This window comes from Vicugna pacos, chromosome 4, assembly GCF_048564905.1.
Source record: "Vicugna pacos chromosome 4, VicPac4, whole genome shotgun sequence".
NCBI classification, from domain to species: Eukaryota; Metazoa; Chordata; class Mammalia; order Artiodactyla; family Camelidae; genus Vicugna; species Vicugna pacos.
The window spans coordinates 49,332,637-49,561,916 of record NC_132990.1 but is presented as its reverse complement, the minus strand read 5'-3'; the positions used below and the strand labels follow the sequence as shown (position 1 = coordinate 49,561,916).

Genomic DNA, 229,280 nt, shown 5'->3' with positions numbered 1-229,280 from the left:
CAGCTAGGATGAGAACAAGGCAAGTTTTCATAGGAAACACAGGGGCCAGTACAACCACAGACTTTGAGAGGAAAAAGGGTATGGCATTCCTGGAAGGCTTCCTGTAGGAGGTGAAAGTGGCACCCACTTTACAAATTAAAAATGCCCCAGTCCTACGGAACATACAACAGGGATCAGCGCTCAAGATCCTGTTCCTCTTGGGACTGAAGTCCAGAGCGGTTTTCTCCATCCTTTACCTCCGCATCTTCTGACACCTCATCTTTATTTATTTAAGTTAGTTATCATACTCTATTATTTAAATAATAAGCAGCTGTTTTGTTTACTATTTAGATAATTACATTTGTTTATTTCAATATTAAACCTATTATTATCTTTATTGTTTAAACATCAAATCTATGCAGTGTCTTTACTGTTTAAATATTAAACATGTATCGTGTCCACTGTCTCCACCCACTAGAATGTGGCCTCCACACAAGCAGGGATCTAGGCAAGCGACTTGCACATAGCAGGTGCTCAATAAGTATTTGTTAAGTGATGTAACAACGATACAAGTCTCCAAATACAAGGGACTTATGTGTGTGCCCTACACATTGTGCATGCACCAGTCTCCCACCAAGAGAGTCCCACTGTGCAGATGAGAAACCGAGGCTTAGAAGGTGCAGCAGCACCAGGAAAAGCAGAAGTTAGATTTAGTGGTGGGGTCCCTGCACTCCCCCTCTCTGCCTCATGCCCCAGAGGGGAGCCACCGCCCAGAGGTTAGCAGGATCTAAGGGAACTATAGAGTCCCTTCACCCCAGGAGCAAGAGAGAAGGGTGACTTGTTCCCTGAGCTCTGCTGCCTTCTCCACATCCACCATGTGAATGAGAATCAGTCTCCATCGCACCAGAGCTGCATCCTGGGGAGCGTCCCTCAGGGACTCAGAAGGTGGGCTCAGGAAGGCCTCTCATCCTGAGGCGGGGATATTGAGGCTCTGAGAGGGGGAGGGTTTTGCCCCCAAGGTACACAACTGGGAAGCGGCAGGTCTAGGACTCAAACCCAGGTCTGCTGACCTTGCAACGTGCCGCACCTAGTTCAGTGCTTCCCATCTTTGCCTCATCATGTGATTCACACGTGACTCAAATTCCGAAGGCCTTCTGTTACCGAACAAAAGTTTGTGTTCCCAACACATAGTGAGGCCAAACAAACCGAAACATCGGAGTTTGAAGCAGAGAAAGGTTTATTGCAGGGCCAAGCAAGGAGAATGGGTGGCTCATGCTCAAAAGACCTGAACTTCCCGATGGTTTTCACAGAAAAGGTTTTACAGAAAAAATTTAGCGTGAGGTTACAGGGCAATGCTCCAGGAATCTTGTGCTCTGTCTGAAGCTGCCGTCCTCCACCTAGGTGGGGGCCCTAGTTCCTGCAAAAGAACTCAAAGATAAAGTTATGTATATTCCTTGAGGAGGAGCCAGGACCCTGCCCCGAGTCTGCACTACTGTTTCTTGACTGTTCCTTGTTTCTGCATTCACTCCCTTCCCTGATTAGTAACTGTTTGAACCTGTCCTTTGGAGCGCAGGGAAGGTCAAGGAGGCTGAATGAATAAGAAATGGAGGACAAAGAAAGGATTTGTACCAGGGAGGACCCCATAGGGTCCTGCTTCACTTCACTTCCTCTGGTCTTGGTTGACACCAGGAACCTATATTTGTGACAAGCTCGTTGAGTGTCTTATGATCAGAGAGTCTTAGGTAAAGGGCCAGTCTCCCCTCTGCCCTGCAGCTCACCATCCACAGATCCTTTCCCAAGTGGCAGGCACCAACTCCTCAACTGACCTCTGAGTGGGATTATTAGATTGCGCTTCTGTTCTCAGAAATGGTGGAGGTGGTGCCATCCCAGCCTTATCTCACTAGGAAACAGGTCACAGGACTTCCCTGAGCACACAAAATCAGAGGGAATAACTATCCTGTAACTACTTGGAAAACCCAAAGACTATTGTGCAAATGTTTGATGTTTTATTGACTCAGTCCTTGCTAGGTAAAACTTCATTTGTATTTCAAAAGTGTGTGTGTCACTTAGATACCAAGTAAAGTGTCTCATGATCCCTCTCAGAGGTCAGCAAATATTCTGAGTACCTGAGAGTTACCTTTCTGGGGGTATGCTTGGAACAAAGGCAAAGTTGGGGGACAGGAACCGAGGTCAGGGAGAATGAGAAGTCTGGGACTCCTTCCCATCCCACACTTTTTCAGGAGCCCAACTAGTTTAAACCTTAGTTATGCTTTGTGGGTCACCTCTTCCAGGTAGCCTTCCCTGATTGAAGCTAGTGCATTTTTGTTCTCTTATGGACACTCACAGCACATGGTACGTCCCTGTCTCAAGCCCTGATCATTTCTCCTTAGGATTGGACTCCAGTTTCCTCTCTGGGCTGCAGGTTCATTCACTCACACATTCCTGAGCCCTGCAGGAATTCAAACTTTCAAAGTTTAGGTTACTATTATGAGTCAAGATATCAGTTTAGAGCTGTTGTTTTCCAAAATTGTCTGAGAAGAATCACTTGGGACTTGTGTTAGACAGAGAGAGGCCACTGCCCAACCCCACCCCCACCCCTCTGGAAATTTTGTAGTAGGTCTGACTTGGGGCTGGGGATCTATTTTTTAACCAATCTTCCAGGACCCAGAATCTAGCTTTCCAATCTGTAAAGTGCATACAAGGCACAAAAAGCAGCACTGTGGGGGAGCTCTGCAGCATCAGGTAGTGAGGTCACGGTCAGGGAGAGCAGCAAACATCCTCTCTGTGAGCTGAGCAATGAAGGGTGAACAGGACTTTGTCAGGAAGAAGGCAGGGCCCTTGAGGCTCAAAGGACAAAGTGTTCACAGTCTGGGGACTTGTACAAGAACACAGGCAAGTGAAAGTTCTGGGAAGAGAACCAGCAGCGGCTGGCCTGTGGCTGCGGCCTGGGGGTGTGAAGGGGAGTGGCAGAGACAGGCACAAAGGACTGCAGGGGCCTGAGAGTTGTGAGCTGAACAGAAAGGAAGGTCACTGACCCCTTGCTCGGGAAGGACCGCAGGTGACCTTATCTGGACGGAGCTGCTCACAGTAGCCTGGACTCCACTGACGACAGCCTGCGTAAAGCTGTTTTTGTGGACATAAGGGCCCATGGAGCCTGAGGGCACTAGACAAGTTTCTAGAAAGCATTTTGGCAGGAGAGGGAGGGAGGTAGGGGGTAGAGGGTGCTTAAGCAAAGCTCCATTGGCAGCATTCCTTCCCATCGCCCCTTCCCCAAGAACCCAGATCCTCTCCACCAGCATTGTATTTGGGCACTCTTTTTGCCAAGCCCTGAGCTGGAGGGCCAGAAGCAAGTCAGACAGCTCTGTCCTAGTGAGCGGGCAGGGGGAAAGAGAGACACCTTCATGAATGGTTGTAACATAAGGCAGATGTTAGAACTGCCCCAAACTTTGTGCTAGGGGAAGTTAAGGGCAAGAGCAACCAATATTGCCCAAGTTGATCAGAGAGTGCTATTCGGGGGAAAAGGCAAGTGGCCTTGAAGGGTTAATATGTTTGATTGCCAAGAGTTGATGAAAGGGGAAAAAGGGTTTAAGGAACACAAGAATTTGCAAAACGTTGAGAGGCTGCACATGGCTGAAGCCCAGAATGTAGCTGGGGATGAGGCGGACAGACTGGTAGAGGGGCCAGGACACAGAGAGCCTGCGAGTCAAGTTAAGGAGCTTGGATTTGGGTGGAGGGGGCAACAGGGACCCATTGGAAGTTTTGAAGATGAGGAGTGAGGTGATCACAGCTGGGTTAGAGGATGCTATCTGACATCTGAGATGGAGGTTGGAGGTATGGAGAGACTGAGGAACGAAATAAAAGAACGGGTGGATGAGGACAGAGAAACGAAAGACTAACTTTAGGATCAATCCTGAATCAGAAAATAGAGGGTTTTGACTTCCAACATTCATATGCCCAAGAAGAGCCAATTAAGGATCTGGGAGGGTTCTGACCAGGAACTAAGAGCTGGAAGGGCAGAGGCCTACACGGTGACCTGTCGCACAAAGAAATGGACTGGCTCAGCTCCAGACAGGAGTGTTCCTGTCGGCCTGGGATTTCCCCATTCTGTTAAGTCTGTTGTGTGTTTAATTTCAATCTTTACCTCCTCTTTAGGTTGTACCACAGGAGACTAACTGCTGCGTTCTAATCTGAAATGAATTATTTATACTTATGATCACGCTGGATGCCTACCTCGTTTATTTATTTTTCGAATAATACATCTGAATAGGAACTCACACAAGACAGGGCAAACATAATTCTGACGGAAATGTCCTTCCCCGACTGCTGCCTGATTAATCATTCTGAGCTACTGTGTGGTCTTGTCATTATCCTGCGGAGCCTAAAATCTATCCCTGCATGCTATTTAGATGCCAGGTGCCTGCAACTGACAGTCAAGATTTGCTCTATCAAACCCCACCACCTGACCTTTACAATCTTATCTTCTGCTGCTATGACTTTCTCCATTAGTCCAGATTCCACTCGTTCATCCTCCAAAGCCCAATTCAAACACCTCCTACCCTATGAAGCCATTCCTGGTTCTCTCTTAAGTGGAAAGGCCCCTCATACTTCTGAATTTCCAGAGTCTTTTATATCCTTCATTGGATTCTAAGGTCCCCCAAGAGAGCTCAGGCAAGGACAATGGCACACAGTAGGTACCTCAGCAGAGCATTTGCCGAAATTAGGTAGCATGGTCTCCCACATCCCAAGAAGCAATTAATCAGGCCAGCTCAAGCAGACCACACAAAATTTTGGAATCACCATCTACAAAGTGCTCTTAGGGAGAGCCACTCACCTACAGCCATACCCTGACCAATGTTTTACTCCAGTGGACTTGCCTACTGGACTGAGCCCAAGTGAAATGCATTAACTCCACTTAGTTGACGAGCCTCGTGAAGATTGTCGCTCTCCAGGATGACCTATCGGTTTGCTTCAACCCCTCACATCTGTGTGCCTTTCACTTTACAAGTTAGAGGCAGTCAGACAATTATTCCCAGTGATTCTTACAAGGGCCAAAGAATGCATGCAAGGCAGGCGTTACTTTTCAGACATCTGGGGCTCAGGGGCCAGAGACTTGTCCAAGGTCACTCCCAGGATGGGTCAGGGCTATGACTTGATCTAGGCCTCCTAACTCCCGGTGCAGTGAAATCCAAGTCCTGTAAGTTGTTTGAGGTTGAAGGGAAACAGGGTTTAAAAGTGATTTGTACAGTCCAAAGCATACAGGTGTTCTGTGAACTGCAGTGTCAGTAGCTGACAAAATGCGACTCCGAAGGTTTGACAAAACCTAACCAAGGTTACAAAGGGGCGCTAGGCGGCGCCTTCTCAAGTCTTCTGCGCACGCGCTTGCCACCCACACCTGCCAATTCCCAAAGGTCCGCCCGCAGACAGCACTAGAGAACGCGTTGGCTGTTTGCGGCAAGGCCGGGCCACCGTACGGCACCAAGGATACGGTATTCCGGATAGTGGAGCCCCATGGCGTTAAGACAGGTGTAATGAGTGACCCTACACCTGCCCTGCCGCGGCGAACCGCTGCCAGGAGTTGGTAGGCGTCTCCTGCTGCGGGTTTAGGGCGAGGCGGCGCGGCGGCGTCTGCCTCACGTGATCGGTCTCGGCGGCGTCGAGTGCGTCACACTCCGCCTCGCGCTTTGGGGGTCGGTCAAGGTCTGCGCCTGCGCTGGCGCCGGCTCGCGGGCTCGCGGGCTCGCGAACCTGCGGGCGGCTACCGGGCGTGGAGCCGGGCGCCCGCGGCGATGGGGTGAGTGCGGGAGGCGGGCGAGAGGGAAGCACGGGGCTCCCCTAGCCTCTGCGTGGAGATAGTGGAAGCACGAAGGAGGGTCTGAGGAGGCCGCCTGTCCGGCCCTCCGGCGCGGCCGCTGGGGGCACATCCCTCTCCGCGCGCGCGCGCGCGCACTGCGACCCCTCTGCGCTCCTCGTCGCTCCCGCGCGCGTTGTCCCGGGTGGGGCTCGCCTCCTCCGCCTCCTCCGCCGCAGGGGCTGGCGCTCAGCTCCCGGCTCTGCTGCCTGCCGCCGGGCTTTACTGGGCTGGGGTTGCCGTCCGGCTCCTGGAGCGAGCCTTTCCGGCTGAGGAGGCAGTGCGTTAATTTGGGCGCGCCCCAGGCGGGGAGGTGCCTCCTGGCGTTCACCAAGAACGGGGCGGGAGGGGCCGGGCTTTTCCTGCGCCCGGGGACCGTGGCGCTGGGACGGCGGAAGCCGCTGCCCGCTAGGGGTCTGGAATTTCGGGACCCTTGACTGGGTCGAATGTCAGAGACGGAAGGGGCCTTGGTGATCCCGTTCACCACCCTCCCCTCCCCCTTACCACTGGTCGGGGAAATGGATGCCTGGAGAGCGGTAAGTTCAGCCACCTAGCCAGACAATGCTTTTTCTGCGACACCATGTTGCATCGCGTTGTAGGAAACTCGGTTGTTCAAGGCTTTGAGGGGGGTGGGGGGGCAGGGGGTGTAATTGTAAATCTCTGTACCAGTTATGTTGTATTAGGCTTATCTAGGTGGAACGTGTCGATGCCTCAGCTATATTTACTCCTTTACCCCCTCCCCCTTTTTGCCCCTTAACAGCTGGTCTTAATTCCCACTTTCTGTTTCTCTGCCTATAAGCTGTGAAGCAGAAGTAGCTGTGCAGTAACCTTGCCAGTCTGAGCGTCCTCTGCCCTTGTTTTGAAAGGATTCCATAAAATCAGAAGATGTTAGGACTGGTCGAGTTCGCTAGTGGTTCTAGAGCAAAGGTTAGGTGCTTTGGATTTGGAGTCATCTTTAGTGCATCTTGTGGAAAGATCACAAGCTGTTACCTTTAAGAGGAATGGACTTACTCTGTCTCTCCTTTGGTAGATGAGGCCCAGAAAAGCAGATTTTTAAATTAAAGACATTGCTTTGTATTTATAGTAGCGAGATAGTGTCCTTGCTAGGACTAGAACTCAGATTAATCTTGTTTTGAATGCTGGCTCAGACCTGCTGACTTGTGGGAGTTAATATCCTTTGAGAGTTACCCAAGCCTTCTTCCCAGTTTTTGCACAAGACCTTTGTGCCGGGATCACATGTGTGTATTATCCATGTGGGATATAAATTGCAGTGGTAAGTATTTAGATTTTACACTGTTTTCTTAGGCTACAAAAGCTTGACTCTTGCGGTTGCTTGAAAGTCAGCTTCATTAATTTTGCTTCCTAGTGTTGACATACGTTGGGTGTTTTGGTGGCAAACAAAGTAAAATTATGGTAAGTAAATTTTGCAATAAATTACAAAGAATTACTATCCATGTTAAAGAGGTTAAATATAGAGATTTGTTTAGCAAAGAAATTTAGCCATGTTCATCATGTAGCTAAACATGCAGAATTTTAAATTCCATTGCCACAGAAAACTGCACACTATCCTTCCTGCTATTGCTAAATTAAGAACCTATTCACACAATTCTGGTGTGTAGGATGAGATGAAGGGGAAAGCTTTAAATTTTGTGAAGTCTGTGAGGGATTCATTACATTCCTTTTTTCTGTGTCCAGGCCTATTTTTAAAAATGTGCAACTCTAAATGTACAGTAATGTTCTTAAAATTTCTTAAAGTAGTTCAGTAAGTGACTGGCTGACTTCTGCTAGCCACAGTTTTCCATTTGTCTAATAACAGTCCCTGTTATTACAGACTTATGACAAAACTAGATGAAGTAACTTTAATTTGCAAAATTTTGGAAAGTAGTGCAAATACCATTTTAGTATAAATTAAAGGTGAACGTGGACAAAATTTTGTTGTTCAAGCCTGCAAATGACTTGGTTTGTGTTATCAAGGAACATATATTGTTAAAGAGCTTGTAGAGCTTTGGAATTTAAAATATTGGTATGTGTTCAGTATGTAAAAATGAAATTATTTTACATTAATAAATTGTCACAGTGTGTTGTACAATCACATACATAAATCAGTATTTTTATTGATCTCAACATTGTTTAGTTCTAAAACTCTGAAGAAGAGCAAAGCATTAGATAGATACAAAGCATTTCTATGCTAACTTGTTTTTAAATGTTGATTAATCATAGATTGGCAAGTATGGTCCTAGTAAGAGTTTTTAAGCTCATGTCTGGCAGCTGAAACAATATGAAGTGAGGATGTGGAAGACTAAATGATTAATAATCATCTAACTCTATACCCTGCCAAACTTCTCAAGCATCAGTAGAACAGTTTTTTTTTTTTAAGCTAGAGATGCCATTGGCTCCCTTAATTGGTTAAGAGCACAGAAGGTAACAGGCTGAAGGTCTGCTTTAAACAAATTAAAAGGCTGTTTTTTTCCCCCAATTCTCCCTGAGTCAGATTATGCACACCTACAAAGTGGTGTGTAAAGGACAGCTGTTGTGCACAAGGAGTTGTATCCTGAATTAAGGGAAACAGCTATTGAAACAAGAATTAGCACAATTAGCAACAGGTTATCAAGTTTAAAAATTGAGTCTTCAAATGCTCCATGGCAGAATGTACTATATAAAGTACTTCGAGTATGAAGGAGGAAATCTGTACAGCTTTTAACAAAAATGCTTTTCCAGAAAATCAAAACAACGCAGTCAGGGTCAAGGAGGCTATAATAGCTAGGTATCAGAGCTACAGCTTCTTATATCTGTGCTGGAAAATCCTATTTATCATGAATGGATTAAAAGTTCAGAACAAAAAGAACATTTTAAACATTTCTCTCTTTATTCATTTTAAGATCTCAGTTTCTTTCCTCCTCACCCTGTATTTCAGCATGATCCAGCAGAAAGATGGCTACTTTTAGAAGTGGCTATTCTATTTTTCTTCCTGTGGTGAGACTGTTGTGGGGCATGGATTCTTCAGGCTCCTATGTATCCATGACCAGCCTCCCACTGTGGTCAAAAAACTTAGCAGTGGACTTTGTGCACCCAGCTGTCTGCTGCTGCTTTGTCCTCCTACCAACAATGGTCAGCTTCAGGGTGTATTTATCATGGAACCTTTTGAGGCTAGAGGATAGTTGTCGAATATCAGAATCCATCCCTGTAGGATCTTTCCTCTGGGACACGAGAAAGGTGCTCTGCTCCTAAGCATTCATTAAAGAAATGTTGTGATGTGTGAAGCCCAAACAGGCCTGGACTCTGGAAGGGGTACAGGTCATCCCAAATCAGAGCCACTGTGGCAAGGACACAGGAGATGGTACAGATAGTGAGTGACCACCAGTTAGACCAAAATTCTCTGTAGAATTTCTTAAAAGGTAATAGTGAAAGTTTTGCGTAAAGGAAAATACATAGACTTAAACACTCAAATTATGAAACAAAGAATAAATAAGAATTTTCTCTTCAAGAAATTGAAAGAAATGCAACCGAGACAAAGCAGGAGAAATGAGATAATAAAGAGGAAAAACAAATTTAAAAACTAAAAAATAGTAAAATTGGTAAATTCAAGAGCTGATTCTTTGCTGGGTTGGGAGGAATGTCAATTAGGTAAACTGGTGACCCTGCTCAAGAAAAGAGAATATAAACACACAAAATTAGAAGTGTATTTTAAGCAGCAAGTGCTTTATAAGACTTTTTTTTTTTTTAAAGGAAATCCGGTTGTCAAAATTGACTCCAGAAGAGAACCTAACAGACAAGTGAAAATGGAAGAAATTGAGAAAGTTATCAAAAAGCTGCCATCCTCCAGAATACCAGGTCTACATGGTGTTTCAGGTGAATTCTTTTAACTTTCAAGAAAAAGATAATTTTGGTAAGATTTAAATTGTTCACCAGCATAAAGAAGGAAAAATGAGAGATTCCTTGTACAAAGCCAGTGGAACACTGACACCTGAAAGTGATGTAAAGATAGTGCTGAAATTGAAAACTTGGTGTGTTATGAGGAGTGATGTGAAATTAAAGAATAAAATATTAGCAAACCGTATTCAGTGATACATTAAAGGGGTATTTCACTGTGGCCAAGTAGGATTCATCCCTGTATTGCAAGGGTGAGTAGGTACCAAGAAATTTGCAAATGTATATGTGAAATAAATACATCCAAAAAGAACAGTAGTAATAGTTCATCCTTGCTGAGCCACCGACTGCTCTAGACTGCTCTCCTGGGTGCTTTACACGTATGAGGCTGGTGTATGAGGTAGGTAACATCCTTATTTTAAAAAAAAGTTTTTTTTTTGCAAGGGGTAGGTAATTGGGTTTATTTATTTATTTTAGTATTTTCAGTGTAAGTACCTGGGTATTGAACCCAGGACCTCATGCATGCTAAGCATGTGCTCTGCCACTTGAGCTATACCCTCCCCCCCACAACATCCTTATTTTATAAATGAGGAAACTAAGCCATTGAGTAACTTGCTGAAGGTCACACCATAACTATGTGGGGGAGCCAGAAGTTGAACCCAGTCAATTAGCTGTGTCTGTCAAATGTTACTCTGGCTCTATCTCTAGTATCCATACAGTCTTCTCAGTAGCTTTCTAAAAGCATCTGACCAAGGTTCATGATAGATTCCTGATTTAGTGGTAGTGGGAAGGGGTGGAGGTGGTAGTAAAACAGGAATAAATATATAGTCCCTTCCCATGTTTGAAAACTGTAATAAAAGGCCCTTATTATCAGTTGATCATTAGTCCCAGGAAAATGAAATCCATTTCTAATGGGAAACTATTTCCTAGTAAATAAGCAGAGGGTAGGGGCCTAACTTATAACTGCAGATATTCTAATTCTTAGGATGAATGCGCAATGAAATTTTGGAGATTATAGTGTAATTCGTCAGATGAGATTATATGCCAGCACAGGGGAGGCACGCTTCACTTCATGTTTGCAGCACAGTCCTAAGATGGGCAGGGATCGATGTCAACAGGGAACGTTACTTGAGTGGGAACAAACTTTATATGGGCCATTTGATCAGTGAGTATTTTGGTGTCATGATGGTTTGTCTCCTGGTGTGAACTTGAAACTGCTAGGACTTGGATTATGAGCACTCACATGACAGAAACTTCCTGTTTCTCAAACCAAAAGCCAATGTCATGCTTGACAGTTAATCCCTAGCAGAGTTTTCACAAATGTCAAGAACAATATAAGAATGTTCACTATTACCATAATTTAACTTTGTTCAGGAAGAATTTCTTAATCCAATAAGATAGAAGAAAGAAAGATACATACTATAAAGAAGGCAAAATTATTTGTGATACTTTATATAGCAGAAACAAACAAGTCCACCAAAGATCTGAGAAATAGAGGGGTTTGTAAGTTGGCTGTTTCTAACTTTAATGCATAGGAATTGGTAGCTTTTTCATACGCAGACAGAAAGCAGTTAGAAAATTAATTGGAGGGAGACAACCTACTCATAATAAGGACTGGAAAGGTAAAATATCTAGACATAAGAAATATTCAAGGTCTGTATGAAAGAAATTTTAAATGTTACCAAGGTCTAAAAACAAACAAGTAAATAGGAAGATACCACGTCCTTGTATAGTAAGATTCAGTTTTGAAAAAGTGACATTTCCTTAAATTTGTCTATAAAGTCATTTCTGCTATAAAATACCAAAAAGATTTTTGGGAAGAATATGACAAAAATATACTAAAGTTTGCCTAGAAAAATGAGAGCCAGGAAAACTGGTACTTCTGATAAGAGTAAAAAGGAAAGTCCTACTAGATAATGAAATCTTTTCTGATGCTACAGTAAATTAAAACCGATTGGTACTAGAGAAGAAATCCTAGGCCACTGCAGAATGGAATGGAGTGCAGAAATCAACGTACTTGCCTGTGAGTATTTAGATTATGCTAACTCGTGATGAAAAGAAAACTCAGCAGTCAGTTTCTAGGCAAGCTCTTAACTTTGGTTCATTCCTTATAGTGAAACTCCAGAGAAATTACAATACAGACAGTAAATAAAATTGTAGAAGTTGTAGAAGGAAGCATGGATTACTTGTTTATAATTTTAGAACAGTGAAGGCCTTCTAAGGAGGACAGAAAACCTAGAAGCCAAGATCGATAGATTTAATATCCATGTTAAGAACCTTCAGGATCACAAAAAATGATGCAAACAAAGTGGGGAAAGTATTTGCCATAATTGGATTAATACAATTAGGATTGGTGTTCTTCATATATAATGACATTGTACAAATCAAGAAAAAAATGAAGTGCCTGTAGAAAAATGGGTAACCTGAAAATTTACAGTAAAAGAAATGCAGATGGTCAATAAAATTTTTTAAATGCTGAATTTGATTTAAAAAATATTAAATGACAAAACAAGATTCTTTTTTCTTCACCCATCAGATTGGTGGAAATTACAGTTTAATACCTGATGCTGGAAATGGTAGGGAAACACTGGTAAATTGTAGTCAGTTTTCTGGGGGCAATGTGGAGTAACTATTGAATTAAGTGTATTGCTGTTTGAGCCAGCAGTCCATTCTAAAGATTTACCCTACAGATAAACTTGTGAGAGTTCACCAGGTGTAGGTGCAAAGTTGCCCATTGCAATATTGTTTAAAAGAGAAAAAAGAAAAAAAAAAACCAAAATAAAAAACAGCAACCATAATTAGGAGATAGAATAAATTACATACAGTACATGCATTTGATAGACTACTATGTAACCATTCAAAACATTGGGGTATCTGCACTGTTGTACACCTTGTTTTTTTACTAAATAGTGTGTTCTTTTTATGTTTTTTTTCTTGAGGTATTGTCAGTTCACAGTGTTGTGTCAATTTCTTTTTGTGTATTTTTTAAATGGTGGATAGGTTGGTGAGGATGGAGTGGAGTGTGACTTGAGTCAGGCTGACTAGTAAAGAGGCTTTGGCACTGGTCAGACAGGAGATGAAGAGGACCCGGGCTGGGGTGGCAAGCCTAGAGGAGAGGATGTGTGTATATTTAATTGGTTTAATTGTATTTTTCTTTAAAAAAATGCATATCTTTTTTAAAAATGTGTATTTTAATATGTAATTTTCTTTTCTGAACAGAGTAATACCCATTTCTTTTGTGAATTTTTGTTTAAGTGAGTCATTTGTTGTTTTTTTGGATCTGCAAGCAGTCCAACTCCGAGGAATCTGGCCTCTTGGTCAAGCACACCAGTGACTTCCTAATCTAACTGCTTTAGTCCCTGACAAAATTAGGAATAATTCCTCTCTGTGAACCAGGCCTTTCCTTTGGTTATTTAAATTGCAGTGGAGCAAATTTTCAGAATGGCAGGGGACACTTTTTACTGGCCCTTTATTCCCCGTCATGGTAGTGCTAAGCAGCATTCAGATGTAAGTCCTGCTCCTCCAGCCTCTGCCAAAGGTGAGGTCTCTTCAAGTGAACGAAGCATTATGGCGCCCGGGGTGGCGTGGCTACCCTGGTCATAGGGGTGGGCAATGAATGATTGGAGCCTCGGTATCGTCTAGCTCTATAGGTGTGATCAGGTGGCAGCGAGGAGAAGAGGTTCCTGACCCCTTTTATTACCTTCTGGAGGGCAGGCTTTGGTCCTGCAGTGATTTCCAGTCATAATTCTTCTCAACTGAGGATACATTTATCTTTTCTAATAGAAATGTGGTAGCAAGTCCGCTCCAGCTGCAGACAGAGAGGCTTTGGGCCAAAGTATGTAGATGTTATATTTTCTTAATATAGTCTGTCTTCTGGGAAAAGGGCATACAGGGACCTTGGTGTAACATGCTTAAGTTGAAAATAGTTTGTTTCCAATTGTACACGTGAAAAAGGGAAAAAATAGTATATAGTAGCTTCAGAGGGTCTTGGGATCATCCTGAGGGTCTCAGAGTGCCAGTCCTAGCCTGCTTCTCCATCCTTGTCTCCCACCCATCTGTCTCCCATTAAGCTCCAGCAGGACACACTCCTCATGAGTGTGATGCTGCTGCTGCATTGACACAGGACCAGCACCTTAGCCTGTGCTGCCTTTGGCTAAAATGTGCCTCACCTTTAGGTACATCTGAGTCCTACTCGGCTTTCAGAGCCCTGCCCGTAGCCTGCCCTGTCATTCCCTCCAGACAGCTAGTTAATGACCCCTACCTCTGTGGGGCCTCCTACCCATTTCTGTGGCTGCATTTATCACTCTCTAGTCTAATGATTTGCTTGTCTTATCTCCACTGAGGCGAGGGTCCTTATTTATCTCTACTCTCTGACACCTAGGGGAGTGCCCGAAACTCTAGAGGAGCTGAGTAAGTTGGTAGAATTAAAATCTCTTAGTATACTGAGGGGCCAGTGTAAGAGCAGGCAAAGAAGAAGAAATCCCCAACAAAAGTAAATGAAAGTCTTCTTGACAGTGCCATCCTGTGAGTCTCAACGAAGCAAATACAAAAACATTTTTATTTAAAAGAAATCAGGGAGGAAGGAAACAGCTGCGTAGGCTAACACATGTTGAGTGGACTCTGCAGTGCTCACCGTGTCCCCATCGCGGTGCTGGGGCCTGATGCACCATACTCTTCAGTTGACTTCCACTCCGGCCTGCAGGGTGGGTGGCATTGGCCGGTTGTGAGTGTGGAAACAGCCTCAGGGAGGTATAGCAATTTGCCTTCAGTCCCTTAGGAACTTGGTCTCACCCTGTCACTGTTGACCTTTTGTTGTCCGGGTGAGACCTTCATTATTGTGACTGTCTCCAACTTCTGAATGCAGAGTTCAGTAGATTGAGAAAATTCAAGTTGAAAAATGTAGAAAAGAAAATAATGGCATTATTATAAAATTAGAAAATATAAACTGCTCACTTTGGCTTTTTGTATGTATATTGATAGAAACAGGATTGTGCCATGTCAATAAAAGTATTCTTTATTTTTTTTTCTGTAACACTTTATTGATCAAAAAAAAAGGACTCACTGCTATCTAAAACTTCATTAACACCATTAAAAATTCAAAATTGTATCTATTCTGAACCTTAAATACTCTTATTTTTAATACCCATATGATATCCCATCAGGTGAATACATCTCTATTTAGGCAGCAGGTCCTTTACTGTTAAGCATTTAATTTTCACTCAGTATTTCTGTTAAGAGCATTATTGTAGTTGTCCTGTAGTTGAGTTTTTGTGTAGTCTTTTGTTAATTATTTCCCTTGACTGTATTTCTAGAAGGAAAGTTATGGTCATGTATGTACATGTTCCATATTTTATGTTACAGACCTGTGGCTCCTGCACATACGAGCTCCACAAGGACCGATGCTTTCTGACTCTTTCCTGTGCTTCACTCTGCTTCACCTTCACAGTGATGACATTTCTCCTTCACGTATTTTGTCCTGAGTGCTTAGCGGTTCACAGCAGCATGTGTTTGGTATGGGGAGGGAAGAAACAGAAGGAACTTGGTTTGTTTACCTTTTGTCTTAGGTCAAAGACCTAGATGGTTTATCTGACTTTTTTTTTTTTTTTAATAATTGAAACCCTTACATATAGTCTTTTTGTGTGTATGTGTGTGTGTTTTTAAAAAGATCTTAAGATTTATCATCTTAACCAATTTTAAGTATATAGTTCAATAAAGTTTAAATGTATTTAGATTGGTATAAAACAGATCTCCAGAAATTTTTCATCTGGCAGGATTGAAACTATACCCATTAAACAGTAAGTCTGTTTCCACCTCCCCTAGCCCTTGGTAACCATCATTCTACTTTCTGTGTCTGTGAATTTGACTGCTTTAAGTACCTCATATAAGTGGAATTGCACAGTATCTGTCCTGCTGTGACTTGCTTATTTCACTTGTCCTCAAGGTTCATCCATGTTGTAGCATGTGATAAGATTTCCTTCCTTTTTAAGGTCACATAATATTCCATTGTATGTATATACTCTGTTTTGTTTATCTATTCATTCATTAGCGGACACTTGGGTTGCTTCCACCTTTTGGCTATTTGTGAATAGTTCTGCTGTGAACATGGATGTGCAGGTATCTCTGGGGATCCTGCATTCAGTTCTTTTGGTTATATACCTAGAAATGGGATTGATGGATCATATGGTAGTTCTATTTTTCATTTTTGAAGAATCGCCATACTGTTATCCATAATGGTTGCACTGTTTAGCATCCCTACCAACACTTGTTATTTTCTGGGCTTTTTAAATGGTAGCTGTCCCAGTGGGTATGAGGTGATACCTCATTGTGGCTTTGATTTGCATTTCTGTGATAATAAGTGATGTTGACCATCTTTTTACATGCCTGTTGGCATTTTGTATATCTGCTTTGGATAAATGTCTGAGGCCTTTACTCATTTTTAAATCAAGTTACTTAATGTTTTTGTTGTTGTACTTAAATGTAGTTTCTTACTGTTGAGGAATAAGATCAATTTAAAAATATTTAGCCTGATATGTCTAAAATATAATAAAAAAATTACCATGTATTCCCCAAATAAAGGTACTTTCTTGGCCTATTTCTAGGATGTGGGAATTGTTCTGGATGATCTGACTAGATCCTTTTGGGGAAAGTCATACTTAGATGACTGGCAGTTTAGAAAGCAGATGTAGTCTAGGGGTAGGACATTGCTCTCGTTCCACTCAGTGGGCTAAGCTTATGTATTTAGGCTCAAATCTTTTTCAGCATGGTCTGGTACAGCCACCCTTTGTCTCAGGGCAGCCTCCCAAAGTCATTGCCATCTGTAGTGTGACAGCAAGAGCATGAACTCTGAAATCAGACTTCATTTCAAGATGCCAGCCCCACCAGTTACTAACTGTACCCTGGGCAAAGGAGAGTATGGGTTTTTTTCATTTGTAAAACTGGGAAAATAATGTTTATGTTATGGAGTTGTTTTGAGAATGAAGTATGTGAAAATATAATGTGTAGTACATACCTGCAGGCCTTCCTCGACCCTGTCCTCCCAGCCTCCACCTGCCAGAGTGCAGGCTCAGTGTCCCTTCCTATGTGCCCACAGTGCGTATTTATCACAGATGGTATTACACTGTGAGGTGATTGTTTGCCTTGGCAGCGTCTTCTGTTAGATTGCAGTTCCTCATTTTTGACTCTCTAGCACTTAGCAGAGGGCCTAGTTCAGAGGAGACACTAAGAGTTAGTGAACAGAATGATGGAATGCATGTCTTGCTATTTTATTTCTCGTGGAAGGACTTTGAATCTGTTTCAGAAGGATAATAGCATATACCATTATGTAATTGTAGGCATTACGTATGAACTAGTGCAGTGGTTCTCAAATTGTTTGGTTTCAGGACTGCTTCCTTTACACTTAAAGTTTTTTGTGGGCCCCAAGAGCCTTTATTTGTATGGATTAATATGCATGGTCTTAGAAATTAAAATAAGAGTTTTAAATATTTATTAATTTACTTTAAAATAACAATGATAAACCCATTACATGTTAACATAACAATTTCATGCAAAGTATTTTCCAAAAAAAAATTAATGAGAAGTGTGTTTTACATTTTTGTAAGTCTCTTTAATGTCTAGCTTAAAAGATAAGTGAAGTCTCATATGTGCTTCTGCACTTGGTCTGTTGTGATAAATTGTTTTGGTTGAAGTATATGCAGAAAATCCAGCCTCACATAGGTATGTAGCTGGAGAAGAGGGGACCTCCTAGATCCCTGAAAGGGCCTCAGGGACCTTAAAAATACTTTTAAGAACTATTGCTCTAACCTAAAAGGGAAAATGCAGTAAAGTCCAGAAATTGGAGAAAGGATTAGGAGGAAGTTTCATGTGTTTAGTACAGTATATAGAGGTTTACTTATTGTCATTTTATCATTTGTAGGTTAAAAAAACATCCTTCATGAAGAAGAAAGATCTTAAGCAACATGATGGATTCAGAAGCTCATGAAAAGAGGCCGCCCATCCTAGCATCTTCAAAACAAGATATATCACCTCATATTGCCAATGTTAGTGAAGTGAAGCATTACTTGTGTGGCTGCTGTGCAGCTTTCAACAATGTAGCCATCACGTTTCCCATTCAGAAGGTCCTCTTTAGGCAACAGCTGTATGGCATCAAAACCCGGGATGCCGTACTTCAGTTGAGGAGAGATGGATTTCGAAACTTGTATCGCGGAATCCTTCCCCCATTAATGCAGAAGACAACCACACTGGCACTTATGTTTGGTCTTTATGAGGACTTATCTTGCCTTCTCCGTAAGCATGTCAGTACCCCAGAGTTTGCAACCCGTAGCATGGCAGCAGCACTCGCAGGGACAACAGAAGCGATCTTCACTCCATTGGAAAGAGTTCAGACATTGCTTCAAGACCACAAGCATCATGACAAATTTACAAACACTTACCAGGCTTTCAAGGCACTGAAATGCCATGGAATTAGAGAGTATTATCGAGGCTTGGTGCCCATTCTTTTCCGTAACGGATTCAGCAATGTCCTTTTTTTTGGCCTTCGAGGTCCCATCAAGGAGCACCTGCCCACGGCGACGACTCACAGTGCTCATTTGGTCAATGATTTTATCTGCGGAGGCCTTTTGGGTGCCATGTTGGGAATCTTGTTTTTTCCAGTTAATGTTGTAAAAACTCGCATGCAGTCTCAGATTGGTGGGGAATTTCAGTCTTTCCCCAAGGTTTTCCAAAAAATCTGGCTCGAAAGGGACAGGAAATTGACAAATCTTTTCAGAGGTGCCCATCTGAATTACCATCGGTCCCTCATCTCTTGGGGCATAATTAATGCGACTTATGAATTCCTGTTAAAGATTATATGAAAGAAATTAGTTGAGTGCCATTTATCAACTGAATAGACCTAAAAAGAATGCAGTTTGGCATCGTTCCTAATTGGCCAAGTACAAGTTGGTGTCATAAGTTTAGGGCACAATGAATTATGGGCAAAGCTGTTTTCCTTAAGCACCAACAAATGCAGAATAAAAGATTTCAGTAGGAAATTCTAAGGGTTTTTTTGGGTTTGTTTGTATTTTTAAAAAATCATTATCTGAGAACTTTAGGCTAATTGCCAGGTTAATAGCTGTCTAGTTGATGGCTTTTGACAAGGAAACTAACAGACAAGATATGATTCTTTTTTCCAAAAGTCTTCTGTGTCTAAACATAAGTGGCCATGACCAGCCAGAGAAAAGACTCTTAAGAGTCCCATGAATTCTCAGGCTTACTTCTATTACTCCATTTCTTGCTTCTCTGCTCTTAGGAGGAGTTGCAAAGGCAGTTTTTGTTAACTTAAGCATATCCGTGGTAGGACAGAGGGGCAGAAGAGAGATGAAAAACAGATGATTATTTGTAGGCTTTTCATGATAAGTTGTGTTTGTTTTGAAACTAAGCACCTGTTGGGATGGTCATTATCCAAGCAACTAATGAAATCTCCCAAATGGAGAGGTTTTGCTTTCTAGGGTTGAAAGTTTTTCTCTGTAGTTCTAAATGTGACCATGAACCTTTCGAAAATATTTTTATGTTAATTTCTCTCATTGCATTGCCAAAAGATGACGGGACTTAAATTTTGTTAATGGTGTTTCATCCCACTAGGAAGTTTCGTGTTACAGGTATCTCCCACTTTTCCAGTTTCCTTTATGCCACTTCACTTTTACAAAAGACCTATATCAGTACCTGTCTTCACTAACTGAAAGAAATCCAAACAGGATTTTTGCTTTTACGAAAAAAGGTAATTGCTTCTCACTCTACCCCATTTCGGCTTATGAAAGGTTCCACAGGAATATGTGGGAAACCTGTAATTGCATACAGGTCCAACTCTGTTTAGCTCTGTGTCTTTGAATTATTGTTGCCAACTTAGTTAAGAGCTTTGGAGTTGGGGTTTTTTTTTTTTTCCTTTGAGTAATAGTTTGTCCTATTCAAATGTCCTGTTTGCGTGAAATTCCCTTGAGAAAAAAACAACAAAAATGCTGCTATAAAGTTTTATTTTGGAAGTCTCTTAATAGGATCTCAGTTTTTTTGGTTTCTAAATGTTACTTGGAAGGGAAAAAAGATCTCAGGATAGCTTTCACCCCACAGTGTTAGCTTTTTTAATGAATTTTATTCATGGGAATAGAGACTTCTATTAGGATTTTTACATTTTGGAAACCCAGTTTTAACCATTTCATCATTTAAACAATAAAACAGTTTGGGGGGATAAGACCTAAATAAAAATAATCGGAAGGGTTAGCTTGAAATTCTGGAAATTGGTAATAATTGGGTAGCATACCTGTCCCTCACCTAACAGACAAGAACTTACTTGTCAAAGGAATCAGATTTTAAAATAATTTTTTCCAGATAAGTAAGGCAGAATGACTCCTACACCAATTGAATAACTAATATATGACATCCTAGAAAAGTGGTTTATCAATCTTTAAGTAATCCACATCTGTATATACTATGTAGTTAAACTTGTGTCCCAGCATCTGACACGGCAGAGCACGTAGGTTTCTTAATACCAGTCTTTCAGCGTTCTGGGTAATTGCATGTGAATACGTGCACATGCTGACCAAAACAAAACCAGGGTCTCAATTGGTGGTTTACTCAGTTTCTGGACAGACAGTCCAAAAAAATGTTTACCTCTCAATGCAGGGTGGCTGGTCGGATGGCACGAGTGTCCTTCCAGCTGCAGAGGATTCGGAGGCGCGGACGAGCGTTTGCCAGGCGGTAATGAGGCGCAGTAGCTTTACAGCGGTTCTCTTTGACAGCGTTGTGCTGGGAATGGCAGTTTGTTCTGGAAACCAAGGTGCAGATGTCAGGATTTGAGAAAACAATTTGACACCAAATAACTGTGAGTAGCATCCTTTGGCCTATTGAATAGAGTCAGAACTTGAAGCGGTTTGAGTTTCAGAAATGAGTGGCAAAGGCCCTGCGCTGCCTGACCCCTTGTTGCCGTGTATGTCCCCGAGCACCTTAGCCTGGGGTCGTGCCTGGCCCTGGGAGTGGACTCTGCGGGCCTTCAGATCCACGGGGCTTCCTTTTGTCTGTACACTCCATGTAGGTGTTAGAAATCTTAAGTTCTAAAGCACTTTTGTGAAATACAAGTGAAGTGAGAATTCGAAGGAGGGTGCTTTGCTTTCTGCTGTCTCAAACATGTGGCATTTAAAAACAATAAATATTTTTAATGATTTTAACTCATAATATTTTGGGATTTTTTTTTTGTCACTTTTTATAGCTTTTGAAGACCAAACTGCAAATGCATTACCAGGGATGGTTTTGTGTTGTCCTGTGGATTTCTTAGTTTGACAGAAAACTCAGCAGAACTTACAGTAGCCAACAGCTTTGTCTGAACTCTGAAATAAGTAAAAATGTGTTATTAGTAAGAGATTCTAACTATTGCTTTTACCTTCAGTGTGAACTAGTGTGGTAGTAATTTTGAAAAGACAAACATTATTGAATAACTTTATCTGGAAAGCTTTAAAAGTGGCCTTTCTGTTACATACGTGGTACTGACGGCTCATGAGTGCAGAGCACTTCTTTCTGGTCTTGCCTCCACTACTTCAGGTCTGATGCCACCAGAAATCTGTTATGGATTCTACATTTAACATACTTAGAGTGGTACAAACCCCCAGGACTGCACCACAGAGTAAACACAACCTCCATATGGTGGCAAATGTGTGTGTCTTTGTTTCGTTTGTGGTTGAAGACAAAGGTGATGTTTTTATCTCAATAGTTGATATTCATCTTACTTTATGGTTCTTTATATAATCACCTGCTGTATATTGTGAACTGTGCAATAAGTCAGAATTGTATATGTAATCATCTTTGGAGACCTGAAATCCCCTGCTTGAGTACAGTGGTAATACTCAGTTATAAGGCTGCAAACGTGTAAGGGAGTGATAACGGGTGGTGCTAGTGGGCCTCATGGTGGGCCGGTCTTGTTGACCAGCACTGGGTCATTGTGGGTGAAGTACTGCTGTCAAAGAGGGTGCAGTCAGGATGGAGCTGAGATGGGAGATCACATTTAAAGAAAGTGTAAGCACTCAGACTTGATCTCTCTTAAAATATCTTTGTTTTCTCACATGTTTATAAATACATATCAAAGACTTGAACAGGCGTTCTAAAATTTGAGGATTTTTAGTTTTTAATGCTGTCTTTTTGCCTGATACTGAATATTTGCTTGCCTGAATGGCTCCCAAATTGTGGGGAGTCTCTACATGTTTCCTTTTTTAAAGTTTCATTATTAGAAGTGGTTAAGCACACAAAGCTGTTTTTGTTTGATATTTTGAGTTTATTGTGACTGTATGAGTTTAAATGCCATCTGTTAAATGTTTTAGAATTAACATGCTTTTGGTAATTCTGTTTGGAATAAAGTTTTTTGTTTGTTTTTTTTTTTAAGTGCATTCATGTTGGTCTTCTCTTGCCATTGGGTTAGGGTTACCAGCGCTTCCCTTTTTGTGGTAGATTAGTCTGTTAGTCTTTTTGTTGATGGAACATTTAGCACACAACTTTGACTCTTAGTAACTTCACCTGATAAGTTTGTAGGCTGGAAAATTCTTCATTTATCCATCTTGTTTGCTCAAGAGAAGTTCCAGATAAGTTAATTTTCTAGATAGCTGAACTGCAAAGCATTTTGTTTTGTTTTGTTTTTAAAGGTTTTGCTTAAATGTAATAATCTTCTCCCCACTGGGTGTAAACGGTCTTGGTAAATTCAGCTTTATCAGTACTTGCTGTTGTAACAGTGTGCCTTCAGCTCATGCCTTCCCCCAAGCTAAATGGTCTGGATGTTTGTGCTTTCTGAGTTTTTTTATATCTGTTTTTGACTTCATAGCTGTTCATTTCTGTTGGGAGACTGTGAAATCATATTAGGAAACTGTTGGTTTACACATTAAATTGTAAGGTGCCCCTGACCTGGGATTGTTGAGGTTGCCTAATGAGGACCACCAGGTAAGGGAGCAGTTAACCATACAATGCTTCTAAAGCACTCTAGTTTTAGAAGTATTTTAGAAATTCATTATAAAAGTGAGTATCCTGAACTCCAGAATTGATAAAAGGGGCATTTTACATATCATGTAATGAAATGTTGCTGTCTCCTTCCGTAGCAGTCTGTTCTCCTGGGAGTGAGGGGGCCATTGATGGGTAATTGACCGGGGTGGGGGAGCTGTACTCAAGTCTCCAGACGCTGGTCCCAACTCAGTTGTGTCAGCATCTCGTTTCCAGAAGTGAGCTTTCTCTCCAGATAAGCATATCTGATTTTGAAGTAAAATTGAGGCTAAAATAGAACTTATCCAAATTCTCATCTGCCTTCAATCCATTCTTCATGTTCCTGTGAGTAATTTTTTTGGGTTTTCAGATCGGCCCTGTCCCCCTTACTGTCATGTCCAGCTAGACCGCCCTGCCCAGCCACTGCTGCCAGGACTCGAGTCCTCTAACCTCCCGCCTCACCCCTGCCAGGTCCCGCCACTGAACAGCGCCTTCTCCCTGGCTCACTCGGTAACTCCTCCTGAGGCCTTCAGATCTCAGCTCAAATGTCACTTCCTCGGGGAAGCAGGCTCCACTTTCCAGGCCAAGTCAGGTTCCCCTCTTAGATACTCCTGTGCTGTTTTCACAGCACTTGCCTATCTTAATTATAGGTAATCATAAGTATTTGATGCCTTTTGCCCTTTCAAATGTTAGCTCCATAAAATGGGACTCTGCTCTCCTTTTCACAGTTTCAGGTGCCTGGCACAGTGCCTGACACCTGTAGATGTCTGATAAATGTCTTTAAGAATCAAGAGTAAAGGGACACGTGGAAACTCAGGATCACAGCATTCTGGAGTCCCCTGTCTGACTCATCCCTGATGGGTGGGTCATGGAGGTTGTTTCAGAAAAAAATTTTAACACTGCTCAGGCCACCATAGATTAAATGTCTTGAACAACAGACATTTCTCACAGTTGCAGACACCAGGAAGTCCAAGATCCAGGTGCTGGCAGATCTGGGTCCTGGTGAGAGGCCTCTTGGCGTGCAGACTCCTCACTGTGTGTTCACGTGGCCAAGAGACAACCTCCTGAGCTCATCTAAACCTGATCACACAAACACTGAGCCCCTAACATATATGAGCCAGAAGGTGCAACTGTTCTTTCCTCTCCTCCTTTACTCAGAAATACCCGGCCGACTTGATACAGAAAGTCTCTACGTGAGTCAGGATTCGAATGTGTACAGGCACTCTATTTTTCTTACTCTTCCTCGCACTGTTTGTGAAATTGTGGAACTCAGCCAAAGAGCTGACTGAGAAGGGCAAGGAGAAAGTGTTCCTTAAAATAAACAGTGTGTCGTTGACGGCTGCCTTGGTCCTGTTGTGCCACGAAGGCGGTGACTTGCTTTGTTTAGAGCAGACTGCCTCCGTAGTTGCTCTGCCTTTCACATCAGCATTTAGTCAGGTTCTCCGGTCAGTCAGCAGTTACTTGCTCCTGACAGAGAGCACAGCAGAGAGGGGAGTGCATGCAGTTCCACCGAGATGCTCTATGCCTTTTTGTTTCAGATGATAATAGGAAAGAGAAACTAATTTCTTTCAAGGGTCATCACATCTCTAGTAATAGGTGGCTCCTGGTGTATAGATTTCTCCTTTCCTTTTGGCAAAATGAAGCTTCAAAAAGCTTCCTTACCCCTCTTATACTTTGCTAGGCAAAGAGTGATTAAACAAATTTGGGAGTTTTCTTGAGTGTTGCACACCTCACTCCCCACTGAAAAAAACAGCCATAGAGTTTTGAAGACAGTAGGGAAAAGTGGGTATGTATGGGAACCAGTACTTTTCATTTATAATTTGTGTGTAAAATATGAAGATAACGAGTGAAGAAGTTAGGGGGTGAGGGCCTGAACTGGGAGATGTAGTTGGTGTGATAAGCCCTGAGAAAGCTCAGGTGAAGTCCGACAACGTTGAAAGCTTTGCTGTTGCAGTTTGACACCCTTCAAGGCTTCTGTCACTTGTGGTCCAGGAACAAAAAAGCATGTTGTTTTTATGTTTGGGAGCAATACTAAATATACCTAAGGTGATACCAACTCAAACTAGAGAAAAACAGGATCCCTTATTTCTACTTGTGCCTTTTATAGTTTCTTCTTTATGCTGTTCAGCAGATTTACCTTACATCTGCTCAGTACTGTAAAACTGCCCTTTTAAGGGCAAATCATTTTGAGTTAGAAGACTCTAGACTTGTGGATAATATAGAGCATCGGCTGCCCGAGACAAGTTCCAAAGTAGAACTTTAAATTTCCCTTGATTCCTGCTGGCTCTCAGGCTGGATTACGTCTCCAGTTGCATGGGATCACCGCCTCGGCCCCAGCTCTCTGGCCACAATGTGCTGTATGTGTGAACACCTTGAGGACAGGGACTGTCTTTCTGAGCTCTGTATCCACAGACTAGAGGTTCTCATAGTAAATATCTATTTAGTGAATGAATCATAGTCTGATCCCAGATGTCTTTACCACTGTTACTCTCCCTGTTTCAGAGACACTTTGAATTTCTTAGGAATTTATCTTTTAAAAATTATCATGGGGAACACATAATGTGTGATTCCACTTATATGAAGTTCTAGAAGTGGCAAATCTACGGTGGAAAAAGAAAACAGTGGTTGCCTCTGGGAAGGAGCATGAAGGAACTTTCTGGGGTGATGGTAGTAATCTGTATCTTGTTCGGCATCTGGGTTACGTTTGCCTAACAGCAAACGTGCCATTAATATTTGTGCACTTTATTATATGGGACTTTTACAACAAAAGAGAAAATACTGAATGAACTTCAGTTAGTTAATGGTATGTATTGTTGAGGATTTTTAGAAGGATGGGTACAGATACCTGCAATTTATTCATCAAAATACATTGAAAATTAAGATGGATTGATGGATAGAGTATTAGATAATGGATAAAACAAGCTTAGTAAAATGTTAATGGTAGAATCTTGGTAAATGGATGTTCCCTGTAAAATTCTTTCAACTTTGCTGTGTCTTTGAACATTTCATAATAAAATGTTAAGAAAAATCATTAGGGTGTTTATCACAATATTTGGTGTCAGCAGTATTTGACTCAGTTTAGTTCTTTTAGTGTGCTCGTTCTCAGAATGCCATTGAGCCTTAGGACGCTGCAGAAATGCCTGCCGCAGGGGGGGAGGACAAGCCTAGGCATGTTATTCGCTTATCCTCCCCACTAGCCCTGATGGCCCAGTGATGTGGCAGCCACCTCCCTCTCCTTAAGCCCAGAATACCCCCCAGATTGTGACAGGGCTGGTGGGTAAAACAGAGGCTAATCAACTGAAGGGTTTTGTTTTTTGAGACTGCCTCAAAAGTGAGTGGTCTTCTCACCCCCTGAAGGGACCATGATTTTCCTGCCAGGACTCTGCAACTTTCATTAAAGGCCAGGAAATCCTTATTCATACATTTATTAAGTACACACACAAAAACCTCTTCAGGTAATAACTGCTTAAGAATAAATACAGTGTATTCAGAACAGATTCTATATTCTGTATTTAACTTTTACAAAGTAATACTTTCACAATGAAATTTGGATCCTTCATTTTATCCAGACAAAAATTAATCTTTTATAGTGATGGGCTTTTGCAAGTTAATGTAAACACTGTGGTCTCATATACCCATAATTTAAATGGCTTTCAACGGAGAGAGCTATTTCCCACCCCAAAAGGGATTAAAAGCTGTTCTGAGTGGCCTGTGCCCTGGTTGGCGCTTCTGTTCCCATTCTGGATTTGTCCACGAGTTGCAGGCTGTTTGGCGCTCACACCAGTGTTTCTGTAGCAGCTCCCCTTGTAGAGTTAGAAGATAAGCCACACAGCACCCGGTCTGTTCCTGAGAAGATAAGATGATCTTAGTGTAATTTACTGCTCAGTAACTTAAATGCCATGTTAAAACGGGAGCCTCGGCTCTGGCTAAAGAAGGATGGCGCAGCTGGTGGGATGCATGGTGGTTCACCTGTCAACCTCCAAGGTTAAGATGTTCTCTGAACTGGCTTCTTTGATCTACGCAGAGATCCGTGGAGCTGTCATCCATGAAAAATCTAACCCCTCATTACATTTTTCTATATCCCTAGTTCTCAAACTGTGGTCCCCAGACCTGCAGCATCAACTAAAAACTGGTTAGAAATGCAAAATGGGGGCTCCCACCCTAGACCTGTGAAATCAGCTCCGGATGTTAACCCAGCAGTCTCTGTTTTAACAAGCCCTCTGGGTGATTCTAGTGCCTGCTAGATCTTGCGCACCACTTTTCATGTCTTCTGCTAGAGAGAAGGGCCTGGGAGGAAAACTCATTGGACACAAATTTGTGTTGTTTTAACAATTAAGATAGGTAATTTGTTACATTAGTAATAGGAAACTAATATAAGTCATTAATTAATCAGTATTAATGCATGGCAAATCATTTCCTTTTAAATAAAAAAAAATTTTTTTAATAGCCCAAAATATGTCAGTTATATTTCAGGAATAACTGAAATAGTGATAATTAGTGCTATGGTTTGTTAAATTAGTTTATCTATATGATTAATTTCACAAAATAATCTGAATTGAAAGGAATTCACCCTATTTTCCACTTCGATGTCTCACCAAAAAAATTAGCATTCCAAGTATCATAGTCATTTTTCTAGTAAATTTAAAATAGTATGGCAAAATGAACCCTTAATCACACTGTTAAATAATACAAGAAAATGTCATTCTAGGGAACAATGTGAAAAATAGCATGTTCTAAATTTATCTAATGAGAACCAATCCCAGTGTACAGCTTGACAAACAAAAATTTATCAACTTTTCTTCCTATTGGTATGAATAATTTTCACTCAATAAATAATTTATAAAACTCTACACACATAATTCATATTGAATAAACTTGCAAATGGCTAGAACATTAGTCAACAGATGTGAATGCTTCATATCTTAATAAATGTGTTTTCAGTGTAGAGGGGGAGAGTACAGCTCAGTGGTGGAGTGCGTGCTTAGCATGCATGAGGTCCTGGGTTCAATCCCCAGTACCTCCATTAAGAAAAGAAAAAAAAAAGTGTTTTCAGTGAAAAATACCGATTCTGTGTTTTCGAACAGCAGCCTCCACAAAATGAAGTGTACATGTACCAGTGGAAGGACACAGTGATCCCTCAAAGTACAGGAGGTAATGTAGAAGTTTGATTTTTTAAAAATCTTATCCTTTAAATTTTCCTTCTTTCTATGTTTTATAATGTACACGATAGATCAGTATGATAATATGTATGTAATTTATAAATAATCAAAACTTGGAATGTATTCTCTAATTTTTTCTGATAAGAGTTACGTGATCGAAAAAGTTTAGAGTATCACTAACAAGAATCACCAGGCCACTGCCTCTGTCACAGCGTTATGCTTTATTCTGGTCTAAAAATGAACACCAAGATGATTTAAACAAAAATTTTCAAACTACTACTAAATGCAAGTTTGCCATCAACCTTTTAAATAGGTTAACCACACTCAGAGTGTGTCAGATGTTTCAAAGTAGCATTTATTTTTTTAAAAGCACATTATGAGGTAAACTTATACCAAAATACTCAGTGCATGTATTAATAAAAGGTTTATTAAAATCTTAAAGTTGTATGTAGGTGTATATGTAGATAAAATAAATTCACCTACAATTCTGTCATCCATTTGAAAATCAAAACAACTCAGTTGAAAAAGTGAAGTCAATCACATGTTTAGAAAGCTTTTCTAATTCTGAAATGAGTAACATTTGATCTATTAAAAAATTTGCGGGAGGGAAGTAGTTTTATTTTAGATTTTAGGAGTTATTTTACTAAATCATTCACTTTATGGCTAGTTTTCAGTGGATGTGAATATCTTTGCTAGGAAGTAGGTAAAAGATGACTATAATGCTTATTATTGTTTCCACCATGTCAAAATGATAATATCCAAGCCGGATCAGCTACATCATTTGTGAGCCGAGTGCAGAATAAAAATGCGGGCCCCTTGTTCAGAAAATTAAGAATTTTAAGATGGCTTCAGCAAAGCATTAAACCAAGCACAGGACTTTTCTCAGAGCAAGGCCCTTATATGACTACATAGGTCACACACCCATGAAGCCAGCCCTGCATCTAAATGTATCTCAACTGCAGCTGTAGAAATACCAAACCTTATTTATCTTTGTCCCTTGAGCTCTAGTACTGGACTAGGCATTTATAATAGGGATTCAAATGTTTGTTTCTTGCAGTTTCCCAAATCAGTGAGAAATGCTTTCTGACCTATGGTCAGAAAAAAAAATCTTATCCTGATGAATATAGTCAGTTCATTATAATAAATGATGGATTCCTCTAGTAGTGAATAATTTGCACATCACATGGGATGCTTCATGGGAACTCAGGGCCACATATCATGAAGATTTATTTGATTAATTCAATAAAAATTTATTGATCCTGCTGGGCCCTGGAAATACAAGAATAAATAAGACACTCCCTGCCCTCAAGGAGCTTACAGTCTAGCATAAGAATTTACAGCACCTCAGAATCTAATGAGAAAACGTTTTGGTGTCTAGTATGTGGAACACTCCAGATTTCCTGAAAAGGAGAATCTAAAATTTATCAGAAAGCACAGTTTAGAAATAAAGATGCAGTGAAATTTTGAAGAAAATTCAAATATTCAACCTTTAATGTAAAAACCATGAAATCTAAATGAGGAAGAAACAGAAAAGCTGAAAATTGTATCTATTTTAAATACTTGGGACCAGATCTAAATTTTAAAAATTATTTTATTATCTTTGGGTGACATTTTCACTTATAGTGACATTATATACACATACCTACAGGAGGTGTGTGCATGTGAGATGTATTCCCTGGAGCTTTTGATAAAAACCCATTTTTCTATCACTAATTCATTTACAACTAAAGAAAGCAGCATACATGCAAATTTGAGACTCTTTTTGATAATCATTTCCATTTGAATGGGAGAAATTCTTCAGAATTGTTTTTAGGGTATAAATTTCAGTACAGTCTTATTGTGCGCTGAGACTGAACTATGTCTTTGTACAATATGTGATAATTTAAGCATATATTTTAATAGTTATTGACAAAATTTAATGGCATCAAAAATACTCAAGTCTGTCTGGAATTTATTTTCATTGTTTTTTCCCCCACACTCTTCTTTTTTTCTTAAAACCATGAAAGACCCCTGTGCGAACACAGAGCCTTTGTTGTTGCTTCCGTGTCCTTTGGTGCATTGCTGTTCCTTAGTCTAGCAGCATCCTTAGTTTGTAGTATTTTACTTAGTGGCAACTGAAAAAATCACTAGTCTGGGCTTTAACTGGGAAGTTCTGTTATCCTGACGGTTATTGTGAACCTGTCAGGAAGGTGGTAAGCAACCAAAACATCTGTCTCACAGACGGTGCACACAGAGCTCTTCAGACACTAAGCAGGCTTGGTTTTCTCATGTCCCAGATGGTGCACACAGAGCTCTTCAGACACTAAGCAGGCTTGGTTTTCTCATGTCCCAGCTCATAACAGATGAATCAGCACATTAGAAGGAAGTGGGGAGCCTGTTAGAGGCAGGCATATTGATAGTGTGGTAGGGAGACCACCCTGTAAGCAAAACAGATTGCTTAGCAGACACACACACACACACCAGGATTCTGAGGCCAATGATTATATATACCTCAGGGCTGAGGGAATCACTTTATAATAATTGATATTATCTATATGTTATGTAGCCCTTAAAATTTTATGAAGTATTTTACATACATCAGAGCTCATTGGATATTTGTAATAACACATGACTATAACGTTTTCTTTTCATCATGGAAAAATGAATTGTACTGAACATGCTGTTTAAGAAGGCAGGTAGGTATACTAACATATCTGAAAGACTTGCATCAAAAATAATTATGAGTTTAAATTTTTGGCACTTCAGATATATGCATTAATTATCTGAAAATTAATATATATGCTTTCCTTCATGACCAACACAAGGTGTTACTGAATTTTCACAGCTTTCAGTGACTGCTGGTCATTAAATGGGGATGATTGTCATCAGTAAGTTATCAGAATATTTCTCCTGTTAAATACAAGCTTAACAGATATTTATGGATGCCAATATCATATATTCTAATATGGGAAACACTAGGCTTCTAATAGATTCTTAAGAGTGTTTTTCCTATATTGCACTTTTTAGAAAACAAAGCTTTAACAATGATATAATGTGATCTTGGCTCAAGACATAGGAGCATAGGAGCAGGGAACATGTGATTTAGTTTTTCCTTGCTTGTTTTCCTAAAATTTGGTATAACCTCTTCTTGGGGGTGTTAACACGGAGAAATAAAATATACACGTTCTTTGGGCTTCTGAGGAAAAAGACCACACACATTTTCAAAAGATTAAAATAGAAGCCTCTTCTGCATTAGCTACTTCATTTTCACAACTAAAAATAAGGAACTACTGTGTATTTGATGTTCCTAAACTCAATTAACATAGCTTTGCCATAAATATACCGTTCCGTCAAAAGCTCTTTAAAATAGAAGTACAATTTATACTATACTTACCAACAGTTATACTGTATTATCGGTTATACATTTACCAATTATCATGAATAAAAATGACTAAATAAAAGAGCTAAAAGCACAAGATTAGATTTTATACTCAAAGTGAAATGGGACGGTAAAATTTTAACTGTAATTTCCTCCAGTAGTATAGAATTCCTCATGCCCTTTAATTCCTTTATCCCCAGTATTGAGCAGATGACTTTTTAATTATGAGCATACCTCACAGAGGACAAAGATTTTGTTGAATTTACTGGTGGTTAATTTTTAATTCTAATCTATGTGGCTCTGTTTTTATACAAGGCTATTTATCCTCCATTTTTCTTTGTCTTAGAGCTGCTTATCCTGCTGGAGGTTTTTTTAGTTAGGAAGGGACTGTATATATGCCCTGCAATTTATGGTATCCTAATGGAAATTGTCAATCTTGTAATTGTTCTTTTACGTGGTACAGAAGATAAGCCAGCTCGAACTTGCAGAGGATGCTAAACAAGTAAATTAACAGGTTAGTTCACTACCCTTTACAAAATGGTAGAGTAGTAAGCACAGGCTTGGGACTAAACAGACCTGGGTTTGAATCCTAGTGCTGCTAAGCAATGCCAGCTCTGCGATTTAAGACAAATCACTTAAATCTTCCGACCCTCCATCTCTTCAAAAGTCAATTGATGCTCATGCCACCTATCTTACAGTTTTTGTGAGGGTTAGTAGTAAAGTATGTACATTATTTGACACGTGATAGGTATTCTACAGTGGTTAAAGAATCGTGGACTGAAATTTAGAGTCGGGCAACATTTGGGCCCAGCATCTGACACGGAGCTCTCTCCAAAAGAGAGGCAGTATATGGAACCTTCTTTTGATTATCAATACAATCATTGTACTTAGTAGCTTATTTTGAATGTCAACATTAGGTGTTTTTGTCTCTAAAACTTTATTTTCTTTTAAATATGTATTTTTAAAAGTTTATGGCAAACTTGTGTTTTCACCGTGGTAATTTTTTTTTTGATGACTAAAAAACTTTGAATTTTTTAAAATATCCATGATAAAATGATCTAAGTTTTAAAAAAACCTGTCCTAGAGATAACATTGTTCCAAGTGAGATGTAACCTCTAGACACATGTGTGAATGGCTGTCTGATAGGTCCTACAAAGAAATGTCATTTTTATTCATGTATTTGGGTGTTCTAAATGTTTCTATAAGATTTCACTTTCCTTCTTATGGCATCTTGATACTCCCACACTTTCCTTTTCAGTCTACTGGCCAGTTTAAGGGTATTCACAATAATACAACTTAAAGACAGAATAAAAGTGTTCATAAGTCATTGTTTTAACAGCCAGCATAATACAGTAGAAATTGCCCTGAGCAAGGAATTAAGAGACTTGAATTCAAGTCCTGGCTCTGCCACTAATTTTGCAGGATGACTTTAGGCAAGTCACTTAACTTCTCTTATTCATCAAATAATGAGATTGAGTCCATTTTGTTACTTTCTACTGGTAAAATTACTTTCATTTACTTATTTTTTTTTAAATAATCAAAACATCTTCTGGGATTGGGTTAAGCACCTGATGGGTACAGAAGTATTTACTGATGTTTAAGGTAGTATGTTCCAAGCTGTGATCCAGGGACCACCTGAGTAAAGATTACTTGGGGTTCTTGTTAAAAATACAGGAACCTGTCCTCTCCCTGGCTGAATCAGAATCTCCTAAGGTGAGGGCCAAGTTTCTGTATTTTTCACAAGCTCTTCAATAGTTATAATGCACCCTAATGTTTGAGAACCACTGGCCGAAGAGAATGTGATCTAAGAGGGAAAGAGCTAGCCTGTGGCTCGAATTACTTCAGCTTCTGGCAAATCCCTTCTAAAGGACTCTACCATTCAAAGTAAGAAAGCTGCTGACTTCAGAGCAGTCAGCCTTGTGCTTGGCCCCTGCATAAGGCTTTTTACATGCTGTGTTCCATAACAAAACACAACAGAAGGGCTTAGTCTTGACATCCAAGTCACTGACCACCACAGTTATGACAGCAGCCTGAAGACAGCTGCAGTTCTCCTGTCATTAATGGTATGAGAGTTGAGCTGAAGGAAGAAAGATGAGAAAAACACAGCCTCTTTACTCTTGATTCTCCCTCCACCCATCATCCTGTGTGCTTCAAATAATCTGGCAGAGAAAACAGAAAATGTAAGCCATACTGCTCTCATCACTCTGTGGCCAGAGAGTGTACTAATCTAATAAATAAATCCTCTTCCATACAATAGAAATGACCAAAGCCCATTCCGTCTCCTCTTTTCCTTTCTAATGCTGTTGACAGGAACAAAATATCAAGTAAGGACACATGCTAGGAATTTTTAAATTCATACAAGTAAATTACAAAGAGAGGAGGTAATATTTTTTCTAGAATTTCACAACAAAATCCCTCTCACAGTGAAAAAATATGTATAATTTTAACAGGAAACTTAAAAGACATTTTGTTGCAAGACTATAACAGTTATAAGAATAATGCCAGTATCTGTGCTCATTGTAGAGGAACATAACAGCAACTTTACAAAACCAAGTATACTGATACGTGAAGATGAAATTTCTTTTCAGCAACCAGTATGCCAACATCAAACTGCTGGATTTTATTCAACACTAGCGTTACGAGTTTCTCCTAACCCAACCAAAACTCCTGCCAAATGTCCACAAAACTCACACCAAAATCAAAAAACAGAAAAGAGAATTAAAAGAAAGAAACTTGACAAGAGCTACCATGCAAAAAACCAGCAGAACTGGAGTTCAGTGGCACAGATCAGCAGGAGCAGAGAGGAATGCTGCAAAAGATGATGCCGCCTGGAGTCTAACTTGGCGATGCCCCTGTGATGCTGGACGATAAAGTACACAGGTCACAGGTGGTGTTCGTGGACCCATAAGAACCAGGATCTTGACCCAAACGTTTAAGATCTTCTAAAAAGAAAATACTTCACCTAAATTGAAGTAATATGTAAGTCAAACACCAGAAGAGTTCCTTATTTGATGTAAGTTGTGCCTAAAACTTTGGCTGATACAAAGAAACCCGTCCACTAAGGCACCCAGAGGCGATCTGACAATGTGTTGGAGAGAATTTTGTTGTCAGTACCACATCATTATGAGAGTACAGAGAACGGATCACCCGCAGGGGACTGGCTTCTTTGGGCAAACAGTCAATAAGTTCACTGCACTGTTTGTCAAATCCCAACAAGCGAATCCCATAGCCATGTGGGGAAGAAATCATTCGCCCATCAGGACTGAAGCAAAGTTCTTTGATATAACCTCTGCCTACATTGGCTTCTTCAATGTAATGAGTCAGTCGTAGAGAACAGCGAGGTGAGACAGGCCGCACAGGAGCTCCTTCTTGGAATTCATACACACAAGTCCACTAGGGGAGAGGGGAGAGACAAAGTTATAGAGCACTGTAAATGAAAGTACAACCTTTAAAAATTATGAATAACTCTATTGTACACCTGTAACATAATACTATTGTACAGCAACTATACTTAAATTTTTAAAAATTAAAAACCCTATTATAGAGCTCCAAACAGTGCTATAGATAATCCTTAAAAAAAAAAAAAAAGCTCAACAGAATGCCAAAGGTGCAGAATTGTTACAAGAAATCATTCAGATGAATGCTACTCCTCTTCCAGCTAACAAAACTTGTAGGCCCCATACCATCTTATCTTCATTCATATCAAGGTTATTCTGTACTATGACGCTTTAAAGCCTTTTATTCCTTGAGGCCACTGTGACTTTTGTAGTAATAATTCCCTTTTCCGAGAGTAACAACAATCTTGATATCTGCAAAATTCTAGGGTTAAGACATCCACTAGAATATCTCTCCTACACACTTCAAAGGCTCTTCTGTCCTATTCGTTGTGGCTTCTAGAGCTAGTGAGATCCTTGGAAGACTCCTGCTTTCCAGAGTAATGAGAATTATAAGGTCCTATAAGACCTTTTCCCCTCATCACTTCGGTCCCTGCCTTTCCCAAAGCTTTCCCTGGTTTTTAACAAGATAAAATCATAATAAGTTGGCTAAGCAAAACCTCCCAGTTAGCCAACTTAGCTGAAACATCTCAGTCCTATCTTTTCTATATAAGGGATTTTTTACTATGAGATAAAGGAGGCAAGAATTAAAAAGCTGTGCACAGTGTGAACTGATGACTGCTTTAAGGTAATTCCCTGCTTGCCACACCCAGGGCAGAGAGGAGGAAGAACGGCTTTCAAAGGAAGAAGACACCATGAGCGCACATGGCAATGGGAATCTGTTCAGTCAGCCCTGGTGAGGGTGCTGCCCGTACCTCCTGATCATCAGTGTTGCTTGAGCACCGAAGAAGAGTGGCCCAGCCTTTTGGGTGCAGCTGTAAGGATGTGATGCAGTTTCCACGGTCTCTCTCACCAGGAACTTCAGGGGTTAAGACTTCAAGACTATTTCGTGGTGAAACTCCTGACAGACAAGAAAATTAGGATGTAGAATCTGTATTATCAAAGGTCTAAGGCAGCTCATCAAAGCTTTGATTTCTGGCAGCCACCCTCATGTCTTCCTCCATCTGTCCTTTATGCTACCACATAAAATCATGGTGCCCCTCAATGTATGGGGTGTGAGTGTGTCTGTGGGGTTGGGGTAGGGGGAAAAGGTATGAATAGAACTAAATAATCCAAGTTCCTGCAGCAGGAATCACCAATGACCCTTTAAGGCAAAGGCATTAAAGCTAATGAGGACTCCTTTCAATTTGGACCTAACATCTCAGAAAGCTCTTTATTTAAGTAACAAAGTTAGGTGACATGAAAAGAATCTGGAAAAATAAAAGATAACAATTCTCATCTCAGAGGACCTGGCGCTCTCTAGTCCAGAAAAGGAAATACTTGGAAGCCATGAGGATTGCTATTTTGTGTGCAAGGAGCAGGACTTATGACCCCTAAGGACAATACTATCAATAAGTCAACCTATAATTTTGGAGGCTAAGAGAGCACAACTCACACAGAGACATGTGAACACAAGTGGTGGGAGACACTGCCAATGGTAAATATTCCTGGTACTCTGCTGTAGTCAGTCATTTCTTTCTACCTCGCCCCAGTGAAAGTGACTGCCACCATGAACCATTGTTACTAATGGGAGTGTGTCATATCCCTCAAGTATGTGGCGAACCACTTTCATAGACATTGTGAGGAAGCAGCTTAGACATTTACTATCCAGAGAAATATTTTGACACTTCTCTGCCTGTGGAAGTAGTTGCTTTCAAGATAATAAGCTCCCTCTGTCAGACCATTTGTGAATTACTTCTTGCTTAGATGTATCTTCTTTTAAAAGATTCCCTTTAGATTAGTACAGCATTAACAGAAACCAGTGAAGTTATAAGTTACACTGTTACAACCAAATTATACCCAAATAACTATTTCACATATGATTGAACTTTAATAACAATTTTAGGGGAAAAAACCCTATTTTAAGAATTAATTTTGAAAATCTATAAACAAAAGCAGAAAGGAAACTCATTCTGAATAAGTAAGTAGTGGTTTTTGAGCTGTGCTCCTTGGCGGTTCCTCAAAAGCTGAGAAAGGGGAGGAAGCATATGGGGCCAGGGTGGAAATGGGGTGGGGAAGACTGGAGGGTCAAGGGCCTCCCTAACTTCACTTGAACAGTTACTCCACTTTTACTTATGCTACATCCCTAAGAATCCACAGCAGATTTCATGTCAAAAATAGAGTTTGAATCCTGAAATGAATTTGAAAGCCTCTGTTCTATACAGCTATTATATCTGCAAAGTAGGGTGCTAACATAATCTGACACCTGAAGACCCAGGATTTCCAACATTCAGTGCAGCTTTACTTATAAGCGCCACCTTCTCTTTCCAAGCCCCAATTTGCTTCCTCTCTCTGCCTAAGCTACCCATACATCATCTTTTCTCCCATTCTCAACTCTCTACAGCATGAAACTGCTGTATAGTTTTGGTTTGGGGTTTACCACTGCAACAAGTAAGCATGTTAACTATTCTTAAATTAAGTTTCTTTTTCTCATGGGTGGTTTAATTAACTGATGAAGATTTTTCTCAGTGATTATTAAGACCCTTGGCTTGTTTCCTATAGTCAACGTAGGAGGAGGAGAACAGGTAAATCTGCAGGAAGTGTCTGCTACACATCAAGGGAGAAATGTTACACATTCAGGCAAAAATCTCCAAAAGGAGGAAATTTAACCTTAAGGTGAGACATCACAGTCTTCAACATCCAGAGGACAGGATGGGGGATAGGCTATAGGTTAGGTTAGGAAGGGCTCTCAAACGATTCTACTAACCCAAGTAGTCATGCAGAATAATCAAATATGCATTTATTGAGCATTTACCAGGTGAGGCCACTCAGGGAAAACATTAATTAAAAGTGTAACGTATAGTCCTCGCTTTAAATATCTGGGTAGGAGATGTGTTTATTTCCAGTAGGTGACACAAAATTATAAAAAAAAACAAAACAACTATTTGGCCATCAGTCCACAAAGAGTAGAACAAACAAGAAGTGCTGTAAGAGCTTAGATGTGGATTAGTAATGAGAGGGATGGTGGGTGAAATTTGCATAGGTGGAAAGCATTTCAATTAGTGGGTAGAAGGAATAGTTTAAGCAACTAGTTCTACCACAGTGGCTGGGGGAAAACTGGCAAAATGTCCAGGTTGTAGTGTACTTTATCCCACAACCCCTCTGAGGCTGCCAGGCATTGCTGAGATAAGGAAGTTCAGAGCAAAAAGCCTTCTGGGCTGGAACCAGGAGACTTTCACAAGCACCTGATAAACTCATCCCCGTATATTTACATAGCAGTCACATGCATAATCTCATTTAATTTTCATAATAACCTTGATTGGAGTCTGCATTTCCCAACTATTCCCTCTCAGACTAAACCAAACTAAATCTAGGAAATAAAGCCAAAATTAAAATTCCAACAAAGATTTAAGCCCAAGATATTCAGCCCCAGAGACTCTGATTAGCTTTTTGAAAATGATGACTGAGGGGCAAGGAATAGCCTCATCTCTTTATTTTTATGGATTAAAACCAAACCAAAGAAAGCTATTTGGTAGAATTTTTTGTTGCAAGATTATAAAATCTAACTTTCAACCTACCTTCTCTTTGAGAGGCCCGTGACATATGTTTCTCAGAAGATGAATTAGAATCACTGTGATGACAAGGTGAATTAGAAACTCTAGGACCAGATGAACTCGACGAAGTGGTAAGATCTTGAAAATACAAAACATTCCAACAGTAAACTCTGGGACTGCCCCATAACATCTATTTGAACCATACTGTTAAAATCCATCTGAAACATGGCAAGTACATATCCACTTAAAGCTGGCCTATAACTAAGACTGAGGTGGGCAGGATAGCTCTTTGGAGTGTTCTAAGGCCTAGCCCCTTTCTAAAACCTTTTAGACCAATGACTTCCTTAAGTGAAATAAAAATGAAAAACTGAATAAACATAGGAACATCTCTGGTTTCCCATCATTTCTGTAGTGAAATGGAACAGGAAAATTCAGCAATGAAAACTGGGCTGTTCGGCTGTTGTTTAATGTTAGAATAGCATCTAAACAACAGGCCCATTATTGAGAACACAAACAGATCCTTCTTAAAGCATACCAACAACTTTTATCATTCCTACTGAAATTATGTGACTACTATCTCTGAAATGCAATACAAGCTTAACATTGAAATCTGTGGGAAAGTAAAATGAATATGAGATAGTCGAGTCTGATGTATTACTCCAAATAGCAGTCTCTATTTCACACTCTTCTGTGGGCCCACACTTCTATGGGGACTTCTTATTAACCTAATTCCCTTTGATGGTATTAAGTATCAGACCACCCTTAGAAGACAGAAAACCTTGGTTTTTAAGCAAAGCATGACTACTAGACCTTCTAAATCACTACTTCTCACTGGGCTAAGGTTCATTATTAATGTTCAATTTTTTTAAATTCTGAAATTAAAAGGACTATACTTGGATATTTATGAAATCCCTTTCTTGCAAATAACTTGGTAAAACTTAAATTTCTACTTTCAGTGGTGAAGTTGGGCAACCACAGTACAATGAGGCCTGCAGACTCCCAAAGAGGTCTTCAGAAGTGGCCCTGTGTATAAAGGAGAAAGATTCCAACCATTTGAAGCTGATTTTTAATACCAATTTATGAACATTAGGTGTTCCAAATACCTAAGTCTTTTTTATTGGGATCTTGTTCATAAACACAGTATTATAAACAATGGATATGTTTCTGTATCAGCTCTTTTTCCTAAAGGTAGATGAAATAAAGTATCACATAATGTAGTGCATAATTTCTCCTGAGCCACAATTTCACTTAAGTCTAATGGAACTGGCAACAGGAAAAGGAACAGGGCTTTAGCAAGAGGATGTTTAAGGGTCATGAGATAAGATGGCACCAGCCACCTGTGTCTGAACATCTGAAAGTCTAGGATGCAGTATAGACTTAAAGCTAAAGTTCTATAGTGACTATAACTCAAAAGCTCTGCTGGGTTCCAGAAGGAATTAAAAAGACTGACACTACCTTGGCCCTTCACTAATTTTTGAGATAATGACAATTTACAAATACTGATGAAAGATCTTCTGGCTGGCGAAGAGCTGAAAAAAAGTATTTTTAGAGTTAGCAGTTACTCTTAGTAGATCATTTGTGATACAGAGGCACATGCTATGTAAGAGATACACACAGATCATTATACTTCCTTAGGATAAAACTCTCACTAAGCTTTCTAAAGAATGCCTTTTAATTTTCTTTCCTTCTTGCTGTCATTCTTAGATAGAAACGTACCATCCCTATATCAGATTCTTTGGAAAACTTTCTTTAATCAAAAAAGGAAAGCTTACCTGAACTTGATGTAGTTCTTCTTGCTCTCAAAATGGGATAGCTGCCTACTTCTAAAGACTTGGTTAAGTCAAGATCATGCAAAATCAAAAGATATCCAGAGGACGTTGAGATCAACATTTTGGAACAATCTGGTGTTAATCTCATTCGCATGAGAAAACGTGTGTGAAAGAATTTCTTATGCGGACACCCATCTTCTGTACACCTACCGAAGAAATCAACAAAACCTAGTTATCATAAATAAAAGTATTTGATGATAGTCATATTTTTGCCCTTCAAACTAGAATTGATACTCAAGGTGTACTCAAAGACAAGAAATTATTTTGCTTACCATTCCTTCTTTCATCTTAAACTTTTTTTTTAGATTATTCTTTCTGAAGTATATTAAGTAAGACTTTGTTGAGGTAAACTCTCATTTTTTTTATTCCAAAAATCTTTCACTCTTTTTGATTAAAGGCTTAACTGAGCCTATAACTTTAGATTTCTTTCTGAATGTTGAGAATAGTGTTCCAGAGCTCTGGCTTCCATTGTTGCTATTTTTACGTCTAATTGTTACTTTGAATAATTTTTTTCCCTTGGCTGATCTTTGTCTTTGGAGTATTGCAGTTTCAGTCTGAAATGTGTAAACTTGGATTTGTCTACACTGGGATTCATTTGACTTTCTAAATCCTAAGATTCATATCATTCATATATTCTGGAAAATTCTCCATCATTATTCCAGTATTGCCTCTTGCCTATTTTCTCTATTCTTTTGGAGCTCCAGAAAGATGTCTGAAACATTCCCATTTGACTCTCTTTGTCTTATAACTGCCCTTTGATGTTTTCTATTCCTCATTTCTTTATGTTTCATTCTGGGTAATTTTTCAATATCTATCTTAATCTATTTTTTTAAGCTGTGTCTAATCTGCTACTTGACCAGTCCTATGTTTTTATAAATTTCCATAGTTGTATTTTTTCACTTCGCTAAGTTCTGTCTGGCTTTTTCAAATATGTCTAGATTTTTATTCCTTGCCTATGTTTTTTATTCCTCATTTTATTTCCTTTTTTGTAATTATTTTTTAAATAGTGAAACATCATACCTACAGAAAAGTACATAAATAAGACATATGTATAGTTTAAAGAAAAATGAACACCTGTGGTGTATCATCCATGTTAAGAAGTAGAACAGTAGCAGTACTTTAATAAAAGTGCCTTGCTTCTCTCTCCTGTTGCATCCTTCCGTCAGCATGCAGTGCTTCAAGTATTTGACAATGTCTTTTTTTTTAATCTCTCTGAGGCTATTGATAGGTTTTTTTAAATTTCAAGTTTTCCTCTCCCTATGTAGTCTCTACTTTTTCCAAAATATCCCCCCATTTTTGTACGTCTTTATATTAGAAGCTTTTATCAACTGTTTGATTACCTTTGGCTGTCTGCTCATAATTAAGAGTGGAGAACTAAAAGCTGACCAGGAAGGGTGAGTGTAAGGGTAGGGCTTGAGCTTCACTAAAGAGAATGAAGCTATTTTTTGAGGAACTCCTAATGTCAGTATCTTTTGTTCTTTAACCAGAAGGCTAAAGATCTCTGAATTCAGTATTCAGTATGCTATGGTCACTCAAATTCCCTGATTTTGGTAAGGTACCCAAGCCTTCAACTGTGTCTGGCATCCTTTTATACAGAGATTTTCTGTTTTACTCTTTAGAGAATAATATTCAAATCTTGATATATTACAATCCTTAGTTATTTTGCTGTACCAGCTTGGACCCTGCCTCCCTCCACCCCAAAACAATAGTGAACAGCAATAGTGATAGTGTATGTTCTCCTCCCTCATTTTATAGAGAAAACTTCTAAAGTTTCACCATTTAAAAATGTGCTATCGGTTTTAGTGCAAGTTTTTGATGAGTTTCCTTCTATCTAGTTAATTAATAGTTTGGTTTTTCTAAAACAGTTTTATTGAGGTATAATTTACATAAAATAAATTCACTAATTTTAAGTGTACAGTTAAATGATTTTTAGTAAATTTACAAAGTTGTACAGTCATCAACACAATCCAATTTTAGAACATTTTTGTCACTCTAAAAAAATCCCTCCTGCCCATTAGCAGTCACTCCCCTTCTTACTCCCAGCCACAGGCAACCACTACTTTCTGTCTCTATAGATCTGCCTATTGTTGACATTTCATATAAACAGAATCATATAAGAAGTTGTCTGTTGGTTTGGCTTTTTCACTTAGCTTAATTTTCTTTGAGTTTCATCCATGTTGTAGCACATAAATAGTACTTTGTTCTTTTTCACTACCACATAGTATTCTCTTGGATAGGTATACCACAGTTTGTTTATTCGTTTACCAGTTAATAAATATCTGGATTGGTTCTATTTTTTGCTATTATGAATACTACTCCTATAAGCATTCTTTGTGTGGACTTGTATGTTCATTTCTCTTGGGTAGATATCTAGAAGTAGAATTGCTGGGACATATGGCAATTCTATGTTTAACATTTTAAGAAGCTGCCAAACTATTTTCTAAAGTGGCTGTACCATTTTACATTCCTACCAGCAATATATGAGGTTCCAGTTTCTCCATACTCTTGCCAATATTTGTTGCTGTCTTAGTAGGTGTCAAGTGGTGTCTTATTTGGGTTTTCATTTGCATTTCTGTTAAGACTAATGATGTCAAACATTTTCTTATGTGCTTATTAATCATTTGTATATCTCCCTCCAGGAAATGTCTATGTAAATTTTGGTCATTTTAAAATTGGGTTTTTGTGTTATGTGTAAGTGTGATTTTTATATATTAATTTTGTATCTCTTATAACCTTGATGAACTTATTAGTTCTAGTAGTTTTGTGAATTCAAGATTTTTTCTATATAAGGTCATATCTTCTACATAAGAAAATAGTTTTACTTCTTTCTTTCCAATCTGTTATTTTTCTTGACGGATTGTACTTCCAGTGCAATTGCCCCTCCATCCAGTACAATGTTAAATAAAAGTGGTGAGAGCAGACATCCTTGCCTTGTTCCCAATCTTAGGGGGAAGGTATTTAGTCTTTCAACATTAAGTATGATTTTAACTGTAGGTTTTTCATAGATGTCCTTTATCAGGTTGAGGAAGTTTCCTATTATTCCTAGTTTTATTTCAAATGGGTATTGGATTTTGTCAAGTGCTTTTCCTGCCTTTATTGAGATGATATATTTATAGACTTTATCAATGTGATATATTAATTGATTTTTAGATGTTAAACCAACCTTGCCTGTATTCCTGGGATAAATTCGACTTAGTTGTGACATATAATCCTTTCTATATGTTGCTAGGTTTGATTTGCTAGTATTTTGTTGAGGAATATTATCAATTTTTTTTGAGGGATATTGGGCTGTAGTTTCCTTTTATTATGTTTGTCTGGTTTGGTATCATAGTAATTACTAGCCGCAAAAAAATGATTTGGGAATTGTTCTCCCCTCTCTTTTCTGTAAGAGTTTGTGAAGGACTGATATTATTTATTCTGTAAATGGTAAAATTCACCAGTGGAGCCTTTTGGGCCTGGGTTTTTTATTGTGGGAAGATTTTTAAATTACCAGTTCAGTTTCTTTATTTGCTATAGATCTGTAGGTCTACAGATTTTATATTTGCTGTTGAGTCAGTTTAAGTAATTTGTATTTGTTTATCTAAGTTGTCTAATTTGTTGCCATAAAGTTGTTCATTATATTCCTTTGTAATCCTTTTAATTTCTATAAGGTGATATTGTCTCCTCAAAACCACTTTTTGATGGGGAAAGTAATTAGATTGATCTATTTACTTTTAGAGGTGGTACTGGGGATTGAACCCAGGACCTTGTGCACAAGACCTTGTGCATGCTAAGCTTGCACTCTACCGCTTGAGCTATACCCTCCCCCTCCCTTTTTTTGTTTTTAATTATGACTGAATGTTGAATTTTATTCTTCAGTTGAGATGTCATATGGATTTATCTATTTTAAGCTGCTAATGTGATAAATTAATAGAATTTCTATTAATAAATATTTTCATTCCTAGAATAAACCCAACTTGGTCATGACCTTTTGATTAATATCTTACAGGATCCAATTGCCCTTTTTCAGACTATTCACATCTCCATTCATATTACACAGATTGACCTTTCAAATTTAGGCATCAAGCTTCATATCTGAGGTAATGAGAATTCCGTTTTTCTGGAATCTAAACAATTTAATAAAATTGTAATGTTCTTTTTCTTGTAATATTTGGTAGAAGTCACCTGTAAAACTGATAGCTGCTATTTTATTAATAGATAGGTTTTAATTGGTATTTTTCATTTCTCTAATGGCTAAGGCAGAGGTGATATTCAGAATATTTAAATAACCAGCACTGCATGAAAACTAGTCAGTCAGAGTTGATGCAGGTGGCAGTGCTGGAACTGGGTTCTGGAATTACTATGTAAGGGGGACTGTAGCTACTAGATCATAGGGACATCTTGAGAGAGGTATCTCTAGCAGAGGGGCCTGGGTAGCTAGAAGGTGTCATGATATGACACCTGCGGGTGATTCAGGATAGTGACTATTCATCAGTTAGTATGGAAGAAGTTCAATCTTAACAACTGTTTCAGCTGAACCAGTGCATAATGGTTAAATATCAGTCCTGGTAACAGGTCTACTTCAGGTTTTTTATTTCTTCCTTGATCAGTTTTGCAAAGGTGTATTTTTTTGAGTAAATATCCATTTCATCCAAGTTTTCAAGTATTTTGACATAAAGCTGATCTTGTTATCTTTCTCTATATTTTTTGTCTCCTTTCTCATTGCTAAGATTATTTATTTGCATCCTCTTTTTTTTCTCTTGATGTCTCTTACCAGAGAATTGCATATTCAATTAGCTTTTCAAAGAACAGGCTTTAAAAAAATCTTTATTGTACTTTCATTTTCTATTTCATTAATTTCTGCTTTTATCATTTTCATACATTTACTTTCAATGGGTTTACCCTTCTTTATCTTTTTCCAATTTTTTAAGTAAGATGTTTAGTTCATTAATTTTCAGTTTATCACTATGATTTTTTTCTTAGAAGTCACCCAACATGGGAATTTTTATTTACCTGTGGTTAAATTGTACTAAAGTCAGGAAAAATGGTTTGTCTGATAATTCTTTGATATTGGTTGAGACTTACTTTGTAGTCCAATACATGCTCAATTTTTGTACATGTTCAAAGTTTGCTTCAGAGGATGTATTCACTATTTGGGAACAGAATTCTACATACGCTTACTAGATCAAGCTTATTAATAAAATTAAAATTTTCTATAGACTTACTAATTTTTAATCTCTTTTATCTATTAGTAAGTGAAACAATGGTGTTAATATTTTCAAGAGAGATAGAGATTTTTTTTCTTGTCCATTTGTGCTTTTTATGGTTTGAGGCTGTTATTAGATACATATAAGAAAAGAATTTTTATGTTCTAGTGAAATAAACCTTTTAATATAATAACTTTTTATCACTAATAATGCTTTATGCCTTAAACTCTATTTTATCTGCTATTAATGTAGATAAAACTTTTTCCTTGCTTGGATATGCTTCTTACAAAGAGCATATAGTCTGTTTTTGTTTTTCAGTCCAATCTAATATTATCTATTAACTAGGTACACTAATCTATATACACTTACTATAATAATTATTGATATTTGGATTATCTGCCTACTGTATTATTTTTGTGCTTCCTAATTTACCTTTTTGTTGTTGTTGGTGGTGAAGTATAGTTGATTTACAATGTTGTGTTTGTTAGTTTCAGGTGTACAGCAAAGTGACTCAATTATGTATAAAATTATTTTTCAGATTCTTTTCCATTATAGATTACATTATATATTACAAGGTCATATTGAGTATAGTTCCCTGTGCTATATAGTAGTTTCTTGTTGCTTGTTTTTTTTGTTATTGTTGTTTTTTTGCCAGCAGACATTATCTGTATTTTTGCTCTTCCCATTGTTCTTTCTTCCCTCTTAATGTTCCAAGAGTGCTGCTTTTATCATTTTTGTTTAGGAAACTTACTTCAGTCATTTTTAAAAAAGGCTAGCATCTAATTCTCTGAGTTGTCTTTCATCTGAAAATGACTTGATTCCCTTTCATTCCTGAAAGATGTTACCACAAGATATAGTATTCTGGGTCAATAGTTCTTTTCTCTCAATACTTGAAAAATGTGTGTCACTTCTTTCTGGCATCCATGGTTTCTGATGAGAGCTTTTTTTTTTTTAATTTAAAAAAAATTGAAGTATAGCTGATTTAGAGAACTTGTTTATTGATCTTTTTCTTTTTAGATTTTATCCTTCTACTAATTTGGAAGTTATCACTTGTAATCTTACTAAGTTTTATTTCTAAACTAAAAATAATTAGCTCTAAATTTGAACATGCTTGTCTTAGTTTAAAGATAATCAGTAGTTCTATGCTTTGCTCAAACAATATGATAGCTAGAAATCTTTAAGACTGTCCCCTCTGTTTTTACATATAAGCTCTAAAAAGAATATTTCAGAAATGATCTTGGTGTATTACTGTATCATCATTTCACCAAAGCTAGCAACAGGAATATTTCAATTATTTCTCAAACTTCAACTCTTTAGATTCTATATAAGGAGATATTCTGTTGATGTGTTTCACAACACAGGCATTACTGACATTTTCAATAGGATGACTAGTCAGTCCACTGGGCAAACTGCTCCATGCACTGCAGGATGTTTAGAAACTCTGGATCCCTGTTGACTAAGTACCAGCAGAAATCCTCTCTTCTCTTGTAGTGACAACTAAAACTGCACCAAACATTCCCCTAAGGATCAGTACCACTCCAACTGAGAAACTACTCTTTTAATGCATGAAAACAAAGTGCCAAAATTACAAAATAAACAGATTTAGAATTAAAGGGCCAAAGACTGCAAAACATTTCAGTTCCACAAAGGAAACAAAAATATTTTTCCTTAAATTCTTTAAATTCAGGAAACTCATAAACCAGTTTTCATCATTAATTATACTACTTGGTCCCCTTTCCACATAATTTTTTTCAAATATTTTAGTCACAATATATGACTAAGTGCAAGTAACAAGATGGAATCACTTCCTGATTGTTTTCCCAAAGCCAGTTTTTCTCCTAAAGAGATATGAGAGATAAGACAGAATGCTGAATTTGTTTACCATCTTAAAAAATTTTTTTGGTGTTCATAATCCAACATGGTTTCCTATTCACAAACCTGTTGGTGTCCCAAATAATGACATTTCCATCAAATCCTGACGTTACTAAGAGTCTTGTATTAGTATCATATTCGATGTTCTTCACCCAGCTAGTGTGACCATGTAAAGTGCATACTTTGGTGTTCAATTTTCTCAGATCCCATAGTGCTATTGTAGTGTCATCAGAGCAGGTAGCAAACAGCCGGTTATCAAGAAATCTACAAAGCAGAAAAGAAAAACTAGTTTATTTAATATCTAATTAAAGAAAACTTGAGAAACAGTCTCTGTATTACCTAATGAAGAAAACAAACCAAAAAAGGACTGTAAACTCACTGTATAAACCCAGCAATTCTGATATATAATAAATAGTAAGTATAATTCACATAATCACAGAAGATACTATGATTTAATGAGGGCCATGTTGCAGTTTTACCCATTTGCTTTACATTATTGATTTTTATTTGAAACTGGAGATAGGGGTGGGTGTTTGGAGAACAGTGCTAGAGAGAAGGAACTTTAGAATCTGTATAGGAAACAAATGATGAGAAACAATTTAATAGGAGACAAGAGATTTTGAAGACTTAATTGCCAAGGGAGACATGTTAAACATAAAGTTATGAGAAATATTTACTCTGCTACAAATAGCATCTCTTTCAATTTAGAGTACATTTCTATATAGAATACAATTATGTAGAAAACTTGCTATTAAAATGCCATAATTTTTAATCTATTAATTCAAAGGCATTCCCCAATCTCACTTCTAGGACAACCTAGAAGAAAGTGACAAATTCTTAGAAAGGTACAATCTCTCAAGACCGAACCAGGGAGAAATAGAAAATATAAACAGACCAATTACCAGTGATGAAAGTGAATCAGTAATTTTAAAACTCCCAACAAACAAAAGTCCAGGACCAGACGGCTTCACAGGTGAATTCTACTAAACATTTAGAGAAGAGTTGACACCTATCCTTTTTTAACTATTCCAAAATATTGGAGAGGGAGAAACACTTCCAAACTCATTCTATGAGGCCAGCAACACCCTAATATCAAAATCAGACAAAGCTATCACGACAAAGAAAAGTAAAGGCCAGTATCTCTGATGAACATAGATGCAAAAATCCAACAAGATATTAGCAAATTAAATCTAACTGTACATTAAAACAATCAAATATGATCAAGTGGGATTTATCCTAGGGGTGCAAGGGTTTTTCAGTATTCACAAATCAATCAACATTAATGCACCACATTAACAAACTGAAGACTAAAAACCATATGATCATCTCAATAGATGCAGAAAAAGCTTTTGATAAAGTTCAAATTCATTTATGATTAAACACTCTTCAGAAAGTGGGCACAGAGGGAACATACCTCAACATAATAAAGGCCACGTATGACAAAGCCACAACTAACATCAAACTTAATGGTGAAAAGCATTTCCTCTAAGAGCAAGAAGACAAGGATGCCCTCTCTTGCCACTTTTATTCAACATAGTATTGGAAGTCCTAGCCACAGCAATCAGAGAAGAAAAAGAAGTAAAAGGAAGTGAAACTGTCACTGTTTGCAGAGGATGTGATACTATACATAGAAAATCCTAGATACTACCAGAAGACCACTAGAGTTCATCAATGAACTCCATAAAATTGCAGGATACAAAATTAATATACATTGCTATACACTAACAAGGAACTATCAGAAATTAAGGGAACAGTTCCATTTGTCATCACATCAAAAAGAATAAAACACCTAGTAATATATCTGCCTAAGGAGGCAAAAGACCTGCACTCAGAAAACTATAAGACACCAATGAAAGAAATTAATGACACAAACAGATGGAAAGATATACCATATTCTCAGACTAGAATAATTAATACTGTTAAAGTGACCATACTACCTAATGCAATCTACAGATTCAATGCAATCTCTATCAAAATACCAATGGCATTTTTCATAGAACTAGAACAAATAATTTCAAAATTTGTATGGAAACACAAAAGACCCCAAACAGCCAAAACAATCTTGAGAAAAAAATAACAGAGTTGGAGGAATCACACTCTGACTTCACACTATACTACAAAGCTACAGAAAACTGGCACTCGTACTGGCACAAAAAACAGACATATAGATCAGTGGAACAGAATGGAGAGCCCAGAAATAAACCCACACACTTACTGTCAGTTAATCATGACAAAGGAGGCAAGAATATACAATGGAGAAAAGACAGTCTCTTCAATAAGTGGTGCTGGGAAAACTGGGCAGATACATGTAAAAGAATGAAGTTAGACCATTCTCTAACATCATATACAAAACTATATGCAAAATGGATTAAAGATCTAAATGTAAGACTGGATACTATAAAACTCCTAGAGGAAAACATAGGCAGAACACTCTTTGACAAAAATCGCAGCAGAACTTTTCTGGATGTTTCATAAATCAAGGGAAACAAAAGCAAAAGTAAACAAATGGGACCTAACTAAACTTAACAGCTTTTACACAGTAAAGGGAACCATTAATAAAATGAAAACACAACCTACTGAATAGAAGAAGATATTTGCAAATGGTATGACTGATAAGAGGTTAACATCCAACATATATAAACAGCTGATATAACTCAACATCAAAAAAGAAAAAAAAACACACATACACAACCCGATTAAAAAAATGGGCAGAACTGAATAGAAATTTTTCCAAAGAGGAAATGCAGATGGTCAACAGGTACATGAAAAGATGTTCAACACTGTTAATCATCAGGGAAATGTAAATCAAAACCACAGTGAGGTATCACTTCACACCAGTCAGAATGGCTATCATCAAAAAGAACACAACGATTGCTGGCAAGGATGTGAAGAAAAGGGAACCCTCATACACTGTTGGTAGGAATGTAAACTGGTGTAGCCACTATGGAAAACAGCATAGAGGTTTCTCAAAAAACTAAAAATAGAACTACCATATGACCCAGCAATTCCCCTCCTGGATATAAATCCAAGAAAACCAAAAACATTAATTTGAAAAGATATATGCACCCCAACGTTCATAGCAGCATTATTTACAATTGCCAAGATATGGAAGCAACCTAAGTGTCCATCAACAGATGAATGGATAAAGAAGATGTGACATATACATATACATATATATATATAAATACACACACACACACACACACAATGGAATACTACACAGCCGTAAAAAGAATGAAATTTTGCCATTTGCAGCAACATGGTTGGACTTAGCATTAAGCTAAGTGCAATAAGTCAGACACAGAAAGGCAAACAGTATATGATATCACTTATATATGGAATCTAAAAAATACAACAAACTAGTGAATGAAACAAAAAAGCAGACTCAGATATAGAAAACAAACTAGTGGTTATCAGTGGGGGAAGGGGAAGGGACAATACAGGAGGGAAAAATGGAGTTCTTATGAAATCATCTGTGTGGAGCTTTTGAAAGTTGTAAGGCACTACAGAATTTAAAGAACTTTTCATTCCATTTTTTAGAAAGGAAAAAAAGTCATCATTTCTAATCTACTAATTCAGAAGAGTTATTCCCCAAATAATCTCACTTAACGTTTTATTAGGACCACTCAAGATTACAAAATAGACACAATTAAAATACTCTATAGTTCAGATTTTTATTTTACACTAATTTCTCAATCCTAGTGAAAATATATTTTTATACAAATACTGAAAAAAAAATAACAACCTACCTATCACATTTTAATTTCTGCCTAAATCAACATTAGCATGCCTTCTCTAACATATGCTGTTATATATAACTTCCTAATCTCTTGCAGATTAAATGAATTCTGGAGCTTCTTCCAAGATAAAATTATATGTAGTTATTTTCTATCAGAAATCAGTCTCAATATGCACAAACACCAAACATCATGGCCTTCCTGAAACTTAACGTGATTTTAAAATTCCAGGCTTCTTGACCCGGATAACACTTCCTTTCTTTTTAATAGTGAGCTATTATCCACTCCAGGAAGCCGCCTCTCTCTGTCCAGCCTGGGCCAGATTTGCCAATTTTCTAATCTCCCAGAGCAGTCTACATTTCTATCGTAACACCTAATATTATAGTGTAAGGAATCACTTTACAAGGCTATAAACTCCTTGAAGGTAGGGGGAACCTATCTGCATAGTTCAGGATTAGATCTGCAGTACTCAATGCATGCACTGCCAATCACAAATATTTATTAAATTAATGAATGAGGTAGGAGTTCATTGACTAGTGGAGAAGACATTATAAATACAGCTAGACAAAATAAATGTGTGGAATAAAGAAAAGAGGATGATTAGGAAAGACTTCACGGTGTTGTCATTTGAACTGACTTTAAAAGATGAGCAAGAACTTCCTAAGTGGCCAAGGGGTAAGCAAAATTACAGAGATATGTATGGGGATGGTGCACTTTCAGAGTCAACAGTAGTCAGAAGTGCTGTGTGTGGAAAAGTAGAGATAAGCAGAGAAGATATCATGAAATTATTTTATAGTGATGCCCAATAACTACTTCTTAATTACAAATACATGCCCACTGAAAATATTTTTTAAAAGAAAAAAATCCACCACCAAAAACAACCATAGTTACTGATACTTAGCCTAATTCCTGTATTTCAAGCCTAAAATTATTTCATAAATATTTTGCCATGTCATTAAAGATTAACAAAATAATTCTTAAGGGCCAAATAGCATTCACTGTATGAATGAACCACAATCTTTTTTCTTTTTTAAACCAACATACAATTATTAGATGTTTAGATTGCTTCCAATTTATTACTATTAAAAAACACTATGATGAACATCCTAAAAGCCAAATATTAATCATATTCCTAGTTATTTTTCTAAGTACATTTCCAGAAAAATATATTGCTAAGTAAAAAGATTTTTTTAAATGTAAGGCTTTTGATACATATAGCCAAATTGTCCTCAAAAGAACATACCAATATCAAGTTCCACCAGCAGTTAGGAGAGTGTCTATTTCTCCAGACCCTTGCCACACAGGTATTTTTTTAATTCTGCTAAGTGCTAGGAAAAAAATACCATCTTGTGTTAGGTTGAAACTTCTGTTTTTAGTAAAGTTGCACTGTTTCATATGAATTGGAGTATTATATTTCTTTTGGGAATTGCTATTCATGTTCCTTGTTGATTTTCTTGCAGTATTATTTTTATTATTGAATTATAAAATCTTTTTATAGTGAGTATAATATACTTTAGTTTTTCAAACACAGTATTTTGAATATGTTTTCTATACATTTCTATCTTTCAATTTGGTTTATATATTTTCTTACCATACAAAAAAAATTTAATTATTATATTGTCACATCCATTTTTTTCCCTTACAGTTTTACGTTTACTGATGAGGCTTTTTAAAGTAAAAATATTTCAGTGACTTCCACATCTGACAGGAACTATACGATTGAAAAAAATACAAAATGACAAAAGGCTACTGGAAAGTCAGTCCAACTTTTAAAATAAATTGATCATCATAAGAACATCTTTATACATTGAGTAATTTAGGAAAAAATAACTAAGATATTTTATTTAGTATACAAAAATACTTAATGCACATATGGATTCAAAACCCCAATGGGATTACACTGCTGTAGGCCACAGTGGTTCACCCTGAAAAGTTTTAAGCAAGAGAGTGACATGATTGGTTAAGAATTTCAGAAGGCCCTCTGACCGGGGTTCCAAAACTCTCAGATTCTCATAAAAAATGAAGTGGAGGATCACTTAAAAATTATAAAAATTTCAAAAATTTTTGTCAATAAGGCCACTGAAAACAATTACCATTGTTGTATGAAAGGATATTTTAATACCAGTAATGTAGAAAATATAATGGAGCAAAAGCTAATAGTTTTGAATTGGATTAGTTTAATGAAAAATTCAATATTTTGACCTTAGTTTTCTCATTTGTGCCTTAAAGTATTACCTGTTAAAAATTTTGGTATTGGAGAATCACTGGTAAAAAGAGTAGAGTAGATAAATTATAGAAAATTAAGAATGTAGACTAGGAGACCAGTTAAAGCACCTACAACAATTCTTATCCCAAAGTAAGCAGACACTGAAAATGTAGTGTTAAGTCCTTAGAGATCTGGCCCAGTCCTCTCAAATTAAAATTTAGTCTAGCCTAATAATAATTATTAAGTATTTTTAACTCCATAGTCTCCAATAAGCAGGAGACTCTCCACACACTGATATCTACGAGTTTCTGAATTATAGGCCTTTTCCATATGTCGCCCATTAAACCCCAACATATGACTATAACAGCTCTGGATAAATTGACATCTGGATGAATTCAGGTCTTCATTATCAAAGGATGATTGGTAAAGGATAATAGCAATTGAAATTGAATTTTCTTAAAACAGGTACCAACATTTCATTGTACTAGGGAAAGAAAATGTTGAATCTTAAAAAATAAAACCTTAAAAATCATGAACATAAGCCTTTTCATATTTATTTAACTATATGCAAATCTCAGAATAAGAATAAATTAAGTGTGTGGGTTTTTTGCATAATCTTTCCAATGAAATTATGACAGCAGAATACATCCTTACTTCATATCTGAATTTTGTATTATAATAAAAAGGCCATTTCTGTATAATATTCAGGGTCTTTATCAATCTTCCCAAAGGCCTTTCCTTAGTCCTATAAGAAAACCATCTAATTCTTTGAAGTTTCTATCATGTCATCATTTCTGTCGTTTTCTTCTAATTGATAACTAGTCTAACTCTATCAGATCCTCATTTGCCAATGATTTTATATGTAATTGACCAGTTCTCTAACATCACTCTCAGGGCTTTACAAAATTTTACATCATTTGAAACATCAGAAATTTCATGTTCCCTGTGATAAGCACTGTACTTACGTTATATTGTTTGAAATATAACAATCAGGAAAAGACCAACAAAGACAGTGGGGGGAAGGCAGATCCTGGAATATTTAAATAGGCACTAATTTTTAAACTGCCATATCACTAAGAAAATATTCTTACGACAACAGCAGTTACCCCTGTAACCTCACAACCAGGGGACCTGGATTATTAAATGGACTCTTGAATCCTCATACAGAGTCCTTGTGAATGAGAAGTAAGCCTGTATAATGGGCTTGAGAATTTAAATTGTATATATCTTTCCTTTTATATGAAGCAACAGAAAACACTCTCCATAACTATCAAGAAAAGCAAACCTCAAAACTGAGAAATGAACCAGAAGACTTATACTAAGTATGTGCAAAATTACTATCTGGAACAAAACCAGGAAATGCATGCCCACATCTCTGAACAGTGAAGCAAGGTGGTCTAATGAAACTGAGTATGAATTCCAGTTCTACAACTTACTATATATAAGACCCTGAGCATATCTTTTTATCTGAGTTGCAGTTTCTTCATTCCTTATAATGGGTACAATACCTGTCTCATATCCGGATACTGTGAGGATTAAACAACATAATGTATTAAAAGTGCTTTGCAAAAGGTTTGACACGTGGTAGGCACTCAAAAAATGAAAGTTAGTATTATTAATAAGTAATGCACACTGAAGCTCATGCCGGAGGACCCTTGAGATCCTCACTCAAAACACTTAAGTGACATGTACTTTTAAATAGCTTCAAAATCTGTTTTTCTAACCAACAGATAAGCAAATTCAAATTTGTAGGTGTTGGGTAGTAGGGCAGGCACACTGATAGCAGCAAATGAGAGCTGATACTGATAAAGAACACAAATTCTAACAACAGATTAGTCAGAGATCATTTTGAGTAGGGGCAAACCTTTGACATGTCTTTTTAAGAAAGGAAAATTTTAGATTGTAAAATATTAGAAACATAAAGAAAATTATGAAGAATATAACAAACACCTGTGATACCCACCACCCAGCTTTATCAAATTTTAACATTTGGTTATCTTTCAGATTTTTTCTGAACATTACAGACATAATTGAAGTACCCTGTATATCCCTCCCCAATCCCATTCCCCTCCCTCCCTCCCTCTCCAGAGGGAACCACTATCCAATTGTTGTCACTCCCCTTGCAAGTTTTTAATACTATGAATTCATAAATATGTATCCATAAACAATTTATAGTTTTGTTTTGCATTCAATTTATTCTGTAAGTATTTAATAAGCACCCACTATGTGGCATAGTTCTAGGTGCTGGGGATAGAGCAGAGAACAAATACAGGCCCTCATCAAGTTTATGCTTATATATTTTAAAATTTTATATAAATGGTATCACACTGTACAGCTTATTCTGTAGTTTCCTTTTCTGGCTCGACCTTGAATTTCTGAGATGCATCTAATTCATTTATTTTAACTGATGTATAGTATTCCATTGTGTGAGTATATAATTTATCTTCCCCTTAATGGAGATTTGTTTCCAGCTTCTGTTACTAACAATGCTATAATGAACATTCTTTACACATCTCCTTGTTCACATGTGCTTTATTTCTTTTAAACAACGGATTTTCAGTTTTACCAGATATTGCTAAATAGCTCAAAATAATTTTACCAATTTATACCCCATAATAATGCCTAAGAGTTTCTATTTCTCAACATTTTCACCAATACTTTATATTTCTTGTTATTTTTATTTGCATTTCCATGATAACTAGTAAGCTTGAAAAATCTTTCCATATTTATTGCTCATTTTAGTTTCTCTTATGTAACTCTCTGCCTATTTTGCTCCAGGGTAATTGTTTTATATATTCTGGATACGAATTCTTTTTTTGGCTATGAGCATTGAAATGGTCTTCTCCCACCAGTCTATAGCTTATCTTCTCACACTGTTATGTCTATAGTTACAATGAAGTTTTAAATTTTAATGCCGTTGAACTTATCAACTCTTAATGGTTTATACTTTTCGCGTCTTAAAAAATCCTTTCTCATACTTAGAACATAAATATATTCTCTTTCTTCTAAAACTTTAAAGATTTGCTTTAATAATTAGGTCTTTAACTGGCAGTTATTTTTAGCTATGGTATGAGACAGAAATCTGATTTTCTTTTCTTTTTTCATATACATAGAACCAATTCTCTTTTCCATTTCTCTGCACTGGTTTGTAATGCCCTTGCTGTCATATAGCAAATTTTCATACATGCATGGATCTGTTTCTGGAAGCTCTATTCCATTCTATCAGTCACTTAATCTATCCCTGTCCTAAGACTATATTTGGTATCTGGATAAGTGAGTACTCCTATCTCCTTAGTCATCTTCAAAATTGTCTCAGATATTCTTGGCACTTTGCTGTTCTATATGAATTTTAAAATCAAGTTTTTAAAAAAACTGTTGGTATTCTGATAAAAACTACACTAAATTCATAGACTAATTTGGGAAGAACTGACTTCTTTATAATACTGAGGTTTCTCCTCTCAGGGAAGATTTGCATTTGTTTTTGCAGGTACCTGGCAGCACTACCAACCTGGATCTAACTTAAAATTGCTGGCTGGAGGGTTTTGGACCATATGGTAGTGTGAAGCTGCATGAAGGCTGGCTTGTGGTTGGTAATTCAGAGATTTTCTGACATCCCTCTATCCAATGCCAGTCTAGATGAACAAGGTAGTTTATTACTAGATCATCTTTATGCTGAAAGTACAGCCCTCTGGAGTCCTCAGCCTTATTCAGAGTTTTTACTAGACTTTTCCTCACTAGAATTAACTCTCCTGTTCTTTGTACTCCCTATACCTGTCAAAACAAACTCAAGAGTCACCAGCATTTGGCAGATGCCTCCAGGGTAAAGCCAGCTGAGTACATGTTTACTTCTTTGCATTCCTGCTTCCACTTCATTTTTGCCCCTAGGATTGATTCGTTTCTATCAGCTCAACTATAGATTAAAAAAACTTTTTAAAATTTATCCACCATTTCTATTTTTAGTAGAAAGGTTGTTCAAGATATTTTAATATCTTCTACAGCCTAATTTTTATCTGCTTGATTTACCAGTTTTGGACAGAAATGTATTAAAATCTCTTACTATGATTATAGACATGTAATTCCTTATTAGTCTCTTCTTGCTTTATATATTTCAAGTTGCATACAAGTTCAAGATTATATTTTCTTGGTGGGTTTTTCCTTTATTAATATGTACTATTGTACTTTATCCTTATTAAAGCCTTTGGTCTTCCATCTATCCAGTAATGATAATCTACATCAGTTTTCTTTTCCCATTTCTAGGTAGTTTTATTTTTGCTATACTCTATAAAGAGTATATAGGTGATTTTTGTTTTTTATTCAAATTGTCATCTCTGTGTCTTTTAATAAAGATCAATCCATTTATACTGTGAACTATTAATATATTTGGAACTATTTCTACTTCTTGTTTTCTGTTTATCATCCCTTTCTTTTGCTTTTTAAATTTTTTAAGCTTTCCCATTAATCAAGTTTTCAGTATTCTCTTATCACACACACCCGCCCCCTGCTTTGCTAATGTGGAAGCTATAAACTGTATTTTTATTATTTTATTTTAGTGAGAATTTTTTTGGGGGGGTAATTAGGTTAATTTTTTTTTAATGAAGGTATTGGAGATTGAATCCAGGACCTCATGCATGCTAAGAAGCACACAGTCTGCCACTGAGCTATACCCTCCCACCTATTTTACTTCAGTTTTTTTTCATCATATATATTTATTATACATTGTTCTGAAAGAGTCTGAAATTACTTAATATTTCTATTCTCTCCCTGAACATGATATGGACCTTAAATGTTACACCTTTTCATTGAACAAAACTCCCCCATAGGTACAACCTATTTGTTGTTACTATCCAGAGCTACACTGTGTAGTTTGGTAACCATTAGCCACATGTGGCTTTCAAATCCTTAATATTTGGCCAGTTTGCATAGAAATGTGCTCTAAGTGTAAAATACACACTGGATTTTGAAGATTTAGCGTGAAAAAAATGAAAGTAAAATATTTCAATATTTTTATATTCATTACATGTTGAAATGATAACATTTTAGACATACTGGAGTAAATAAAATATATTATTAAAAATTAATTTGATGTGTTTCTTTTTTTAATGTGACTACTAGCAAATTTAAAATTTTAAATCATAATTATATTGGATAGTGCTAGAGTTTTCATCTTAACTTTGTTTTAAATGCACCCTCCCCGCCAAAAATTCTAAATTATTATCTTTCTGCTATAACATTTACCATTTCACCTAATTAAAATTCTTTATTTTAGAATAACAATTTACCTGGATATGAAATGGTACTGAACATTACTTTACCTTAGTATTTAAGATATTACTCCATTTTCTCCTAACATCAACTGTTGTTGATAAGAAATCTGTTACTTTAATTATCATCCCTCTGTAAGTAATCTGGCTTCTAACTTTGGTAGCTTTTAAGATTTTCTCTTTATCTTTGATATTCTAGAGTTTCATCACAACCTGTCTAGATGTGGATTTATCTTTGTTTAACCCATAGGACATTCTAGAGTTTACTTTCGATTCAAAGATTCAGGTCCTTCTTCAATGCTAAAAATTCTCAAACTTTGTGTCTTTAAAATTTAGTTCTCCTCCAATCTCTGCACTTCTTTTTTCTGTATCTCAGTTAATCTCTGGGTAATTTTTTTAGTAATATTTTCCAACCCATTCTCTCATCAATGGTGTAATGAGTAATATTCATCCCATCTTAATTTTTTTTAATATACCAACTACATTTTTAATTTACAAGAGTTCTAGTTCTTTTCTACAATAACCTATTCTTGTTTCCATCTCTTTTGTTTCATAATTTTAAGCTCTCTATAAATGGAAAGTATCCCTTATTTCTTTGAGCAGCCTAAAAATGCTTTAAAGTTTCTTCCAATCAATGGAATACTATGCAGCCGTTAAAAAGAATAAAATTATCCCATGGGTATGAATATGGAACAATCTCTAAATATGTCATTAAGTGAAAAGGTCAAGGCATATGTGTAGAATGCTACCATTTATATAAAAGTGTATGTATATGTGTATATATGCTTGTACATGCATAAACTATCTCAGGATAGTAAGAAACTGGTAATAGTGGTTGCCTCTGGGGAGGGGAACTGGGTGGCTAGGGGACAGAGGTGGGAGATAGACTTACTTTTCACTGTTTACCCTTTTGTACCTTTGAATTTTGTACCACGTGCATGTATTACCTAGTCAAAAAAAATAAATAAAAGAATTCATTTTTAAAAATAAAGTCTTTGTTGGACTACTCCATAAAATTAATTTCATCCAGAGAAAATACCTATTCTAGTTACTGATTTTGTTATGATATTAATATCAGATGTCTTCATGAGTTTGGAAATTTTGGTTATAGGCTTACTTTGAGTAAGAAAGATTTTTAATTTCTCTTTCTCTTTTCCTATTTATGAGTTTATGGTTGCCCTCATTTTGATTTCTGGACCTCTAATCCACTACTAGATCTTTTAATGACATTAAGGCCTCCAGTTTCATGATGATATTGGAGCTATCACATACATACATTCAATCACTGACTCAGCAATGGCTTCATTCAATTCCTGGTCATGAGGCTGTGCATCAGCTAAAACCTATATCCCCAGGTAATTAATGGCTTTTTCCTTTTTTTAGCCTTTCACAAGTGAGACAGACATTCCAACCAAATCCCTGGCTTCATGTAGTAATTTGGGCTCTGGTTCCTGCCTCACATGAAACACTTAGCATTTTTGATTCCTGACAGAAGCTAAACTACCACATGGCAGTGCCAGACTGAAAACCTAGAGGGCTTGTGGTTTCAACACTAATAGCTTTGTGTCCGTGTTCTGGTCTGGCCCATAAAGATGTTTATGTTGTTTCAGAGCCTAGATATATTTTTTTGTGCTATTTAATCTATTGTTCTATATGTTTGGGGCATAGAGATTATATCAAAATTCAGTATGTCATCTTGACTAGAAGAAATTTCCTTATTTCTTTTTTTTGAACATTAAAAGTAATCACTATAAAATATAATCTCATTACATAAAATTTAGAAAATAGAAGATTACTAATAATCCATCCATTCTAACTTGTTCACTGTTAGCATTTTAAAATGTTTCCTTCTAAGCTTTTTCTTCTGCATCATATTTATACAATTTTTATCATGATTTTCACCTGTATTATCCCAAGCATTTGTTCATGTTGATATGTAGTCTCTGTGACCATCGTTTTAATGACTGCATATTAGTCCACCAAGCTGTTCAACTGTTACTTACTTCCCACATTATTGAGAACTTAAGGAGCTTCTAACAATGCTATAAAGAAGTTTTCTATGCATATGTGTTTTTTCCCCTCAATAGTTTGGATTTGAGGGCCAGTGGTGAAGGAGGCTAAGCAATGGGATGGCCATAATTCTATACAGATTATTAGCCCAAAGGTATTACAGGATTATCATGATACATGGCTGAGGTTCGTAATGATGACCCTAATACATGAAGAGAAAAGGTAAAATCATATGGAAGTGAAAATGCATTTCAGGAAGATTCCAATCCAAAATGGTTAACGGTAAGTTTTGTAATTAAAGGGATAACTTTCACAATTCAAAATGTATATCATCTAGCACTGCTGGACAAGGCATTATACATTTTCACTAACTTCCAAAACAGAGTATTTTGGGTCACACTAATCAAGTTCACTTTTTCACTATAATACTAACCTTATATTATTTACACAGTCTTCATGAGCTTCAGAAAGTGTTTTTATGTGCTTTGAAGATATAGGATCAAAAAGAAGAACTTCAGTCTGTTCACAAGCAACTGTCAGCACTGACCTGAAAGCAAATGACACATTTCTCTTATTTAGTTTTTGAGCATTCTCTGGTTATTGATATTTATCTATTTGTAATTACATAAGCTATAGATGAATAACCTCCTTTTGTCCATGTTAGTAACAAATATTTAAAAGTTCGACACTATTTGCTGTAGGAAGTAGTAGTAGGGAATGGTACTCTCATACATTATGGTGAAGGGTAAGCCAGTGTGGTTTGTTTGAAGAGTACCATTATCTATCAAAATTTAAACATGCCTATCTTTCAACTCAGCAATTTTTTTCTGGGAATTCAATCTAGAGAAATAATCATTTCTAAATACAAAGAAGCATATATAAAGAGATGCTTCATTTTAAGGAGAAACTAAAAGTAACCTAAATGTACATGAAAGAAGGAATGACATTATATAGTATATAATACATTGCAATATGGTACATTTAAAAAGAAAGGGATGTTATATGGATATGAAGAACTCTAAAACATATTTTTAAATGAGAAAAGCTGGTTGCAGAAAAACATGCATAGATGAGGCAACTTAGGAAAAAAATCATATGCAACAAAATTACGTATTTCTTCATCAGTATCTATTAAAATGCTTGGAAGAGGTCTAGAGTATATCCTACTAAATCGGCTATATATAGTCAAGCAATCTTTTCCTTTATGGATTTTTAGTTTTGTCTCTTGTTTCAGAACTTCCCTATTATGAAGTGTTTATATATATATTTAATGTGAACAAGTATCAAAACTTTTATTCAATTAAATTAAATGGTGAGGGAGCCAGTAAGATTTAATAACTGACTCCAAGGAGAATTCAAAGAACAGACACGTATACAGGCAATCAAGAATGTTGAAATGAATTTGCTGAAATCATGCAAAACTGGTCAATAGCCAGAGGCAATCACTGACAATCACTCATCCCCCGCGATGACCACAGACATTACTATCATTTTTCTACAACTTACAGAGTTGAAAATTAGTTCAAGAACAATTAATAAAAGAAAATTCCTGGGAGAGAGCACCAGTGAGAACACTCTGTGATTATATTTTTACCATTTCCAATGCCTCTCAATGCTCCCATTACAAAAGGCTGAGGAAATCTATTAAAAGGGGTCAATCACCAAAGGTAATGTTTGATAAATTGTTACAAAAAGGGGCTATATTTTTATAAACCTTTTACAAATTCAATTTTGATTTCTGAAAATCTGTTGTCTTTTATTTATTTTGTTAAGTGTTAGTTTTCTGTGGGCACTGATCTTTCAAATTCATATCTAGCAAATGAAATGCTGAGTCTTTAAAACTGTAGGTCTTCCCAATTTATAGGGATTTTTACACTTTAAGATGAAAGTGCATAAGATAGAATTTTAAATAGCCAAACTTTTCTATTCAGAACAAAGTTTTAAGATAAAGTGCGACAGGGAGCTATAGTCAATATCTTGTAATATTAATGAAAAAGAATATGAATACAAATATGTGTGTGTGTGTGTGTGTGTGTGTGTGTGTATATACACATTGTGCATTATGTACATTATGCTGTACACCAGAAATTGACACATTATAGCTGACTATACTCACTATACTTCGACTATACTTCAATTAAAAAAATAATAACGCAGGGAAGGAAAAAATCTAGTGAACTGAAATCCTTTCCATATTTAGTAATCATGAAATTATCCTTTAAAGGGTATCTGCATAAACACTTTTGTGAGATATCTGGACTTCAAAAATTTAATATCTGAAGGATTTTTGTGTTGACTATCGTGAGTGAAGATATTCAAATTAATATATGTAATTTTAGAAAATATATTTATTATTTCTGTCTCTCAGAAAAGTTATGAAATGAACTTTTCTCCTTTTTGTGCATAAAAGTAAATGAATCAGTGATTCTGGGAGACTCAATCTTAAACACTGTCAACAAGAGACCTATAAGACTGATAGGCTTTTTTAAAAATTTAATACAATTACAATCTATTTTTGTACATGGCATGATCTGTAACGTTTTAAAATGGCTATCATTTATGCCAGTATCAAAGACTACACTGTTCACGTTGGTTTGAAATGCCATCTTTATCATATATAAGTTTTTTGGGGGGACTCATATTTTTTTCTCTGTAATACAACTACACTATTTTAATTTCTAAAAGGTTTGACATGTGGCAAAGTGAGATCCCCTCACTCCTCTATAAACATTTTTTGGGGGTACTAATATCATACTTTCTCTTCCAAATGAATTTTAGATACAGCATTATCAGGTCCTATTAAAAATCTTGTTGGTATTTTTTATTGGGATGCAGTGACTTTGCAAATTAATTTGGTAGAATTTATATCATACAATATTGAATCATTCCAACAGTAATATGCATACTTTCCCACATATTCAAGATTTTCTTAGAGTATTGTAACAACCCTTGGACCTTTAAACATCCTTATACATTTATAATCAACTTAACAAGTTATGTATACACACACACACACACACATAGAGCCACCTGTGGATTTTGAGACTGTAATAGAGCTATAGAAAAGTTTGCATAGAATTGACATCTTTACAATATGGAGTCTTTCAATCCTTGAACATTACATATCTCCATTTACAATGGAGATTTTCTCCACATAGGTCATGCTTGTCTTTTGTTTGATTTATTCTTGGGTACTTGGGATTTTTTTTCATGCTTTTGTAAATGTTTTTAAAAAATTTATTTCATTTGTTGCTGGTGTACAGAAGGGCAACTGACTTTTTAAATATTTATCCATCAATCTTGCTATTTACTTTATCTGTAGGTTATTTTTGATTTTCTTTGTCGATAATGTTATCTACAAACAATTGCTTTGTTCTTTTTAAAAACTTTTTGTCCTCTGCTGCACCGGCTAGGACTTTCAGTACAACGCTGAATAGAAATGTTAATATAGCAGGCATTCTTATCTTGTTCCTGATCTTCAAGAATACATCTACCATTTCATTGTTAAGCACAATGTTTACTGTAGTTTTTTTGGTAGATTCCTACTATTGGATTAAGAAAGTTCTCTTCTACTTCAAACTTGCTAAGTTTTTTTTTCCATTAAAATAAAATATATAAAACATTTCCTAACATTTATTGAAATTATCCTGTATTTTTCATTCAATGTTAATGAAGTGATTTACATCCATTTATTTTCTAATCTCAAATCAACCTTTCATTTCTACCAGATTCCTAGATTCAGTTGGCTAAAATGAAAGGTTCATTATCTCTGGCCTCCCTCCTTCTGCAGATCTTAGCCCTGCAATTTCCTCATAGCCTCAATTATCCTATCCCTTCAAACAAATTTTTTTTTACATCTTACATTAGATATTTATATTTTCTCTAGCTTTTCTAATTACTTTCAGTTGGAGGGCTGGTCAAAATCACCTACTCCGCTACTTCTGGAGAGGTACAATCTTTACTTCTTGCATCTGAACTTATGTCCCCCTTTTATTTTGAATATTGTCTATTTGAGTATTCTCTTGATCAATCTAATGAATGTTTTTTATTTTTATCTTTTCAAAGATAAATCTGTTGAGTATTTTTACTGAAGTTTTAGAACTTCACTAATTTTACTCTTTAAGGCTGTATTTCCTTCCTTCTGCTTTCTTCAGATTTACTTTGTTGTAACTTCACTATTCTTTTACTCGTTCTTGAGATGGATACTTAGGTAATTAAGTTTGTCTTCCTTTCTGGTTTATTAAAAACTAGAATTTTTCTACTAAGTGCTGATTTACTTATATCACACAACTTTTGAGACATGTGGTACCTTCATTATATTTAGTTCTAAATATTTCTAATTTCCATTATCATTTCTCCTTTGGCCTATGAGTCATTTATAAATGTTTGTTAACTTGAAAATACATGAGGTTTTTCTAGTTATCTTTTTGTTATTAATTTCTAGCAATCACAGTGTACTGAGAAACTATTTGATAATCTTTTGAAATATATGGCCTGGTAAGACAAAAATTTTTAACTCTTCCTTGTGTGTTTGAAAAAAACAGGCATGAGGCAGCTGTTATATATAGTGAAGTGTGGTATTCAAAAATATTAAACATTTAATAGTAATATAAACTAACAAGAATAAAAATTTTAGAAAGCATTTTAAAAATAAAATAACCTATAGGTTATAAAAATGCTAGCCAAGTGGTATTAGTTCCAAATCAAATTGTTCATCAAATTATTCTGGTAATTTCCAATCATTTATTAAATGCTGGAAATAGTAGCCATAATCACTTTTTAACCTAGATGCTCTTATCTGAACCATGAACTACCATAGGAAACTGCATAAAGCCCCTCTAAGAATTTCCACATTAAATAGGGAGGCATTTATAAAAAACATATGGTTACCAAAGGGAGAAGGGAAGGAGGGAGGGATAAATTAAGAGTATGGGATTAACAGATACAAACTACTATATATAAAATAGATAAAATAAAGCAATAAGGATTTACTGTATAGCCCAAGGAATTATATTCAATATTTTGAATAACCTATGATGGAAATAATCTGAAAAAAATTATATATAACAATCACTTTGCTGTATACCTGAAACTAACACAATACTTAAATCAACTATACTTCAATTTTTAAAAATTCCTAATAGGTAGTCATTAAGTAACCTGTAATCTTGATAAGTAAAAAAATAACTCTTATCAGCAACAAAGTGGTTCATGGGACTGAACTGTCTTTTTAGCTTTTGCTGCAGTAAGTATATAAAAGTTTCTCTAGCCTTTATAATGCTTGCTGTTAATTTTTTATATTCAATTATATTAGTAAGTCACAAAATAATTTACTGATACATCATATTTAATGATATCAAACCTAACGGCTCAGCCCAGAATGTAATAAGCCAGGGTACAAATCCTTTGTGTTTAATGACCTTTCTGCTTTTCAGTTCCCTCAACTAAATATGCCTAGTATAGAGAAGACTATGTTGGCAGTCATTTTCATTAATAAAATTAGTGTTATTAATGCCCATGGTAGGCACGTCTTCAGTGGTTTTGGTAAACTTATCCCACTAAATAACGGTGAATTTCAACAAGAAAGATAAAATTAGGGCTCTGCATCCCACAAGTCATTCATCCATAAACCATCCCCATAGGCCTCATTCATCTGTCATGTATTCTATCCTGCCATGGGTGTGCACCCTTTGCCAAGAGAATTAGTGTTTGGATGGGTAGTGCCATTACTCTCATCTGATTGCCCTTTTCATCTCTCTGGACCTCCCTAGAGGCTGCTGAGAATGACTGGGAGACTGCCTGAGAAAGGCCAGCAGCCCCACACTACGGGGAACCAAATGGTCACTGGGCATTTGCCTATGGCTTTTGGAGGTGGGGAGGGTACCTAGCATAGGTGAGGGGAGATTAGAACAGACGCTAAAGCTATCTAGCGAGATTTTTGATGGCAGCTTGCTGGGCCAGTTCTTAATTCTTTAGTTGCTATATATTGGGTTACTCTGGGAGATCCCATGGGAGGTGCTGAAGCACTAGGAGGGCACTCAGTGGGCTTGGGGCAGTAACTACTCAACCACTATGGACATATATTATTTCAACAATTGGCATATTTGAATGAACGTGTATTAGCTGAATATGAGGCCTGAATGCAGTATTCTATATATGCCCTTTAAAGCAAGATTTTAAGTGGTGGTATTTCTATATTGTGTACCCTTCTTATGTTTGTATCTGCCTGATTAATTGAGGTATGCTATGATGTATATTAAAATCATCCCCTATGATAATAAAATTTTCTATTTTCTCCTCGAAGTTATCAATTTTTGATGTATATAAATTAAAAAACTCATTCAAGTTAGAACTGCGCTCTTATCATTATGAAGTGACTTTCTATCTCTAGTAATTTTTTTTTGCCTTAAAGCCTATTTTATATGATACTAATATAGCTCACCAGCTTTCCTTTGTTTAGAATTTTTTTGATATGTTTTCCTCTATCCTTTTAGAATGTGTTTGATATACCCTATCTTATGTACAAGAAGTATATTTAGTACTTTTATAATTAGTAATATTTGGATTTATTTTCAGCCATTCTTCATATTTTTTGTTAAAACTTTCTACTTTTCCCCCTTTCCTTTTCTTGTCTTCTAAAAATTTCTCATTCCAAATTTTTTTCCTCTACTAATCTGGAAATAATGTATTTACTTGTCTTCTGGTGGTGACCCTGCAAGTTTTAATATGCATATATTAAAGCCTAAAGTTAATATATCACAATTCTCCCTCAAAGAAAAAGGAATTTAAAGTAACCTTTCATAATTTATATGCTATTGTTGTCTATTTTAGCTCCATCTTTGCTAATCCCAAAAGACAAAATTAAATTTAGTTTTACATACAAATTTTCTTACTTCTTTGTTCTTTATTCCTTCTAGTATCACAGACCTTACAGTTAAAGACACTTTCTTCTCTCTGAACTTAGAGTTCCATTATGAACGGTCTGGTGGTAAACTCACTGAATTTTGATTGGGTGCATATGTATTTATTTCATCTTCGTTTTGATCAGAACAAAGAACCCATCTTGCTGGGTACAGACATTTAGATTGGCAGTTTTTTCCAGCATACTAAAAAATAATCACCACTGTCCTCTAATTTACACTATTATTGATGGCTAATTGGCTTTCACCCTCATAGTCACTTCTTTGAAGGTCTTTTTTCTCTAGCTTTTATATTTGTTGTCCTGTAATTTCACTATATGGCTAGGGAGAATTCCTGCTTGGGGTATGTTGGGTACCTTTCTTTAATTCTGGAAAGCTCTCAGCTAGTACTGCTTCAAATTTGTTTTACCCCATTATCTACCTCATTTTCTTCAGTAACTGACCAAATACATGGTATGCTCTATGCTCCATGTCACTAAACCTCTTTCATATTTTCAATCTCTCTGTCTCCCTTGTCTGTATTCTGACTTCTTCACTTCTATTTTCCAGTATACTAATTCTCCCTACAGCAGTGCCTAATGTGTTCTCATAGAGGATAGGTTAAGAAGGTCCCATATTATCTAGTCTATTAACATGATCAAATTTTCTTTTTCAAAAGGTCACTTTACGAGGTGATACACTTATTTTGACAAACTTGCTATTGCTTAAAACATTTTTGGAAGTTTTTAGAAATTATCTTCTAGTCCATGTATCCTTTTATCTCTTTTTTAGTGCCTAATTCTTTCTAGCCTGGTCTCTATCAAATTCATAATTTTAATTCTTACTTTCTGTATCACCTCTCCTTTCTGTACTGAGAAGTCCTTGTGACAGTGGTTACAGTATCCAATAAGCTGATTTAATGCATATGCAACTGAAGGATATGAGAAATTATCTCATTTAATACAGATATGTCATTTTATATACAACTATTTTAAGTCCTATAAAAATTGGGGGCATATTGGTAGATGTAGTAAGAAAAATAAAAAATTAAAACACAACTATTTTCACCTGTCACCTTGACATAAATGAAAAAAGAATGGCAATGTGCAATACTGGCAAGGGTATGGGAAGACAAGCACTTTCACAAGGAACTGATAGGAATGAGAACTGGTACAGCCTTCACAGAGGGCAATTTAATAATAAGTACCCAAAATCTTCATAATCTTTGACCCATTCTAGGGATTTACTATAAGGACTTAAACCTAAAATATTTGTTTAAAGAGGTTTTATTTAAACTAATGAAAGATTTTAAATAATGTTGCAGAAATATATTCATGAACCTAGATAATTCGCAATATATCGTATGACAAAAGGCAGGCTACAAAATAGTAGATTCCATCTTTATGTTAAAAGAAAAAGTTTCCTTATCCATTCAATCTCTGGGATCATAAGTGATGTTTAGCTTCTTTTAGTTCATTTATTGCCTAGGTTTTCTACGATAAGAATATATTAATTGCATAATTACATATTACTGAATTATTTTAAGTACTAGAGAACCTAACCACCTTTTACAAAAATGTTACTATGGGAAAATGTAGTCCTATCAGTGATATACTACTCACTTAATAGCACTGGCAATGAGAATTCCTTCTTTATAACTCATTCTATCCCTCTCACCCTCTACCTAAAATCTCACCTCCAGAGAGTAGAAACAGCTACTCTTGAAGGCCTGACAGAACAGATAGAAGTTTGGGAGGAGAGGAGCTGGGATATATTGAAGAAGGAACTGAAGGTTTATGAGGAACAGACTCCTGGTATTTTGGGAGAAGCTTTAGGAATAGGGCTTGGTTGGAGGAAGGAGTAGGGAGAAGAGATTCCATGGACAAACTTCTGCAAAAATAGTTTCTTCTCTCACCAGTTCTCCTTGTATTCAGGTGCACATTCACTGCTACAAGTTCCACCCAACTGCTATAGGGAGAAACTCCAGAGATCTCAGCACCGAGTCTGATTAGGAATAAACATCTGCAACAGTGAAATGGAATAAGGTGTACCTGCTCACAGTGATTCGAGATATTATGTCTTTCTTCAGTAATTTTTTTTCTTTGTTAACCTATCATTTTTCACCTTCTCTAACATCGCACGCTGCCCCTCCAACCTCTGACATATCAGTTCCTCTCTCTGAAATATTTCTATCCCCTTCCCAACCCTATCTTGACTAATTCATCTTCTAATCATTTTTCTATCTTGGTTAAGTGTCACTTTCTCAGGGAAACCTTGAACACCCTAGTCCACAACAGGTTCTTTCAAGCCTTTATCTCAATTTGAAAATATGCATTATGAAATTATTTAGAATGGTTATTAACATCTAGTTGTACCAACCGGCCCCAAAACCAATGAAAATGGTGCCATTAGCTATGGTGCACCCCACTGCCACCTCTGTATCTGGAACATAGCAGATGCTCAACAAATATCTGCTGAATGAGAGGATGAATGAATGAACAAGCAATGACTAGGAATCCAGAGACCTTGATCAGGGGAGTTGTATTATCTATATCCTCTCATGGTAGAACTGTATGTACATTTCTTCCTTTGTTGTTAAACTTGTTCGTGTACTCATAAAACAAAGTATATATATTATATACATATGTATATCTCACTCTGAAAAGGCTGGATAAATTTATCCAGCCTGGGACCTTCACAGATGCCCCACATCATAAGATGCCTCTCTGCAGCGTCTTACTGGACCAAAGGCAGAAAGGAACGCACACTTGCCCTTCAGGGCAAATGAGGCACAGGGCACAGGGAGTGTGCAAGCTCCCTACCCCTGACCAAGCTTAGGTGGGAAAAATACAAGCCTACGGTGACAGGGTATTTATTCAAAGTGTATTTATTGAGCATCTAAAGTGTACCAGAAAATTCTAGCTCTGGACTAGCTCTGACAGACCTGCCAGGGAGCTTCAAGCACAGAGCTCCGTGTCCTGAAGGTGAGCAAATGAGTCCCGGGCCCGCCAGCCTCCTAGGGCCGGGCGGGTCCTCCAACAGTGACAGAGCGCTTCACAAAAAGCCAGGGGCATGAAGGCCGGCCGCCCCAAACGGACTCGCAAACCCCGGTCCGGACCGAGCGAGCGGGCCCTGGGCAGCCGCGCCAGGCGGAGGCGGCTTCCCGCCCTCCGAGGGGCCGCGCTTACCCGTCGGGCGAGTACTCGAGGTTGAAGACGGCCCCGTGGGTGCGAGTGCTGAGGTACACCGAGTCCGCGGGATGGATGGAACCATAGAGGTTAGTCATGGTGCGGAAATTGTCCCGCGCCGGGTCCACGAACAGCCCGCGGCCCAAGCTGCGCTCTCTTAGCCACCCGAACAGCCCGGCGCCAGGGCCGCCCAGGCCGGCGCTGAGGCCGTGCCAGCCCCGGCTCCCGACCCGGCCGTCTGGCCCCTGTAGCCAGAGAGGCGGGGAGGGCGGTGGCGACTCTCCCTTGGGCGAAGCGATTGAGGATTCTAGAGCCCCGGGCGACCCGAGCGCCCCCGAGCGCCCGGCGGGGGGCAGCGATTGGGCGCGCGGGCGTCGAGGGTTCCGGCAGGGTGACGGGGGAGGGGCTGCGTCAGCCTCGGGCTGTGGCTGCGCCGGCGGGGAAGGGAGCGGCCCGGCGGCTGCCTCCTGCCCCTCGTGGAGTGCCGGCTCCTCAGCCCGGGCTCCGGCCGCCCCTTCCCCTCCGGGGCTACGGGGCCCGAAGGGAAACATGACCAACGCCCCCGCCCCCCGCTCCGGGCCGCTGCCCCGCCGGCCGACACCTCAGCGGTCCCGCTCCAGCCGCCACTTCCGGCGTGCGGCGGCCTAACCCTGCCGGCTGGGAAACCCGCGCCGCCCTTCGGCCGTCATCCGCCGGGGACCAAGAAAGTGGGGACACCGCCCGACTCGTGTGCAGCCGCAGCCTGGGGAGTTGGAGGTTGGGAGTTACTAAGATGTATTTGTGCCTAACTGAGGATGCTCACGGTCTGGGCTGCATAGGGTGGTGGTGGCATCTGGGCACCGCGTGCGACATTGTCAGTATGTGGTTGTCAGTGACCGGACTGTGTCCTTGGGGATGACAGGGCCTGACTAGTCAGTCTAAGAGGCTGGGTATGATTATGTGCTGTTCACATAATCATCCCTACTTTACACTGAGCTCAGAAAAAGGAGACATGACCATATTACGTGCTGCTCACACACAGTAAATTGCATGTTGTACTGCCTACTCGGCCTGGGAATCTAGGGACTCGTCAACTTCTGCGCTAAAAAGCCCTGGTTTGTACAGTTCCTGGAAAATTGGCCTACTGGTGCCTTGGATATCTGCCCAACTCCCTAACCTGACCTACTGGCCAAAGCCGTCCTCTATGCACGAAGGAGCATATATCCAGCCAGGAGTCACAGAAGGTAGCTGGAGATGTGAGTTAATCCAACCATACAAACAACAGAGTCGAGGGTCAATCCTGCTTATGTCTGCCAAGCAGGGTATGGAGAGCGTAACAGATGCAAGGCCCCCAAGGGCCTCAAAAGGTTAACTGGAACTGGGATGTTTCTTGACGAGGGAAGGAGAGTCTTCTGTGAAGGGAAGCTTGAGGTACAACAAGAGGCAGATATAAGAACTGACAACTCTTCTAGGCCTTGATCAAGAAATAAGTTGAAAAGCTCCCATCTGGTGACTGTCCAGGATAGATCTGAAGGATCTCTGGAGGAAAGGAATGGGATTCAGAGAGAGCTGAACTTTCAGCAGGTCCTCCCACCAGCAAAGTTATTAGTTATTCTGCTCTCTTGTCCACCAGCTGACTGAAAAAAGGGCAAGAAGCAAGCATCCTGTGTTCAGAGAACATCACGATAGCCATTCCTCTAGAGATATTCCCCATGTAAGAGGCAGAGGTTTGTTTTATGACCTTAGTGACCCACAACTTTTGACTGCAGCAAATGCTTAATAAATGCCCTCTGCTTGATTCCCAAGTTATGGTCAATGGCTAAAATTTTTTTGGTTTATAAAACCTTGACTGTGATAGTTTTACCAATGTTATTAACTTTCTCAATAAGTAAAATAAAACTCAGTTTTAAAAGGTTACATATTCCAAGGTATTTAAGATATGATTCCACAGAAAAACACAAACTCTGTAACAAGAGTTTGTGCTGTCTCAAGATAATCAGATTTCACCATTCAGGCAACTCAGAATTAACACACTAGAGCCCCCAAACTGATTAAGAACTGTTCACTGGCAATTTACAGAATCTAAAGAAGCTAAGTGGGAGCCAAAACATTTTGTAGGTTTGCAAGTACCTCTATCAGTTAGATAATGAAAATGATTCTTGAAAAGTTAAGATAGCCACAAACTTCAGGCAGTGGTGGTTGTCACATGCAGAACAAGTCATTTAGTAATGTCAGGTTTTTTTTTCTTATGCTTCTACTTAAAATGTGGGTGCTCTCTTGTTCCAAATATTTTTACTAAAACCTAAAATAAGAATAAACTACATAAGGACTAAGATTCTATTGAGATGACTATGATTTTATAACCCTTCAGTTAAAAAAAAATCACTGGAGGTTAATGAAAAAGGCATTAAAGACAGAACAATTTTGCACCTGCTTCTATTTACCCACTGCCTGTGAGAGCCTTTAAGTACAACCATGTTAACAAGGAATTGATTTCAAACCAGTCTATATAGACCAATATTTATTAAACACTATTTTTGAAAGCTAAAAAATTTTCAACCTCAGTTGCTGAAATTCACAGATATCAGTTCATCAGAAATGCCCAAAGCATTCTCTGAACTCCTTTGCCCCCTGATGCTCCTTCCAGATCACAGCAAGAGTGAAATATTGGCAAAGGTTTCCCCTAGGCCCAAGTATCACATGCATGTCCCTTAGGATCTATCTCATCAAGCAAGCAGGGAATAAATTTATTTACTTTCTTCCCTATTCATTGACTAAACATTTTTAAATTTAACTCCCAACTGATATCTTATAATGCAATGGTCCTGAATGTAAACACGGGCCTTTCTGTCCAGGCTTTTATACTTTGGGAGCAGCAGGTTCACTCCTTATGTCTCTGACGTTACTGGTTCTACCCATCAAATAGAATTCTTTTTGGGGGAACAAGATTGACAAAATGAGCAAGACAGTTTGACATGGCATAAAAAGCTGAAATTGCAGCTATATCCCAGGCATCTTCTGGTTGAAGCCATGCACCGCGAGCTTTTTGAAATGATCATCTGTTATTTCATCAGCTCAGGAAACAGCAAGTGCAAACTCCAGCATCGCCTTTTCCCGGGCAGGGAGGTCAGACTTTCTCCAGTTCACACAGACTTCCAAGAAAACACACAGTCAGAAGCAGAATCTCCGTTCATTACAATGCAGCCAATGAAACACAAGGCCTAACGAAATAGGCATTAATGAAAGAACCCAAGGTTAGAGTAAAGGGGCAAAGTCAAGCCAATATAAACTTTCTAGACAGATAAGTATCTTGGTCAAGTCCAGTGTAATACAAACCTGAATTCTAGCTCAGCACCACCTCTAACAGGAAATCTTTGCTCACTCAGACTACAAGCACTTCTCTCTCCTCCAAACACCTATGGCATCAAAATCCTCAGAACCAAGACTCAGAGACTCTTAATACTTAAGGACCCCAAATCCCAGCCTTTTCATATGAGAAAAGGGAAGTTCAGATAATTATCCCTTTGTCCTCACTTAATCCCAAATAAGACACAATATTTGCAAAATTAATAGCTGACACTTAAGCAATTACTATGTGCCAAGAATGTGTTCAGTGCTTCATATTCATTATCTTATGTAATTCTTGTAAAATCCTAGGAAGTAGTACTTTTATTATCACCCCCAGTTTTATTGGCAAAGAAACTGAAGCTCGGAGAGGTGAAATGACTTACCCAAGGTTACAAAGCTAGAGAGTGGCAGAGGTGGGATCTGAATCCAAGCGTACTGGATTCCATTACCCTTGCTGAAGCAAAATACTGGAAACCACTAACCACCTAAAAACAGGAAGAACAGTTCCAGCAAACCATGGTGTAACAGCACATCCGAAGGTCACAAGGGAGAGACTGATCCTGGGTGAGGCCTGGTGGCTAGGCAGGAGGCTCTCAGCAGGCCAAGGAGATGATGTACCTGTCTTGTTTTGCTTCAAGCTGGCAAAGGAAGCCCTCAGGAAATAATTTTCAAGGTCTCCATTCAGGTGGAGTCAGGAGGGAAGATGACCCTCCCTCAGGAATAAGTGCAGAGAACAGATGTTTCTGTTCTTTGGCCCAGAGGATCAGGAATTTCATAGTAGGGATCAGTAGGATTTTGTAAGCATGGTGACAAACCCATATTTGCTGCGTCTTTATCTTCAGTCCATTCTCTGGGAAGAATTAGCATGACCTCTGGCACCCAAAGAGCCTGACTTTGGATGAAACAAAGAGAGGGTAAGCTGTTGGCTTGGGGACTGAGACCCATTTCACTACCAGTCTTGTTGGGAAAGGGTTGGTAGAGGCGGCTCCAGAATGGGAGGCTGACTGGGCCAGGCTTGGGTAACCCAGCAGTAAGAAATAAAAGGAAGCCTAAGAAACTGGTTTGGGCCCATTAGGAATAAGTAGTGGGTAGACTATAAATTCACACTGGGAAGTGCAAACAGTATAATGTAGCAGAAAGAGTGCAAGCTTTGAAAGGGGACTCGGCCACATTCTAGTTGTATGCCCCACATTAAGCTCCAGCTCTGCACCTGCAAGGTAAAATGCTTGTAATAAGGCTCAACTTAGACGGGGAGTTGGGTGCATTCAAGAGAACGTCTGCCGAGTATCCAATACCAGGTCTGGCATGAAGCTTCAGCTTAGCTAACCACTGGTCCTAACTATCAGGTACACACAGAAGCAGGTGGGCACAGGGATGGGAAACTGGAAGAGGAGAGGTAGACACTCACCTGGTCAGAGAGCACTGGGTTCTTTAAGAAGACCCTGTACCAAGCACTGTGGACAGCCACGCTGTATGTATACCTATTGGCTAGGCTGGTCACCACAATGATGAGTTCTTTGTCAGCTCTGCTGAGCTGGCCTGGGAAGGGAGAGGAGAGGAGAGCTGCCATAAGCCCTGGACAGCAGCTCAGAAGAACCCAGACAGGCGCCACCATATTTTAGCAGGTTGCCCATCCACCTACGCACCCACCCATTCACTCATGCATTCATTCCCAGTCCCTTGCTCCTAGCTACCCTGTTTTACTTTCTTCGTGACACTTAACACTTTCTGAAGTCAACTTATCCTTTTATCTTATTTGGTTGTTCACTGTTTTCTTCTCTCTAGGATATGTTTGAAAGTCTAGGCGTTTTCTGACTTGTTCACCACTATCTCCCCAGAGGAATGCCTGACATATAGTGGTTGCTCAGAAAAATATGTGCTAAATGAATGACTAAATTCAAGAAATATTTTCTGAGGCCCATCAGGTACTGGACTAACACTTTTTTAAAAGGTCCTAACCTCAGGGGACCTGCTCCTTAGGGGTCAGCAGAGGCAGAGAAGGAGGGAATCCACGTTGGTACCTGGCACCATTCTGGGAACTTTACATAATCCTCACCCCAGCTCTGCAGAGTGAGTATTAATGCCACTTTACTAGTAAGAAAACCAAGGCTTTGGGACATTTACGTACTTTGCTGAAGTTCACGTGCAGATTTATGGCAGAATCAGATTTGAACACAGGACCTGTCTCTTCCCACTGAGATGGAGAAGCTGTGGCAGCTGTGGAAAGATAAAGCAGTAGGCACTCAGCATGCCACTGAAGAAGGACAGATGAAGGAGGCTGTGGAGTTCAGTGGAGGAAGAGGCCCTTGTAAGTGAAGGCAGATGAGATGGACTTCGGAGGAAAGTTCAGATTCACAAAGCGTGGACAGGATAAAAGGCATCCCAGGGGCACAGTGAAGTGTGAGCCAAGTTAAAGAGGGGCGATATCATGAGACCTGAGTGCTCTGAGGAGTAAAATGTAGCTCACCTTGACTGGTCAGAACATAAAGAGGGGCTGGAGGAAATGAGACCGGGAAGGCAAGCTGGTGTTAGGCCATGGAGAATCATTGTGACAGATATCTCCCAGTCCCTGCTTCTCCCTCTTCTTTTAATAATAGAATCCCTTAATTTTAGCTGGGCACGTGACCACACAGCTTCCCTGACAGCTAGATGTAATGAAGTTCTAGCTAATGGGATGTAAATGGAAGTGATGAGTGTGACCTCCATGTCATGACCTTAAAAGGAAGGAATGTGTGCCCACAAGTGTCCATCTGTCTCTTTCTGATGGTGGCAGTAGTGAGCCAGCATGAACATGTAACCAAGAGCAATCTCAGACAGCAAACAACACTGTGATGCCCCTCAACAGCTCACATGGGACTATAGGTGAGAGAGAGGAAAAAAACATCTTATTTAAACCAATGTGTCTTTGGATCTGGCTAACAGCAGCCTAACCTGAACCCTAAGTAAGAAATGCATTATTGCCAGTCTAAAATCCCTGAACTTTATTATCTAGGGGGGTGTAGGGAGCCAAAGGGATTTTTAGAACAAAATTAGAAAGATGAGCCAGAGTTATTACCAAACTTATTTCAGTTCCATACATATAACTGTAAAGTTGCATTCAGACCCCAGCCTCAGAATCTGGAGGCTGTCTCAGCCAACTACAGTCTTTCTGGGCTTCTTCCTAGCTCCAAAGTGATCTGGGACTATGTGGGAAGGACCTCTAGCAAGCAGGCCCCTGAATCTTATCCAAGAATGATTTAGCACTGTTTTTCCACTAACGTGTTTCCTTGTTGCAGATGGCATTGTAATAAGCAAAGAAGGCTCTGAATTCCAATGGCCAATAAGGCAACACTTTAAATATATTTGGTAAAAATCCTGTCTGCAGAGAAGAAAAAAACAAGGAAAGATAAAATGACAACTTAGAGCAGGATAGGCAAACAATAACTGGTAGTTCCCATACTGTCTGCTGAATGCCAGATGCAATCTTAGGAAGCCACAGCCTTGTGAAAAGCACAGTCCACACATACGTTCACCTTTTAGGGTATTTTAAGTGTTACTTCTAAAGGTGATTTCTTTTTGGTAAGTCATGTTATGAAACTTAGAGAGTGAATTTGTAAGTAAACCAAATGACGCTTCTTAGAATTTAGATTTTACTGATTTCCTCCCTTTTCACAGAGGGGTTGGTGGTGCTTGTTTATTTCTAAGAATTAAATCAGTAACAAGTCTTGATATTAGTAAAGTACTTTGTAAAGTTCTTTCATACATCCAATCTCATTCTTCCTTCTCCACAACTCTGTAAGGTAGTAAGGCAGGTATCATTATCCCCAGTTTACAGATAAGGAAACTGAGGCCTGGAGAGGTTCAGTGACTTGCCCTAGGCTATACCAAATGTAAGAGGCAGTCTTGGGAGTTTGACATTGGGTTTTCAGTATGTTTTCTAATGGGATGTTATGGCAGATGTTATGTTGGCTGCTACCCAGCAGCCATTTCTTCCCTTTTCCCTTGACAACTGAACCTGACTGTTGTTCAGATATCAGATTGCCATGGGCCCCAGGGATGGCCAAGCCCTTTCCCAACTCTAGTGGGTGAATCCTGATTGGTCTAAACCAACTATAGTGATTCTATTCTACTTGTCAGTGATTGGCCTAGGAATGGGCATGTGATACCATTGTGCCCAATAAGAAACAGGGAAATCAGCTAGGAGCCTTCTCTCTCCAAAAGGAATATGAGAAAAGGGTGTAGCCTCCATGCCCCTTCCATTACATCCAGGGGTTGTGCAGGGATGTAATGTTTGCTGCTGCTATAGCCATGGAGAGACCAGGAGGTCCCAAGTCTGAGCACAGAGTCATCACATTAAGGAAGACAGAGCCAAAAAATGCAAAGAACTTGATCTTTGACCTTATCACTGAGCCACTGGATTCACTCTGTGTCTGGACCTGCTGTTATGTGAGACTCTGAATTGTCCTTACTGTTATACCAACTGAATTGGATTTTCTCTTACTTGTAGCTGAAAGTGCCCTAATAATAGATGGTACAGGTTCATTACTGGTCTAGAACACATGGTAGAAAGAATCATTTATATCAGCCATAGCAGGGGCTGGGCAGGAGGTGAGGAAGTGAGGAGGTGTGGACAGGTACTGAGAAAGAGGCTGAGGGTTCCAAACCTTTCCCTTCAGACCATTTGGGTTTTTATCTTTTCCTCTTCATCTTCTTTTTTTCAAATGGAAGTACTGGGGATTGAACCCAGGACCTTGTGCATGCTAAGCAGGCACTCTACCACTGAGCTATATCCTCCCTTCTATCTTTTCTATATAATGGATTTCTACACAAGATTTTGTTTGGAAAAAATCCACAAAGTACCAGCACCAAGGTTGAAAAACAAAAGTTTAAAGCAAACATCTGTGTTCAAAGAAGAGTTTTATAATTTGGCAATATAAAACACCAGCTTTAAAAAGTACCCTCAAGAAATAATTCAGGGATGTTCAAAAAGATATATGCATAAACATCTGTTACAAGTCCTTAATGTACAAGATTGGGAGATTGCTGAAATAAATTAAAATATCTCTATTAGCAATGCTATATCATGCAGTCACTAAACATCACATTGACCTAGAAAAATCTTCATACCATGATCTCATTAAAAAAAAAGTTACATGTATATTTATACAAAGAAAATAGGGAAGAAAAATGCTAGCAGTGGCTGACTTTAGTGGAATGAGGTAATTTTTATTTTTTAATTTTCTGCTTATTTAATTTTTCTAATTTTTCAACATGTAATTGCAGGAAAGAGCAAGGTACCTCTCACACTTGTTGAAGCAGCTGGCACGTATCTCATGGGTCTATCTTCACACCATGCTATGGTGCCAGAGAGAACTACAGCACCCACCTCAGTGAGCAGAGGACTGAGTGACAAAGAGGAATCTCAGAACTTAAGAAGCTGTGCCTAAGAAAGAGGAAAAAAATGCACGTCATTCTGACTGGGATACAACTGGACCCCAAAGGAAGGGTTCATCCACAGGAGGAACTTGGGCAGACTGGGACAACCAGTTCCAGGGATTTATACTCTAGCAGACAAAGGTCTGCACTGGCTGTGACTCCCTGCATAAGGTGAGTGTCTCACCTTCTTTTCTATCTCCTCCATGAGCTCTACAATGTCAAAAGACAGGTCCTTTTTGTAGGGAGTAGGGTAATGGCTGATGGGTTTGGACTTCTCTTCCTGCTGAGTCTCATAAAGGTGCAAGTTCAGGGTCACCACAGGTAACTTTTTCCAAAATCTACTTGTCACAAGGTGGAGAAGACACTGAAAGGAAGCAAAGACAGGTTTGGATGGGCTACCAAAGGAATGGCCTGGATAGCTAGTTTGTATATCTGGGCTTAAATGAAAGATGGTACCTCCTGGTCCAACTCCCACTGATTACAAGTCCCCTTGAGCAATCAGGAAAAGGATTCTGGCTCAACAAGAAACAAAAAAAGTACTTAAAAATTATTTTTTAAAAACCTGTGGGACAAATACACACAAAAACGTCTACAAGCTGCATCTGCTAGCTTAAAAAGCCAGTTCATGAAACCATCTGAGGTATGTACCCAGGCACAGGGCTTGACATTAGGTGAGTGTATAAATAACAGTTACTATTGGCCAACTAGAGTTTAAAATTTTTTGTTTTGTTTTGTAGAAATACCAGACACTTCATGGTTTTGAAATACAGAGACTGGGTTCCACCACCAGTCTTCATACTACAGCACAATCCAAAAAAACTTTTTACACTGAACATCATCAAAATTAGAAACATGCTTCAAAAGATACCATTATGAAAATGGAAAGACAGTTCACAGACTCATAAAAAATATTTGCAAATTATATACCTCATAAAGAATTTATATCCAGAATACATTTTAAAACATTTTATAACTCAGTAAGAAGACAACATACTTTAAAAATGGGTAAAATATCTAAACAGACATTTCACCAAATTAGACATACAGATGGCCATTAAGGACATGCAAAGATGCTCAACATCACTCTTAGGGAAATTCAAATTAAAACCACAATGAGATAACACTTCACACTTGGTGTAATAAAAAAGACAATAACAAGTATTGGTGAGGATGTAGAGAAACTGGAACCTTTATGGTGGTGGAAATGTAAAGTGGTGCTGCAACTTTAGAAAAGTTTGGCAGTTTCTTGAAAAGTTAAATATAAATTTATCACAGAGCCCAGTAGTTCTTTCCCAGAGAAATGAACTCATACATCCACAAAAAGACTTGTATGCAATTGTTAATTGCATTATTCACAAGAGCCAAAAAGTGAAAACCTGAATGGATAAACAAAATGTAGTGTATCTATACAACAGAATACTACTCAGAAATAAAAAGTAATGAGCTACTAATGCATGCTACAAACATAGATGAATTTTAAAAACATCAAGGTAAGTGAAAGAAGCCAGAACAAAAACACTATAAGTTGTATGATTCCATCTGTATGAAATGTCCAGAAAAGGCTTATAGCCTATGAGACAGAAAGTAGATTAGTCATTATGTGGAGCTGGGGTGGGAACGGGAGTTGATTACAAATGCGCATGAGGGATATTTTTAGGGTCACTAAAGTGTTCTAAAACTGGATTTTGGTGACGGTTGCACAATTAATAAATTTACTAAAAATAACTATATTTAAAGTGTCTGAAATATATAGTGTGTAAAGCAGTTTTTAAAATGCTGCATGTATTGGGGGGTAAAGTATCATTTTTGGTTTTGGAGTGAGATTTGGGGTAGGTTTCGGAAGCTTGAAGAAGAGCTAACCTCTACCCTGTCACAGTTGTTTTAAGACTGACAACTAAGTGATGCCTAGAGCCTGACCCAGGTGTACGGAAGATACTGAGTTTTTTTTTTTTCCTATGATATCTTTGCTTTTGATATCAGGTTAATACTGGCCTCAAAGAATGAGTTGGGATATGCTCCCTCCTCTCCTATTTTTTAGGAAGAGTTTGTGAAGAAGAGGTATTAATTCTTTAAATATTTCGTGCAATTAGTCAGTGAAGACATCTGGGCCTGGGCAGACTCTACCCTACTGCTGTTACTGATGAATTTGTTGATCTTACAACCTCATACGACCTTGGGCCAGTTATCAGTGTACTGCCATTCAGCTCTAAACTCACCCTTCACTGCCTACTCTGAGAAAATAGATCTTGGCGTTAAAAATATTTTTCCTTTGTTATCTATCAGGAAGACAAGCTGTGTAGATAGAAAGCCCTGCAGAGGCACTGAAAGAGGAATGAGTTTTGCTTTGTGGTTCCAGTGCGCTATCTAGTATACTTCTGCAGCACCACACCTTCTCCAGCACCTGCTCCTGCTTTGTTTGGGGGCCAGAAGCACCCAGCAGCCAATAGTTTTCCCTAGCACCTACAGGGCTGTTTTGTAACAGAGGCTTCCAGGAGACATTTCCGCAGGAATAGCTTTCCCCAGCACCCTAGAAGTGCCAGCAGGTTCTGTAGGGTGGATTTCTAGCAAGTTCCACTACCACAGATTCCCACTGACTTCTTGCCATTTAATGAGCCATGACTGTGTCCTTCCCCTCTATCAAGGTCTCAATCAGTCCTGGACAGTGGAGAGAGGTTTTTCCTTGGGTGAGCTAAGCACTAGGGGTAATGGCTGTTCCTTATATCTGCTTTTCTTATACCCTTTAAAGTGCTCTAGTTCTTTCTAGCCATGATCATTTGTAATTAAAAACATCTGTACCAAGTGGACTCTCACTTGTGCAGTGATAATTGTGAGTATTTTCATTAAAGATATTAACACTTCCATGGATTCTTTTACTATTAATTTCTGTATATAAATCAGCATGCAGTTCATTTGTACTTTTTAGAAACCAGTGAACTAAGAAATTTTAAAGGTTCAGTCAAATACTACCTCTTTTGGGACACCTATCCTGACTCCTACCTTCCTCCCACATAGAAGTAACCATTTCATCCTTTGTACTCCCCGGGGCTGACATTCTAATCAGACAGGTTGTTACACACATGATAACATTTGGTATTTTCATATGGCAACAGTGAATTCCCCTAGGGCAGGGACCATGATTCAGCTAACTACCTGGCTCAATTACCCAGCTCAATTCCTGGCTCACAGCAAATGCTCAACTAGTTTCGTTAATTGAAAGCTACAAAAACGCCCAACTTCACCAGTCAACAAAGAAAAGCAACCCCGAGATGCCACTTTTCCAACTTCTCAAGTAGAAAAGATTTCGAAAGAGGAAGTTTGGGGAAACAGTCCAGAAGGCCGAGGTCTGGTCCAACCTTTCCGAAGGGCAATGTCATTTCCCCAGGGGAAATACTGAAGCATGAGGAGATGTATCCCAGAGGCAGTCGAGGGCAGCACCGCCCCTACTGCACTGGCTCTAGGCCGGCAAGACCCCTAAACAAGAAGAGGTCTAATCTACCCGGGCTGATCCCCCAGGATCCCCCACGCGCAGGCCGAAATCAAGGCATGTTCTCGACATAGGAAGGTGCGCCGCCGACTGCTCGCCCCGGCCTTCTCTGCAATCCCCAGTCGCCCTCGGCTACTTTCACACCCAGAAAAAGCTGCATGAGCCGTTCAGAAACGTGAATTTCGCAACCGCGACACAACCGGACTCCAACGCCGCCTTAGTCCAGGTCCGCGGCTCAGAGCCGGGCCCCGCACGCTCGCTTGCGGTCTTGGTTTCCCACCCACCCGCACGCGGCGGACCTCCGCGTCCCCTGGTCAGCCAGCCGCCCGACCCCGGCAGTATGTGCGCACTTACCAGCTGCCGCACGACGCCGAGCCCGCGAACCACATAAGTAGTGGCACGCGGTGCAGCAGCCAGGCAGCCTTCCCGCGCGCCGCGCCCTCTGGGCCCGCCCCTCGGGGCGTGCCGGGTAGGGCTCCGCCCGCGAGGTGCTTTCGACCCCGCCCCTGCCGGCCTGAGTTTCCGGTCTCAGGTGGCTGCTCTTCTCCAGGCGTCCGCCATAGTCTGTGAACTTGGGAATGAGCCAGACGGATGCCCATGTGTCGCCCCCACAGGGAAGTGTCCTTGATAGGCCTCCTCAGCCAGGTTTGGGCCGAGTTTCTGAGGAGACTCCTCTACCCACGTGGGGATAATACAGGAATCATTTCCCGACCTCTCACTCTGCCTGGCCGGGACCCTAGGTCATTGAGCACCATTCAGGCATGGCCTTGGGCCAGCCACGATCGAGGTAGTCTTGGTCATCGAATACCTACTGGTTCCAGGCCCTCTGGAACTGGGTTGGAGTGGGGAGGAGAGAAAAAGAATCTACACCATCTCTTCTGCAAAGATAACAGGCCAAGAACAGTTCTTAAAACAATCTGACTGCAAAACAACAAAACTTACATTTCAGTTGGCCTCTGTTATCTTACTCAGTTGGCTCACCAGCACTTGGCAAAATTTGAAGGGTATCTTAGAGCTAGTCTGTCTTAAACAGCCTAAAAATCTGAAAATTCAGGTTGGAAGTAAATGCCTTAAAGAAGTGGGCAGTAGAAATGGAGTACAGCTAAAAACCAAGCCTTCTCAGTACCCAGGAGCTTTGATTCCTACTGGCGCTAGCTGGATGTGCCAGTTGACAGAGGAAACTGATTTCAAGTGAGAGCCCAAAAACTCAGAAGAGCATACCTGGCATGATATTGATTTGGAATTCAGCTGCTTCTCACATGGGCAACTAAATGCTCCAGGGGAAGCAGTAGCAAGGATTTAACTGCAGTTACTGATTTTCCCGGGCCACGTAGTATCGATAGCTCAATTTTGTCGAGCTGTTCATGTGATGTGTATATATCTGCAGGGGGGAAAAAAGCCAGGGACACCTATGCACACCAAAATGTTAACATTCATTACCTATTTCGTGTCAGAACCTACACTACAAAGAATGAGAACTAGCTGACAGCCTAGCAAGTGAGACAACGGGGTAAGGGAGAAGACTAGTTAAGTTTTATTTTCTTTTAGTCTTCTCTGTTTTCCACTGTGTGGACAGACATCTTCTCTATCAACAACCAAAAAGGTTTCATATTGTAAAAGAAAATACTTTTTCTGGTAAAAGGTCAGCCGTCCTTTTGAGGGCGGAGTCAGAAGAGAGAGCCAACTCCTGAAGACCCTCTGCTTAGTTCTCAAGGTTCCCACGGAACGAAAAGTGGCGGCGTCACGTATCCCAGCGTGCGACCCGAGACACCGACAGTGGAAGCTCCGCGACTGACGGAAGCTGGGCGTTTCTCCTGCCGATGCGCGGACAGACTGCAGGGTAGAAGGCTGGCTAGAGACACAATCATAGCCACCCTCGGGGAACCCGCCTACCCACAGCTGTTAGGCTTCACAGGCGAGAGGTTCAAGTCCCACAGACCGGGGTTGCCGGAAACGGAAAGCCTTGAGCGAGCAGGCGATTGGACACAGACCGGAAGTCGGAAGCTGTGTGTGGCGGCGTCCGCGATGGCTGAGGCGGCGGGTGTCGCAGCGGAATTCTTTGCGGGCCACAGGGCCCGGGCGGCGCGCGCGGTTCTAGATCAGGTGGTGTTACCGGGTGAAGAGCTGCTGCTGCCGGAGCAGGAGGACGGAGAAGGCCCAGGGGGTGCAGGGGAGCGACCGCTGCGTCTGAACGCCGGGGCGCGCTCCCGTGTGCGCGTGGTTTGCGGCCCAGGCTTGCGGCGCTGTGGCGACCGGCTGCTGGTCACCAAGTGCGGCCGCCTCCGTCACAAAGAGCCCGGCGGCGGCGGCGGCGGTGGTGGCGTTTACTGGGTGGACTCGCAGCAGAAGCGGGTGAGCTGGAACTTCGGAGGGGTGGTACGGCCGGGAGAAGTCTGGGGAGATTCCTCGAAAGAAGCAGCGAAGGGGCCCAGGAGCCCTCCTTTCTTAAGGCTAGCCTAGAGCCCCCGCAGCCTTGAGCTTACCTCTGCATCTCCTTTAGAGGGACTGTGAACAACTGGAACGTGGCCCGAGATGGGCGATCAGGAGAGAAAGGAGCCCGGAAATCTTGGCATATAAGGAGATAAGGACTGTGAGACATGGCCAGTTTTCAAAACCCCAAAGGTCAGGGAGCAGCAGAGTTGTCTTTCAGGGTCTCAAAGAACTAGGCTTTATCAGTAGATGTCACAGGGAGTTAAATTTCTCTTAGAATAAATAAGAACTCATGTAGGAAAAGTTGCCCAACAATGGAATGGCCTTCCTTGGTTGTGAGGACCCCCTGTGCCACTGGACCCATGCAAACAGAAGTTAGGGAGTTCCTGATAAGGATACAGAAGAGGTATGGGATACTGACTTAAATGAACAGACTATTGGAAGCTGCAAATCTGAGTTTATCATGTGATTGTTTTTTCTTTTACTGAAAGTGGCGTATGACCAAGTTTGTTGTAAGATTTGTATTGATTTGGGGTAGAGTATAGCCCAAGTGGTAGAGCAACTGCTTAGCATGCACAAGGTCCTGGGTTTGATGCCTGGTACCTCCTCAAAAAATAAACAAAATAAATTGCCTCCCCTGGCAAAAAGGAAAAAAAAGTAAATAAGTAAAAATAAATTTAATTACATCCCCCCCCAATTTGTATTGATTTGTACACTTGGATTTCAAAATATTTTCTAAATATCTCTACTGACAAACATAATAAAGTAACCGCTAAGGGCTTGCTGAAGATGTCTTCAGAATGACTGTCATTTATGGTTGTTCTCTCATTCTGTTTTCTTTTGTAGTATGTCCCAGTGAAAGGAGACCATGTGATTGGCATAGTGACAGCTAAGTCGGGAGATATTTTCAAAGTTGATGTTGGAGGGAGTGAGCCAGCTTCTTTGTCTTACTTGGCATTTGAAGGTGCAACTAAAAGAAACAGACCAAATGTGCAGGTAATGACAGAACCTTTGGTTTCAAAAGTAAGAAAAATATCCATTCCCTAAATACTCAGATATCCAGAAGGCTACCTAAATTGTCCTATTTTCCCAGTTCTATAGGATGATCTTGGGGCATCTATGTAATCACTCCAGGCTTCAAGAGTTCCTTCCGCTGTTCCAGCTCTGGGACCAGAGTCTGTACTTATTTTACATTTGCTGTGCTGGGGGATGTTTTCATCTTTACTGAGTTGAAAGGTTATATCTGTTCTCTCCATTGTTATTTGTTATGCCTGTATACACTGGACAAGGAAGGAAGCCATAGGCTCAGGGAGGAAGGAGGGAAAAGCAGTGCAAATTGCTGTTTTATCAGCCATCCATCTACTCTGGATGTGGGTCCCAGGACTGGCATCTCACAGCTTCAGTCACATCACTGTTTGCCAACAATCCAGCTGACAGGAGCAGTCTTGTTACCCCAAGTTTTTAATTTGGACTTTTTAGGTAGCATGGCCACACTCTTCCTATCCATCCAAACCAGAAATTCGTTGGTTTCTTTGCCCTTTCTCACTCACCTTTCTTGTGTCTTTAGTTGCTTAATCTTATTAATCCTTTTTGAGTCTCTCTCTGATCTTCCACGTCCACCCTTTTATCTCCACTTTGCAAGTTCAGGCTTTAGCTATTTCTTGACTGGATTTAGTCAGTGACCTCCTTATTAACATCCTGCCTGTACACTTTTGCTCTTCATCCAGGCTTTTACGAGCTGACATCCTCACACTCTCCTTCCTCGAAAAAATTCCTTCAAAGCCTACGTATGTTCTTGGTATTTATACTCCAGAGGTTTTCCCTCATCCATAATTACAGCCTCCATATGGCCCTGCCTAAACCACACCAAACTATTTAACAGCACTACTGAATTCATAATTTCTTGCCCTTGTACCCTTGTTCCCTCTGTCTGGATTGCTCTATCCCCTTCTCAACCTATGGAACACATGGTCATCCTTTAAGACCCAGGCTGAACACCACCACTCTGTAAAAACATCCCTGATTTTCAGTCACTTTACATACTAGATTCAGCCTTGAATGAAGTTTGTTGTCTATATATATATCTCCATTGCCCTCCGAGACCAAATGCTTCTAAAAGGCAGGGAATGTTTTGTTCCTCTCTAGTTCCTATAGTCACCAACAAATAGGAGGTACTTAATGGAATAAGTTTACTCTCCATTTCCTTAGTTTCATCATTTTGAAGTTCAACTCTTTGAGGTTTTTAAGGTAAATCTTGCACGGAGAGGTGTCAACGAATTACCAGTATTCCATTTTGCTTTGTATAATTTGCACGTCAGGAGTTTCTGTAATTCCCTAGAGCAGTGCTGTCCAATAAGACTTTCTGTGGTGACGCTCATGTTTCATATATGCACTGACTAGTATGGTAGCCACTAGACACACGTGGCTGTTGAGCACTTGAAATTTGGATAGTGCAAATGAGAAACTGAATTTTACATATATAACTTTAATTAATTTAAATATAAGTTTAACTACATGTGGGTAGTGGCTACCATATTGGACAGTGCAATCCTAGAAGGTTTTCTCTGGCTTTGAGATGACTCCCAGTTTTAGGATTTTCTGGTGGGTGAAGGGTAAAAGTGTATGTACTAATTTTGCCATCTTTTAAGTTTCAGCTCCAGAGTGTGGGAATCCTGGAGTGTAGTCAGTCCTTGAGCCACAGAACTGTAGATGGCTGGAGAGAATCAGTAGCAGCACCTATAGCATGGTTTGCTGAGAGGAAATGACCTATCTTTCAATTATCATCGTAGGTTGGAGATCTCATCTATGGCCAATTTGTAGTTGCTAATAAAGATATGGAACCAGAGATGGTCTGTATTGACAGCTGTGGACGAGCCAACGGAATGGGTGTGATTGGACAGGATGGTCTGCTTTTTAAAGTGACTTTGGGCTTAATTAGAAAGTAAGTCCTGATGCCTTCTGGCTTGCCTGTCGTCTTTTATAGTATGCCTTCCTAGAAAGCTGACCAATCTTTGGGATTTGGATTCTTCACAACGTCTTTATCTCCTCAAAGTTAAAAATCAGTATCTCTTTAGCACACTTGTAAACTCACGCACTTAGCCCCTCCTCCCAGTGTGAATACATCAAGTTCAGATGTATTTGGCATTACAGTTTGTATTGATGTGGAGTCTGGCTTCTCTGCTGGAAGGCCTGCTGTTCCTTAGAGCTGATATATTCGGCCTAAATGTGAAAACTGGCCTTCCCCCTTTCTAAGTCACTTGAATACAAATGCAATTTACAATCGTACAAAATGACCAAATTTCTCTTATAATGGAAGTTAAATGTAATTAGGCTGATGTCATCCTTATGCAGACATTCACAGAAAGCTCCTGCTTTTCTTTCCTGGTAGATTTAAGTTCCCAGAGGCATATTCTTTCTCTGTTAGGTGTTTAGACCTTTACTTTCCCAAAGCTGTGCCCTATTAAAGTGCTTTACTCCCAGAGTCACTGAGGTTCAGAGCTATTTTGCATGTCTCTTTTTGCTACTTATTCTGCAGATTTGGAGAATTCAAGATGTTAAAGAAGCATGTTACTAACCAAGCAGCACACTCTTTGTGGTTTGACAGTCAATGCTCCTCTCCAAGTATTGAATTTAATACCAGGGAAAAACTTATGTGGTCAGGAAAATAAGTTTAAAGTGTTCTTTTAGCACCACAGATAATTAAAAAGCTACAGTTCTAAAGTCTAGAATTAAGGTGCTCTGATAATGTCAAGGAAGAACTTCATACATTTTTTGTAAAATTGACCCAAGGAGTTTGATTTCTTTGTAGAGGATAGCCCATTGTTGTTACTTCTGGTATATCTATTAGTGTAAAGCTTCTTGGAAGAAGCAGGCAGCAAATATTTTCATGTACTTTGTTCTTGGGATGATGTTGGCTGAGCTTTGAATAACTGTGGAGAACTGCCCAGAAAAGGAGTCTCCTAAAGGAAAGTCAGGTCACACCCTGCCACTTTAAGTTTTAATATTCTTTCTTCTTCCTTACCAGGCTGCTAGCTCCAGACTGTGAAATCCTACAAGAAGTGGGAAAACTCTACCCACTGGAGATAGTATTTGGAATGAATGGGAGAATATGGGTTAAGGCAAAAACCATTCAGCAGACTTTGATTTTGGCAAACATTTTAGAAGCTTGTGAACACATGACAGCAGATCAAAGAAAACAGATCTTCTCCAGATTGGCAGAAAGTTGATCTTTGTGGGCATTTTTATGTGTCAGTTGAGCCAAGAGACAATGGGTTTTCTAGGGGAAATGTTTCTCAGGTGAACCTCTCTCCATTAAATCTTCAGAAGACAAGATGTGAATGTACGTATTGTCTTATGAGAGTCCTAAATAAAATATTTTTATAAAAAAGTTACTGGTTGCCACCCATGTTCTTGTGAGTGGGAAAGTCATTATAAAATAATGATGTGGTTTTTTGTTTTTTACAGTGAAGTTTACAAAAAGTTACTATTTGATGTTAACTCCCTTAGTTATGCTAGAGTACAGCTTCTGTAATAAACTGGAGGTGACCATTAAAATAATTAATTTTCTGATGACAGTAAAACATGTTCACTAAAGAAAATGTAGAATACATAAAAAATAGCAAACACAAACCACCTGTAATCCCACTGTTTAGTGGGTGAGTATGTAATAGCCAACAATTACCGTGTGCATTTTGTTGTTCAATAAGTAACTATGATGAAGATCTCTGATTCCAAGTCCAACCAAATCTTACTTTGTTAGTATCATTTCCTAGAAGCCAAACAAAAGACTACCTGCCTAGGTTCTGAAAAATCAGCAGAGGTTTGTGATGGAATTTGAGAGGAAATTTGCATTTTTAAGCAAAGCCTTTAAAGGTGAAAATGGAGCCTGGCTGATGATCCAGGTCAGTGGTTCTGGGGTCAGAGACCTCCCTGAGAATGTAAGAAAGAGCTACAGACCCCTGAAGCCTATCCATAGGAGGCCCTTTGGGATGACAGATTATAGAACTCATTCAATATGTTGTTAAAGAACAAGGAGCATTTTGTATTCCTAAAGAGGTTTCCTGAAGACTGGGTCATTTTTAAGTAGTAAAAAGACACACATAACTTATCAAGCAATCATAGCTCTTGAGGGATTAAATTGTGAAGGAGAGTGGACAGAACACAGAAGTAAACTTTCGGTTCTTTTGAGATATAGGACACATTTTCTGAATTTGCTAGCAGCTTAGTTATCAAGTTTACTAACCCAAACTGGCCAGAGTAACTGAAGCAACTCCACCTGACTAGGACATGACAAAAGGGTCACAGATTTTAGGTTATAACATGCTCATGTCAGATGCAATGTATTTTCTGGATATTTTCAAGTTAGGCTTAATACTGTGTTTCTGCTTTTCAGTTTGATCTGTTAATTGCAAGTATATATGAAGACTAGTTTGCACAAGGCTCAGAAGGATATAGAGATACTCCCACAAATTGTTAGAAGGCTCCAGCTAGGAAGAGAGAAGCCCACCATGCCCATACTCAGAACAGGGGAGACAGAGTAGGAGTCACAGATGGGAACAAAGTGCTGCTGGGGCTTAAAGTAGGGCTAAGTTAGGACAGGCTGATCCTGCAAAGCATACATACAGCTTACTACTGAGTAGGGGAAAATCAGCATGATCGAAGTGGCTGGAGAAAGTCAACTTTATGATGCTGGTGTAGTGAAAATTAAACTCTTGATATAACGATAACTGAGTATTTAAGCTATCTCTATCATCTTCATAAGTAAGTGTACAAAACATGAATTAACACATCCAAAGTCATGTAGTTTTAGGGCTAATTCATTGTTATGTAAACTTTTTACTTAGCATATATCTGGGCACTTCCTGTGAGCCAGGCACTATGGGAGAAACAAAAGAGCACAAAATGTGGTTGGTCCCTGTTAGTAACTCCTATCCTAGTGAAGAGTCCAGATGTCAAGTAAAGGCAAATGAATGCCGCCAACATCCTCTGCTCTGCTCTTTGGTCAAGGCACCTGCAACAACTTCGCCTCCTGCAGCTGCAACCTTAGGCTGTCCATCATTCCACTGAGTTCTGAAGAACATAGCCTTTTCTGGAAGAAACTCCTTTCTTCAATGCTTCAGGCCAGTTTTGAGTATCAAAGTAAGTGGATAGGATATCAAATACTGTTAGAAAGGTAAACAAAACAGAGTTACCATAAACAAGAAAAAGAACTAGCAAATGAGGAAAAAGATGTTCTGGAATATTTCATTCAACAGATTTACTCTGTACCACACACGTTACTAGATCCCTGCTTGCCTACAAAGGACCTCAGCTTACACTGAGGGATACAGGCTTGTGAATGAACAGTGCTGCAACCGAAAGGAACACAGTACAATGGGAACACAACAGAGGGGCCCTGATGTGGCCTGGGATGGGGAAGGGAGCAGCCAAGATGCCTGGGAACTGAATCCCGAAGGACAAAGCCAGTGATGGGTTGAAGGCATGGCAGTTAGGACAAGGGAACAATTTCAATTATCTTTAACGTAATTGTGAACCAGGAAGAAAATGAAAAATGCCTGAGAGGAAGAAAATGAAAAATGCTTGAGAGGCCAGAATACATGCATACAGTAAAGTCCAAGCACATCAGTCACACGGGAGACTGCTTCAAGAGCCTTTTATACTTAAACACGATGCAAAGCAGCAGCACCAGAACTAACACATATTAAGTGTGGGCCGTGTGAGGAGTACCTTGATTGATGGCCAAGATCTCTGAATGATAGTTTTTCTCATTCTGGCGTCTGACCATGTATTCCTGGATTGGCAAGCGGGCGGTCTTGACTGAATGTTCTTGGGCCTTTTGAAATGTCACCTTCTGTAAATCACAGTTAAATATTATTCTTATAAAAATAATACACGAAGATATTCTCATTGTAATATGCAGAGTAAATTGTGAGAATCCTCATTTACTGCCTCAATTTCCATCTGTAATCATAATTAAATGATAAGTATATTAAAATTAAGTAGCCTATGGTAGAGTGGAAGAAAGTATAGATAATGAAGAGTATTTACTTGTGGCAAGTAAGAAATGGCTTGTGCAGCAACACCTCACTCATCTATCCACTAGCTTTCACTCACTACTACTTAACAGTCAAGAAGGAAATAAGTTAAAAGAAGCATATCTGCAGCCACAGTCTGCATCCAAAAATCCAAGTCTAATCAATCAGTGGAGAATACTCCTGGCCCTAACTCAGTAAGACCCAATTCTGGAGTTTTCAGTCACATTGAACTGGTAGCAGCAAATTAGAAATAAGGGAGACAGGATTCGAGTCAGGTACACCACCAGCAATAAGACAGCATTAATGTATGAGAGCATACAGCTCAAAGGAAGGGAAAGGCTCTGAAAACCACAAAAAGGAGACAGAACTCAAGAAGTCCAACAATCTGAGGCCATGTAGTGTCAGAGTACAGTAACTAACGTTCCTTTAAAGATACCCCTGAGTCATGGACTGATGTTTAAATTATGTTCACTACCTCATAAGAAGCTCTGGGAAGGTCAACTACCTGCTTCAAAAAAAAGGATGTCACTGTGCTGTGGGAGACGGCATTTGGCTCTTACGTCTTATTAATCTCTTTTAATCTAAAATAATCCCTGTGACTATTTCCGTTTTCATTACATTGACTTTTTTCAAAGTCTGGCCCAGTTGTCTTGCAGAATGTCCCATACGGATCTGTTTATGATTAAATTCAGTTTAAACATTTTCTAGCAAGAATACTTCACAGGTGAGAGTCCATCACATTGGGAGGCACACTGGTGATTCTAAGTTTGATCATTTGTCAAGATGCTGACCTCCAGATCATTTCATTGTAATGGTACATTTTTGCCTTTATAATCTGTGGGGTGGTACTTTAGGACCACATGAATAGTCAGTTCCGTCACAATCTTTCATTCAATTCCCTGAGTCAGTTATTACCCTGGGAGTGACAAAATGATGATTTTAAAATTCTATCATGCATTTCTTATTTATTAGCTGACATTCTTTAGAGCTCCCCATGCACCCCCTGCTAATGTTTTAGTTTACCACTAGGGAGTCATGGAACACTGACTTTTTTAGAATAAATGCAATTCAGTTAAGTATCACCTGTATTAAATATGTGTATATATCTCATATATATATATATGTATATATATATATATATATATGAAACAGATATACTCACATACATGAAAAAAAATATATAAAATATACCCCTAAACATATACTGTGTGATCACAGAATATATCAAGAAGGATACATAAGAAAATCATGGTTGCCATAGGCAGCAGACACTAGGAGACAAGGATGAGGGAAACTTACTTTTCACTGTACTCCTTTTTATACATTTTAACTATATGTGTGTGTGTGTGTGTATATAATTAATTGTCTATACAATGTTATTTAGTAAATATAAACAAGGTTATCTCAACTAATATTTATATAATAGAAACCTATTTCAAAACACCAATTTTTCCAATAAAATTCCAATTCAACAGAAGAAATCTGGACAGTCCTATTGAGGCTGAGATTATGGGGTAAGACGTCTGTTAACAGGGAAGATGACCTAAGAAGGAACAAACTACTCTTTCACAAAGAACAAATAGCTGGTAAGAATGTTGAGTCAAAGCTCCCTTGGTCAAAATCAGAGTTATTCCTGCAGACCTGAAGAGAATAGAGAAAAAAGGAAATCAATAATAGCTGTTTATATAATTACCAAATACTCCCCATTCCAGCTCCTGACTGGATTCCGTCAGGTCAGGGTTGCTGACACTGCTGAGGAGAGAGGGAACTCCGCCTGTGGGAGGGCCAACCTAGGCAGAAAAGGTTCCTTCTTCCTATTCCCTCCAAGTTTTTAGGCCTTTTGGGTAAGATTATGACAGGGCAAGTGCCTCTAAAAGTAAGCACCACTTTTCAAAATGCAGTTGTTGGACCTAAAATGTGCACTTACCTTCTGAACACTCTCATCCACAAGTCCACCAAGGATGTAAACTTTGTTTAGATCAACATCTTCAAGAGCTAATGAAAAAATGAAAGCCATTGAGATCAATCTGTTTTATCATTTCTAAATCCAAAGAATGTAAAAAGAAAGAATGATAGAAGTAGAAATTTAATGACATAGAAAACAAAAAAACAGTAGACTTGCTAACTCTGAAAAGACCAATTAAATAGATAACCTTTAGCATATCTCGTCATGAAAAAAAGGTAGCAGATTCAAATCATCATTAGAATTCAGAAAGGAGACAAAATCTGAGAGGAATGTAAAATAACTAGAAGAGCATACTGAGATCAACTTAATACAACAAAATTGAAAACTATGTGAAACAGATGATTTTCTGGGGAAAAAAATATATATATCTAACACTGATCCAAAAAGGGTCAACGTGGGGAGGTGACTAGGGAAACTGAGAAGGATTACCAAGTACCTCATAAGGTCCTTCTGAAGATGGGAGACTCTAAATCTGTGCAGCTGTGTGCACACAGTAGGACAAATACTAAGTATCCAGTGAGGTCTCTGTCCATAAGAGGTGTGCAATTAATGTCCATTCCTTTTTTTCTTGGATACACCTTGGGTGGCTTTAACAAATTCTGATACTGGGAATAATGAAATAAAGGGCTAGAAGCAATGTTCTACATGAATGCATGCAGTAAAGTACATACCATGTTCTGAGTCTGGAGTCAGGTACACAAGGGTTTCCAGAGGAAATAAGCTAAAGCAGTCGTCTTCTGTTATGTCTAGCTAAAAAATGTAAATAATCCAATGTAGCATGAACTAGGTTAAGACATAGCCCACACTGCAGCAACCAGTTACGGGGCACCTAGGTTCTATCAGGCATGGCTCCAGGTGCATCAAGGGGAAGTATGTCAGACAACCTGTTCTCAGAAAGTGCTGAGTTGGGGACGAGAAGCAGAAAGGTACAGACATTCAGCCTGACAAAATGAGACAGAAAGTGATATGAGGACCTAACAGATGTACAGGGATCATGCCCCACGACCATGGAGAGGGAATGACAACAGCAGGGACAACCTTCTAATGAAGGGAATGCTGGGACTTGGTTTCTGAAAAGAGGCGAGATAGACACGTACAAAAAGAAGTATTCAAAGTGGAGGGAATCACCTAAGAAAAGCATGAAGACAAGGGGACGGGACTATGTGGCCCTGAGAGTGGGTCTGTTTGGCTCACATATAGGAATCATAAAATGTGTACAGAACAGTAAAGCTAGAAATGGCTGCATTACAAGAGGGATTGTTCAGGTAGCAGCAAACATGACTAACTGTGTGGCACTGCACAGGGCACTTTTCACACTCCGTGTCAGCTACATAATGCAAACACACAAAGGTATTTTCAGCGGCATTTCTTAGGCAATGATCTGGATTCTTGCCTGTATATCAATCACTACATTTAAGAGATCCTAGGGAAAGTACTGAAAGTAACTTAGTACTCCCTAAAACTCATCTTATATCTGTATTACTCCCATAGGAATTCTCTCTTCCCCTCAAAACTCATGTTGCCTAACTCTGCACTACTAAAAACAAGAAAGGAGTCATACCATTTTCCTAAAACACTGCTAGAGCACACAGTCTAGCATACAATACACTGGATACAAAATACAGTCCTAGTTGCCGGTTTAATATTAGTTTGCCAGTGCAGTGGAAGGATGAAAATTAGAAAATATAAGAACTGATTGGGTTATAAATTCTTTAAGACTGTAATAGTGAAAACATATAATTTATATATAAATATATCTTTTTTACATCAAAATATGAAAAAGTTAAAAAAAAAACCTATTACCCACCCCAACCTACTTTTTAGATGGCAATTCAAATATATAAAATGAGGCTTACCAGATAACTAGAAAATCCATCATTCATCCTCAAACATTCTTCATACAGGGGACTGTCTGTGGTGAATCCAGTGAGGCAGATCCAAAACGGCCTGTCAGCTTTTTTATTTGAACCATACAACCTTCGGATCTGTCCAGCTAGTCTACTTAATTCCTTCAAAGAAGTAAGGACAACTTAGGGTGGAAACAGGCCCACTCTTTCTGGATGCATTATCAACAAATGGTTAGTCAGGAAGTTCACTGAATACTACTCTGGGAAATCTCATGAACTAGAATGGCCCCTTTTACTCCAGGAGTACATGCATGTATGTGTGTATGTTACACCCCATGGCATCATACCTTATAGATGAAAGTTAAGGTAATTACACTAATCCAGAATTAGCAAGTTAATGGAAAAATTGAGACCTCTTCCTTCCTCTGGATCTGCTATAATTTTTCTTCTAGCTTTCATTCTAAAATCTTACCATGTGATGTTTACTATTAAAAAGAGGTTAGATTACTGTAGAGACATTTTTATACTCCACCAGTTAAACTTGGCACCTTTTCCCTAACTCCAGATGTCATAGGCTTGGAAGTTTTAACTTTCCATCCTAATTCAGAGACATCATTCTTATAGAAAGGTAGTTTCACAATCTGCCCTGATTTGGTTCAGTACAGGAAAAAAAAAAAAAAAGCTTTGGGTTTGTTTGAATCTGACATCGCAATACAAAGAATAGAAAATTCTTGGTTGATCTTTTCAAAGGGCTATAGTAGGTTCCATGTAAGAACTCTAGGTCTTCAGTTTTCCTAATTTCTCTGAAAAAAAAAATACAAACACTAGCACATACAACAGGGATGTTGGAACATAAAGGTTTGTTTTGTGGTGTAAGGCTTAACACCAGGGACCAATACTGTGTGCTGCCTTGATATCTGGTGAAAACCAGGAAGGCCTTGAATGGCCTAACTGCAAGTTCCCCTCTCAATTCTGCTCCCACAGATAAGGTCCACTAGCTAAACAATCCTTTTAATCAAAGAGATTCCTTTGATAAAGCGTTCCTGCTTATCCCTAAATAGTAGGTTTCAATTCCCTGCCAGTCCACAGAAGTATTCCAAAAAACTAATCATGTCTCTTGCAGGAATTAGGAAGCACCCCACCTTGTTGTTATTACAAAGTCTGCTCCCCACAGCCCCTCCTTGTTCATTCTGTTCCCGACTGTAGCCCCATGTAGCCCTGCATAGCATGCAGTGTCATCCTCCCCTCGGCTGAGTACATGTGACTAATAAACTGCTATCAGTCTTAACTGCCCAGGGTTGAGTGCTGTGTGTTCAGTCATCGCCATATCTAGGGTGAAAAATCCCTCCTTCACTAATAGGGTCAGTGGGAGGCCTTTTAAAACACATTCTTTGCAGAAAGACCTCCCACCAGGTAATCTCCCCTCAGTATGCAACCAGGCAAATATTCCTTTCACCAGCAGAAGGCCAAAGATTTCATCTCTGGAGAATTAAATCCAAAAGGCTCCATCTAGACTGGGGACACCATGAACACAGAGGCAAAGAAAGGTATTGGGCTCAAAACAGAAGATAAGGTAAAAAATTTTAAACTAAACCATAGGATGTACGTCTATTCTCATCATGATTCCTTATAACAGTCATCTCAGAACTTACTAGCCACGTGTAGAAAACTAAATATATTTGCTGGTTTACAGGAGAATCACAGAAGCTGGAGCAGGTCATATTCTATGTGAAGCCACTCCCCCTGGAACTCCCTCATGTGAGCAGGAACTCAGAATTTAATGGATGTTCTACCTTCTTAGACATGTGATTGGTCATACTCAAATCAATACAGAGTCTTGGTCCCGAGTGTTTGGCTTCCAAAAGTCTTTCCTTGGTTAAGGATTTCAGAAAACGTTTGCTGTGCTGGGGGCAGATGCCTAGAGTAGAAATATCAGAAAGGAATAAGCGGGAAAACAGAATAATATTCAGTAAGAAACAAATCTCCCCAGCCAGGTGAGAACTTTTTGCATATGAAGAGAAACTTGAAGCTCATGCCAGGTGTTCATTCATTATGCAGTCTAGGTATAGCAGAATTGTAAGATGTGGGCTCTGGAGCACACTGCTGGGACTAAATCAGTTCAATTTGTTCATTTACTACCTATATGACCTTGGGAATGTTATTCAATTTCTTTGAGCCTCAATCTCTTCACCTACAAAATGGGGATATTACAAGTACCAACCCCTTACAGTATCCATGTAAAATTCTTAGCACTGAACCTAGCATGAAAGGTAGTCTTAAATTTGCTTTGACATTTTGATTCCCAATAAAATAGGACAATAGGTCCTACTTCCCAGATGTTTGTTTTTACTTAAGAACTATATTCCTATTCTCCTAGGAACATGCAGATACCAGTTTGCTAAGAAATAACTATAATTACACCAGCCATCTGATTTACTGTTACCTGAATTTTCTACACGATTAGCTTTTCTTCTTTCTTTTTCTTGTTTTCTTTTACTCTTCTTTGCTGCAACTGTCTTTTCCCAGCGTCTCTGTTTTCTTTGGACATTTTTCTTATGTTATCCAGAAAACAAAATTGTTTGAGAACTTCATAAGCACCAAAAAGGAAAATGAATATTAGAAATAGTTACTTAGTTATTTTTTAAATTTAAACATAAAGTTAGGAGACAAAAGGGAGATTAACCTTTAAAACAAAAATGGACTAGATTGTGTTTAGAGAAAGCAGAACCCCAGAAAACAAATGTGACATGCCCATGGTCATGGTAAATTTACTAGGGAGAGTTGAGATTTCCTGACCCTTCTGATTCCTCTTGAACTTCATTTACTTTTTTTATGACTCAAATGGAAATGAAACCTCAAACCAGTTAACAGGAAATTCATCCCTTGGAATACACCAAACTCATTCCCAGTCTTTTTGTCACCAGTATCTGTCCTTAGAAGAGGGGTCTCTGGGACATTCCATCATCTGAAAGCCCATGACCAGACAACTCACTACACTCACCGAGCACCACACTGCATTGCCTGTGGGCAGGGTCTCCCCCTCCTGATGCTCACATTCCACATCAATCTGTAGAAGCTGGAAGCTTTCAGAGATACCATCTTCGCCTGTGCCCTCTAGGGTGACTTCTTGCTCCTGCAGCACATGTGACTCTGTTTTCTGAGCACTCCGTTCCAATTTCCAGTCCATGTACATAGTCCTCTGCCCTTTTCAACCAGATTAGGAAAAGTCACAATTATGTGAGATGTTACATTATTTCACTTGCAGGGGCATTTCCCTATATCCAAATGACAAAATAGTGTTATTGTGTTACTGAAGAAGTAGAAGTGTGTAAAATACTAACATAGACTTACTGAATGGATAAGCATGTGTATCTTCCAGAAAAATGAGTCAACACAGAAACATTTCAGTAGTAAGGAAACCAACTCCACTTCTTAGAAGACAAGCACAACTCCTGACACCTCCAAGCAATCAGTGATTCTTCATTGCTCCAGTGACACAGATATGCTCACTTACTGTGTTCTGTGAAATATGACTTGAGAGTGAGATAGAGATGGCAAAATCCACCTATCTCGTTATGCTTCCGTTTATTTTCAAAATCATTCCTTTAGCAAATATTTACTAAGCATCTACTCTATGCAAAGTCCTATACTAGAAACATCCTGGGAGGGTTAGAGCTAGCCAAAAATTATGGTAAAGAGTGGCCCCAAACCAACCAAGAACTCTAAGTTGCTAGTGATATATCAGAATTCATTTTTCCAAACTACCTATTCCCTCCCCTAACTCAGTTAAATAGCACTGAAGCAGAAAGCCATAGTCACAGTGAAAACGTTTAATATTCATCAGAAGTGCTGAGGTAGAAGAATATGAAGAACCACTGTTACAGCACACTTGACAAATGTCATAATTTCAAAGTGGTGTTCAAAATCTCTGAGGGAGATATGAGTAAGAAGTGCTCTAGTCTACAGTTAAGTGTCACAGAGAATGGTATTACCATTGCTCACGGCTGCTCCTCTGAGTCCAATGTGCTACCAACATCTTAAGAGAAGTACATCTTTGAAAAAGTAAATCTACGTAATATGATCCTTGCATGTGGTAAAAAGACCTATTTATAATGAAAAGTAATGATCCTCCCTCCCTTTCACCTCTAGAGGGGCAACCCTTGTTAACCAGGTATTTTTAGTTCTGGTAATTAACTTCTTAACCTGAAATCATATGCTTACACCATTACTTCTTAATTTCAATTTATTTTGGGAGGGGGGAGGTAACTAGGCTTATTCATTCATTTATATTTGGAGGAGGTACTGGGGATTGAACCCAGCACCCCGTGCATGTTAAGCAAACACTCTACCACATGAGCTATACCCTCCCCTACACTATTACTTCTTGATTCATCAACTTTCCCTATGAAACAATAAAATTCAGATCAGTTAAGGTAACCCTCTTATTTTGAATTCTTCTGTTAATTACTTTGACTTTAATTATTTCTGTTAATTAAGTTCTTTTGAGCTATAATTTACATAAAGAAAATGCCAAGATTTTAAGGGTATAGCTCAGTGAGTTTGTGTGTGTGTGTGTGTGTGTGTGTGGCAGGTCAAGGGTAGGAATATATCAGCTCAATGAGTTTCTCACAAGCGCACAGTGTTACCCACACCTCTATCAAGATACAGAACATTTCCATCACTCCAGAAAGTTCCCTTTCTTCTGCACTCTCCAAGTCAATCTCCATCCCATTCCCACTGCCTTCCAAAAGAAATGTGTTCTTTTTCTATAACCATAGATTAGTTGTGCTTTATAAAATGTTATTTAAATGGATTCAGTGTGTACTCTTTGAAAGTGACATTTTGCCCCACATGTTTTTGAGATTCATACATAGTGCTTCATGTACCAGTCATTTGTTTCTTTTTATTGCTGAGTAGTATTCCATGCCTGAATATACCACTATTTTTTAAATTCCTCTGTTGACAGACATTTGAAATTTTTCCAGTTTGGGGCTATTAGGAATAAAGCTGCCAAGAAGAAGTGAAATTCTCATACAAGTGTTTTCGTGGACATATGCTTTAATATCTATTTGCCAAGTACTAACAGTAGAATCGTTGGGTCATAAGACGGATGCTATTTAACTCATAAGAAACCACCATCAGCTTCCCAGAGTAACTGTACCATTTTACACTGCTGTCAGCAGTGTTTAAGAGCTCTAGATGCTCTGCATCATCCCCAACATTTGCTGTTGTCAGGGTTCTTAATCTTAGCCATTTTTGTGTAGTGGAACCTCATTGGGTTTTAATTTGAATTTCTTTGATTACTAATGATATTCAGTTTTTTATGCAACTTACAGGTAATTCATAATATATCTGTGTGAGATATCTGCTTAAGTTGATGACAAATTGAAATTATAATGGAGTATTTAATGTTCAGGCATACAAAAATGGAGTTGGGCAGCCACTGAACATCTGGTCTCAAAAATGTCTCTGCACCACTGAGAACCTCAACTCTGAGCTGTACCAGACCCAAGGACACCATCAGCCATATTCAGAACACCTGCCAGATGCAACATTTCAGTCCCAAGGCCTCCCTATGTAACTATGCAGCCATTTCAGACACCAACCAATCCCTGTTTAACAAGCACCCTTACTTCTTGCCAGCTCCAATTATAATTCTTGATAAGTAACTCATGTAACTAACTATAACCTTGCAGTTTTTGCCTTTATAAGCCTCCCCTATTCTGCAGTCCAGTGGAATTCAAGTGCTTCTTGAATCTATGTCTCCCAGGCTATAATTCTCTGTTTGGCTCAGATAAAACCCCCTTCTATTTCTGTTATAGACTGTTTATTGATCCTTGTCTCAACACTTACAGTGGCCTATACTGATTATCCATCGTTCTCTATACTGTCTGGTCTGCCTGCTGTTGCTGGGGTTTTTTTTGTTTTTTGTTTTTAACATACCAAGGATATTCCTACCTTAGGACCTTTGCATTTGCTGTTCTCTTTACCGCCAACCTTCTCCCCCAGATAATTATGACTACCTTCATCACGTCATTCAGATTTTCACTATCCAACATGGCACACGTTTTACTCATTTTTTTGTCTTAACTTTCCCATTCCTGTAATGTAAGCAAGTGTTCTGTTTGCTTTGTTCACTATATCCTCTATGTCTAGGAATGGGCTTGGTACATAACACACGCTCAATAAAGACTTGCTGAATTAATAAAGCCTCCTCCACCCACCCTCCTCAGAATTTTTCTAAGCTAAGTGATGAACCAGACTGTTTGCAAGCTTCTCTCATCCCCTCATTCGAAGTTTTAGCCACAAGCTGGCTCCACTCCTCTGGGACCTTCAGCACTAGAACCCCCGACCCCTGGCTCGAGAGTTGCCCGCGAGTACGCGCCGTCTGGCCCACAGGCTGTGAGTGCGAGGGGAAGCAACAGTACTAAGAAGGTGGGGCACACGAGCCCATACGACTGCTGGGCAGGCGTCTGCTTCCCAGGCGTCTGTCCCGCCCGCGAACGAGGCGGCAGTCCCAGGGGTACCCCCCCCCAAGTCCCTCCCCACCTCGGCAACAAGCCCCGGCGTACCTGAAACCGTCCCCTCACGCAGCGGCGGCGGCGTCCGACAGGCCCCGCCTCCGACCTCACTTCCGGTTCCTGCCCCTCTCAGAAAGGCATTCTGGGAGTTGCCGTTTTCCGCCTGGCCCGTCTGTGTGCACCGCCCACGCGAGGCTTCGGCTTCGGCTCCCACGCTCCTCCGTGATACCAGGGAGCTGTGTCCCGCTGGAAGGTTGGCGCGCCTAGCTAAGCCTCCGTTTCCTCACATGTTAGCTGGGCATACAGTCTCAGCCGCGTGGCCACCGCAGAGGGCTGCTGCAGGTGACCAGGGGTCTTGATGGCTGTCAATGGCTAGAGACAGCGAAACTGGGCTGAAACTGGACTCAAACCGCCCCTCGTCTCTCATCCCGGGGGCTTTGCACTCCTCTGGGCTTCCCCACAACCAGCAGAGCCCACAAGCTGACACAGCACCCCTTACCACTACCTGGCCGTCCAGGATCATAACAGGTATCCCGGCTTGGACAGGTCACGAGTGAGTCTAGAGTCTGGCTACTCTCCCTCCTCCATCTCGCCTCACATATCCACAGGGAAACTGAGTCTCAGGGAGCTGAAGAGACTTGCCCAAGCCTTGGCCTGATTAAAAAAAAAAAAAAACCCACTATCAGCCACTTTCCCTTTTATTCCTGCAGACCTACGGGGTCACCCTTTCGAGAGACCCTACCAGTAATGAGGCTGAAATACCTCCTGCTTCAGAAACCACAGCCTTGTTGTATCAGTCTTTGGCCTCACAATTTTCCCCCTGGAGACTTTAATTTCCACAGCTTCTCCAGCACCTCCCACCTCGTCCCCAGTCCACGCTTAATCCATCCTTTACCTGCTACTGGAGCAGCTTGTAAAATACTAAAACTAAACATGCTTTCCTCCGCAGAAGGCTCAGAAGCTAGCCTCAGCTTCCCACTCAGTAGGACTTGCAAAGTGGCTCAGATGGTCTTCAGTGACTCCCACCACACCTAACCAGTCCCTGCACCTCGCACTCAGCTGTACCGAATACCTCTCCTCCCTCTCTGTCACTTTTCCTTTGAATGAGCTCATGACCACTTCTCCACAGAAAAGGCCACTCAGCTGGTTTCACTGCCCACCCTTTGCCAGACCCCATCCATTTACCAGATGGTTATGTGTCTCTGTTACTCCAACCTCTCAGTGGCTTCCCATTGCACTTGGATGTAAAATCTAACCTTCCCAAGGCCTTGTATGGGTGGTTCCTGGCTGCCCCTCTGACCTCATCTATCACTCTTCCTCCAGCTTGCTGTATTCCAGTCACATCCATCTTCTTGAAATGCTTTAAACACACCAAAAGCCTTTGCAGATACTGTTCCCTCTCCTCTCATTTTTACCCTGGGCTGTCTTCTTCTTAACCTGTAGGCTTCAGCTTAAACCTTCCCTCTTCAGAGCAGATTTTACTGACTACCTCAGGGAAGATTGGCTCATCCCAGTCCCATCCTGACACTGTTCATTTTCTTTATTTCACCTTCACCCATCAGTAATCTTTTTGTGTGTGTGTCTTTCCTACCAATTATAAGTTCCTAGAGGGAGACTATATCTATTACATTGATGATTGTATTCCCAGTGCCACCGCACAGTAAATATTTGTCAAAGAATAAGCAAACGTGATTTTTCTTCTTTTTTGAGAAACTTACTTTCCCATCTATCAAAGCCTGGCCTGACACCCAGTAGCTACTCAATAAATACTTCTTGACATACTAGTTCTAATTAATGCTATCTCCTACCTTCCTGCCTTCCCTAATCACCACTCTTCCCCCCTGCCCAACACCCCCAAATTACTTCTTTTTGAGCTCTCACAGCACCTTATCTGTTCTCTTTGGTGGCCATGAGCATACCATGCTTTATATTGTCTTTCTTCATCTCTGTTATCTTATCTCTTGTATCAGGAGCCCTTGAAGACAAGATTCTCACCCAATTAATTATATCCATAATCCTACCTCAGGTGCTCTGGCATGGGTGTACAATGAATGTTTGTTTAAAAAAATGAATCCACCAATGTGATAATGGGTGGGAAAGGAAGGAGTGTACATACATATCCAGTAGCTTCTCAGCCATTAAACAATTGATTCTTGGGGAGTAGGCAGTCTCATCCTGCCTGTCTCATATGGGGGGCTGTGTATCTCAGAGAAAGTGCCAAACATGGCAAACCCTCTGTACTCTAGCTTCTTAAAAAGCCATGAGGGGTTTCTCAGGACTTCCGTGAGTATTCATGTCTCACAATAATGCTGAATATATATTTTATAACAGTCTCTAGCTGGGGGGTTATTGTGTTGATAAGAAAATGTATGCAAGGTGTCTAAATAAGGCATCTGGCACACTGTAGGCCCTCTAAATGAGACTAGTGTTATTTCCTTTCATCATTTGAGGTCCAGAGATGTGCCTATAACAACACTGCCAGGATTCAAGCCCTGACTGGGTTGAAGTCCTGAGCTCCTTCCCTAACCTGGTGACCACACAGATTGTGTTCACATATGTAAGTTATGTAGCTCTTCATAGCTTTCTACTTGTAAAAGTATTCAAGTCCTGTGTAACATCCTATGATTTTTATTATTTCAGTGTCTTATTGTTCCTATTTTTCATTGCCATGAAATCACTTCAAATCTGTTTTCAAGAACCTTATTTCAATTTTATTCAAAATATTCTGTGAAAAGAAACAAGCCTCTAAGAAAATTAATCCCTCCCTGGCACAAGTAACTGGTAACAGGGGGTGGGAAGTTTCTCTTCTCTTCTCCAAGTATTGCTTTCCTTCTGATCAGCAAGAACTTGGGTATGTGGCTTAACACCCTCACCCTCAGCTCCTGCTTTTGCTAAGTGAAGGAGAGGAATTAGGGGTCTTGGAGGAGATGAATTGCAAACGAAGAACTAAGCCCACAACTTATCAGGAGCCCCAGAGGGAGAGAGGGACCCCTTGCATGAACTCTAATAGCCCAAAATGAGTGTCTAAGCCACCCTTGGCCTGGACAGAGAAGCCAGGGGGAAAAGGCATCCCAAGGATATCTTGAAATCAGTCTTCCTGGAGTCTGAAAACAAAATGCAAGGAAGGGTTTCAGACTAGGAGAGGTGTCCATAAAGTTTGAGGATTATTACTAACTTTTATTGAGTATTTACTAGATTTCTACCCTACAAAGCAGACACTATTAGTAACCTGAATATTCAGAAGAGAAGACCTAGGTCCTAAGAGGTTAAGTAGCTTGTCCAAGGTCCCACCAAGATCAATGGGGATTAACTGGCTCAAGTGGGATTAGTAAGAGAGGTACTGAATATATTTCTTTTGCTCTAATATTATTCTTAAAAAGGCAAATCTAGTCCAGGGCTTCAGTGTTTGCCTTTTTAGATAGGTAAAACGGATAGAAGGTGCAGGATTCAGGAAGTGCAGTCCATGTTAGAGAAAGCACAGAGCACACATAGGGGCAGGGGAGCAAGACATGCAACTAAGGAGCTTACTGCCACCTAGTGGCAACCTATGCTTGTCTCAGCGAGGTCGCCAAGAATACCAGACATCCAGGTGCAGGAGCTGCAAACCAAAACTTGTGAAGGGTAGAATCTATCAAATATCACATGTACTTACTCCTGTTTTCGAAGTTTATTTTCAAATCAGTGTGATATGAGAAGTCAAGACTGTTTTTCAGTGACCTCACCTTATCCCCTCATCCCTGCTTTTTTGGGACAGTTTGTGACTTCCTCTTGCTTCCACACGCTCAGGGTATGCTCCTCCTAGGGTACACACATTACTGATGGCAATCTGCATATCTGTACCCACCCACAGGGGTTGTGAACATCCTGACCGGGCGCAGGGACTTGTCTTACTCATCTTTATGAATAAACTCCTAGCACAGGGCCTGGCCCAGAGTAGGTATCCAGTGAATGTTTATTGAACAAATACGAGTGAATGCTTTTGACCCGAACTTATCATCACTGTGTGATTCAGGCAAAGATTAAGCAGCAGTTTATTTGAATGCTCTAAATAGTAAACATTTGAGAGGGGTGGGTGGAGGAATGGCAGGGGCTTCTCAGGGAAGTGTCCAGGGCAGGGCAGGGAGTCTGGGCAACTGGCCTGCTCACAAGGCAGTGGACGCCCGGAACTTCTGGGTCAAACAGAACACGGCGGCCGTAAGGGCCGTGCACTGACGGGCCAAGAGTTTCACACTCAGGTCGTGGTAGCCTCTCTCGCAGGTCAGCTTAGCGGCCTCCACAAACTGGTGATAGGTATACACCACATCCCTCAGGTTCCCCGCCGCTTCCCTGTGCCGGGTGGAGCAGCGACTGCAGTCTGTGAACTGGAAGCATAGGCCGGCCAGCTGAACCAAGTGCTGGAAGGTGTCGCGTATGGCATCCTGCATCTCGTCGGGGGACTGGTCCATCCTGATCACGTGCTGACAGCTCGACAGGAGCTTTTGGGAGCCCAAGCAGAGGCGGCTCCGGCTTTCAGAAAAGTGCCAGGTGCACTTCTCGGGGGGGTGTTTATTTCCATTTCCCCAGGAAGCTTCTAAGATGTCCTGTAATTCCAGCAAGCTCTCCATGAGTTGAATGAAGCCCTCAGGGTTGCTGGCAGGGGCAGCTTTCAGCTGTCTCAGAGCCCGGGAGCAGTACTCCGGCCAGATGTGGCTGTTCCTCAACAGGGGCTCTGTGCTGCAGCTGTGGGCCCGGGTGGGTCTCCGGGGCAGGGCCAGCCGGCTTCCGGGTGAGGGCGGTGAGGTGAGGGGGACTGTGGGGTACGCTTCCAAGTCCCTGTCTTCCTCCTCTGTCTCCGGCTGCAGGCCACGGAAGCACGTGGCATAGGAGAGCTGGCAGCTGCACTGCTCCATCCCAATCCTGGGGGCCACTGTCTCATTCACGCCTGCAAACCCCGAAGACGTGGCCAACCTGAGACTGGCAGAAACTTTAGGATGGCTTTCTGGGGCAAAGCACAGGAAAGACTTCTCAGCGGGAAGGCAGATGCTAGGGCTTTTGTCTTTGCTTTCTGGCAGCGAACAATGGCTTGAACCTTCTAAGTAGGGCTCCTCTTGGGGACACGGTAGTGGCTCTGGCAGACAAGGCCCTGGATTCAAACAGACCTGCTGGGGAGTGTCCTGAGGGTCAGTGTCTTTCCCTGTCACATGGTTAAGTGGCTCTGCCTTGACCTGCTCCAGAGGGAAGGCTGATGGAATGGTCTGGTCCCTAAGCAAGTAACCTGAGTTTAAATCCAGCTCTGCCGGTTTTTGTTCATGGGCCTGACGGGCTTGGCCTGGGGTTTCTCTGCTGTGTCCTTGGGGGTCTGTGGGGGAATGTGGTGGGGTCTGCTCAGTCCCTGTTACAGGAGTCTCCAAGGAGAGGGAGGCTATTTTTTCACCTGCTGGGGGACTGACACCAGTAGTCTGTAGAACAGCATTTGGCACGTCACCCTTGGGGTCACCCGAATCCTTCCCAGACTCATCATGAAATAAACTGGTGCCATTTTCGTCTGTAACTTCTCTATCATGTTCCAGAGAGAGCTGTCCTTGATGTTCGTCCTTTGTAGGGAAAGAAGCCATCTTCTCTTCTGAATTTATCCCACTTTCACCACTTCTAGGCCTGTCTCGAGGAGACAACAAAGGCTCTGTGTCCTGGGGGGCAGGTTCTTGCATATGATGTGTAAATGGGTATCCCCATCCTGTTTCCAGCTGGACTCCTCCCAGCTCTCGTGTGTCTCCCCGAGAGACATCATGTGGCCCTGGGCTGATGGTCAGGCAGACTCTGTCTGGGTTTGGGTCAGCATCGGAGAGGCAGGGGGTGCTGTTCCCAAGCTCCATGGCGAGTTCTCTGGGGGCACGGCCAACAGAGTTTTGAAATGTAGATAAGGTTTGGGAAGGCCCTTCCTGAGCAGTATCTGGACCAGATGATCCTGGGTTGTGACAGTGAGGGGTGTTTCCTGGGGAACTGGCAACTGTGGTGGTCAGAGGGGCAATCCCAGAATTCTCTTTGTGGTTGGGGTCAATCCGGAGGCGAATGGCAGAAATAGAAGACACTCGAGAGTCGATGACTGACTTGGTTTCCATGGTCTCAGGCTCCATCTCCATGGCCCGGGAGGCTGGGTTTTTGCTCTGAGTCTCCCTCAGGGGAGCCAGCAGTCCCAGGGCCTTGGTCTCCAGGAGTCCAGGCTCACCTTGCACATCCTGTAGAGAGGACACAGTTGGGGAGGGTGCACTGAGGGCCAGGTAGGGCTCTCGATTGTAGTAGCAAACGTCTTCCACACTCTTCAGGGAGGCTGATGGCACCAGGGGAAATGAAACCTGACAGGTGTAGTCAGTCTGTAGGAAAGACCTTCTTTTCCTCAGGGTCTTGGCATACTTCTTCACTCCCCCTCTTCTGCTTGGCTCTCTCCCATCTGGCCCAGGATTCAAGCTGCCCTCGGGGCTGCAAGTGTTGCCCTTATTCTGCAAGCTTGTGGCACTGGGTTCTGCAGCAGAAGCTGCTCCAGGTCCTGAGAATCAACAAAGGAAAAAGTACATGAAAAGCAGGAAAAAAGGAACTCAGAGATCTTGGGCTCAGGACTCAGGGTTGCCTGGGTTCAAATCCCGGCAGAGCTGCGTCACCTTGGGCATGTTAAATCTTGATCTCCTCAATCTGAAAGATGATGATGATCATTGTGGCAGACAAGTTTTTATTCTTGTTTGCCCAAGATCCATTGCCTTGTCTTTTGGTTACAGTACCCCAACTTCCTTTCAGGGAATGACATCTCCCCAGTGGTTACAGTCTGCTGGACTTATTAACGAAGAGATCCAATCCATGTCAGCCAAGTGGTCAGATTTATGACCTAGGAAGTCAATCACAACATTTCCTAGAATTTCAAACTCAAACATACTGATTAAAAAAAAAAGGAGAGCCCATTCTTTGCAGCCACAGTATCCTGACAGTACAAAGAGGAATCCTGCTACTTAGCCTCCTGGTCTGGTTGCTGCCTGTGTCTGAACCCGGTCTTCACCTCTGCTGGCAATTCTCTAAGCTATTTTATATCCTTCTGACACTTTCTCTTTGTGTGTATGTTAACCCTAGTTATTCAGTACCAGTGGTGCCAATCAGCACTGCTATGCTGGTTAGATGACTTAGTACATATCCAGTTCCTGGAACAAGGTCTGTGCCTAATGGGTGTTCACTAAAGGGAGCTGCCACAGCTGCTGGTATTATCATCACTATATGTGTGATGGTTCCAAAGGAGCTTTCATTTGATAAAAAAGTGGCTATGACTCTCAGTCACTGGTGTGAGGGGTCTGGTGCATAACAGGGCTGATCTTTCTGAGAGAAGAAACACTTTTGTGGTGCAGTCCCGGGAAGCAGCCAAAAGGAATTAGGATCATAGCCTAGCACTTGAGAATCAGAGGGCTCTTAGACTCAGATCAGTTTTTTTCCAACCTGGCTGTACCTTATTAAAAATCTGATCAAGTCCTAGGCTGCTCCTCACACCTCCTGAATCAGAATCTGTGAGCGTGCAATCAAGAAATTTATAGATTTAAGCCAGGTTACTTAGGTGATTCTGATGCCTCGCTAAATTTTGAAGCTGCTGTCCTAGGCCACCTTCAGCCACTGACCAAGGGTGTTTCTCAAGCCACAAACGGAGTGGCTCCCACAGTGAATCAGGGGCCAGGCTAGACCCCAGGCTCAAGAGTCCCAGGTCTGGGCTGTCTCCACAGCACCTCATTGGCTCGTTGCAAAAACAGGAGTGTCCAGTGTGGACCTTATATCCTTGACTGGACTATCATAAAGAAAGGCCTTGACTAATGATCAGCTGCACCCCCATTTTGCTCTCAGCACAAAGGCTGGCCCAGCAGGGCAAGACTGGTGGCATGGATTGCAGTTGGCTGGGTTCTCTGGGGAGCAGGGCACAATCTGGCCATGGGTTTCTACTTAGGGGCACAGTCAGTTAATGAATTCAGGGTAGATAGTGGAGAATTCATTCATTCATTTGGGAACAAATGCCAGGCACTCTGTGCCAGAACACAGAGATGAGTGTGAATGCACAGTTCCTGCACTCAAAGGAGTTTTCGGCTTAGTAAAGGAGAGAAACATCAACATAAAAGTTCCACAAATAAATATGCAATTACAGGCAGTGCTAAGTGCCAGGCAGGAAGCACTCACAGTGGTGCAAGGCATGTGACAGGAATGGGGACACCTGCCTTAGTCTTGGTGGTCTGTTTAATATTCCCAGAAGTGAGTTTCCCGGTGGGGCCAGATGGATGAATGGGCATCAGCAGCCAAAGATCAGGGTGAGGAATGTTTCAGGTGGAAAGAGCAGCATGTGCAAAGGCCAGAGGTAGGAAAGAGCTGGGCACAATTAAAGAATGGCAAGGAGGCCTGTGTGGCAGGAATGCAGGGAGAAGGCTCAGGGGAAGGACAGTGACAGGCAGAGGCCATGTCACAGAGGAATCTGGAAGAAATATGACCAATGGATCCCCTGCCCTCTTATGTCAGAGACCCTTAAGGGCCACCAACAGCCTGTCAGTTAGGTTCTCCTTGCTTCAAGGCCTCATTTAATGTAGCTTCAGGGTCAGTAATGACACGACCCCCTCCCTCTGCTGGGCACCCATTAAACCCTTTTCTTTCTGTGTAAATTTTGTCCATCTCACAAAGCCTGGCCCAGGTGCCACCTCTCCTGGGAAGCCTTCCCTGATTCCCACCGTTGAATTAATGCCTCTTTTTTCTGCTTGCCCACAGTTCTCTGAACCTCCTTTGTAGCCCTGACTTAAAGTCACGACGCGTGTAATTTGGTCCACTGAGCCCAGGCAGCCCTCCACAGGAGAGGACAAGGACCCTGCTTTACTCATGTGTCTTCCTTCAATCCTGGTTCTTGCTCCCGGTGGGCACCGGGAAGCTGCCCGCACAGTACACAGGCTCACCTGAGAGGGTGTCTGGGGGTGTGAGCTTGTCAGCTGCATCATAGTATTCCTCATCCGAACTGCCATCCTCCAAGGCCAGGGCTTCCAGAGTGGAGCTGGGCTGTGCCTCAGTCCCGCCCCGCTGGTCCCAGGATGCCACGCCCCCGCCCTGGCGGGAGGCTGCGCTGTCTGAGCTGTCAATCAGGCGGCTGGCCGGGGTGACACTGGAGCGCAGGCTATAGTAGTCAGTCCGGCTGTCCTCGTACAGCCTGGGGTCCAGCCTGACTGTGCTCAGTTCTGGTCCCCAGCTGAAGGTCTCAGGAGCGGGACTCTCAGAAAACTCTGCCTTCTGGCACTGAGGGTTGGCTTGCTGGGTCAGGTCCAGGAGACAGAGGAGGCCACTGGTTTCCATCCTGCTCCTGTCCTCTTGGCTGTCAGAATCAAGACTCTCTGGGAAGCCTGGTGAGCCCAGGTGGAAGAAGCCAGACCTGCCGGAGGAGCAGGCGTCCAGGTCGTCCTCTTCCAGGGCATCCATGGACTCGCTTGAGCCGCTGGTCCTGCAGCCTCGGCTCTCAGTGTTGGCCGAGTCAGACGCCTCGGACTCAGCACTGTCTGTCATGCTGTTGGTCCCACAAGTGCTAGGGCCTTTCCTGGCCACCTCTGGCGTGGTGCTGTCCTCAGGAGGCTGCTCCTCCTCTCCAAGTGTCCTGCAGGGGCCCAGCTTCAGCAGGCGTCTGTCAGAGAGAGGCTCCAGCACGCAGTCCACTTCAGAGGACTCCTCAGAGTCACTGCACGCCCTGGATTCGTAGCCTGCAACCCCGGAGACACCAAGAGTTACAAGACAGTATTCGGGGAATGTCAGATGCTTACGTGTCCTCTGGCTCCCACTCTGCCTGCTCTCCCAGCTTCCAGATAAGAGAACTGAGGTCCAAAAGGGTGACAGGCCCAGATCATGCTGCACTGACACAGGATCCAGATTCCATGTTCTCCACACAATATCAAGTCTCCTATCCCATGTCTATCTGAGCCACCTAAAGGAGACAGGGTTACATCCATCTCCAAGGAGAGCTATCTGTTCACGGAAATGTGTGGGTATTTAGTTGGATTTCACTTTGCTGTGGGCAGCATCACCCAGATTTGCTAAGCCCCTCCTAAAAAACTCAGCTCTGTCCTGACTGGGCATCAAAATCAGATAAGAGAATCATATTTTTTAAAAAATAAAACAGATCCTTGGATCTAGCCCTGATGTACTAAGTCTAATATTTAGGGAGTGGGGCCTGAGAATCTTTATTTTTAGTGACATTATGGGGGATTCTGGGGCTGCTAGGCTGGCATCATTCTGAAGCCTGGCCTAGGGACCTACTGGTGCTACAGAGCTTTTAGGAACATGAGAAGCCTCCACCAGTGGTACTCGAGAAGGATTCATGGCGAGAGGGTAGGGGGACAGGTCTCCAATCTCTCCTGCACCATTAGCCTGCAGGCATGATCTTCCTAAAAACTCTCTGATCACATCACAGAGATTAAACCCTTTGATGGTTTCTTTTGCCTACAGGGAAGAGCCTGAGCTCTCCTACTAAGGTTAGGACTTCTCCCAGGATGGCCCTGATCCCTCAGCAGCCTGGTCACCCTCCCCCAGGATGGCCTTGATCCCTCGGCAGCCTGGTCACCCCCTCCCCCAGGATGGCCCTGATCCCTCAGCAGCCTGGTCACCCTCCCCCAGGATGGCCCTGACCCCTCAGCAGCCTGGTCACCCTCCCCCAGGATGGCCCTGACCCCTCAGGAGCCTGGTCACCTGCTGCAGCCTTCCCGCGCTCCAGCCACTACAGAGAGCTTCTCACAGATCACGACCTTCCTTCCCTTTTGTGTCACGCCTCCACTGTGTCCCCTCTGCTTCAAATGATCTCTCCTCCCTTCCTTGCCTGGTTAACTCCAGCATGTTCTTCACTGCCCATCTCAAATACCTCCGCTCCGGAGGCCCCCTCTGACCACAGCCGCCTGCCCTGGCAGAGGCCGCGCCCCGCGCTAGGCCTCCACAGCAGCCCGCTCCCCTGGGCGCTGTCTCCCTGACCAGACTCCCGGGTATCAGCCCTTGTTCATAAATTGTGTTAAAGACAAAGGTAACAAATACATAAGACTCAACACTTCCAATTATTTCACTTTAGTTTACTGTCATCTACTCTCTTGAGGTTGCTTGCGCCTATGTTATCCATCTGGAGGAAACGCCCACATGGCGGAGTGCCGCTCCCCTCACCTCCACGTTCAGGGACAGCACGTCCGTAGCTTGAAGTTAGCCATGGTGGGAGTGTTTATACCATGGAAGTAGGCAACTGCTTTAAATTAGGGTTCTGGTTTGTTTTGCTTTTTCCCTGCAGAGACAGTTGTTAGATATTTTTCAGTAAACCATTGGGACAGCACTGCATCAGTAGTGCTGAAGCAAAAGCCTGGTAGAACTGGGGAGATGGCCTGGTAAAACATTCCCCTCATCCGGCCTCCTGCTTCATTCCTTACATCATATGATTCTGAGTCCCTTCTACCTCCATGTACCTCTTTCTTCTAAACATGTAAGGTTGACAAGTTTTATCATAATTCAAGAGAATGCAAAAGAGTACATAGGTATGGGATGAGAAGCTAGGTCATCTGGACTTTCTGAACAAATATGTGGCATCTCATTTTCCTGGCAAAGAAAGATAAAATACAGTGGATCTTAGAGATGATTTTAGGAAATACTACAGGGAATCAGAGATCTTGAATACATGCCTTTGCTTTAGGGGACTCTCAGGTACAAAGAAACTTATCTATTTAGGATTTTGGAAAGGTCAACTGTTTACCAGGAAATAGATGGAGAAAAGGCTCTCATCCACCTGAGTGGAAGCCTCAGCTCCACTCAATGCACCACGTCCTTTTGGACTGCCCCGACCTACAGGGCAGTGATGTGAGCCTGTCCCTACTGGGGCATGTCCCGGTGCCTCACCTTCTTCAGCAGATACCCGGTGCACCTGTTGTTTGTTTCCCGGCCAGAGGAAAATGGAGGTAACTGGGTCGACAAACAGCCTGTAGTACCCAGAAATCAGGCAGGCTAGGTCTTTTGCACTGTTGGATTCCAGCAGCAAAGTCAGAACCTTTGAAGATAAAGAGAGCTCTTATGATTATAAAGGGCTAAGAGATAGTCTGAAGACTGGCAGCAAGGCCATGTGAGGCCAATAAAAGTTTCCAGGAAAATCCAGTAATGGTCCACAGGCAAGCCCCCTGGTGTCTCATATTCTCACTTACAAGACTTGAAATGAGTGAGCACGTGTGGACACACACACAACTATACATGTATGCACACGTACTCACACATGCACGGTGGGTTCCTCCCGTCAAATCTCCACAGGGTCTTCTGACCCTCTTCCCTCAACCTCAGCCCCCTATCCCAACCACCCAACCCTGCTCATTCATACAACAGGGCCCCTCCAAGATCTGACCTAGAAGAGGGAAAGGAGCAGGAGTCAGTGGAGAAGGAGGGAGTCGGGGATAAGAAGAAGGAAGCACCATCCCTGAGCATGTTGGGATTAAATCGAAGAAAGCCAGGACAAATGGAGACATTCCAGAGAGGCTCAGTAAGTACCCTTCATCATTTACCCATTTTCATTGCTGCCACTCAAAATCTTGGGCAGCCAGTCTGGTCCCATGCATGTGACAAACCCTCTGGTGCTTTCATCTAAGCTTCTGAACCCATCAGGAAAGTACATAGCTCAGCTCACCTTTTCCTAGGACCTGCCTAGGAAAATGCATCCTGCTCATCATTTTCCCTTTGATGGGACAGGATGGATGATTCAGTCTCTTAAGCAATGTTGGCCTTGTTAATGTCTAAACTCATATAAACTACCCTAGAATAATTTAGCCCCAGATTCCAGAAGCTGGATTCAAAAATCTCTTCCCTGTGTGTTACCTTGATGTCCTGAAGATACACTTTGACCACGCTCACTTTCTCAGACTCTTCCATCAGTTCTATACGGCTGATGCTTGCAAACTCTGCCAACGTGGACATGATGTTGAGTTTGCTATTGATAATTTGGCTAATGCCATACTTGGCTCCAACCAGAAGGGCAATACAGGATTCTCTATCCTGTAACTGCAGAAGAGTGAATGGGGAGTTAGTTTCCATTCATGAGCTCATGAAAATACACTGCACATGTGATGTGATACTCTCTCTGCAAACTCCTTGATTCCTACTTCAGGTCCTCACCACCACTCCCCTAGACTATCAAGTTAGGCAACAACCTAAGCTGGGCCTCATCTACAGAGAAATTAAGTATAAATGTATCTCCCATAAGACCCTTCACAATAGAGAATCAACCCACAGGACTGTTAACCTATTCCGTAAACACAACCTGTACTTTCACAACTATGTGCCTGTGCTCATGCTATGCCCTCCTTTTGGAATCCCTTGCCTGCCAACATTACCTACTGAAACACCGAACCTTCTTTAAAAGCTTCCATCAAAACCTACTGCCTACAGAAAACATCTGCCTGATCTGTCTCCTCAAACCAGAAGAGTCCTTTTCCTCTGCGTTGTTCCCACACCACTTCGTCTGTACTTCTCTGATAGCACTGAACTAGGGCTTTTATCATTTGTATTCCAGTCTCATGTTCCACGTGAAGGTCCCTGACAACAGGGTCTGCATGTACCTACATGTGTAACCCCCAGTGCCCAGCAAGCACCCTGAGCCAGTTCACTGTGGCTGGTTTCTTCTTCCATTACCAGTTCTTTCCTTAGGGAGGAAAGGTAAAGAGGGACTGGGGGTGAGAACTAGACAGTTGGCAGAGGGCAGGTTTAACCCTTGAGAAAAGTGGGATGTTTTTCTTGTACCATCAAGTTTTCCTTTCCATGATCGAGTCTCTTTTTCACCCTTTAGTCATCTACTTGTACAAAGACTCAATGTATTTCTCCTTCCCCTAACTATGTGATGCTCTTCCTTTCTCTCGAAACATTGATTCTCTTTTTCCATGTACATTGGTAGGTTTGCAGTCTTATGAAATTGACCCACTGCTGTAAACGACTGAGCAGCACACCAAATCCACTGAAAGGAGCGTTGCTATTATTTTTTTTTAAAAAAAGTCTCTAACTGCTAAATTGTCTGGCTTTGTGCTGGAGAGCTCTGGGGCTGACTGAGGGGTCTGAGAGCTCCCTTAAGCCACACCCCCAATCACTGACTGCTGCAAAGCACAATGCTCTAGGCCCAGGCTCCAAAAAGCAAGCCAGAGGAGGAATGGGTAACAGAGCAGAGGGCTCTTTTTTTCTCTTTTCCCTTCTTAAGCCCACCCCTCACTTCCTCCTTTCTAAACAATCAGGGCCTGGCAGTTAGTCTAACATTCTTCTCTTTCCTTCATGATTTCCAGTTTCTCCTCTTCACCTTCATAACACCCAAAGCTCCAGGGTAAACTGCTTATGGTGTGCTGCCCTCAGAATGCCTTTCCTTTGGACTGAAATCTGGCCAAATTCAACCTTCTCACCTTTCCTTCATCCCTTCTCCTTCCACACTCAATCTGAAGCCAGCAGTGGTGGCCTTCAAACCCCCCAGCAATGGCCCTGTGCCTCTCGTGGCTTTGCTCTGTCTTGCTGGGTGCCCTGTTTCAGTATCTGAGGGTGGGAGTCATGTCTTATTCAGCTCTGCCTCCCCTAGTATCCGTTAGAGGGCTGGCACCAAGGAACAGCATGATGGACACTCCCCGATGGCATAATATTTATTTTCCCAAACAAGTTCTAGTACATGACAGAATCATCAGGGATTCTAGGCTAAACGATATACTGATCTTCAGAGGACCTCTAGCGTCCCTTATAAGAGCAGGACCCGATAGTTCTTTACTACATACCATTAAAGTAGCATTAAAGATTTTCCCACCATACGTCTTGAGTTCTCCAAGGATCTGTAGATAATTTAAACGTAGCTGGGCAGCAGAAATAAGTTGCTTAAATTAGGGAGAAAGAAAAAAAGAAAAAGACCGTTGAAGTCAGAGTTATTCATTTGCCTAAAATGCAGGCAGTGTTGAAAATTCTTTCCCTGAGGTTTTACAACAAACAGCTACGTGGTCAGCAGGGGCCATGGTTACATTACCTTCTGTCGGGGTTCCAGCAAATTCTGGTTCCTCTTCATGTGGAAGCTAATGGCTTTCTTGATGTCTTTTCCTTTCATGTTCCGTAGTAAAGTTGGAGATATAAAGTTCTCTATTCCCCAGTCCTTCCTGCCATGAGATATTGGAGACAAGGAGTCCCATTTTTACAGTGCACTTGACTCTAATGAAGGACATAATTACACTTGACTCAGTACTTAGTGTTCTGAGAATACTGCAATTATGACCCTCTTTCTCAACAGGAAAAAATACACACACAGCTGGTTTTGTGGAGCATGTGTAAATATATTTATGGTGTGCATTAGTATAAAATACAAACACACACACACACACACACACACACACACACACACTGTCTCTCTCCACAAAAACCAGCCATTCAGGAATTAAACCCCATGATCATTCTAGAAGCTCCCTATTCATCACACATGGACAGCCCACTCACATGGGGCAACGCACAGACAGCACCTGTCAGTTCCTGAGGCCATGCTTCAGGATGGTGCCAGCCTAACAGCCTCAAAGTCTCTCAACAAACTAGTTAAAAGCACAGAGTCTCAGATCCTACTCCCAAGAGATCTGACCCAGTATATCAGGGGTAAGGCCAAGGATTTTTTTATTTTTTAAAAATATAATTCCTCATCTGGTTTTGATGCCCAGGCAAAACAGAGCTGAGATTTGGTGAGCAGGTGAGCAAATCTGGATGATACTGCCCAGAGCAAAGTGAAATTTTAAGCTAAGAGTCAGGAGGTGTCTGAATCCCAGGACTTGAAACTACTCTAATAGGAATGTGATGCAGCACAATTTTGTTCACATCAAATTCATTTCTGAGGCATTCCCACCCTCAGAAGAGCTTTATGCTAAAGCTGTCGACTGATCTTCCGAGACATCCTCCCAGGAACTGGGAATTTACAAAGGGATCCGGTGTCATTCCATCTGGAATTGGCTTCTGCCCCAGAGGGCGCAGCTAGGTTCTGACATCTGGGGAAGCCAGGCTGGGACGGAGACGGTGGGGAGGGACGTGAAGGGAGAGACAAGGGACAGATGGGCAGGTAGGTGAATATCAGCTTTCTGTGGAATCTGGCCCTTCTGGCCCAGGGTCAGTCAAGTTATAAATGCGACGCAGCTGCTGCTGGTGGGACACAGACGTCCCCTGCCACTCACTCTATGTACTTCAGAGAGATCTTCTGCGGCTGGGCACATGCGTAGATCCGCTCCTGGATGTGCAGGGCTGCGAGCCGGAGCGCAGAGCTGCATTTCATTTCTACAGCAAAGCGCTCCTGGAGCACGTCGCTGCAGCTCTGAAAGAGATTGGATGAGAGGAACTGGGAAACAAGAACGGGTGGATTGTGTTCCTAGTTCTCTCAGGCAAAAGGCAGCAAGACCAGGAGCTCAGCTTTGAGACCTGGCTCTGCCACTTCTTGCTTGTGTGATTTTGGGTCCTTTTTACTAAGACTCTCTGAAAACTGGTACTTCCCCTCGCTAAATGAGGAAAGACAAGACTACCTGACGTGATTTCTGTGAGGTTTAAATGAGAGGATGCGTTTGAAAGCAGTACAGAGACACGCTGTTACACAAAAATAAACCACTGCTGCTGTTAGACTTGTTATTTGCTGCTACCATTTTTGTAAGACTTTGGGCTGGGCTAGTCAATATACCTAGTTGGAGTGATCTCATCTGTAAAATGGTGATGTCTCCCAAATGATTTTTTTATCAGAATAAAAATGACATAATAAGCCTCACCCAAGGAGGTAAAGTCACGGGAGCACCAGGCTAGGAGGTTAAGGAATCTATTTTTGGCTCCCCCACCAAAAGTGTGACCCAGGCAAATTATGTGACCTTTCCAAGACTCAGTATCATCATTTCTGAAACAAGGCTTTTAAGCACTAATGTCCTTTTTAGCAACAAACACTGTAACTCTAAAGATCCTAAATGGCATTAGAAAATGTATCACCTACATCGAGGACTAAGCCTAAATTTCATTACTACATTGCAAATCTCCTAACACAGCAACTCAGTGACATTAAAAGGAATAATCAGGCCCATTCTCCCTCAGATAAAGATAATCCCTACCAGGGAGTTGCTTAATTGCCTTGAGCTCATGTTCAAAATAGCCCAATGTGCCATCTTTGAGAACAATCACTGTTATTTTAGGAAGGGCAGACTGGGTCACCTGCAAATAGAGATATTCAAAGGCCACAGGGTCTTCTTTCAGGAGGTCCAGGGGGTCCTTGGGAACAAAACACACCCTGAAGAGGCAGCGGTAGTCATGTGACTCCTCCCTTTCTACCACCTGTGATGGGGAAGAGAGATACAATTCATCTTCTGCCTTTGTTCTCACAGTTATTCCACAAAACAACTTTAAAAAAAAAGACACTGATGTGGGGAGAAGCAAATGCAATTTATTGTAACATATTTAAAAAAGACAATGAAAGACAAGCCCCGGAGATTTCAGTTTTAGTGCTTCCCAAGACAGCACAGACCTTTGCCCCTAACTTGCCTTTCCCATGGGTATAAGATGTAAAATGCTCAAAAGAGCAACTTTCCCACTGATCCCATCAACCTGTTCCCCCTTCCAGAAGAAATCTCTGCATCTGGTTTCTCATTTGCCTTTCCAGAGACAGTCTATCTATATCCATCATCCTATAAATCTACATTCTTTTCTTTTCCACAAATAATAGTGTAGTATATATTATACATCTATATATATTCTGCACCTTACTTTTTCTTTTACTTCAACTATCTTAGCGATTTAATTTGATTTCTTTTTCCAATGCTAATAGAGTAGAAGTGATAAAAAAAAAAAAAAGTTTGCAAGCAGCAGTACTAGAAGGTGAGTGACCCGGGTAAGAATTCATCTGTAACGAGGAAGGCTGAGAGCAGCTTCCACAACCTCATGCGTTGCTCATGCTGTTCCTCTTAAAAGCCCCTTCTCCTTTTCCAGTTGTTGAAATCCTGCTCATCTTTGTAATAGTACACACTCATCAAGGATTTCTTGAACTGACCTGTGTTTGGCTTTAAAAAGCTGGTACAACAAATCACTGAATGGAGGGAAGATTGAGTGGTACAGACGGACTGACTGTTAGCCCTGTCCTGTTGCCAGGGACCAGATCGGGGCAAGTCTCACAAAAAGGCCTTAGGCGCAGCAACAGATGCTTTCCTGACATCTCAGAGGCAGCAGTTTCAGGGGAAGATCACCAGGGCTGGAAGCAAAAGTTGGGGTGCTATGGGCTGTGTTACCTTGAGGAAGCTCCTTACCCTCTAAGCCTCCGTCTCCTTGTCTGCAAAATGGGGGCCTGCCTACCTGCCTACCTCATACAAAAACCAGGCTGTGTGAGCTGTGCGCCTTCTGGCCATGAACAACTGCATCCAACCTGCAGATGCACCGAGCCCTACCCCCAAAAGTTCCAGCTGAGGTGTGCAGTCTGCCCAGCCCAGATCTCCTCACCAGGAGCAGAAGCAGGTGATACCTGCTGGATGAGTTCCTCCTCGTGCAGCAGGTGCAGCCGTGAGATGCTGTACTGCTCCTCCAGGACCAGTGCAAAGTACTCCATGCTTCGGATGGACAGCTTCTCCTTCACTGTGAGGATGATGTCCTGCGGCCACAGAGAGGTACAAGGGTCACCGAGGAGCAGGCCAGCCCTCACGTTCAGGCACAGAGCAGGGAGGACTTCCCTGACTTTCACTCTGTTCCTAAGTGCCGCCAGGGAGAGAAAGGCCTGTGCTGACTGGGTCAACTGCCAACTCAGGCAGCCGGATCTTGATGGGCCACGTGTGAGACTTCTCATCACCCCGCACGGCCCTACACCCACTGCTGCCCCCTCCTCAGGGTTCCAGCGCCATCCATACGGACACCCTCTCTTGCTTTACTTGGAAGGTGGAAGCCACCCCTTGGGGCCTAATGCCTCTCTTCAAGGTCTCCAGATTCATCCTTTCTTTGGAGTCTGCATCATCAACTGCTTACCAGACAGAATCCCGCCACCTACCCTCTATGCACCTGTGGGAAATCAACCTGACGTTTCTGAACCTCAGTTCCTCCCTGAAAAATGAGAGGATAATGATGCTTATTTAGAGGGGCTGATAGGATGAAATGACAATTAAAACTGTGCCATTGGAGTTGCCATGCCACATTCTTCTTATTCACTACAGTGGCCCTTTGTCATCACAAGGTCTCTGCTGCCTTGGTGCATTTGCACATGCTATCCCCTCTGCCTGGCACACTTTTCCCGTTCTCTTCAAAAGGCTGTTTCTTTCTCTTCAGAGAGGCCTTCTCTGGTCACTGAATCTACATGTGATTGCCCCTGTTATTCCCTCTCCCAGGGTCCTGCTGATTTCTTTCATCACTATTGGATATGATCTTCTTTCATGGCTGCTATGTCTGTTAGTAAGAGACAGTACAGTTAAGTTAAGTGAGGGGGTTCTAGACCCAAACTACTACTCATTAGCTGTGTGTCTCTGGGTAAATAAAGTGCTTACTCTCTCTGTGCCTCAGTATTTTCATCTGTAAAATGGTCATAATATCCACACCTCTCTCAAGGGTTGTTATGTGCATTAAATTAATTTCCCCATATACAGAATTTAGAATAGCATCTGGCAGGTGGCAAGTGTTCAATACATGCCAGCTGCTATCTGTTTTCTTGCTTATTGTCATCTATGCCACTAGATGCTAAACTCACCCAGAATGTGAACTTTGTTTGTCTTGTGTTCCATTATATCCCCAAAGCTTGGCACTCAGTGATGCTCAATAAATTTCACTCGATGAATAAATAACCATCATAGACTCATCATAGATGTCCTGCCAGAACCTCAGATTTAGTAAGTGCCAAACCATCAGGTGCTACCTGCTCCCCATGACTCCCAATTCTGAATCCTCTTTCCACTCGCTCCATCACCCTCCATAACTAACTACTAAGTCCCGAAAAGTCTATCTGCTTCTGTAACTCAGCAACATTAATGCAATGCCTACTGTGTGCTGGCCATGACAGAGAGCCCCTCTCCAGACTCTGTCCCCTCTCTCCATTTGGCCTGAGCTCAACATTTCTCCTGGCTTTGTTGAGTGGTGCCCTAAGGACCCCCCTGTGACCCAGCTGACCTCCACCTCATATCTAGAGCAGGGGCTGGCAAACCATAGCCTGTGGGCCAAATCTGGCCCACTGCTTGTTTTTGTAATTAAAGTTACATGGGAACATGGCTGCACCCATTCTCTACAGCAGCAGACTTGAGCATCCGGGACGGAAGCCCCATTGCATGAAAAAAAAACCCCTAAAATATTCACTATCTGGCTCTTTACAGAAAAAGTTCACTGAACCCTGATCTAGAGGAACTTGTCTAAGCCTTGTAGTGCTCATGCTCTCTCTTGTTCAAGAATATTCACTGACTCCCCAGAGCCTACTAGCCTAGGTCCAAATTCCTCAGCTTAACGTTCGAGGCTCTCAAGTATCAGGTGCCAACACATCTCTCCCACTTTACTGTCTGCTGCTTCTTCCAGTGCACCCTGCTCACAAGCCCCATACACTTGCCAAACTTTCCCATCACTGGTTCTTTGTTGATGTCATTCCCCAAGTCTGGGAAGCCATCTTCCCATATCACTCCTGGCCCATTCTTGTCAAAGGCCTGGCCATCTTTCCAAGTCAGCCATCTGGGGGCCTTTCCTTGCCACCCAGCTGGAAGCTCTCTCTCCCTGGAGCCCACACCACACCGTTTTCATGTCCTGCTTTCCTGGTTCTGAGCACACTGCACTGCCCATCGTTGCCTAGCGAGTTATCCCCAGGTCTCATCTCCTCACGCCAGTCCTGCCCCGAGACTCTGGGATCCCTAAGAGAGTGACCCTGGGTAATTTATTTCTGTATCACCAATAGCTTTGCTGGCATACAAAAAGTGCCACTAAATATTCACTGGATCAAATGAAATATTTTCCTTGATTTAGAGAAAGAGGGTTTTTTTTTAATGTAAGAACTTTGCTTCTCTTGGTGAGGGAGTAGGGATGAGAAGTCACTGATGAACTGACGGTTTTTCCCTTTTGTTCCATAGGATTTGTTCTTATCCCCATCTCTTTCTCTGTCATAAGGAGCTAAAAGATTTGTTTTAAAAAATTTGGCTACTACAGATAAGCAATATTAACCAGGATCATACCAGTGAAGTCCTTGCTCATTTCCCCAACTCCATCTGTCATTTTGGCTTTAATTCCCTTGCAGTGTGTGCTTTTATTACAAATCATCTCAAAGTTTCTTTAGCCACCAAAGGGGGACTCACTTTAATCAAATCATCCCTTCCATGGCAATGCACTTTGCTCAGATGACAGAAGTAGAAACTTTGTGTAATGCATTTGCAAAACTTCTATGCAGATGGCAGCCTGGCAAGTGCCAACGCAGGGTTCAGAAACAACAGACCAAGTTGGAAGCCAGTTATGAGCTAGCTGACCCAGACAAGTTTCGGATCTCTTAGGCCAGTGTTCTCATCTGAAAAGTGGGTTAACATTACTTCACAAGGTTACTGGGGAAATTAAATCAGATAGTAGGCAAGGAAGTGCCCAGGAGAGTGCCAGGCATGCACTGAACACTGAACAAATCTCTCCCTCCCCTTCCTCCTCTGGGCTTGGGCTTCCCAGGTTCGGAGAGACCTTCTCCAGCTTCTCAGTCATGCTGAGGTAAGAATGGGATAGGGAATTTGGGGCAGCCCTAGGAATTGCCAAAGGAAGGTGCCCGGGAACACTGGCCATTTGCACATGTGTGTGTGCATTGTGTGCATGTGTGCACGTGTGCGCACACGTGCATGTGCATATATGTGAATGAACGTGTGTGTGTCTTGGCTATTGTCAGTTACCTATGGCTGCACCTGCCTACCTGAACCTGCTCTTCCCCAGTGTCAGAAGAGCTGGGCTCAGTGTTGACTCTTACACAAAGTTTAATGTTTGAACAACTCCTGTGTTTGCTTCTTCCCTGAAGCCTCCCTCTAAGACTATTTGCTACCTTGTTCAGAAACTATAGTGCCATCCCTTATTGTCTATGGATAAAATCTGAACTCCCATTGCCTTTCCCCTTACTGGCTCTCTGCCTTAGTCCATGGGATTCTCTCAGACTGATGTGCACCCACCAACCCTCAACCGCCCTGTCCCCACCTGCCCTTGTTGAATTCTTAGTCACCCTCCAAAGCTCAGCTCAGGTCCCGCTTCTCCCAGAGCCTTCTCTTAGGTTCTGACAGGACGGAACAGATGGTGCTCTTTCCCTCGCATGCAAAGCACTTCCTTGTCCCTCTCTTTACAGCCCTTGCTTCATCCTGCCCTGGACTATTCGGAGCTCCTTGAATGTCCATCCTCCATCAACTAGACTGCAAACTCCTGGGAGACAGAGATCACTTTTTACCTCAGTCTGTACCACCTGTATCAGAGCATCTCCCAGGAGGAACTCGATAAATGTAAGATGAACTGACTTTAACCTAGAACAGAATATGCAGGGGCCTGGACCTGCCCTGACACCTTGCCTGGTATTTAGTGGCTCTAGTCTTTTGGGTAGCAGGTGAAGTCACATACCAGAGGCAGGGAAGTCCAGTGGTTAAGGGTGAGGCTTATGAGTTATATTATGACCTTGACTACTTCATCTCGCTGAGCCCTGACTTCCTCCCCTGCAAGATAATATTAAAAATACCATCTTGCTGTGTGTTGGTACTACTGAGGTAACAGAGTGATTGGCTTACTGCAGGTGCTTAGACCATGGTGTCTGTGAGACCACCAAGGCAGCTACAGGCAAGATGCCTAGGTATACTGGGAGCCAGCAAATTCTCTGGGAAGGAGATTCAGGTTTCCTCTGAATACCTTTACAGTTGTGTGCGCCTCAAACTTGAATGCTTTGGTCTGTCCATTCTCCAAGTACACCTTGAGCACGTTGGGCATACACAGCAGAGAATTACCCTGGAAAACACAAGAGTGGTGTTAAAACTGGCCATCTTGTCCCCAGGTATGACAGATCCACAGCTTCCCTGGCCCTTTCTGATGTGGAGAGCAGGATTCTCTCCAACATCCACATCAAGTCATAAGTTGCTTCTTGGGCAGATTTTTTTAAATGGAGGTACTTTGGATTGAATCCAGACCTTGTGCATGCTAAGCATGTGCTCTACCACTGAGCTATACCCTCCCCTAACTCTATGATTCTTGACATTCAGAGAGTTCAGTGGATGAGGTCTATGCCACACAGATACAGGTGTGCTTTGTTCCAGGGAACTGCTAGACAGGAGAGATGATGGTGAAGAATGAGCCCCGCCATGAGCACATCGAAAGCACTGCACAAGCCTGAACAATGTAACGCAGCTGTCAGCTGACACTTCACAGTTGGCTGCCCACCTTATGGTATGCAATCTGGCAAGTCAGATGACAAGCATGCCATTGTCCCAAATGAGCCTTTCTGAGATTCTTGCACTGTGCCTTGTGGGGTTGGGTGGAATGAGAGGTAGGATGCTCCTTCAACATTGTACTGCTGCATTCTCTGTAGTGAAGCATCACCAAAGGGCAGAGGGCTGCTCTCCACCTCCACTCATCCCAACCATCACCCTGGATTTGCGGGATGGCCTAAGGGACTCTGCTACTCTTGGAGGGCTTTTGGGGAAGGAGGCACAAGACTGGTCTGTGTTATGTGACGCACGGCCAGCCAGAATTTCATGGGGTGGAACAATTCCCTTTAGGTTTGGAGAATCCCCCCAAGGCCAGCTCTCATAAAAAGTGACCTCTGACTGTTTAGTTGCAGATAAAGAAGGCCCTTGGGGCTGGCATCCTCCAGAACCTGTGAGAGCGTCTAGAGTTCCCAGGATTTGAGCTAGAACCACGTCCAGCTCTAATCTTTGCAAAGAGTTTGGGTATGGAGCCCACCTGGGTTAGAAGCGTGCCATCTTTTTTCAAAAACCAGATAGCCTTTTCAAATGAGAATTCTGTGCAGTTGTATCTTTTAAGCAAGATGCACATTCATCACTCTCTATAACTTTTTTTTTTAAAGCTACAGTACTTTTACAAAAGAGAAAGGAGTATGTTCACATGCCAGTGCCACCTCACACTCAGTCAGGGAGGAGGGATTTCAAACTGCTCCTCTGCTGTCATCTCACTTCTCTGGTTTCAGGTATTTAGAAATCTTCATCTTTGGACTTCCCAAGTGCAAAATGTTTTCCTTGGGACTTTATTATTCATGATTTACAAAATAATACATCCCTAACAACATTATATAACTAATGCCATATACTCCCAATTTTTATTTCTACCTGGAAATAATTTTTAGAAAGTTGTTTTCATAAAACATGTACAATTCTATATGCATTTTTACTCAACACATAGACACTTCTTCATGTGGCTTTAACATTTATAATTTTAAGGGACTTATAAATATTGTATTGAGTTGAAATATTAGAATTTATTTAACCATTCCCCTGCGCTAGGTATTTAACATTTTTTCAAATTTTTTGCAATTTATATATTGGTATTAGAGATATCTTTAAACACACAGATTTTTGCATTGAAATTATTTTATAGGCTAAATTAGTAAGAATGTGATTCTTGGACACTTTTATGGCATTCATTAAGTTTTGTTTTTTTTCTACTCCCGAAGATTAAATCAACTGACAAAGCCACCAAGCCACCAAGCCACCAATTAGTACGAGTGTAGCTACTTTCTCAAATTCAGCGCTTACATTTTTCTTTATTTGTGCTCATTTACTAAGTATAAAGTAGCACTTCTTAATATTTTCCTTTGCATTTCTTTAATGGTTAACAAAGTTAAGCATGTTTCAATTGTTGGTTTCCTTAAGTTAGACAAAGACAAATACTGTATGATGTCACTTATAGATGAAATCTAAAAAAATGAGACAAACTTGTGAATATAATAAGATAGAAACAGACTCACAGTTACAGAGAATGGACTAGTGGTTACCAGTGGGTAAAGGGAGGAGGGGAGGAACAAAATTTGGGTAGAGGATTAGGAGGTACAAATTACGATGAATAAAATAGATAAGCTACAAGGATATATTGTACAGCACAGAGAATATAGCCAAAATTTTTAAATAACTATAAACGGAGTGCACAACTTTTAAAAATTGTGAATCACTATGTTGTACCCCTGAAACTTATGTAATATTATATATCAACTCTACCTCAGAAAAAAAATCCCCAAATGTTCATTTCCTGTTTCAGATCCTTCTAAGGTCTTAGTATGTTTCAAGGGAGAAAGCTTAGCAACTGACTTTATCATCTTTTAAACACTTGAGAGGCTGAAGAGCTCGGTCACAATGATTAGCTCTCATTGGCTCAGCTGTCTCTGCCTTATGCGGCTGATAGAGACGTGGTACCCTGACCTGCAAGTCTCCCCAGGGGATCTGGTCACATCTACAGAACCCTTATTCTCTACCAGGCCTGTTAGTTGGGTCTAGACCCTACTTCTCATTACTGTGCACTATCTTCAAAACACTCATTGAATAAAAATTTAACTTGCTAAAGAGATTTGATCTATTTTTACAAACATGAAAACACAGAGACTCAATACATTGCTGATCTTTTGTGATTAATGCACGATGCCTCCCACTAGCCCCTTCCTAAAACAAATTCACCTTTTACTCTCAAGTCTAACTGAAGGTGGGGTCTGTTAAGTAGCAGGACAAGAAGAAAATAAGGGCTCTCCAGATGTGAACCAGATCACCTGGATCCTGTGTTAAAATGGCCATGACTCCCCATTCGATGGGCCTCTACGGTGAGAAGACCAGATAAGGATAAGCTCTGATTTGGAAGTTTCAAAGTATAATATTGATCACTGAATTCAGAATGGCAATAGTTATAGACCATAAGGGGAAAAATATTTAAATAATGAATATGTAAGTCTTTTATCCAGCAGTCACATTAAAAACATCAAATTCTAGCTAACATTTTCCCTTTACAAATTTGTCTTCTGAAACCCCATATCAAACCATACCAACCCTGGGTATTTCCATACCAAAAAGGATACCACAGTAGAAAAGAGAAGAACTAAAGTCACATCTGTGCCCCTGTATTTTCTAGCTCTGTGATCTCAGAGGTTAAGTTAATTCTCTTAACCTCTCCAAGCCTCTGCCTCCTCTTTTGTTAAAATACCTCCCTTGTAGGGTATTGTGATGACTAAGTATTATGTACCCAACATGTTTAGGGTCACATAATAGAGGTTCAATAGCTAAGAGGCTCTTTTAAAAAGAAAGCAACCCCACCACCACTGCCATCACTACTATCAACACACCAACTTCAGAGGGAATACTAAATTTGAAGATTCTGAATGAGAAATGAATAATTGGAATCTGTGGAAATTTCAAGGGCAGGAAAATGGAGTCACAGGACGACAGAGAGCCAAAGCCAGTGTTTCTCTCCCCATCCATGGTTTACAGGTGCCTTACTAAGGGTGTGCAGAGCCTCCAGCAAGCCCACTGCACTCCCCCTGCGTCCTCTCTACGCTGCGGATTTCAGAGTCCCCGGGAGACAAGTGCAGGAGGCAGCTTGCCTGCTTCATGCAGTCATTTTAATCCCTTGACCAGGGACGCACCTGGCTGTGTCCGCTGACAAGCACTTCCTCCGCAAAGTGCACCTTCACGGGGTTGGTCTTCAGCCTCGCCCTCTTCTCCTCCGTCAGGAAGGAGGACTTGGGGACTCCCTGCAAAATATTAACAGGACACAATTTAGAACAGGACTTTCATACAAGCATCTTCTCATTTCTCAAAAAACAAAAGCAAAAACTCTGACAGCTGTTGAGAATTCAATTAAAACCCACAGAGAATGATGGCATCCTACTAAAGACCTCTTTTCATAAAATCCAGGGATCTCAACATAGACTTGTCTGAGAACAACTGAACATTCAATATGGTGGCCAAAGGCTGTGGTAAGAGGAAGACAAAGAAAACTGGCCTGTGAACAAACAGACCTGAATTCCAACACAAGTTCTGCTACTCAACAGTTGCGAGAACTACTTCAAATGCAAATTCTTATGGAAGTAAACCAATTGTGTGTGTGTGTGTGTGTGTACATTGCCTCTCTTTGGCTTTCAGTCTTCTCTTATGCACAATATGGGGGTTGGACCAGAACATCCCCAGGGCTCTCTGAAGCTCTGACTCCTCTGATTTATCCTTGGCCCTTCTTTGCTCTGCTCATCTTTTGGGTGGTGCCCTCTTTCTCCACAGGTAAAAAGAGTTATCATAGGTTGGTATGAGTCTGTGGTGAAGCCCTTGGCCTCGACCATATCAGGCTAAATTGTGACACTTAACGAATAGCAACTTGCATGATTTAGACCAACAGGATGTGATCTTCCTGGAAACCCTGATATGCTATTTCCAAGCCGGGCATCCTATGTTTCCTTGGTCTGGATAGTCCTTCAGGCCTGCCCCTAGAATGTTCACATGTATAACAGCCCCAAGATGGAGCTCTGAGCCACAATCTGTGTGGCTGAAGAAAGAGAAGCACAACAGAAGTCAAAGAAACTGCTGGAAACAATGCTCATAGACTCAGATATCACCAGGCCCCTGCCATGAAGTACATGAAGTAAACAAGTTACCTTGAGATTTTAACTCAAGAAGATAAATGTGATTTGTGGGTAACTGGAACCTTGGTGTGACAGAGATCATGACTATGATTTAGTATCTCAAATACATAGTTTGCTTTAAAAAATTTAGTAGAAGGAGAGGGGGAAATAGCAGAGTTCCCGGAGAAGTAACCTGTGCGGTAATCCCTCCACTGGAGAAATTACTTAACCTCAATTTGCTTTCTTTTTCAATCAATCAGAAGAGATTGATGGAATAAGGCAAAGAGAAAGTTACAACCTAAAATTAAGCAATGAGACTATCAGACTGCTTTGAATGAGTTCAAAACTCTTATACCTGTGAATCGAGGGGGCTGATGGACCTATTATATGAAACAGTTGGCATCATCCACAGAACAGAGAATGGAGGAAATACTAGGAGACTAAAGATGATTAAGTGTAAATTTCCCAGAAAATGAACATAGAAGAGTCAGGAAAACACATATTGGTATGTTTGTCTTTAATTCTTGGCAAAATCCAAGACAAGTTAGGGTCAGAAAGCTTTCAGACACTGATCACTAATAACCAACATAAAGGGAGGGTATAGCTCAGTGACAGAGCACATGCTTAGCGTGCATGAGGTCCCGGGTTCAATTCCCAGTACTTTAACTGAAAAAAATAAAAACACATTTAGAAATTAAAAAAACTAATATGGAATTACTAAGATTTTAGATTTTAAGTTTTATCATTTTCTTTATTCTGCTCTATGTTTGTGTTATTAGCCTTTCTTTCCTACTTCTTGCACTGACTGGACCTATTTCCTCATTAGATAATAAAATCACTTTTAAGGCTATGAATTTTACTCAGAGTATAGTTTCAACTGCATATAATAAGTTCTAAGAAGTAGAGTTCTAAATTTTAATTATTTTCTAACCAGTCTATTATAATATTTTTGCTTTTCTATTTGACTCCATCTTTAGTTAGCATTTTTATTCCAAATGGGTGGTTTTAATTACATTTTTGACAGTTATCAATTTGTATTTTATTATATTCTGGGAAAGGGAATTATAGAGTTGCTTATCTAGGGAATTTATTGAGTTTTTATTTTGGTAGCCGGGGATGCGGTCAATTAGATTAAACTGTTAAATGCATTATTAAAATTCTCCAAACCCCTACTTACTTTTTTTGTCTATTTGTGGCTAAGGCTAAGAGGTACGTACTAAAGTCTCTCAGAAAGAATTTTCTGTCAACTTTCCCTCTTTGTAGTCTTCTCTTACAGTTTGATTATGTATAGTTCTTTGTATCACATAGAAAGGACACCCAGGCCTGTGGTGGTTCAGGATGGCTGTGGCCTCCCTGTGCATCATCTTTGCCACACTTTGCCATGTGCTGAACCTCACAGCTGATCAGACACGTTCATGTCCAGCACCTTGCTCATAACAACCCATTAGATACACAAAGCAGTTATTGTTGCCATCCCTGTTTTACAGATGACTTCTCCACAGTGACACCACTCAGATCTGTCTTGAAACTCCTAGTTTGGTACCCTGGTCATCCCATTCTGCATAATCACGAGTCTATCTCCTTAGCTGGACCATGAGTTCTTGAAGCTTGGACCCACATCTGTTTCCTCTACAACACTGGCACAGAGGCGGTCCTCAGGCAACATCGACTGCCCCAGCAGCTGTCCCCTGTGCCCTCTGCCTTCCCCGTTTATTCTATGACAGATATTTCACTAAGGGTACAGAGTCTTGGGGCCAAGGAGGGTGAAACTAACACACAGGAAATAGAAAGAGATTTACCGACGTGCAGCGAACAACTGTGATTGAAAGAGAATCTTCAGCTTCCCTGAAAAAAAGGATAAAGACAAAAAAAGTCATTCTGGGTGATATGTCTCTGTGTGTGTGTGTGTGTGTGTGTTAGGGTCAAAAAGACTGGCAGAATTACAAAGCAGCGTCTCTTGCCTCAGCTTTTTTTGACTCAGCAAAATTGAGAAGGATGTTGAGAAAGAAGGACCTGATCTGTGAAGGAACGTGAGCTGTCCAGAGTGCCGCTTCTTCCTGGAGAAAATCTTCAGATACTTGCCTCTGTCATCTAGTCTATACCTACAGCCACTAAATTAAGTCACTTAGCCTTAATTTAGTCTATATGATGGAAAACTCATCCAGTTGCTATGACCCCGAGCTAGGTTTATGTCCAAAAAAAAATTTTTAAGAGAAAACATAGCAATAATACAGATCAGGGAAATATGCTATTTCAGAAAACAGACTAAACATTCACTAAATAGAATAAATGAAAGTGCATAACATTTATCAGAAAAAAGCCAGCCATTTTCTGGTGTTTGGGCACAAAGTCAGTGTCATGAGCCCAACCATGTAATCAAATATTAGACATTTTCATTTTCTTATCATCTCTTAGATTCCCAGAGTGATCAAATCAACCAGATAAGTGCCAAACTTCCACTTCGTATTAGAAGATAGAACTGAAATATTGATTTCTATACTCCTTTTTCTTTGCCACTGCTACACAGAGAAGCAGTGTGCAAAATAATTTCATTTGACTTCTCACAATATGAACATTTAGGCCAATTGCTGCCAGTGTGTTACTTCCTCAAACAGATAAACTCAACACAAGATTTCTAAGTGTCTGGGGATCGCCTCTTTTCCATTTTACAGAAGAACAGACCTTTTCCAAGAGAATTCACAACAAACCAATATCCAGGTGCTCTCAAATGGACAGCCTGGCCTCACAGAGAGTTGGAGGAATTAGAGACATTTTATTGTTTTTTTTTTTGTTTTGCTTGGTCTTAGAAGTGGCGATGACACTGGGAACTAAGCTAAAAAAATAAGCAGTCCCAGCATTTCCACACGCAGCTTATGGCAGAGAGCACAGGTTCAAGACTCAAACCGGCTAGCAAGTCTTTAATGGCTCACCCTTCCAGGAGGAGAATAACCCCTGAGCTTACCGTGTCAGCACCAAGACCCTCCACCATCTGGGCCTCACTTCCCATAGGCATTGATGCCTTAGACAAACTGAAGTGCTCAGCGCCCACTACTCCCCTCTCAGTCACTCTTATCACTTTGCCTGGACCACTCTCTATCTCCATCTTTGTGGGCCAAATTCTACTCAGCATTAAAGGGACATTTGAAATACTTCTGGACTCTTCTCTGGTTTTTTTGTTTGTTTGTTTTATGGGAGGGAGGTCATTAAGGTTTATTTACTTATTAATGGAGGTTCTGGGGATTGAACCCAGGACCTTATGCATGCTAGGCATGCGCTCTACTACTGAGCTATACCCTCCCCTCAGACTATTCTCTGTTTTGTCAAACCACAACTTCCTCACAAGTTGAGGAATCGCCAGTGTTTACAGCCCCTGTCCTCTGTTTCTCCTGATGCACTGTCTCCCCTCAGTCTCAGTGGGGTGTGCACCAGCTGTAGCTGCGCCTCTAGCCCGTACGAGTCCAGGAAGCGGAGTCCCTTGGCACCACAGGGTTCCTTGCCCAGAGAAGGTGCTTAATGAAGAGATCAGGGTTCACGTTCCCTAGACACCCCAATTCTGGTCTACTGCTTTTAATTGTAAAGACTTTTGCTCATTAGTCAGAGTTGGATCTAGCCTGGCAGAGATATTAGTAGCAGTGAAAATCTAAAATTCGTTTGCTGGAATTGATCATCTTTGAGAAAATCACCTAATAATTTGGACAGTAAACTGCATGATTTTCATAACCATATTTCATTTTTGTAAAATAAAATCACCACGTCCTTTCCTAGTTGCCCCACCCAACCACCCACCTTATTCTCTGGCAGTTCTGAAGTGAGATTAGGTGTGGTTGAGAGGATTCTATTTTCTACACTCTGATGGATTCTCTGCAATCTTGAGCTCTCTCTCTGTGTGTGTGTGTGTGTGTGTGTGTGTGTGTGTCACTGCAAGGGACTGATAAATATAGCACCTGTGCCTCCCAATCACGTCTGTAGGCAGGTGAGAGAGAGAAGATAGTAACCAAGATGGAATTCTAAAATGAGGCTGTTGCTGCTGCTTTAAAGGAGACTGGATCTTACTTAAATCACAGGGAGATCAGTTAAGGCATTTCTGTCACCCATCTTTGTTCTACAATAATCTGTGCAATTCTGTGGATGATGGAAGACAATTTAGTACCTCAGAATATCGACTGCTCGTTCACAGGAAAGGTCTTCGGCGGGCTCATCGTTCATTTGGAGGATCTGATCACCAGGGAAAAGCTTGCCGTGAGCGGAACCTCCTGTTGGACAGAAAAGAAGTCACTGGTGCTTGTGCCAGGGGGGCCCAGGCCCCACGTGTCACTGCAGCACACCTAAATTTAGGCAGCCTGATCCAGTCTCCAGGGCACCAGCTCGCCCTACCCCTAGTCAGGCTTGGTCTCACGGGGATCTCAGTTTTCCTGTTTACAAATCACGGATAATGTACTACCATCCATCACCTTCAAGGGATTGTTAGGAGACTGTCCGGGGAAAGAAGACTAGCAGAAACCCTCTAAATCAACAGAGCTGGCCAGCAAATCCACTACATTCATCTCTAAAGAACTCTGGGATGTGTGTGTGTGTGTGTGTGTGTGTGCACATTTAAATTAATAGATTTTTAACTAGTCCCAGATATAACATCAATACACAGCTGAAGTATGAAAACAAACACTAGACCCTTCCAGTCTGCTCCTCTTCACCCTGATGCAGCCTATATTTTAGAGACTCAAGTGAAAACAAATCAATAATTTCTATTACTGTCTGACCAGAAACTCTCCCCAGCTCAGAGCATGCAGGGTTCAGAGAGGAGAGCCTGATGATCCAAATACTGTCACCATCCCTGAGACTGGCTGGGGGCGGCGTGGGTGGGCAAAGCCCTGGCTAAAGCTGTGGAGCAGGGGTGCAAACAGCAAGTGGGCCCCTCCCTCCCAGCACCATAGGAAGGTGCAAAGTGCAAGACAGAATTAGGTCAAAATTTCTGCCATTTCTAATCTTTTAGGGTAGCATTTTCTGCATTATGTTAAAGCACAGAGAGATGGGAAGAGAACCGGGGCTATTTCCCCGCAAGAAGCCAAAATCCTTTCTTGTTTCCCAGGCAGCCCCTACCTGCTGTGACGGCCACCACTGTGAGGGGAAGGGTCTCAGAAATGTGAAATCCATAGTCTTGGAGGAGGGCATCTTTGTCTATTTTCACTGTGTGTTTGACAGGGATGAGGGTCTGGGTTGGGGTCCCAGGCGGCCCATCAGCTGCAGCAACTTTGTCCCTGGAAGAGAAGGAGAATGTAAAAAAAGGCAGGGAGAGGATTCTAGTTGGTGGCCACAAACTGGGTCAGCCCCTCCTCCTGGAGGAGGAAGATGCAGAGCTAGCTGAGTGGGCACCAACTCTTCTCTTGGGAGAGAGAAGACACAAACACCAGTAGATAAAATAGTAGGACATAGCACCATGCTCTAAATAAAAGAGAAGTCATGAAGTGCAGTGGGTACTCAGAGAAAGCAGAGAGCAGTTTTAACTTTGTTGAGGAGGGGAGAAGGAATCAGGGAAGCATTTGCTACCTGGAAGAGGTGGCAGCTGAGAGATGCTGAGGGTATACCTACATAGCCCAAATCCTGGCACACAGAAGATATTCAGTAATTGCTGATGAGTCAATGTATGCATAGATGCATAGATGGGTAGGTGGATGGATGCACACATGACAGATGGATGGATGCATGGATTCATAGATGGATAGATGCATGGATGGAGGCATGGATGTTTGCATAGATGGATAGATGCATGGATACATGGATGCATGGATGGCTGGATGGGTGGGTACATGGATGGCTAGATGGATGGATGAATGGATAGATGGACAGGCATTCCAGGCAGAAGGCACTGCTTCAGCAGAGGTATAGAAGAGGAAAAACATAGACTGTGAATGAAAACCAGGAGTTGCTCAGTTTGGATGTCTGATGATGATTAATTTTATAGGTAGATGATTTCTTTGGTGATTTTTTTCTGTTTTTCTTTATGATAAATGTTGCTTCCCCTTCAACTTTGTAACTGTGAGCATTCCAATATAAAATCCCAGATAGCAAGAACTTCCTCTGTATTAATTGTTAAAAACATGGATGTTCTCTCTTATATACAAGCAGGTAACTTGAAAGTTGTATTTTCTATCTCTCAACACCACATAGTGAATTTATGAGCTAGGTTTCATTTATGTAGCAAATGATTTTTACCCCCATAAGAGTCAGTGGTTCTTTCTAAGGAAGGTCAAATAGTGATGGGATAAGGTGTTTACTGTCCTTACAAACAACAGATGTGGAGGAGTAACAGCACCCTCCGCATTCTGCATTTAAGGTCTTTTATTCTCATCCATTTACCAAACACTGTCAGGAACTCTGCCTAATGCATTAGGACCCCACTTATCTGAAAATCACCTCTCTGTCATTTATAATAATCTCAAGTTTCAACAAGGACCAGGAAATATTTTTAAAAAACTGCTTCATGGAGCCAAAATGCATTGACAAGTCCAAGTACAAAGCCTCATGCATGTTATCCATCAAGGAGCTCCCTTAGGAGCAAGGACAGGATTTCTTCTAGGCAAGAACATGGGTAAAACTGAGAAGTGCTGGAAGACAGACCCGACAAGAGGGAAAAAGCAGAAAATTCTGAAAATTTATACTGAATAAAACCCATAGGTATTCCTGATTTAAAAAAAAACTACAAAGCTCTGAAAGGAACTTTCTAAATATAATAAATAATATATTACACTGAAGGGCAAAAATCAACATTTGCATTCTTTCATAAAAAGCAACAGAAAGGATACCCTAGACATTACTCCTATTTACTGTAGCAGGAAAAATGCCTAGAATAGTTACCAGAGAAGGAAAAATGATGAGGAATAATAAGCATAGGAAATGGAAAAGTACTACCTTTTATTTTCCAAACAGATGATGATCTACATCTAGAAAATGATCACAAAGAGAATTACTAGTGCTTAAAAAAATAAACTTAGTGGAGTTGCAGGATAAACACACAAAACATAGCCACAAAAAGCATCCAACAGTTCATTAAAAACAGAGTAGCTGAATGTGTATTAGGTGTTAGGCGCTCTTAATGAGCTGATGCAATAAAGGAAGACACACGTAAAACTGATGCTGGATTTTTGTTTGGGAAGATTACATGAAAAGAAGTCCTGAACAAAAATACAGATTTGATGGAAATCCAGATTAAAAAAACAAAAACAAAAACAAAAACTTGGTAATAGCAGCAGTAACAACAACAATAACCATTAATGGCATTTACTGAGCACTAACCATGTACCGGGGGGTGATCTCACTTACTTTCATAGCTCACTTGACCCTCATAACAAACCTGTGAGACAGGGGTGATTATTGCCCCTATTTTATAGATGAGGCTGAATCTTGCTTTGAGAGACTTTAACTTGCTTAAAGTCACATAGCTGGGGAGGGAGTTTCAAAGTGGGGAGATTTTCTTCGAAGGTAATGTAGCACCACTTCTGGAGCAGTGCTGATCAAATGAAGGATAATACAAGCCACATTTGTAAGCGTGTAAGTTTTCTAACAGCCACCTGAAAACTGGGGTGGAGGAGGGGGAAGCAAGTGATTTTTAATACATTTTTATTTAACCCAATGTATCCAAAATACTATCCTTTCAACATGTAATCAATAAAAATAAAAATCATTGATGAGATATTTTGCACCCTTTTTTTCATATTAAGTCTTCAAAATCCAGCGTGTATTTTATACTTTCAAAATGTATCAAGTGAATTAAGTCAGAGAAAGGCAAATACCACTTCTCCTTCCAGTGGGGAGGATATAGCTCAGTGGTAGAGTGCCTGCTTAGCATGCATGAGGTCCTGCGTTAAATCCCTAGTACCTCCAAAAATAACCAAAAAACAAAAAACAAAACAAAAAAACTCTTCCAGAGCATCTTCTAAACTGTGGTTCAAACTCCTTCCTAAGGAAGAATTCAGATTATTCTGCCCCAACAGCTCCCCATTACCCTCAGGATAAGAAGTTTAACTCCTCAACCTTATCCTCATGGCCCTATGTCTTTAGGTCTCAGGCCCTGGCCAACATTCTCCACCACTCCCCTTCCCAGGCCTTCACACCAGCCTAATGTTACCTGCTGCACCAGTTTTACATCTGGACCTCAGTTCATGCAGCTGCCTCACAGGAAAATATGAGGCCGATCAAAGCCTAGCTCAAGTGCCACCTCTTCCAAAAAGCCTTCTCTGATTTCCAAGCCAGATACAAGTTCTCTCATCTCTGAGCTCCGACTCTCTCTTATGGCTCAGAGCACCTCAGCCTTCAGTAATAGCTATCTGATTCCATGTACCACCGCCTCTAATAGACTGTAAATTCTTGGAATGCAGGACCCATTTTTATCCACCTTTGTATTTCTCAGAGTGCTGAGTGAAGCGCTTTGCCCACTGAAAGCATCTGTGCTTATTAGGTGAATACATGAGTAATATGCTGTATAAAGGGAGCATGATATAAATTAGCATCTCTAATATGATTAGCAAAGGTGGAGAATGTATATATAATCACTAATAAATAGCAGACGATTTGCATATTTGAATGTAAGTAAGAGTTCAATGTTTGCCATTTGTCAAGTTTGCTTAATTTGATATGCAGCTCAGCCTTATGACCATCATCCTAATCAGGACCATCTTCTCCATGTCCCAGAGCTCAGTAAATTGTATTGGAAGATAATGCTCAGTTTCTCAAGCCAGACTCCTGGGAGTCATCCTTGACTTTACCCTGCTCTCACCCCTAATATCCTATCAGTCACTACTCCAAAAGATCTCCAAAGATGTCCGTTTCTCTCTCTCTCCATGGCCACCATTCAATTTCAGGACCCCGCCTCCTGTCCTGAAGACAGATTTCTGCAACAGTCTCCTACCTGGTCTCCCCACTTTTCATTCTTATCTCACCTGAATGATTCTCCATCCAGCAGCCAGACTGATTTCATAAACACAACCCTGCTCACATGTCTGCCCTGACTGAATGACCTAATCCCAAATCCTTACCATGGCTTAATACACCCCTGCCCACTACTCTAGCCTCTACAACCAAGACATTCGTTCTCTCAGTATTTTTGTTCTAGCCAAACAAGTCTCCTTTGAGTGCTTCAAGTACACAAGCTCTTCCCTATGCTGGGAATATCCCCCAATCCCTGACATTCACACTCTCTAGAGATTTCCCAAAACACCCAACCATACGCTTTACCTGCCCAAGTCTACTCTATCTTCTGGTTTTGGCAGACATCTCTCTGTCTCTCTGATGAACACACCCACAAAACCTATGCATCCCTTTTTGAAATATACATCGTATTTGTAATGACCAGTGTGAAGTCTCTTACCCTCTCTAGACTAAAGCTCATATGGCAAAAAAACACGTCTTTCTTGCCCCGTGTGCTGAACTCAATGCTAGGCACAGAGTAAGGCTTCACAAGTGTTTGGAGAACAAAAGAGAAACACAAACCTTACCCATGGTTAAGACAGAGCCCACGTGGATGCTTTTCAAATGGGTAGGCTTCATTTGTCTGACTTGTCCATCTGGAAGGGTTTGTTCCTCAACAGTGGTAGACAAATGAGGCCCCACTGTGTTGACTAATCTCTGGACAGTGTCAGCAGCTTTGGCCCAAAGTCTGGATTTGACATTTTCCCCAAAGGCCACATTTCAGCTTTTGTTTGGAAAAGGATTGCTTAAGAACAGGAGGCCTCTCCTCACAAAGAATGTTCAATATTTGACAAGGAACTCAAGGGAATGATCTCTGTAGCAAAATTTCCTCCTCTGTAGAATCTTATAAATATCAAACTAAGCGCTGACAATCCAAAAACCTATGTCTGCTGCCTTTGTAATGGTTTCAAATCACAAATCTCAGGTCGTTCCTTTGACTTTACATTGGCTCAGTATAAGACCTGCGGCTACACTAATGGAATTTCTGTCAGATAACTGGATCAAGCCTAAGGTAGAACTAAGAAAAATGTTAAATTTATCATGAAAATAGCCTTGCATAGACTAATTCTATATTTTATGGGTCATAAGTTCATATTGAGATTAATAACGTTGAAAAAGAAAAATACCAGATGGAGATAGATTATGCTTCATTCTTTGGCTTTTTATCTGCTCTTTGATAGGCTGGAAAATATATTTTTGCTTCTATCTTGTAACAACAAAGAATTCACTTTTGCGTTCCAGCAGGATGTGGAGAAACTATTTTGAATTTATGTTTAAACACTGTATTATGTTTAGCTTGAGTGATTTTAAAAGCTAAAGTCTGATATAAACTGGATTTTTAATCTAAAGTTTATTCAATGAAAGAAGAAATAGAAGTGGCAGTCTGTACCAGAAAGAAATGTATCATGTAGTCATAATCACAGGACTACGGTCGTGGCTGTGACAGTCTCTAGGGGACCATTGAATGTGCATATTGTGAGCAGAGCACTATAGGGCGAAGGCCTACGGTTGAAAGGAGGAGAAATCATTCCATTATTACTTTAAAAAGGAGGTTTAGAAGACAATGGCAACTCTGCGGATGCAGTGAAGGAGGCTTCTAACCTGTTCTCCTCAAATCTTTCCACTTTTGCCCACCAGTTGAAAAGCAATAAAATAACTGGTACCAGAAATGGTCTTTTTAGATCATTAGGAGTATTAGAAAGATCAATATACCATTCCTATTAATTTTTTTTTACTTTTTAATCAAAGTATAGTCAGTTTACAATGTTGCGTCAATTTTTGATGTATGGCATAATCATTCCTATAATTAGTAAACAGAGTATTTATGGTTGAAATAAACAAGTCAATTTAGAAAGAGTGTAAAATCAATAGCGAGGGCTTCTGACACCGAGATGCCATGATGCATGTGTGTGGGCATGTGCACAGTGTGCATAGGTATGCCTATGAGTACATCTATGGGTGTGTGCACGTGTGTGCAGACATGTGCATGTGTGCTCATTAGTATTAAGAGTCAAGATAAATTGAAAGAAATCTTTCTAAGCCCTTTAAAACCAAGCACCAAGAAGAAGGCATCAAATTCATTAAGCTCTTTATGTTTCTTTAAATCTTGCTCTATAAAACCAACACTTCCAGATTAAGAATAAGAGAATTCAGTAAATCTTATGTAGAACTGTTTTAATAACACAATAAAATCATTATAAAGTTCAAATGGAAGAATAGGCAGGTAAGAGTGAAAAAATGGAAAATGAAGAGTAATAAAAGTCTAGTTTAATAGATAATAAATGTAGTTTTAATACAAATGTTTTAAAACAGGCAATTAGATCAATGGAATAAAATAGCTAGCCTAGGAAGAGATACAATTTCTCACTCACAGACATATGAATTTCATATACGATCAAAGAAGGGTTGTAAGTCAGTGAAGAAAGAGGAAAGCTCACAGTTAATGGTAATGCAAATAGTACTTATTATTTTGGAAAAAATCAAGTTAGAGTTATAGTATATTTATATTTATATTATATTGTATATAATATATTATCTATATAGTATATTGTCTATATAATATTATATTTAATTATATATTATACTTAATTATATATATCATATTGTATGTATTATATTATATTCACATATAACAAAATATTATAATATATTATAATGTATTTATATTAAATATTAAATATAAAATATCTTAAACTATCAAATTGAAAATTAATTAATTTAATTAATTACTAAGTGAGGATTTTCTAAGCTTAGAATCAATCAATCACCAAGAGAATAAAAATAGAAACTTGTAGGAGAGAAAAAAAGGTATAATTAAGTGAGAAAGTATTCTATAACGTGTCTTTGTCATTTTATCACCTCCCTAGTTATACAAAGCTGTTAAGAAGATGACAATTTAGCTCCAAGTTAAAATGGTTAAAAATTAGTTCATAACATAATGTCACTTTGTTGCAATTTTTATTAAGTAGTTTGCATTACATACTTTATACAGAAATTCAAAACATGTCACAGAGACCATTTGGGGAGTTAGCTATTTCTAAAAGAGCGCTGATATTGTAAATGTTATTTTTATACTGGAATGCAAAATTAAGTGGTGAGAGAGTAGTCATTTTAATAATCTGAGTAATGTTGCATTTCTATAATTAGAGGTTATCACTAGGCTTGTAACCTACCTAAGCGCACGCACACACACAAGCACATTCAAACTGAGAACCATTATCTGAATTTGGCTAGTGATTATAGCAATAACCACCCACTGAAAATTTATTTAAAATTCAAGAAATCAAAGCAACTTTGAAAGTTGACACTCCTCCCCAGAAAAACACCCATTTTAGATGCATTATAAAGCTCTAACATTACCCAGGTTCATAAAAGTTATCAATATGTTTAACAACGTTTGGAAATGAAAATCATCATTTTTGACTACTTGGCTCCTATACAATTCAATTCCTGTCACAGATAAAATTTAACTTTTATGTAAAAAATGACAATTACAAGTAAAGTAAGTATAGCTGGCTGAAGTGACTGGAAGCTCTTAACAGTCTAAAGAAACATAATAGGATTGCTAAAAGATGCATGTAAAATTCTATGACTGCAGATTAACTTCATGTTTCCTTTTTTCTGGACTATAGAAAAACATTTCAATGTACTTCTTTCATTTCTTGACCTGGCTATCAGGGAACTCAGAGACAATGCTGGTACTTAAATGCTAAATCCTACATCTAATTTTTGGCAACCTATTTACAGAATTTCAAGAGAGAAGCTAGATATTAGAGAGTTCTAAGGTCAAATGTTCAGGCAATGTCAAGTTAAAGTTACACGGATCTCTTTTCTGCAGGACTTCTCAGAGCCTTGAATGTGCTAAAGTGCACTGAGTCATCAAGAGTGGGTGGGTAGGAGTGGGACATCGGCTGCATCACTTCCTAAACTTATCTGGCCATGGAGCCTTTTTAGTAGAGCAGCATCACACAGGACTAGGTTTTACAGAACCCATTTTAGAAAACAATGTACCTAGAAGTTTTCCCATTCATTTCCCAAGAACTACCCAATCACTTGCAATCTCCTGGAACTCAATCACCTCTGGGCTATGAGATGAGGCCGATATCTGAGCTCATAGAGCCTGTGGTCTAGAAGAAAAAGGGATGTGCTGAAATGTAAGCGGAACACACCAAAAGAAGCACAGTGCCGATGTTACAAACCAAATACTATGGGATCTCTTGGGAGAGGTTAATTCTGACTGTGGGCTGAGGAACACTTCATAGATGATTGAGCGTTTCAGCCAGAATTTGAACCATGCGTGGGTTCTGGACACATGGAGATGGAAAGGAAGTGATCTGGCACAGGAACCCAGTCTAGGGGATGAGAGTGGAAGAGGGGTGCTTATAATAGCAGTGAGTAGGTCATTTTAGGGGGAGTCTGTTGTGAATGAGGCAAAACAGTAAGACAAATAGCTGTAAAGGATTGTGGGTCAATCATGGAAAGCCTTAAATGTCAAACAAAAATGTTTCAACTCATCCTATAAGAGAGGAGGACCCATCAAAGGTTTTGGAGCAGGGAGTGGGGATGGTCCTGAACAAGTCATTCTCGGAGCCTCGGGTTTTCAACTGTAAAATGGGGCTAATTCTCCCAGCCTTGTCTTATCGCAATATGTGAGGATCGGAGCACTTGTCTGCAGGGCAGTGCAACCCTGAGCAAGGTTTATTGCTCAGCAGTAGAACAGCTATTTCCAGTTCCTTCAGAAGAATGTGTGTCTCAGAAACACCTGACATGTGATATTTCATCTCTGCGTCAGGGCCAGACGGGAAATCTGAGATGGAAAATGAGTGCTTCACAACAAAACATAATTTAAGTTCTCTTGTAGCAGTCAAATCAGATCTGTATTTGATTTCATTTCATTTTGTTTAGAATGAAACAGGGACTGTAAGGAACAGCTGCTGGAAACAAAGACAGGGAAAGAGTATAAACAGCAGATTGCCTGACATCGAGTACTAAGACAAGGGGTTGTGTGAGACAGAGAGAGACTGAGAGAGAAAGCATATGTGAGGTGTGTTCAAAAGAGTATATGTGTGAGTGTGTGTTCCAGAGAGCGTACAAGCTCACGTGTGCAAGTATGTGGGTATGAGTTTGTGTGTATAAGTCTGTGTGTGAACGTGTGTATCTCTGTAAAGCATGTATGACTTTGGTGTGAGTGTGTCTGTGTGTCTGTGGGCGCCCACTGAAGGACGCAGAGGGAGGAACTGGAAGGGGACAGAGATAAAGGCACTCCAGCAAAACTGCTGACCCATTTACACTTTTCCCATCACAGGTTGTAAGAACAGTGATCCCCAGGCATTGCCAAGACTGCAAAATCTCCTCCCACGGGGACACTGAACCCTTGCAGCCAGAAATCCCTGCCAGCCCAGGAGCCTTACCGGGCCGAGCTGTCCCGGGAGCGCCGGAGCCATCTTGCCACCATTTGTTCTATTCTGTGTGCTTTCCGTGTCTGGAATAAACTGCTCTCCAGCTCTTCCATTTACCTAAAAGGAAGAAGAGTTCTTTTAAGAAGCTTACCAAAATATTTATTTGGAAGAGCATTTTGACAAATCACTATGATGCTGCCTGTATTTGCCAATTTTAGGATAAGCTGATCAAATAACTAGGTCTCTCTTTCTATCTGAAATTAACATAAACAGGTGCTCAGTGTCCATAGAGGGAACAACTATAGCAGCCTGCTGCCTGAAGGAGTCCACAGTCTTGTGGCAAAAAGACTGGCTTTATGCCTTAAATGGTTAAACATAGGATTAGGGAATGAAATAGATAAGGCTTCTCAAACTGTGACTGTGACCCACTGGCAGAGACACCCCTTGCTGCGTGATACTGCCCCCCCGCCCCACCCCCCGCAACTATGTGCACATCCCTGGATAGCAAAGCTCAGCTTTGCCTGCATCAGGAACCACATGGACATGGAAGCATTCTCATCACACTGTGCCTGTTCTTCTGAGTGCTGCTTCTCTTGTTCAATGTCTTATGTCTAATTTTTTGAATAGGTAATTCTAATTTTTGAATAGGTAATTTTGAATTTGTATAATCAAAACCCTAGACTGTAAAAAAAAAAAGAAAAAGGATATACAGTTACTGTATTGTGCACTTACAAATTGTTAAGAGGGAAGATCTCATGTTAAGTGTGTTCTTACCATAATTTAAAAAATGATATACAGTGAAAGGTCTTTCCTCTAAATTTACCTGTCCCTATCTACCTACTTCCCTCATGCATACAGAATCATCTCTCTCCTTCTTGAGATATTTGTCTTTCCAGAGTTTTTGTATGTCTACACAAACAAATGCAAATATTTTATATACCCTCTTCTTAATACAAAGGACAGCACATCATACACACTCTTCTGCACCAGGCTTTCTTCTCCCTAGAATATATACCCTTGATATCTTTCCACATAAATACATAGAATGCCTCTTTATTCTGTTTGACAACTACTGAGTATTACACTAAATGAATGTACTGTAATTTAAAAAATAGTCCTCCCTTGATTGACATTTGATAGCCAATCTTTTGCTATTACAAATAATACTGCAGTGAGTTATGCAGCACATGTATCAATTCTGCATATATGCAATTATATATTTGGATAAGCTTCCAGGCATTGAATCTCTAGGTCAGAACTTCAATGCATTTGTGCTTTGAAAGATATTATCAGGTTACCAAGAAAAACAGTATATGTGTTTGAGATTAAAATTTCATAAAATAATTTATATTTTTCTATTCTAGTCTATTTCACTTCTAAAAATACTGTTCTCAATTCACCAAATTAACTTCACAGCCTAAAAAATAATGACACAAAATAAGACATGACATTGGCAAATAACCATGGATACAGAGAAAATAAAAAAGAATTATAAGAGATTATGTTGTTTAACATTACACAAACACATTTGAAAACCTGAAGGATATGGATGGGTTTCAAGGAAAATATAAGTAAGATGACCCTAGAAGATGTAGAAAATCCAAAAAGACAATTACCATAGAAGAGAAAATTATTAAACAGCTACCCCCTGCCTCAAAAAATTCCAGGTACAGATAGGTTCAAAGATAAATTCTCACAAATTTATAAGATGTAGCCCACCCAGACAATTTTTGTTTTAAATATAAACTTTTAATTTTTGAATAATTTTAGGTGTATAAAAAGGTTATAAAGATAATACAGAGAGTTCCAGTATACCGTCCATCCAGCTTTCCTTGATAGCATGTTACAAAATCATTGTACCCTTGTCAAAACTAAGAAATTAACACTGGTACAGTCATACTAGCTAAACTGCAAATTTTATTCAGATTTCATCAGTTCTTCCACTAATGCTCTTTTCTGTTCCAGGATCCAATCCAGGATATCGTGTTGCTCTTAGCCAGCTTAGTTTATTTCCCCCCAATGCTATTTCAGCTGTTCTAGAGCATAAAGAAGGAAAGCTTCCAAATTCTTTTCAGCCAGTATAACACTGATACTGATTCTGGTAAAAATAATACAGTAAAGCAGAGATACAATCTCTCTTATGAATGTCAAAATAAATATCCCAAATAAAATATTAGCAAATAGAATCTATCAGTAATCAACAGAATAACAGGGAGATCTATACTACAGTGCGCTAACCATTTTCATACAAAAATGAAAGCTGGGCACCCAAACTCATCACTTTGGAAAACTAGAGACTTAAGTTTTTCATCAAATGGCAGCCACATACAAATTAATGGGTGTAAAACATAGGCTTCAACCAAAAATAAATTCTATTTAGATCAAGGGATGTGTCAGTCTAGCTTTTTTCTATCATGGGAACAGTAGGCCTGAACACTGTCTTCAGTTCTACATGGCTCACTTTTTAAAACTATAAAAATGAGGGAGAGTAGATTTCTGGTTAAACATAGTGAACGGAAATAATGTGAATCGAAATAATAATTGCCTCTCTTTCCTAAATAAACCTTATAAATTACAGTAAAGAAATAAAAAGGGGATAAACCCATTGCATAAAGAGAAGAGAGAAGACAGTGGATGAGATATGTTGACAGTGTTTGAAAGATACAAACTGTTTTGAGGAGAGAGAACTGAGCAGAGCAAAGGAAACAGAAACCTACGTGCTTGCAGAAGGAGACTCTGACAAAAATGAGCTGATGTGCCCTATGATGGCTCAGGAATTAGAGGCAGTTGGTTCAGGAGAAAGCAGGGATGAGGCATAGGGCTGAAAACATGGAAACAGGTCTCTATAAAGCAGCAATTATATTCACAGGCCCCATCCCACTACACCTGCCCACCTAGACAACCATCCCGTCCCCATTCTCCTGGAGACAAGAGGCTTATTCTCTACAGAATCAAACAAGAGAGGCTGGAGACTTAGGGAGACTGGGTACAAAAGGATATAGGAATGAAAACAGAAGGATTAAGAAAAACTCATTTTACTAAAGGTCAAGACCTCCTTTGCCCAGTTCCCGGAATACTGGCAGTTAGGAATTTATGTGCAAAGTAAGAGTCTAGAGAATCCTTTTCTGGGGATTTAAATAGCACCTGAGAAAAGACCTTCAGATATTGAAACTTCTGGCAACTTACTTCCAGGTTATCCTGCTCTGAAATCTACTAGTCAGTGAGCCCCATCCACTGTACAAAGCTTCCAGCCATTTGTTTTTAGTGCCTCACTCTTACACATGAATGGATATTTGAGGAAAACCTGTATTATGAGAAATAGGTTAAAACAAACAGAACTCAGAAGAAACAGAGACAATGCAGGAAACAGAAGAAAAAAGTGTTACTCTATAATTCAGATTCTCAAAAAGATAATACATCCATGAAACAAGAAAAGAATTTTCTTTGAAAAAGAACAGAGAATAAGAATGAACACTCGGAAATTAAAAATAAGATAACTGGAATAAAAATTCAATTAAAACGTTGAGAAATGTAGTCAATGAACTATTACAGAAAGAGTAACCAAAAGCCAAAGATAGGGATAACAGAAAAAAGTTAGAAATGTATAGTTATCAACTCAGGAGGTCCAATATTCATCCAGCATGAGGTCTATAAAGAGAGAGCAAAGGAAATGGAGGTAAGGAAATTGTTAAATAAGTCAATAAAGTTTCCCTGAAAAACCTAAGTTTCCAGATTAAGAACATCTGCTAATTATCCAGAATAATTAATGAAAGAAGACCCACACCAAGAAATAACATCTTAAAATTTCAGAAACTAGAAACAGAATATCTTCAAAGCTTTGAGAGAAAAAAAAAAACAGATCACACACAAATAATTGAGAATAAAAATGGCATTAGAAGTCTCAGTATCAACAATGGAAGCCTGAAGACATTGAAGCCATGCTTTCAAATTTCTGAAGAAAAATAATTTTCAATCTAGAATTGTATATCAACCTAAACTACCAATCAAATAGTAGACATTTTCAAATGTTTAGGTCTCAAAACATTTACCTGTCATATACCCTTTCTCAGAATGCTACTAGTGTATGTACCCCAGCAAAATAAGGAAGTAAATAAATAAAGATGAGATCTAGGAAATTGGGGACAAAATACAGACAAGAGACAAAGAGAACATCGAGGATGACCATGAAGGAGTATAATATGCTAATGCCCGTATATAAGAACTAGGGAACCTGTACAGACTGGTGCATGAAGACACAGATCTTAGGGGAAAAACAACAGTGGATAGATTTTCTAATGTGTTTGTGCAGAAAATTTCACTGAGAAGTTTGGAAAGTATTAGCAATAAGTACATGGAAAACTAAGCAAATCAAAAACAAGGAGAATGTTGTATAAGAAAGGAAGCAAAATTATAGTTCATTATTTGGCTCAACAATGAACAATATTTACATTGCAGTAATTGTAATGTAAACACTGAAAAATGATTTCTCAAAACAGTGATATAACAATGTCAGGAGAACATGGTGAAGGAAAACTAGTGTAGTGGTACAAGAGCTAAATCCTCACCTACCAAAATAATTTGATAATGTACAAAACTAATTAATAAGTTAAGAAACAGTAACTCAAGCATATTTCTCAGAAATATGGAAGAATAAAACAGAGGAAACAGCTAGAAGAATTGAAAGTTGCTTCTAAGATAAGAAATTAGAGGCTGAGAAGGAGTGGGGCCAGGACTGCTGATTCTATTATAAGCCCTTAGTACTATTTTTTAAAACTTTTTAACTACTTTCAATTATTTAATTTAAAGAATTGGATATATGCATATAGTAAAACACACAGAAAAATATATAAGTAAAATCACCTGTAATCCTACCTGTCAGAGTTATCAATTGTTAATTTTCATTCTTTTTCTATATTATGCTATATATTTTTATTAAAATGAGATATTATACATTTCCCACTTAATATTTCATGAACAATATTCCATATTAATATTTAAGCATTTATAGCATTTAAAATTGCTATGTAGTATCATTTTCTTTGGTCATATCATAATTTATTCAATAAATCTATCATTGGATATTTGTGCTGTTTCCAAGTTTTCACTATTATAAAAGCTTTACAATGAACATCCTTATTCATGGTATATGGCTACTTCCCAGGTATTTTCTTGGGATAAATTCCTAGAAATAAAATTACTGGATTTAAGCATATGTTCATTTTTAAGAATTTGGATATGTATGATCAAATTGCTTCCAAGGTACCAATTTGCACTCATGCCAGGACAGACCTTTGTAAATACTGAACATTATCACTTAAAAAATACTTGCTAACAGAATGGAAAATGGTGCCTAATTATGATTTAAATGTTTATATTTTGAAAAATACAGAAGACAAAAATAAGTAAAATGCACATTTGCATAAATACTGTATATTATTTAAAAATATTTGCTAATGGGATGGAAAGTAGCATTATGAGGTTAAAATACATTTTTTGAAAAATACAGGAAATTAAGTAAATGTCATATATAATTCCATCACATTACAATTATATAAATTGAATATCTTTCTTGAAACATCCATTCCAGTCCCTCAGAAGTTAACAATTTAATGGGTATTCACGCTAACTTTGCCCTAAATCTACAGAGACCTATATTATTTATATTAAAATATATAGGGCAAAAAAATAGGCTTATGCTATACTCAATGGTCCGCACCTTGTATTTTCAACTGGTGAATATACCCTGGACATCTTTACACATCAGAAATCATTACAGTTTTGATTTGAAGTTATTTGATTACTTGCACATCTGAATATTTTTCATGCACTATCGCCATTTATATTTCTTTTTTTGGTACTTTCCTATTTCTGTTTTTTCCTTATCTTTCCACTAGAATGTCTACCTTCTTGTTATTTTAAAAGCTTTTATAATAAGAATTATTTAATGTCCCCTTGCCAAGGACACAAAACCACATCATATTTCTGTGGGACTTACTATGGAGTGTTAAGAATGTGGGTTCTAGTGTCTTGACAACACAGAAACTAATCACAAGGACAGGAGAATAAACATCCAGCAAAGCCCACAGGATATAGTTTCCAAATATCAATTGCCTCAGTCAGGCCCTTAACAGGAGTGAGTAGTTGCCATTTCTAAGATATGGATATTAATTTGATTTGTCCTATGTCTGAGCATCACACTCTTAGCACCTTTCTATAGGGATCTAGGATGGTAAAGCGACTTAAAATCAGGCCATATGAAGAATCATTAAAAAATCAAAGCATGTTTATTCAACAAAGACTTGGATGTGGCGTATGTGATTATGGTTTACAAACGGTCAAAAGGCCACCAGGTACAAGAGACATATGCCACATGATTTTGGGGCACAGAGCCAAGATTAATGGGGGAATGCTACAGAGAGCGAGACACCAGCTCAGGCTAAAGCTAGGCCTCCCTAGTGGTTCCTAGGGATCCAAGGATGGAATGAATTTTCTCAAGAATTAGCAAGATCCTGGTCACTGAAGGCAGTCAAGCAGAGGCTGAATGAATAACTAACACTGCATGGACATGGAAGGGACATTACAATAGAACAGAGGGACTGGATGACTTCTGCAGTTCCTTCCTTCCATGCAACCTGAGGTCTCTACTAGATCTAAGAAGCAGGCAAGATGATATTTACTGTGCTCTGTCTCAAAATTCAAAGACCCACATCCCCTGGAATAGCTGGAAATCCTGAAGTCACCACAGGACTGGAAGATACAAAATCTCTGACCACTATGTTGTTTCAGTCTCCAAATGACTGCAGAGTTGTCAGGGATCTCAAGCTCATCCATGATGACATTCCATTTCTTTCAAAGGTCATCAAACTGCTGTGGTTACTTGCGGGGAACTGTTACAAAACCTCTGCCAAATACAATTTAGCTAATTGATTTATATAAATATATATGGCTCTAATTAAAAGAATTAACTTGCATTATATATCTGGACTGTCAGTAGGCACATGTCTTCAGCCAGGGATTCCCCAAAGACCAAATAAATGACATCAACCAAGCCACTGAACCAAGCCAAGCCCTGACTCAGCAAAGCCTGAGCAGGAAAGTTTAAAGTCAAGAAAATGACCTGCTAATGTTTTTAATATTAGCCTCTGGACTTCTGGGTCAATGGAAGAAAATAAGAGCCCAGGAAATTCCCAAACATTTGAATCTTCTCTACAGTCCCATTGCCAAGAAGTCATCTTGCCTCTAATTGTTCTGTCATTCACTGTTGGACCTATCTTATTGCTAGAAAATTTCTTTACATAAAGCTGAATTCTACCTCTCCAGAGCTTTGGTCCTCCACAGTAGTGCTGCCCTCAGAGCACCGTCCCCTGCCCCACACTATCACACCATTCAGAATAAATCAGCCCTCCTTCTATATATCAGCTTTTCTGGATCTGAATATAGCAATCTTACCTCCTCTGCCCCAGACCAAACATCCTCATTTCCTTCAACAGCTCTTCATATGACAAGTTCACTTTAGATCACCCTCCTATGGGCACACACCAATTTAGCAAAATCCCTTAAAGGGCATGAATCTCGAAACAACACATTTCTGGTTGTCTGGAACAAGGTACCATGAAAGGACAAATTCTCTCAAAATATTTTGCAAGTGGAAAAGAAGACCTAAATATATCAGGGTGATAACTATCTTACAAAGTAAATAGACAAGGATATAAACCCTTCAAAAGGAATACAAGAAGTGACAATAAATTTCAGGAAACTATTAACTGCTAATGAGAAATGAAAAATATAGAAGGAGGCAGCAATGGATAGAAGAGGAACTGAAGAGCTAAAAATCACTTATACTAAATTGAAATTTGAAAATAAAACTAGATAGAAATTCAAGTGAGACTGTCATACCAAGAATCAGATTGAGGAGATTCAACTTGCAGATAATAGGAGCTAGCGGAGAAAAGAGAAAAGGAGTGCACAAAATTGTAATCAAAGAAAGAGTTAATGGTACATTTCTTGAGCTGGAAAATATGTTTCAAATATATAGTGCACAAAAAGCAATTCTCAGATATATGCCTCAAGGAAGACTCCTTACACATCAGCTCAAGTTCTTAAATGTCAAATATTAAAAAATCATCCTTAAAATCTCTTTTAAAAGAGGAAAAGAATACGATCATTTGAAAAAGAAAAGATTAGGCTCATACGTTTTGTAGCATATTATTTAGGTATAGACATAGACTCAGTTCATTATTTCTCTCTCTGAGGAAGGTAAAAGCTTTACAAGTGAAATTTTTTGGGACTCTGTTCTTGAAAGATATCACTGGGAGTCATTCTGTGATTTTTTTAAAACCTGCTAGTGAAGGTCTTCTGTTAGGTTTTGTGGGGTTTTTTCTTTCACTATTTCTTTTCTTATTATACTGTCAGCAACTTGAGCATAGAGAACCAGTCTTATCCCTTTTTATTCTCTTTCAGGACCTGTCACATAGGCTCAATAAATGTTTGTTGAATGACTGGATGAACAAAATTAAAATAAAAGTAGGAATAACATGGAAAATCAGAATAACATTCCACTTAATAAAGACAGAGCTGGGAGGAGGGTATACCTCAATGGTAGAGTGCATGCCTACTCTGCATGATGTCCTGGGTTCAATCCCCAGTACCTCCAATAAGTAAGTAAGTAAATAAATAAATCTAATTACCTCCCCCACCAAAAAAAAAAAAAGGCAAAGATAATGTGGGTTCTTAAAGATTCACAAAACCAATAAACCACTGGTACAAGTTATTATTAACAAAATGAGAAATGAGTAAAGACAAACATTGGGAAAAAAACACTACAGAGTGCTATACATGTTATACACAAGCAATTTAGCTAAGCTAAGTAATACGGATGGATTTGGTGGATTTTGGAAGGTAAATTAGGGATATATCTTTCTAGAGTCTTCCTGATAAGTCCTTTAATTTTCCTGAGCGGGTAGACTCATCGGTAACAAGGTCAGCCTCACAGAATAGTGTCTCCCAAGATCTCCATATCAACCCTTTGGTATGTATGTACATTCTTACCTGTGAAGGGATTTCGTGGGCATAGTGGAAGAAATACTCTCCATGTAGGGTATTAAAAGGAGAAGACTCTAAGACCTATACTGGAGGATGAAAATAAGTTCTCACCAATAAAACACCCTGGTAGCCTCTGGGGACCCAAGATGTTGGTCTTTCCTGGATGTGCTGAAGATATCATTTATTTAAAAAGAAATCCAATTCACCAAACACACACTCACTGAAAAAACACTCAAGTAACTTGCAAGTAACCAAGAATGAGAGATGAGTAAGATGCAGGAAAGGGTCAGCCTTCTTTCTGTTCTCTATCTGGTGGTAAGAGATGCTTGGCAAGCTGGTTAGTGTATTTGGTTCATTTATCCTATGGTATCCATGAATTACTTTTCTCTTCAGCTACCCTAAGGCTGATCAACTTCATGAAACTTAAATACTTTAACACCTTTATCCCCCAAAGCAAAGAACCAGAACCAAATAAATAAATAAATAAAGTAAACCTCTACTTGCAGAAGAAATTTAGAAAGTGATTTTTTTAACAATGTGTTTTAAAAATGCACATAGAACTCGGTGTGTTATTGTGTTTATCAAAGAATTACTTCAAACACTCTCTCAAAAATTAATAGACAATATTCTTCAACAGAGAAAAATGATGAAAGGCTACCAAGTTCTTCTAATAATGCAAAGATAGCCCTGAATTTAAAATCTGCCCAAGCTTACACTAAAAAAGGACACAAACACCAATCTCACTCATGAAATACAAAATTTCTAAATAAAATCCTAGCCAGAAAATGTTAATAATTCTTGAAGCTAGGAGATGGGTATTTAAAGTTCATTTTACTATTCTCTATACTTTTGTATACATTTAAGATTCTTCTTAACAAATTTGTTTTTTAATTTAAAAAAAATTACCTCCAGCAAAATCCAGCAATAACATATTATAAGATAGCAGTACACTATAATCAAGTTGGATTTATCCTAAGAAAGAAAAGTTCAATTTAAGGAAAACTATTAATATATTTTAGCTCATAAATAGAAAAAAATAATAAAGTAGATGATCATAAGATGCTAGAAAATACTTTGTTCTATGTAATCTAATCTTCTTGTTTTGATTTTTTTAAAGCAGAAATACTAGGCAATTCAATATTATTTTAGAAAGAAAAATAAAAGCATTCCACTTAAAAAGAAGAAAATAAAATGACAATGTTCATTACATTAGAGTCATTGGCTAGTGTGATACAACATGAAAGAGAAATGAGAAATAAATACAGCAAAGGAACTTAAACCACCAGGTCCTACAGGTGGCATGACTGCATATGGGCCTCAATTTCAAAGTATCAGAGATAATAAATAATCTGAGCAAAATTATTCAGTTGTGAAGGCTTAGGAAACCTTACAAACAATCACAAGTATTGGATTGGACTATAGGTGTAAAAGGACTCTAAACTTGTTCTGAATGGCCCTGAAGTAACAATTTATCTAAGCTCAAGAAGACAAATTTGATTCAATGTAAACACCTTTTCTCTTTAATTTTTCTTAAGGAAATTTTGAAGCATACACAAAAGTAGACAAAATAGAATCATGAACCTCTGTGCACCCGTGGAGTTAGCTTTAACATGTATCCATCTTGCCTATCTTAAATTTTCATTATCAGAGCTGTCAGAATGGCACTGGACCACCCAGGTGGAGAGAGAGCTTTTCATCACCAAGGTGTGCAAGAAATCAGAAGATACCAGCACGTCAGGGATCCTATAAGAGACAGTCGAAATTGGATGAGGATTAGATCAACATGTGCCTTCCCAGCTTGAGAGCCTATGATTTAGGAGGTGGGATGAAACCAAATTGTGCACTGGTCTGAGCCAGATCATAAACAACTTGAAAGCAGGGCTTTTTCTCTTAGTCATCTTTGTATCTCCAGTTCCCAATATAAGTAGACATTCAATAAATTCAATAATTGTTTGTTAAATGAATTAATGACAAATGAATGAACACAAAATGCAGTGGTGGAACTGCTACGTACCAGTAATAAACTATATATTTCTTATAATACCTAATCTCCAGTATTCACAAGGTCCAAGGGTATAAACCAACTTATGACACAAGAAAAAACACAAACAAGAAACCACTAATGGATATTGAAAATAAAAGTGACATGACTAGGATTATACTATGTCATTTTGGCAGCCATAGCAAACATCCAGCCTTTTAAATAATGAGAGAAATAAATTAACCAAACTAGCAAACTACCAAACAGAAATGTTAAAACTCCCTGACCCTCTTTCTTTGGCTCCTGTGACACCTGCTCCTCATTTTCCTCCAACCTCTCAGACTACACCTACTCACGTGTTCCCCTTCCCTCTGTCATGTAATTCTAGGTTCTGGTTCTCTGCTCTCTTCTCATCTAAATAAATGGTACCTATTATTTCTAAACCAGTGGTTCCCAAACTTTGTGACACATAAGAATCACCTGGGGGGCTTTTAACACTCCCAAGTCATACCCTAGACCAATTAAATCAAAATGTTTGAGGGTACAAGCCCAACATTGGTCGTTTTTAAAGACCCTCCTTGGCCCCTGACCCAGTGATTCCAAGATACAACAAAGCTTCAGGCTCACTGCTCTAAACACTCTCCACAGTTGATGTTATTTACTCCCCAAGTTTCAGCTGCTTTGAGAATCAACTGTCTTTTTAGCATCTCTACCAAAATGTCCCATAAAGCACTTGAGCCAGTTCTATCTGAAACAGAATTCACTATTTTTCTTTGCTCCACTCCTCAAATCCTTTCCTCCAAGGTAGGACATCTTGAAGGAGACTACTGTTTAACTTTGTGACTTCCCAAGTCAAAAGTCATTCTTGAGCTTCCCCACCTGTTTCATGCCCCACAGTGAGCCAGTCACCAAGTGCTATTGACTTTGCTCTCAATTAATCTCCTTAATCTCTCACCTCTTCTCCTTTCTTGGTGCTACAGCCACTGTTGAAACTTTGATCCTGTCTGAAATACTGTAATAATCTCCCAGTCAGTCTCCAGGTTTCTAGATTTACCCTCCATGAATCTATCCTCCATACAGCTGCCAAAATGATAGAACATAATTCTAATCATGTCACTTTTATTTTCACAGTCCTTCAGTGGATCCCTTCCATCTTCAGGATAACGTCTGAGCTCAAGAACTACAATAATATTAATAACACAACCACATGAACATACTACCATTTATTATGTGCCAGGCACTGTTATTTAATGCTTACTACAATCTTCACTTATAAAAAAGAAACCAAGGCATGAAGAAGTTAAGTAATTTGGCCAAAAGCAAATAGCAAGGAAGTGGCAGAACTGGAATTCCAAATCAGATTAGCTTGTTCGTCTCTGGAGCTGGACCCAACCGCCCATCCCACTGCCTCCCTCCTGGCCTTGGAGCAGCAGTCAAAGCCTTCTGAGATGTGGCCCCTGCCTCCCTGTCTGTCTCACCTCCCTCACACTGTACACTTCATCAGAACTGAAATACCACTGTCCTCCAGGCAGACTTCTCACACTGTCATATCTTCTGAAGATGCTGTTTCCTCTGTTGAGTCCACATGCCCTGTCACCCACCAAATTCCTACTTGCACTTGAATGAGTGGGCACAGCAGTACACTGGATGAGTACAAACACTTCTCTCTCCAGCTTGTTTTCTTGTCTGTAAGAACAATTACAATGATCCCTGACCAGCTATGTTCCACGGTTGGTTAAAGGTTTACATTCCATTATGTTGTGACAATTCTTTGAACACTCTAAAGTTCTATGCAAATGTGCCCAAGAGAAACCTCTTTTTCTGAGGTAAAGCTCAGTTGTATGACCAAACCTATCTGAGATAAAAGTTTGAAGTATATCTCAGCCATAAAAAAAGAATGAAGTCCTGATACACTCTACACATGGATGAACCTTGAACACATTATACAGACTGGAAGAAGCCAGACACAAAAGGCCATGTATTATATGATTCCATTTATATGAAATGCCCAGAATGGGCAAATCCACAGAGACAGAATATTGATCAGTGGTTGCCAGCGGCTGTCGAAAAGGGAAAAGGAGGATATTCTAATGGATAAGGGGTGTATTTTGGGAGTGATAAATGTTCTGGAATTAGACAGTGGTGATGGTTGCATAACCTTGTGAATATACAAAAACCCACTGAATTATACACTTTAGAAGAGTGAATTTTATGGTACATGAGTTATATCTCAATTTTTTTTAAAAAAGAAGTTTCTCTCTGGCACCCAGCTTCACCCTTCTGTCCCCTTTCCCTTGGTGGTTAAGTGGTACCCCAACTCCCATAAGGAATCAATCTTTCCTCTTACCCTTCCCCCCTACTCTTTCTTAGTAAAACCAAGAACACTGGTTTCCTAAAAACATCAGAAGCATCTGGAGGGCTGGTTAAAACACAAATTCTTGGGGCCCCAGCGTTTCTGATTCAGTAAGTCTAGAGTAGGGCCCAAAAATCTGCATTTGTAACATCCCTCTAGATAAAACCCAGGGAATCTCAAAAAAGCACTGAACTAAAAGTCAAAAGACCTGGATTCTCTTCCTGACTTTCACTCTAATTAAGCCTGGAATTGCACAAGTCATCAAACCTCTGGTTATCTCTTTTATCTTAACATTGAACTTCTCTAAGAATCTGCCAGTTCTAAAACTGTATTATCTCATCAGTTCCCTCCTTAAATCCTCCAAGGGCTTCCCATCCCTAATTTCCAACTTCTGCCCAGATGTCCAACTCAATCTCCTACCACTGCTCTCCTGACAAATTTGGAGAAGGAAGGAAACTAACATATATTTAACCTTTAGCATGTCATTTACTCCTCATGACAGCCCGTGTGGTGAGAATCCATAACTCCATTTTGAGGACAAGGAAGCTGTCTTGAAGAGGTTGAAGAACTTCCTTAAATACTACTCAGCCATAAAAAAGAATAAAATAATGCCATTTGCAGCAACACGGATGCACCTGGAGATTGTTATACAAAGTGAAGTAAGCCAGAAAGAGAAAGAAAAATACCACATGATATCACTTATATGTGGAATCTTTTTAAAAAAGTTGACAAAGATGAACTTATTTACAAAACAGAAATAGACTCACAGACAAAGAAAACAAACTTGTAGTTACCGTGGGGGAAAGGGGATGGGAAGGGATTAATTGGGAGTTTGAGATTTGCAGATACTAACTACTATATATAGAATAAATAAACGAGTTTCTATTGTATAGCACAGGGAATTATATCCAATATCTTGTAGTTACCTATAATGAAAAAGGATATGAAAACGAATACATGTATGTACATGTATGACTGAAACATTATGCTGTACACCAGAAATTGACACAACATTGTAAACTGACTATAATTCAATAAAAAAAAAAAAAGAACTTCCTTAAAGTGGCTGAAGGGACCCAAGGCCTCATCTTCCTTCAATCATGTAGTTCTCTGTTCCAACATTCTCCATCCCTCTAAACAGCCCTAGGTAGCCCCTCCTGTGCATTTGCTCATGATCTCCTCACTCCCTGAGCCTTACTCAAATCCTATCTAACCTTCAAAACCCAGCTCCAGCTCCACTACGTCCAGGATGGATTCCCGGCTACCAGTCCCCCCAGTCGCTGAGTTGTGTTGTGTCTTACTCCTCTATCCAGCCCATGACCTCCTTGTCTATGTTCTTTTTCAGGGGGGCAGGAGAGGGAGGTAATTAGGTTATTTATTTGTTTATTTTTATTATTTTATTTTTAGAGGAGGTACTGGGGATTGAACCCAGGACCTTCGGCATGCTAAGCATGTGCTCTGCCACTTGAGCTATACCCTCCCCTCTCCTTGTTTATGTTCTTGTCTTGTGTTTCCTAACTCCATACGGATTCATGTCTTGTATTTTGCTCCCTAGATTGTAAACTCCTTGAAAGCAGGAGAAAGGTGTCCTGTTTCCTTACAATCCCTGCAGGGTCCAGCAGAATGCCTTCAGCTCAACTGACATTTGCTGAATTAATAATGGCAGGTAATGGATGTCTGAAATGCTATGGTAAGCTCAGAACAGTAGAGCAATAAGCAGCTTTAATTCTAGAAGTTCTAAGCCAAAAGAAAAAGGTATTTGCAAATATTTTAGGGAAACTCATTTTTATGTTTCTATGTCAATCATTTGATGTTGCCTCGTTTCATTACAGGGATCATAGCTCAGTGAGAGATCATGGGCTCGTGCCTCACACCTGCGTTACTTTTCTAAAAGGAATTCAGATTAAGATGATGCTTTATCAGAAAAATGACAGCTCTGAGGAAGTGAGAAAGGCAGGGGGATCGTGTCAGCAAATTGCCAGACCACCACACCTGTTACATACACAGTCTGCATCAACAGAGTTCTATGGTATGTTGCTTCCTATTTTACCTTCATCCTAAATGATAATATTCATTAAATGACAGGTCTGATCATACTAGATATGATTTTTTCCTGGGACATATTAAAATAAATGTACAACTATTTAAAGAAAAATGTTTGTTCACATATCACCTAAAACTATCTTGGGTGCCACATGGTACAAAAACAAGCCTTTGGAAAACATGGGTTCAGGGCATGGCCATGCCACTCAAGATTTCATGTCTGCCTAACAGGATTAGACATCTCTCAGGAAGGGCACAGCTTCTTATCTAGCTCAGTGCAGATGGCCACTTACGTGGCCCTCTGGGAGCGACAAGGCGGCAGCAGGAACAGTCAGCACGAGGGGGGCCCAGGCTGCGCCTTTCTCTTGCTAGTGATCTGAGGGCTCAGGAGCCCAGGCCACCCCAAGCAGGAGACTGTAAACTGGTCACACAAGACATCTGCTTTATCTACTTTATGGACAGTGAGCACAGGAGAGAACATGGGGAAAAGCTGACACTAACAATGATGCTATCTGCACGGCCTCTCCTCACCACGGCTATGCTTGAAGGGGCCCTGTAGGCACCCTCATAGGTGGATGGCAAAATGACATTGCTGAGTTGGCTGTGGCCACTGAGCCTCTTGGCTCCACCCTGGGCAGGAACAGAAGCACTGGACAGGGAGACAGGAGACAGTCAGGTTCCTACTTTGCTACCAGCAGGACACATGACCTAAGTCACGAACATTCCCTCTCTGAGTCTCAATTTCCCTGCTTATAAAGTTACGGGCCAAGCATGGATGTACCTTGAAAACACTGTGCCAAGTGAAAGAAGCCAGTCACCGAGGATGACATTTATTACATGGTTCCATCCATAAGAAAGTATAGGAGAGGCAAATCTATGGTGACAGAAAGGAATTAGTGCTTGCTGAGGTTGGCTGACTCAGGGAAAGAGGAATATAGCAAGACAGACAAAACTGATTACCTTCATGAAGCTAACATTCTAGTGGAAACTCTCACTAGACAAGACATGACAAACATAACAAAGGAAATTAATTAATAATGTTAAAAACTGCTAAGTGCTAGGGAGAAAAGAGAGAATTAGAGTATCAGTGCCATGAGCTAGAAGTCAGGAGTCAGACTGAAGTTCATTCACTGTGAGATCTGGTTACAGGCTCTGCCACTCATATCTCCAGGAGGCCACCAAGTCCCTTTCTTTCTTTTCAATTCTCTAAGTCAAATTTCTCATCAAGCTCTTGGTTGTGACTCACCTGCACGGACATCACCATGGCTCCTGTTTCCCTTTCTTCCTCTCTGACTCAATGCTAGCATCCACACGCATTCAAGAAACACTTACTGACCAGCAACAATGTGCCAGGTCGGGGGCTGAAGGGGACACTGAGACAAGCAAGCACAGTTCTCACCCTCAAGAAGTCTGTAATTCACCAGGAGAATCAGAGCTATAAACACCTAATTGTAATTCGGAGCAGAATGGAAGTAGCCATCTGCTGGAGAGACACAAGCAAAGTTTGCAAGGGTTTTGCACTGTCCATTGCAGTTTTCAAAGCACTCTCATGGTATGGATGATCTCAGGTCACATCCTGATCCCCTCCTTCCGTGCTCTGACTGCAATGCTGGGCTCAAGGCTCTTCTCCAGTGACCTCTCATGTCAAGTGCACAAGCCTGGACATGACCTGGCACCAATCTCAACTCTCACTAACCATGTACTAACCACACATCTTTAGACAGGTACCTTAGCCTCCCTGAACCTGTGGTCTGTGAAGTGGGCCGACTTTACCTACCTCCCAGTAAATTAGATAATATATATGCACGGCACTAAGAAAGTCCTCAACAGAGGTAGTTATGATAATGTTGTTGTTAATTTCAGGTTATCCTTTTGTCTATATTGTTACTTATCTGTTTCACTCATGTCTTTTTTGCTCTCCTAACATAATTCCTGGACAGTATTTCTCTCCAACTGCCCTCGGTCCTAACTACTGGGCAACACATTACTGAATAAATGAATCAATCAAATGGAATTGGAACAGGAAAGAGAAAAATGGCACAGATAACTTGGGCTTCTGGTTTGGATGGCTGGAGAGGGTGGTCCTTTTCATCGAAGGAGAAAACACTGGGAGAAGAGCATGTTTGAGAGGAAAGATAAAGAGTTTGGCTGGGACCAGGTGAATATGAGGTGCTTGAGGAATGAACATTCATGAGTATGTCCATTAGATAGGTGGAGCTGAAAATAAAAGGTCAACAGTCAGGTTGAAACCATAAGAACGAATGATTATCCTGAGAGAAGCTGCATGTCAAAATCACTGAGATACTTTAAATAACATCAGTGCCCAGGCTCCATCTACTCAAAGATGCTGATTTAACTGGTCTACGGTGGGGCCTGGGCAGGGTTTGTTAAAGGAGTCCCTGTAATTGTAACATACAGTGAGAGTTAAGCAACAACAGGGTAGGATAAGTTGAGCTAGAAAAGGAATGAACAATCCTGGGTGGCGCTATCATTTCAGGGGCTGAAGACTCAGGGGTGCCATGAAGGAAACTGAGCAGAAATAGTCAGAGAAGCCTAAGAGCAATCAGAGGAGCCTAGGGAGAAGAAAGATTCAAAACGGGCTGTGTAAACAGTTTGGTGATTTTTCAGTAAGTTCAACTTAGAATTACCATTAACTCAGCGATTCCACTCCCAGGTATGCACCCAAAAGAGCTGAAAGTAGATGTTCAAACAAAAGCTTATACACAGATGTTCATAGCAACACTATGTACAACATCCAAAATATGGAAACAATCTGACAGTTCACCACTGGATGAATCAAGAAACAAACTGTGGTATATCCATACAATGGAATATTATTCAGACATGAAAAAGAATAAAATACTGACACATACTACAACATGGATAAGCCTCAAAAACATTATGCTAAGTGAAAGAAGACAGACACAAAAGGTCACATGTTGTATGATTCCATTTATATGAAATATCCAGAATAGGTAAGTCTGTAGAGACAGAAAACAAATTAGTGGTTGCCAGGGGCTTACGGGAGGAGGGAATAGGTTATATTTGTTTGATGGGTACAGGGCTTCCTTTTGGGGTGATGAAAATTCTGAAACTAGATAGTAGTAATGGTAGCACAACATTCTGAATATACCTAATGCCACTGAATTGTGCACTTAAAAATGACTTTTTTTAAGGTAAATGTTATATTCTATATATTTTGCCCCCCAGCACACACACACTAACCATTTCAAATACAGTCAAGATGGCCAAAAGATCCATCCTGAAAAGGGGCCAAAGACTTGGCTATTGGGACCTTCATGATAACACATTCTCCCTGGGGCCACCTGCTGCTACACAATATCCAGGTGCTGGACTGGAAGCCCATTAGGGCCTTTCCAGCTCAGAGATAATATGATCCTGAAGCCTTTAGTACCCCCATGACATTCAACGTGAAGTTCTTTCCCTCTCCATGGACTTGTTGGTTATTACAAATGCCTTGAACCTGCTAAGAACCTTTTGACAACCATCTGGATATGATTCAACAAAATTGTGGAATGTAGGTTCAATGGCTAGGTTTGTTATTTTTACTATCAAATGAGCCATCAAATGTCATCACATGTCAACTAATTTTCAGTAGCATCTGGGCATGTTTGATACCACAGGACCAAAAACAAAACCCACAGCAAGTACAGTGCTTGGGAAGTTCAGACCGACCGAGGACTCCCAGAACTGCTCAAATGAAGCAGCCTGTCACCCTGATGGACTGAGATTTGGCTCCATATGTCTGTGTCTCGGGAAGGAAGGCAGCATTCCAAATCTGTCATGCTAAAAATGAAACAAAACAAACAAACAAAAAATAAGTAACAATCACAACTACAGCACAAGAAACTAGGAATGGCTTCCAAAGCTGGGCCCAAGACATGCTTCTACAGAGCTCCTTCCCCATGACCTATGACATCAGGCTCTGTCCTGGCCAGAGAGATCTTGAGGTCTTCTCTAAAAGTCTCCACCCTTCCCATAGACTTGATACTGGCCATGAGCTTGTGGGCCCCCAAGTCCTTGCATTTCTCAAGTCTAGTTCCTGGGTCTTCAGATTTCTGCAGCCATTTCAGACCAAGGGATTTGGTCCAAAAATCAATGCCTTTCACTCAGTTCATATCAAGCACCCTCTTTCTGCTTGACCCTGTGCTGGCTGTGGTAGAGACTGAGGTTAGTCAGACACAGCCCCTGCCCTTGGAGAGTGCATTGTGCTATAGAGAGGATAAGACACCTAGATAAATAACTCCTGACCAATGTGAGGCAGAGCGTGGGGCCCATGAGAGAGAGATGTCTAACTGCTCCAGGGAGTCTACAAAAGGGCTCCTACCAACCAGCGGGGCAGTGTGTGTCTCGCTCATCTCTGCAGGGGGCTTGGGAACAGCTGATGGCTTGTCAGACAGCCAAGAACACCAGGTGCCACCTGCCAATCAGAACCCTGTACAAGGGTTCAAGCCAATGGGCCACTCTGACCATTTAATTAAGCCCTGATTAAGCACTCTGTCCAGAAACCTTCTCTCGCTCCTGTAGAATTGCCTGGTTTACAGCACACGATTCAGGGAATCGGGTCAGCTGTTTGGAGATGGCAGTCATTAGGAGTGGTGCCAACAACTGTGAATGGATGCCAAATTGATTCAGAGATCACTGAAGACAACGGTGGGGCCCAGAAACCTAGAAACTCAGCCCAAATTAAGGTTCTGCCCCTGACCTCAGTAAAGTGTCCAGTTTGGGCCACCTCACTTGAAAAGGACATAGAGACCATCCTGGCTGGGAGCTTTGCCTGAGGGGAGAAGGATGCTCAGTGAGGCACTATCTCTAAGGAAGAAAAACAAAACAGCTGACAACAGAGATTGGGTAAGTTATAGCACATCCTCTTTCTTGAATCCTTAAAAAGTACTAACCAGAAACCATGTAACATTCCAGGAAAAGCGATCGTTTTGATGTAAGGTGTAAACTCTAGGCTATAAAGCCATATCTTTGCTTTGGATACAGCAGTGAAAGTGAAGCTGGGCAGAGGCAGGCAGGAGACAAAACAGCAAGTTTGAGTTGATGGATGCTGGGTTTGGGTTATAAACTTCTTTTCTGTTTCAATTTGAATTCCGATTATTACTGTTTGTGCACAATGATACCTCATTAAGGATCAGAGAGACAATTTCTGAGAAGAGATTCAAAGCTCTGAGGGATGGAACAAAGGTTTCCTGGGAAGGGGCAACTTGGCAACCAAACACCTAAGCGTCAGCAGGGGCCCACCTCATTTTGTCCCCGCGCTGCCCTCTGTGGGACCTTCAGCAAGCCCTTTTTTCTTCCAGGACCTCCATTTCCACCTCTAGATCTAGAGGGATTCTAAGGCCCCTGCCATCTCTGGTTCTGTGATTCTCTCTGGCAGAGAGATCAGAGGTCTGAAGTCCTCCCACATGGCAGACACCGGGAAACAGCCCACACTGGGGCCCCTCTGGCATGGACATCATAGGCACCATTAGCCCCCCACTCCCAATTTCCCAAGCCCAGAACCCAGCATCCATCTGATGGTCTCTGTACTCTCCCACCAAACCCAGCCACCTTCCAACCCCTGTTGATGTGACCACCTAACTGTCCCTCTGAAGTCTCCACTTCTTTCCACCCCCACTAGCATCATGCATGCTCAGGCCCATTGCCATCGCACATGCTCAGGCTCACATGCTAGCTTACGTGGATCACATGGCATCTGCTGCCGCCACTTCAGTCTTGCTCTCCTTCCCATCCATTTTCCACACCACAGAGAAATCTCTTTCTAAAATCTAAATCTGCCCTTGTCACTCCCCTGCATAAAACTCTGTAATGTCACCCCATAACTTTTAGGATGATTTATTAGGATCTGTTGTGTAAGCTCTGGAGCCAGCCCTCCTGGGCTCATAGTGCAGCTCTGTTACTTACTAGGTCTGTGACTGTGAGCCAGTTACTTAACTACTGGGTGTCTCAGTTTCCCGACTGGTAAAATGCAGGTAACTATAGTACCTGCCTCACAAGACTGTTGTGAGGATTAATTAGTTAATGCATGTAAGCAGCTTAGAACAGTGCCCGGCATATGATAAGGACTCCATAAATGGCAGCTGCTGTTTTTATAGATTTATAATTTTTACAGAACTTCAGGGCCTTACCCGTTCAAGGCCCCACCCAGCTCTCCAGCCACTTAACTTCCCTCTGTCCCACTGCTCTCCACCTCCCAGGGAGTCCAGCCCTACCAGCCTCTCCCACTTTGCTCTTGCCGCTGAGCCTTTGCACACGTCACTTCATTGCCAGGTACGCACTTCCCACTCCTGGTTTGTCTGGTTGATTTTTTTAAGAACAGCTTTATTGAGATGTAATTCACATACCATAAAATTCATCCACTTGAAGCGTACGAGTCAGTAGTTTTTGTAGATTCAGGGAGTTGTGCAACCATCACCACAACCAATTTTACAGCATTTTCATCATCCCCAAAAGGAACCCCATACCCACTAGCAGTTACTCCTCATTTTCCCCTCAACAATCCCTCCCCAGCCCTAGGCAACCACTGGTCTACCCCAGTTGATTTTTTTTTAGGTCTCAATTTACACCCTACTTATTAAGTTTTCTCTGACCTCCAACTCTGGGTTGGGTATTTCCATATGTCCATAGTTTCCCTCTCTCAGAACTGTGTATTTATATATATCTCCCTTGCTAGAACATAAGTTCCATGTGAGCCTGGCCATGGTTGTCTGAGTGACTATGATTCTCCAGGGCTTAACAGATATTCAGTAAATATTGGTTGAATGATTGAAACTGATGGTACGAACCAGCCAAAGCCCAGGCCCTCTAAAGATAGCCCTACTGGAAAAAATCAACAGTAACAGAGTCTTCTCAAAACTACAAGCACTAGAAGTAACAACACATTAAACATTTATGACATTCAAGTTTCCTACAAGTATTCCCACTAGAGCCACCAGTAGAAATAGGCAGATCCTTGTAAAATGAGTTTGGCTCAGGTGCTTTAACAAAGTAAATCCATGAGTGAGAGGGAAAACAGCTTTGGAGTCTGAGTAAGAAGAAGCAAGAAAGACCCACAATTTAGGACTTCAATTTACTGAATTTATGTGACCTGGCATTACCAGGTCATAACTGAGTAAAATGAATACAAACACTCTTCTGTTTAAAAGAAAATGTTAGTCAAGAAAACCAAGAAGGAAGGAAGGAGTTCTGGAAGTTTTCTATAAAGCCATTCTGTTAAGCAATTTCTATTTTCTTGCACATTCCTCATTATAAAATTAGAGCTGTGTTCCCTTGGACAGTAATCTATGCTCTGGAAGCTTATTTCAAAATCCAATGACCATCAAAAGAAAAGCAATTACTTCCTAAATAAACATTAAGATGATTTTTCTCATATATCAACATACTGCTGCCGAACAGTTACAACATAAAAACAAAAGCCTCCCCTACTCCGTCTCACACACTTCAATCTACTTCATACACTGGTGGCAGATTAATCTTACTAAAAGTACAGCTCTGGTCACACCTTGCCCTCATTCAAAACCCTTCAGTGGTTCCCCATTGCCTTCAGGATAGAGAACAAACTCTAAGTTGGTGTTTGAAGATCCTTCTCTTTTTGGCACTGACCTACTTGTATGACCTCATTTCCTCCTAATCACCTTCAAATAACCCCTGATCCAAACAGAATGCACTGAGAGACCCTGCCATGCCTTTATCTTTTTTCTACCTCTGCCTAGAATGTTCTTTACCAACCCCCAAACTCCCCATGTCAAAAGCCTGCTTACTTTTAACAGTCACTCAAATGCTCCTTCCTCCATGAAGTCTTCGTTGATGTTCTCCTGCGTAACACGTGCTCTCTACCACCTCTAGGCTTCCACAGCCCTTTTATTAGAGATGATCCTCATGTTATTTATCCATGGCTGGCTTATATTACAGTTGTTTCTAAACATAGTCTTTACTTCCTGATAAACTATAAACTCAAATACCTTTTCCCCTCACACTTGACATATGCCATGCAAATAGAAGGTACTGAAATACTTGCTGAATGAATGAATAAAATTACAAATGATAGAAAACATAGCACAATACAGTCAGCAGCAGTCTAATTTATCACTGTCCTTAGAGAGGGAGCAAGTCTTGAAACTTAAGAAATATACCTCAGTGGTTGGAATGTTTTGTCTATCTGCAAACCTATTTCTATTGAAATCCCCTATTTACTTTTATTATTTGTCCACAGATATTTCACTCCTGCTAGATGTGTGTGTGTGTGTGTGTGTGTGTGTGATGTATGTGATGATGTGAGGAAGCAAAGTAGAGTGAAGAAAGGAAATTATTATTAAAAATTGGCAAAAGAGAAGCTCTTTCTGTGGTAGAGAAAGCTCAAAATCTACAAAAGAGCCAAAGCGTGTCACTGCACTGGCTGTCAAACACAGGTATGGGGGGTATGACTTAAGCCCTGTCAGGCAGGGGTTCTCTGACTTCACTGACTATGGGATCACGAGAAGGCTTGTAAAAAAGACAGGTGGGTCCCACTGCCGAGTTTCTGTGTCTGTGGGTCTGGTCTGGGGTGGGGCTGAGATTTTGCATTTCTAACAAGCTCCAGGTAATGCTGTTAGGGACCTCACTCTAAGGATCAACTGTGCAGACTAGAAAAGGAACCAAAGGATTCAAGGTAACAGGATCAGCTATGGTACATGGTTAGAAAATTCATTTTTAATTAGATTAAAACACACAGAAAAATTAGATCAGAGAGTGATTTCTCCTTCTCACTTGTAATTCTGAAGCTAAATTTTATGGGCTAAACCAAGGAGTTATGGAGAAGGGAGTTAAGAGACTTGGGTTCAAGTTCTGACTCTGTCACTAGCTAGCTGTGTAACCAAAGACCATTCATCACCCTCTCAGACATCACTGCACCATGTGAAACAGAGATATTCAACCTACAAACCTCTAGTGTGAGCTCTTACATCCTATGATCTCACAATTTTGAAAACCTGTTGGCAATTTAGTTCTAAAAGTATTTAATGATCATCCCATCTATATATAAAGTGATTAAAGACACTGCAATTTGAAAACAAAACACATGAAATAATTACAAGTTAAATTTGAGAAGAACCTGTAACAAATAAATTGCAATTATGAAGCCTGAAAGAACTTTTACTTAAATAGGTTTCACGCATAATAATAAGTGATCAAGAGCAAATATACCATGGAAACAGACTTAAAATATACAGCAAAGATATTACAATTAAAAAAAAAACAAAACCTACCATTCCCTTTCTGAGAACAGTCGAGAGAAAACAGGACAGGTTACAGAATGAAAAAGCATCAACTCACCAGTCGAGCAGAGCTGAAGGGAGTCCTCCAAGGAAAGAAATCTGCCCCTCTTCCCACTGCTGGCGCCTCCCTTCCATCCCAAGACTGTGCTCCTGGGCTTCCCAGCACACAGCTATTTTTAAAGACAAAAGGCCACATTCCCAAGATTGTGGCCACAAGAATGTGAATATCAAATGACCTTCCCATAGCTTGTCAATGAGCCCAAGTAAAACTGATTGCAGGCCCATATGGGCAAAGATGGATGGTCTCTGTGGCATGGGTCCTACTCATCTACTGATACTGGGCAGCTGCAGCTTTGCCCTCAACATGAATCTGGCCTCTCTCCTTTCAGCTCGACAAGCCCAGAAGTCCTCCAGGTGCCATTCTCATCCTCAAGGCCTCAGCCACTTGAGCTAGCCGAGAGAGGAAACCCTAGAGGTTCCTGAATAGCAAACTGGCCTCCTCTGTGCCAAGGGCAACACAGAAGGTGACGCCCAAGGTCTCATGAGGCGTCCACCTGATGGTTGTAAAGTTTATTCTGTGCCTGGTCTCCCACCGGTTCTGTCCAGCTGCCTTCCGTTCAGGTTAACAGCAACGGCATTAAGTCGATAAGCCTCACAGCATCCCAGGGAGGTAGGTCACCCTCAAGCACATTATCCCCCCTTAACAGATGGGGAAATGACGCCACGGGAAGATTAAATAACCTGCCTGGTCTCAACAGCCTGCCACAGGTGGAGCACTAGACGATCCCAGCCCCCATGCCAGCTCGTGAATGGAGACGCTCTGGACGAAGCCCTTTGAAGTTCTAGGGTTCCGGGCAGCATGGATGATTTGCACAACAGAGGACAAAAAAGAAATAAGCACAGAGGTAACCTTCTTAAAACCATTCCAATTGTCTTTCTCTTTCTGTGTCTCCCCAGAAGGCCATGAGAGAAGGATGATTTTTAATACACAAGTATTAGATGAAAGATGGTGTGGGTGCAATGAAAGGACAGAACAGGCCTGTAGGCAGCGAGGAGCCACCGGGATAGGATCAAAGGAGGGGTCAGGCTAAGCAGGGTTCTATCAATGACCCCTGTCCTCTGCAGGGTGCAGGACCCTGACCACACAGGATCCTGCACAAACTGGTGAACGCTGGCATGAAATTATGCCTGTTTCATTCCCTGAAACAACAAGTACTTGCACATCTAACGTGGGCAAGTCACTGAGAGAGACACAAAGATGAATCAAATCATCCCTGCAGTCAAGAAGCTTGAAATGTCACCAAGGAGTGTGCATAAATCACCAAAATACAAAGTAGAAATTAGGAAGGACCACAACAGAAAAGCTTGTAGGAAGTCTGGGTTTGATGGTGGGAGATCACATTCAGCTGTGGATACAGCAGGATGAGATCAGGGCAGGCTTAGTGGAAGAGGTGACCAGGCTGTGGAGGACAGGAGAGGGAGACCTGCAGGGGTAGGGAGAAGGGCACTGGGGGCAGTGGCTGGAGAAGGGCATGGAAAGTGCATAGAAGGGAGATGGCACAGGGCTACCTGGATGTGGGGGACAAAGGGTGTATGAAGTAGGGTTGAGGGATTTAGGGTAGGAATGGCAGGTAGAAACCATCTCATAAAAGGCCTTAAGTGTGGGATTAAGGAGGTTAAATTTCACTGCTAGCCACAGTTCTCAGCACTGTTCCTTGCTCACAGCAGGCATTCAATAGATGTTGGTGGAACAAAATGCAAGAAGGCAATTAAATCCATGGAAGACACAGGGCAACTGTGAAAGAAGATGCCAAAAAAATTGCCTCAATTTTTGTTTTACATCAACTGATATCTAGTCAGGACAACTCCTAAGTTTAACTGTCTAAAATATATGCTATATTCTGCCCCAAATGGAGACCACAGTACCTGCCATCAGCTTCTCACTCAAGAACACTATGAAAATTAATTATGAGGTAATGTCTGTGAAGTGCTCAAAGCTCTTTGGAGATGTGTGGCAAAAGGCATCACTACAATTAATATTTAAAGAGAGTCTACTCAGCTCTGATCTCTTTTTCTGCAGACTACTGTTACGTCCACAGGATAAGGTAATGCCAGATTGGCCTCTAAATAAACCTTTCCAACAGACAGCACCCAACACAGGTGCCTCCTCCCGAGTCCCTTACCTGTAGCTGATGGCGCCCATGGTCACAAGGTGAGGGTGGTTTCCAACTTGGTTATACCAGGTTACCCAGGGTTATCCAAGGATGCGGGGGCGAAAGGCAGTCTTTCTTGGGACCCCATTTTTTAAGCATGAGAGACAGTCTAATGAAGATTTCAAGGGGGATCATTTTAGCAAAACCCACATCCTAAGCCAGTTAACATTTTTAGATCTAACGCAGTGCCCAGGAAAGGAAGAAATAAGAATAGCTCCCTGGGCTCAATTACAAATGGAGTGGAAACAATAATTTCAAAAGTTCAAGGGGAAAAAAAATCAATCTATTTCCTTCTCCCCAAGCTTTCACTTCTATAAATACACTCACACAAATGGACCTAAGACCACTCTTCCTTATGAAAACACTACCTGTCTGGAATTTGCAAGATAAATGATGTGCTGGTCTTGCTTTCAGCCCACTGAAGCTCAAATGATGTTCTCCAAAAGCTTCTCTCTTCTTCTTAAATAACATTCATTTTCACCCTCTGATTATAAAAGCGAAATGTATCTGGTAGAAAATTTTGAAATTTTTCTTGTTTGGAGAGAGAAAATAAAAAATATCCACTATAATCTATAACTTGCTCATTACCCTCCAGCCTTTTTGTGTGAGAATACACATTTTTGACATATTGAGAACTTACTGTATATGCTGGTTTATAGCTTGATTTTCCTCTTAGAACAATACACTATAAATATTTGCATGTCTCTTTATTATTCTATTCTTTTTTTTGATGTCGTATAAATAGCAGCGCCATTTGTAAAGCTAATCCCCTATTGCTGGACATTTGGTTTATCTTAGCAAGGTCTGTATTACAAATAATGTTGAGATAAATATCTTTGCATAATACATCTCTAGTTAGTCTTTCAGGATAAATTCTCAGGAGCAGTGCTGCTGGGTGAAAGATCGTGGGCAAGTTTGTAAGGCTTTAAATGCAGCCACCAGGTTGTCCTCCAGAAAGGTTATCCCAGTCTAACTCCTGTCAGCTCACTGATCCCTAACTGAATACATTTATAAAGGGAGTGTTGTTGCTTTTATTTGCAGTCCTTTGAATACTCTGAAGGCAGATTTTTCCCAAAGGTTTTGTGTCTACAGTACCTTTTCAGAGTATTTTTTAATTGTCTGCTTCTATTCATCAGAAAGACAACATCCTACTCCCTCTCCAAAGGGTGTTTCCCTCATCCCTTCTCCAAGGGAATCCTTGTGGTCTCCTTGCTCAGCATCTGCCACCCACATTTTCTCCTGGCTGCCCTTCACTCCATTTTCAACAAACATTTCACAATTCCAGCAATAAGTTAGACTAAGAACCCAATAATCAGTCATTTATTCCCTCATCCATCTATTCATCGGCTATCTGTTGGGGGTCTGAATGCTCCAGGAACCACACTGAGAGAGAAGTAGAAACAAAACACTCTGAGAAGTCAGGAAAGGGAAAGTCAATGAGGCCCCCAAAGCAGAAGTACACTTGAAGTGAAAGACAACTCATAATTTTACTGGTAGGGGAGGGGACAGGAGAGGCTAGGAAAAGGGAATGGCACAAGCAAAGGTCCTGAGGCACGCTAAAGCATCACATGTTGAAGGGATGTTTTTCATTTAAGGCATGAGAATGATGGGCTGAGGACGAAACTGAAAAGTTAGCTTCTGCTGAATTCACCTGCTGAACTGCTCTCTTCCCTGCATCATGACTCTGCTTGTAATTCCTGGCCCATCTCCAATGAAGACAGACTCCTTCAAAAGCCTTCTTGAGAACCATCCTCACCATCCATCTCTCCACACTCTCTGCCTGGGGCAGGAATCCTGGCACTCACAGCAGTCTCCTCAGCAATCCCCAATGAACAGATGACTCTGTTAGCTAATTCCTGAGCATAAGCCTTATCATTCCAGCTAGAAAGAACCTTCTGAATAATAATATATTCTCTAATACCCCTAGCCTCTCAACATGGGGCTTAACTTATAATAGGCAATCAATAAAAACTTACAGACTCTAACCAAAGTAAACTGGGCAGAGTAAATACCAGAGAAGGGATGAGAGTGTACATGTTGCAGGCGTCTAACTCTAATCCAGACAGCCGGGAAAATTGAAACTGTCTTTGAAAATTAGCTTCTGGACACAATCATGGCAAAAGATGGATGAATTCTCTTCGGGACTGTAATTCTGCATCTACCTAGACATTTCTCAGGCACACAAATGGTACTTGTTAAACTGTGCTGCCTATTCCAAGAGCTTCTGTGCATAAAGGTCAATATATTCTGGAGATCCAAGTTTTTTTTTTCTTTGCAGGGAGGCAGGAGGAGAAGAGAGAAAAGAAGGCTCCCACTACAGGCCATCTCTGCTGGGATTTTCCATACTGATCATTCCGATTCAAAGTGAAAATTCTAATGCCACCTGGCAGGAACCAGTCTCCATCATTCACGTGGGCAGCATTTCTACACAATTCTTCCATGAAGGCAAAGAACCTGTACATCCCTCAATGGCTGCTCTCTCCCTGTTCTGGTTCAGAGTCCCCCAGCTCTGGATTCATCTCCATACAGCATTCATCACGCTGCTTTCCTTGTTTGTCCCCACAATGGGCCATGACCTCTACAAGGCTGATGACTGTTTTTCCATCCCTATGTGCCCAGGGGCCTAGAACATCACCCTCCACACAGTGGGCAATCAATCTTTGTTGTGGAATTAAATGATGTGCCAGGGCTAGAAAGGACCTTAGAAAGAACCCAGGCCACATATGGGAAATGGAGGCCCAGACAGGGGAAGGAACTTCTCCAAATACACACAGAGAGCTGCTGGTAATTAGGAGGTGAACGAGAGAAAGAAATCAAAGATATCAGCAATGCTCGAGGAGGAATTAGGAGGCTGAGGGGCTTGATGGACCTTGGAAAGGATGATGACTTGGGGGAAAACTGAGTTTGGTTTTGGACAGCCTCTAACACTCAGAACAAGTCTTATCTCTTTCTCCATGACAGCCCTTCAGATAATAGAAAAAGGAAATTAACATATATTGAATAGTTACCATGTGTCAGTGGAAAATAGCAATCCTGTCCTTCCTGTGTCTTCGTTTCCTCTAAGTTTTACACTCACAGATAATTGAGTAAATAAACAAGTAAATTATGTGCCTCATGTCACGCAGCTAGTAAACCCAAGTCTGACTGAGTTAAAAACCCAGGTGCTTTCTCCTGAACCCCACTGCCTCTCTGACCCTAGCCCTGAGGCTACAGGGTACCACGGAAGAGCCGGACAGAGTGAGTTCACAGGTAGGCTTGGCCATATCCCAGGACACCAGGCAGCAGCTTCAGAAGCTGAATGCTAGCTCTGCAGCCTCTCCACCCACACCGCCCCTCGCTAGCACTTGGCTGACAGGCTAGACCCACTGCGGGACCATGCATAAGACAGAGAAATACAGAGGCCCACATTTGCCCTTGACTTAGCTAGGATACTGCTGGTGACTGTGAAAGTAATGAGAGCAGCTAGGAGCCAGCTACCAGTCAGTCAGTCATCATAATCACAGTCCATTTCATCGTCAACACTGTAAGCCAAGCCTCTGCCTAGGACCGCGCCCCTTCTTGGCTCTGGATTGAACCAGGCTTGTCCCTGCCTGGGAGAAGCTCACGGTCCAGTAGAGCAGGTTACATGGAAACACCCCATTACCATATAGTCTGGCGAGTGTTATCTTGGAGGGATAACAGGCTGGGGTGGGGGGCTCCCCCAACCTGGAAAGGATTCCCAGACAAAGCAGACATTTTGATGTGGGGATATTTCCAATTGGCTATATCAAATAAGACTTGTCAAAGTGGGAAATTACTATTCTTTAAACCCAGCAAAAAAAAAATGAGAAACAGAAATCTCTGAATTGCTCTCCCTCCCCTTCCCTTAGGGCTCCAAGCAGTGCAGTTGGAATATCTGCTTTATTAGATACTAAAGTCCCTTTCAAATCTGAGGTTCTTCCAGCTCAGGTCTGGTGGGATGAGCAGGAAGGGGGCAATCTGAGGCGCTAGTGGGGATACAACTAAGGGCACTTTGGGGTGTACTGCTCTGTCTTTCCCCTAAGGGCTCAGTTCAAATGCCAGTCCCTCCTGAAAGCCTTCCTGGATCTCACTCAAGGCATGGCCAGCCCTCTGCTGGGCTCTGCTGAGTCTCTGTAGCACCCTGTCCCACACCGACTTGCTGCAGGCCGGGCAGGGACTAACTGACCTGTCTCCTCCCTCCTCCCCTCCCACTCCTGCCTGCATCCCTGCACAGTCCTTTCTTAGGAAAGCACACTGAACTGAGTGGAGCAGTGGTCCAGGAGGATGCTTTGGGCAGGTGTGAGGTGGTAATCCTGGAGCAGCCATGAGCAGAGCATCTGGAGCTGCTCAGTGCCAGGTCCTCCCAGGCCACTGTCTTCCCTCTGCTTCCTCTCAGCTCCACCACCCGTTTCAGCAGACCCAACACTCTCACTTGCCCTAGGCCTTTCTGGCACTCTGGAATGTCAAGTGCAAACAAAGTCGTGCACACTCTTTTTGGAGAAAAGCATATTTTGCTGTGCCTTACATTTGGAAAGCCCATTAGCCAGCAGCTGATGGAAGACCCCGCTTAAAAGATCGTGGAACCTCATCTAGCTGAAGGGCAAGAAGATGACACTACAATGCACTTGCAAGGCTGCAAAGTAGCATTTCCTGATTTTTTACAGAAAGAGATATGTACTTGGGCACTGAGAATATAAATTATTTCCCTCAAGTTCAATGAGCCAATCTCATACTAAATTAGAGGGGAAATGCAGGGACATTAAGTCTTCCTGTATGTGTCTCTTCTCTACCCAGAGCACGTTCGTTCACTGTGGGAACTCCTCTAAGTCTAAGAACTGGTAATGAATATTTTAACAGGCACAGCTTCTCCTTCCCATTGATAAAAACTCCACCGACTAGCCAGAGCATGCTGGGGAACATGAGGGAGTGGACCAGAAACACCTGCGTTTTCCTGGGCAGCCTAATCCCTGAGCCCCTCCCACATCTGTGGGCCAGGGATGATTTGAGCAGCCTTGGCATCCTCAGAGCAGCAGCCATGATGCTGAAGGAAGGAAGAAACATGAAACATGCAGAATAAAGACCTGAGGCTGGTGATCCTGGAGAGCTGGGTGGGTCCAAATATGATTGAGAGAAAAGACAGTTATGTAAGTAAAACAAGTAGAGAGCCAAAGACTGAATGGTGGCCTGCCAAAAAAATATGTCCACACCCTAACTTGGAAACCTGGAAATATTATCTGATTTGGAAAAAGGGTCTTTGCAGATGGAGTTAAATTAAGGATCTTATCCTGGGTTATCCAGATAAGCCTTGAATACAATGACAAGCGTCCTTGTAAGAGTGAGGCAGAGGAAGATTTGACAGACAAAAGTGAAGGAGGCAATGTGACTAAGGAAGCAGAGATTGGAGTGATGCCAACTGACCCAGAGCCATTCCACATCAGCCACTGTCTGGGACACTCCTCCACAGCCCACCAGGTCTGACAGCAACAGGCATGCAGCTCCCCAGTGGCCCAGTGTAGAGCCCAGAAGAGGAAGCTGATAGCAAACTCTGAGAGACCCCTAGAGAGCCTAGCTGGGCCTCAGGCGTGTTGATGTTAAGACAGACTCTGAAGTGAGGCTGCTGTGTCTCACTCTGGGCTGGTCAGACTCCACCTGCACAACTGCATCCAGTTTTTAACTCCATCCTTTCCTGGGGACATTCTGACTAAAGAAGTGAAGACTCGGGGACCTGATCCCTGTCTTTCAATGTCCAAATGGCTTAAATGGCTGTCACAGGGAAGAAGAAATAGATTTTTGTGTGAGGCTTCAAAGGGCAGAATCAAGGTCGATGGAGCAGCCATTGCCTGGAGGAAGAGTTTCGTTCATCATAATGAAGAACCTTCTAATAATCAGAGCCAACTGACAATGGTCTAGGAGTGCCTCAGGGATGGGCAGGTCCGAGCAGAGGCTGGGTGTGCTAGGGAAATTCCTGCACCAGACAAAGGCTGCATTTGATCTTCTCCAAAGTTGGCAATGCGTCTGAAGGTCTGTTACTGTTGGCTAAAATATCCTGTAAAATATCCTATGTGAATCTAGGTTTTCGGCATATAGACAGGGAATGCTCTCACTAAAGCTTATTACACAGCTTTTGTGAAGAACTAAGTACTGCAACTACTTAGGAATGAGCTCAGAAAATAGTCAACTGTTCCTGTTCCTCTATACAAAATGATCCCAACCCCCAGGGAGGAAGGAAGAGGAAAAGCATATGTCTCCATGAGGACGTCAGCCTCTAAGCTGACCAGGAGCCAGCAGCACATGCACCGGTACTGGGGAGCCCTGGACAGCCTGGGCTTGAGCCTGGCTCCAGAAAGAAACAGAGAACAGAGACTCCAGCTACCAACTGAATTATTTTCATAAGCACCAATAAATGGCACCCTCATCTTTATTATAATAATTGCTTTTCCTTTTGCATCCTTCTGAATTCTACATGTGGAACAAAGTGAACAACAAAGCAGTAACTCAAAGCTTAACCGTTTGATGCTCACAAGTTAGCCGTGGAGAGGTATTTTTTTGAGGGGATGGGTGGCAGTTGGTATTATTACCTCTGGTTGTAACAAGCTCTAGCCTACATTCTCGGATACTCGGAGTTCAGGAAGAGCAGCATTTCACATCTGCCCACACATCTGTCTTCTTTTAAGTCAAGATCTCAGCACTGTTGCATCCGGATGAATTCCTCTGAAGCTCTTTCCGTTCAGGATTTTGAAAGTTTGCCATGTTACCCTTTCACTGAAATGGCTGAGCTACTCAGATCATTCCTCCAGAGAGGTCAAAAGAACATTCTTTCATACTTTTAGATTTACCAGTATACCTTTTCTAGCCCGTAATTAGTGGGTTTTTTTTTCTTTTTTCCCCAAAAGAACCAGTGTTAGGCGCGTATCATTTAGCAGCCAGCTTGTCAAATGATTGGAAGCCTGAACCATTTCTAATGAGTGGCAAAAAGGTCTCCAAACATCAAGTGGGTCCCTGAAAATACAGTTTCACTCCAGTGAACATAATGGCTACTACCCTCATCAATTGGCCAAACACCAAATCAGGCTTCCCGTTGTCCTTCAGGCAGATAGGCAATTAAAAAAAAATCCTCATATTTGCAGAGCTGCATGATATAATCTGTAGCTACCAAAACAAATTTAAGACTGCGTTATCCTGCTTCCACGAATGTGTGTTAAGACTGGTGTATATCTTCGACTATAGGAGAAGTACAGCTACAATAACTGTGCATAAATCAAAATTTTATATACTGACTGGTGTTAAGTACACAGGCATGCTTGGCATTTGAAAGCTTTCCATACCAAATCTTTTGGTACGGGGCAAAATCCTTCTGTAACATGTAAAATTATTGCCAAGTCTGTCTAGCTTAAAGATTCTAATTTTACATAGCATATTTATTGGAATCAGCCATACCGAATAGCTAAATTCAAAATTTAGACACATCTCTAAGGTTACATCAACTCTTCATCAAATGAAGGACCAACATTTCAAGACATCTGAATGCCACAAGTGAGTTCAGCTGAGGACCACAACCCCTATGCATCAGCACTGTGTTTCTGGCCTGATTCAAACCATTTCAGATCTCAGAAAAATCACCGGCTTCTTTCCATCCAATGCAGCAAATGCATATCTCACTAGGGCTGAGCTCTGTGAGAAGGGCTGTGGGGTGGAGGTAAGAGGGATGTTATGCCAGCCCTCCCAGGGACTTCTCAAGGCTGTGGTCATATACACAAATGGCTGCACACAGAATCCTTCAAGGTTGACAGAATGATTCTCCATGAGAGGTACTGGGTGCAGAGGTGGGAGGTCAGGGGAAGATGAAGGCCCTGGGACAAGGAGATCTGGAAGACAGCTCCTGGGGCAAAGAGAATTTGAGCTGGGCCTTCAGGCATGGGCAAGATCACAAGGGCTGAAGCACATGCCAGGCAGAGGGGCCAGATGGAGGAGCAAAGCCCTAGAGACCTGGGGGGTGGGAGGGATTAAGTGTGGAGGACAGGATTGGGGGGAGGGGAGCTGAGAGATGGTGTGGAGATGGCCCACCATGTCTGCCAGGCTGAGGACCCTGTACTTCATTGTCCATACACGGGGGACCCACTGAAAATCTCTGGGCCACATGTTAGGAAAAAAACAAGAGAATGGAAAGAGGAAGATATGTTTGAGAGAGATTTTGGAAGCAAAAATGACAGGACTTGATGAGTGACTAGATTTCAGGAAGGAGGGATCAAGGGAGAGGAAAGGTCACAGATAACGATGCTCCCTCGCTGTAGAGTTCCCATCCTGGAGTGGGAGGAGATGCTGGCCATTGGTATCTCACAGCAAGGGGGCAAGGCTAGCTTCAGTGGCACCAAGGGCTTGGCCCCACTCAAGCTTCCCCTCTGCACATCAGTGAGCACCTCCAGGGACACTACTCTTCAGGGCTGCAGTGAGAGAGAGAGGATGAGGGAAAGGCGGATGGGGAGGGAGGAAAGGAAGAGAGGAAAGGAGGAGGGGACAGGAAAGGGCGGGAGAGGGAGAAAGGGATTTTTCTTTCTTTCTTTTTTTTTTTGAGGTGAACTGTTACCAACTTGAATAGACTTGGATTGTGTCTACCAAAGCAGACTCACTTTGGGATGCCTGAGGGCTCCAACTTCTGTAGTATACCGTGGCCAGCTCTCTTGGACCAATTCTTGCCTTGCGTGCAGAAGTGGCTCTACAGTGAAATGTGCCCAAAGCAGCAGCAGCAGCTGCGGCAGTAGCTCACGGCACCACTCTGGGCCTGACCTCACAGGTGAGACTGCTGTGGCTGGGGTTCCTCTTTTCAATACTCTGAAAACATAGTTTTATCCAGAAGGGGCAGAGCACCTGCTCCAGAGTCTCTTCAATAACCGTGGGAAGGACATCTGTACAGACAGCCTATCTGGTCCTAGAACACACCACGCCCTTTCAAGCCTCCAGGCCTTTGCATTTGCTGTTCCCTCTGCCTGGAATACTCCCTTCCCCCAAGCTCATTCCCCTTAATTTAACCTTTATTCAGTGCTGGCCACTTACCTGCCACTATTCTAAGTACTTCACATACAGCAACTCACTCAATCCTTGCCACAACCAGGTAGGGTTATTATCCCCAGTTTACAAACAAAGAAATTGAATCCCAGAAGACTAAATAGCTGACCGTGGAATATATATTTAGTTGTTGGAGGGACCAGGATTTAAATCCAGGCGGTGTGGCCCCAGGATACACAAAGCTACCCAGCCTCTTGCAGAGCGGGGCTGCCCTCCCTCACTCCAGTCCTGACTGGCTCCCTGGCTCAGACAGGCCTTCCCCCCTACCCTCAAGCGGCACACCCCCCATGACATTCTCTCACATGACCCTGCTTCTTTCCTTCCCAGTCCTTAGCACAACCTGTGATTATCTGATTTATGTATTTACTTGTTTATTATGTTTCTCAACTAGAATATACACTCCAGGAAGGCAGGGATCTTGCCTTTCCAGTATATTCCTGGGGCACCTAGAATAAGTTCTCTGGCACAAAGTAGAAGTTCTCTGAATAACTGTTGAATGAACAAAGGGAGGGCAGTACTGTGGATGCCGCATGGCGCTACATGGGAACATAAGGTGTTGCAATGTTGTTCTTTACCCTCCTGCTCTGTTCTCCTTCCTTGGCTACTACAAATCCCCCTGCCTGCACTAAGGCAGACGGGAGCCAGCACCCAATTCCCAGTATATATGGACAAGGCTGATCTATTTTTATCTATGTCTGTCAACTCCAGAGACCAGGGTCCTTAAGCACTAATGATAAGCTTGTGGGAGGCAGGGATTCCATCTTCCAATTAACCCCTCTGTGGCCTCCCACCGGCTAACAGTATTTACAGGGCACTGGCTGCTGTGGATGACAGTGTCTGATCTGAGCACCTTCCAAATAACAAAAAGCGCCGGCCCCTTGAATCATGAGGCACCTTGAATACAAATCACACTGTCCCAGGAACTCCATCCTGATGGTCAGGTTCCAAGTCAACACACAGGCTAAAACAAAAAGTACTGTTTATATATTCCAGTGGTGTCTAGCAACATTTAGGGAGCTTGCCTGCGAGCTCGCTAATAAAAGGAACTAACTTATCAAACACCCATTGTATGTAAACACTCTGTGAGGCGCTTTTACACATGATCCCATTTAACCCTGCGAGTTTAGAATAATTATTTTTCCCCTTTTACAAATGAGAAAAGTGAGATTTACAGATCCAATACCCCCAAACCAGTGTGGGTTCATGTGCAGGATCAGAGCCTCCCAACCCTCTTTCTACTGCCCTCTCTCTGCTCTGAAGCACTCTGACTTCTCTTGCACTTCCTCCAGACTCTTCTCTATCTGGGCCCTGTGCTTTCCCACCTCTGTACCTTTGCTTGTTCTACTTCTGTGACCTAAAATGGCTTTTCCACTTTCCACCACCTGTTGAATCCTCTTCTTCCTACCACTTTTCACGGCACAGACTTCACCATGTCCCCAGTTAGAATTCGTCCTCCTCAGAGTTCCCAGAGGTCCCAAAGATTAGCCCTCAGAATGCTCAATGGTATAATCCTCTTTCTTCCTCACTAGAATCTGAGCTCCTTGAGGGTAGAGCCTGGCAGTATTTTCCCTATTTGTTGCCTCCTGAATGAACTGAACTGCTAAAGAATGAAGATGGGAAAGACTGGAGGCATTCGAATGCATCTGGGAGATCAAAGGTTCTGGACAAATTAGCTTCAACTAGAGACTATTGTTCGGGGAAAGGCAAACTTATGTACCACAATTCTGCTGTTCTCCTGCTCTAGTCACAAAACACACTCTCACTAGTCCTCTGATTTCATAAAGCTTGAAACTTAAAACCAGGAAGTCTAGGAAGGAAATAAAATAATAAAATCACTTCCATAAGAACCCTTTCATAGTAATGGATTTCACCCACACACGGGGGAGATGCTAATTGCAGCACAAGGGGGATAAGAGATTGGGCAAAAGCACAAAGTTCATCTTCTAGGATATCACAGTTAACTCCCTCCTGCTTGTTCTGCTGTGGCTGCACCAGAATTCACTTGTTCTGCAAAATATGCACTTGCTGAACGGTTGGCCTCTCTAAGCACAGCTAGGTTGAACACCCACAAAGGAAGGCCTGACCTGTAAGTGATTTTAAATCGTCTTTATTGCAAAATATCTCAACCTCGTCACTTTAGACTAGAAACAAGTAGATGCTGGCCTCTGAATAGGACCCCTAGATCAGTGCATTATTTTTCCCAAACAACTATTTTGAGGTTTTTACGAAAATAACCGACTCACAAACAGAAATGCTTTCTGACCTATACAGCACTTTGAAAACAAATCATTATGCCTTTGAATATTTTATGATGGGCCAAAGCATTGAAGGAGGGAAGGCGAGCATTCACCAATCCTTGCCATGTCTATTTTGAGACTCCTAAAGCAAACTGCAAATGCCTCCTTTATTTTCTAAGCGCCCATTTGCAAGTGCCGGGTGGCTTCTCCGTGAAATATTGCCTCCACCCAAACTGACACCAAATGCAGAAACCCAGAAATTCCACTTCTCCAGGTTTACAGCGGAAGAATCTCAATAATTATATTATCTAGTGCACACTCCCTACCTCGGCCCACCCCCATTTTATAGGCGGTAAAACCAGTGGGGGTACTTGCCCAGGGTCACACAGTCAGTGGATGTCAGAGGAGCCGCTAGGAGCCAGGGCCCCGACTCCCAGCCCTGGGAGCATCCTTTATTCCCAAAGGCTGACCAAACACCCCTCCTAAAGCTCAGCCAAAGCTGCTGCAGGTAAGCGACGTGACCCGCGAGACTGACTTCCATAGGTTCTAAGATTCCTGTCACCCCCAAGGAGCTGTGGAACTGAGACACTCAGGGGTGCCCCTCGACTCGCAAAGTGGGAATACAGGCATGGCGCTTCAGGTAATCGTCTCTGGCGAACCCCTCCCAGTTCAGGAGTGGCCGTAGAGACAGGGCAGGGCGAGCTGGTCGGAGGTCACTTACAAAGTTGACGCCAGTTGTAACCGCACCTGAACCCAGGTCTCTCACCTCCCAGTTTGCCGCTCTTTGCACCACACCATGCAGACCTCGAAAACTTAAGCAATTCATAGATATTGTGTGAAGATTTAACTGTTGCAGGCCCTAAGCGAGCCCGCGGACGCGCAGCCCGCCCGGAGAGGGGACAAGAAGACTGGAGGCAGGCGCCGGTCACCAGGAGCCGGTGGTGCAAACGGGAGCGCACCGCGGAGGGCGGCGCGGAGGAAGCCGCGGGGCAGGCAGTATGCAGCTCCCGGAGGCGCAGGCCCGGGGCGCAGGGACCGGCAGTCCCCCCCAAAACTTTACGGCGCCGGGTCCTCGCCCTTACCTGCAAGGAGGCGCCGCCCGCGCGGACGCGGACCTGGCAGGCTGACGCTCTCGGCGAGGGGCGACCCCGCCCGGCGGCGGGCACGGACGCGGCCAGGGTTCGGCCAGCGGCTCGGCTCGGGCTCGGCTCGGGCTCCGCCTCCCGCGCCGCGGCTGCAGCCGGAGGAGGGGTGCACGGCCGGGCTGCGCCCGCCCGCGCCGTCTGGCCGCGGCAGGTGCTGAGGCTGCAGCTGCGGGGCTGCCAGCTGCCGGCGCCGCGACCCCCGCCCCGGGGGGAGGAGCCCCGCGCGCCGCCTCCGCGGGTCCCGGAGGTCCCGGCCCGCCGCAGTGGGCGGTCCCGCTCCCACCCGGGCCCTGCCTCCGCCCGCCTTCCCCAGCTCCCGCCTGGGCACGCAGCGTCAGCGGGGTACCCATGGGGAGACTGAGGCCAGGAGAGAAAGGAGCTCCCCAAAGGTCACCCGGACCGGCGGCGGTGGCCCCAGAACTGGAATCCAGAAGAGTCCCAAGGAACGACTCCCTTCCACGCCTCCCTTCCCTCGGCTCTCGCTCTTAAAACTCCAAGGCCTTTTGAAGAGCTCCAGCACACAGGACTCAGAGGCACACAGAAGATCCCGACTGCCCCACCCACCCACACACACACACTGGCCCTCGGGCTGAGGAGAGGTGGAAGAGGGGGTTCACGTTTGACACTACGCACCACCTCCCCTGCCTCTGCAAACTCCTTTGGCTCTGGGACTCTGGGACGCTTGGACTCTTGGCTCTGTCGGCTTTCCTCTGATTTCTCTAACCACTCCATTCTAGTCTCCTTGAGAGCTCCTCAAATCCAAAACCGTAAAATGTTGGGGTGCCGTAAGGACTCTACACACAGCCCTCTTTTGACTCCTTGGGCCATCTCACCCACTCCTCTGGCTCCGGTCCTACCACCTCTCTACCCATCATACCCAAGTGCATGCCTCTGTTGGAGAATTCTTTCTTGCCGAAATATCTACTGGACGCCTACTAGATCCCTACACTGTGTTAGACACTGGAGATACAGCCGCGAATAAAACACAGTTCCTGCTCTCACAGAATGTACTGTCTCCCAGACTGTTAATACAGTGCAGTTCCTGTTAACAGTGTGATCCCAGGGCACCGAGGGCCGCATTTAAGGAGGGAAGAAGGCCTCCTGGAGATGCCCTCTAAACAGAAACCTAAAAGGCCTATGGGTTGCCAGTGAAAGGGAGGAGTGTGGAGAGAGCCTTCTAGGCAGAGACTGAAGGAGCAAAGACCCCCAAGGTGAGAGAGCCCAGCGGGGAGGGGCAGGAGAACAGAGCTGAAGCAGCAGAGTCAGCAGGGGCCAGGGAAGGAGTTTTGAGAAGGGCAGGGGCACCATCAGGTTGGCATGTTAGATCATTTTGGTGATGGATGAATGGAGCACTAATTTAAGTTTACAAGTGGACCCTTCATCCTTCCCCACCAACAAAACAAAGCAAAACAAAACCCAGCAGCATTGCAGCAGTTGGAGCTGGAGCCCACCTGGCCTGGATAAAGAAAGGCCCTCCTGCACCTACATCCTCTCATCCTTCATTCCCAAATCCAGGCGTCTACCCCAAAACTCTCTCCTGAGAGGCTCTGTCTTTAAAAGTTCTCCTAGATACCTCCACCCAAAGCTCCCTTTTCTCTCGGTGCCCCAGCCTCTCTGCACACAGATCCATGCACTTCACTCCCTGGGGTCTGCTTCCCTCACCTGTCTCCCTTCTATTCATAGTGTACAGAGTTCTGCCCCACAATAAGCACCATTAGGGGAAGAGGACAAAAGCAGAAAATTCCAAAGCCATGACGGAAATAAAGTAAGCTTCTAAAAACTTAAATGTTGTACCTCTCCATATTATTGCTTATAACTGCGTGCGAATCTACCATTGTCTTTAAAGTTAAATTTTTAAAATTATGTGTTGTGGATAAAGGTTAATAAACAAATTACTCTCCCTAATGCACATTGAAGATGGAAATGGGCACTTGTCAGAAAGGAAAATAAAAACTCAAGCCTCTTGTCCAGTGAGTACAAATATTGCCCATGGAATTTTGTCCTGTCCCTCTCAATTTCCTAGCTGTGCAAGCCAGAAGAATCTGCATCATCAGGTGCTTAAATGGATATTTGTGTAAACAGTTTCAGTTTTGGTCCTTGGGTCCCCACTCTGTCCAGGTTCCCATTCTGGTCGCTCTTCCCTCTCAGCCTTCCTTGTCTGCCTGCTGCTTAAATGCCAAGGCTGCTCCTGTCCCCTCTTGGTCTCTTTACTCCCTTCACCCTCAGTGAGAAATCTGATCACCTGCATAGCTTCAGCCCAGACCTTCTGCTCTAAACCCAGAGACACAACTGGCTGCTGCATATCTCCTGAATCCCTTCAGGTTCTCCAGTCTCAACAGAGCCAAAACCAAACTCACACCATGCCCCTAAAATACCCCTTCTGCATTGCTTCCATATCTCAACTGGTAGTGGGACTTAAACCAGAAACCAAAAGAACATTCTAGACTCTTCCTTCTTCCTGCCCCTCATATCCTACTGGTCACTAAATCCAGTCAACTCTGTCTTAGTAACATCTCTTGTACACATCTCCTCTTCATCCTGCTGCCCTTGCCTTAGTTGGAGCCTCACTATTTCTTGGTGAAGCTGTAGTTCACGCCTCCAGTCTTCTCTCTTTACAGTTCATCCGCCACATGCTGCCAGTGACCTTTTTCAATCAGAAATCTGACAAGTCACTCTCCTGCTGAAGATACCTCTGTTATTCCTTCCTGACCTCACAATGAATCCTAACTCCTTAGCATGACACGAAGCCCTCGCGATCTGACCTGTTACTGCTGCAGTCCCATCTCCACCTCACCCCACATCTGCACAACAAATGCCTCATGTTCCTCTGGCACATAGTGTTTACAATACTAAAAATGCTCTAACTTATTAACTTACTGCTATGCGTCAGACACTATGTTAAGTGCTCTGCATACAGTATCTCAGGTAGTAAACGGCATAGAACACAGTGCTAAAACGGTCTCAAGCCGAACTGCCTGGGTTCAGCTCCCAATGCAGCCACTTGTTAACTTATGTAATCTTGGGAAAGTTCCATAAGCTCTCGGTTCTGGGTTTCTTCCTCTGGAAAGGGAGCATAATAAGAATACTTGCAACCGAGGCATGTTCAAAAAAAAGTTATTAGAGATGAACAGCGTTCATTACCTACTAACCAGCACTGTTAGTCATGCTTATTATCAGTATATGCAGTAATGATTACTATGCTCTTTTAACTGGGAAGGAAACTGAGGCTCCAAGAAGTAACCCCCTACTTACTTAGGATTCCACAGCTGCACTGGGATCCATCTGGGACTCTAAATCCCATACTGCTAAACACTTTGCGTAAGCTACTGCCTCGCTGTGGGAGGTTTGCTCATTTCCCCACCTTTACCACAGCCTGCCAGACACTCTTCTTCCTCCTTTAAATCCTGGTCAAAAGTATCTTCTCTTCTAGGAGGTCTTCCCAGTTCCTCCTTTGTGCCTGTGCTGTACTTGGTATATTCTTCAGATAAAGTACCAAGCACACCTCACTACAATGATTTATTTACCTGTCGTCTTCTTGAGACCTCCTTGTAAAAGACATTATTTATTTTTGTCTTCCAAGAACTCCATAGATATTTGCTGAATGAATGAATAAATCAATGAGTAAACTATACATAAGATTCTCAAAAGAGTTTTACCCTAACAACTGTCATTTCAATATAGATCACTTTTAATCTCTGCTTTTGTCACTCTGACTTCATTTTTGGTGAGAGGATAGGCTCAAATGACTCAACATTAATAAAAAGCAAGATACAGCAGGACTGAAATTTCTCATATTGCTATTTGGTTGTGCCTTGTCCCTTTCCAATGTCTCTCCTTTTTTTAGTGACACTATGTAATAACCCATAATGAGAAGTTGTGTTGCATCCTAATGAGACTTCCTGACTAAAACATCTGAGGTTTGAATTTATTTCCCATAAGTAACATTTCAGCTAAAAGTTTGCTTTCTCTATGGCATGAAAGTGCCATTTGTCATCTGCTAAGTGCCCATACCTTCCCCTTATCTGTATTAATCTCCTTTGCATTTAAATACTTTGGAGAGGTGACCTAATAGTAAGCTTTTCTATACAATTTTCTTCTTTGAATGTCTAACTCTTCCTGACTTCATATCTATTGTTCCCCAAATAGAATAGTTTACTGCTTCAAATTTCAGCTTTACTGTCTGCAGTGATTTAGGACAAGTTTATGCTCTTCCTCACAATGATCAAATTCCATATATTAAAAGAAAAACAAACCTGACCCTGTCACTTTGTATGGAAAGTCTTTTAAAATATGCTAGAAACACTTTTTTTGTATACCAGAACACAAGTAAATTGATCATTTTAATGCCTTTGTATCAAATTAATGAAAAGTTGTACAGGTAGAAAAAAAGAATACTGGTCTGGTGGCAGGGGTGGTGTAGCTCAGTGGTAGAATGCATGCTTAGTCTGCATGAGGTCCTGGGTTCAATCCCCAATACTTTCATTTAAAAAAAAAAAAAAGAGGAAGAAGAATACTGGTCTGGGAAACAGGGGGAAAAAAAAAAAAGAAGGTGATTCTAGTACTATTCTGCCACTTGCCCAAATTCTCTCACTCTTCATGCTACCAGGGAAAGAAGGAGTGGGACAGAATGACCCTCAAGGTCTCTTTCAGATCCAAAATGAGATGATTCCTTAGTGAGCCTCCCAGTCAGTGGTCATTCATTCAGCATTGTTGAGTACCCTCCTACGATCTTATGCCTTTTGAAGCGTAGTGATTTCAACATAAACCCAGACTGGATGGGGAACAGAATGTTTTGCTTAAGACAGTGTTATTACTACATAAACTGATGACATGTTTTTAATATTCAAGATCTAGTTAATAGTGAACTATTAACTATCAGCTTCACTGAGACTTTGGTGAGCCAAGATTCATGGCATTGGAGTGTTACAGCAGGACCATGAGGAACAGCCACTCCCACATTTGTGGTCAGCTACTTGTAGAAAAGCAATGCCCTAGAGTTCTAGAATCTAGGTCTGTCCTTAACCCTGCCACATGGCTATGGGAAAGTCACATTACCTCTCTGGCCTGCAGTTTACTCTTCTGTAAAAGGAGGGAATGATATCCTGTGACAGCCAAGGTCTCTTGAGCACTAAACTGAATGATTCTTTGAGATTAAGGAAGCTAAAGTATTATCAAGTCAAAGAGAGGTTCTGCTGTTGTCTGCAAAAGAGAGTGGGTGCTTATCAGGAGGATTATTACCTTTTGAGGACAGGTATATTGTTGCCCTTCAGAGAGGAATGATGACATAAAAACAACATGTTCTTACTCCCAAGATTCTAGGACACAGAGGCAGATAGTCACTGCTCACTTCTTAAAAATGAACTGTCCAGTTCACTGTAAAACATAAAGAATTGGGAGTTAGGCTAGAAAGTCTGTTATCTGCATATTGGTGAAGAGAGATCAGTCTCCCAGTACTTTCCAAACCTTATGTGATCACCTACCATAGTCATTTTCCCAAAGATAACCTGTTTTACCTTTTGGGGGAGGGGTTGAGGGTGAAGCTGTGGAAAATACATTTCCTTTCTGGATTGCTTCCTTAGCTCTCATAGAAGCCCTGCCTGCTTAAATTTCTTTTCTTGTTCCTAATCACATTCTCTGCTCCTTGATAAAACCGGTATTCTAATCTATTGCTAATGCAATGGACTTAATGAGTTGGCTGGGAACAGTGGTAAAGGATGGGATATTTGCATAGGGTTGGGAATGGTTATCACAATTTTAAAAATATTCAAGATTTTTATGTCTCCTGTCAGATAAGTTTTTATCTCGTTTCTTGGATGATAAATCTTTCAGTGTTCTGAAGGACAGCTTTGAAAATATGAGTAGCTTTAGCATCTTTTATTCTTTCCATTTTATCTCTTTTCCTCTGCTAGTTTAGCTTTTGGAAGATTAGCTCCAAAGAAGAAGGCATGCCCTTGAGCCTGTGGCCAGTGTCTAGCATGGCCCTACTCTGGTCTTGTCAACAGTATTTGCTCCAATTCCCATAAGTATGATCCTACTCTGAATCTACTGGGCGAATGCAACTTCCCACTACCGTTCTGCTCCCTGTGGCCCCAGGGGCAGATGCCACCATCTCTCTGTCACCACTTTCTTCATCTGCTTTACCTTTTCATTGCACTTTACAGTTTGTAAAGCATTGGGCAGAGCAATCATCTCATTTTTTTCTCTCGATAGTTCCTTGAATTATGCAAGACAAACATTATGATCTCCATTTTACAGACAAAGAAACTGACACAAGCTCAGAAAAGTCAAATGACTTGCATGAGATCACAGAGCTGGTAAACAGGATTCAAGCTCAGGTTTAACTGGGTAATAAAGCTCTATCCTAGTGGGGGAAAAGATGATTGCAACAGAATTATAATATGGAAAGTTTTCCTAAATAATCTTAGGATGACTCTCCAAGGGGATTCTCTAAAGATGGGGACTTGCATCCTACAGCTGACAGTCTCTCTCCCACCCAGGTTTCTGTAGAAGTGACTTAAGCTGTGAGACATGGAGTGAACAGAGAGGCTAGGGTGCTAGGGCCTAGAGCTGGAGCCTAAAGGAAACTTTACATATCCCAGGGAGATCAAGCCAGTGCAGGACTGGTGAAGGATGGTGTCTCTGTCACACTGTTTAAAAATTTCAGGGAGGACCAAGGCCCAGAAGCCTGGGAAATACCTGCTTCACTAGTGAGCCTGCAGCAAAGGCTTTTAATTCTAGAGCTACCTGAGGGGCCCAGCTGGCCCCAACCGAGTGGGACCCCTTAGCAGGTGAGGAGGAACTGTCCCTGTCCATTTCCCACACATAGCCTTGGATAGAGACCTCTGATTCTGTTGAGACTTGCCTCCCTAGAGGAGAATGTCACAGGTGGGCCAAACTACCCCTCCCAGGGCCACTACTGGCCTGTACAGCATCTTAACATGGATTAGAAAAAGGCATCCCTCTCAGACGCTTTTGTGCCAGTGAGTAAGTAATGTTTCCTTCTTTCAGGCAGATGCAGCTCCACACACAGTAAACAGCTCAGCAAGTGGATTTTAGCTCCTACTTCTCTTCTCAACCAGGTACCCTGTGCAGTAAACAACCTACACAATGGCACACAGCAGCCCAACCCTCCCTCATTCATACTGGGAGTGTCCAAAGATCCTAGAAGCCTCTCTCACCACCTCATCTCAGCCTGGTGGACCCAGGTGACCAGCCTTGTTCACCACTAGGCCACTGGAAGAGAGGCATCTTTCTCTCCTTTTGATTCTGAACTATTGTTACTCAAGAGGCCACAAGAGCCTGACCTGCCCAAGTGCGGATGTGAGTAGCCAAAGCAGATCAGAGATCATTTAAGGGGACTCAATAGCTTGAAGGAGAAAGACTGTAACTAGAAGACAGGCCTCATTCAGATAGATTTAATATAAGAAAAAGTACATTTTTAAAAGAATATTTTTAAATAGATTCAAGTAGATATTGGGGGGAAAGTCATAAGAATGAAGAAAAATGGTTTTTGGAGGTTAAAAAAAATTCTAAATTAAAACATTCCAGTTGTGGAAGTGAAAAATAGAATGAACACCACTGAAAATTGATTTAATGATCTGAAAGGTGAAAAAGGAGAACAATCCCACAGTACCAAGCCAAAAACACAAAGAAATGGAAATCATGAGGAAAGAGATTTTTTTTTAAACATGAAGTATCTAGGAGATATGCAAATAACAGGAGTACCAAATGGAGCAAAAATAAGGAGGGAACAATGCAATAACTAAAGAAGTAACAGAATTTACAAACTTTAAGAAAATTGAATTTTCAGATAGAAAAGACTCACTGAACGCTACACAGTAGTAATTTAAAAACACATACCTAGGGCTTCCAGTTCTGGACAAGACGGAGAAGATACATTTCTCCCTATTCCTCCTGCTGAGTGCATCTAAAACCCCTAGACATAGTGTATAAAACAAACATGAAAAAACTCTGAATGATGGAGAAAGAAGGCAGACCAGCTAGGGACCTCAGAACTCAATGAATAACATGACAATGAATTCCCTAGGTTTCCTTTTTGCCTCCTATATGTCCCAGACTGGGCACTAGAAAAGTCCACAAGTAGAAAATGCCAATAGGTACAGATTTTTTAAAAGCCTCAAGAAAAGTTTGATCTTCATTATCAAAGGAACAGGAAAGAGCAGCCTAATAAGGCAGAAGCCTTTGTGGTAATACCAACCCTATTCCAGCTGAACATCACAGAAGTGACACACAACACTCCCACTCTCCTACCCCTGATCAGTAGAGGCTAAATGAAGAATATAGACTTCCACCCCTGCTCAGACCTCCCACCACACTCCAGGGTGATGCCAGAACAGTCTGAGTGGGGAACTTGGACTTCCATCCCTGCCCATGGGTAATGAGACAGTATTCCCTTTCCCTACCAGTACAGTGTCAGTTGAGGCTTGCTAAAATAGAAGATGCAAATAAGATCTACAATCCATAACATGATACTTAAAATGTCCAGGATGCAATTTAAAAATCACTCATCACACCAAGAACCAGAAAAATTGCACCTAGAATGAGAAAAAGACAATTGACAGATGTTAAAATGGAGAAGCTACAGATTTTGGAATCATGACAATGCTTTTAAAGCAGCCACCATAAAAATGCTTAAACAAGCAATTATGAATTCTCTTGAAACAAATGAAACCATAGAAACTATCAGCAAATAATAGGTTATAAAAATAATCAAATGGATATTACATAACTGGAAAGTAGAATAAAAGAAGTGGAAAACTCACTGGATGGCTCAATAGAAGATTTAACAGAGGTTAAAATCAGTGAACTTAAAGGAAGATTAACAGAATTTAACCAGTCTGGACAACAGAACAAACATAGTAGGGGAAAAATAAAGAGAACAAAATTAAGCTAACATTCATATCATCAGAGTCCCAGAAGGAGAGGAGAGAGAAGGGGAAGGGGAGAGAGGGACTGAAAAATTAGTTGAAGAAACAGTCTCTAAGAATCCCCCAAATTTGGCAAACAGTATAAGACTAGACTGAAGAAGCTGCACAAACCCCAGAAGGGATAAACTCAAAGAAACTTTAAAAAATCCACAGACTTAAATCCTAACATTTCAATAATTACCAGGCATATAATTATACTTCTAAAAACTGAAGACAAAAAGAGTCTTGATGGCAGAGAGAAATGACACATGACTTAGAAAGGAACAGCAATTCCAATGACAACAGAGTTATCATTTGAAATCATGGAGGCCAGAAGGAAGTGGTGTGATAGTTTTCAAGTACTGAATGAAAATTGCTGTCAACTCAGAATTCTATATTCAATAAAAATATCTCTCAGGAATGAAAGTGAAAAACTAAGATGGAGAAAAACTAATATAGCTTCTGACCAATATGCCTACCCTAAAAGGATGGCTATAGGAAACTCTTCAAACAGAAAGGAAATGATAAAACAAGGAAACTTAGAATATCAGCAATGAAGAAGGAATAACAGAAAAGGTAAAACTATTGATTAATGCAATAGATTATTTTCCTCTTAAGGTTTTAGATTTATGTTTGGTGGGAACAAAATTATAATATTGTCAGACGTTTTCAATGTATATAGAGGTAATATTTAAGACAATTACATTTAAAAGGAGAGAGGGTACATAAAGAGACCTAAATGCACATTTTACTTGAAGTGGTAAGATGTCAACACCAGTAGTCACTGACAAGTTATACATGTATAGTCTGATACTTGACTAACAACTATAAAACTACACAAAGAGATACACTCAAAAACACTATGGATAAATCAAACTGAAATTCTAAAAACTTCCCAAGTAATCACAGGGAGGCAGGAAAAATAAAAGAGAGGAAGGAAAAATGGGGAACAAACAGAAAATAAGTAATAAAATGTGAGACTTAACATTTCAACAATTACATTAGATGTAAGTAGTCTAAATATACTAATTAAAAGACAGAGATTGGCAGAGTAGATTTTTTAAAAACACATCTTGGTAAATTTTCTGAACTCCAGGAATTAAAGTATAAATAAGCTTCTAGACAATGTAAATGGACTATTTATGAAGGAAAGAGAGCCCTCCAAAATTATCTTGTAGAGCCCACAAACTGTCCTTGTTAAAACTTACCGAGACCTAATATTTGTTAATCACTGTTCTAAGCAGTTTATGTTATCTCATTTTAACATAATTCTATGAGGTATCTTTTACTAGTACTCTCATCTTATAGATGAGAAAACTAAGGCTAACTTTCCCAAGGTCATTTATTTAGTAAGTGGCAGAGCTTAGATTCAAACCCAGGGAGTCTAATGAAAGAAACTAGAAATAAGTACAGATTAGCTACCTGGGGAGGAAAAAGAAGACAGAGCTCCCAGGCAGAGAGAACAGCCTATAAGAAGAAGGTTCGGAGGATGGGAAGGAAAACCTACTATATGCAAAGTGTTTTAAATATAATATTAATAATCGCAAAACTCCAATAGCAAATATTTGGGTGTCTGTTTTGCAGATGAAGAGACTCAGCAAGGTTGAGTAACTAGCTCAAAATAATCCAGCTAGTAAGCAATGGAGCCAGAATTTAAATGTGGATCCGCCACCATTCCCTATTGGGTCAACAAGCTAGAAACACTCTTGGAACGTATTTCCCATGGTGATTGTCTTTGTCACCCCAATAGTTTCCTTACAGTAACCCAGCAATTAAAACATTTAAGAGGAAAGGATCTGTCCTACCTTTCTGTGTGATTTTGGTCAAAGCTGCTGTGGGTCTGAGTCTTCATCTATGAAAGAGAATCAGGCTACATCAGTGTTTTTCTAGCTTTGGCAGAGGAGAGACAGTAGAATCCTTTATTCAGTGCACATCTTATTAAACAGAGCCCAATATGGAAGACAGGTAAAGCAGAGGAAACCTGACTGAAGGGACAGACGGGACTAGCCTGGACCCTCTTCAGTTAAAATTCTCCTTCACAACCCTAAGTTCTGGAAACGGTGCATAGAGAGGCTCCAGGCACAGAGGAGAGTCTTGGAAGCATTCTCTTCCATCCTTAGTGTAGGATAGGGAGGGTGATGGATGACCTAGATTTTCTTTAAAACAAGGCGTTATTCATGTTTTGTTACTATGTGCTGTGTACTGTGACATTGTATTTCAGTCTGTTTTGAATCACAGGGATGTTCTGGGAAGGTTGTGTGGTGGAATCAGATGTGGCTTGAATCCCAGTTTCTATCCCTTGCTACTTTGTGACCTCGGACAACTAATGTAACCTTCCAGTTTTCTCATCACAACAAAGAGATAATACTGACCTTGAAGGGTGCTGTGAGGATTAAATTAAATAATAAGGACAAAGTACCTAGCATATGATCAGGGGTGTTGTTGACATTAGGTAAAAGGCAGCTATTATTATGCATTTTGAAATCCTGATACTTTGTCTTCCCTGGAGCTTGGGTCTGTCTTTCTTTTTTCTTCCTTTTTTTAGTGAAGATTGATTTATACAAAAAGAGATGATACTTTTTACAAAGGAACGCTGAAAGTATTGTAAATTCAAGGTGGTGAATTATGAAAAACTGCATATGTGTTAATAACACTGAAGATATGGTATGTTTTCATAATCTGGACCCTGAGTAACGACTGTTACACATGCTGAAAGGAGTATTCACAAAATAATCCATTATTAAAACATACATCTTTTTAAAAAAATAAAAGATTTTTATACCCCTAGAATCGACAGACAAGAATAACCTGACTTTACAGAACTTCTGTCTGAAAATAAATGATGTCCTAAGCATCATCATGTAGTCGGGGGCATAGCCTGACCTCCTAGAGCCTAGGAGATCTAGGCGTGTGTTTGACTAGAGGCTAAAGCCATGGCAGATCTCCTATAATGGACCATGAATTCCTGCCATTTCCCATGAAGCTTAATTGGGGAACATTTCAGAGCATATGGTACTTTGTCAACTGATACTAATGTGTCCATTAGTGTGGCTCCAGAGGGAATTTCAGTTTATGCTCAGAGAATGAACACTTGGGAAACAGAAATAGCTACTTCTAGCCCCTACCTTCCCCACAATTCTGTCCTCTGTTTAGCAACCCCCCCCCACCATTTCTTTCAGTCCTACCAGGAAGAGATATATAATAGGGGTGTGCCATTAATGGTATCTCCACTATCCAAACTTGACTCATAATCCCTTAAGGCACACAACCCTGACGTCCTTCAGAGCCGTTATGAAGACAGTATCTCATTTGACCTTCACAGTACTCCTCTGAGCTATGTGTTGTTATCCCATTTCACAGACAAGAAAAACAGAAGCTCACAACAGTTAAACTGCGCTTGGAGATCAGACCTAATGCTCAGTCCACTGTAATAGCCCATTCCTATGCTGGATGTGCAGAGGTATATACTTGGCCTGACTGGGTTCTACAAATTGCTCACGTGAATCACATGTGGTCCAAATTAAGTATAAGCAAATTAATTCATTTATTCAGGTAACATTAACTGGGAGCCTTTGGGTAAGGCACTATGCTAGGTGAGGGTGAGTAGTGTCCTGGGAAGTGTAAGGGCTTTGGAGTCATTCAGCACAAGAATGTATGGACATCCTCGCCCTAGAAAGTGCTCACTGAGTGCTAGTTATTATTAGTGAGCAGCACTATGGAGGACAGAGAGTTGAATCAGATATGATCCTGACCCTCAAGAGGCTATAAAGTTTAAATAAATTTTATGACCATCTGAAAAAAATTTAAAAAACCAGATTCCCTGTCTTACTTCATATACCTTACTCTTTATTCCTAAATAAAACCCAAATGAATCAAATATTTAAATGCTGAAACCATAAAAATACTAGAAGAAAATATGGGAATGGTCATAAGCATTCAACAGAAGATGAATACATATTATTATATAGAAATTTTAAATCCTGCATGGGGGAAAACACTATAAACATATTCAAAAGATAAATGAAAAATTAGTAAAAACACTTGCAATACACATGACAAACAAGGGGTTAATATCCTTGTTATATATCAAGTTTCTAAACATCAATACTAAAAAGACCAACAAACAACCCAGTAGAAAAATAGGAAAAGATAGGAATAATTTATGGTAAAGCAATTATAAATGACTCTAGCATTGATAGAAATGCTCAACCTTACTCGTAAGAGAAATTCAAATAAAGGCAACACTGAGATGTTATATGTTACTTACCATAATGGCAAAGACAAAATATTTTCATAATATACTGTGTTGCTGAAATGTGGAGAAACAAAGTTTATTGGCAAAAGTATAAATTGGTACAATCTCTGTGAAGAGCAATTTGATAATATACATGAATAATTTTTAAATGTGTACCAAAACATTTTAAACAACCTAAATGTCCATCATTAAAGGACAGCTGAGTTATGGTGTATCCGTTTAATAGAATGCCACGTAACCATACAAAAAGAGGAAGAAAGCTCTTTCATACTACTGATTGAGAACAATTTTCATGATATATTGCTAATTTTCTAAAGCAAGGCACAGAATCATGAATATAATATGCAACCATATGTATATAAAAAAGGAAGGATATTTAAGACTAGATATGAAACTGATAACACTGGTTGACTCAGGGAATAGAACTAGAAGGCTGAGGACAGAAATGAAAGTTAGGCTTTTCACGTATACCCTTTGCACCTTCTGAATTTTGAACTGTGTAATGGTTTTAAATATTTTTTAAGTCTTAATATTGAAAACATCTTTTTAAAAAAAATCTTTTAATTCAGCAATTCCAATTCTAGGAACTAATTCTACAGATGTATTTACACATGTGTTCCATATGTGTTGTCTATATACAAAGAGATTCACTGCAGCGTATTACATAACGGCCAAAGACTGGGGACATCCTGAATGCTGGCTAGTAGAGGAGGGTGTAATAAATTATAGTACAGTCATCCAAAGAGTTGCATGCATTCATTAAAAAGAATAAGGGAAAAAAAGGAACTTGGAAGCACTACATAGACTGATAGAGAATAATATTAAACAGTTTTGAATGACAAAAGACTATATATGGTATCATCTATGTCATCTGCTTATGATATGTTTGTATATGCATAGACTGTTTCTGGAAGAATATACAAAAAAACTGCTAATCTTGGTTGCTGGGGAAGGGGACTGAGTGGCTGAAGGACAGACATGGGAAGACAAATTTATTTTCACTGTATATCTCTTTGTAGTTTTCGAATATTTCACCACAGCAAATACAACCTAATCAACAGAAAATGTTTAAACACATTACATTCAAAAATAGGGAATTGTTTGTATAGAGTTGAATCTGGCCTGTAGGTTCTGCCTGTTGATTCAGATTCTATCATTAACATCACATGTAGACTAACTTTAACCCCTCTCCTGCTAAATGCTCTTGAGATACCTGAACACCCTGAGTCTTCATGTCTCTGGCCCTGCTCCCTCAGAGTCCCAAACGATTTGTTCTACGAGAGGTCCTTCCTCATCCTGGTCTCCATCTTGGGACTCTCTCAGGTCCCAGGCTTCTTGGAAAGAGCATTACCAAAACCGAGCACTACTCTTCACCCAAGGTCGTGGGCTGCCACCACCCTCCATCCCTGCCGTGACCTTCTCCCTTTGGGGTTTCTGCCTTTGGTTGGGGAAGTTAAGCCAGCGGGAAATGGCAGGAACATATCTTCCCCTGAGGTGCCCCTGTGTCTGGACAAGGCTAGCCGGATGCTTTTCCTTTCTTTCAGGAGTGGGCAGTGGTTATCTTGCAGTTGGTGCCTATTACCTGCAGCAGAATCTGGATTCAGAGTGGCTGCAGGCAGGGCCAGTTTAGAACACAGGGTGACTTGTGTGAAAACATGAATTCATGAAACATTTAAGAATGTGAGAAATGCCACGGTGGTTCAGTAGTGAGGAACTGTGTTCATGAAACAGTCCCCAGGGTGCCGGGGAAGAGCAAGGTGAATCTAACTGGCTAAGGATGTGCTCACTAGTACCAAACTTTCCTCACCCTCTGTGACTCTGCAGCATCATAAAGAAGTCTTTGAGCTGCTCTGAGAAGGGCAAGGTGGACCTCGCTGGCCTCTCCAAGTACTTCTACTCTAGGTACCATCATGAATTTACCTTACCCCTTCTTGGGTCTTTTCTTTTTAGATATAATGCTTATTTTTTTCTGATTATAAAAATACTGCCCATCCATGATATCAAATTTAGAAAATACAGAGAAGTTTAGCAAAAGACACCCATTCTCTTACCACGTACCACCATTTTTCTCCTACTTTTATTTATTTTGTTTCTTACAAAATTGATTGTCTGACATACAATTTTGTGTGTTATTCTTTTGACTTAACATTATAAACTAACATTTTTCCACGTTAACTGTTTTCAAAAACATGATGGGCAATGCTTCAAAATGTTCTTTCATGAAGATACACTATAATTTATTTAATCATTCACCTGTTTTTAGACATTTTCTTTCCAGTTTTTTCCTGAATAAGGCTATGATGAACATCTTAGTATACAAATTGACATCTGCCTCCTTGATTATGTTTTAGAATAAATTTCTAAAAGTGGATTTCCTGAATCAAAGAGTTCTTGACACATACTGTTAAATTACATTCCAGGAAGAACATACCAATTTACTGTGCATATGCAGGTATCCATTTCATCTCACCTTTGCCAAGCAGGGCATTATCATGAAAACTTTTTTTTTTTTAACTAATTTTGAAGGTAACAGAATGGACATCTCAATACTTTTAAAAAGACTTCAATTGCCTTCCTTTATCTTCCAAGAGACTAACTGAGCCTAAAAAAAATCCTGATATAGAATATCAGCATTACAAAAAATAAATCCCATGTTAAGTAGTGAGTGCTCTTTGTAGTAATCAGAATAATTGTTTTACATGGTCCTGAAAAGACAAGGAAGGATTCTTTCTACTTCACTGTGCACGTGTGTAAGACCAGGCGAGGAGGCCAGAGGCACACACTCAGCCCTGGGCTGGGAGTTGGAATGCCTGACTCCTATTCCTTGGCCAATCTCACTCTACCCTCACCCATCGTGGATCTTGAAACAGGTCCTGGATATCTTTAGGTCATCCGCTCAGCCTACAGATAATGAAACTGAGGTTCTGGGGGCAGAAGGCTCTTAGCCAATGTTATGAGTTTCTTTTCTGTGGGAAACGACTGTTTTGAGAAGGGAGAAGAAGGGGCTATTTGGTCTATCTGACTGGTTAGAGCAGCTGGTATACTAGGACAACACTAGATATAACTATGCATCATTTGCTCACCCACAGAGCACCCCTATGATCCCTGCGGCTTCTTCCAAGCTGATACTCTGTAAGTCATTATTGGGAAGGTTATCTTTGGATCCCAAGCATGGTCTGAGTCCCAGTCCTGGATGAAATATTTCTCAGACTATTGTCTCTAGGAGGAACTAGTCTGTGGATGGCTGGATACAGCAACTCACCAACACCAGAAAAACAGATGAACATTTCTGCTTGTCTCATGGTGTGCCACCCTCACAGTGTGCAGTAAGCACTTTTAGATTACTCATAGGCTACCCTGCAATTTAAAAACTGGATCCACATCAGCAAATGGAGCCTGTCCAGCAAACCCAGAAAAGTATGGGGCTCATCTTCCATGGGCCTTCAGCTTCTGCAACGGCTGCTGCCAACATTAGCACCCTCCATTTATGAGGATGTGCTCCTAGGAGGTATGTAGAGTGGCAGCTCTATATCGAAGCCTGAAGAGGCTGTTCCACTCTGCAGTGAACAACTGCACGTGTCCTCTGTTACAGAGAGGCATTATTTCAGTCAGAGGGGAAAACTCAGAACTATGAGGGAAGATGATGGCTGTTTTCAACTCTCTGGAAGCCCATATGGTACAAGAGAAATTAGATTTGTTCTGTGAGCCTCACAGGGCAGAGCCACAACCAATGGGAGGAGATTTGAAAGCAGAGTTAGAATCAATGGATGGAAGACCTTAGGAATTAAATCAGGCTTCTATGTTCCCTAGAGCCTGTTCCTTGATGGGGCACATAGAGATGGCCTCATCTTGCCTCTTGGGCCTCAAGCTTAGGCACGAATGGCAAGGCTCTGAGAGTGGGGGCGATGCTAGGGTTTCTCCTCTCCTAGACTTGCAGGTGGTGGTACCTGACTTTTCAACCAATGAAAGCAAAACTGGGCTCCATCAAATGCAGTGCTGGTAGACACAACACAGTGTCATCTGTAGAGGGGAGCAACTTGATCTGCATCCACCCCTACTCAAAACCTGAGTTCCCAGGAATCCTTGACTCTAATTTTCTTGCGTTACAAGGAAAACTGATGATGTCTGAGGTCCCTCTGGGCCAATTCTCAGTCTATAATTCTGTGTATTTGTAGCTGCACCATCCATCCCCACCCACAGACAGATCACTCTATTGCTCTAATACTGTTGCATTCCTGAATCACTTGAACAATACCACTCTAATAATCTTTGTCCAAATTATTCAAAGAATCTCTCTTGCCTCACATTTTTTGATGACAAAATACAGATCATTGTAGGAGATGGGGAGCGTGGGTGTAGAATATTGTACTATATCCTAAAGCCAGATGGAGGGCTTTGTTCAATTCACTTCTGTTGGATTTCAACACTGAATTTTCTTCACAACATAAAAATGTGTTTTTGAAAGGATCAGAAATGTAACAGAGAATTTTTCTTGAGGAACAAAGTTTGCTGGTTTGTCTTTAAATTATTAAGAAGACAGAGAGTAAAGTTTTTTTTTAATATATATACTTAGAACTCTCAAACTGCCTTAGATGCTGTCCAGTCCAACTCCCTGCTTTTTCAGATGAGGTCTAAAGAGAGAAAGTAAGGAAACAACTGCTCATTGTTTGGCATGGATACCTACTCAGTATCCATCCTGTGCTTCCTCTTTAGTAGCAAAGTCCTGGGTATTGTGCCCAACCAAAACTTTACATTTCCTAACCTGCACCTCAAATAAAGGTGCCCATTAGGATTTAAGAAGTCATAGGAAGAGATTTCCAGGAAAGCTCTTTAATGGAATGCTCCCTTTTGCCTTTCCCCCTTTTCTCCTTCCTGTTGCCTGGGATGTGGATATGATAGCTGGTATTCTAGCAGCCACTGGGACCATGAGGTGACCTTGAAGATGGAAACCTATGCTAAAGACTGTGGAACAAAAAGACAAAAGAAGTCTGGATCTATAAGAAGTCGAAGTTATATACTGTAACCTCTAGGGTAGCCACTAAAATCAAAGAATGTATAATTAGGAAGTTCAAAGAGGGAAAAAAATGGAAAAATAAAAAATAGTTGATTAATCCAAAATAAAGTAAAGAAGAATAGGAAAAAGAATATAAAACAGGTGGGACCAACGGCAAATGAACAGTAAAAAGGTGGCAATAAACGCAAGTAAATCACAAGCCTGAATGGCTGCTGGAACCCCACCTAACACACCCACACATTGGCCCAAGATGGGATAACCTGAGCTTCCATAAGGATAATAAAAGCACTAGGTTGAAACTCATTCAGTATGCTTAAATCCATGAATTTATAATATTTTTTTGTTTGTTTGTTTCACCTTTTTTTAAATTGAAGTATAGTCAGTTACAATGTGTCAATTTCTGGTGTACAACACAATATGCCAGTCATGCATATACATATATTTATTCTTTTGATATTCTTTTTCATTAAAAGTTGTTACAAGATATTGAATATGGTTTCCCATGCTAGACATAAGAAATTTGTTTTTCATCTGTTTTTATACATAGTGGTCATAATGATATGTTTGAAAAACCTACTTGGTCACCTTTGGAGGATGCTAGGGTAAATAAAGAGGAAGAATCAAGTATTTATCCTAGCTGTCCTACATGAACTATACCCAGTTATATGCTGGTAAAGGTTTAACAATTAGCTCTCTCAGGGGGAAGAGCCCTAATTTGCATCATTTTCCAATTTCCACAGTGTAAACACTACCATGGCCAATTTCAAGCTAGCAATGTGACGTCAGTGAACATGGGGTTGGGAAGAGATTGCAGTCGGCTCTCACAAGCTGGATGACTATGTCTCCAAGTTAACAAAACAGCCAGTGAAGGGAAACATCTCTCTATCAAACATATTCCAACTTATAAATGAAAAAGAAATGCTGGGGTTAGAACATCACCATTTCCCAACTTCCAGTAAAGTAGTGGATCTTGGCATTTGGCACCCACAGCTGCTAACATCACACTAGGAGACATAACTGAACATTATGTGCCTCCTGATGAAAGAAGCTCACACCGCCTAGGGTCTTGCCAGTGGGAATGAGCCCAAGTCTGCCGAGCTTCTGGATGGCAAGTTACTTCCTGCATACCTCAAGGAAAAGCAAGGAGAAAGGCAGGGCAGGATGGAGAACTTTAAATACCCTAAACTTTAAAAGGTTATATAGTGCCCACCATGTCCCCATCAGTGCTCTGAGAATTAAAAAAAAACAAACACTAAACAATGAACTAACTATCATGAGGTCTAATAGTGTTCTGACTTTTTTCCTATTGAGGATTATGTACTTTAATGTTTTTTGGAAAATAACATTGGTGGGTGGCCTTGCTTTACTAGTGCCCTGGGCATGCACTTAGTGTGCCTGCGATGGGCTGTCTGGCACTGGAGGAAGGAAACGATGTGGCCATAACTCATACAGAGCAGCCCCACTACATTCCCTGACCAAGCAGCTGTGCGTAGGCCTGGAACATGGACCGCCCTGGAACATGGAAGGGCGGACCACACTTGAGCTTCAGTTGCCTCTGCTTTGTGTGTGCTTCAGTGACTGCACTTACAGAAACACAGGATTAGTCCAGTGGGTCTCAAACTCGAGCATGCATCAGAGTCACCCGGAGGCCTTGTTAAAATACCTAGCTGGGCCCCATCCCAGAGTTTCCGATGCAGCAGAAATTTGCATTTCTAGCAATTTCCCAGGTGATGCCAATGTTGCTGGTTCAGGGACCACACATTTAGAACGACTGGCCTGGTCTAAACTACTCATTTTACACAGAATAAACTGGAGCATTGAGAAGGGAAAGGGCTTGCCAAGGGTCACACACTAAGATCATGGTAAAGCCAGGCCTGGACCTAAGGCCCTTCTCCTCATTATGCTAACGTTGTGTGGCCTCCCCTCACGTAGCTCCATTAGTTGCCAACCCAGAGGTTGAAAGGGTCTGACAGGCACTTTGTATTTACAAAATTTGTTTTATATTTAAATTTTTAATATAATTGCTAATAATCAAATGAGACTCCTGTGTCATTAGGTTTATTAGTGAAACAAATGCATCCAATCTAAGCCATTATTTCTGTTTGCTTTTAAAACTTTGTCTCCTGCCTTGTCTTTTCTTTTTCTCTGTCCTTCTTTTTCTCTCTGTCTACATTCTTCAGAGCAATTTGCAGTAAGATTTCCCCAAAGACTAATATGTTTACAAGTTCTCTTCTGTCTAGATTCCAAGTGTCTCCTTCACATTTTCCAGTAAAACTCCATCCTGCCACTGCGCCGTCCATTATCACAGAAGCAGAAGGAAGACAACCTAGACTGGAAGTAACGGTGCACACAGCCTTGCCACGTACAGCACTACGAAAATCGTTCTGTCGAAACATAGATCCACAGCAATAGGTGAGAAGACATACTTAATCAAAAGCACGTTAGTCTGAAAATTACTTTCTTTGTTTAACAAAGATTTTTCTTAAGTGTCGGCTATGTGCAAAAGAGCAAGCTGCATTAGTAATTGGCATCCACCAGGATTAGGTTCTCCTTTTTGTCTGAGCCTTGTCCTGCTTTTAACCTTGCTGTATGTCATGGCCCTATTCCTGAGCACCTGATAATATACATCCTGTTCACAGTTTAGGCTGTTAATAAAATGTCTGTTGAATTGAGTTGAGCTTAAGCCTGGTTAGATCTTGCTGGTAACTCTTACAAACCTCCCATTCTTCCCATTACTTTGTAGCCAGAATAGGCTATATATTTTCCCATCCCAAATCTGGCAACTTCATCATAGTGCCTGAGTACATATCCTCCTCCACCCAGTATCCCAAAACTAGACAGATTATAAGTCACCCACTTTGGGGGAAGGCATGATGAAATAAAATGAGCTGTTTAAAAAGGAAATGATGACTGGAGATGAAAGAAGAGGACCCTGAATCTTAAAACTATTGTGGACAGTGAAGTGGGAAGATGCCACCAATATAAAAAGTAAGAAATAAAATTTTGTCAGAAGAGTTATTATTTCAGAAACCAAAGAAGGTAGAATACGAAAGAAAAACTTAAAAGAGGAGGATCAAAGGGTCTCTTAGGGATTTAATGCAGCTCTTGAGCCAAGAAGCAGAAAGACCAGGGAAATTCGGAAACTCAGGGAATTGAAATAAAGGGATTGGGCTCGAATTCAGTGGGTCTTGGACTGCAGTTTCAGCTGGGGTTGAAAGAGTGGAGAGTAAAAGAACTATGCTTCTTTGGGACCATTAGAGCTGAAATAAATAATATGTAGGAAAAACTGAATTAGCAAAGTTGACCTGGAAAAATGGAAGAACTGACAATGACAGAAAGAAAAAAAAAAAGCCAGATTCCATGTGAATCTCTGTTACGCTAAAGGGAATGAAGACAAACAGTCACCTCTCTGCATTAGATTTTACCCTCAAGAGCTTCAAGTTCTTGGGCAAAGCAGTATCTGTACCCTCAACCAGTGCTTCTCAAACTTCAAAGTGTACACAAAACCCCTAGGGGCCTTGCTAACACACAAATTTCAGGGCCCTGTCCCCCAGGGATTCTGATTCAGTAGGTCTGTGGGGAAGCGCATAATCTGCATTTCTAACAAGCTCCAAGGTGGTGCTGGTGGTGCTGATGGAAGGGCAGACCACACTTGAGCAGCACTGCTCACACAGCCAGCTTAGGGGGTGGAGCGCTCTGGGCACAGAGGGGCTACGCTGCGGGCACAAGAATGTGTCCTCTCGTGGGCAGACAGTCCCTTCACTCCCTGAGATGGCTGCTGGGTGAAAACCACATCACACCTCCACCCAGTTATGTCACATTCATGCTCCACACCTGCAGTTCCTTTAGCTATTTACACATCTTCTCCAGGTCCTTCAGCTCTGGAAGCAGTGATATCAACAGGCCCCGTGACAGGCCTGTGGCCAGTTCCTAAGCATTTAGGGACTGCCCAGGGTTCAGGAGAGATTCACCCAAGCTGATGTCTGGGACCAGCAATGGGGAGCACTCCCCAGAGTGCAGGGGTCTCCCTGTGCTTGCTGCCTCGAGAAGGGCGCAAGACTTCCCTCAGATGACTTCCCAGCAGGGAGCTCCCTGCCTGTATTTCATCTCACAAACTTCAGCAGAATCAGAGCTCTGAATGCAAAATCATAAGTACTGGAGAGGGAACCAGCCTAACATCTCATTTAGGGCCTATCCCTGAAGGCCAGACTAAGAAAAGCAATTACAGTCCAAGAACAGTCTTTTTTCATGGGACTGAGAGATTTCATACAGCTTTCATACAGCTTTTCATCTTTTAGACTCTACATCCCCCAAATTACAGTGTGTGCAGCAGTTTTAGGCTGTGAGAGGAAACTAGTAAATTCAGGTAAGGAGTCCCATGTCCAGACCCGGGATCCTTGGTCAAAGCTACTAACAATGTCTCACTCTAAGAACATATGGAGGAACTTTACCTTGATGGAGTGTAGTTTAGCATTTTCCAATTACTTTAATTCTGTTGGGTTATTAAAGGGATAGAAAATGTTGAAGAAGGTAAAAAGTCCCACAGTGACAAAGCTGATTGAAAGAGACTGTGCATGAATCAAGGGAGGAAGGGTGTATGTTCAGAATTCAATTTAATTCAATGCCACAAATGTTAATGGAACGGCTCCCTGGGCCAGACACTGTGCTGGTAGGGTGGAGTGCGCCAAGACGAAAAAGGAATGATCCCAGATGATAAGAACTATCCTTCACATCTTTCTAGTGATTTATGTCAAAAATTAATTTAACAAACACTTTTTACAAGCTTTATCTCACTTTATTTTCATAATGACCTTAGAGAGCAGACACAGCAGGAATTAATATCATTGTTCTCCAGATAAACTGAGATTCGACGGTTATATTATGTGCCCAAGCCTGGCGCTTATCTTTCATTATTTTGATGTTATTACTAGGTTTTCTTATCAAGTGTGTGGTAATGATCATATTGGAATCAGGTTTCATGGTGAAACCCCTGTTTGAAATTCCCAGGATTTAAGGAACTCCAGGACACTCAATATCACCTAACATACAGCACAATTTAACACTGTATGTTGGTTACTCTCCGTTTGTTCCCCCCACCCTCTCCCCTATCATTACTTCTGCCCATGTTTCCCCCTGCTCTGTGCCCTGAGAAGCCCACCCCTATAACTGCATTACCTGGTCATCTTTTCAGTTCAGTTTAGCCAATGAAAGGAACCAGCAGACCAAAAGGCAGCAATGGACAGAGGTAAGGGTATTTCTTCCCTGCTCCCTTGTTTTTCCTTCCTAGATCACAGCACCTCCACGACTTCAGCTGTCATTGGAACCTAGTAACGCTATTTCCTCCTGTTGCCCCTGAGGGGTGCTAAAGCTTCCCACTCTTGCTAATCTCTGGGTGCCTCACCACCTCCAGTTGGTTCCCTGAATCCTACCCACATCTCTGCAAGTAGTGCCTTCATTAAAATCTCTTGAACCACCTCAGTCAGATTCTGTTTCCCGCTGGGACCCTGAACCATACACACCTCTCCCACATAGCCCTAACCTGTAAAAATCAATCTAAAGCCCAGAGGAACACAGTGAGCCTAAAACATCCAGTCACGGACTCATTGATTTTTCTCTTTTAATAATTCATGTTTGTTTCTCCAGTGCTCATTCGCCACAATCCTACCTTAAGCCCCCTTGTTTTTAATCTCTGGCCTGAACTTTTTTGTTTTGTTTTGTTTTGTTTTGGAGGGAGGTACTTAGGTTTATTTATATATTTGAATGGAGGTACTGGGGATTGAACCCAAAATCTCATGCGCGCTAAGCACACGCTCTACCACTAAGCTATACCCTCCCCACTGAACTTTTTAAAAAAAATTTTTGGAGTATAGTTGATTTAAAATGTTGTGTTAGTTTCTGGTGTACAGCATAGTGATTCAGTTACACATATATGTATCTTTTTCATAATAGGCTATTACAAGATATTGAATATAGTTCCCTGTGCTATACAGTAGGACCTTGCTGTTTTTCTATTTTCTATACAGTAGTTTGTATCTGCAAATCTCAAACCCCTTATTTATCTCTCCCCCATTTTCCCCTTTGGTAACCATAAGTTTGTTTCCTATGTCTGTGAGTCTGTTTCTGTTTTGTAAATAAGTTCATTTGTGTCATTTTTTCAGATTCCACATATAAGTGATGTCATATATTTGTCTTTCTCTGTCTTACTTAATTCACTTAGTATGATAATCTCTAGGCCCATCCATGTTGCTGTAAATCTGGTCTCTAGAACCTCCAGTCAGTTCTAACCACAGCCTGCTACTGTATTAAATTGGTGCACAACTCTGATCATATCATTCCTATGGTGGCTCCCAAGTGCCTATGGCATAAAAGTTGAAACCCTTTAGCCCAGCATGCAGGACTCTCATCTGTGTGCCCAGCTTTATGGACGACTCCCCTGTGTATGTCTGTGCCCTCCCTCCCCCGACCCCTCACCAAAATGTAGGATCTCCATTTTATTTACACCGTTTCCTTTGCCATGAAAGACCTTAACTTTGGAACTGTTCACAGACTTCAAGGTCCAGCCCAAATGTTGCCTCCTGCTTGAAGATGTTCTGTTTCTGAATAGAGATAAACAAACACTTTCTCTTCTAAACTCTCATGGGTCTTTTTGCATCTCTTTCTCATGGCACTTAGCCTGTTGAACCTCTCAGTGCTGTTATTGGTGTCTATTCAATCCCACACCCCATTCTAAGCAGCTTTTCCAAGACAGGCTGTCTGGTTCATAATAGTTCCCTAATGAAGAGCACGGGACATAGCACAGAGTAGGTCTCAGCAAGTATGTGTTAGGTGAATGAACACGTGAATGGATTCAATTTAACATCCCCTCAGCACCTGTGTGGTTAAACTTTAAAATATTTGACTGATCAGCCGAACAAGCTGGCTAAGATATGCTAAATGTCAAATATGATATACTGTGTATAAACACATCTGCATATTTGCCTACTTTGTATGACTCTCTCTTAATATGGATACATACATTATTTTATCATATGCTATTTTTAAAAAGATCTCTCTTTGGACAAAATGGTACCACATACATAAGCATCTTTTAAAAAAAACAACCTAAATGTTCTAAAGCTGAACTAGGTCCTAGAAGAGGTTTCTGAAGGGCAATTGGATGCGTGCAGCTTTAAAAGATTCTACTTCTTTCTCATTTCCTATCAATCAGCCCCATCCTCTCCTTGCATCCAATTTTGTTTAATGAGGCTACTGCAATGTATTTATTTTGGGGTGATTGAATTTAGAAAGACATTCATCTAACGCACGATTGCTGCCACAAGCTGAATGGCTGCATCGTAACAGGGATGATGGCATTAATCCGAGGACAGCTGTTTCTTATCATTTCTAACACACACACAAAAGCTCAGGCCAGGCAGGAGGTTTTGCCTCAGTTGCAAGATGGGACTGATTGCATCTGAAGCAGAAATGCTTCTGGACAGGTGGAAGTAGACAAGGAGAAAGAAAAAAAAATGCCCTTCAAGGACTAAATCTTTGGTTTTCAGAACTATGTCTGTCATGATGGTGAGAGTTGCTTCTGGCCCTTTGGTATATTCAAGACATTCTAGTTAAAAAGAGATAATTTGATAAGGACAGCAAAAGCGTTTGTGTGGGTGACTAACCTTTTAAGAGCTTACAAGTCTGCTGTCAGTAGTTGCAGCTATTAAAGAATAATGATACTACTGGCTCACATTTGCAGGCTACGTTTTAGTTTAATACGCTTTCACATTCACCATCTCAGGCAAGTTAAGTTGGAGTAGTGTAGGTACGTCCCTAGAGCCCAGGCTCCCAGGCAGCTGGGGAGCCCCTTCCGAAAGAAATCTCAGTTAATATTTGCCTGGTGCTGATGCCCCAGATCCCCCATGCGAGGCATCATTTTTTTGAACTCAGGCACTTTTAGTGTTAAAGCAAAAATGTCCCTGGAAATAAGCAGGTAGCCAACTCTTGACTCTTTTACACCTGAGTATAAATGCATTCTCAGCTCAACAGCTGCTAAGCTTTTGAGCAGATCATGAATGTAGTAAGAGAGTAAAAGGAAGTTAGGAACCTAACAAGAGACTTTGATGACACATTTCGCTTGCTACTGCTTTTGTGGTAACAGGAAACAGGGAGGGTAGTGTTAACATCAACACAGGACTTGGTACAGCTGAGAGCTACAGTCATCTGCCACCTACAACCACACACCTTACAAAGGTGATAACATGTTACAAGAATTCAATTTTTAAAAAGCCCTAAGTTTGAATTATAGTGCATCCTAATATAAACAACACTCATTCATTTTTTTTTCATCTGTTCATCTATTCATGCTGTACCCAGTTAAGTTGAACAACCAAAACTTACAGAATATAGGGGGAGGGTACAGCTAGCATAAGTGCACAAGCTTAGCATGCACAGAGTCCTGGGGGTTCAATCCCCAGCACCTCCATCAAAATAAATAAGTAAATAAATAAACCTAATTACCTCCCCTGAAACAAAAAACCAAACAAACAATAAACACACTTTAAAAAATTTAAAAATGAAAATAAAAAAATTAAGACTTGTGAATATTTTCAGAAAAAATATTCAAAAAAAACCTTACAGAATATAATGAAAATGCTGTTTTAAATCTCCCACTGCCCTTTAAACATATCAGGGGTGGAATGGGGACAGCTTCCTTTGCCATAAGATATAAACTTAATCATGCACCTGGGTTTTGGTGGCCACACTTAAGTAGCCCAAAGTCCTACCTTCACTTTAAGTCACTGTACCAATTCAGTAAATTAAAATGTTCACATCCATGTAGTAATAGAAACTTATAACCTCACTCAGGGGGCTTTCAGCCGGTGGGAAACCAAGGTGTAAATCTTCTTTTTCCTTCCTTACAGTCCCATCTTGCTAAAGGACCCCTAGAGAAAGAGCGAGAGGAGGAGAGGGAAGGTGGGTAAACAGGGCTTGTTTGATTGAGACACTGGTGAGATGGTGTCACACTCTCTAGGCCTGGCAGTTGTTTAAAACTGACTTTCTCTTCTGTGCTATTATTGTGAGTTCCTCAGAGACCTACCCTCTCCCCCAACCCAGGTGGTCTCTCACTTGACCGGGTCCCTTAACCTGAACAAAAACACTCTGTTCAGGCAGGAGCTTCCACCTCCAGCCCTGGAAAATGCTGCAGCCCTCATCCAGCCTCCCCTCAGCTGGGGCCTCTTCATATCCTCTATTAAACGAATCTAGGGTGCGTCCCACACCGGCTCTCCCCTGCAGAGCTGGGCAGGCTGCTCCTTGGAGCATTCTTTGCCTGAACCAATTCTGGGAGCATTGGCCAATCGGGAAGTAGCAGCAGCCTCCTTTGCTCTGCTGCCAAAGCATTAGCCAGCCCTGCTCTTTTCCTGTAAATTTACAGGGAGGGAGTCAGACCCAGTCCCCAGGGCCCATAACTGCAGGAGACCCAGCTCAAGCTCTGAGTGGTCTTGTTGCAATGAGGTGAGGAGAGAAGAGGTGAGACGAGATGGGCACCCACATCCCTTACCCCCTGGGGCCACAGTGGTACTTCGCACACTCACTGCTCCCTCCAAAGAACTCCTCTGCAAAAGCCTCCAAAAGTAGCATATTTGGACCCTTGATGGGGGTGACAGTGCAAGAGTCTTGTAACCACTTTTCTGCTAAATCTTTTTATAGGTTCTTCTGGACACTGTCCCACCATTCTAGGTACCTGATAGCTATTATGCCTTGCTTCTCTGCGGGAATTCCAGTCTAACGCTCTGTTACAATTCATTCATGTATCCAGCAGACAATTATTGAAGGTCTACCTCAATGTATAGGCTCTCCTGTTCCCTACTTCCTTTCCCTTCTCATTTATTCTCTTTTTTACTTTCCTGCTACCAAGTGTTATCGATGATGAATCAATCATTCTCTCTCTTTCTCCCTTCCTCCCTCCCCTCAAATTTCCAGCTGTCATTGTAGATACATGTGAGAAAATGTTTTCACTTCCTATACCAAAATGGATGACAAGGAAACTGATAAAAATTAAAATAAAAAACTGTACGAATGAAAATACTGGATGTCAGATTATCTTACAAGCATAGTCATTTTTTTTAAACCCAAAGCCTAGAATGTTGTATATTTGGATCTGGATTCTTCAAAGTTCAAGTTGCAAAGAAAGTTCTTGCAAACACCCACTCTTTAAAATGATACAGCAAAGAAGGTGCTTGACCATGTGTTCCTAGTAGGGCTTGGGGTAGTAGGAAACAAGCTAAGGATAAACAGGGGCCGGCGAGGAATTTGATTATTGCTAAAGAAACAACATAACTAACTGTGCCATACTTTCTGCAGTATATAAATATAAGCATATAAATAGGATAAAATAAAAATAGGGGGTGAAAGGAATACTAAGTGCTCTAAAACCGCCCCAGCAGACAACTGGAACATCTAACAGGATTTCTGAAATACATAACAGTTGTCTACTTCACTAAGCCCTTGAATCCTTAACCCAAGTCGTTTTTTTTTTTAAATAATCATGATGATCAATAGCTAACATGTAATTAGGGCTTTCTCTACACCAGCACTGGACTAACTTATTTCTGGTACATGTTATTTAATCCTCACAACAGTCCTGTGAAAAAGATAGTATTATTCCTGTTTCATAGATGAGAAGAATAAGCCTCAGTGGTTAAGGCATTTGTCGTAAGTTGTGTGCCTTGTAAGTGATGGGGCTGCTAGTCCTGCCTGGCGCTCAGTAATGCCAGGACCACAGCTCCTTCCGCCATGCTACTGCGCTCTGACTGGAGGCAGATAAAAGTGATTATTCCACTCCTAATTTTGCCTATTTGTGGAGAAGCGAGGGAAAAGGAATTTCAGATTCATCTAGAAGCCTTTGATTTTTTTTTAAAGAGCTACCTTAAATTTAAGTGGCCATTTGATTGATCTCTGTATTATTGAAAGCTCCAGCAGTCACAATGCCCCTCTGTTACAGAGGAGGGATGGATTGCAGCTGCCAACTGCCTCCTAATTATCTTCTATTGAGGGAAGTATCACAGTGCCAATTCCAGGATGTGGGGGGAGGAAGGAGACAAAGGGATCTGGGAATACAGTTTTTTTTTCTTATTTACTCAATGTCAATTAGCACCTACAAAAAGCAGTATGCAATGAGTGAGCACCTTCATTATATCAAGCTAATCCACCAAGACAATTTGGCAGAGTCCCCACATATGACTGTATCTCTTTGGACTCAATTTCTCTGTAGCCTTCACCTTCCCCTCATCTCTACATGAATAAACCCTTCCTTCCCTCTCTCCCACCCTCTTTTTCCTCCTCCTATAAATATTTTTTGAGCACCTACTATGTGCCAAGCTCTGGGCTAGGTACAAAAATATAGCAGGGATTAAGGCTTGGTCCCTGCCCTCAAGGGTCTCCTAGTCTAGCAGATAAATCAAACATAAACAATTACAATACTGGGGTGTGAATACCACAATGGGGGTAGGGGGCAGGTACAGGAAGGATATATGTCACAGAGGAGGAGAAATCAGGGAAAGTTTACATGAAAAGAGGAAACTGTCCCAGTATTTCATGTTTGGAATATATTCATCCCACTCCAATCCAAATTCTATTCCACTCTGGAGCCTTGTCATAGAACCTTGTGGCATTTTGGCTTGTGTTAGTCCCTGTGGGCTGGGTTTATCTCCCCCATTCCATTCAGTATAATTCACTCCATATGATGACTGGGCCAGCTATGCTGTGGGAGAGGAAGATGACAAAGCCAATCCCAGAACCAGTTCCTCAGAGGGACTGGCTGGAAGCAAACACTGAACCGTGAGGGAAGGACAAGCCAAGTGCATTGAAGGATAATGTAGGATCAATGACATCCCATTAGAGGAGACCAACATCATGGGATGCTTTAGGGAGGCAGTGGCACTGGAAATGAATTTTGAAATTTGGGCAAGCTCTGTCTAGTCAGAGATGGAAAGGGGAGGCATGCTGTGCCTTGTAACAGACTCAGGGAAAGGAGGAAGATGGGGAGAAAACGAAGACAGTGAGCTTAAGGGCTGACATGGAGGAGGGCAGTGTGTTTAGAGGAAAACCTGGAAAGGTTCATTTGGACCAATCTGTGGGGTCTTTAATACTGGTAAGATATCTGTATTTAATGTGTTGGCAACAGGAAGCCATTTTGAATGAAGAGTTATGTGACCAAAGTTGGTTTGTATGGATTATGGCTGAGGACATAAGAGACGGGGAGACCAGTTAGGGGGTGATGGCAATAGTCCCTGTGAGAGGAACTGCAGGGACTGCTGAGAAGTGGAAGTAGAGATGGAGAACTGGCACCCTGGAGTCACAGACTGAGTGTCACCCATTTGTGTCCCCATCATGTCCAGCACTGTCTCCTTTCCTAATTAAGTTTCATAAGTATTTCTGAAATTGAACTGTATAAAGATTCCATTTGAAAGTATGAATTTATGTCTTGCAGGTTGTTGTCTTTTTTGTTTGAATCCTGTCACCTAAGTTAGCCAGTTCCAAGTCATAGAAGGTTCCTGCCCAAGGCTGTCATTACTGACATTTATGAGGCACCTCAGGGAAGTGGCGCCTCATTCACAGTCCTCAATTAGTTAATGCACCATTTTAATTGGTCTACAGCTGTCTGTGTGGACAGAGCTGGCTTCCTTTCTGGAGTCAACTGGGGCTGCCACACCCTTTCCTGCCAGCTCAGGCTTCTGGAACCTCACTGGCTGAGAAGATTCAGGAGCCTGCTAAGCTACAAAGCATGCAAAGAATGGTCTCTCTGGGGAGTGTTAATGACCACATCAGGGCAAGTCTCCAGTAAACTCCCCATCACTTTGACAGGCATTTCTAGGAAAGCTAGGAGGAGGGTAGAGCAGAGGCAAACTGTAAGGACCACCTGTGGTGTGACCCTAAAATTCCAGATGAGGTCTGATATTTATATCATAGAGATCTGTTAAAATGGTTAAGATGATCCATTAAAATAGTTCAGGTGACCCATCTACAAGGTAACCCACCTCAAGAGATGGCTTAGAATTATGGACTTAACAAGGCTGCGCTGTCTCCCAAATCCAGTGAAGGGTTCAGACTGGATTGAGGTCAAGACCTCAATTTAATCAAAAGATACTAATGGCTGATTTTACTAAGCATTTACTGTGTGCTCAATTTTCTGAGCACCATAGTTATATTAACATATTTGATTCTCATAACAATCCCATAAAGTGGATACTATTATTTAAAAAAAATTTTTAAGTGAGTACTATTATTATCCTCTTTTACAAGTGAGGAAGCAGGCACAGGGAGGGTAAGACTTGCCCCAGGTCGCAGAGCTGGCTGGTGGTGGAGCCTGAATTTGAGTCCAGACAGTCTGGCTCTAGGACATACTGAATGCAACACTCTCCTGCCTTTCTCCTGTCTCTTGTTCTCAACACTCTGACCCGGAGGACTGGAGGACAAAAGAGGCCTGAACTGTAACGACTCATTATGAGGCATGAATGTACAGAGCACAATGGGAAAAGCTTGAGTTCTACTGCATCCAACTGACCTGCTCTAGAACCCATTTCCAGCATATATTAGTGAATGACCTTGGGCAAGATACTTGACTTCCAAGGGCTACAGTTTCTTGGGTGTAGGATGGAGGCAATTCACTCTTCAAGCTTGTTATGAGCAAAATAATGACCCTATCCCAAACCTGGCCCAGGGTGGATACTCATTACTGGTCATTAGGACAAAGGGAGGTGGTCTGGGTAATGTCTGGGGCAAAGAAGCAAAGAGTGGGAAGGTATCCTCCTATATTGAGCAGTGCTTAGAGGAAAGATATGATTCTAGAAAGGCTGAGAGGGGCCATTCGCCCTATCTTCCCTGCAGCTTGGTGGTGATATCCCTCAGGGACACCAGCCCCCTCTTGTCTAACTCTGGGCTCACTCATGGGCCTTCCAGTCTATGATTTGGTCTTTGTTCCTACGGCTCCTGCCAGCTCTGCCACATGGGTCTGTCTAATCCCATTGTTCTGCCTCTTTGAGGAAGTGATGAGATTGGGCAGATCTGCTGCTAATCAAGCCCTGGTTCTGATACTAGAATTCTCCATCATGACTTTCATGCTAAGCCTCAACACCTGACTTCTCCACTTGACCTTCAAGTGAATAAATTAAACATTAGTGTAATTTGATTTTTCTTTTCAATGTATGTGGAATTTAGAACTCTCCTCTCTTACGTAGTGAAGCAGTGGGACATACTAGACAGTGGCCTGGGGTATGAGCTCTGTTTCTGCGTCTTGTTAACTGTGTGACCATGAGCAACTCCAATCCCTGCCCCCTTTACCTCAAGAGGTAAAGAATTCCATCTTAGAATGATGGAGTAAAATAACAGATGTGAACGTGTGTTTTGGTTGCAAAGAGGCACATGAATGGCATGGAAAGGGTTATTATCACTGAGGTTTTATCTAGTTTGTGAAATTCTAACAGTGTTAAATAAGATTGTTCTAAGTCATCTGAGGCTTGAGATGCCCTAGAATCTCAAGGCTGGAAAGTACTGTCAGCACTATGGGCAACAGTGAGTGATCCTGAAAGAATTAGAGATGAGATTGTCCTCTGAGAGTTAAACTAGGACATCAATACATCATTGATTACAGCAGAGATTTGCTAAGTCACCTTAAAGAAACTGAATGGTTCTCAGACCCGGAGAACTCGATGAAATCTGATTTAAAGTGTTAATATAGCTAAAGAAAGGAAGCATAAGCCAGAAGGGAGGTTGACCAGTCATGAAAATGCAGGGAAAGGAGGTCAAACAAACCTTGGCATTGTTCATCTAATACCATCCAGGGCAGAGGGGTTCTGGTTAAAAAGGTGACATAGGTAATTCTGGTGACAAGTACCTGCCTATTATAGAGGACTAGGTCGGATGTTTCAGAACATTCTTTTAATGATTTCCCCTTGTCCTAAACTCCAAGCTTATCAAGCAACGGACTGTAGTCTGGCTTCCCATGTAGATCCACCTACAGGAAATGACTACGTAGCCATTGGACTTGGGCATCCTTGGGCATTATATTTCTTGTGAGTTAACAAACTGACACCTGATTACAATATGACTTTGTATGTGGTCTGCTTACAGGGCTAGAATGTTCTAGCCATAGGACTTGAGCATTTGATATCTTTAGCAGTGCTAGTTTCCCTTGTGAATTACTAAATGAGCATCCTGGTTATATACAGTAGCCTTGTGAGCTCAGATCTACCCGAGAGCAAACAGATTTCTGAGCCTGACAAGCAAAGGGCCAGAACCTGGACCCTATGAGATTACTGAGGTAATACCCCATTGTGGAGGACTGTAGGGAGACAGCCAGCTGGCCTTCTCCTGGAGTCATCCAGTCTTTGCATTGTCCACACCACATCTTTTGGAACACTACAAAAGGAACTGACCCCCAAGCAATGCAGGGATCCCCTCTCTGGCAAAGCCTGCAAACAGACGAATAAGTCCAAACTCTTTACCCTGTCTCAGTGGGATCCCAGCCTGCCCCCCCACCCCCATGTTACACCCCATCACTCCTCTGTGTGCACTCTCAATTCCAAACTCGGTATCTTTGCTCATGCTGTCCATCTCTGGCTAGAATAATCTTTTTCCCTCCACCCCTCAGCTTGACATGCCAAATTCCATCTTTGATTCGGGACTCAGATCAGGTGCCCTCTTTTGCATAACCACTTCCATAATGCTCTTCCATCTCTGAAGTCTCATTGCTCATTTCCTGTTTACTCTCATTTCTACCTCATGTTAGAATTGCACTGTGAGGTCTCCAAGAATTCCAGAAATATAAGTCATCTCTCTACTCAAGAGAATTCCTCCCTTATACAGGAAAATCTTCCTGGGAAATCATTCCATCTTTCATTTATTTACCCAGTCATTTAACAAATATTTACCAAGTGCCTCTGTGTGCCCGGTAACTGGATATGGTGGTGAATGAGACCAGCAGGGCTCCTACCCTTATGCAGCTTCTGGTCTAGTGGGGAAGATAGATGTTAAGAAACAGTAAATTACAGTGTGATAAGTGCCATGCAGGAGAAGAATATGTGAGAGTACAGATGTTATACTTAAGTCAAAACCTGAAAGTAAGTAGCAGTCAGCCAGGAGAATAGGAAGAGTTTCTTGAAAGAGTATGGGTTGAATGATCTCAATGGCCAGTGTCACTGAGCTATGACAGCCTGATGCCCTCAGTCCCTGGTCCACTATCCTGTATTCAGATAACGCTAGGAACAAATTCACAAATTTTTTTCTTTGACTCCCTATCTTCTAGCTCCAGGCAGACTACCCCCTTTACACAACAGTCATCACAGTTGCCAACATATGCAATGATTTGTTTTACTTTCTTAGCTGTAATTACACCCCTATTAGCCAACTGGTTTTGTTTCAAGTTAACTTTAACTTCATGCTTTAAGGGTTCTTATTATCCATCTCATCTACCACCTGCAAGGCACAAAAATCTTTGTTTCATTCAGTGCTCTATAGCCCCCAGGGCTATGATGTCTCAACACACAGTCAGCCCTCTGTATCTGAGGGTTCTGCATCCACAGTTATGGAGGGCAGACTGAGGTGGGGTCGGGTCCTGGAACTAATCTTCCATTAATACCGAGAAACAACTGTATATTCTTTGGATGGATTGATGGAAGGAAGGATGGATGGAGTTTACTTTCTTATACCTCTCTTACATCTGTGCTAAGACCACAGTATTTATCTTATTCACATTTGGGTTCCTCCAGCACGTAGCATAATACCCTACACAAGGTAGGTAATCAAACAATAAATTATTTGAAAATAAAAAGTCATCTAGCCTTCCCTTGAACTTTTCCATGACTGGGAAGAACTCCCTGTTTTTTCAGGCATTGGGTCCAGAGTGGAACTGCTTCATCCATTAAAGTTCTTCCCACTCTTGAGCTAACATTTGCCTCCCCACTGGTCCTAGTTCTGTCCCCTGAGCCCATAAAAGACACATCCACAGCCTCTGCCCCAACGGCAGCCCTTCTAGTGCTGGAGATGGGGGCCAGGTTCCCTGCAGTCACTTATAAATAGGACATCTCTCCAGTGAGAACTCAAGTACTTTACAACACTTCAGAGTACTCCTAACATATGTCAAAGGAGGACACATCCCTCATGGAGTTTGCGGGTGCTCTGAACTCCCACAGAGGCCACTGTGTGAGCAGGGTCTCTCTCCAGGTCAGGAATCCAGACCGGAACTGACCTTGAAAACAATAATGTTTACGTTGCAATTAATTATGGTTTACCAGTTAATCCACATAACACCCCTGGGATATAGGTCAGGGTTTCTAGTTTATAAATGGTTGAGGGAATGAGGCAGAAGACAATTGAGTGCGCAGGTCTCAGGGACTCAAGCGCCAGTATCCAGACTGACTCACCTGCAATCACTGCTGGTCTCTCTCCTTGGCCAAGAGAATGAATTTGAGTCCAATCTCATTTCACAATTTGCCGATCTGGGAAATGCTACAAGTTCTAGGATGAGAAGTAGGAGAAAAGAGTACAGAGAAGACAGACATCAAGGGTTTACTCTGTACTAAGCTCTGCAGTTAAGCTCTGTGTACTAAAGTATGTCAAAAACGTTTCCAAATACAATACCTTACACATACTAGGCCCCAAACTATGCATATAGGCTTATATTATTTGAAATAAGAGACCTGTTAGCTAGGGGGCTCAAACATCTGTTAATACAGATTTTAATACAGTCAGATTTACTCTGAATCCTCTTAGAACTGATACACTTGGGTCACAAAGAGTCCACTAAAACAAGCCTGTATATTTATTTCATGGTATTGTAAACATATAAGACATTTTCAGTGATTCCTTTTGTCAAATAAAGAATCCTTTCCAAATCATTTAAAATTTGAATAAATGCCTTCTTTAAATTGACTTTTCAAATATGAAGTTTCCTCCAAGCAGTGATTCTTAAGCTTTTGGAGGATTTTGAGTCCTTTGAGAATCTTGTGACCACCACATAGGTTCTTCCAGAAGAATACACAGAATTCACATATGCACAAAACATTGCATAAAATTCAGGGTCTGTGAACTCAAGGTAAAGATCAGAAAAGAAGTGAGATGGGAAGCAGCTAGGGGGTTCAGAACTTGCATTTTAACAGGGCCAGTCTGGCTAGTGTGATGAGAATTAGACTTGAAGTGGGCAAGGGCAGGCGGAGGTTACTGCAGTCATCCAGGTGAGAGAGGATGGTAGTTTGAACCAGGTAGCAGCGGTGGAGGAATGAGAATTGGTCAGATTCCAATACAGCTTGAAGGTGCAGTGACAGGATTTGCTAACCAGATGGGATGTGCTGTGTGAACAAGGAGGAATCAAAGATGACGCCAAGGTTTTTGGCATAAGCAATTTGCAGGCTGGAGTTGCTATTACCTGGGGTGGGGAAAACTGAAGTGGTACAAGTTTGTTGGAAGAAGGAAAAAGGTAATATTAGCAGCCAAGTTTTGGACACTTTGAACTTGAGATGCCTATTACATATCCAAACAACGATGTTGAGTAGACAGTCAGATGTCTGGTCAGGAATACTGGAGAGAGTTTGGGTTGTGATAATACTTACCTGTAAAACTGGAATAATAATATAATCATACCTATATAAGAATACTTATTATTAGGAGGATGTAAAACTCTCAGGGCAGGACCAGGCACACAGTATGCCTTTGATACATTTCAACTATTGTTTTTAATTAAAACTTGAATGCTCTCAGTATTTCTACCATTATTACAAAGTTATAAATGTGACTGCTTTTAAGACTGGTGGCAAATCCTGGACGTGATTTGTAAAAGAAAACAAAGTTTTGAGCAATGGCAGTGGCTTCAGAATTGGTCTCTAGCCCCCAGAGTTTAAAATTTGGAAGAGTTCTGCACACATTCAATAGTCTTCATAGATAGGTTATGTCATGTTTCTTAAATAATCAGTATGTTATTTCATCAACCCATAATTTATTTCGTTTTGAAGAGGGCTTGACATGAGGAATAAGGCAGTTTATCAGAAGGAACTATCAGCAAAGACCCTGCAGGGAAACATTCCCAGCCCACTCATGTGCCCCCAGTAACACACAAAGTTTAAACGGAAGGAAGCATGAGAACTGACTGACAACCCCGTCTCAACTTCAATAGCTACAGGCATTAATACTGGTCATAAGCTCATTTGGCTCCTTTTAAAACTGACTCACAAAACCCACGACCCATGTCTCCCTGAAATAGCAAGCTTCTTAGGGAACTTTCCTTGAAAAGCACACCCTTGCTATCTCTTATTACTCAGTGATCTTTAGCTGTTTTATGTTGGGAAACTGGTGTGGTTTTTACTACACACTTCTAGATCTTTGAAGTAATGCGCTTCCAACGTCAAACCTGAACAGTGTTAGAGGTTTCTCATTCTTTTTACATCTCCTTGAATTTGGACTCTAATTCCTTGACGCTGTAATTCTCTTCAACATCTATGTCAGGCCTAATGCTCAATAATTATCTATTAATATTCCTCCTACTCTCCATTTGCTTCCAAAGGAAAGAGGTGATGAAGCAGTTCAAACAGTCCAAAACTGCTTCTGTAACAAACAGATGACTAAGGTCACATACAGTCACAGGTCTCGTTTGATGGATTTAGCAACAGCAGCACAACAACACAGACACAGGAGCCCCAGTGAGGGGAGAAAGAGAGGGCAAAGGACACACAAGAAAGGCTCCTTCCCCCAGTCCTCATTTCCTTCCATCTATAACCAAGGCCACATAAACTGAGCTATGTGCTAATAAGCAGGGCGATGCTCAGTTAAACTTCATGAAACACCAATTTCATTCCTTCTCCTTGATTATTCTGCAAGTTTCTAATAATCGCTACATTCACAGTGACTATGCTTCAAGCAGATCTCCAGAGGTGAGAATATGAGAGAATAACTCCCTCCCCCCACCCCCAGGAGGACTAGGGTCCTACAGGAAAGCAGGACATGTGAGAGGCTGAGGGGCTGCCCCAATATCTGTGGTTCCCTACTGGCACCCCACTCCAGCCTTGGTCCGGCTATGTGCCCCAGAACTCTAGGTGGAGAAAAGCTAAAAGATCCAAGAACTGGTAACTCTAAATAGAACCGGTCAAAATTGATCTATGGCAAAAACTTAATGAATTTGTACCCTGTGCCCGTTTTTCTATTTTAAAGGAGTTTTTTTTTCACTTTCCAATAATTTTACGTCCATTAATTTTAAAAGCAAATTTTAGTTTTATATATTTCCAGCCAAGCTAAGGGGGGAAAGGACAGAGTTCTGTCCATATTCAAGACATGGTGGTGACAAAGGAAAAGGTTGTCTAGCAAGAGGTGTTTACACCCCAGTATCTTTTTACCCTTAAAATTCACAACTCAGGCCCACCAGAAAAATGCAAGTGTTTTTTGTCCATGGGAAGTAAGACCATAAAATTTTATCATACAAACCAGGATGCTTTTATTTTTTTTCCAGGATGCTTTTTAAAGTGAAACAAGGCAACATAAACAATGCACCAGTACAGCTAGCATAAACTGGGACGGTCCAGGCAAACCAGACAGCGCCTGCATCGCTCGTCACCGACCAAGCCCCTCGCCAACCAGAACCGCTTCATCACTCAAGAGACCTGACCCAAAAGAAGGTTCCATGGCTAACACAGAGGATAAACGCCCTCTCCTCCCTACTGAGGTAAACAGATCCCAATGTTTATGAACACAAGAACAGGCATCGTTCTTTTTCTCCTTTCTCTCATCCAACAATCTCTCTAGCCATTTTAATCCCAGAGTCCTTTTGCAAGTTCTCGTCTACCCAGCCTTGCCACCACCTTAGCCCCTACATCCTTCATCTAGAACGTTCACCCAGGGGTCTGAAAGTTCTATAACCCATCTCCTGAATCCAGTTAGTGGCATGACCTGAATGTTTAAAACTCCACAAGGGAGCCAATAGGATTTAGAGTTGATCTTTTCTGGCCCTACAAAGCAGGACAGGGGTCCTAAGGCAGTTTCCTGGGTCCTTTCAGATAGGCAGCCCCTCCCAGTACTCCTCAAGGACATGGAACATGCACAATCCGACTCTGTCTCCGCAGTGGTCAGCGCCCAGCACAAGGGGCTGGTGTACTGAGTTCTCAGTACATGCTATGGAATGAGCAGGCTGTTTCCTCACCTCCCCACCCCCGCCCCACTCTGGGCTCCAGTGTGCCCAGGGTTTTCCTCCCTCTTTCTGCGCAGTGAGAGGGAATCCTGCCCATGATCCCACGTCAGTTGGCTGGACCAGGCTTCTGCTGCCAGCCCCCAGGGACTGGCTAGCTGTCTGCTTCTCTCTCTTGTACTGTGCTGAGCAGAATAGAGCCTCCCATAGACCCCGGGTGGGCACAAGCTGAGTCTGCTTGGTTTTGTTCAGTTCAGGAACATTCAACAAAGTTTATTACCTTCTCAGTCCAGATCAGATGCTGGAGGTAGAAAATGAGAGCTGTATACGACCTTGAAAGGTTATAGATGCACCAGAACACAGGTGGTTCATAGTCACGACTCTGCAGCCCCACTTCCTGGGTTTGTATCCCGGCTGTACAATTACCACCTGATTTTCTGTAGGTGAATATTTAACCTCTCTGTACCTGAGTTTTCCATTAAGAAAATGGAAATAAGAGAGCCTGCTTCAGAGGGTTGGTATGAGAACTATTAATAGTATAATTCTGATTATGATCATTATGATTTAGAACCCTGCTTGGCCCAGAGTAAGTACTTAGTAAATTTAACTGTTACCATTTTGTGTTTTGGCTCCTTTTCCTGGAAGCCTAAAGCTTGACCTACTTCCTTTAATTCTCTCTGCATCTGGCTGGTCCCTTCATTTCTCAGGAGGGGCTATTCTTTGCTCCTGGTCCACCTCAATGCTGAGAGCCAAAAATGGCACTTCTCCACACCAACACCTGGCTTGTGCTTTGTCCACTAGGATTCAAACCCAAGCACCTTCAAGAGTTTAAGCGATTATGTATCTACCTTCTCTGAACTCAAGTGAATGATTACACAAGCATTTTTCTAAGAAGGTGAAGAAACTCTTGGTCAAACACAAAGGAAGGACCAGATATGAAAAGAGTCACCCTCACCCAGAAGCCCGTGTTCCTCAGCACACCTTGTGGCCATGTATTTCCAGCTCTTTCAAGGACAAAGGCAGGAGTTTCCACATACCACTCAGAAATTCTGACACCAGTGAACCATGACCCAAAAGAATATTCCCAGGATTTAAAAAAATCATAATGTTATTTTCTTCTTTACTCACCCTAAGTTCTCTACCAAGTACTGGCACTAATTGACTAGCAACAGTTGGTTATGATTTATTTATTCAACTAGGCATATATATATTTTTCTTTATCCTTCCCAATGAGTCTTTAATATAATTATCAAAGCCACTACCACCCATTTAAAACAGGTAAAGCTCAGAATAAACTGGATTTTTTTTTCTCCTGGCTAAGGCAATTGTGAATTTCTATGACTTGATGGTTCACAGCCTCAAACTCAAAATAATCTCAATCACCCACTTAACAGTTTCATTCAAAAACACTACATTGCTATCATGCCTGCCCTAGCTAAGTTCCAAGTGGTACTCTTTGCATCATTTCCAACACAATTTTAGATAATTTCAGTGCAAAGAAACAATAAAAAACTATTGGCCAATAAACATAATTAGCCCAAATGTGGTAATTTTATTACTATGTGAAAATTAATCCTGCTCTGCTCCTCACCTACCACCACTCCAATCCTTGGAAATGCTTCCTTCTGACAGACCTGGGTTAGATCTTTTAGTCACAATGGTGAGATGTTGTGCCCCAGAAGTCTCTACTTCCAGGGTGCCTTAGAGCAGATCTCTGTCCTAGCTTGGTTTCTTGTTACTGAAGACTGCTGAAGGCCTGGAACCAACAGGCCAGTTACCACATGCTCCTGATACACACTTACCTGCTTCCTTCCACCGATGTCCACAGTCTTCACGCTGATCACAGTCACAGAGCATCAATCCTGGAAGGGACTTTAGAGACCAGCCAATCCAAGCCCTCATTTTACAGATATGGACACTGGAGCCTACCAAGAGGAACTCACTTGTCCAAGGTCACACAGCTCATTAATGAAAGAGCTGGGACTAGAATTGCTGAACTGGAGATTCATCTCCCTGTGTTGTCATTCTTCTTCCAACCGGTTCTCATGCTCTCTGCCCTAGTTGGCTTTTGTGCACTTGACAGACAGTCCACACCCTCCCTGTCTGTGCCAGCAGGCTGCAAGGTTTGGCTGGCCCAGGACTCTTAACCTGCAGAGCAGTGAGTGTCATGTGACTCTCTTGGAAACATACACACTGAGTAGGGATGCATCAGATGTTCACATGTAACCAGCATTGCACGTCTTCCAAGTCCAACATGTTGATAAGCAAGCAGAGCCTACCAGTCATTTACAATATCGGAAATTTCAAGTTCTTTTTTTTAAAATAAGTAACAATTATAAATAATACCAGACTTTAAACAGGAAATTTGTGAAAGTTTCACTACATAAAGATTTTCACTCAAAGTAGACAAAATAAAGTCATCTCAAATTTGGAAGATAGCAAGTTAATAAATTTTCTCAACTGGGGCCTATCCAACCTCAGTCAGATTTCTAAATGAAGCATTGAGTTACTATGGTACATTGTACGATTGTATTTTAAAAGGATAGGTCCAGTTGCGTTTTTTCTATTTTTAATTCCTCCTCTTCATTTACAGTATCAGCAGCAGCTTTTTATTTCCCAGGTACTCAACTCCGTCAATAAAATCTTCAAATTGCAGCTCAGGGAATAGACTATGTGCCCAGTGTTCCATGTGTCTACTTACCGTCTTTTAAGTCTTCAGCCTCATGACCTTTCAATTTTGTCTTATCAAGTGAAGGAAGCCCTCTCTCCGAAATTCATCTCTGAGCATTCAGCTTCGGTATGTTCCTGCCAACTGTTCTCCCTGGCGGTGCGGGCACTGGCGCTCCTCTCCCTGACGCTCCATCAGGCTCAGCTTCTTCGGCCGTCTTCTCTCTCCGGAGCGGCTGGCTTTCCTCCCTTTCTGGACACTCATTCTGGATCTCCTTTGCAGATCCGTCTTTCTCTCACCTGGTCAGTAAGTATCAAAGACTTCATGTTAGAGCCTCTCACGCAGACCGCGGCGACCACCGCATGGGGCTGTGCTCGGTGCGACAGGGAAACCGCGCTTTTTGCGACACTCTCGCGAGAAAAGCCCTCGGCGTTTGGCCTTTAGTTCTTCCCGCGCCTGTAATTTCAGGTTACCCTACAACAAGCTTTGATACGATCCCCCAAAATCAACTTACTTAACAACAAACATTTACTTAGGAAATTCTTACTGAATAATTCCAATTTGCTAGGCACTGTGCTAGCATCAGGGATAAAAAAAATTCGTAAGACGACTCCCATCCTTTTTCAGTGGAGAGGGAGGGCACATACACAACGGCCAGATGTTGTGCTAAGGACTTGGACACTTTGACGGGAGTAGGAGCAGGTCTTGTAGACACAGAAACAGCAGCTAAGCCAGCACAGGAGAGATAGTGGAGGTTTTTAATTTTATTTATTTAAATTTTTTTTCTTTCAGTTTTACTGAGGTATAATTGACATACAGCACTGTGTTAAGTTTAAGGTGTACAGCATAATGGTTATCATAGTAAGTTTAGTGGACATCATGAAATGACTATCATAGTAAGTTTAGTGAACATCCATCATCACATATAGACACAAAATTACAGAAATGGAAACAAATATTTTTCCATCTGATGAGAACTCTGGATTTACTCTTAACAACTTTCATATATCATATACAGCAGTATTATATTTATCATGGTGTACATTACATTCACAGTATTTATTTATTTTATAACTGGAAGTTTGTACCTTTTGACTGCCTTCATCCAATTCTTCCCCCTCCACACCCTACCTCTGGTAACCACAAATCAGATCACTTTTCCTATGAGTTGATTTGTTTGTTTTTCCTATGAGTTGTTTTGAAGTATAGTTGATCTGCGACACTATGTTAGTTCCTGTTATACAACATAGTGATTCTATATTTTTATATGTTTCAAAATGATCGCCACAATAAGTGATCTGTTCACCAAAGATATTTTCTCAATTTCTCTTTCTGATAGATCATTGTTATAGAAATGCAATAGATTTCTGCATATTAATTTTGAATTCTGCAGCTTTATTGATGAGTTCTAGTAGTTTTTTGTGGCATCTTTAGAATTTTCAATATATATCAGCTGCAAACAAAGGCAGTTTTACTTCTTCCTGTCCAATTTGGATTCCTTTTGTTTCTTTTACTTGTCTGATTGCTGTGGCTAGGACTTCCAGTACTATGTTGAATAAGCGCAGTGACAGTGAACATCCTCATCTTGTTCCTGATCTTGGAGAAAATGCTTTCAAGCTCTTCACTGTTGAGTATGATGTTAGCTGTGGGCTTGTCAAAGTGGCCTTTATTATGTTGAGGTATGTTCCCTCTATATTCACTTTGTTAAGAGTTTTTATCATAAATGGATGCTGATTTTTTTCAGAAGTTTTTTCTGCATCAATTGAGATGATTATATAATTTTTATTCTTTAATTTTTAAAATATGGTGTATCACATTGATTGATTTCCAGATACTTAACCATGCTTGCATTCCTGGGATAAATCCCACTTGACCATGGTGTACGATCCTTTTAATGTATTGTTAGAGTTGGTTTGCTAATATTTTCTTGAGGATTTTTGCATCTATGTTCATCAGTGATATTTGCCTATAATTTTCTTTTTGTGTGTGTGATATTTTTGTCTGGTTTTGGTGTCAGGGTGATGCTAGCCTCATAGAATGAGTTTGGAAGCATTCCTTCTGCTGTAATTTTTTGGAAGAGTTTGAGAAGGATAGGTGTTAACTTTTCTCTAAATGTTTGGTAGACTTCACCTATGAAGCCACCTGTTCCTGGACTTTCATTTGTTGGGAGTTGTTTTTATTACTGACTCAATTGCATTACTGGTACTTGGTCTGTTCATATTTTCTATTTCTTCCTGGTTCAGTCTTGGGAGATTGTACATTACTAGGAATTTGTCCATTTCTTCTAGGTTGTCTGTTTTATTGGCATATAATTGTTCATAGTAATCTCTTATGATCCTTTGTATTTCTGTGCTGTCAGTTATAACTTCTTTATCATTTCTGATTTTATTGATTTGGGCCCTTTCTTTTTTTCTTGATGCATCTGGCTAAAGGTTTATCAATTTTGTCTATCTTTTCAAAGAAAAAGGCTTTAGTTTCATTGATCTTTTCTATTTTTTTTAGTTTCTAGTTTCTTCTCTGATCTTTATGATTTCCTTCCTTCTGCTAATTTGGGGTTTTGTTTGTTCTTTTTCTAGTTCCTTTAGAGGTAAAGTTAGGTTGTTTATTTGTGATTTTTCTTGTTTCCTGAGAGAAGCTTGTATTGCTATAAACTTCCCTCTTAGAACTGCTTTTACACATCCCATAGATTTTGTAGTGTATTTTTTAATTTCAGTTATTGCATTCTTCAGCTCTGTTTGGTTCTTCTTTATATTTTCTAATTCTTTGTTAAACTCCTCATTGTGTTCTTTCATCCTTCTCCTGAGTTCTTTGAGTGTCTTTATGATCGTTATCTTGAACTCTTTATCCAATAGATTACTTATCTCTACTTGGTTATTTTTCTGTGGTTTTATCTTGTTCCTTCATTAGACGTGTATTCCTCTGTTGCCTCATTTTGCCTTAGTATGCTGTTTTAATTCCTATGTATTTGGTAGGGTGGTTAAGTTTCCTGATCTTGGAGAAGTGGCCTTTTGTAGGAGATGTCCTATGAGTTCCAATACTGCAATATCTCTCATCAGAACTATAAGCTTTAGCGGTGCCCCCTGTGTGGGGTTGCATGGGCCCCTCTGTTGTGGCAGGCTGACTCCTGTGAATGTTCTCTTAGGCATGGCTGGCCCCCAGGGCAGTTGGTTGACAGGATCTGCCTGTGTGGAGGCTGCTGGTGGGCAGGGCCAGTTTATAAGGCAGCTGGCTGCAGGGCCCTGGGGCAGTTCCAGGGCTAGTGCTAGCCCACTGGTGGGCAGAGCCAGGTCCCTGGGTGATGGATGCAGGGCCATGGGTTCGGCCTATTGGCGGGCAGGGTCAATTCCTGATATGTCTGGTTGTGGGGTCTGGGGTGTCCCAGAGCGGATGTTGGCCCACTGGTGAGTGAGGCTGGGTCCTGGGCTAGCTGGCTGAGGAACCCAAAGTGTCTTGGAGCTGGTGTCAGCCTGCTAGTGGGGAAGGCTGGGTCCCAAAGGCTGAGTGTGTGGCCTTGGTGGGCTTGGGGCTAGTGCTGGTGCCCT

At 41.1% G+C, this 229,280-nt stretch overlaps 5 protein-coding genes, 2 long non-coding RNA genes and 1 other non-coding gene across 26 annotated transcripts; 4 read left to right on the top strand and 4 right to left on the bottom strand.

Moving 5' to 3' along the window:
• The first annotated feature begins 5,435 nt into the window (after positions 1–5,435).
• Positions 5,436–25,706, top strand: SLC25A51 (solute carrier family 25 member 51). 5 transcript variants are annotated; one of them, XM_072959771.1, is made up of 4 exons: positions 5,599–5,770; positions 7,194–7,240; positions 9,554–9,676; positions 17,607–25,706. In XM_072959771.1, the coding sequence occupies exon 4, from the start codon at positions 17,650–17,652 to the stop codon at positions 18,541–18,543; it is 894 nt and encodes a 297-aa protein (XP_072815872.1). In that variant the 5' UTR covers positions 5,599–5,770; positions 7,194–7,240; positions 9,554–9,676; positions 17,607–17,649; the 3' UTR covers positions 18,544–25,706. The 5 variants fall into 5 exon arrangements, with proteins under 5 accessions (XP_031533182.1, XP_072815872.1, XP_072815871.1 ...); XM_031677322.2 differs by lacking the exons at positions 5,599–5,770; positions 7,194–7,240 and adding an exon at positions 5,436–5,557; XM_072959770.1 differs by lacking the exon at positions 7,194–7,240.
• Positions 25,707–26,084: 378 nt separating this feature from the next.
• DCAF10 (DDB1 and CUL4 associated factor 10) lies at positions 26,085–71,083 on the bottom strand. 3 transcript variants are annotated; one of them, XM_072959762.1, is made up of 8 exons: positions 70,468–71,083; positions 60,814–60,927; positions 47,233–47,430; positions 40,052–40,254; positions 38,304–38,417; positions 35,502–35,647; positions 34,490–34,585; positions 26,085–26,521 (listed from the first exon to the last, which is right to left on the bottom strand). In XM_072959762.1, exons 1-8 carry the CDS (start codon positions 71,016–71,018, stop codon positions 26,342–26,344), a joined length of 1,602 nt encoding a protein of 533 aa, XP_072815863.1. In that variant the 5' UTR covers positions 71,019–71,083; the 3' UTR covers positions 26,085–26,341. The 3 variants fall into 3 exon arrangements, with proteins under 3 accessions (XP_072815863.1, XP_072815864.1, XP_072815862.1); XM_072959763.1 differs by lacking the exon at positions 26,085–26,521 and adding an exon at positions 29,769–30,251; XM_072959761.1 differs by lacking the exon at positions 26,085–26,521 and having other exon boundaries at positions 29,769–34,585.
• Positions 71,080–82,067, top strand: LOC140696087 (uncharacterized). The gene is made up of 3 exons (XR_012072091.1): positions 71,080–71,223; positions 79,057–79,380; positions 81,493–82,067. It is a non-coding gene; the product is annotated as an uncharacterized lncRNA (long non-coding RNA).
• LOC140696086 (uncharacterized) lies at positions 72,981–84,713 on the bottom strand. Its single transcript, XR_012072090.1, has 7 exons — positions 84,587–84,713; positions 79,394–79,573; positions 79,072–79,216; positions 75,923–76,011; positions 75,203–75,333; positions 74,178–74,279; positions 72,981–73,667 (listed from the first exon to the last, which is right to left on the bottom strand). It is a non-coding gene; the product is annotated as an uncharacterized lncRNA (long non-coding RNA).
• EXOSC3 (exosome component 3) lies at positions 84,270–89,609 on the top strand. Of its 3 annotated transcripts, XM_006204077.4 has the most exons (4): positions 84,668–85,045; positions 85,970–86,119; positions 87,913–88,064; positions 89,148–89,609. In XM_006204077.4, the coding sequence occupies exons 1-4, from the start codon at positions 84,719–84,721 to the stop codon at positions 89,347–89,349; spliced, it is 831 nt and encodes a 276-aa protein (XP_006204139.1). In that variant the 5' UTR covers positions 84,668–84,718; the 3' UTR covers positions 89,350–89,609. The 3 variants fall into 3 exon arrangements, with proteins under 3 accessions (XP_072815870.1, XP_015094466.1, XP_006204139.1); XM_072959769.1 differs by lacking the exon at positions 89,148–89,609 and having other exon boundaries at positions 84,270–85,045; positions 87,772–87,968; XM_015238980.3 differs by lacking the exon at positions 87,913–88,064 and having other exon boundaries at positions 84,648–85,045; positions 89,148–89,309.
• Positions 89,610–90,344: 735 nt separating this feature from the next.
• On the bottom strand, positions 90,345–102,632 carry TRMT10B (tRNA methyltransferase 10B). 6 transcript variants are annotated; one of them, XM_072959767.1, is made up of 10 exons: positions 102,543–102,600; positions 101,929–102,071; positions 99,025–99,174; positions 98,414–98,522; positions 97,764–97,888; positions 95,980–96,132; positions 94,795–94,873; positions 94,085–94,152; positions 91,850–91,973; positions 90,345–91,284 (listed from the first exon to the last, which is right to left on the bottom strand). In XM_072959767.1, exons 3-10 carry the CDS (start codon positions 99,067–99,069, stop codon positions 91,178–91,180), a joined length of 810 nt encoding a protein of 269 aa, XP_072815868.1. In that variant the 5' UTR covers positions 99,070–99,174; positions 101,929–102,071; positions 102,543–102,600; the 3' UTR covers positions 90,345–91,177. The 6 variants fall into 6 exon arrangements, with proteins under 6 accessions (XP_072815868.1, XP_072815865.1, XP_072815867.1 ...); XM_072959764.1 differs by having other exon boundaries at positions 98,972–99,174; positions 102,543–102,595; XM_072959766.1 differs by lacking the exon at positions 101,929–102,071 and having other exon boundaries at positions 102,543–102,632.
• Positions 102,633–106,424: 3,792 nt separating this feature from the next.
• On the bottom strand, positions 106,425–226,094 carry FRMPD1 (FERM and PDZ domain containing 1). Of its 6 annotated transcripts, none has more exons than XM_072959754.1 (18): positions 225,772–226,094; positions 219,328–219,421; positions 188,971–189,105; positions 144,390–144,494; positions 135,115–135,272; positions 134,168–134,270; positions 131,817–131,862; positions 129,049–129,156; positions 125,325–125,420; positions 120,985–121,110; positions 119,688–119,807; positions 118,679–118,815; positions 117,502–117,628; positions 117,260–117,355; positions 115,335–115,517; positions 114,375–114,522; positions 111,425–112,213; positions 106,425–109,014 (listed from the first exon to the last, which is right to left on the bottom strand). In XM_072959754.1, the coding sequence occupies exons 4-18, from the start codon at positions 144,488–144,490 to the stop codon at positions 106,634–106,636; spliced, it is 4,719 nt and encodes a 1,572-aa protein (XP_072815855.1). In that variant the 5' UTR covers positions 144,491–144,494; positions 188,971–189,105; positions 219,328–219,421; positions 225,772–226,094; the 3' UTR covers positions 106,425–106,633. The 6 variants fall into 6 exon arrangements, with proteins under 6 accessions (XP_072815855.1, XP_072815857.1, XP_072815856.1 ...); XM_072959756.1 differs by lacking the exon at positions 225,772–226,094 and adding an exon at positions 224,873–225,205; XM_072959755.1 differs by lacking the exon at positions 188,971–189,105.
• On the top strand, positions 152,958–153,030 carry TRNAS-ACU (transfer RNA serine (anticodon ACU)). The gene has a single exon. It is a non-coding gene; the product is annotated as a tRNA-Ser (tRNA).
• Positions 226,095–229,280: the final 3,186 nt, after the last annotated feature.

What these genes read in the sequence shown, in the direction of transcription:
- SLC25A51 (XM_031677322.2), top strand. Translation starts at nt 17,650, where the DNA reads ATGATGGATTCAGAAGCTCATGAAAAGAGGCCGCCCATCCTAGCATCT.
- DCAF10 (XM_072959761.1), bottom strand. Translation starts at nt 71,018, where the DNA reads ATGTTTCCCTTCGGGCCCCGTAGCCCCGGAGGGGAAGGGGCGGCCGGA. An exon ending in CTCGAGTACTCGCCCGACGG is followed by an intron (nt 60,928 to 70,467) that starts GTAAGCGCGGCC and finishes ATTTGCTTTCAG; the next exon opens with GTCAGTGCTGACAGTTGCTT. An exon ending in AAGAACTACATCAAGTTCAG is followed by an intron (nt 38,418 to 40,051) that starts GTAAGCTTTCCT and finishes TGTATTTTCAAG; the next exon opens with ATCTTACCACTTCGTCGAGT.
- EXOSC3 (XM_006204077.4), top strand. Translation starts at nt 84,719, where the DNA reads ATGGCTGAGGCGGCGGGTGTCGCAGCGGAATTCTTTGCGGGCCACAGG. An exon ending in TGGACTCGCAGCAGAAGCGG is followed by an intron (nt 85,046 to 85,969) that starts GTGAGCTGGAAC and finishes TTTCTTTTGTAG; the next exon opens with TATGTCCCAGTGAAAGGAGA. An exon ending in GAAACAGACCAAATGTGCAG is followed by an intron (nt 86,120 to 87,912) that starts GTAATGACAGAA and finishes TTATCATCGTAG; the next exon opens with GTTGGAGATCTCATCTATGG.
- TRMT10B (XM_006204078.4), bottom strand. Translation starts at nt 99,163, where the DNA reads ATGTACATGGACTGGAAATTGGAACGGAGTGCTCAGAAAACAGAGTCA. An exon ending in CCAATCACATGTCTAAGAAG is followed by an intron (nt 96,133 to 97,763) that starts GTAGAACATCCA and finishes ACTTCTTTGAAG; the next exon opens with GAATTAAGTAGACTAGCTGG. An exon ending in ATGGATTTTCTAGTTATCTG is followed by an intron (nt 94,874 to 95,979) that starts GTAAGCCTCATT and finishes TACATTTTTTAG; the next exon opens with CTAGACATAACAGAAGACGA.
- FRMPD1 (XM_072959754.1), bottom strand. Translation starts at nt 144,490, where the DNA reads ATGGAAGAGCTGGAGAGCAGTTTATTCCAGACACGGAAAGCACACAGA. An exon ending in TCCCGGGACAGCTCGGCCCG is followed by an intron (nt 135,273 to 144,389) that starts GTAAGGCTCCTG and finishes CTTCTCTTCCAG; the next exon opens with GGACAAAGTTGCTGCAGCTG. An exon ending in TTGTCAGCGGACACAGCCAG is followed by an intron (nt 125,421 to 129,048) that starts GTGCGTCCCTGG and finishes TGTGTTTTCCAG; the next exon opens with GGTAATTCTCTGCTGTGTAT.